General features: G+C 39.1%; 2 protein-coding genes and 1 long non-coding RNA gene across 10 annotated transcripts; 2 read left to right on the forward strand and 1 right to left on the reverse strand.

Annotated features, from left to right (window-relative positions):
* Positions 1–97075: 97075 nt before the first annotated feature.
* LOC6499962 (zinc finger protein basonuclin-2) lies at positions 97076–228992 on the reverse strand. 8 transcript variants are annotated; one of them, XM_032456021.2, is made up of 4 exons: positions 228852–228979; positions 227298–227543; positions 124571–126360; positions 97076–99937 (listed from the first exon to the last, which is right to left on the reverse strand). In XM_032456021.2, exons 3-4 carry the CDS (start codon positions 126263–126265, stop codon positions 98279–98281), a joined length of 3354 nt encoding a protein of 1117 aa, XP_032311912.1. In that variant the 5' UTR covers positions 126266–126360; positions 227298–227543; positions 228852–228979; the 3' UTR covers positions 97076–98278. The 8 variants fall into 8 exon arrangements, 6 of the variants coding, with proteins under 6 accessions (XP_032311912.1, XP_044573524.1, XP_001966674.2 ...); XM_044717589.1 differs by having other exon boundaries at positions 228782–228979; XM_001966638.4 differs by lacking the exon at positions 228852–228979 and adding an exon at positions 228511–228621.
* Positions 168491–169658, forward strand: LOC123257704. The gene is made up of 2 exons (XM_044717590.1): positions 168491–168834; positions 168903–169658. Exons 1-2 carry the CDS (start codon positions 168715–168717, stop codon positions 169086–169088), a joined length of 306 nt encoding a protein of 101 aa, XP_044573525.1. The 5' UTR covers positions 168491–168714; the 3' UTR covers positions 169089–169658.
* On the forward strand, positions 169991–170755 carry LOC116656431. The gene is made up of 2 exons (XR_004311393.2): positions 169991–170644; positions 170707–170755. It is a non-coding gene; the product is annotated as an uncharacterized LOC116656431 (long non-coding RNA).
* Positions 228993–288358: the final 59366 nt, after the last annotated feature.

Consider the following 288358-nt stretch of genomic DNA (forward strand, 5'->3'; position numbering starts at 1 on the left):
TAGCTTAATTTGTACATTTGAATGGTCTGATATTCTTTTTTTAACTTTAACATGTTTCTTTTCCTCCTCTGCTTATTCATCTGATACCTCCGATCAGGCCATTGCTCATTTACTTACAAAAATATACAACATTCAACCAGCAAATCTTAGTTTATAGTTTAATAGTTTATTATTGGATCTTCGAAGAGATAAACCAATTTACACGCAAGACCCCGATTGTTCTGTATGATTCTATTGTCATTTTGTCTTTGCCTGGTTTGTGAATATGCACTAATTTTTAAAGCCTGAGGATTGAAAGAACATAGAATTGAGCTAAAAATGTATATAAATCTGATTTTTCTGGTTTTTCCAATGTGCTTTATCATTTTGTAGTTAATTTTATCATTTCATGAGATTTTCCCCTTTAGACTGTTTAAAGCAGCATTAAATTCTAGATAATTATCTATATAATATATTTAATGTCTTTTTCAATAAAGACGGCTGTTTTGTTGAGTAGATAGTTGGTTCCTGGTGTGTATGTGTTTGGCTTTTTTAAACGCCTGTGAGAAATTACGGTCCTCCGAAGTAGATGACCAGTATTTGGAAAATGCTGTGGCTATGTCTTTTGAATTAATGACCGTTAAATTTTCATTCCTATTAAGGATACAATGAATGAGTGTTGATTTGTGAATCCTGACAAATTTCCTAATGTTATTACAGATCTATTCCGCCTTTGATTTTGTTTGAAATGGTGAAGGTCAGTACGTGTAAGCTTTCATTCTTACTTAGTGTATCGTCGATGCAAGCCGAAATCGAGCATGAGACGTCGCCGCGCTCTGCTCAAATTGCTGCCCATTTCACCTTTGCCGGCGGAGTTTCCAGCATTCAGGCAAACGCAGTCTACTTTCAGGGGAGGATATTTGGAGTGGTCTGAGTTTCACTCGGCTTTCCCAAGAATCGTGGGCTGCATAAGTTTACATAAGTTAGGTGGAAAAACTGCACATAAAAAGGTAGAAAAGAGGTTGTGATCTTGTCTTCGGCACTCAACCTTTGAATTAGTTCGTTCCTTGGAAATCTCCAAAGAGAATTATGATGTCGCGTTGCACATCTTGGAAAAATGATTGAATAACCGTCGGGTAATATTTCAGGCTCATGTGAAACAATCCAATCGTCAGAGAGAGTGGACGTGTTTCTGTTCTGCTACGCCAGCAGCTATGCAAATACCAGAAAACTCAGTGAAAAAGCAAAAGAAGTGGTGTGCTCTAGAAATCGCGAAAGGACGCTTTTGGACATACATAAGTCTCGAGCTTATAGTGTCCAATAACTAACACAAAATCAAAATTTATTAAATTCAAAAATTGAAATGCCATGACAAATTAAACCAACAGCATGTGCACATTCACTTAAAGAAATAAGAGCGGCCCCTCTGCCTGCAGTACCTAACATAAACAACAACAACATGAACGAAAGTAAGCTCTCTGTCCCAGAAACAGAGCGTAGACGATCTTCCAATGTCTATTTCTCATCCGTCGCAAACGAAGAGCGTGTAAGATCATGCTCTCCCGCTCTCCCAGGCACAAGCAGTACATTAACCTGGAGTGCGCAGTGCACCTCCCCAGCACTATCACCCTCTGGTCTATCAACTCCGTTATATTTGCCTACAACGAGCACTACTACATCGATTACCACATCGTGTACATCAACCACAACAGCAACATCGGAAGCTGTCTCTCAGCCCCCCCGAGGAACAATCCAAACGGGCATTGACCAATATATCCAAGTAAAACGAAAGCTCAGTCCCCAGCCGAAAAAAAATTCTAACGCTGCAAAAGCAATGAAAGTCTGAAAACAGATTTTCTATATTAAGCGAAGACCGTAATAATGAAGAGAATACGGAAGTTCCGAAAGCTAAGCAAAAGCCGCCACCCATTTACATACGTGATCAAAACTGCAGCGATATGGTAAACTGCCTCGCTAAGCTAATTGGAAATAACAATTTTCATATAATGCCACTGACCAAGGGCAATATACGGGAGACCAAGCTCCAAGTCTACACGGAGGAAAATCATTGCTTAGCCACGAAATACCTATACGAAAACCAGAAAAAATATTATACCTACCAATTGAAGAGCAGCAAGGGCCTTCAAGTGGTCATAAAGGGTATTGAATCGTCGGTACCAACAAAAGAAATCATCGAAGCCCTTTCAATATGGTTCATCCCAAATACAAACTACAGTATCTTCTGCATAGAAGAATCACGGTAGAGGAACCTCATAAGCGCAACCAACCTCTACAGTGTTTAAACTGCCAAGAATATAAATACGACTCAAAGTCGTACTGCACCTTGCGTGCAGTCTGTGTGGCTTGTGGCGGCCTCCATGACACTGCCTTCTGTACCATAAATAAAACCGACCATAACTCTAAGAAATGTGGCAACTGCGGTGGAAATCATATTGCCAATTACAGGGGATGCCCAGTTTATAAAGAGTTAAAATATCGTATGAATACAAAAAAACCCTTACAACAACGTTCGTTTGCCATTCACACTAACCACCAAACCACCATGGCATCTTTAACTACACCTGGAGTTTCTTTTTCTAGCGCTCTACGATGGCCAGGACTACTAAATAGTGTAGGTTCAGCACCACTGGAACCTGAAACTATAGGATATCCACCTCCGCCTACGGGTACTACGAGGGAAAGAGTAGGCCAAGAATCTGCAACCCCCGAAATAAAGGGTATCGAAGGAATGTTGTTCACACTTATAAGTTTAATGGTCACAATTCAAAATAATATGCAAGAGCTCATGCGAAACTAAAATCGACTATTGGAGCTTTAAGTCAAACAAAAATCCAATTAGATGGCTTATTTGAGAATCTGTCTATGGAATGCTAACGGCATTTCAAAGCGCAAAAATGAACTTAAGACATTTCTTGATGATAATAATTTCGATATTATGCTCCTCTCCGAAACTCATCTAACGAACAAAAACAACTTCTATCTGACGGGCTATATATTTCATGCAACAAATCATCCAGATGGGAAGACTCATGCAGGAACTGGGATCCTCATAAAGCAGCGCATAAAACACCATTCCCTCCAACGAGTTGCTACAAATTCCTTGCAGTCAACTTCAATACGAATTCAGACCGTGGGAGGTCATCTAAACCTAGCTGCAATATACTGCCCACCACGTTTCTGCATATCTGATATGGAGTTTATGCAATTCTTTGATACACTAGGCGATTGCTTTATAGCAGGCGGTGACTACAATGCCAAGCACCCACACTGGGGTTCTCGCCTAACCAACCCAAAGGGTAGACAACTATTCAACGCTTTGATACAGCCAGGAAATAAACTAGACTTTCTATCACCGGGAAAGCCTACATACTGCCCAGCGGACCCACGGAAGAAGCCAGACCTAATTGACTTTGTGATCACTAGAAAAATTCCACGAAGCATCATTCGAGCCGAACCTTTGGATGACCTATCGTCTGACCATTCAGTTATCCTGCTTCATCTATTTCAACATGCCGAATTACAAAATAATCAAATTTATCTCACATCAAAAAGTACAACTGGCTTAGGTACAAAAAGTACATAAGCTCTCACATAAACATAAGACCGTCAATTAACTGTAGCAAGGACATTCAAGATGCAGTCAATCAGCTGGAAGACATGATGACCTCAGCAGCAAAGCTTTCGACTCCTGCGACCACAGAAAAACCTGCATACTCCGCCACAAATTCCTATATAGAAAATCTAGTCCGAGAAAAGCGGCAGCTCCGCCGTGAATGGCAAGCACACAGATCCCCTTCTTCAAAGGAAAGGCTAAAAGCAGATATGCCCCTTCGAAAACCAGATGGATCTTGGGCGCGCAGCGATGAAGAAAAAGCAAGCGTCTTCGCTAGTCACCTTAGTAAAGTTTTTACTCCAAATCAAGCAGCCTCTCCTTCCTTTCTTCCAGAGCTACCAATTCCAGATCCAATTCCAGCTATAGAATATAGAAAAAGCACCTCAAGCCAAATAAGTCTCCAGGGTATGACCTCATTGCCCCGAAAATGATTATGGAGCTCCCTGCGTGCGCCATCAATTATATAAAAATTCTATTTAACTCTATTACAAAGCTTGGCCACTTCCCCCAACAATGGAAAAAATCCATTATAATAATGATACCGAAACCAGGGAAAGACAAAGCTTTGGCCTCTTCATATAGACCAATAAGTCTACTTTCATGCTTATCAAAGCTTTTTGAGAAACTTCTACTGCTTCGTATCACGCCTCATATGACTTTGAATAATATAATTCCTGAACATCAATTTGGCATCCGAGAAAAGCATGGCACCATAGAGCAGGTGAACCGTATCATATCTGAAATTCGAACCGGCATATCCCAGGCATTTGACCGAGTCTGGCTGCAAGGACTTATGTATAAAATAAAACTATTACTCCCACAAAACTGTCATGAGCTGCTCAAAACATACCTGTTTAATCGAGTGTTCACTGTAAAACAAAAAAACTTTACAACAGAAGAGTTCGAAAATAAGGCGGGCGTACCTCAAGGAAGCGTCCTCGGCCCCACCCTATATCTTCTATATACAGCAGATATCCCAACAGATCAGCGTCTAACTATGTCAACATTTGCCGATGATACAGCCATACTAAAAAGATCTAAATGGCCGCTGGAGGCATCCAGAAGCCTCTCCTCTCACCTTGCACTAATATAAAAGTGAATGGCGGACCGGCGTATAAAGATAAACTGCCCCGCTCCAACTCTAAACAATACCATAGTCCCCTCTGTGAATGAGGTCACATATCTCGGCGTCCACCTGGACAGGCGTCGTACATGGAAAAAACATATTGAAACGAAACGGGACCAATTAAGACATAAATCCAGAGGACTGCACTGGCTTATCAACCCTCGTTCCCCACTTCAACTGGAAAATAAAGTACTACTCTACAATTGAGTCAAAAGGCTAATCTGGAAGTATGGCTCCGAATTTTGGGGCAATGCAAGAAGTAGCAATATAGACGTTATCCAAAGGGCACAGTCGAAAGTGCTCAGAGCCATCACAGGAGCTCCATGGTATATTCGCAATGAAGATATCCATAGAGACCTAGGTATACCTCTCGTCAAAGTCGAAATTTCTCAACTCCAGGAAAAATACAAAAGGAAACTCTCCACGCACCAAAATCCTCTAGCCAGATCGCTAAACCAAGTTAGTCAACAATCCCGATTAAGAAGAAATGATCTTCCAGCCCGTTGACATCGGAGGCCCCATAGTATAGATGTTTACAAAAATAATCTATTTATGTATTAGATTAAGATTTTTAAAATTGTTGTTAGTCTCTTAATAAGAGAAGATCCAACAAATAAAAGATAAATGTATATAAAAAAAAAATGTGAACTGGATTTTGGGCCTCAGTCCATTGGAAGGTGGTTTAGTGGCATTGCGTCAAGGGCTTTCAGATAAATTTAATGCCCACATGCGAGCCTTGGAGCAAAATTTGGGGACGACAATTCAGATCGCCAGGTGTATCATTGTCCAAGTGCTTCATCAAGGATTGGACCTAGCTACCCAGGCTAAGTGGGAGGAAGGACTTGGACCTAATCCCTACTTGGGAGTAGATGGCAACATTTTTGGAGCAGCGATGCAGGACTCTACGTGCCTGGCACTCATATGCGAAGACGTAGAGTCGCAAATAATAGAAGATCGTCCTTTATCATTCCTAAATCACCTTCCTCTGCCTGTAATATACAGGGTAGTGTTTGCATGCCCCATATTTCTGGCGACTCGGTCTATGTCGGAAATGTCTCCAAACTGCCCATCGCCTGCGTGAGTGTCTCGCTGCTACTTTTCCCAGTTGTAGGAGGAGGCATCACAGCTGTATTTTTATTGAATTAAAGTCAATCAGCAGCCAGCCAGCTGGAGTTTTTGTTCCTTGCCTGTCAATGTGCTCCTACGGTCCCGTTGCTCCGAATATTCGGCCCTTATTAACGCTGTCATAGCCACCATGGACTTCCAGCCTAGTTTCAGCTTGGATGTGTCCAGCTGAAATATTCCGACCAACCTCACTTTAGCCGATCAAAAGTTTTTCCGGGCACGACGAATCGATTTGCTTATCGGAGACAATCTATTTTATGAGCTGCAGTGTGGTGGGCAAATCCAGCTCTCAGCTGTCCTACCGTTGACGCAGAAAACCCTGCTTGGATGGGTTGTATGTGGGGGCGATTCACACATGGGAAAAGGTCATTCGTGGCCACAGTTCACAGCAGCTACGGTATAGATTTATCACTAAAATATAATAAGTATTGTTTGTCTTATCTTTATTTATTGTTGGCACCTAGTGCCAAGACCTACTACTTTATATGCACACTTAGTAATTTGACCCAATCAATATGCATCAGCATGTTGCAATATACAAACCAACTAACCTGTTAGCAATAAGCACAAAACAATATCCAACCTAATAACCCAGCAATCAGGCGCCACCCGCAGAAATCAGCATTATCAGCGGAAAGAATGACCGACTGACCCAAGCAAGCAAAACCCAGCTAGCTAAGATGAAATGCGAGTACAAGCAGTACATGAGCAAACAATCTGAGTCAGCAGACTCAGAGGTGGGTGACCCTGGCATTAACATTACTTGTAGCACGTCCATAACATTGACCTTTTCTTAGATTTAAATATGTATAATTTAGCATCTTAAATAAGAATTGTTCTTCTGAAATAAAGATAGTTGCGAAATCAGAGTGAATCGTCTCGTTACTCAGTGTCTGAACTACGGCACTTAAAATCAACCTACTTCGAGTGATCCTGTGTAAAACGGTTCACAAGTAGGACTCTCTAAAAACTATCTCCTTCGCGTGGCTCCAGTGTAAACGGACCACCAGTAGAACTTTCATCATCGAACCTACTTCGAGTGGCTCCTGTGTAAACGGAGCGGATGTAGAACCCGCGGCATACCAGTCTACTTCGAGTGTTGCTTCCGTGAAACGGACCACAGGTAGAACTCGCGGCATACCAGTCCACTTCGAGTGTTGCTCCCGTGAAACGGACCACAAGTAGACCCCGCGTTATCCAACCTACTTCGAGTGGCTCCTGTATAAACGGACCACACGTAGAACCCAGGTAAATTTGTCAGATTCATACATTCCTTGACTACGACTCCGGGACCTACCGTTATTCCCGCGAGTTTAAGTTTGACGTAGTGGCCGCATAACGCTCTAAAAAATAACGCGTAAAAATTTGGTGACCCCGACGCAATCCTTTTCTAGAGGATCACAACCTGAACACAAGCCGCAACGCAATTTAACTCATCGGAAAAAAGGATACATTGCAACCATGGTATCAGAATTAGACCCCGTAATCCAAATGATCATTGATGAGCAAATTGAAAGCAACATAGCTAATAAAAGCTAAAGGCTAATAAGAAACTTCACAAAGGACTCCGCAGAGCGTAAACTCAAGGAAGGATACTTCGAGGAGAGACACAGACAGCTCACTCACTTATGGACCCAGTTTAAAAAAAATGATGCTAAGCTCCATGAGCTAGCACTAAGTGCTGAGAATGAGTATTTCACAAAGGCCAAAGCGCTAGAAGAGCTTGTGAAAAAATAAGAAGCAATATTTTGGGATGGAATCCCATCAGTGTCAGGCCCCTCACAAAGGCCCCGGAAAACAGGCGAAAATCTCGAGCAAAAGGCATAATCATCACGAGGAAACGAAGGAGAAGACTTTCGATTAACATCATTAAAACGATAACATGAAGGACGATTAGACTATATGGAAGACTTTCTGTGCAACCGCACCGAAGGACGGGAAGTGTCCACACACGTCAGACAACACATGAAGGAGCTATGGAAGGATATCGTCACGGGATACCATGATCTCATCGACCTGGAACCAGCCATAAAAAATGATGGACACACCGATGGCAGATTTAATGTGGTACGAGCAGAATACTTTTCGTTTCTGAGCGAAGAATCGCAATCGACTTCAGCATCAACACAAAATCCGCGATCGCACCTCCGTTTGTAATACCATCAGTAGAAATTCCAAAGTTTGACGGAGACTACCGACATTGACTACGATTCTACAAAATTTTTACGCAATGCATCCACAATCAAGACTACATCGATGCGGCAAAATTCCGTCACTTAGAGAATCATGTAACAGGTGAAGTGAAAAACCTAATCTCAACGTCAATTGGCGGACAATTCAGTTACCAGGATGCCTGGCAACGACTAAAGATTCGATACCAAAATGAACGGATGTTGATTAAATCCGCGATCCAGGACCTTTTTGGACACCCCAAAACAAATGGATCAGCGGACCAGCTGCGCAGCCTACATGATACCGTGCTTCGAACGATCGCCCCTCTCAACGCACTCAAGGTGTCAACAGACAACTGGGAGCCAATCTTGATACACATCATTGAAAAAAGATAGGACCCACACACGCTGTCATCTCTAAAACTAGCCGTCACCGATCCAACCAATCGACAATCTCTGAAGCAGATGTTAGAAAACTTTGAGCGTCAGGCAACCAGTCATGTAGTCAGTCAATGCAGAAAAATACGTCGGCTGCTCCTTTGATCCAGTTCATCACGATTGGTGTGTTCAGCCACAGCCCTGCTTACAGATAAGCCCACCGTTCTGTTACCAACCGTCTAAGTGGCAATACATGGACCAGCCGGAAGGATGGCTGACAAACTTGGACTACAATTGGAGCCATCAACCCTGAACATCTCTACACTGGGAGGAACAACTAAAAGATCACGAAAAAAGGCTGTGGTGACCCTATCATCATTAACCACTGACTTCGAAGATCAAATCAACGTCGTTGTACTACCGGAAATAATGCCCAATCAACCATCCCACCCTATTCAGGCGTCAAGAAATATCTCACCTCAGTTGCGCTTGGCCGATCCTGAATCTACGCAGCCCCAGAATATTGATCTGTTGTTGGGCGCCGAAATCATCTCCCAGCTTATGAGGCCACAACAGGCATATTTGGGAGAAGGACAGCCACTACTAAAAAATACTGCGCTTGGATGGATTGTGATGGGGCCAGTGCGACCGAAACCAGCTCCTAATAAGTTTGGACACCGGAAGCTAACGAGCCACGACATAGTTTGATTGCATGCATCGGCAAGGATCAAATAGTAAAATCCGGAAGATTACATAGTTCCCTACTCATGGCGGATCAATAAGGAAAGCCGCAGACGGATCCCGAACCACAACCCCAAGTTGTCAACTCACATATGAAGAGCACAGAGTGCAAGGGCCAGTAACCAAGGAAATTTAAGGAGTAGAAGTCACCTCCTATCTGGCATGGGTAACATGCATCTCCAAAAGGGAGCAAGAAGCAAGGTCAAGAGAGGACCAAGAGGACCTGTATGCGCACTGACCAACCATAAAGAAGGTCTAGTACTTTATGGGATGCCCAAGGAGAATGGTTACGAGGGTGCGCAACAAGGCGAAGGAGACAACAGGTCGGATAGAATTATCGTTTGTATCTTATCAATCTTGGAGATCTCACCCACATAATTCAACATTTTTTTGGTATTAATATTAGATTTTTAGTAATTAGTTTTAAGATTCACAATATTTCTAGTGCAAGGGTACACATCGGTTCACTGAGACGGTCCAACAACAACGCACAGCCGCATTGGATTGAGTACGTCAATGGGGGGGGGAAATGTTGGCACCTAGTGCCATGACCTACTACCCTATATGCACACTTAGTAATTTGATCCAATCAATATGCATTAGTATGTTGCAATATGCAAACCCACTAACCTGTTAGCAATAAGCACAAAACAATATCCAACCTAATAACCCAGCACTAGTAGACGGCGCCAGAAGCAGAAATCAGCATTATCAGCGGAAAGAATGACCGACTGACCCAAGCAAGCAAAACCCAGCTAGCTAAGCCGAAATGCGAGTACAAGCAATACATGAACAAACAATCTGAGTCAGCAGACTCAGAGGTGGGTGACCCTGGCATTAACATTAGTTGTAGCACGTCCATAACATTGACCTTTTCTTAGATTTAATTATGTATAATTTAGCCCCGTGTTACCCAACCTACTTCGAGTGTTGCTCCCGTAAAACGGACCACAAGTAGACCCCGCGTTACCCAACCTACTTTGAGTGTTGCTCCCGTGAAACGGACCACAAGTAGGACCGGCCGATAAGGAATCAGCCGAACCACCATACCAGCTGTACTTGAGGAAAACCAGCCCAGGACTTCAAGTACCCACCATCCACGCCAGCCTGATCACAGCAAGCACCTGGTCAACCCGATCAGTCCCTTGCAGAATCCAGGTAAATTAGTCAGATTCATATATTCCTTGACTTCGACTCCGGGACATACCGTTATTCCCTCGAGTTCAAGTGACCCCGACGCGATCCTTTTCTAGGGGATCACAACCTGAACACAAGCCGCAACGCAATTTAACTCATCGGAAAAAAGGATACATCGCAACCATGGTATTAGAATCAGACCCCGTAATCCAAATGCTCATTGATGAGCAAATTGAAAGCAACATAGCTAATAAAAGCTAAAGGCTAATAAGAAACTTCACAAAGGACTCCGCAGAGCGTAAACTCAAGGAAGGATACTTCGAGGAGAGACACAGACAGCTCACTCAAAAATGATGCTAAGCTCCATGAGCTAGCACTAAGTGCTGAGAATGAGTATTTCACAAAGGCCAAAGCGCTAGAAGAGCTTGTGAAAAAATGTGAAGCAATATTTTGGGATGGAATCCCATCAGTATCAGGCCCCTCACAAAGGCCCCGGAAAACAGGCGAAAATCTCGAGCAAAAGGCACAATCATCACGAGGAAACGAAGGAGAACCCCTTCGATTAACATCATTAAAACAATGACATGAAGGACGATTAGACGATATGGAAGACTTTTTGTGCAACCGCACCGAAGGACGGGAAATGTCCACACACGTCAGACAACACATGAAGGAGCTATGGAAGGATATCGTCACGGGATACCATGATCTCATCGACCTGGAACCAGCCATAAAAAATGATGGACACACCGATGACAGATTTAAGGTGGTACGAGCAGAATACTTTTCGTTTCTGAGCGATCGACTTCAGCATCAACATAAAATCCGCGATCGCACCTCCGTTTGTAATACCACCAGTAGAAATTCCAAAGTTTGACGGAGACTACCGACATTGACTACGATTCTACAAAATTTTTACGCAATGCATCCACAATCAAGACTAAATCGATGCGGTAAAATTCCGTCATTTGGAGAATCATGTAACAGGTGAAGTGAAAAACCTAATCTCAACGTCAATTGGCGGACAACTCAGTTACCAGGATGCCTGGCAACGACTAAAGAATCGATACCAAAATGAACGGATGTTGATTAAATCCGCGATCCAAGACCTTTTTGGACACCCCAGAACAAATGGATCAGCGGACCAGCTGCGCAGCCTACATGATACCGTGCTTCGAACGATCGCCCCTCTCAACGCACTCAAGGTGTAAACAGACAACTGGGAGCCAATCTTGATACACATCATTGAAAAAAGATTGGACCCGCACACGCTGTCATCTCTAAATCTAGCCGTCACCGATCCAACCAATCGACAATCTCTGAAGCAGATGTTAGAAAACTTTGAGAGTCAGGCAACCAGTCAAGTAGTCAGTCAATGCAGAAAAATACGTCGGCTGCTCCTTTGATCCAGTTCATCACGATTGGTGTGTTCAGCCACAGCCCTGCTTACAGATAAGCCCACCGTTCTGTTACCAACCGCCCAAGAGGCAATACATGGACCAGCCGGAACCCATTTGCCATGCCGCACACTCCTAGATTCTGGATCACAGATTAACATAATCACCAGAAGGCTGGCTGACAAACCCACAACAGCCTACAATTGGACTACAATTGGAGCCATCAACCCTGAACATCTCTACACTGGGAGGAACAACTAAAAGATCACGAAAAAAGGCTGTGGTGACCCTATCATCATTAACCACTGACTTCGAAGATCAAATCAACGTCGTTGTACTACCGGAAATAATGCCCAATCAACCATCCCACCCTATTCAGGCGTCAAGAAATATCTCACCTCAGTTGCGCTTGGCCGATCCTGAATCTACGCAGCCCCAGAATATTGATCTGTTGTTGGGCGCCGAAATCATCTCCCAGCTTATGAGGCCACAACAGGCATATTTGGGAGAAGGACAGCCACTACTAAAAAATACTGCGCTTGGATGGATTGTGATGGGGCCAGTGCGACCGAAACCAGCTCCTAATAAGTTTGGACACCGGAAGCTAACGAGCCACGACAAAGTTTGATTGCATGCATCGGCAAGGAGCAAATAGTAAAATCCGGAAGATTACATAGTTCCCTACTCATGGCGGATCAATAGGGAAAGCCGCAGACGGATCCCGAACCACAACCCCAAGTTGTCAACTCACATCTGAAGAGCACAGAGTGCAATGGCCAGTAACCAAGGAAATTTAAGGAGTAGAAGTCACTTCCTATCTGGCATGGGTAACATGCATCTCCAAAAGGGAGCAAGAAGCAAGGTCAAGAGAGGACCAAGAGGACCTGTATGCGCACTGACCAACCATAAAGAAGGTCTAGTACTTCATGGGATGCCCAAGGAGAATGGTTACGAGGGTGCGCAACAAGGCGAAGGAGACAACAGGTCGGATAGAATTATCGTTTGTATCTTATCAATCTTGGAGATCTCACCCACATAATTCAACATTTTTTTGGTATTAATATTAGATTTTTAGTAATTAGTTTTAAGATTCACAATATTTCTAGTGCAAGGGTACACATCGGTTCACTGAGACGGTCCAACAACAACGCACAGCCGCATTGGATTGAGTACATCAATGGGGGGGGGAAATGTTGGCACCTAGTGCCATGACCTACTACCCTATATGCACACTTAGTAATTTGATCCAATCAATATGCATTAGTATGTTGCAATATGCAAACCCACTAACCTGTTAGCAATAAGCACAAAACAATATCCAACCTAATAACCCAGCACTAGTAGACGGCGCCAGAAGCAGAAATCAGCATTATCAGCGGAAAGAATGACCGACTGACCCAAGCAAGCAAAACCCAGCTAGCTAAGCCGAAATGCGAGTACAAGCAATACATGAACAAACAATCTGAGTCAGCAGACTCAGAGGTGGGTGACCCTGGCATTAACATTAGTTGTAGCACGTCCATAACATTGACCTTTTCTTAGATTTAATTATGTATAATTTAGCCCCGTGTTACCCAACCTACTTCGAGTGTTGCTCCCGTAAAACGGACCACAAGTAGACCCCGCGTTACCCAACCTACTTTGAGTGTTGCTCCCGTGAAACGGACCACAAGTAGGACCGGCCGATAAGGAATCAGCCGAACCACCATACCAGCTGTACTTGAGGGGACTCCGGGACATACCGTTATTCCCTCGAGTTCAAGTGACCCCGACGCGATCCTTTTCTAGGGGATCACAACCTGAACACAAGCCGCAACGCAATTTAACTCATCGGAAAAAAAGGATACATCGCAACCATGGTATTAGAATCAGACCCCGTAATCCAAATGCTCATTGATGAGCAAATTGAAAGCAACATAGCTAATAAAAGCTAAAGGCTAATAAGAAACTTCACAAAGGACTCCGCAGAGCGTAAACTCAAGGAAGGATACTTCGAGGAGAGACACAGACAGCTCACTCACTTATGGACCCAGTTTAAAAAAAATGATGCTAAGCTCCATGAGCTAGCACTAAGTGCTGAGAATGAGTATTTCACAAAGGCCAAAGCGCTAGAAGAGCTTGTGAAAAAATATGAAGCAATATTTTGGGACGGAATCCCATCAGTGTCAGGCCCCTCACAAAGGCCCCGGAAAACAGGCGAAAATCTCGAGCAAAAGGCACAATCATCACGAGGAAACGAAGGAGAACCCCTTCGATTAACATCATTAAAACAATGACATGAAGGACGATTAGACGATATGGAAGACTTTCTGTGCAACCGCACCGAAGGACGGGAAATGTCTACACACGTCAGACAACACATGAAGGAGCTATGGAAGGATATCGTCACGGGATACCATGATCTCATCGACCTGGAACCAGCCATAAAAAATGATGGACACACCGATGGCAGATTTAATGTGGTACGAGCAGAATACTTTTCGTTTCTGAGCGAAGAATCGCAATCGACTTCAGCATCAACACAAAATCCGCGATCGCACCTCCGTTTGTAATACCACCAGTAGAAATTCCAAAGTTTGACGGAGACTACCGACATTGACTACGATTCTACAAAATTTTTACGCAATGCATCCACAATCAAGACTACATCGATGCGGCAAAATTCCGTCATTTAGAGAATCATGTAACAGGTGAAGTGAAAAACCTAATCTCAACGTCAATTGGCGGACAACTCAGTTACCAGGATGCCTGGCAACGACTAAAGATTCGATACCAAAATGAACGGATGTTGATTAAATCCGCGATCCAAGACCTTTTTGGACACCCCAAAACAAATGGATCAGCGGACCAGCTGCGCAGCCTACATGATACCGTGCTTCGAACGATCGCCCCTCTCAACGCACTCAAGGTGTCAACAGACAACTGGGAGCCAATCTTGATACACATCATTGAAAAAAGATAGGACCCACACACGCTGTCATCTCTAAAACTAGCCGTCACCGATCCAACCAATCGACAATCTCTGAAGCAGATGTTAGAAAACTTTGAGCGTCAGGCAACCAGTCAAGTAGTCAGTCAATGCAGAAAAATACGTCGGCTGCTCCTTTGATCCAGTTCATCACGATTGGTGTGTTCAGCCACAGCCCTGTTTACAGATAAGCCCACCGTTCTGTTACCAACCGTCCAAGTGGCAATACATGGACCAGCCGGAAGGATGGCTGACAAACTTGGACTACAATTGGAGCCATCAACCCTGAACATCTCTACACTGGGAGGAACAACTAAAAGATCACGAAAAAAGGCTGTGGTGACCCTATCATCATTAACCACTGACTTCGAAGATCAAATCAACGTCGTTGTACTACCGAAAATAATGCCCAATCCACCATCCCACCCTATTCAGGCGTCAAGAAATATCTCACCTCAGTTGCGCTTGGCCGATCCTGAATCTACGCAGCCCCAGATTATTGATCTGTTGTTGGGCGCCGAAATCTTCTCCCAGCTTATGAGGCCACAACAGGCATATTTGGGAGAAGGACAGCCACTACTAAAAAATACTGCGCTTGGATGGATTGTGATGGGGCCAGTGCGACCGAAACCAGCTCCTAATAAGTTTGGACACCGGAAGCTAACGAGCCACGACAAAGTTTGATTGCATGCATCGGCAAGGAGCAAATAGTAAAATCCGGAAGATTACATAGTTCCCTACTCATGGCGGATCAATAAGGAAAGCCGCAGACGGATCCCGAACCACAACCCCAAGTTGTCAACTCACATATGAAGAGCACAGAGTGCAAGGGCCAGTAACCAAGGAAATTTAAGGAGTAGAAGTCACCTCCTATCTGGCATGGGTAACATGCATCTCCAAAAGGGAGCAAGAAGCAAGGTCAAAGAGGACCAAGAGGACCTGTATGCGCACTGACCAACCATAAAGAAGGTCTAGTACTTCATGGGATGCCCAAGGAGAATGGTTACGAGGGTGCGCAACAAGGCGAAGGAGACAACAGGTCGGATAGAATTATCGTTAGTATCTTATCAATCTTGGAGATCTCACCCACATAATTCAACATTTTTTTGGTATTAATATTAGATTTTTAGTAATTAGTTTTAAGATTCACAATATTTCTAGTGCAAGGGTACACATCGGTTCACTGAGACGGTCCAACAACAACGCACAGCCGCATTGGATTGAGTACCTCAATGGGGGGGGGAAATGTTGGCACCTAGTGCCATGACCTACTACCCTATATGCACACTTAGTAATTTGATCCAATCAATATGCATCAGTATGTTGCAATATGCAAACCCACTAACCTGTTAGCAATAAGCACAAAACAATATCCAACCTAATAACCCAGCACTAGTAGACGGCGCCAGAAGCAGAAATCAGCATTATCAGCGGAAAGAATGACCGACTGACCCAAGCAAGCAAAACCCAGCTAGCTAAGCCGAAATGCGAGTACAAGCAATACATGAACAAACAATCTGAGTCAGCAGACTCAGAGGTGGGTGACCCTGGCATTAACATTAGTTGTAGCACGTCCATAACATTGACCTTTTCTTAGATTTAATTATGAAAAATTTAGCCCCATGTTACCCAACCTACTTTGAGTATTGCTCCCGTGGGTAATTGAAGTCCCAGGACTTCAAGTACCCACCATCCACGCCAGCCTGATCACAGCAAGCACCTGGTCAACCCGATCAGTCCCTTGCAGCATCCAGGTAAATTAGTCAGATTCATATATTCCATGACTTCGACTCCGGGACCTACCGTTATTCCCTCGAGTTCAAGTGACCCCGACGCGATCCTTTTCTAGGGGATCACAACCTGAACACAAGCCGCAACGCAATTTAACTCATCGGGAAAAAGGATACATCGCAACCATGGTATCAGAATCAGACCCCGTAATCCAAATGCTCATTGATGAGCAAATTAAAAGCAACATAGCTAATAAAAGCTAAAGGCTAATAAGAAACTTCATAAAGGACTCCGCAGAGCTTAAACTCAAGGAAGGATATTTCGAGGAGAGACACAGACAGCTCACTCACTTATGGACCCAGTTAAAAAAAAACAAGAAAGGAAAGCTAACTTCGGGCGGAGCCGAAGTTTATATACCCTTGCAGTTGAGTCGCAGTCCGCTAGGTGGCGCCACGCATCTTATTTTATTAGATATATAGCGGATAGTATATAGTTGGCCGATCATTATGAAACTTGGCAAATCGAATTATTTTGCCAAAAGAGGAATCCATTGAAACTCCCATCCTTCTAACTTGAAAAACAACGAAGTTATAGCATTTCCGATCAATCAGTTATATGGCAGCTATAGGATCCAGTTGGCCGATCCTTATGAAATTCGACAAATCAGATTGTTTTTCCCAAAATAGAATGTCTACCAAATCCCATCTTTCTAACTTAAAAAACACCAAAGTTATGCCAATTTCGATCGTTCTATGACAGCTATAGGATATAGTCGGCCGATCCTTCCGAAATTTTGTACATAAGATATTTTGGTCAAATATAACATGTGTAGAAACTCCCAACCCTCTAACTTAAAAAACACCAAAGTTATGGCATTTCCGATCAATCAGTTATATGGCAGCTATAGGATATAGTCGACCGATCCCGGCCGTTCCGACTTATATACTGTCTGCAAAGGAAGGTGTGTGCAAAGTTTCAACTCGATAGCTTTAAAACTGAGAGACTAGTTTGCGTAGAAACAGACAGACGGACAGACGGACCGACGGACAGACGGACAGACGGACAGACGGACATGCTCATATCGACTCAGGAGGTGATCCTGATCAAGAATATATATACTTTATAGGGTCGGAGAGGTCTCCTTCACTGCGTTGCACACTTTTGACCAAAATTATAATACCCTCTGCATGGGTATAATGATGCTAAGCTCCATGAGCTAGCACTAAGTGCTGAGAATGAGTATTTCACAAAGGCCAAAGCGCTAGAAGAGCTTGTGAAAAAATATGAAGCAATATTTTGGGACGGAATCCCATCAGTGTCAGGCCCCTCACAAAGGCCCCGGAAAACAGGCGAAAATCTCGAGCAAAAGGCACAATCATCACGAGGAAACGAAGGAGAACCCCTTCGATTAACATCATTAAAACAATGACATGAAGGACGATTAGACGATATGGAAGACTTTCTGTGCAACCGCACCGAAGGACGGGAAATGTCCACACACGTCAGACAACACATGAAGGAGCTATGGAAGGATATCGTCACGGGATACCATGATCTCATCGACCTGGAACCAGCCATAAAAAATGATGGACACACCGATGGCAGATTTAATGTGGTACGAGCAGAATACTTTTCGTTTCTGAGCGAAGAATCGCAATCGACTTCAGCATCAACACAAAATCCGCGATCGCACCTCCGTTTGTAATACCACCAGTAGAAATTCCAAAGTTTGACGGAGACTACCGACATTGACTACGATTCTACAAAATTTTTACGCAATGCATCCACAATCAAGACTACATCGATGCGGCAAAATTCCGTCATTTAGAGAATCATGTAACAGGTGAAGTGAAAAACCTAATCTCAACGTCAATTGGCGGACAACTCAGTTACCAGGATGCCTGGCAACGACTAAAGATTCGATACCAAAATGAACGGATGTTGATTAAATCCGCGATCCAAGACCTTTTTGGACACCCCAAAACAAATGGATCAGCGGACCAGCTGCGCAGCCTACATGATACCGTGCTTCGAACGATCGCCCCTCTCAACGCACTCAAGGTGTCAACAGACAACTGGGAGCCAATCTTGATACACATCATTGAAAAAAGATAGGACCCACACACGCTGTCATCTCTAAAACTAGCCGTCACCGATCCAACCAATCGACAATCTCTGAAGCAGATGTTAGAAAACTTTGAGCGTCAGGCAACCAGTCAAGTAGTCAGTCAATGCAGAAAAATACGTCGGCTGCTCCTTTGATCCAGTTCATCACGATTGGTGTGTTCAGCCACAGCCCTGTTTACAGATAAGCCCACCGTTCTGTTACCAACCGTCCAAGTGGCAATACATGGACCAGCCGGAAGGATGGCTGACAAACTTGGACTACAATTGGAGCCATCAACCCTGAACATCTCTACACTGGGAGGAACAACTAAAAGATCACGAAAAAAGGCTGTGGTGACCCTATCATCATTAACCACTGACTTCGAAGATCAAATCAACGTCGTTGTACTACCGAAAATAATGCCCAATCCACCATCCCACCCTATTCAGGCGTCAAGAAATATCTCACCTCAGTTGCGCTTGGCCGATCCTGAATCTACGCAGCCCCAGAATATTGATCTGTTGTTGGGCGCCGAAATCATCTCCCAGCTTATGAGGCCACAACAGGCATATTTGGGAGAAGGACAGCCACTACTAAAAAATACTGCGCTTGGATGGATTGTGATGGGGCCAGTGCGACCGAAACCAGCTCCTAATAAGTTTGGACACCGGAAGCTAACGAGCCACGACAAAGTTTGATTGCATGCATCGGCAAGGAGCAAATAGTAAAATCCGGAAGATTACATAGTTCCCTACTCATGGCGGATCAATAAGGAAAGCCGCAGACGGATCCCGAACCACAACCCCAAGTTGTCAACTCACATATGAAGAGCACAGAGTGCAAGGGCCAGTAACCAAGGAAATTTAAGGAGTAGAAGTCACCTCCTATTTGGCATGGGTAACATGCATCTCCAAAAGGGAGCAAGAGGCAAGGTCAAGAGAGGACCAAGAGGACCTGTATGCGCACTGACCAACCATAAAGAAGGTCTAGTACTTCATGGGATGCCCAAGGAGAATGGTTACGAGGGTGCGCAACAAGGCGAAGGAGACAACAGGTCGGATAGAATTATCGTTAGTATCTTATCAATCTTGGAGATCTCACCCACATAATTCAACATTTTTTTGGTATTAATATTAGATTTTTAGTAATTAGTTTTAAGATTCACAATATTTCTAGTGCAAGGGTACACATCGGTTCACTGAGACGGTCCAACAACAACGCACAGCCGCATTGGATTGAGTACCTCAATGGGGGGGGGGAAATGTTGGCACCTAGTGCCATGACCTACTACCCTATATGCACACTTAGTAATTTGATCCAATCAATATGCATCAGTATGTTGCAATATGCAAACCCACTAACCTGTTAGCAATAAGCACAAAACAATATCCAACCTAATAACCCAGCACTAGTAGACGGCGCCAGAAGCAGAAATCAGCATTATCAGCGGAAAGAATGACCGACTGACCCAAGCAAGCAAAACCCAGCTAGCTAAGCCGAAATGCGAGTACAAGCAATACATGAACAAACAATCTGAGTCAGCAGACTCAGAGGTGGGTGACCCTGGCATTAACATTAGTTGTAGCACGTCCATAACATTGACCTTTTCTTAGATTTAATTATGAAAAATTTAGCCCCATGTTACCCAACCTACTTTGAGTATTGCTCCCGTGGGTAATTGAAGTCCCAGGACTTCAAGTACCCACCATCCACGCCAGCCTGATCACAGCAAGCACCTGGTCAACCCGATCAGTCCCTTGCAGAATCCAGGTAAATTAGTCAGATTCATATATTCCTTGACTTCGACTCCGGGACCTACCGTTATTCCCTCGAGTTCAAGTGACCCCGACGCGATCCTTTTCTAGGGGATCACAACCTGAACACAAGCCGCAACGCAATTTAACTCATCGGAAAAAAGGATACATCGCAACCATGGTATCAGAATCAGACCCCGTAATCCAAATGCTCATTGATGAGCAAATTAAAAGCAACATAGCTAATAAAAGCTAAAGGCTAATAAGAAACTTCATAAAGGACTCCGCAGAGCTTAAACTCAAGGAAGGATATTTCGAGGAGAGACACAGACAGCTCACTCACTTATGGACCCAGTTAAAAAAAAACAAGAAAGGAAAGCTAACTTCGGGCGGAGCCGAAGTTTATATACCCTTGCAGTTGAGTCGCAGTCCGCTAGGTGGCGCCACGCATCTTATTTTATTAGATATATAGCGGATAGTATATAGTTGGCCGATCATTATGAAACTTGGCAAATCGAATTATTTTGCCAAAAGAGGAATCCATTGAAACTACCATCCTTCTAACTTGAAAAACAACGAAGTTATAGCATTTCCGATCAATCAGTTATATGGCAGCTATAGGATCCAGTTGGCCGATCCTTATGAAATTCGACAAATCAGATTGTTTTTCCCAAAATAGAATGTCTACCAAATCCCATCTTTCTAACTTAAAAATCACCAAAGTTATGCCAATTTCGATCGTTCTATGACAGCTATAGGATATAGTCGGCCGATTTTGGTCAAATATAACATGTGTAGAAACTCCCAACCCTCTAACTTAAAAAACACCAAAGTTATGGCATTTCCGATCAATCAGTTATATGGCAGCTATAGGATATAGTCGACCGATCCCGGCCGTTCCGACTTATATACTGTCTGCAAAGGAAGAAAGGGTGTGTGCAAAGTTTCAACTCGATAGCTTTAAAACTGAGAGACTAGTTTGCGTAGAAACAGACAGACGGACAGACGGACCGACGGACAGACGGACAGACGGACATGCTCATATCGACTCAGGAGGTGATCCTGATCAAGAATATATATACTTTATAGGGTCGGAGAGGTCTCCTTCACTGCGTTGCACACTTTTGACCAAAATTATAATACCCTCTGCATGGGTATAATGATGCTAAGCTCCATGAGCTAGCACTAAGTGCTGAGAATGAGTATTTCACAAAGGCCAAAGCGCTAGAAGAGCTTGTGAAAAAATATGAAGCAATATTTTGGGACGGAATCCCATCAGTGTCAGGCCCCTCACAAAGGCCCCGGAAAACAGGCGAAAATCTCGAGCAAAAGGCACAATCATCACGAGGAAACGAAGGAGAAGACCTTCGATCAACATCATTAAAACAATGACATGAAGGACGATTAGACGATATGGAAGACTTTCTGTGCAACCGCATCGAAGGACGGGAAATGTCCACACACGTCAGACAACACATGAAGGAGCTATGGAAGGATATCGTCACGGGATACCATGATCTCATCGACCTGGAACCAGTCATAAAAAATGATGGACACACCGATGACAGATTTAAGGTGGTACGAGCAGAATACTTTTCGTTTCTGAGCGAAGAATCGCAATCGACTTCAGCATCAACACAAAATCCGCGATCGCACCTCCGTTTGTAATACCACCAGTAGAAATTCCAAAGTTTGACGGAGACTACCGACATTGACTACGATTCTACAAAATTTTTACGCAATGCATCCACAAACAAGACTAAATCGATGCGGTAAAATTCCGTCATTTGGAGAATCATGTAACAGGTGAAGTGAAAAACCTAATCTCAACGTCAATTGGCGGACAACTCAGTTACCAGGATGCCTGGCAAGGACTAAAGAATCGATATTAAAATGAACGGATGTTGATTAAATCTGCGATCCAAGACCTTTTTGGACACCCCAGAACAAATGGATCAGCGGACCAGCTGCGCAGCCTACTTGATACCGTGCTTCGAACGATCGCCCCTCTCAACGCACTCAAGGTGTCAATAGACAACTTTGAGCCAATCTTGATACACATCATTGAAAAAAGATTGGACCCACACACGATGTCATCTCTAAAACTAGCCGTCACCGATCCAACCAATCGACAATCTCTGAAGCAGATGTTAGAAAACTTTGAGCGTCAGGCAACCAGTCAAGTAGTCAGTCAATGCAGAAAAATACGTCGGCTGCTCCTTTGATCCAGTTCATCACGATTGGTGTGTTCAGCCACAGCCCTGCTTACAGATAAGCCCACCGTTCTGTTACCAACCGTCCAAGTGGCAATACATGGACCAGCCGGAAGGATGGCTGACAAACTTGGACTACAATTGGAGCCATCAACCCTGAACATCTCTACACTGGGAGGAACAACTAAAATAGTAAAATCCGGAAGATTACATAATTCCCTACTCATGAACCACAACCCCAAGTTGTCAACTCACATCTGAAGAGCACAGAGTGCAAGGGCCAGTAACCATAATTTTTAGTAATTAGTTTTAAGATTCACAATATTTCTAGTGCAAGGGTACACATCGGTTCACTGAGACGGTCCAACAACAACGCACAGCCGCATTGGATTGAGTACCTCAATGGGGGGGGGGGGGGGGAAATGTTGGCACCTAGTGCCATGACCTACTACCCTATATGCACACTTAGTAATTTGATCCAATCAATATGCAACAGTATGTTGCAATATGCAAACCCACTAACCTGTTAGCAATAAGCACAAAACAATATCCAACCTAATAACCCAGCACTAGTAGACGGCGCCAGAAGCAGAAATCAGCATTATCAGCGGAAAGAATGACCGACTGACCCAAGCAAGCAAAACCCAGCTAGCTAAGCCGAAATGCGAGTACAAGCAATACATGAACAAACAATCTGAGTCAGCAGACTCAGAGGTGGGTGACCCTGGCATTAACATTAGTTGTAGCACGTCCATAACATTGACCTTTTCTTAGATTTAATTATGTATAATTTAGCCCCGTGTTACCCAACCTACTTCGAGTGTTGCTCCCGTAAAACGGACCACAAGTAGACCCCGCGTTACCCAACCTACTTTGAGTGTTGCTCCCGTGAAACGGACCACAAGTAGGACCGGCCGATAAGGAATCAGCCGAACCACCATACCAGCTGTACTTGAGGAAAACCAGCCCAGGACTTCAAGTACCCACCATCCACGCCAGCCTGATCACAGCAAGCACCTGGTCAACCCGATCAGACCCTTGCAGAATCCAGGTAAATTAGTCAGATTCATATATTCCTTGACTTCGACTCCGGGACCTACCGTTATTCCCTCGAGTTCAAGTGACCCCGACGCGATCCTTTTCTAGGGGATCACAACCTGAACACAAGCCGCAACGCAATTTAACTCATCGGAAAAAAAGGATACATCGCAACCATGGTATCAGAATCAGACCCCGTAATCCAAATGCTCATTGACAGGCCCGGCGGATAATATGGGTATGGTGGGTAGTTGTACCCACTCGGAAATTTCCGAGTGGGGAAAATACCCACTCGGAATCCTTCTCACTCGCCAAATTTTTTTTTTCTGCCGCGGTGGCTTAAGTTTTGCAAATCAGCTGGCATGTAAATTTATACAAATAAAAAAAAACCTATTACATGTAGGATCCCTAGATGGCGCTAGTAAGAAAGCGACACGTAGCGTTGCACAGTTTAGGGACTTGCAGATTGATGCGGGAAAAGAGCAAGGCAACGACTTACCTTCTCTTGCAGCTTATTGCCCGACCAGGTATACTTTAAAAAACTTAATTCAATTATGTTTTCAGGTTTATATACATGTTTGTTTTCATTTTATAGATGGGTGGTTAGAATAAAATCTTTGAAAACTGTCAAAGCAAACTACGCTCAATTGATGCAATTTTTCCATGACCGTTCTGTGGATAAAGAAGTCAACAGCGCCGTATCAGCAAAAGCGTCAGGGTTTTATGACTACATGAAGACATTTGAGTGCGTGTTTCACTTGAATATGATGATAGAAATTTTCGATCGCGTGGAGATATTAAACAAAGATTTGCAAAATTCGAATCTTTGCGTCATCGAATCATATGATAAAATACAAGCAGTTTCCGACGTTCTGAACGCTTCACGTGATGCTAAGTTCAATGAAATTTGGTCAAGAGCATTGAAGCTGCTGCTGGCCTTGAACTAAGCGAGCCACAAATTCCACGTCGTCGAAAAATCCCAAAACATCTCGAGACTCTTGAGCAAGGCAAAGCGGAGAACTTTGAATTTAAAAAACCAATCGAGTTTTTCAGAAAATCTTACTTTGAAGTTTTCGATCAATTGATTTCGTCTCTAAATAATCGATTCGAAAATGATTCTGCGCGATTTTTTAAAATGTTGGAAAGATTTGCAGTAGGTCAGCCAGTAGATATCAATGAAATCGTGAAGCATTATAAGAATGATTTTGACAAGGACAGGTTACTCAGTGATAGAAATATATTTTTGCAACTTGTGAAAAGGCAGAATGAACACACAAATAATCTGAGGGAAGTTGTAGATTTCTTGAAGAAATACGAATGGATGAGAGGGCTTGTTCCAGAGTTTGTGCGATTCGTTCGTCTGCTAATTACAATACCAGGGTCATCCTGTTCAAATGAAAGAAGTTTTTCGGTTCTTCGCAGGGTGAAAACTTATTTAAGATCAACAATATCGCAATATCGACTGAATAACGTAGCAATCTTACATGTTTATCGCGAAACTACCGACAAACTTGATTTGGATGAATTGTTAAATGAATTCATTTCGAAAAATGCTAAACGGAGCTCTGTATTTGCGTTGCGCAAATGATACTTATATCTTTTATAATATTTATATACTTATTATCTTTTATAAGCTGAAATAAACAATGAAGAGAACCACTTGAATATTTTCCTGTGAACCTTTTTTTTTTTTTTTTTTTTTTTTTTTTTTTTACAACTACCCACTCGGGCTGAGCATGATCCGCCGGGCCTGCTCATTGATGATCAAATTGAAAGCAACATAGCTAATAAAAGCTAAAGGCTAATAAGAAACTTCACAAAGGACTCCGCAGAGCGTAAACTCAAGGAAGGATACTTCGAGGAGAGACACAGACAGCTCACTCAAAAATGATGCTAAGCTCCATGAGCTATCACTAAGTGCTGAGAATGAGTATTTCACAAAGGCCAAAGCGCTAGAAGAGCTTGTGAAAAAATATGAAGCAATATTTTGGGATGGAATCCCATCAGTGTCAGGCCCCTCACAAAGGCCCCGGAAAACAGGCGAAAATCTCGAGCAAAAGGCACAATCATCACGAGGAAACGAAGGAGAACCCCTTCGATTAACATCATTAAAACAATGACATGAAGGACGATTAGACGATATGGAAGACTTTCTGTGCAACCGCACCGAAGGACGGGAAATGTCCACACACGTCAGACAACACATGAAGGAGCTATGGAAGGATATCGTCACGGGATACCATGTGTTTATCGAGATTATTTTATCTCGTTGCGAAAAAACGAAAGGAAAAAATTGGTGGCTGTAGAAATAATCAAATTGCGAAAAAAACGACCGAAAACAAAAATGCGTGCACTCTTCGACGTTATAAATTCGGGTATATTTCATATTAACAAACCTTAAGCCTAGCTTATCTAGTGCGGCGAAGCGGGGCGAATTCATGGGAGAGCGCAAGTGAGAGCTTCACTTGCGCTCCCGCTCCGCCCTAAACTAACTTATACTAGACTTCATGAAATTCTACTTATTATCTACATCTAATTATACACCGGCCCCGTTGAAGGCCTTCCTTAGGCTTCAACTATTGGCAGCCTTGCCAGCTTGTGGACTGCTCTCCGAAACAATGCTCCTCTACTCGTCCTGACGTCGGCGACCCTGACCCTTCCGTCCGCGCCGGCGTGAGTCTCGACGACCCTGGCGGTGATCCACTGCTGGAGCGGCTGGTCGTCCTCGGCGACCAGGACCAGATCGCCCTTCCTGGCGTCCTCCTGCTCCCGCTGCCACTGCGACCGCGCCTGTAGGCCCAAGACGTACTCCCGGGACCAACGCTGCCAAAACATTTGCTTGATTGACGAGACAAGCCGCCATCGCCGCAAGCACGTTAGACCCTGCTGGTCCGGGGTCCGCGGTGCTGGTGGGGCGATGAGCGGCCCGCCTGTCAACAGGTGCCCGGGAGTTAGCGCCTCGCCGTCGCTTGGGTCCTGACTGAGGGCGCCCAGGGGCCTCGAGTTCAGGACGGCCTCGACTCCAACGAGGACGGTCTGCAGCTCCTCTGCGGTCAACTTCGCGCTGCCCACCGCTCGTAGGAGTAGGTTCTTTGCAGACTTCACACCTGCCTCCCATAGTCCGCCCATGTGCGGAGCCCGCGGCGGTATGAACGCAAATACGCATCCTTTTTTTGATGCGTATTGCCGCAGCTCGTCCGCTTCGCTCTCGATCTGGTGCCGCAGTGCCGCGAAGTGGCGACTCGCTCCGACGAAGTTCGTCGCGTTGTCGCAGTGCACGGTCTGCGGACATCCTCGGCGCCCAACGAACCTTTGAAAAGCCAATAGAAAGGAATCAGTTGACAGATCGGAAACTACTTCTAAATGTACTGCTTTAGACGAAAAACAAACAAACAGGGCAATGTAGGACTTGTATGGTGGCCTACCACGAATTTTCAAGGTCGTCTCAATAGGGCCACAGAAATCCACGCCACATATGGAAAATGGGCGGAGAGCACGAACTCGATCTAAGGGTAAATCTCCCATGATTTGAGTCATCAGATGAGGCTTGCATTTAAAACAGCGTATGCATGACCGCACTATCTGACTGCAGACTTCCTGCGCGTTTACTATCCAAACGCGCTGTCGCAAGAGACTCACTAGTGCTCGTGGACCCACATGAAAATTCGACTCGTGCAAGTATCGGACGTAGCTCTGAACAAATTGAGAGCGCTTCGTCAACAATACTGGAAACTTGGCATCGTACGAAATAGGAGCATTAGCTAGTCGCCCCCCGACCCGCAACAACGAAAAGGTAAGCCCAGCCTGAGAGGTTTCATGAACAAACGGACTTAGCTTCTGTAGGCTTGGGCTAACAACAAGATTTTTTTTAACATTTTTAATTTCCTCTTGATACTCGTGCTCTTGGACTATCTGGACAATTTTATTAAACGCGTCTCGATATTCGACAGGGGAAGGTACATTATCAGAAGGAACTACTAATTTTTTACATTTCTTTATAAAGCGGACCATGTAAACGAACACTCGCAGCAGTTTTAAGTGAGAGGAAAATCCTTCTATCACTTCCAACAAATATGAGGTAGAGACCATTGCAGTCAGTCCGACCGCACTCTTCTTTGCTTCCATCTGCAAAATCTCTGGTGACGGATCAAACCGAGGGCTCGTTGGCCACTTATCTTCCGGCTCCGTTAAAAACGATGGACCTGTGAACCAAATTGATTCTATCGTTTCCTTTACGTCTCCACCTCTTGACACAATATCTGCCGGGTTCTGTTTAGTTGGTACATGCCGCCACGTGCTATCCTCTGACCACTCTTGAATCTCAGCAACTCTATTTGATACGAACGTTGACAACGACGATGGATGGGAACGAATCCAATGAAGACAAACTTCCGAATCTGACCAATATACACTTCGTTCGATCGGTGCTTTGATAAGAGGTTTTATTTTGCGACAGAGGTCCGCGAGAAGGTGAGCGGCACATAACTCAAGACGGGGGAGCGTCTTTGTCTTGAGCGGCGCTACTTTCGACTTTGCTGTCAACAATGAGACTTTACTACCTTCTGCAGATTTGCAACGGATATAGACGCAGGCTCCATAGGCTCTCATCGATGCGTCAGAAAAGGCATGAATTTCAATTGGTGACATTGGCTCACTCATCACAAATCTCGGTATTGAGATCTCTTCTAACTGTGACAAGGCAAGCTGAATCTTGTTCCATGCGGTTTCCAAGTGCAGTGGAATGGACTCATCCCAATCTAGCTTATTGAGCCAAAGTTCCTGTAACAGGATCTTTCCTTTAATAAGGATCGGGCTTAATAAGCCAAGAGGGTCGAAAAGCTTTGACGTCACCGAAAGAATATTCCGCTTAGTCGCCCTTTGACCCATGACTGACATATCAATTTCGAATTTAAATACATCATCTTTAGGAACCCAAACGATTCCTAATGTTTTTGTCAGCTCTGAGTCCGAAAGTGTTATTGGCTTAACCGTGCTCTCGGATGCAGTAACTTCAGGCGAGTTTGAAAACCACTTGCTCAATTCAAACCCAGCGTTTTGAAGAACCTGAGTTACTTCAGACTTAATTGTCTTTAGCTCCTCCACGCAACCAGCACCCGTTAACATGTCGTCGACGTAAAAGTCAGACCCAATAACTTTAGCAGCTCGAGGGAATTTATTTTTCGCGGATTCACTCAACCTCTTCAAACACCTTATGGCCAGGAATGGGGCTGGTGCAGTGCCATACGTAACGGTGTTGAGCTTGCACAATTTCAAGGACTCAGACGGGTCTTTTCTCCACACTATCAACTGGTATCGTCGATCTGCTTCATTTACCATCACTTGACGATACATCTTTTTTATGTCGGCTACCAGAGCGAATTTGTTTAGCCGAAATCTAAGAAGAGTTGAGTAAAGTTCTTCCTGAATTGTTGGACCCACCATCAACAACTCATTTAAACACTTTTGTGTGGATGTCTTGCAGGACGCATCGAAAACGACTCTAAGTTTGGTCGTTGTACTTTGCGGCCGCAAGACACACTGGTGGGGTATGACGTAGTGTGGAGAAGCAAGAACGTCATTGCTTGCAGGGGACATATGGCCTAGGGATTCGTATTCTTCCATAAATTCCAAATACATTTTCTTTAAGTTCGGATCTCGAGATAATCTTCTCTCGAGCGACAGGAATCGGCGTTTGGCTATCTCGAATGAATTGCCCAAAACGCTTGGATCCGACTTAAATGGAAGTTTAACTTCAAATCGACCTGAAGGCAATATTCTTGTAGTCTTCCGATAATGTTCCTCACATAGCTCTTGTTCTGGCGACAACATCTTTTTAGAAGAAGGAACTTCTTCCAACGACCAGAATTTTTTCAAGTTTTTGTCTATTGACTTTAATACTTCCTCTTGGCAATTCAGACTAGAGACTGGCTGTGGAGGAGTTGAGGAATTTGCCAGATATTTTCCCGACACTATCCACCCAAGGAGAGTTTTTTGAAGGATGGGATGGTTCGGACCTTGTTTTATTTGGCCAACGGACAACAATTCGAAAAATGACTCAGCTCCAATTAGCATATCTATCCGCTGAGGTTTGTAGAAATATGGGTCTGCTAACGGCAAGTTCTTTGGTAGGGTCCAATCTTTTACGTTCACTGACTGATCAGGGTGATAGCCTGAAATGGTTTTCAAAACCCAAAAGTCGAACGGAAACTCGCTACCATTGACTCTCGACTTCACCACGGTGTGTATCTTTTTCTTAACTTGTGAATTAGTTTGACCAATTCCAAGCAAGTTGATGCACGATTCCTCCCTACGGATCTGTAAGCGTTGAGCAAGATCTTCTGTAATAAAATTCATTTGTGACCCTGAGTCAAGTAATGCTCGGGCCAAGATGTGCTCACCATTTTTTGTGCGAACGCTTACGATCGACGTTGCTAACAAAACCCTTTCTACAGACGACGCATGCAAAGCATGTGAAGTAGAAGGGCCATCATTCGTTAACTCTGGAGGAGGATTTTGTGTGGGTGGTGGTAATGCTAAGCTATTTTCGGTCACTGTAAATCGGTGCAGAAGTTTATGGTGCGATCTTGAACAGATTTGGCACCTGGTCGATTTACAATTCGCTACCGTGTGACCTTTTCGCAGACAATTCAAACATAGGGAGGCTGACTTAACAAACTCAAACCTTTGCATTACAGCAAGGCGAGCGAACGGACTACACTGGGCCAAAAAATGGTTGTTCGCGTTACAATAACTGCAAGCTGGTTTGGCGTTGGTAGAAGAACAAGCCAACGAAGTTCTATTTAGTTGCTTGCCGAACCCAGTTCTTTCTTGTTTTGGTTTGCCAGTCTCTTCAGCGGACAGATGCTGGTATCTACGATTTAGTATCTTTTCGAAATCGGACCACAGCGGCAATTCCTCATAATCCAGTGACTCTTCCCATTTTTGCTTGGTCACTGGATCCACTCTACTCAAAACTAAATGAATAATCATTGAGTTTGCAATTTTAGTATCATCTCCTATGGATAATAGTGATCCATAAATGGATGATACAGTGTCGATGAGACCCCTCAACGACGACGCAGACGGCTGGGAAATTTTCGGAAGGCTGAACAGTTGACGTATTTGGTTCGCAAAGATGAGACATTCGTTATCATAAACTCTTTTTAAACTAGCGATAGCTTTGGCGTAATTACTCTCGGTGACCTGGAATGCCTTGACAGTTCCTAAGGCTTCACCAGAGAGGCAAGAAATTAAATGATTAAATTTCTCGATAACTGGAATGTTCACATCTTTGTCAACTAATGTCTCGAAAAGACTTATGAAATTTTTGAAATCCGAATAATTTCCACTGAATTTTGGCAATGCCAAACTAGGAAGTCGAGCTCGAGTTGGGGCTGCAGAAATTGCAGTAGCTGAACGGGAGTCTTCAGCTGAATTCAAGGCATTACATAAGGACATAATCCTTGCCTTCGTAGTTATTCCTAATTCTTCCAACTCGGCTCCGAAATCATCCATTTCATCTATTTGCTCGATCTGGTCTTGCAACTCATTTGCTTTAGAAATTGCCTCATCTAAAACCTGAAGCCTGCATTCTAGCTCGGTTTTGTTTAGAGGAAGTGATCCATCTTCCAAACGTTCCTCCAACCGGCGAATGCTTTTAACTTTGACATTTAATCTTTTTTTTAAGTCAATAAGAGTCGTGGAATTAAGTTTTTGTTTAGTACTTTCCATTTTAAAAAAATTTGTTTTTTCAATACAAAAACGAAAACGATGCAAATTTAAGATTTAATAATTTATTTAAAATTTTTTATTAATTTTAAAATATTAATATTAAAAATTTATTAAATTTTTCTAAAATTTATTTAAAAATTTATTGAATTTAATTCAACAACAAGAAAATGCGAAAACGAAAATAATTAATTAATCTTATTTAAATATAATAAATAATTTATTAAATTTAACCAAATCTAAATTGATTAATTAATTGATAACGAATTATTGATAGTCGAGGCACAGAGTATCCAAAAAAATAGTTGGTCGCCAATGACACCGAAACCAATATGCTCGACCAAATTGTAGGGGAGCGCGTCACTTGGCAGACCGGTAAACTATACGCGCCAAAAAGTGCATATACATACATACATACAGCAGCGGATAACGGTGGGAAACGAAAACGAGAATATTATCGCTGCATCTATTTGTATGTATGTAAACAAAATATATATGCACCTTTATTTTATCTGAAATAATTAAAATAATTTTTTGGCTGCACTTTAGTATTTATTTGGAAGATTTGTAAATTCGAGAACGAGGGGTAGGGGGCGACAGTGATTGCAAATAATATAAATATTCTCTTTTTTATTTTATCCACAGGCAGTACATTTAGGTTAGCACATATATTTATAATTAAAATTTTAGAATTTTTATATATGTTGTTATTTATTTTTGCTCTACTATTTTTTCTACGTACGTATGCGCCAAGAATTGAAAGGAGGGTGCAATATTCCAGCACAAGACGGATTTTAATTTGTCTTATCTCAACTTTCAATTTTTTGCACAAATACCTGGGTTTCTGCTTTCGGATCCTTTAATCCTGCGGCCACTTTCCTTTCACAATTGATGCAGGTGCAGTGCATGGGGACGACGAATCCTTCCAGTAGCAGCTATGGAGAAGTTTGTTTCGCGACGCGGAGAATTCTTCAATTTGTGTTTTGAATTCACTGGCACAACCGTCGCGAGCAACTCTTTTTGTTTGGAATATATATATGTTATATATTGTTATATATATTTTATGTGTCACTGTCACTATTTTTTGTTGCTTTTATATTTAATTATTTACTACAGTCCACCCGGGGGCGCCAAAATGTTTATCGAGATTATTTTATCTCGTTGCGAAAAAACGAAAGGAAAAAATTGGTGGCTGTAGAAATAATCAAATTGCGAAAAAAACGACCGAAAACAAAAATGCGTGCACTCTTCGACGTTATAAATTCGGGTATATTTCATATTAACAAACCTTAAGCCTAGCTTATCTAGTGCGGCGAAGCGGGGCGAATTCATGGGAGAGCGCAAGTGAGAGCTTCACTTGCGCTCCCGCTCCGCCCTAAACTAACTTATACTAGACTTCATGAAATTCTACTTATTATCTACATCTAATTATACACCATGATCTCATCGACCTGGAACCAGCCATAAAAAATGATGGACACACCGATGACAGATTTAAGGTGGTACGAGCAGAATACTTTTCGTTTCTGAGCGAAGAATCGCAATCGACTTCAGCATCAACATAAAATCCGCGATCGTACCTCCGTTTGTAATACCACCAGTAGAAATTCCAAAGTTTGACGGAGACTACCGACATTGACTACGATTCTACAAAATTTTTACGCAATGCATCCACAATCAAGACTAAATCGATGCGGTAAAATTCCGTCATTTGGAGAATCATGTAACAGGTGAAGTGAAAAACCTAATCTCAACGTCAATTGGCGGACAACTCAGTTACCAGGATGCCTGGCAACGACTAAAGAATCGATACCAAAATGAACGGATGTTGATTAAATCCGCGATCCAAGAACTTTTTGGACACCCCAGAACAAATGGATCAGCGGACCAGCTGCGCAGCCTACTTGATACCGTGCTTCGAACGATCGCCCCTCTCAACGCACTCAAGGTGTCAATAGACAACTTTGAGCCAATCTTGATACACATCATTGAAAAAAGATTGGACCCACACACGATGTCATCTCTAAAACTAGCCGTCACCGATCCAACCAATCGACAATCTCTGAAGCAGATGTTAGAAAACTTTGAGCGTCAGGCAACCAGTCAAGTAGTCAGTCAATGCAGAAAAATACGTCGGCTGCTCCTTTGATCCAGTTCATCACGATTGGTGTGTTCAGCCGCAGCCCTGCTTACAGATAAGCCCACCGTTCTGTTACCAACCGTCCAAGTGGCAATACATGGACCAGCCGGAAGGATGGCTGACAAACTTGGACTACAATTGGAGCCATCAACCCTGAACATCTCTACACTGGGAGGAACAACTAAAATAGTAAAATCCGGAAGATTACATAATTCCCTACTCATGGCGGATCAATAAGGAGAGCCGCAGACGGATCCCGAACCACAACCCCAAGTTGTCAACTCACATCTGAAGAGCACAGAGTGCAAGGGCCAGTAACCAAGGAAATTCAAGGAGTAGAAGTCACCTCCTATCACCTCACCTCAAGGAGTAGAATTCACCCCCCCAGTCAATGCAGAAAAATACGTCGGCTGCTCCTTTGATCCAGTTCATCACGATTGGTGTGTTCAGCCACAGCCCTGCTTACAGATAAGCCCACCGTTCTGTTACCAACCGTCCAAGTGGCAATACATGGACCAGCCGGAAGGATGGCTGACAAACTTGGACTACAATTGGAGCCATCAACCCTGAACATCTCTACACTGGGAGGAACAACTAAAATAGTAAAATCCGGAAGATTACATTATTCCCTACTCATGAACCACAACCCCAAGTTGTCAACTCACATCTGAAGAGCACAGAGTGCAAGGGCCAGTAACCATAATTTTTAGTAATTAGTTTTAAGATTCACAATATTTCTAGTGCAAGGGTACACATCGGTTCACTGAGACGGTCCAACAACAACGCACAGCCGCATTGGATTGAGTACCTCAATGGGGGGGGGGGGGGGGAAATGTTGGCACCTAGTGCAATGACCTACTACCCTATATGCACACTTAGTAATTTGATCCAATCAATATGCATCAGTATGTTGCAATATGCAAACCCACTAACCTGTTAGCAATAAGCACAAAACAATATCCAACCTAATAACCCAGCACTAGTAGACGGCGCCAGAAGCAGAAATCAGCATTATCAGCGGAAAGAATGACCGACTGACCCAAGCAAGCAAAACCCAGCTAGCTAAGCCGAAATGCGAGTACAAGCAATACATGAACAAACAATCTGAGTCAGCAGACTCAGAGGTGGGTGACCCTGGCATTAACATTAGTTGTAGCACGTCCATAACATTGACCTTTTCTTAGATTTAATTATGTATAATTTAGCCCCGTGTTACCCAACCTACTTCGAGTGTTGCTCCCGTAAAACGGACCACAAGTAGACCCCGCGTTACCCAACCTACTTTGAGTGTTGCTCCCGTGAAACGGACCACAAGTAGGACCGGCCGATAAGGAATCAGCCGAACCACCATACCAGCTGTACTTGAGGAAAACCAGCCCAGGACTTCAAGTACCCACCATCCACGCCAGCCTGATCACAGCAAGCACCTGGTCAACCCGATCAGTCCCTTGCAGAATCCAGGTAAATTAGTCAGATTCATATATTCCTTGACTTCGACTCCGGGACCTACCGTTATTCCCTCGAGTTCAAGTGACCCCGACGCGATCCTTTTCTAGGGGATCACAACCTGAACACAAGCCGCAACGCAATTTAACTCATCGGAAAAAAAGGATACATCGCAACCATGGTATCAGAATCAGACCCCGTAATCCAAATGCTCATTGACAGGCCCGGCGGATAATATGGGTATGGTGGGTAGTTGTACCCACTCGGAAATTTCCGAGTGGGGAAAATACCCACTCGGAATCCTTCTCACTCGCCAAATTTTTTTTTTTCTGCCGCGGTGGCTTAAGTTTTGCAAATCAGCTGGCATGTAAATTTATACAAATAAAAAAAACCTATTACATGTAGGATCCCTAGATGGCGCTAGTAAGAAAGCGACACGTAGCGTTGCACAGTTTAGGGACTTGCAGATTGATGCGGGAAAAGAGCAAGGCAACGACTTACCTTCTCTTGCAGCTTATTGCCCGACCAGGTATACTTTAAAAAACTTAATTCAATTATGTTTTCAGGTTTATATACATGTTTGTTTTCATTTTATAGATGGGTGGTTAGAATAAAATCTTTGAAAACTGTCAAAGCAAACTACGCTCAATTGATGCAATTTTTCCATGACCGTTCTGTGGATAAAGAAGTCAACAGCGCCGTATCAGCAAAAGCGTCAGGGTTTTATGACTACATGGAGACATTTGAGTGCGTGTTTCACTTGAATATGATGATAGAAATTTTCGATCGCGTGGAGATATTAAACAAAGATTTGCAAAATTCGAATCTTTGCGTCATCGAATCATATGATAAAATACAAGCAGTTTCCGACGTTCTGAACGCTTCACGTGATGCTAAGTTCAATGAAATTTGGTCAAGAGCATTGAAGCTGCTGCTGGCCTTGAACTAAGCGAGCCACAAATTCCACGTCGTCGAAAAATCCCAAAACATCTCGAGACTCTTGAGCAAGGCAAAGCGGAGAACTTTGAATTTAAAAAACCAATCGAGTTTTTCAGAAAATCTTACTTTGAAGTTTTCGATCAATTGATTTCGTCTCTAAATAATCGATTCGAAAATGATTCTGCGCGATTTTTTAAAATGTTGGAAAGATTTGCAGTAGGTCAGCCAGTAGATATCAATGAAATCGTGAAGCATTATAAGAATGATTTTGACAAGGACAGGTTACTCAGTGATAGAAATATGTTTTTGCAACTTGTGAAAAGGCAGAATGAACACACAAATAATCTGAGGGAAGTTGTAGATTTCTTGAAGAAATACGAATGGATGAGAGGGCTTGTTCCAGAGTTTGTGCGATTCGTTCGTCTGCTAATTACAATACCAGGGTCATCCTGTTCAAATGAAAGAAGTTTTTCGGTTCTTCGCAGGGTGATAACTTATTTAAGATCAACAATATCGCAATATCGACTGAATAACGTAGCAATCTTACATGTTTATCGCGAAACTACCGACAAACTTGATTTGGATGAATTGTTAAATGAATTCATTTCGAAAAATGCTAAACGGAGCTCTGTATTTGCGTTGCGCAAATGATACTTGTATCTTTTATAATATTTATATACTTATTATCTTTTATAAGCTGAAATAAACAATGAAGAGAACCACTTGAATATTTTCCTGTGAACCTTTTCTTTTTTTTTTTTTACAACTACCCACTCGGGCTGAGCATGATCCGCCGGGCCTGCTCATTGATGATCAAATTGAAAGCAACATAGCTAATAAAAGCTAAAGGCTAATAAGAAACTTCACAAAGGACTCCGCAGAGCGTAAACTCAAGGAAGGATACTTCGAGGAGAGACACAGACAGCTCACTCAAAAATGATGCTAAGCTCCATGAGCTAGCACTAAGTGCTGAGAATGAGTATTTCACAAAGGCCAAAGCGCTAGAAGAGCTTGTGAAAAAATATGAAGCAATATTTTGGGATGGAATCCCATCAGTGTCAGGCCCCTCACAAAGGCCCCGGAAAACAGGCGAAAATCTCGAGCAAAAGGCACAATCATCACGAGGAAACGAAGGAGAACCCCTTCGATTAACATCATTAAAACAATGACATGAAGGACGATTAGACGATATGGAAGACTTTCTGTGCAACCGCACCGAAGGACGGGAAATGTCCACACACGTCAGACAACACATGAAGGAGCTATGGAAGGATATCGTCACGGGATACCATGATCTCATCGACCTGGAACCAGCCATAAAAAATGATGGACACACCGATGACAGATTTAAGGTGGTACGAGCAGAATACCGATCCAACCAATCGACAATCTCTAAAGCAGATGTTAGAAAACTTTGAGCGTCAGGCAACCAGTCAAGTAGTCAGTCAATGCAGAAAAATACGTCGGCTGCTCCTTTGATCCAGTTCATCACGATTGGTGTGTTCAGCCACAGCCCTGCTTACAGATAAGCCCACCGTTCTGTTACCAACCGTCCAAGTGGCAATACATGGACCAGCCGGAAGGATGGCTGACAAACTTGGACTACAATTGGAGCCATCAACCCTGAACATCTCTACACTGGGAGGAACAACTAAAATAGTAAAATCCGGAAGATTACATAATTCCCTACTCATGGCGGATCAATAAGGAGAGCCGCAGACGGATCCCGAACCACAACCCCAAGTTGTCAACTCACATCTGAAGAGCACAGAGTGCAAGGGCCAGTAACCAAGGAAATTCAAGGAGTAGAAGTCACCTCCTATCTGGCATGGGTAACATGCATCTCCAAAAGGGAGCAAGAAGCAAGGTCAAGAGAGGACCAAGAGGACCTGTATGCGCACTGACCAACCATAAAGAAGGTCTAGTACTTCATGGGATGCCCAAGGAGTATGGTTACGAGGGCGCGAACAAGGCGAAGGAGACAACAGGTCGGATAGAATTTTCGTTTGTAGCTTATCAATCTTGGAGATCTCACCCACATGATTCAACATTTTTTTGGTATTAATATTAGATTTTTAGTAATTAGTTTTAAGATTCACAATATTTCTAGTGCAAGGGTACACATCGGTTCACTGAGACGGTCCAACAACAACGCACAGCCGCATTGGATTGAGTCCCTCAAAGGGGGGGGGAAATGTTGGCACCTAGTGCCATGACCTACTACCCTATATGCACACTTAGTAATTTGATCCAATCAATATGCATCAGTATGTTGCAATATGCAAACCCACTAACCTGTTAGTAATAAGCACAAAACAATATCCAACCTAATAACCCAGCACTAGTAGACGGCGCCAGAAGCAGAAATCAGCATTATCAGCGGAAAGAATGACCGACTGACCCAAGCAAGCAAAACCCAGCTAGCTAAGCCGAAATGCGAGTACAAGCAATACATGAACAAACAATCTGAGTCAGCAAGTACCCACCATCCACGCCAGCCTGATCACAGCAAGCACCTGGTCAACCCGATCAGTCCCTTGCAGAATCCAGGTAAATTAGTCAGATTCATATATTCCTTGACTTCGACTCCGGGACCTACCGTTATTCCCTCGAGTTCAAGTGACCCCGACGCGATCCTTTTCTAGGGGATCACAACCTGAACACAAGCCGCAACGCAATTTAACTCATCGGAAAAAAGGATACATCGCAACCATGGTATCAGAATCAGACCCCGTAATCCAAATGCTCATTGATGAGCAAATTGAAAGCAACATAGCTAATAAAAGCAAAAGGCTAATAAGAAACTTCACAAAGGACTCCGCAGAGCGTAAACTCAAGGAAGGATACTTTTTTTTGGTATTAATATTAGATTTTTAGTAATTAGTTTTAAGATTCACAATATTTCTAGTGCAAGGGTACACATCGGTTCACTGAGACGGTCCAATAACAACGCACAGCCGCATTGGATTGAGTCCCTCAAAGGGGGGGGGGGAAATGTTGGCACCTAGTGCCATGACCTACTACCCTATATGCACACTTAGTAATTTGATCCAATCAATATGCATCAGTATGTTGCAATATGCAAACCCACTAACCTGTTAGTAATAAGCACAAAACAATATCCAACCTAATAACCCAGAACTAGTAGACGGCGCCAGAAGCAGAAATCAGCATTATCAGCGGAAAGAATGACCGACTGACCCAAGCAAGCAAAACCCAGCTAGCTAAGCCGAAATGCGAGTACAAGCAATACATGAACAAACAATCTGAGTCAGCAGACTCAGAGGTGGGTGACCCTGGCATTAACATTAGTTGTAGCACGTCCATAACATTGACCTTTTCTTAGATTTAATTATGTATAATTTAGCCCCATGTTACCCAACCTACTTCGAGTGTTGCTCCCGTAAAACGGACCACACGTAGACCCCGCGTTACCCAACCTACTTTGAGTGTTGCTCCCGTGAAACGGACCACAAGTAGGACCGGCCGATAAGGAATCAGCCGAACCACCATACCAGCTGTACTTGAGGAAAACCAGCCCAGGACTTCAAGTACCCACCATCCACGCCAGCCTGATCACAGCAAGCACCTGGTCAACCCGATCAGTCCCTTGCAGAATCCAGGTAAATTAGTCAGATTCATATATTCCTTGACTTCGACTCCGGGACCTACCGTTATTTCCTCGAGTTCAAGTTTGACGTAGTGGCCGGATAACGCTATACTGGCGAACATTTGGTGACCCCGACGCGATCCTTTTCTAGGGGATCACAACCTGAACACAAGCCGCAACGCAATTTAACTCATCGGAAAAAAAGGATACATCGCAACCATGGTATCAGAATCAGACCCCGTAATCAAAATGCTCATTGATGAGCAAATTGAAAGCAACATAGCTAATAAAAGCTAAAGGCTAAGAAGAAACTTCACAAAGGACTCCGCAGAGCGTAAACTCAAGGAAGGATACTTCGAGGAGAGACACAGACAGCTCACTCAAAAATGATGCTAAGCTCCATGAGCTAGCACTAAGTGCTGAGAATGAGTATTTCACAAAGGCCAAAGCGCTAGAAGAGCTTGTGAAAAAATATGAAGCAATATTTTGGGATGGAATCCCATCAGTGTCAGGCCCCTCACAAAGGCCCCGGAAAACAGGCGAAAATCTCGAGCAAAAGGCACAATCATCACGAGGAAACGAAGGAGAACCCCTTCGATTAACATCATTAAAACAATGACATGAAGGACGATTAGACGATATGGAAGACTTTCTGTGCAACCGCACCGAAGGACGGGAAATATCCACACACGTCAGACAACACATGAAGGAGCTATGGAAGGATATCGTCACGGGATACCATGATCTCATCGACCTGGAACCAGCCAAAAAAAATGATGGACACACCGATGACAGATTTAAGGTGGTACGAGCAGAATACCGATCCAACCAATCGACAATCTCTGAAGCAGATGTTAGAAAACTTTGAGCGTCAGGCAACCAGTCAAGTAGTCAGTCAATGCAGAAAAATACGTCGGCTGCTCCTTTGATCCAGTTCATCACGATTGGTGTGTTCAGCCACAGCCCTGCTTACAGATAAGCCCACCGTTCTGTTACCAACCGTCCAAGTGGCAATACATGGACCAGCCGGAAGGATGGCTGACAAACTTGGACTACAATTGGAGCCATCAACCCTGAACATCTCTACACTGGGAGGAACAACTAAAATAGTAAAATCCGGAAGATTACATAATTCCCTACTCATGGCGGATCAATAAGGAGAGCCGCAGACGGATCCCGAACCACAACCCCAAGTTGTCAACTCACATCTGAAGAGCACAGAGTGCAAGGGCCAGTAACCAAGGAAATTCAAGGAGTAGAAGTCACCTCCTATCTGGCATGGGTAACAAGCATCTCCAAAAGGGAGCAAGAAGCAAGGTCAAGAGAGGACCAAGAGGACCTGTATGCGCACTGACCAACCATAAAGAAGGTCTAGTACTTCATGGGATGCCCAAGGAGTATGGTTACGAGGGCGCGAACAAGGCGAAGGAGACAACAGGTCGGATAGAATTATCGTTTGTAGCTTATCAATCTTGGAGATCTCACCCACATGATTCAACATTTTTTTGGTATTAATATTAGATTTTTTGTAATTAGTTTTAAGATTCACAATATTTCTAGTGCAAGGGTACACATCGGTTCACTGAGACGGTCCAACAACAACGCACAGCCGCATTGGATTGAGTCCCTCAAAGGGGGGGGGGAAATGTTGGCACCTAGTGCCATGACCTACTACCCTATATGCACACTTAGTAATTTGATCCAATCAATATGCATCAGTATGTTGCAATATGCAAACCCACTAACCTGTTAGTAATAAGCACAAAACAATATCCAACCTAATAACCCAGCACTAGTAGACGGCGCCAGAAGCAGAAATCAGCATTATCAGCGGAAAGAATGACCGACTGACCCAAGCAAGCAAAACCCAGCTAGCTAAGCCGAAATGCGAGTACAAGCAATACATGAACAAACAATCTGAGTCAGCAGACTCAGAGGTGGGTGACCCTGGCATTAACATTAGTTGTAGCACGTCCATAACATTGACCTTTTCTTAGATTTAATTATGTATAATTTAGCCCCATGTTACCCAACCTACTTCGAGTGTTGCTCCCGTAAAACGGACCACACGTAGACCCCGCGTTACCCAACCTACTTTGAGTGTTGCTCCCGTGAAACGGACCACAAGTAGGACCGGCCGATAAGGAATCAGCCGAACCACCATACCAGCTGCACTTGAGGAAAACCAGCCCAGGACTTCAAGTACCCACCATCCACGCCAGCCTGATCACAGCAAGCACCTGGTCAACCCGATCAGTCCCTTGCAGAATCCAGGTAAATTAGTCAGATTCATATATTCCTTGACTTCGACTCCGGGACCTACCGTTATTTCCTCGAGTTTAAGTTTGACGTAGTGGCCGGATAACGCTATACTGGCGAACATTTGGTGACCCCGACGCGATCCTTTTCTAGGGGATCACAACCTGAAAACAAGCCGCAACGCAATTTAACTCATCGGAAAAAAAGGATACATCGCAACCATGGTATCAGAATCAGACCCCGTAATCCAAATGCTCATTGATGAGCAAATTGAAAGCAACATAGCTAATAAAAGCTAAAGGCTAAGAAGAAACTTCACAAAGGACTCCGCAGAGCGTAAACTCAAGGAAGGATACTTCGAGGAGAGACACAGACAGCTCACTCACTTATGGACCCACTTAAAAAAAAATGATGCTAAGCTCCATGAGCTAGCACTAAGTGCTGAGAATGAGTATTTCACAAAGGCCAAAGCGCTAGAAGAGCTTGTGAAAAAATATGAAGCAATATTTTGGGATGGAATCCCATCAGTGTCAGGCCCCTCACAAAGGCCCCGGAAAACAGGCGAAAATCTCGAGCAAAAGGCACAATCATCACGAGGAAACGAAGGAGAACCCCTTCGATTAACATCATTAAAACAATGACATGAAGGACGATTAGACGATATGGAAGACTTTCTGTGCAACCGCACCGAAGGACGGGAAATGTCCACACACGTCAGACAACACATGAAGGAGCTATGGAAGGATATCGTCACGGGATACCATGATCTCATCGACCTGGAACCAGCCATAAAAAATGATGGACACACCGATGACAGATTTAAGGTGGTACGAGCAGAATACCGATCCAACCAATCGACAATCTCTGAAGCAGATGTTAGAAAACTTTGAGCGTCAGGCAACCAGTCAAGTAGTCAGTCAATGCAGAAAAATACGTCGGCTGCTCCTTTGATCCAGTTCATCACGATTGGTGTGTTCAGCCACAGCCCTGCTTACAGATAAGCCCACCGTTCTGTTACCAACCGTCCAAGTGGCAATACATGGACCAGCCGGAAGGATGGCTGACAAACTTGGACTACAATTGGAGCCATCAACCCTGAACATCTCTACACTGGGAGGAACAACTAAAATAGTAAAATCCGGAAGATTACATAATTCCCTACTCATGGCGGATCAATAAGGAGAGCCGCAGACGGATCCCGAACCACAACCCCAAGTTGTCAACTCACATCTGAAGAGCACAGAGTGCAAGGGCCAGTAACCAAGGAAATTCAAGGAGTAGAAGTCACCTCCTATCTGGCATGGGTAACAAGCATCTCCAAAAGGGAGCAAGAAGCAAGGTCAAGAGAGGACCAAGAGGACCTGTATGCGCACTGACCAACCATAAAGAAGGTCTAGTACTTCATGGGATGCCCAAGGAGTATGGTTACGAGGGCGCGAACAAGGCGAAGGAGACAACAGGTCGGATAGAATTATCGTTTGTAGCTTATCAATCTTGGAGATCTCACCCACATGATTCAACATTTTTTTGGTATTAATATTAGATTTTTAGTAATTAGTTTTAAGATTCACAATATTTCTAGTGCAAGGGTACACATCGGTTCACTGAGACGGTCCAACAACAACGCACAGCCGCATTGGATTGAGTCCCTCAAAGGGGGGGGGAAATGTTGGCACCTAGTGCCATGACCTACTACCCTATATGCACACTTAGTAATTTGATCCAATCAATATGCATCAGTATTTTGCAATATGCAAACCCACTAACCTGTTAGTAATAAGCACAAAACAATATCCAACCTAATAACCCAGCACTAGTAGACGGCGCCAGAAGCAGAAATCAGCATTATCAGCGGAAAGAATGACCGACTGACCCAAGCAAGCAAAACCCAGCTAGCTAAGCCGAAATGCGAGTACAAGCAATACATGAACAAACAATCTGAGTCAGCAGACTCAGAGGTGGGTGACCCTGGCATTAACATTAGTTGTAGCACGTCCATAACATTGACCTTTTCTTAGATTTAATTATGTATAATTTAGCCCCATGTTACCCAACCTACTTCGAGTGTTGCTCCCGTAAAACGGACCACACGTAGACCCCGCGTTACCCAACCTACTTTGAGTGTTGCTCCCGTGAAACGGACCACAAGTAGGACCGGCCGATAAGGAATCAGCCGAACCACCATACCAGCTGCACTTGAGGAAAACCAGCCCAGGACTTCAAGTACCCACCATCCACGCCAGCCTGATCACAGCAAGCACCTGGTCAACCCGATCAGTCCCTTGCAGAATCCAGGTAAATTAGTCAGATTCATATATTCCTTGACTTCGACTCCGGGACCTACCGTTATTTCCTCGAGTTCAAGTTTGACGTAGTGGCCGGATAACGCTATACTGGCGAACATTTGGTGACCCCGACGCGATCCTTTTCTAGGGGATCACAACCTGAAAACAAGCCGCAACGCAATTTAACTCATCGGAAAAAAAGGATACATCGCAACCATGGTATCAGAATCAGACCCCGTAATCAAAATGCTCATTGATGAGCAAATTGAAAGCAACATAGCTAATAAAAGCTAAAGGCTAAGAAGAAACTTCACAAAGGACTCCGCAGAGCGTAAACTCAAGGAAGGATACTTCGAGGAGAGACACAGACAGCTCACTCACTTATGGACCCACTTAAAAAAAAATGATGCTAAGCTCCATGAGCTAGCACTAAGTGCTGAGAATGAGTATTTCACAAAGGCCAAAGCGCTAGAAGAGCTTGTGAAAAAATATGAAGCAATATTTTGGGATGGAATCCCATCAGTGTCAGGCCCCTCACAAAGGCCCCGGAAAACAGGCGAAAATCTCGAGCAAAAGGCACAATCATCACGAGGAAACGAAGGAGAACCCCTTCGATTAACATCATTAAAACAATGACATGAAGGCCGATTAGACGATATGGAAGACTTTCTGTGCAACCGCACCGAAGGACGGGAAATGTCCACACACGTCAGACAACACATGAAGGAGCTATGGAAGGATATCGTCACGGGATACCATGATCTCATCGACCTGGAACCAGCCATAAAAAATGATGGACACACCGATGACAGATTTAAGGTGGTACGAGCAGAATACCGATCCAACCAATCGACAATCTCTGAAGCAGATGTTAGAAAACTTTGAGCGTCAGGCAACCAGTCAAGTAGTCAGTCAATGCAGAAAAATACGTCGGCTGCTCCTTTGATCCAGTTCATCACGATTGGTGTGTTCAGCCACAGCCCTGCTTACAGTTAAGCCCACCGTTCTGTTACCAACCGTCCAAGTGGCAATACATGGACCAGCCGGAAGGATGGCTGACAAACTTGGACTACAATTGGAGCCATCAACCCTGAACATCTCTACACTGGGAGGAACAACTAAAATAGTAAAATCCGGAAGATTACATAATTTCCTACTCATGGCGGATCAATAAGGAGAGCCGCAGACGGATCCCGAACCACAACCCCAAGTTGTCAACTCACATCTGAAGAGCACAGAGTGCAAGAGCCAGTAACCAAGGAAATTCAAGGAGTAGAAGTTACCTCCTATCTGGCATGGGTAACATGCATCTCCAAAAGGGAGCAAGAAGCAAGGTCAAGAGAGGACCAAGAGGACCTGTATGCGCACTGACCAACCATAAAGAAGGTCTAGTACTTCATGGGATGCCCAAGGAGTATGGTTACGAGGGCGCGCAACAAGGCGAAGGAGACAACAGGTCGGATAGAATTATCGTTTGTAGCTTATCAATCTTGGAGATCTCACCCACATGATTCAACATTTTTTTGGTATTAATATTAGATTTTTAGTAATTAGTTTTAAGATTCACAATATTTCTAGTGCAAGGGTACACATCGGTTCACTGAGACGGTCCAACAACAACGCACAGCCGCATTGGATTGAGTCCCTCAAAGGGGGGGGGAAATGTTGGCACCTAGTGCCATGACCTACTACCCTATATGCACACTTAGTAATTTGATCCAATCAATATGCATCAGTATGTTGCAATATGCAAACCCACTAACCTGTTAGTAATAAGCACAAAACAATATCCAACCTAATAACCCAGCACTAGTAGACGGCGCCAGAAGCAGAAATCAGCATTATCAGCGGAAAGAATGACCGACTGACCCAAGCAAGCAAAACCCAGCTAGCTAAGCCGAAATGCGAGTACAAGCAATACATGAACAAACAATCTGAGTCAGCAAGTACCCACCATCCACGCCAGCCTGATCACAGCAAGCACCTGGTCAACCCGATCAGTCCCTTGCAGAATCCAGGTAAATTAGTCAGATTCATATATTCCTTGACTTCGACTCCGGGACCTACCGTTATTCCCTCGAGTTCAAGTGACCCCGACGCGATCCTTTTCTAGGGGATCACAACCTGAACACAAGCCGCAACAAAATTTAACTCATCGGAAAAAAAGGATACATCGCAACCATGGTATCAGAATCAGACCCCGTAATCCAAATGCTCATTGATGAGCACATTGAAAGCAACATAGCTAATAAAAGCTAAAGGCTAATAAGAAACTTCACAAAGGACTCCGCAGAGCGTAAACTCAAGGAAGGATACTTTTTTTCGGTATTAATATTAGATTTTTAGTAATTAGTTTTAAGATTCACAATATTTCTAGTGCAAGGGTACACATCGGTTCACTGAGACGGTCCAATAACAACGCACAGCCGCATTGGATTGAGTCCCTCAAAGGGGGGGGGGGGGAAATGTTGGCACCTAGTGCCATGACCTACTACCCTATATGCACACTTAGTAATTTGATCCAATCAATATGCATCAGTATGTTGCAATATGCAAACCCACTAACCTGTTAGTAATAAGCACAAAACAATATCCAACCTAATAACCCAGCACTAGTAGACGGCGCCAGAAGCAGAAATCAGCATTATCAGCGGAAAGAATGACCGACTGACCCAAGCAAGCAAAACCCAGCTAGCTAAGCCGAAATGCGAGTACAAGCAATACATGAACAAACAATCTGAGTCAGCAGACTCAGAGGTGGGTGACCCTGGCATTAACATTAGTTGTAGCACGTCCATAACATTGACCTTTTCTTAGATTTAATTATGTATAATTTAGCCCCATGTTACCCAACCTACTTCGAGTGTTGCTCCCGTAAAACGGACCACACGTAGACCCCGCGTTACCCAACCTACTTTGAGTGTTGCTCCCGTGAAACGGACCACAAGTAGGACCGGCCGATAAGGAATCAGCCGAACCACCATACCAGCTGTACTTGAGGAAAACCAGCCCAGGACTTCAAGTACCCACCATCCACGCCAGCCTGATCACAGCAAGCACCTGGTCAACCCGATCAGTCCCTTGCAGAATCCAGGTAAATTAGTCAGATTCATATATTCCTTGACTTCGACTCCGGGACCTACCGTTATTTCCTCGAGTTCAAGTTTGACGTAGTGGCCGGATAATGCTATACTGGCGAAAATTTGGTGACCCCGACACGATCCTTTTCTAGGGGATCACAACCTGAACACAAGCCGCAACGCAATTTAACTCATCGGAAAAAAAGGATACATCGCAACCATGGTATCAGAATCAGACCCCGTAATCCAAATGCTCATTGATGAGCAAATTGAAAGCAACATAGCTAATAAAAGCTAAAGGCTAAGAAGAAACTTCACAAAGGACTCCGCAGAGCGTAAACTCAAGGAAGGATACTTCGAGGAGAGACACAGACAGCTCACTCACTTATGGACCCACTTAAAAAAAAATGATGCTAAGCTCCATGAGCTAGCACTATGTGCTGAGAATGAGTATTTCACAAAGGCCAAAGCGCTAGAAGAGCTTGTGAAAAAATATGAAGCAATATTTTGGGATGGAATCCCATCAGTGTCAGGCCCCTCACAAAGGCCCCGGAAAACAGGCGAAAATCTCGAGCAAAAGGCACAATCATCACGAGGAAACGAAGGAGAACCCCTTCGATTAACATCATTAAAACAATGACATGAAGGACGATTAGACGATATGGAAGACTTTCTGTGCAACCGCACCGAAGGACGGGAAATGTCCACACACGTCAGACAACACATGAAGGAGCTATGGAAGGATATCGTCACGGGATACCATGATCTCATCGACCTGGAACCAGCCATAAAAAATGATGGACACACCGATGACAGATTTAAGGTGGTACGAGCAGAATACCGATCCAACCAATCGACAATCTCTAAAGCAGATGTTAGAAAACTTTGAGCGTCAGGCAACCAGTCAAGTAGTCAGTCAATGCAGAAAAATACGTCGGCTGCTCCTTTGATCCAGTTCATCACGATTGGTGTGTTCAGCCACAGCCCTGCTTACAGATAAGCCCACCGTTCTGTTACCAACCGTCCAAGTGGCAATACATGGACCAGCCGGAAGGATGGCTGACAAACTTGGACTACAATTGGAGCCATCAACCCTGAACATCTCTACACTGGGAGGAACAACTAAAATAGTAAAATCCGGAAGATTACATAATTCCCTACTCATGGCGGATCAATAAGGAGAGCCGCAGACGGATCCCGAACCACAACCCCAAGTTGTCAACTCACATCTGAAGAGCACAGAGTGCAAGGGCCAGTAACCAAGGAAATTCAAGGAGTAGAAGTCACCTCCTATCTGGCATGGGTAACAAGCATCTCCAAAAGGGAGCAAGAAGCAAGGTCAAGAGAGGACCAAGAGGACCTGTATGCGCACTGACCAACCATAAAGAAGGTCTAGTACTTCATGGGATGCCCAAGGAGTATGGTTACGAGGGCGCGAACAAGGCGAAGGAGACAACAGGTCGGATAGAATTATCGTTTGTAGCTTATCAATCTTGGAGATCTCACCCACATGATTCAACATTTTTTTGGTATTAATATTAGATTTTTAGTAATTAGTTTTAAGATTCACAATATTTCTAGTGCAAGGGTACACATCGGTTCACTGAGACGGTCCAACAACAACGCACAGCCGCATTGGATTGAGTCCCTCAAAGGGGGGGGGGAAATGTTGGCACCTAGTGCCATGACCTACTACCCTATATGCACACTTAGTAATTTGATCCAATCAATATGCATCAGTATGTTGCAATATGCAAACCCACTAACCTGTTAGTAATAAGCACAAAACAATATCCAACCTAATAACCCAGCACTAGTAGACGGCGCCAGAAGCAGAAATCAGCATTATCAGCGGAAAGAATGACCGACTGACCCAAGCAAGCAAAACCCAGCTAGCTAAGCCGAAATGCGAGTACAAGCAATACATGAACAAACAATCTGAGTCAGCAGACTCAGAGGTGGGTGACCCTGGCATTAACATTAGTTGTAGCACGTCCATAACATTGACCTTTTCTTAGATTTAATTATGTATAATTTAGCCCCATGTTACCCAACCTACTTCGAGTGTTGCTCCCGTAAAACGGACCACACGTAGACCCCGCGTTACCCAACCTACTTTGAGTGTTGCTCCCGTGAAACGGACCACAAGTAGGACCGGCCGATAAGGAATCAGCCGAACCACCATACCAGCTGTACTTGAGGAAAACCAGCCCAGGACTTCAAGTACCCACCATCCACGCCAGCCTGATCACAGCAAGCACCTGGTCAACCCGATCAGTCCCTTGCAGAATCCAGGTAAATTAGTCAGATTCATATATTCCTTGACTTCGACTCCGGGACCTACCGTTATTTCCTCGAGTTCAAGTTTGACGTAGTGGCCGGATAACGCTATACTGGCGAACATTTGGTGACCCCGACGCGATCCTTTTCTAGGGGATCACAACCTGAAAACAAGCCGCAACGCAATTTAACTCATCGGAAAAAAAGGATACATCGCAACCATGGTATCAGAATCAGACCCCGTAATCCAAATGCTCATTGATGAGCAAATTGAAAGCAACATAGCTAATAAAAGCTAAAGGCTAAGAAGAAACTTCACAAAGGACTCCGCAGAGCGTAAACTCAAGGAAGGATACTTCGAGGAGAGACACAGACAGCTCACTCACTTATGGACCCACTTAAAAAAAAATGATGCTAAGCTCCATGAGCTAGCACTAAGTGCTGAGAATGAGTATTTCACAAAGGCCAAAGCGCTAGAAGAGCTTGTGAAAAAATATGAAGCAATATTTTGGGATGGAATCCCATCAGTGTCAGGCCCCTCACAAAGGCCCCGGAAAACAGGCGAAAATCTCGAGCAAAAGGCACAATCATCACGAGGAAACGAAGGAGAACCCCTTCGATTAACATCATTAAAACAATGACATGAAGGACGATTAGACGATATGGAAGACTTTCTGTGCAACCGCACCGAAGGACGGGAAATGTCCACACACGTCAGACAACACATGAAGGAGCTATGGAAGGATATCGTCACGGGATACCATGATCTCATCGACCTGGAACCAGCCATAAAAAATGATGGACACACCGATGACAGATTTAAGGTGGTACGAGCAGAATACCGATCCAACCAATCGACAATCTCTGAAGCAGATGTTAGAAAACTTTGAGCGTCAGGCAACCAGTCAAGTAGTCAGTCAATGCAGAAAAATACGTCGGCTGCTCCTTTGATCCAGTTCATCACGATTGGTGTGTTCAGCCACAGCCCTGCTTACAGTTAAGCCCACCGTTCTGTTACCAACCGTCCAAGTGGCAATACATGGACCAGCCGGAAGGATGGCTGACAAACTTGGACTACAATTGGAGCCATCAACCCTGAACATCTCTACACTGGGAGGAACAACTAAAATAGTAAAATCCGGAAGATTACATAATTTCCTACTCATGGCGGATCAATAAGGAGAGCCGCAGACGGATCCCGAACCACAACCCCAAGTTGTCAACTCACATCTGAAGAGCACAGAGTGCAAGAGCCAGTAACCAAGGAAATTCAAGGAGTAGAAGTTACCTCCTATCTGGCATGGGTAACATGCATCTCCAAAAGGGAGCAAGAAGCAAGGTCAAGAGAGGACCAAGAGGACCTGTATGCGCACTGACCAACCATAAAGAAGGTCTAGTACTTCATGGGATGCCCAAGGAGTATGGTTACGAGGGCGCGCAACAAGGCGAAGGAGACAACAGGTCGGATAGAATTATCGTTTGTAGCTTATCAATCTTGGAGATCTCACCCACATGATTCAACATTTTTTTGGTATTAATATTAGATTTTTAGTAATTAGTTTTAAGATTCACAATATTTCTAGTGCAAGGGTACACATCGGTTCACTGAGACGGTCCAACAACAACGCACAGCCGCATTGGATTGAGTCCCTCAAAGGGGGGGGGAAATGTTGGCACCTAGTGCCATGACCTACTACCCTATATGCACACTTAGTAATTTGATCCAATCAATATGCATCAGTATGTTGCAATATGCAAACCCACTAACCTGTTAGTAATAAGCACAAAACAATATCCAACCTAATAACCCAGCACTAGTAGACGGCGCCAGAAGCAGAAATCAGCATTATCAGCGGAAAGAATGACCGACTGACCCAAGCAAGCAAAACCCAGCTAGCTAAGCCGAAATGCGAGTACAAGCAATACATGAACAAACAATCTGAGTCAGCAAGTACCCACCATCCACGCCAGCCTGATCACAGCAAGCACCTGGTCAACCCGATCAGTCCCTTGCAGAATCCAGGTAAATTAGTCAGATTCATATATTCCTTGACTTCGACTCCGGGACCTACCGTTATTCCCTCGAGTTCAAGTGACCCCGACGCGATCCTTTTCTAGGGGATCACAACCTGAACACAAGCCGCAACAAAATTTAACTCATCGGAAAAAAAGGATACATCGCAACCATGGTATCAGAATCAGACCCCGTAATCCAAATGCTCATTGATGAGCACATTGAAAGCAACATAGCTAATAAAAGCTAAAGGCTAATAAGAAACTTCACAAAGGACTCCGCAGAGCGTAAACTCAAGGAAGGATACTTTTTTTCGGTATTAATATTAGATTTTTAGTAATTAGTTTTAAGATTCACAATATTTCTAGTGCAAGGGTACACATCGGTTCACTGAGACGGTCCAATAACAACGCACAGCCGCATTGGATTGAGTCCCTCAAAGGGGGGGGGGGGGGAAATGTTGGCACCTAGTGCCATGACCTACTACCCTATATGCACACTTAGTAATTTGATCCAATCAATATGCATCAGTATGTTGCAATATGCAAACCCACTAACCTGTTAGTAATAAGCACAAAACAATATCCAACCTAATAACCCAGCACTAGTAGACGGCGCCAGAAGCAGAAATCAGCATTATCAGCGGAAAGAATGACCGACTGACCCAAGCAAGCAAAACCCAGCTAGCTAAGCCGAAATGCGAGTACAAGCAATACATGAACAAACAATCTGAGTCAGCAGACTCAGAGGTGGGTGACCCTGGCATTAACATTAGTTGTAGCACGTCCATAACATTGACCTTTTCTTAGATTTAATTATGTATAATTTAGCCCCATGTTACCCAACCTACTTCGAGTGTTGCTCCCGTAAAACGGACCACACGTAGACCCCGCGTTACCCAACCTACTTTGAGTGTTGCTCCCGTGAAACGGACCACAAGTAGGACCGGCCGATAAGGAATCAGCCGAACCACCATACCAGCTGTACTTGAGGAAAACCAGCCCAGGACTTCAAGTACCCACCATCCACGCCAGCCTGATCACAGCAAGCACCTGGTCAACCCGATCAGTCCCTTGCAGAATCCAGGTAAATTAGTCAGATTCATATATTCCTTGACTTCGACTCCGGGACCTACCGTTATTTCCTCGAGTTCAAGTTTGACGTAGTGGCCGGATAATGCTATACTGGCGAAAATTTGGTGACCCCGACACGATCCTTTTCTAGGGGATCACAACCTGAACACAAGCCGCAACGCAATTTAACTCATCGGAAAAAAAGGATACATCGCAACCATGGTATCAGAATCAGACCCCGTAATCCAAATGCTCATTGATGAGCAAATTGAAAGCAACATAGCTAATAAAAGCTAAAGGCTAAGAAGAAACTTCACAAAGGACTCCGCAGAGCGTAAACTCAAGGAAGGATACTTCGAGGAGAGACACAGACAGCTCACTCACTTATGGACCCACTTAAAAAAAAATGATGCTAAGCTCCATGAGCTAGCACTATGTGCTGAGAATGAGTATTTCACAAAGGCCAAAGCGCTAGAAGAGCTTGTGAAAAAATATGAAGCAATATTTTGGGATGGAATCCCATCAGTGTCAGGCCCCTCACAAAGGCCCCGGAAAACAGGCGAAAATCTCGAGCAAAAGGCACAATCATCACGAGGAAACGAAGGAGAACCCCTTCGATTAACATCATTAAAACAATGACATGAAGGACGATTAGACGATATGGAAGACTTTCTGTGCAACCGCACCGAAGGACGGGAAATGTCCACACACGTCAGACAACACATGAAGGAGCTATGGAAGGATATCGTCACGGGATACCATGATCTCATCGACCTGGAACCAGCCATAAAAAATGATGGACACACCGATGACAGATTTAAGGTGGTACGAGCAGAATACCGATCCAACCAATCGACAATCTCTAAAGCAGATGTTAGAAAACTTTGAGCGTCAGGCAACCAGTCAAGTAGTCAGTCAATGCAGAAAAATACGTCGGCTGCTCCTTTGATCCAGTTCATCACGATTGGTGTGTTCAGCCACAGCCCTGCTTACAGATAAGCCCACCGTTCTGTTACCAACCGTCCAAGTGGCAATACATGGACCAGCCGGAAGGATGGCTGACAAACTTGGACTACAATTGGAGCCATCAACCCTGAACATCTCTACACTGGGAGGAACAACTAAAATAGTAAAATCCGGAAGATTACATAATTCCCTACTCATGGCGGATCAATAAGGAGAGCCGCAGACGGATCCCGAACCACAACCCCAAGTTGTCAACTCACATCTGAAGAGCACAGAGTGCAAGGGCCAGTAACCAAGGAAATTCAAGGAGTAGAAGTCACCTCCTATCTGGCATGGGTAACAAGCATCTCCAAAAGGGAGCAAGAAGCAAGGTCAAGAGAGGACCAAGAGGACCTGTATGCGCACTGACCAACCATAAAGAAGGTCTAGTACTTCATGGGATGCCCAAGGAGTATGGTTACGAGGGCGCGAACAAGGCGAAGGAGACAACAGGTCGGATAGAATTATCGTTTGTAGCTTATCAATCTTGGAGATCTCACCCACATGATTCAACATTTTTTTGGTATTAATATTAGATTTTTAGTAATTAGTTTTAAGATTCACAATATTTCTAGTGCAAGGGTACACATCGGTTCACTGAGACGGTCCAACAACAACGCACAGCCGCATTGGATTGAGTCCCTCAAAGGGGGGGGGGAAATGTTGGCACCTAGTGCCATGACCTACTACCCTATATGCACACTTAGTAATTTGATCCAATCAATATGCATCAGTATGTTGCAATATGCAAACCCACTAACCTGTTAGTAATAAGCACAAAACAATATCCAACCTAATAACCCAGCACTAGTAGACGGCGCCAGAAGCAGAAATCAGCATTATCAGCGGAAAGAATGACCGACTGACCCAAGCAAGCAAAACCCAGCTAGCTAAGCCGAAATGCGAGTACAAGCAATACATGAACAAACAATCTGAGTCAGCAGACTCAGAGGTGGGTGACCCTGGCATTAACATTAGTTGTAGCACGTCCATAACATTGACCTTTTCTTAGATTTAATTATGTATAATTTAGCCCCATGTTACCCAACCTACTTCGAGTGTTGCTCCCGTAAAACGGACCACACGTAGACCCCGCGTTACCCAACCTACTTTGAGTGTTGCTCCCGTGAAACGGACCACAAGTAGGACCGGCCGATAAGGAATCAGCCGAACCACCATACCAGCTGTACTTGAGGAAAACCAGCCCAGGACTTCAAGTACCCACCATCCACGCCAGCCTGATCACAGCAAGCACCTGGTCAACCCGATCAGTCCCTTGCAGAATCCAGGTAAATTAGTCAGATTCATATATTCCTTGACTTCGACTCCGGGACCTACCGTTATTTCCTCGAGTTCAAGTTTGACGTAGTGGCCGGATAATGCTATACTGGCGAAAATTTGGTGACCCCGACACGATCCTTTTCTAGGGGATCACAACCTGAACACAAGCCGCAACGCAATTTAACTCATCGGAAAAAAAGGATACATCGCAACCATGGTATCAGAATCAGACCCCGTAATCCAAATGCTCATTGATGAGCAAATTGAAAGCAACATAGCTAATAAAAGCTAAAGGCTAAGAAGAAACTTCACAAAGGACTCCGCAGAGCGTAAACTCAAGGAAGGATACTTCGAGGAGAGACACAGACAGCTCACTCACTTATGGACCCACTTAAAAAAAAATGATGCTAAGCTCCATGAGCTAGCACTATGTGCTGAGAATGAGTATTTCACAAAGGCCAAAGCGCTAGAAGAGCTTGTGAAAAAATATGAAGCAATATTTTGGGATGGAATCCCATCAGTGTCAGGCCCCTCACAAAGGCCCCGGAAAACAGGCGAAAATCTCGAGCAAAAGGCACAATCATCACGAGGAAACGAAGGAGAACCCCTTCGATTAACATCATTAAAACAATGACATGAAGGACGATTAGACGATATGGAAGACTTTCTGTGCAACCGCACCGAAGGACGGGAAATGTCCACACACGTCAGACAACACATGAAGGAGCTATGGAAGGATATCGTCACGGGATACCATGATCTCATCGACCTGGAACCAGCCATAAAAAATGATGGACACACCGATGACAGATTTAAGGTGGTACGAGCAGAATACCGATCCAACCAATCGACAATCTCTAAAGCAGATGTTAGAAAACTTTGAGCGTCAGGCAACCAGTCAAGTAGTCAGTCAATGCAGAAAAATACGTCGGCTGCTCCTTTGATCCAGTTCATCACGATTGGTGTGTTCAGCCACAGCCCTGCTTACAGATAAGCCCACCGTTCTGTTACCAACCGTCCAAGTGGCAATACATGGACCAGCCGGAAGGATGGCTGACAAACTTGGACTACAATTGGAGCCATCAACCCTGAACATCTCTACACTGGGAGGAACAACTAAAATAGTAAAATCCGGAAGATTACATAATTCCCTACTCATGGCGGATCAATAAGGAGAGCCGCAGACGGATCCCGAACCACAACCCCAAGTTGTCAACTCACATCTGAAGAGCACAGAGTGCAAGGGCCAGTAACCAAGGAAATTCAAGGAGTAGAAGTCACCTCCTATCTGGCATGGGTAACAAGCATCTCCAAAAGGGAGCAAGAAGCAAGGTCAAGAGAGGACCAAGAGGACCTGTATGCGCACTGACCAACCATAAAGAAGGTCTAGTACTTCATGGGATGCCCAAGGAGTATGGTTACGAGGGCGCGAACAAGGCGAAGGAGACAACAGGTCGGATAGAATTATCGTTTGTAGCTTATCAATCTTGGAGATCTCACCCACATGATTCAACATTTTTTTGGTATTAATATTAGATTTTTAGTAATTAGTTTTAAGATTCACAATATTTCTAGTGCAAGGGTACACATCGGTTCACTGAGACGGTCCAACAACAACGCACAGCCGCATTGGATTGAGTCCCTCAAAGGGGGGGGGGAAATGTTGGCACCTAGTGCCATGACCTACTACCCTATATGCACACTTAGTAATTTGATCCAATCAATATGCATCAGTATGTTGCAATATGCAAACCCACTAACCTGTTAGTAATAAGCACAAAACAATATCCAACCTAATAACCCAGCACTAGTAGACGGCGCCAGAAGCAGAAATCAGCATTATCAGCGGAAAGAATGACCGACTGACCCAAGCAAGCAAAACCCAGCTAGCTAAGCCGAAATGCGAGTACAAGCAATACATGAACAAACAATCTGAGTCAGCAGACTCAGAGGTGGGTGACCCTGGCATTAACATTAGTTGTAGCACGTCCATAACATTGACCTTTTCTTAGATTTAATTATGTATAATTTAGCCCCATGTTACCCAACCTACTTCGAGTGTTGCTCCCGTAAAACGGACCACACGTAGACCCCGCGTTACCCAACCTACTTTGAGTGTTGCTCCCGTGAAACGGACCACAAGTAGGACCGGCCGATAAGGAATCAGCCGAACCACCATACCAGCTGTACTTGAGGAAAACCAGCCCAGGACTTCAAGTACCCACCATCCACGCCAGCCTGATCACAGCAAGCACCTGGTCAACCCGATCAGTCCCTTGCAGAATCCAGGTAAATTAGTCAGATTCATATATTCCTTGACTTCGACTCCGGGACCTACCGTTATTTCCTCGAGTTCAAGTTTGACGTAGTGGCCGGATAACGCTATACTGGCGAACATTTGGTGACCCCGACGCGATCCTTTTCTAGGGGATCACAACCTGAAAACAAGCCGCAACGCAATTTAACTCATCGGAAAAAAAGGATACATCGCAACCATGGTATCAGAATCAGACCCCGTAATCCAAATGCTCATTGATGAGCAAATTGAAAGCAACATAGCTAATAAAAGCTAAAGGCTAAGAAGAAACTTCACAAAGGACTCCGCAGAGCGTAAACTCAAGGAAGGATACTTCGAGGAGAGACACAGACAGCTCACTCACTTATGGACCCACTTAAAAAAAAATGATGCTAAGCTCCATGAGCTAGCACTAAGTGCTGAGAATGAGTATTTCACAAAGGCCAAAGCGCTAGAAGAGCTTGTGAAAAAATATGAAGCAATATTTTGGGATGGAATCCCATCAGTGTCAGGCCCCTCACAAAGGCCCCGGAAAACAGGCGAAAATCTCGAGCAAAAGGCACAATCATCACGAGGAAACGAAGGAGAACCCCTTCGATTAACATCATTAAAACAATGACATGAAGGACGATTAGACGATATGGAAGACTTTCTGTGCAACCGCACCGAAGGACGGGAAATGTCCACACACGTCAGACAACACATGAAGGAGCTATGGAAGGATATCGTCACGGGATACCATGATCTCATCGACCTGGAACCAGCCATAAAAAATGATGGACACACCGATGACAGATTTAAGGTGGTACGAGCAGAATACCGATCCAACCAATCGACAATCTCTGAAGCAGATGTTAGAAAACTTTGAGCGTCAGGCAACCAGTCAAGTAGTCAGTCAATGCAGAAAAATACGTCGGCTGCTCCTTTGATCCAGTTCATCACGATTGGTGTGTTCAGCCACAGCCCTGCTTACAGTTAAGCCCACCGTTCTGTTACCAACCGTCCAAGTGGCAATACATGGACCAGCCGGAAGGATGGCTGACAAACTTGGACTACAATTGGAGCCATCAACCCTGAACATCTCTACACTGGGAGAAACAACTAAAATAGTAAAATCCGGAAGATTACATAATTCCCTACTCATGGCGGATCAATAAGGAGAGCCGCAGACGGATCCCGAACCACAACCCCAAGTTGTCAACTCACATCTGAAGAGCACAGAGTGCAAGGGCCAGTAACCAAGGAAATTCAAGGAGTAGAAGTCACCTCCTATCTGGCATGGGTAACATGCATCTCCAAAAGGGAGCAAGAAGCAAGGTCAAGAGAGGACCAAGAGGACCTGTATGCGCACTGACCAACCATAAAGAAGGTCTAGTACTTCATGGGATGCCCAAGGAGTATGGTTACGAGGGCGCGAACAAGGCGAAGGAGACAACAGGTCGGATAGAATTATCGTTTGTAGCTTATCAATCTTGGAGATCTCACCCACATGATTCAACATTTTTTTGGTATTAATATTAGATTTTTAGTAATTAGTTTTAAGATTCACAATATTTCTAGTGCAAGGGTACACATCGGTTCACTGAGACGGTCCAACAACAACGCACAGCCGCATTGGATTGAGTCCCTCAATGGCGGGGGGGGGGGGGGAGTTGAATGTTGGCACCTAGTGCCATGACCTACTACCCTATATGCACACTTAGTAATTTGATCCAATCAATATGCATCAGTATGTTGCAATATGCAAACCCACTAACCTGTTAGTAATAAGCACAAAACAATATCCAACCTAATAACCCAGCACTAGTAGACGGCGCCAGAAGCAGAAATCAGCATTATCAGCGGAAAGAATGACCGACTGACCCAAGCAAGCAAAACCCAGCTAGCTAAGCCGAAATGCGAGTACAAGCAATACATGAACAAACAATCTGAGTCAGCAGACTCAGAGGTGGGTGACCCTGGCATTAACATTAGTTGTAGCACGTCCATAACATTGACCTTTTCTTAGATTTAATTATGTATAATTTAGCCCCATGTTACCCAACCTACTTCGAGTGTTGCTCCCGTAAAACGGACCACACGTAGACCCCGCGTTACCCAACCTACTTTGAGTGTTGCTCCCGTGAAACGGACCACAAGTAGGACCGGCCGATAAGGAATCAGCCGAACCACCATACCAGCTGTACTTGAGGAAAACCAGCCCAGGACTTCAAGTACCCACCATCCACGCCAGCCTGATCACAGTAAGCACCTGGTCAACCCGATCAGTCCCTTGCAGAATCCAGGTAAATTAGTCAGATTCATATATTCCTTGACTACGACTCCGGGACCTACCGTTATTCCCTCGAGTTCAAGTTTGACGTAGTGGCCGGATAACGCTATACTGGCGAACATTTGGTGACCCCGACGCGATCCTTTTCTAGGGGATCACAACCTGAACACAAGCCGCAACGCAATTTAACTCATCGGAAAAAAAGGATACATCGCAACCATGGTATCAGAATCAGACCCCGTAATCCAAATGCTCATTGATGAGCAAATTGAAAGCAACATAGCTAATAAAAGCTAAAGGCTAATAAGAAACTTCACAAAGGACTCCGCAGAGCGTAAACTCAAGGAAGGATACTTCGAGGAAAGACACAGACAGCTCACTCACTTATGGACCCACTTAAAAAAAAAATGATGCTAAGCTCCATGAGCTAGCACTAAGTGCTGAGAATGAGTATTTCACAAAGGCCAAAGCGCTAGAAGAGCTTGTGAAAAAATATGAAGCAATATTTTGGGATGGAATCCCATCAGTGTCAGGCCCCTCACAAAGGCCTTGGAAAACAGGCGAAAATCTCGAGCAAAAGGCACAATCATCACGAGGAAACGAAGGAGAACCCCTTCGATTAACATCATTAAAACAATGACATGAAGGACGATTAGACGATATGGAAGACTTTCTGTGCAACCGCACCGCAGGACGGGAAATGTCCACACACGTCAGACAACACATGAAGGAGCTATGGAAGGATATCGTCACGGGATACCATGATCTCATCGACCTGGAACCAGCCATAAAAAATGATGGACACACCGATGACAGATTTAAGGTGGTACGAGCAGAATACCGATCCAACCAATCGACAATCTCTGAAGCAGATGTTAGAAAACTTTGAGCGTCAGGCAACCAGTCAAGTAGTCAGTCAATGCAGAAAAATACGTCGGCTGCTCCTTTGATCCAGTTCATCACGATTGGTGTGTTCAGCCACAGCCCTGCTTACAGATAAGCCCACCGTTCTGTTACCAACCGTCCAAGTGGCAATAGCCACCCTTAGCCATGCCGCACACTCCTAGATTCTGGATCACAGATTAACATAATCACAAGAAGGATGGCTGACAAACTTGGACTACAATTGGAGCCATCAACCCTGAACATCTCTACACTGGGAGGAACAACTAAAAGATCACGAAAAAAGGCTGTGGTGACCCTATCATCATTAACCACTGACTTCGAAGATCAAATCAACGTCGTTGTACTACCGGAAATAATGCCCAATCAACCATCCCACCCTATTCAGGCGTCAAGAAATATCTCACTTCAGTTGCGCTTGGCCGATCCTGAATCTACGCAGCCCCAGAATATTGATCTGTTGTTGGGCGCCGAAATCATCTCCCAGCTTATGAGGCCACAACAGGCATATTTGGGAGAAGGACAGCCACTACTAAAAAATACTGCGCTTGGATGGATTGTGATGGGGCCAGTGCGACCGGAACCAGCTCCTAATAAGTTTGGACACCGGAAGCTAATGAGCCACGACAAAGTTTGATTGCATGCATCGGCAAGGAGCAAATAGTAAAATCCGGAAGATTACATAGTTCCCTACTCATGGCGGATCAATAAGGAAAGCCGCAGACGGATCCCGAACCACAACCCCAAGTTGTCAACTCACATATGAAGAGCACAGAGTGCAAGGGCCAGTAACCAAGGAAATTTAAGGAGTAGAAGTCACCTCCTATCTAACATGCATCTCCAAAAGGGAGCAAGAAGCAAGGTCAAGCGAGGACCAAGAGGACCTGTATGCGCACTGACCAACCATAAAGAAGGTCTAGTACTTCATGGGATGCCCAAGGAGAATGGTTACGAGGGTGCGCAACAAGGCGAAGGAGACAACAGGTCGGATAGAATTATCGTTGGATCTTATCAATCTTGGAGATCTCACCCACATGATTCAATATTTTTTTGGTATTAATATTAGATTTTTAGTAATTAGTTTTAAGATTCACAATATTTCTAGTGCAAGGGTACACATCGGTTCACTGAGACGGTCCAACAACAACGCACAGCCGCATTGGGTTGAGTACCTCAATGGGGGGGGGGGAAATGTTGGCACCTAGTGCCATGACCTACTACCCTATATGCACACTTAGTAATTTGATCCAATCAATATGCATTAGTATGTTGCAATATGCAAGCCCACTAACATGTTAGCAATAAGCACAAAACAATATCCAACCTAATAACCCAGCACTAGTAGACGGCGCCAGAAGCAGAAATCAGCATTATCAGCGGAAAGAATGACCGACTGACCCAAGCAAGCAAAACCCAGCTAGCTAAGCCGAAATGCGAGTACAAGCAATACATGAACAAACAATCTGAGTCAGCAGACTCAGAGGTGGGTGACCCTGGCATTAACATTAGTTGTAGCACGTCCATAACATTGACCTTTTCTTAGATTTAATTATGTATAATTTAGCCCCGTGTTACCCAACCTACTTCGAGTTTTGCTCCCGTAAAACGGACCACAAGTAGACCCCGCGTTACCCAACCTACATTGAGTGTTGCTCCCGTGAAACGGACCACAAGTAGGACCGGTCGATAAGGAATCAGCCGAACCACCATACCAGCTGTACTTGAGGAAAACCAGCCCAGGACTTCAAGTACCCACCATCCACGCCAGCCTGATCACAGCAAGCACCTGGTCAACCCGATCAGTCCCTTGCAGAATCCAGGTAAATTAGTCAGATTCATATATTCCTTGACTTCGACTCCGGGACCTACCGTTATTTCCTCGAGTTCAAGTTTGACGTAGTGGCCGGATAACGCTATACTGGCGAACATTTGGTGACCCCGACGCGATCCTTTTCTAGGGGATCACAACCTGAACACAAGCCGCAACGCAATTTAACTCATCGGAAAAAAAGGATACATCGCAACCATGGTATCAGAATCAGACCCCGTAATCCAAATGCTCATTGATGAGCAAATTGAAAGCAACATAGCTAATAAAAGCTAAAGGCTAATAAGAAACTTCACAAAGGACTCCGCAGAGCGTAAACTCAAGGAAGAATACTTCGAGGAGAGACACAGACAGCTCACTCAAAAATGATGCTAAGCTCCATGAGCTAGCACTAAGTGCTGAGAATGAGTATTTCACAAAGGCCAAAGCGCTAGAAGAGCTTGTGAAAAAATATGAAGCAATATTTTGGGATGGAATCCCATCAGTGTCAGGCCCCTCACAAAGGCCCCGGAAAACAGGCGAAAATCTCGAGCAAAAGGCACAATCATCACAAGGAAACGAAGGAGAAGACCTTTGATTAACATCATTAAAACAATGACATGAAGGACGATTAGACGATATGGAAGACTTTCTGTGCAACCGCACCGAAGGACGGGAAATGTCCACACACGTCAGACAACACATGAAGGAGCTATGGAAGGATATCGTCACGGGATACCATGATCTCATCGACCTGAAACCAGCCATAAATAATGATGGACACACCGACGACAGATTTAAGGTGGTACGAGCAGAATACTTTTCGTTTCTGAGCGAAGAATCGCAATCGACTTCAGTATCAACACAAAACCCGCGATCGCACCTCCGTTTGTAATACCATCAGTAGAAATTCCAAAGTTTGACGGAGACTACCGACATTGACTACGATTCTACAAAATTTTTACGGAATGCATCCACAATCAAGACTACACATCGATGCGGTAAAATTCCGTCTGTTGTTGGGCGCCGAAATCATCTCCCAGCTTATGAGGCCACAACAGGCATATTTGGGAGAAGGACAGCCACTACTAAAAAATACTGCGCTTGGATGGATTGTGGCCCCATCACAACCGGAACCAGCTCCTAATATCAAGGCAGAACAAGTCGTCGGTAATACGACGGTTTGGAAACCGGAAGCTAACGAGCCACGACAAAGTTTGATTGCATGCATCGGCAAGGAGCAAATAGTAAAATCCGGAAGATTACATAGTTCCCTGCTCATGGCGGATCAATAAGGAGAGCCGCAGACGGACCCCGAACCACAAGCCCAAGTTGTCAACTAACATCTGAAGAGCACAGAGTACAAGGGCCAGTAACCAAGGAAATTCAAGGACAAGGGTAACATGCATCTCCAATGTTGGCACCTAGTGCCATGACCTATTACCCTATATGCACACTTAGTAATTTGATCCAATCAATATGCATCAGTATGTTGCAATATGCAAACCCACTAACCTGTTAGCAATAAGCACAAAACAATATCCAACCTAATAACCCAGCACTAGTAGACGGCACCAGAAGCAGAAATCAGCATTATCAGCGGAAAGAATTACCGACTGACCCAAGCAAGCAAAACCCAGCTAGCTAAGCCGAAATGCGAGTACAAGCAATACATGAACAAACAATCTGAGTCAGCAGACTCAGAGGTGGGTGACCCGGCATTAACATTAGTTGTAGCACGTCCATAACATTGACCTTTTTGTTGCGAAATCAGAGTGAATCGTCTCGTTATTCAGTCTCTGAACTACGGCACCAAAAAACAACCTACTTCGAGTGATCCTGTGTAAAACGGTTCACAAGTAGGACTCTCTGAAAGCTATCTACTTCGCGTGGCTCCAGTGTAAACGGACCACCATTAGAACTTTCATCATCGAACCTACTTCGAGTGGCTCCTGTGTAAAGGGACCACAAGTAGAACCCGCGGCATACCAGTCTACTTCGAGTGTTGCTCCCGTGAAACGGACCACAGGTTAAACCCGCGGCATACCAGTCTACTTCGAGTGTTGCTCCCGTGAAACGGACCACAGGTAAACCCCGCGGTACCCAACCTACTTCAAGTGTTGCTCCCGTGAAACGGACCACAAGTAGGACCGGCCGATAAGGAATCAGCCGAACCACCATACCAGCTGTACTTGAGGAAAACCAGCCCAGGACTTCAAGTACCCACCATCCACGCCAGCCTGATCACAGCAAGCACCTGGTCAACTCGATCAGTCCCTTCCAGAATCCAGGTAATTTAGTCAGATTCATACTTTCCTTGACTACGACTCCGGGACCTACCGTTATTCCCTCGTGTTCAAGTTTGACGTAGTGGCCGCACAATTTTTGTATAAAGATTTTTCCCACAATCGTTACCGGTGCCAACCAGCCTAATGGATAAAATATTTTTGATAGTGTGGACAAAACGAATCGTTTAGTTAATATTTTAGGTTCAGAACAACATACTGTAAATTTTAACTTGTCCTTACTAGGGTCCCATTGTAGCCCTAAGGTTTTTACAAATTCATCTTCTCTGATGCTAACTATTTTATTATCTCCTGAATTTTCTACCATTTCTAATATTTTTGCGTTATTTGAAACCCACTTTCTCAAATTAAACCCAGAGTTCGCTAGTTCTTTAGAGATTAATTCAACTATGGTTGTGTCATCTTTTATTGAATTCGCTCCTGTCATGAGGTCGTCCATATAAAAATCATTGTTTATTATTTCGCGCGGTTCCCACTGCATACGTACAGCCCACCTCCCGTCCAACCGACCGAGGGACGCTGCCGCATAACGTACGGCTCGAATCGCGGGGATAGATCCGAGAACGTTTAGGAGAAGAGTAGGGGTAAGATATTACGAGGAAGAGTGTTGCATAGATAAGGCGTTTAGTATAAAGGATTTAAGATTGTTAGTGGAGCAAAGTGGCAAGGTGTGGTAGAGACCATTGTAGTCCGAACATAATACCCTGAACGGATCGTGTTGGGCATATGTCGAATTACAATGGCTAAGGAGTAGAGGACGGAAGTTTCTAGTCCTTCTACTAGGAACGTTAAAATTTAAGCGTGTTAGTAAATGCTGACTGTCTACATTACCATATATAAGATTATATAGAAACATAACACCCAGCATCGTTCTACGATTTGTTAATGATGGTAAGTTGATTAATAAAAGTCTACTATGATAAGTGGGAAGGTGAAGATTTGCATCCCAATTAAGTCCCCTAAGGGCGAAAATCAGGAAGTTTTTTTGTACAGATTCTATGTGATCTCGGTGTACTCCATATTGAGGACTCCAGACACACGATCCATACTCAAGAATCGGACGAACCAATGATGTATATAACGTTTTTGTTATGTACGGGTCATTAAATTCTTTTGACCATCTTTTAATAAAGCCAAGCATACCCATAGCTTTATTAACCATGGTAGATATATGGTCGGTAAATTTAAGTTTCAAATCTAAAAGGACTCCCAGATCGTTAACCTGAGTTAATCGTTCTAAAGCGTTCCCATAGAGAAAGTACATAGCCTGGTGAGGACTAGTTCGATAAAAGGACATGAGTTTACATTTCGATCCATTAAGCTTTAGGTTATTTGCAAAACACCAATTTTTTAATTTATCCAAATCGGATTGAAGTCTAGATTGGATACTGAAGTCTAGAATTTATACTGAAGACAAAGCTTAACGTCATCAGCGTACATAAGTACGAGTGAATCAGTTAAGGCAAGGGGCAAGTCATTAATAAAAAGTGTAAAAAGTAAGGGTCCAAGATGGCTTCCTTGAGGCACCCCAGATGTGACGCGGACTAGACGCGAGGTAACATCTTTAAAGAAGACACGTTGGGTTCTTCCAGATAAGTAGCTCGAAATCTAGATAAGGAGGTCAGTTGGGAATCCCAAAAGACTGAGTTTACTTATAAGAAGCGAATGGTCGACAGAGTCAAATGCTTTACTGAAGTCAGTGTAAATGACATCTGTTTGTAAGCCATTCCGGAACCCATCCGTGATAAAAGATGTTAGCTCCAGTAAGTTGGTAGTGGTGGAGCGGCGCTTCATGAAGCCATGCTGGCATGGAGATATTATTGAACTACATAGGTGTTGCAAATGTGGAGTGATAAGTTTTTCAAAAAGCTTCGGAATTGCTGACAATTTAGAAATGCTATAATAATTTAGAAATGCCCTATAATTGGCAGCGTCGGATTTTTTCCCTTTTTTATGAAGAGGAATAATGTAAGATTCCTTCCACATAAGGGGAAAGATCGAAGTCTCCAGCGAAAGATTAAAGAGTTTAAGGAGCGGTTTGCACAGAGCCTCGGCGCAGTTCTTCAGAACACAGCCTGGTACTCCATCGGGGCCTGGCGAATACACGGGCTTGACTTTAAGAAGACCCAATAACACACCACTTTGATCAAAAGAAGGGCAAAATATAAGGTTGGCTGATTGGATATTATAAGTGTAAGGCTGACCTGTACTGGTGCTAGGTGAGTATGTTGTTTGAAAAAACTGTGCAAAGAGATCGGCCATTGCCTGATCAGTGTTCGCATATGAGTTCTCAAACATAAGCATAGGAGGAGAAGATACATGTTTGCGCTTAGTGTTTACAAAGTTATAAAACTGCTTCGGATCCTGAGTAAACTGAATCCGGCAGCGGCGTATATAACTCCTATAACATTCAGCGTTATGCACGGTGAAATTGGACCGAGCAACTAAGTATCTTGAATAACTAACTGTACAGCCAGATATTTTATGTTTATTTAAAAGTCTATTCATAACGATCTTTAAATTTCCTAGGTGCCTTGTATACCAAGGCGGATTAATTGAAACGGACGGATATTTCCATGGCACGCAAACGTCGAAAAATTTATTCAAAGTATAATAAAATTTAATTAAGGCAATGTTTACATCTTCACATGCCAGTAGATTGGACCAATCAAATTCCAAAATTAACTTATTTAATTTCATAAAGTCAGCCTTACGAAAGAAACGAACTTTATGAGATTTAAGTGTAGGCTTAAGGCCAATTACGTTATTGTTTTCTATTAAAACCTCAAGAGTGGGATGATATGGATCCTCTGGGTTGGAAAGTGGTAAAGTTCTGGAAAGAGTAATTCCATCAGGATCAGAAACGAAACACAAGTCCAGCAGCCGACCTAAAGAATTTCTAACGTGGTTAATTTGCCCGAGTGACATGTCGAACATGCCCGCCGGGAAGTCATGGTGCGAATTCAGCAATAAAGACGGTGAATTTTTAACATTGGACCACCTGAGTTCTGGGATATTGAAGTCACCCAGAGCTACTAGCTGGTCACCATCAGACAGACGATCAAAAACAAACCTAATAGCGTCTAAATGTTGCCAGTATGTGGGCGGTTCGGACGAAGGGGGTACGTAGGAGCACGTAACGTATAATGATTTATCGGACAATATGATTTTAATGCAAAGAAATTCTATGTCACCAAACTCTTGTGATTTAATCTCTTCAGAAGCGAAATTGGAGTCTACAGAAATTAACACTCCTCCTCCCCTTCGCAGAGTTCTATCACGTCTAAAAGTGGTGTACTTACTTGGAAAAACTTCGGAGCTTAAGATCTCCGGCTTTAACCAAGTTTCTGTAAAGACTATAATGTGAGATGCAAAGAAAGAACTATCAGAATACAGTTTGGGAAGCTTACTTCGTAACCCTCTAGTATTCTGATAGGTAAGTGTTAGTGAAGGCATTAGTTTTTTGAAGCTGACGTGGAAGGTTGGTCAGTGGCTCTAACATGTGGGAGTTTCACTCCCACAGGTTTGGTCATTTTTTTCTTCACCGTACTTGGCTGATGTTCTTGGACGAAAATGTTCTCTGGCCAGAAACTGGCGGAACAAATCGTCTTGAACATCTGCGCGGGCACACGTATTTTGAAAGATGACGTATGCCTGGTGTAGTTATATTTAAATTTAGTTATATCTGCCACCTTTATGTCGGCTTTTGATTTGGCTTTGATGTAAGCCGAGAGATCAATCTCAGAAGTATCAGGGGCAAGCCGGGAAACAAATATGTGTTTCGATGGTGGGATCACCTGCAAGGGTTTTGGTGCCGCCGTAACGAGTATGGCAGCATCAGTTCGTACCGGGGGTCCGGAAGCTTGATTGCCCTGTTCGGTGACTTTTAAGTGGGTTTCAATTATTGGGTCTGGTGGTATCACTTGAAGCGATGCCACAGAGGACATATCGGAAAATTGCTCGTTTATGCTGAGATATTCGGAAACCGAATTTTTCCCAGGTCCGGCCCTTGGGGTGGCCAGAGATATGAGCGGCTGCATAGTTGTCGGCTGAATAGGCTGAAGACTTTTCGCCACGGGCACATCACTAAAAGCAGATTTCTTACGCTTTGGAGACTCATTTAGTAGTTGAAGACTACTAAACTGTGTATCTAGCGCACAGAGTTGGTCGTTGATTTTACGAAAACCGCTAACCAGCTCTTTAAATCCACTTTTAGTCTGTCTCATGAACGATCTCATTTCGTCCTGAACAGCACGACAACCGTCACAGCAAAAGTGGAGACCAGACCTACGTGAGATGGCATCCGAAACTGAGGCCGTGAACCCGGCACACTTAGCGTGTAAAACGTTTTCACATAGCCAGCAGTGGATGGTAGGCTGGGATGAAGAGATTGTCTTATTACAAGACTTCAAACCACAGACAAGTTTAAATTCCATTATGAATATATTATTTTTATTATTGACGTACCGTGAACCACTGTGCCAAAGAGTCGAAAAAGGGAGAATAAAGAGGGCGATTAGTGAGAGTTAGTATAAGAGCAAAGAATATAGATAAGAATCTAGTGTGAGACAAAAGAAGCAACACCGTAAAGGATGAAGAAGCAGAGCAGTGCTATGTTTGGAAGAATATTAATAAATTTATTATTTTACCTCCAAATATATCACTGCACACGCGAAGCGAATCGGATGTTTGGGATGAAAAGAATCGGGTTTATGTAAATAAATAAAAATAAACACCGGATTGTTTATTATTATTATAATAAATAAAGATTTTTCAAAACGCAGTGCGCACAAAAAAAACACGTCCGTTCGCTTTAAGAAAAAGTGAGAAAAAAAAAAAAAAAAAAAATGAAAAAAATGAAAAAAAAAAATGATTTCCCCAATCATTTTGTATTCAAAATTTTCACCTACATCTGCTAATACTCTAGTTGCTAAATATGGGGCGGAAGCGGTACCATAAGTAACCGTAATTAGTTTGTTGGTTTTAACTGTTGTTTTAGGGTCATCCCTCCACAATATATATTGAAATTTCTGATCTTTATGATTTATTTTAATTTGTCGGTACATTTTCTCAATGTCCGATGATACCACGTATTCCCACTTACGCCAATTTACAATTATATCGAAAATATCTTTTTGAACTCTTGGTCCAACCCACATAATATCATTAAGGCTTTTTTTATTACTAGTTTTGGCTGAAGCATCAAAAACTACTCTTAATTTTGTTGTGAGACTGGATTCTCTGATAACAGCTTGATGAGGAAGTTAATATTTTCCTTCATCATTTACTTCTACCATATGTCCTAAGTCCAAATATTCTTTCATAAATTTTGAATATTCAATTCGAAGTTTTTCATTTTTTTGTAATCTCTTTTCTAAGATCATGAAACGAGCCATTGCTTGATTTTTCGAATCCCCTAATGTTGTATCTTCTTTAAAAGGTATAGCAACAATATATTTTCCATTCGGATCTTTTTTAGTACATTTTTTAAAAATCGTTTTACATATTTCTGTTTCTAAGTCATTGTTATCCTCTTCTTCTACCTTCCAATATCGGTCCATTTGTTTGAGCACGATACTGGTTGCTACGATTGAATTACTACCCCTGGATTTCGTGCATCCTGACACTGTCCATCCAAAGATAGTTTTTTGCCCAAGAAGCATACCCTTTTTGGTTATCTCCGGCAGTAAAATTTGTGGATATAAATCCGCACCAATTACCAGGTCAATTCTACCAGGTTTGTCGAAATTGCGATCCGCTAAATAGAATCCTTTCCAATCCGACTTATTTATAAAAATTTTATTTGTGGGAAGACTTTTCATTAATTTTGGCAAAATAATTGCGTTTGCGCTCACTTCTTTTGAATATTTAGAATTATTCCTGATTGTCAATTTTAATTTGTGATTTGAAACACAGGCACCTGTTGCTGATACTCCGCTTATTTCAGTGTGCGCTTTTATTTTTGGCAACTTAAGTTTTTGTGCCGGTTCTTCAGAAATTAGAGTGCTTTGTGACCCATTGTCAATCAATGCTCTAAATTTCCCGAATTTACCATCTTGACCTTTAATCTGAACGTGCGACGTGGCCAACAACGCTGGTTCAGAGGTCATGCATGTATTTACATTCTCTTTTTTAAAATGCAACATGCTATGGTGTAATTTTTGACAATACGAGCATACTAGCTCGCTTGGACATTTTGAGTTTGAACTGTGCTTTAAACATCTGTAGCACAAATTCAATTTTTTAACCACGTTCGTTTTGCACATCGGCCATCTTTGGTTATTTGTGTGATTATTTTGTATTATTTTTCTAGTTGGTAACTCATTTCCAACTGATGTCAACGAACTCAGCCGTTGATCTAAAAATTCTATGACATCTTTCAAATTTTGAATGTCATTTGACTTTTTTACTTGGCCCTCATATTGTTGCAGAGCCTCAATAGTAAATTTCTTTATAATAATATGCGCAAAAATGCAATCTGATTCTTCGGTCAGATTTGCTTTGAGACTCATCATATAAATTGATTCATTTATAGAATTAATTGTATTTTTTAAATGCCTGTATGAGTCCAAATTTATTTTTGGAAGATCAATCAGGCGATTCAATTGGTCTGAAAATATTTTTCTATTATTCTCATACCTTTTTATGAGCAACTCCCAGACTACATCATAATTATTGCCTGAGCCAAGCAATAAATGGGAGACCACATTTCGTGCTTCCCCTTTTAGAGCACTTTTAAGGTAGCTTAGCTTCAATGATGGGCTTAAATCCATTCTTGAATGCACAAGCTCCTTGAATAATTCATAAAAATGGTCCCAATCTTTGGAGTTTCCAAAGAAACTGGGAACCTCAATTTTTGGTAGGGTAGGTAGTTCGTCCATTTTAGGGCTACTACCTTCTATATTTTCTAATCGACCCACTTCGATTTTATTGTTCATGAGCTCAATGTGTATTTCAACATCTTCTCTGAGCTCTATTATTTTGGGCATATATTTATTATTTAGGCCTTCAATATTTATTAAATCGGACACTGTTTCTACTCTGCTGAGAAACATTTTTAATTTTTTAATTCTTATCGGAAATGTTTCAGCTTTCCTTTCCTGGATTTCTATATAAGTTTGCTCGAGATAATCCTCGAGATTCTTTATGGCACCCTCAAGCCTAAAAAAAAAAGCTCATCCTGTCCAATAATTTTTTTAAATTTTTTCCTTAGCGGACTTGAATTTTGATAGCATGCTATCGAAATGATTTTTAGTAAAATATTCGTAAATACAGCACCAAGTTGAACCAAATGATTATGGTTCGTACAGGCTCTAAGCTCGATGTTTTTAAGTGAATCCCTATCCTCTTCTAAATAAGAATTTTTTGCGCATCTACTTGCCGGGTGAGACGCACCTGGTCTTCTAAAATAGCGATTTTTTCTTTTGTCGACATATTGGATTTTTTTTTTAAATTAAAATTATATTTAAGTTATAAAACTATTGCTCCTGATGTTGCTCGGATGTTGCTTCTGCTTGGGGTGCTTATTGCTGCTTTAGCTGATGTTTCTGTTGATGTTGATGTCGCTGCGGATGTTGCTTCTGCGCCACTGTTGCTGTTGCTTATGCTGATGTTTTTTTTATTTTTTTATTTTATTTTATTTTTTTTTTCCGATATAAAATTTTTTTGTTTAAGTTTGTTTGTCCACAATTTACTCTTCTTTTAAACTTTTCCGATGTAGGGCCTCGGATACGCCAACACACAATTTTTATATTTTATATATTTTTATACCCTTGCAGAGGGTATTATAATTTTGGTCAAAAGTGTGCAACGCAGTGAAGGAGACATTTCCGACCCGATAAAGTATATATATTCTTGATCAGGATCGCCTTGCACACATCCTTATTTTCCTTGCAGGTAGTATATAAGTCAACTATATCCTATAGCTGTCATATAACTGATTGATCGGAAATGCCACAACTTTGGTGTTTTTTAAGTTAGAGGGTTGGGACTTTCCACACATGTTATATTTGACCAAAATTTCAAAATTTTGTGTTCAAAATTTCATAAGGATCGGCCGACTATATCCTATAGCTGTCATAGAACGATCGAAATTGGCATAACTTTGGTGTTTTTTAAGTTAGAAAGATGGGACTTGGTACAGATTCTACTTTGGACAAAATAATTTGATTTGCCAAATTTCATAAGGCCGACTATATGCTATCCGCTATATATCTAAGAATATAAGATGCGTGGCGCCACCTATCGGACTGCGACTCAACTGCAAGGGTGTATAAACTTCGGCTCCGCCGGAAGTTAGCTTTCCTTTCTTGTTATATATATTTTTATTATTCCGGTGTCGTTCCAGAAAAAACACGATGGAAGGAAATATTTATTTATTGAAGTGAAACTTCTTTAGGCGCGTAATGGATTTTCGGGGACGGAGTAAAACCGAGTCAGGATCGACACGAAAATGCGAGTACCCCCACCACCGCTCACCGTTCGCTGTCCCTCTCTCACCATATGCGCTTGTTGGGGTGGGGGAGCCGCTCACGAACGTTGTCTCTCTTCTCTTCTTTCCTCTCTCTCAGACACCAGCGAACTGCGCCACGCCTCAGAATGCTCTCTGGCTAATGGGAAAACAATTATTATGGTGTCGATTTATATCTCACCAGGTAAATCGATTACTGATATCAAAGATTTTATCCACCATGTGCTTCTGCCATATACAGAGGGTGGTTCGATGCTATTGAATAAGAATTATCACGAAATTCCTATGATCATTTCGGGAGATTTTAATGTTAATTTCGCGAGGGAAGAATCTGTAGAGTTATTGAACTTTTTCAAAAACACACTCAATTTGGATATTGTTAATGATAGGAACACTAGCACGACTAGACACGGGACAACAATCGATGCAGTTTTTGCACGATTCATTAAGGATTTAAGTGCTCACCATAACCCAATTATCACGACATTAGGAAATGATAATCATGAAATTAACAATGAAAATGGCACATGATTGGTAAATTGTCATTGTAATTTCTTTGTAATTTTTAATTGTAATATTGTTATTTATGTAATATTGTATACTTGTGAATAAATTGAAAATTTTTGGAACTATACATTAATCGAACGTCATTCATCTATAAGAAAATATTAGAAAAAGCAAATTCATGCTTCGTCGTTGAATTATTTAACCTCTAATTTTCAAACTAACCTAAGAGAGAAAATAGAGATGATGAAATGAAAATAGAGAGAGAGGAATACTAGAAGTTTCACTTCTGTCTTGCGTAGGCTTGACACACCCTTTTTTTTTTGTTTTTCCTTTCTATTCAATTATGCTCATTGGCATTTATATTATTTTATTCTCTGTGTTTCTTAGGGGGGGAAACAACAGAGGACTACAATATTTAAACTGAGCTCTTTTTTACCCAGATCGCACAGGGGGGAAAACGTCAGGGTGCCTCGATAGACCAAATGTTAAGAGGAGCCCCTTAAATGATGGTGTTACTCCAATGAGTTCCTTTTTAAAACTATTTTTATTTCTTACAGTTCTGTTACAAGAAACATACATGAAAATCTTAAATCTATTTAAAACTACTTATCAACGGACTGCACGCTGACATGCTATGTGACCATGCTGTTAATCACTTATTCCCATGGGTCCGATCTCCTACATTCTATGTTGAAATTCTTATCGTGTTCAATGCTTGAACAGCTACAAAAAAACAAAAGTGAATTAACTTTTAAGTGACATAGTATGAATTGTTTATCTGGTCCATTATAACACAAAACCGCGTATAAAATATGTTTAACACCTTAAAAATCTTGATTTATTGTTAAAAAACTAGTTTTCGGAACTTTTTTGCGCTTAAAAATTCCTGAACGCGTTTTTTTAAACCGATTTCAAAATTGCCGATTTTTTTCAATAGTTTAAGGTTCTAACTTTTGAAAAAAATAGATCTTCGTTGTTTTTAAACAAAAAGGACAAAATTTTAAACACAAGAAACTGAAATTTTAGCCTTTAATTCGTTTTTTCGGATTTTGACGCCAGTTTTTCGGTACAAGTTACAAAAATTCTTTCATTTATGACACATATCAATGTTGTCTCATTAATACTGAATAAAACGAGACAAATTTCATTAAAAAATTGTTGAAGTTATAACGCTTTTCCCAAAAAAAGTCAATTCAACCTAGCGAGCGCTCTGGGGTAACAATGTGTTTAAGGTAGGAAAATGCTCAATTGAAGGGCGATAACAATACCAACAACATTCCAATAAAAAGGAAGAAGACTTAAAAATCATTATCTTTGGGAAGCTGCGGTGAAATCTGCAAAACGACTGCTTTTATCGACTGCTATTAAAACCACGGCGTTTTTGACGTTTGAAGAACGGTGGTAGTTGATGTCGATGCGATCCTCAATTCACGCCCTATCACTCCCATGTCGCTAGACCCCACTGACGAAACAGCTTTAACTCCTGGGCACTTCCTAATTTGAGAACTATTAACTGCTCCTCCCGATACCAAAATCATCCCGTGTCGCAAACTCTTAATAAAAGTATAGGAACTGGTATCACGACTGAAGCACGCATTCGGGTGGTCGTTTGATACCTCCAAGAGCTTCAGAATTTGCACAAATGGAATGCATGCTTTCCATTCAAATGAAAATATGAAAGAAGGATTCCAAGTCCTTATAAGGGAAGATAATGTGCCCGTACTAAGTTGGCCTATGGGAAGAGTTCTCAAAACGTATCCTGAACACAAAAAGAAGAGATCAACAACAACCGCCCATTGGACGACACCCTCAAGGCCGAACCGTCTGATCAGGGGGGCTCCCCTGTACAACGCAAAAGTGCAAACCTCTCAACAATACCTAAACTTCGGGCACTAATGGTGCTATTTCCACTAGCCATGGCAACGCCAAGTAAAGTTCAGAAACAAGCCAGGAACTATTACAAAGGTTAAGGTTAACGAGGACTTCCTCCCACAGCTGCTTCAGAACCAAACATCCATTGTTGACTCCACCATCAATTTGGTGCCTAAGATCTTTGGAACAACAAATGATCCTCATAAAAAAGCAGCGAAGGCAGTATCAAGGCGTTCCTCATAAGACAATCAACCAAATTTTAATATCACCTACACAGCTACGAAACCAACTCGACTAATTTCGGGATCATTTACCACCCGACGAGATTTTGCCAATCGCCGCTCTACAAAGCCTCTACCGCACCCTCTCTGTTTACTTGGAGACAGCTTGGCTCAGTCAAAAGGGGCGTTGGTGTGGGCACGGCAAACTAGACCATGTACGTTACGGAAATCGTCTCTGATCCTTGGGGGGGTGGACTCTACTGACCCTAATGAATGAAAGACTAGATGTTGTGGTCTTTCGTCTGTACCCTTCCTTCCATGTACACTTTACACTAAACAGTGGGGTCTACCCTTTTTCAACTGCCATGTTACGATCCGAAGTGCTTTAGGTAAAAAAATTATCTCATGTTCATTTTATATAATTAAAGATACTCGAAGAATAGCGGTAGTACATAAATTAATAAGATAAAGGAATATTTCAATTTAACCTATTATTCAGAAAGGAAAGAAAAAACATGTCACGGATTTCCCATTGTATTCACATTCAATTATTAGTCTTTGTGGTCTACTCACTCAGCTTTTCCGATTTTGCCCGATCGTTGGGCCCAAGATGATGAGGTGATTTTTGCTGTTTAACTTATTACAAAAGAGAAGTTAAACAATTGAGGAAATGCCTGAATGATCTCTCCTTCAAGGCTGATTTGGTTTGCTTATGAAACTAAATTTATAAGGATAAGGATAAGGTCCTATGCTAAATAATTCATACTCATTAGAGTTTACATTTATGTAAAATTAAGAAATTAACAAAATGGAATTTATAATTCCAAAATAGAGAAAAATTTTACAATCTTAATTATTGTGGGAGTCGATAAAAATTGGCGCAGCTATCGAGGTTCGCCTTAGAAGTGTTTGTGCAATTTTGCATTACCGAAAGAATTCCGCCGATATGGTTATCGTTCTGCTGACTAAATAGCACTGATGTAGCTAAATTTGTCCTATTCAGGCTCACAAAACTAATAAAAATACGAAAACTAGCATTCTTATTGGTGGTTGCTCGCTTGAATAAAAAAAAAGAACATCTGAGCTGCAGCGGCACCAGTTATTTCTTATTACAACTGATATTCTACATCTTCCTCATGCCTTACTGGCATGTTGGCTCTGGCTGGGCTGCGGTTACGTCATACTATAGGCGCTCCCGTAGAAGATTGAAAATTGGGGCGTTGTTGGGTGGGTGCTGTTCTGGCAGTTCACTGCTCATGTTGGTCCTATGTCCGATCTGAGGCGAAATTCCACATGGAAAGCTTATCAGGCAGTGCCTGGTTAGAATCGTCGTAATAACCACCTAACAAGGAATTGGTCATGTTGAATATTTGCACCATTTAAATATTGTGTCTCACCTTCTGAGTTTAGTCCCCAACACTATAACAATCACTATATTTCCGAAATGTTTTAAATTCAGGCCGAATCGCCTTCACTGCATAATTTCTGTATGTGCTATTGCCTTTTTATGCACATGTGTCTTGGCAGAATTTTACTTCACTTTTTAAAAAAGTGTTTCTACGCTCGGCAAAAGATCAGAATGGAATAGATGCTAAGAATGTGAATTTGTACAGCCACGGCCATGCTGTAATAAAGCTCTCTACCAAACGGAGGAATCGTATGATTTTCTACCGGCCTAGGAGATTGTTTTTATCTTGGAATAGGGTGCACGCTATACACCCCTCCCTTACAGTATGAATCGAGGGAAAAAATCCTTGCATTAAAACTGGATAACACTAGGAAACCAAATATCCTTAGCATGATATTTACCTATTTCCTTACCATTCAAGTCCTCTAGCACGTAACATGATTGGCCAAATTTCGTTTTTAATTCAGGCTCTCATACCAACTGGAGCAAGCTTGGCGTTAAAATGCTCAGCTGCCTTGCTTAACAAGAAATTTTTTTTTGGTGACAATTTGCCCTTCCACAAAAGTTCGTGGTCGGCATCTCAGATCGTAGCTACGCTTGTTTCGTTCATAGGCTTTCGAAACATATTTATCGATGCTTGATTTGATTTGCTGAAAACCGTCAGATCTGGATAATCTAGAACAGCCGTCGGATAGAAGGTTAAGATTATTGACCTTTTTACGCGTGGGTTAGATTGTATCGGCAACCGAAGACGGTTTAAGATACATCAGCCAAAATTCTCAGATTCGTTAAATTAGAGCGAAAAGTGGGGATTGGATGCCTGACAAAAAGCTGATTGATTTTTAGTTCGATAGTTAACAAAGCTTATGTAGGTAATCGATTGCTAACGTAACAGGGAAATAGTGTTGATTGTTGCCAGCTGTTGACAGCTGATCAGTTGCAAATTTTCTCATACGCCGGCCAATTTTTTTGTGGTTTCGGTTTTCTAAGTTCTTTGCGAATTGGACCAAGATACAAAAAGGATGTATTAAGTCAGTGCTGTGTATATAACCATTGGATATAAACTACGACACCGCGGGGAGCAGAAGACCCTGACAAGCAACGGGAAAATTTTGGGAGCCCAACTTGTCCGTGTGGTTACATTTTTTCCGCGTAAGCTAACAAAATCTCTGCACAGGTGGCAGTTAGTAAAATAAAATATTGTTTTTGGGTAGATTGAGAAACAATAACCCGCCAAGGTTGTTGGCCCCAGACTCCAAAATCCGGTTCGGACTTAACCCTGTTCGTGCATAACCAAACAAATCCCTGTGCTGAATCAGTGGTGGCGTAAAGATTAAAGTGAGGGATAAATTTGTGATCCTTATTGGAAGGTTCCCCATTCCTGTGTTGAAAAGAGAATCATCGAGCATCGACAGGAAGTGAAAAGTAAATAATGAATTCAAAAGATGAACTGTGTCACTGGGCATGTGTTAGCCTAGGTCAGTGACCGAAGCGGAGGGGTCGGACTTAACCCTAAATTTTTTCAGTGCGCTCAGCTCACAGCTTCCTTTGTGCTTCCTTTGAGCTGGAGAGATTTCTTTATTATGATTGTGTAATCAGCCAACAATAATACATAAAAATGGCTAGTGGAAGTGAAAATAAACTATCGTATATAAAATTGAAAAAAAAAATCAATCAGATTAAATGTGTCAACTCCGATTTTTTTTCTTATCTCTAAAAATTTTTCTAGTGCCTTCTGAAAATCAATAATAAAATGTGTAAAATTCAAAATTGTATGATTAGATTGAAGAAAACTATTAACTCTAAGTAAAAGTTAAAGTTTATAAAAGATAATTGTGTTATCCAAATCGGCTACTGAGGTTTATATTATTTTTCAAATTCAGAAAACATTTCTAGCGACAATGGCTACCAGCCAAAACGCTTCCTTAAAGCTTCGCCACGGGAAGGTTCGATCTTTTAAAGTAGGACTGTCAAAATCGTAAGTCATTAAATCCTTTATTTATTTATCCTTCTGTTTCTGACTCAAGAATGAAAAGTCACAAGTTTCGCAGTTTCGTAAGCACTAGTAAGGAATGAATATACGATTTCTAAATTAATTTAATCTTTTAAGTCACACTAAAATTAATCTCAAATGAAGATAAAGAAAATAAATATGAATTATAATATTTTGAAGATTTAATGCATTGTGAAGACACCAAAGTTATGCCAATTCCAATCGTTTAGTTATATGGGAGCTATAGGATATAGTGAGCCGATCCATATGAAATTTGGCAAATCAGATTATTTTTCCAAAATGGAATCTGTACCAAGTCCCATCTTTCTAACTTAAAAAACACCACAGATATGCCAATTCCTATCGCTGTATGACAACTACGGGATATAGTCGGCCGATTCTTATGAAATTTTGTACATAAGATCGTTTGGCCAATTCCCTAACTTAAAAAACACGAAAGTTATGGCATTTTCGATCAATCAGTTATATGGCAGCTATAGGATATAGTCGACCGATCCCGGCCGTTCCGACTTATAAACTGCCTGCAAACAAAAGAATGATGTGTGCATAGTTTCAACTCGATAGCTCTAAAACTGAGATACTAGTTTGCGTAGAAACGGACAGACGGAAATGCTCCTATCGACTCAGGAGGTATTCTGATTTTGGTCAAAAGTGTGCAACGCAGTAAAGGATACATCTCCGACCCTATAAAGTATATATATTTTTAATCAGGATCACCTCCACAGGTACAGACTTGGTACAGATTCCATTTTGTGCAATCTAATCCGATTTACCAAATTTCATATCGATCGGCCGAAGTATATATATTTTTAATCAGGATCACCTCCACAGGTACAGACTTGGTACAGATACCATTTTGAGCAATCTAATCCGATTTACCAAATTCCATAACGATCGGCCGACTTGCATCGGGAATAAACCAACCCGACTCGTTTTACCCTTGGGATTCAGTTCCGCCGTGGATCCTTGATCCATTCCCCACCTGCTCCTTGACTTATCCTTGCTGGATGACTCGTGTACAGCCGCCGGACTTACACATAGGGGGTCCTTGAGCCACGGATCTCAGATACTTGCGCAGTCCCTCTAAATTTCGCACTTGAGACTGTCGGATTCCCACGGCGGGTCCTTCAGCCTATACTTTTAATTCCTTCAAGGAAACTTTCTCGCTTGAATCTTAGACTTACCCACTGGGGGTCTTTCCTTGCCGTAAATCCTTCGTTCCTCTCTTCTCGTTAATCCTTTCTCCATTTCCCGTCGCATTTCCATTGGCGGGATCTCTTTGTTGCCCCCCTTTGCACTGCGATTCATATTGTCTTATTGTTATTATAGACTTCGTCCACATGCCCTGGCGCTCCCCCTTTCGGGCATTCCAAATGCATTTCTGCGGTTCTGCATTTTCTGAACATATTTGCGCTATTGTGGGCCGCTTCGTTCCCCGCCGACCCCGCTCTCTCTTATGACATTTGAGCGCGGCCGCGACAGCCCGCCCCGTTCCAGGGTGTTTCCTCTTTTTCCTTCTTTTGTGCGCGCAGACGGGCTTGTTCTTCCGCCCCCGCTGCTGCCCCTCATGCCGTCTACATTAAACGCATTTCTTTCCTTCCCAACTTTCTAAACACATCCGCGCTGGCCCGTCCGGAACCGTTACGTTCCACGGTGATTCCTCTTTCTCCTTCTTCTGTACGCGCATCTGTGCTAGCTTGCCTGCCCCTTCCGCTGTTGCCCCCCTTGCCACCTGTCTTGGCGTGTGGGAGATATAATCTCCTCACACTTCCCTCCTTCTTCGGGAACGACACAAGCGGTGAGGTTCATGCTTCTCGTTTGTTTTTTTGTTCTACTCCTTTTATTTATACTTCTTTTTTTTGTGTGGATATCCCTATCCACCTTCCCCTTTCTTCGGGTGACATTAGGTTTGTTCCCTTTATATTTTTTCTTTATATTTTTTCGAAATTGTGTGTGTATATTTTTTTTCATAATAATTTTTTTCCAATAGCATACATTATGGTGACCCCGACGTGATTTTATCCCGGTTGATTATTGTGATCAGCATTTAAAGTGCCACTAAAGCGCCGTTGTTTTTGTTGTCACAAAGTTGCATTTTAATTTAATTGCTTGGGGTTGATTCCAACATTTTTATTAGAACATTGATTTTATGGTGAAATTCTCATGTAGATCGGCCAACTATATACGATTCGCTATATATAAAATAATATAAGCTGCCTCCTAACTGCAAGGGTATATCTCCTTTGACTCCGCACGAAGTTAGCTTTCCTTTCTTGTTTTATATGACATCAGTTGTTTTTTTTTATATATAAATCTTTAAATATTTAAAATAGGACACATAACACTGTGCGACAAAAAAAAAAAAAACGAAATACACTTGGGAAACGAGATAGTGTATGTTGTTAATCTGGTCGAAGAGAACTCAAAAATATTTTTTTTGTATTTTTGGAACCCTCCAATTTTTATTTATTTAAAAAAAACAGTTTTTCGGGACTTTTTTGCGCTTAAAAATTCCTGAACGCGTTTTTTTCAACCGATTTCAAAATTTTCGCTGTTTTTCAATAGTTAAATGTTGTAGCTTTTGAAAAAAAAATATATCTTCGATTTTGTTGAACAAAAAGGACAAAATTTTTACACCTGAAACTGAAGTTTTCGACTTTTATTCGTGTTTTTCGGATTTTGATGCCAGTTTTTCGGTGCAACTTACAACAATTCGGCCATTTTTGATACATATCAATGTTGACTCATTCATTCTGAATAAAACGAGACGAATAAAACGATTTTTTGCTGTTGGCCTGTGTTATTTAGACATTACTGTCGCTTCGATTATAAGATAGCGTTTTGCTGTCGCTTTTCACACGCGACTTTTCACTCCTTATAGACCATGGTAATATAGACCACCACCATTTCTTTAATACTAGAGTAGACTGCTGCGGCCCATACTGATAAATCAAATGATTTGAGACCGGACCAAGCCTATATCACAGTTATGAGGAGATTAAATTTCTCACTTGCCAAGACAGGTGGCAAGAAGGGGCAGAAGCGCGGGTTGAGGCGACGACGTGGAACGTTGCGGGAAAGAGCGGGGACAGCGGGGATCGTGGCGGCCAACGGAGGCGGCTATGTTCGGAACGGATAAAATGCGTTAGGAACGGGCAAAGAGGGAGCGTGGGGGTGCCTGAATGAAGTCCGGTGCTCTGCGTAATAACAATATGTCGGGGTGGTGCATTTCCCGGACACAACATGTATCCTGGTGTCGGAGCAATAGCGGCGGATCGGTCTTGCGTACGCCTTAATGATTTCTGACCGCGACGACCAAGTGTAATCCTGTAAAGCGGGGGGTGACCAGCTCTGGAACTCAAGCCGACATATAAAACCAATGAGGGACATCCCGGTCAAGTTAGAGGATTCCTGATCCAGGCACGTTGGGGCGTACGCACAGCGATCACCTGGAGTGAAGGAGGCGCGACGCCTAACCTCTGGTCGGCCAAAGATTCTGCGGAGCGTATGCAAGCAGGTGTTTGGCGGCGAGTGGCGAAGGCAGCCAGGGTGTGTTCAGAGCAGTTGAAAGGCCCTTCGTGCCATGATCCGGCTGCCTCCAAGAAAGTTATCCTGCCCGGCGTTTGCCTGGGATGAGTGCAGATTGGCGATTAAACGCATATTTGGTGCCGACCACGGCAAAAGGGCAAAATAAGTAAACCAAGGATACCAACGATCAACGGCGACAACAACAACAGGAGCAGCGACAGCGACAGCAGCAGAAGAGGGGAAGCATAGGACCGGCAGCTGGAGCAAGTGAGTTCAAACTGAGGGAACTGCTGGCCGAAACGGCGCCAGGCAACAATGCAGCTCTCCTGCCAGGCGAGAGCTTGGCGGGGCGTGTATATTGGCACCAACCGAGAACGGTGACCGGGGAACGACGGGAGGACGAGCGTTTGGCGGCGGAGCCGAACGGCAACGAGGATCCGGCGGAGAAGTCATCTCCGGTGAGGTCGACCATTGCAATAACGTTGTAAACTAGTTAGACTAAACGAATTATAATTATTATTTTAACGGTGTTATTTTTGAGATCGGGCAATTACGTCGGATATATAAATTCGGTAGAACGACCCACAAACTCTGAGCTAGTTGCGGCAATTGTTGCGAGCTTAAACAAAAAAATCAGTACATAACATAGTATTTTGTTGTTTCAATATGACAGTAGTTCACTTGGAATTTCTGATTGATCACATATCAGATGCTTTTCTGGACGCTCTTTGCATCATCATTTGACGTTGAAAAAGTGGCTGACGATTCATTGCAATAATGCCACGAATTTAATTGGCGCCAAAAGTAAATTAAAAGAGCTCGAAAACGAAATTTTCTTAAATGATTCCCAAAAGACAAAAAGGCATTTTATTTATACCACAACGAGCACCATCAACAAATTTCTTTTAGGGAAATTTCAACATTTCTCTAAGGATAGCTGTGAACAAAGCGAGGGTCCAATAGTAGAACTCTCCTTGAGGGGATTTATTATCACAAACAAACCGCCCCGATTATCCGTGCCGTAAACGGTTCCAACGATGCTTTTATGTTGCCGCCTTTAACATATCGTACTCCCACACTACATAACCAACCATCTATGTATATTAGAGTGGGTTGATTCTAGGGATTAAAATAAGAAACTTTGCTCAAGAAACTATACCTCTAAAAGAAATTCTGATGTTCCTCGTTTTAAAAGAAATTGTCGATGTCCCTCGGTGGCTATTTCCGCACAAATGAAGTTTCTTGGAAATTTTTTTTTTTTTTTGGATCTTTATTTTCTAATTAACAATTTATTTGATCAGAACATAGGAACATTTTTGGTTTCAACCTTGGACAATTTTGCATGGCTCTCTAATGTCACCTCCAAAATAGCGTCTAAATTTTCCAGTATTATTCCTTTGGAAATGCTAGCTAGTAGTTGAACGTGTTGTTCCGTTCCTTGTTTATGTAATGGATTATTCGGATCAGTAAATGGTGAAACATATTCATTTAAATATTATTTCAATGTTTCATACGGAATGATTCGCGTGAATGGTGGTTTAAATACGTTATTTATATCATTCAAATCGGTCATATAAGTTAACACAATCACCCGGCGGCAAATTTAGTTAATATACAATTTGATAATATAATAATATATCATATTTGGACATATAGTCGTAAGACCCAACCGCATTGGACATGGGAAGTAGTAAGGCGATCTTTTAGAGATAAGAACATTTCGGTACTTTGTTTTCGTTAATAGATTTAGCATTTGAGACAAGATAATTTTCTTTACTTAGGCTAGTCGATTTTTGGAGATCACATGCGCCGGTCATCACAGCGCAAGCCTCGTAATAATATCCACGTGGATAATCATTATATAATTAATTGGATACGCTAGACAGCAGCGAAAAATAAAATATAACTTATTAAAAAAACAAACTATAAAAGATCTTAATTGGCGTCCAAATTGATTTTCGAGCCTACGACAACTAACTAGTTTTAAACAAATTAAACCAACTAAGCTCGTTGAAACACCGGTATAATTAATACACACAAAAAAGATACAGTAAATAGTGAAAAAACACTTGCAAATCTCTTTCTAAGACGGACTAAATGTAATTAAATAAAGGTAGCAGCCAGAGACAACAAAGGCAGCAACTCTTTAACTTCAACAACATAGTTTTCATAAAATATAAAATAGTATTAAAACTTGCCAGATTTTGAGGGCAAATGTGAAACATATGTGCCGTGGCAAAAAGCGGCTCATGTCGCTTTTAAAGTTTTTGTAAAATACGAGGGCTGTTCAACACACTACCAAGCTCTTGGCTTTATGCAAAAAATAAAAGATGGTTATCATCAGGAGCTCACAGCTTATGATCATGTTAATTTTTTAGCCACAGGTCCCTGCTACCGTACATAGAAATAAAAATAGCAGGGCGGACCATAAAACTTTTAATCAAAACTACATACGGCCCCTTTCTGAACTAAAATACACCACGCCGGTACAAAACGAATTCACAGTTAAATCGTTACATGGATGCAATACCGTAAAATATAAATTTTTTATTAATCTTTTTAATACAGATGTTCCCTTCTTCATTCTCCCAGACCTTTCTAGTTTTGACGCCATAATAGGACTTGACTTACTGACGCAGTCAAACGCAATCTTAGATTTTAAAACCAAAACTAAAAATCAACAATGAAGTCGAGCCAATTAAATTTTTGAGGTGTGATTGTGAAAATGTCACTAATATCAATGACATTGTGGTACCAAACCAGATACCCAATAATTTTAACACAATGCGTAAAATGCAACCGAATGGCTGTCTTCGCAGAACTTGAAAAAGCCCTGCCGTATAATACCAATATTATTGCTACAATATGTACCGAAGACGATCAACCCGTGTACTCAAAACACTTAATATACTTAATTCGTACCCGGTAGGCGTAACAGATTTTGTAAATGAGGAGACAAAACATTTGTTAAAAGACGAAATTATCAGGCCCTCGACGTCACCTTACAATAATCCAGTTTGGGTAGTCGATAAAAAAGGTACAGATGAAAAGGGAAATTTGAAAAAAGTTTGGTCATTGATTTTAGGGAGCATAACTTAAAAACAGTCGACGACAAGAACCTTATACCAAATGTAGTATCCATCCTGTCAAATTTTGGAAAAGCTAGTAAAGTAGATGCTATCCAAAACTAAAGGCAACCCACAAATATGTTCAGTTCACGGTACAGAGCTCAATTTCGCGACAATTTGGACCTTAAAGTCCCTTAAAAACTATTTGTATGGTGTCAAAAACTTTAACATTTATACAGATCACCAACCAGTTAATACAGTACAGTTAATATTTGCCGTATCGGATAGGAATGCAAGTTCTAAAATCAAAATGTGGAAAGCATTTATAGACGAGCATAATGCTAAAATTTTCTAGCCAGGAAGCCAGGAAGTGAAAAAGATCTTGACAATATCTTATCCAGGCAAGCCATTCATGTTTAAGAAAACGACCTCAGGTCAGACAACGCAACAACGCAAGCTGCGTTATAATAACGGAGAACAAAAAGAAATAGTAGCTACGGAGCACAACAGAGCGCACAGGGCCGCGCAGGAAAATGTGAAACAAATTCTTCAGTGTTACTTTTTCCCTAAAATGACACAATTAGCCGCTAGTTTTGTAGCTAACTGCTTGGTTTGTCAAAAAGCCAAATACGACCGCCATCCGCAGAAACAAAACCTTGGCACAACACCTATTGCGTCACACGTAGGCGAGACCTTGCACATTGATATTTTCTCCACAGACAGAAAGTACTTTTTGACATGTTGACACTGATATAACGCAATTGATGAACTTCTATCCTCATTCAAAGACAATATTTTGAGACAAAGAACCGTCTATAAATTCCGAGTCAATCATGTCACTCGTTTCAAATAGATTTAATGTTGAGATAGGAAACGCACCACCACTGCATAGTACTTTAAATGGACAGGTGGAAAAGTTTCACAGCACGCTTTTTGAAATAGCATGCTGCCTGAAACTTGCAAGAGGCTTAGGTGATAAGGTCAACCTCATACTACAGGCAACTATATAAAACAACAAGAAAGGAAAGCTAAAGCTTCATATACCCTTGCCGTTAAGGTTATGCTATTTCCGCTCGTTCAGTTACAAGGCGGCTATCGAAATTGATAGATTGCCCAAAATGGAATCCGTAGAAAGTCCCATCCGTCCCATCATTCTAGCTTAAAAGACACCAAAGTTATGCCAATTCCGATCGTTCAGTTATATGGCAGCTATAGGATATAGTCGGCCGATCCTTATGAAATTTTGTAAATAAGTTATTTTGGCACAAATATACGATCCCAACCCTCTAACTTAAATAACACCAAAGTTGTGGCATTTCCGATCAATCAGTTATATGGCAGCTATAGGATATAGTCGACCGATCCCGGCCGTTCCGCCTTATATACTTTAGCATTACAAAAATTATAGAGGCTAATAATAGAGGCATCTCTAAATTGTCAGCAATTCCAAAGCTTTTTGAAAATCTTACCACTCCACATTTGCAACACCTATGTAGTTCAATAATAACTCCGTGCCAGCATGGCTTCATGAAGCGCCGCTCCACCACTACTAACTTATTGGACCTAACATCTTTTATCACGGATGGCTTCCGGAATGGCTTACAAACAGACGTTATATACACTGATTTCAGTAAAGCATTTGACTCTGTTAACCATTCGCTTCTTATAAGTAAACTCAGTCTTTTGGGATTCCCAACTGATCTTCTTATGTGGATTTCGAGCTACTTATCAGGGCTACTTATCAACCCAACGTGTTTTCTTTAAAGATGTTACCTCGCGTTTAGTCCGCGCCACATCGGGGGTGCCCCAAGGAAGCCATCTTGGACCCTTACTTTTCACATTGTTTATTAACGACTTGCCCCTTGCCTTAACTAATTCACTTGTACTTATGTACGCTGATGATGTTAAGCTATGCCTTCAGTATAAATTCACTAGCGCCCAGTCTAGACTTCAATCCGATTTGGATAAACTTCAAAATTGGTGTTTAGCAAATAACCTAAAGCTTAATGGATCGAAATGTAAACTTATGTCTTTTTACCGATCCAGTCCTCACCAGGCTATGTACTTTCTCTATGGGAATGCCTTAGAACGATTAACTCAGGTTAACGATCTAGGTGTCCTATTAGATTTGAAACTTAAATTTACCCACCATATATCTACCATGGTTAATAAAGCTATGGGTGTGCTTGGTTTTATTAAAAGATGGTCAAAAGAATTTAATGACCCGTACATAACTAAAACGTTATATACATCACTGGTCCGTCCGATTCTTGAGTATGGATCGTGTGTTTGGAGTCCTCAATATGGAGTACACCAAGATCACATTGAATCTGTACAAAAAAACTTCCTTACTTTTGCGCTTAGGGGTCTTAATTGGGATGGAAATCTTTACCTCCCTTCTTATCGCAGTAGACTTTTACTAATCAACTTAACAAACCGTAGAACGATGCTGGGTGTCATGTTTCTATATAATCTTATTTATGGAAATATAGACAGCCAGCATTTTCTAACACGCTTAAATTTTAACGTTCCTATCAGAAGGACTAGAAACTTTCGTCCTCTACTCCTCAGCCATTGTAGTTCGACATATGCTCAACACGATCCGTTCAGGGTATTATGTTCGGACTACAATGGTCTCTACCACATCTTGTCACTTTGCTCTACTAACAATCTTAAATCGCTTATATTAACCGCCTTATCTGTGCAACACTCTTCCCCTTGATATCTTTCTCCTACTTTTCGCTTAACTATCTCGGATCTATTCCCGCGATTCGAGCCGTACGTTACGCGGCAGCGTCCCTCGGTCGGTTGGACGGGAGGTGGGCTGTACGTATGCAGTGGGAACCGCGCAAAAAATAATACTGCCTGCAAAAAAAAAAGGATGTGTGCAAAGTTTCAACTCGATAGCTCTAAAACTGAGAGTGTAGTTTGCGTAGAAACCGACAGACAGACGGACATGCATATATCGACTCAGAAGGTCATCCTGATCAAGAATATATATACTTTATAGGGTCGGAGATGTATCCTTCACTGCGTTGCACACTTTTGAATTAATATACCAAAAAATTATAATACCCTCTGCAAGGGTATAATAAAACAGTTCATTCAGTGACAGATAAAAACCCGATCGACAATAATCATTCAATTTCTCTCGAATTTGCAGACGAAATCAAAGGAAAGGTTAAAGAAGCTCAGGAGATACAGCTAAGAAGAATAAACGAAACAAGACGAGACAAAACTTTTGAGGTGGGAGAAACCGTCCTAGTCAAATTAAACAAACGTCTGGGAAATAAACTTACCCCACGATATAGGACAGAAAAGATCGAAGCACACCTTGATACAACGGTCCTAATAAAAGGGAGGGTCGTTCATAAAGATAACACAGGCCAACAGCAAAAAATCTCCACGCTTAATTTCGCCTACTCCATGACCTTTAAGCTCCCCTGAACCAAAGTCCAGAACAAACATAGGTTCTATCACCCACAGTTTTCGCGGGACACCTAAGAGAAGAAATTGATCAAATTTTACGATATATTAAATTATGTAGGCCGTGTAATCGCCATTACTCTTCCTTAGGAAAATGTTTGCGGAAAAATCATAGAAGCACAAAAATAAATCAAGAAAATCGGAGATTTTGAACTTTGGATGAGTATTCCAAAGATTTGGTAACTGCTAGATACCATTTTTTTATTTTAGTTGGTACACACACATTTCAATAATGATATTTACTAGAAACAATGATGGTCATCGCCATTACGCGGCCTACATAATTCAATATATGGTAAAAGTTGATCATTTTCTTCTCTTAGGTGTACCGCGGAAACTCTGGGGGATAGAACTATGTTTGTTGTGGACTTTGGTTCAGGGGTACCTAAAGGTTATGGAGCAGGTAAATTTATTCGTGAAGGAAAAAAAAAGTTGGAAATTGTCGGCCTGTGTAATTTACTTTAAAATCATTTAACATCAATTAATCATTTAAATTCTTTGGTCTTGTTGTTTATGTTTTGGGCTGACAACCGCCAAGAAAATCGGCTACACGAATGCAGATAAAACACTGGTAACAAGGTTGGCAACCGTTTATCAACTAAACATTTCACAAATCGTTCTACGAATACCGCTAAACAAATTTAATAAAAATCGCTTTTATATTTTCATAGTTATAATTTTTAATTTAACTAGTATTTAAAGCTTAAAATATCTTATATTTAAGAAGAAGACCTTCTTTAAATCTATAAACTTAAAAACTTAAAAATAAACTTATTAACAAAACATAAACTAAAATATCTTAATTTATAGGTGTAATCGACGCAATGGAAGTTTATATCTGGTTTTTATATTCTCTAAGTTCCGATGGATCTTCAACATTTTCTTGTAAAATTTTCTTGATAAGCAAGATATTTTCCGAATGTACAAAATATGAGTTATTTTTAATTACAAGATTGACAACAGTGCGTAAATTTGGCTAAAGAACACTACCGTATACGACAGAGCTGTAATATTTGATATTTAAATACATTGGCACATAAACCTTAATTATAAATACAACCAGAATTCTTAAATTCTTAGGTGGTTTTTCATTGTCACATATAATCATTATAGTCTAGCGGCCTTGGTGAGTCAGCGAAAATTTACAAACCACAGAAATCCACAGAAACCAGGCCATTAGAAATTGCATGTGCCATGTCGTATAAGTACTGCGAATCGTTGGAATATTTGTGCTGTTCTGCAACAGAAGGCATATTTTCCAACGCAATTCTCGCAAAGTCGCTAACCACCTAAAAATATATAATAATTAAATAAATTTAATATGGTTTCACAATTCAAAATGTTTAAAAATTGCAATAATTGAGTGATATCAATTGTTCGTCCGTAGAGCGTTATGCGGCAACTACGTCAAACTTGAACTCGTGGGAGTAGCGGTAGGTCCCGGAGTCGTAGTCAAAGCACGTAAATAGTCTGACTAAGTTTACCTGGATTTTGCAAGGACTGCTCGGGTTGACCAGGCGCTTGCTGTGATCAGGTTGGAGTTGATTTAGGGTGCTTGAAGTCCTGGGCTGGTTTTCCTCAAGTACCGGTGGTATGGTGGTTCGGCTGATTCCTTATCGGGCGGTCCTACTGGCGGTCCGTTTCACGGGAGCAACATTCAAAGTAGGTTAGGTAACGCGGGGTCTACCGGTGGTCCGTTTCACGGGAGCAACACTCGAAGTAGTTAGGTAATGCGGGGTCTACTTGTGGTCCGTTTCACGGGAGCAACACTTGAAGTAGACTGGTATGCCGCGGATTCTTTTTGTGGTCCGTCTAGCCACTCAAAGTAGATTCGATGATGAAAGTTCTACTGGTGGTCCGTTTACACTGGAGCCACGCGAAGTAGATTGCTTTCAGAGAGTCCTACTTGTGAACCATTTTACACAGGATCACTCGAAGTAGGTTGATTTTAAGTTCCGTGGTTCAGACACTGAGTAACGAGACGATTGACTCTGATTTCGGAACTATCTTTATTTCAGAAGAACAACTCTTATATAAGATGCTAACTTAAAAGGTCAATGTTATGGACTTGCTAAAACTAATGTTAATGCCAGGGTCTCCCACCTCTGAGTCTGCTTACTCAGATCGTTTGTTCATGTACTGCTTGCACGCGCATTTCGGCTAAGCTGGCTGGTTTTTGCTTGCATCGGTCAGTCGGTCATTCTTCCCGCTGATATGCTGATTCTGCTTCTGGCGCCGTCTACTAGTGCTGGGTTAATAGGTTGGACATAGTTTTAAGCTTATTACTAATTATTTATAGGTGAGAAAATCGGTTAGTGGGTTTGTATAATGCGACATTCTGATGCCTGACATTCTAAAAATCTAATGTTAATAACAAAAAAAAATTTTGCATCATGTGGGTGAGATCTCCAACATTGATGAGATACCAACGATAATTCTATCCGGCCTGTTGTCTCCTTCGCCTTGTTGCGCGCCCTCATAACCATTCTCCTTGGGCATCCCATGTAGTATTAGGCGTTTGTTCTGGTTGTCCAGTGCGCATACAGGACTCTTGGTCCTATCTTGGCCTTGCTTCTTGCTCCCTTTTGAAGATGCCTGTTACCCATGCCGGGCGATGTGTCTCCATCCTACATCCTTTTGGATGTGACTTTAACTTCCTGACTTCCCTTGTTTACTGGCCCTTGCCCTCTGTGCTCCTCAGTTGTGAGTTGACAACCTTGGGCTTGTGGTTCAGGATCCGTTTGCGGCTCTCCTCGTTGATCCGCCATGAGTGGGAAACTATGTAATCTTCCAGATTTTACTATTTGCTCCTTGCCGATGCATGCAATCAAACCTCGCATGCATTTCACCGATACCCTTTAGTGGCTCGTTAGTTTCCGGTGTCCAAGCCGCCGTATTACCGACGACCTGTTCTACCTTGATATTAGGAGCTGATTCCGGTCGCACTGGCCCCGTCACAATCCATCCAAGCGCGGTATTTTTTAGTAGTGGCTGTCCTTCTCCCAAATATGCCTGTTGTGGCCTCATAAGCTGGAAGATGATTTCGGCGCCCAACAACAGATCAATATTTTGAGGCTGCGTAAATTCAGGATCGGCTAAGCGCAACTGAGGTGAGATATTTCTTGGCGCTTGTATAGGGTGGGATGGTTGATTGGGCATTACTTCTGATAGTACCACGACGTTGATTTGATCTTCGAAGTCAGTGGTTAATGATGATAGGATCACCACAGCCCTTTTTCGTGATCTTTTATTTGTTCCTCCCAGTGCAGCGATGTTCAGGGTTGATGGCTCCAATTGTAGTCCAAGTGTGTCAGCCATCCTTCTGGTGATTATGTTAATCTGTGATCCAGAACGGTGGGCTTATCTATAAGCAGGGCTGTGGCTGAACACACCAATCGTGATGAACTGGATCGAAGTGGAGCGGTCGACATATTTTTCTGCATTGTTACTTGACTGGTTGCCTGACGCTCAAGGTTTTCTGATATCTCCTTCAGAGATTGTCGATTGGTTGGATTGGTGATGGCTAGTTCTAGAGATGACAGCGTGTGTGGATCCAATCTTTCCTCAATGATGTGAATCAAGATTGGGTCCCAGTTGTCTGTTGACACTTTGAGAGCATCGAGAGTGGCGACCGTTCGGAGCACGGTATCATGTAAGCTGCGCAGCTGGTCTGCTGATCCATTTGTTCTGGGGTGTCCGAAAAGCTCTTGGATCGCGGATTTAATCAACAGCCGTTCATAGTGGTATCGATTCTTTAGTCGTTGCTATGCATCCTGGTAACTGGTCTGTCCGGCAATCGACGTTGCGATTAGGTTTTGTGCTTCACCTGTTACGTGATTCTCCAAATGACGGAATTTAACTGCATCGGTGTAGTCTTGATCGTGGATGCATTCCGTAAAAATTTCGTAGAATCGTAGCCAATGTCGGTAGTCTCCGTCAAACTTTGGAATTTCTACTGGTGGAATTTCTACTCAGAAACGAAAAGTATTCTGCTCGTACCACCTGAAATCTGTCATCGGTGTGTCCATCATTTTTTATGGCTGGTTCCAGGTCGATAAGATCATGGTATCCCGTGACGATTTCCTTCCATAACTCCTTCATGTGTTCTCTGACGTGTGTGGACACTTCCCGTCCTGCGGTGCGGTTGCACAGAAAGTCTTCCATATCGTCTAATCGTCCTTCATGTCTTCGTTTTAATGATGTTAATCGAAGGTCTTCTCCTTCGTTTCCTCGTGATAATTGGGCCTTTTGCTCGAGATTTTCGCCTGTTTTCCGGGGCCTTGTGACGGGCATGACACTGATGGGATTCTGTTCGAAAATATTGCTTCATATTTTTTCACAAGCTCTTCTAGCGCTTTGGCCTTTGTGAAATACTCATTCTCAGGACTTGGTGCTAGCTCCTGGAGCTTGGCATCATTTTTTTTAAACTGGGTCCATGAGTGAGTGAGCTTTCTGAGTCCCTCCTCGAAGTATCCTCCCTTGAGTTTACGCTCTGCGGAGTCCTTAGTGAAGTTTCTTACTAGCCTTTGGATGGCTACGTTGCTTTTAATTTGCTCATCAAGGAGCATTTGGATTACGGGGTCGGATTCTGATCCCATTGTTGCGATGTATCCTTTTTTTTCCGATGAGTTAAATTGCGTTGCGGCTTGTGTTCAGGTTGTGATCCCCTAGAAAAGGATCACATCGGGGTCACCAAATGTTCGCCCGGAGAGCGTTATGCGGCCACTACGTCAAACTTGAACTCGAGGGAATAACGGTAGGTCCCGGAGTCGTAGTCAAGGAATGTATGAATCTGACTAATTTACCTGGATTCTGCAAGGGACAGATCGGGTTGACCAGGTGCTTGCTGTGATCAGGCTAGAGTTGATGTGGGGTACTTGATGTCCTGAACTGGTTCTCCTCAAGTACAGATGGTGTGGTGGTTTGGCTGATTACGACTGAAAGTTTTAATGGTGGTCCGTTTACACTGGACCCACGCGAAGTAGATAGCTTTCAGAGAGTCCTACTTGTGAACCGTTTTACACAGGATCACTCGAAGTAGGTTGATTTTAAGTGCCGTAGTTCAGACACTGAGTAACGAGACGATTCACTCTGATTTTGCAACTATCTTTATTTCAGAAGAACAATTCTTATATAAGATACTAAATTATACATATTTAAATCTAAGAAAAGGTCAATGTTAAGGACGTGCTACAACTAATGTTAATTCCAGGGTCACCCACATCTGAGTCTGCTGACTCAGATTGTTTGTTCATGTACTGCTTGCACACGCATTTCGGCTTAGCTGGCTGGTTTTTGCTTGCATCGATTAGTCGGTCATTCTTCCGGCTGATATGCTGATTCTGCTTTTGGCGCCGTCTACTAGTGCTGGGTTTATAGGTTGGAGATAGTTTTATGCTTTATAGGTGAGAAAATCGGTTAGTGGGTTTGTATTTCAAATTACTAAGTGTGCATATAGGGTAGTAGGTCTTTGCACTAGGTGCCAACAGCAATGACTAACCGAAAGAGCTTCAGAAATTTCAATTTGCTTGCTTAGTTTCCTGTTTGTCGATGTTGGTTCAGTGCTGGATGATTTATCCAAAACCTGTAACAAATGTCGAAGCGGAAGTTCGTTGAAGTGTAGAAGGCAAAGAAACCAATGCAATGGTCTTTTTGAAGAAGAATGACACATAAAATTAATGAAGACACGTACATATGCAAATATCGCAGCAAATTTCTCTCCGTGTAGTTCAATCTATTTTCAAGCGTCTGTTTTTTGGGTGATTTTTTTTTTCTTAGAAACGAACGCATAGAGATGGTTATTTGTTCGCGTATGATTCACTTAGATCGCGATAAATACAAAAAACCTTTTCACTACAAAGCACAAATGGACGGTTTTTCTGATATAAACGTGATGAAACTAGTTGAAAAAATAAAAAACTTCATCCAAGGGGGTGAAATCTCAAAAAATTGTGATTTTTTATATTTTTGTATGGGAGAATCCCTCGGGGGGTCCCAGGGGGGTACCAATAGCATGGGTGGGTCGACCCTCCAAAGTTAGTGAGGGTCGTTCATACATTTTGACTCGATTGGGGCACTTTAAATAGGTCAAAACAGGATTTTTTGGAATTTGACCTTTTGGGTACCTACACGTTAAAACGAGGGACATCAGAATTCATTTTAAAGGTATGGTTTCTTGAGCAAATGTTCTTAATTGATCCCTAGAATCCGAAAATCATATGTGCCTAGGCGATTTTTGGACCCCCCACAAATCGAACCGCCATAATCTATATACTACCAACCCTATAGTACTTTCCCACCTCCCATCCATGAATGCCATCTCACCTCGGGTCAAGATCTCAAGCCTTCTGAGGGCCCAGGATATAGAATAGACCATGTCTCTAATGGAGGGCTCAGGGTACCTGGCGGCCCAGGTGTTCCAAGAAGCTTTAAGCCGGGGGGCGCGGATCAACGCCCGGGTGGACTGTCCCTTTTCCGCAACACGTGGGACCATATATGGAGAACTTTATAAATAAAAAAATTAAACCAACACGGAGCACGGATTTCCTAAAAATCCTACCAAACTGGCATCGACGAGTGAGTCTTGCCAGGGGTGGAAGACAGCCTTAAAATTAGGGGTGGTTTCAAGCCACCAGATGAAGAGCCTTCCGTGACCACCAAAAATGGCCATGGAAGGAAGACCTTCCAGGTTCGTAGACCTTTATTGAAGGTCATAAACTGTGAAGATGAGAAGTTCGCAGAGCTTTAAATATTGGGCGCCACGTTGGTTGAGCAGAGCTGTCAGAACGTCCCGGAAACCAGGAGCGCGAATCTGGATGCCGCTTTAAAGGTGTAACCCGCACCTTCCCGCTACGGTCTAGCGAGTGGAAATGATCGATGAGATGAAGGGCCAACGAAGCAGAAGTTTATGCGTTTGATATTGAAGACGCCGACAGCACCAACGCATCGCTGCTCCTCAGCATGGCGGAAAGTCGGGTGAACGACGAAGAACTCTCCAACGATAAAGCCGAATTTATGATGGTGGAGGAAAAAACTTGCAGACCATTTCTACCATTGTAGAACAGTCTCAACTGCGCTCTTGCTCCAGCTGGCTGAAGATTAAGCTGCTATAGTCTTAGTCTAAGAACCATGGCTAGTAGGAGGAACTAGCGAAGGAAAAACTAGAGCCTGTATTCTAGCTGAAAAGCACATAAGCTTATTCTGTTCCATAATTGCAGTGACGCAGATAATGCGTCAGCTACGGTCGAGCTTCAGCTGACCCTAATCCGGTTATTCTCGTCTTACATGGCCTATAAAAGGCCGGAACCTCCAAACGAGCTAGTGTCGAAGCCGTCAGACTTCTAATAGGTTGCGACTGTAATGAAAACCAATCCTACACCGCTGCTCTAAAAATTCAGCTATCGACTCCCAAGTAGGAATTAGGCCCGAGTTCCAGGCATTTTTACCTTCCTCCCACTTGGTCTGAGTAGCTGGGTCCAAATTATGAACAAACACCTTGACTATGAGCCGGCGAGCGGAACTGTCATCCCTTAATTTTTCAAGGCTCGCATGTGGCCTTGAATTTATATGAAAAACCCCGCAGCGCTGCCAGTGAGCAACCTTCCAATAGATTGAGCCCCAGAATCTCGCATGAACCTGAAATATTAACCGACGGTTATTAAATCCTTTCTCCAAAAGATGCAGCGTGACGTATTAATTCTCCTCGGAGATTTCAAAGGAACTAAAGCTCTAAAGCTGTGTCCCGAAGACAAGATCGCAACCTATGCAGCTTTTCCACCTTACTATAAGAGTAAGGTGGAAAACCTTACTTATAAGAGTATGACTGAGCGCTGCGTCCGCCTGAATGGTGGAAACTTCGCTGGCAAGGTTTTGGCGTCTCGTGCTTGATTTCGGCACGCATCGTCGCTACAAGCTCAGACATGGTCCATCGCAAATCGCTGTTGATCTCTGAAATGTCCAATTCTTCAAGCTCCCCGTGGATGGCCTTAAAGTCCTCCTACATGGCGACCAACTGGCCATGACGCACGTGAAGTATGGCATCATCCACCTTGGACACTGGCTGAAGGGCTTTTTGGATCCTCTTCAAATCCTTGAGGATCAAATCCTTTTCCTTGCATTTTAAAATAGCACTCCCAGCTGGAGAGGGTACTCCTGTGAAGCTGGACTTCATAGCCACTATAATTAAACTACGATTAATCACAATAAGAAAACACAATGTTTGGTCACCATGTTTGGTCATTGATATTTTTCAATGCCATTCCAAATAATAACACGCAAGTTATATTTAAAAACATTATAATATTCTTTATTTCGCGTTCATATGAAAATGGAGAGAGGCACAGAAGATCCAATTTATAATGTGTCTGCAATGAGATGAGAGGCGAAAGTAAAAGCCCGCCTCAGAGCATAAGCTGAGCGAAAGCTCGCTAATGCTAAGTGCTAAAGATAAAGCAGTCGGGGCCGAGCGGTCGAGAAGAGTCGGCTTGTGACCAACAATAGCGATAAGATAAATGAAAATAAGAGTAATAATCTAATCAGTAGTAATTAGCGGAGAGTCCCCGAATAATATTCGTTGTCATAAAAACAAAATATAATTCTAAAACAAATTTGACTGCTTTAAAATTCCCCTTGCGTGTATTTAATATTTATTTATTTTTTCTCCAACGAAAAACTAGTATAAACTAGTCTTAATGAAAAACGAATTCTTTACGGATAAAACAAAATGTTTGGAAAAATTCATGTATTTTATTGCAAACATATAATTAATTTTAAGATTTTATTAATAACTAACTGGTGACTTCATTATCTCAGTTTTAAATAAGAGAGAAAGTATATTTTATATATTATTTGGGTTAATTAAAATACCTTAGTCATCGAGTTTTTAGTTTAATTTTTCTTTACAATTACTTAAGGTTTTATGTGGAAAAAAAAAAAAATACTACTCATCCGATAGGCGTTGCATAGTAGCTATAAAATCATTATATAACCAAGTATCACTGCAAATTATCTAAGTTAATTTAAAATGTTAATTTTTTAGCGTTCCAAACCCACTATGAACATAAAATTATTATATAAACACATACACTGCAAATTTATTAAGCTTTATTTAAGTTTTGACTTTTTTTATCGAAACTCATCAGTCGAGTCTTGACAGAAAAAAAATTTACTTTAACTCATACTTAAAAAAGGACTCGCAGGAATAGTATATTTTTTTATATAAAAAAAATTGTATATTACTCTTCTAATTTATTATTTTTGCGCTAACCTTGAGAAACGATTTCGTATTGGTAAAGGAAGTTTAAAGCTTTAGCTTCCTTATTTCCTCGAGTTTATATGAGCAATTCTGTACTTCTAAAATTAGCCTGATATTGCATGAATATTTAATCTATTTTTTTAATTGTTTTGTAAATGACATGTGTGTCCAAAGCATTGGCTTTTATTAATAAAACGCCAACGCCTCGGGAAAGTACGAGGTACAAGGTCATGATATAAAATTTGGGCTTCGCCCTTGACCCGCTTCTTCTAACGCACCAGGAGTTTCTATCACGCTTAGTGATGCAGAATTAACAATCGTAGTGTCTGGTGAGTCAGATCCTGAGCCGGATCGAGAGTGTGATGCGGCCAACGGTAATACATCTGGCCGCTGAGATGGACTTTTTGAGTCTGGAGGAGTTATGGAGTGTTGCGAGTTTGAGTCGGACGAAGTTCTTCGGGAGAAAAGTCCAAGCCCACCTCCTCCTGCAACTGCTCTTGCTGCAAGTATGTTAGGTGTCAGCTGAGGAAATCGCGGCAACCGATGCAGACTAGGAAAAAGAAGTGGGCTGCCACAGTGATTGATCCCTAATGGATGCCTATGTCCATGACTAAGGGCAAAGCGATGCTGCAAAGCCTCGAAGCCAAGCGGAACGTTCAGTGCCCCGCGCGCTCCGGCACAAATACGTGCCAGGATTTCTGCTTGTATACTGCCGATCCCTGGAACGCCATCAACGCCCATAGATAAAGACGTTGAAGTGCCACCGATAGCGGCTTTGTTGTTATTAAGGTTGAGACTCATTAGTTCCAGCAGCGGATCCTGCAGTACAACTGGATGCGTACCGTTGTCGTCACTAGTGGAAAGCAGCTTGCGGTGAAGATTTAGATTTGAACTGTGTCTGTCTCGGCTACGTTTTGAGGAAAACGCGGCATTACAGCCGTCTATGTTGCATTTATGATGGAGCTTAAGATGCACACTTTGATGATGAGTTTTTAAGTGAAAATGGTTTTTAAAAATTTCACCACAGGCCATGCATCTTAGAGGGTTTTCTCGGTCAATGGGCACCTCTGGCTCGGATTCAAGCTCCAGATCAGTTTCCAGATAATTCGATGCATTACGTTCGGTCACCTCCTCAGGTTTATCTTTGATCACATTGTTATTGTTTACGCTTTTAGATTGATAATCTTTTAGTTCAGACCTGTCGTCACCAGGAAATTTGGGCTTAATTTGCAAATATGTCTTTTCAGCAGAGTCAAAACCAATTTCCTCAGGTGACTCCAGCTTAATTTCTGTTCCTTGCAGATAAAGATTATCTTCCTTTTGGCTTAGCTCCGACTCATCGGGGAATTCGGTCTTTATAGTTACGGCGGCTTTAGGATCGCCATAGGGCGTAAGCGGCGGTGATGGAATCGCCTTGGTGGACTCGCCTTCCACAGGTTCTTTGGCTGGTAAACAGATTTCTTTGGGTTGTGAAGGTAAACATATTTTTTTAAGCGAAAGGTCTGCAACAACGTCACAGTCCAGTGAACTATCGGCAAAGCTCTCTGGTTGAATCGGGCAGCGTAAGGGATTTAGACTTTTTCTTTTTCGTTTGCTGGCTGCTACTTGAGCAAGAGTCCCGCCTTTTTCGCCAGTGGGCAGAGAAAACATTTCTAAGTTGCGCAACTGTTTGGTGTGAATGTGGCTGGCTGAAGCAAGTGGGGGTTCCTTTTTGGTCTCCGAAATTTCGTTTTTGGGACCTATTTGAAAGTTATGCTGCTCAGTCCCCTCAAAGATGCTATCCAATTCATCAGCAACAACCAATATACCGTTTCCTTCTAGATCATCATCGTCATCATCATCTCCGTCTGCATCGTCATCATCGTCTTCTGCAATGTGAATGCCGACCTGAAATTGAATTAAAAAGTGATTTTGAAATTATGCATAGTGGTTAAAATTTAAACACAAGACGAGAAAGAAAAGCTAACTTCGAAGACAGCCGAAGTTATTACTCTTGCAGTTTTATTTAAGTGACAGAAAGTTCATTAAGGCTTCTGTGACGGAGGGAGTAAAGCATGCATCTCCCAATGATCGCGATAACTTGTAGGACAATTTATAAATACACTTTGAATCTGTCACTTTTTAATAACTTAAAAAATAATGAAAGATAAGGTGATAAAAAGACCTTATCGTTCCTATGGCAGCTATATGATTAAGTTGTATGATCTGAACAATTTTCTTGATCTGCCTGCAAGCAATTTATGGCTTCATGCAAAATCTCAACTCTGTAGTGTAAATTGCATAGAAACAGGCAGAAAGACGGACGAATAGACTGACGTGCTTTATTATTAATAACTTGAAAACGGAGATGATTCCTCCAATGCATTAAAAATATCTGAACAAAATTTAGCAGTACGCAAAAGATGAGGCACCGTTACAAATTAGGAACTACTATTAATCCTCAATAGCCAATAGCCATAAGGTATAGCCAAAAAGGGGGTCATGTCTTTTAACCCATTTAACCTATCCCGCCACCTAGCTCTAAATATTTCTATTAATGAGTCTAATATCAAGAGATAATGGTCACATTATGGACTAAAATTTTGGTTTTAAAATCCTATTTATTCCAAAATAGACGTAGGCTTTGGGACATTTTCAGGGAATAGATCTGAGTAAATAAATGCATAGAATGGTTAGAAAGTTAACGATAAAAAAAATAAAGAATAGATGTTTTTAGATACAAAAAAGAGGAAAGCGATATAATGAGTAGAGCCCTTTTTTTTCGAACATTGTTGTACAATGTCCTTCTATTAGGAGAGTAGAAAGGTGTACCCAGGAGCTAAGCTGAAGGCCGTATTTCGGGACGAGATCCCCAGAAAACCGAGAGCCTAGAAATACCCCGGGGGGAATGACTTGGCAAGGGCTTTGGGAAGCGTCGGGATGAAGGAGGAATCCTTTCTGAGCTCTGATACCGAGGCGGAAGTTACTGTAGTGGAGAATCTAAAGGATGTCCCTGATATTCCTACAGATAAATCTCCACCATAGTAAGAATTCATCCGCTGTCCTCCGGCTTCACCTTGCTGAGAGAGGAGCTGTTGCCCTTATCCATTGAACCTTTGGAGATACGATTAGGATTCTTGCTTTGGGGGCGTCGGAGTTTAGGCTCTGTAAAGCCGATACAGCAGGTAAAAGGCAGGTCTTAATTCTCGCAAAAAAGAACCTTAAACTCTTTTGCTACCAAATTCCAGCAACGAAAACTATGTAGCCGCAGGTACCGTAGCTGTATGGTGTATGACAGCGAGAGGAGAAAAATCGGCCTGATAAAAGGGTGTGAGCAGACTAAATCTCCCACAAGCTAAGAGAAGTTGCAAGAGAGGGCACCTGCGGGGGCGGGCAAGCCAGCCCGGCTACGCGCATGAAAGAAGGAGAAAGAGGAGACGACGTGGAACGTAAGGGTTCCAGGTAGGCCAGTGGGGCTGTGCTCGAAAGATGTAGGAGAGTGCGGAGTCAGCGGAGACAGTGACAGGGAACGTAGCGGCCCTCGGAGGCGGCTGTGTTTAGAAAGTGCGGATGGGATGAAATTGTTTGGAACGGTCAAAGGGGGAGCGCGGGGGTGTCTGGATGAAGTTCGGTGCCCTGCGTAAAACCAATATGTCGAAGGCTCAAGGGGGGCAAAGGTGGGTAAGAAAGGAAACCCCATCAATGGAAATGCGACGGGAGTTCTGGAAATAAGGATTAACGGCGAGAACAGAAGCAAGAAGAATTAACGGCAGGAAGCGAGAGAACACTGTTAGATATACTTTATGTGGTCGGTTTCCTCGGATTTTATAGTGAATTCAAAATGGCCCGCAGTAATCCACTCCGCAATTTTTGAATGGTCTTTTTTGTTGAACTCGATCTGCCGGTAGTGGACTCATTATTTGATTCAACAATTGTGGTCGAACTCGGCAACTTCTGATACAACGACTGATTGTTTTTTGGGCCAGCTCCTTTAATGACCTTTTAATGACCAGAATCGTTGCCTAATGTTATATAATAATGCCTGTGGTCCGCAATGTGCCAATTGCTGATTTTTCCATTAAAATAAGAGTATTGTTAATGGCTCGAATTATTCCGTCCGTGTCTATGAACGGATCTAGTGCTCGTAATGGATCGTTTCGCCCGACAGTTTTCGTCTTCTTGAGTTGCAAAATGGATGCTAGGAATTGCTGGAACTATATTTCCCGAATTACCACTCCTAACGCTTCATTCTGTTCTACTGGTGAAAATGGTCCAGTCCTTTTCTTCACTGACTTGCGGCAATTAAAAATGAATCGCCGCATTCTTCCGATTACTTGCAACATCGCATCGAATGATCCACAAAGAAAGAAGAATGACACAGCTCCACAAAAAAAAAAAAAAAAAAATTCAGAGATCAGACCATACCTCCTATATGGATTTGGGGTCGCTGAATCCGAATCCGTGGTCAGTTGGTGCCATCACGTCAGGTTTTCGATAAAATAACGGTTGAATAGTCGAAAAACGCCGTTTTTGGCCATTTTCGAAAAATCGTACCGCAAAATTCTGATGTGTTACAAACCTAATTCAAAATGGAAATGAAAGGCTGATTTGTGATCTTTAAAACGAGCTCCATGCCAAATTTTACGCATGCACCGTTAGGACAGGGGGTGCGTTTATATGTAGGCATCTTAGCAAAAAATGTATGCCGAACACAAAAATTTCAAAATTCAGCATATTCAAATAAAACATGGTACCCGGGGGTTTTTGGGGTCGCTGAATCCGAATCTGAGGTCAGTTTGACGCCATCACGTCAAGTTTCTTCATAACCTCAAAAAAAGTGAAAAGTGTGTTTTTTGGCATGGAGCTCGTTTTAAAGATCACAAATCAGCCTTTCATTTCCATTTGGAATTAGGTTTGTAACACATCAGAATTTTGCGGTACGATTTTTCGAAAATGGCCAAAAACGGCGTTTTTCGACTATTCAACCGTTATTTTCTCGAAAACCTGACGTGATGGCGACCAACTGACCACGGATTCGGATTCAGCGACCCCAAATCCATATAGGAGGTATGGTCTGATCTCTGAATTTTTTTTTTTTTTTTTTTTTTGTGGAGCTGTGTAATCCATGGTGCATGGTGCATGGTGGTTGCTAGACGGTCTGCAAACTAGCCATTAAATCAGAAAAATGGATGGAAAAAATCAACCACCATGGATTATTCTTCTATCTTTCTTGATCTTCGTTTGAATTGTTGGTTCCCGTTGATTGGAACCTTGGCCAGGACTTTGGATCTTGCACCAGGAACGGTGATCCAGGGTACCAAAGTTTTGAATCTCCTTATTGTGCTGTCGTGCACCCTCTGGGGAGAATATCTACAGGATTATCCGTTGATGCCACATGTCTCCACCACTCTGGGTCTGTCAGTTCTTGAATCTGGGCTATCCGGTTCGGTACAAACGTTTGGAATGAAGAAGCAGTGGCGTTGATCCATTTTAATGCAATCTGAGAGTCCATAAATATACCGATTCTAGTTTTAAGTTAAGATCGGTTTTTACTCTTTTTGCAACCTGAACTGCTAATACCACTGCAAAGAGCTCTAAGCGTGGTAAGGTCTGTTTCATTAGGGGGGCTACCCGTGCTTTTGAACATAGCAATCGTGTGACAATATTGCCTGTTACTACTTGCTCGTAAATATGCCACTGCCCCATATGCTGCTTCTGATGCATCTGCAAACACATGTAGTTGAATGCCTCCGGCTGTGTCTGCCGGGAGTGCAGATCTTGGAATTTTTATTGTTGTCAGTGAGTAAGTTCTGAGCCCAGAACGGTTTGGACTGTTGGTCCAAACCGTAAGAAATTATTCAAACTCCTTCCACTTGTCGTCGTTGCTGATTCGTCAAACACAACCCGAAGTTTGGTGGTACTACTGTCAGGTTTTAGCACACAATGATGTGGAATGACATAATGCGCTCAAAAAAAGACAGATCGTTACACGGGTATGATGCAAACGCCCATCGTCATCAGTGAGTAGGCACTGATACAAATGAGAGGAGTAAGTCAATTTTCGAATTTTATCCTCATCTCTCAGCTCTTGATGGGTAATATGGGCTAGCCCACTTTTATCGTCAAAAAGATGCAGTCAGTAGCTGAAAGATCCTACGTAGGACCCTGAAATGGACCCTGGTACGTTGAATTAGCGGTGAAATTTGAGGACTTCTCACAGCTAGCAGTATGCAATTAAAACCAGAACCAAGGACTTAACGCCATGGTAAAGACGCTCACTGCGGCCTGCGTCAGGGTATACCATAAGGCCTGTCCTAAAACGAGAGAAACGCCCGCAGAATCTTTAATTTCGCTATCCAAACAAATACAGAAGAAGCTTGGAAGGCATACAAAGCAGACCTTTAGCAGTACCAGTTTCTGCTTTAACAACCAGGGGACCTGAGAGGCCTCTCGACTGATAAAGACTCACTCAAATACGGCGCCTAATGTGGTCAATATTAAGACTGCGGATGGAAAATGGACTACGTCCAGCAAGGAATCCCTGGAGGCCTTGGACGATATGCGGAGGCGGGGAAGCTCGAGTCCACTCGAATACCGCCTAAGTAACAGGAATTTAAACTGGCCGATTTACAGTATCAAACTCTTCATATCTCCAGGCCCAGAAGCCATCTTTCCGTCTAAATAACCGATGAACTACGGGACTAGGAGTAGACGATATATCCGTTTACCTAATACGACAGATCCTGGTCACCAGAAGCGTCGAGGAGATACTAAGAAGATCCTCTATTTAGAGATACTTTAGGAGGGGCACTCTGCAAGGAGCTGTACTCTCCCCCTCCTTTGGAAGGTGGGGGTAAATACGATCGCAGTAGTTCCTTAGAGGGCTGCAAAGTTATTGCTTACGCGGATGATGTTGCAATTGCCTTCGCTGGGAAATTTTCACAAACTCTGTGCGACCTTATAACGGAAAATCAAGTGCTCCCGACTTGGGCAAATAAGAATGGGCTTGGAACTAGTGCATCCAAGACCGAACACGTTCTGTTTACTAGAAGCCTAGCAGCCTAGATTAACGAGATGGAGGAGCAGCTTGACCGGTACTACGAAGGAAATTGCGCCGCAGACGAGTTGCAAGTTCAGGGACTACCAACCCTCCCCTTTCGAAGAAAATACTAGTGGGCATCCCCTTTGCAACTTGCAGGCTCAAATTAAGGAAGTATTTCGAGCTAGCAGCGCTTAGGAACTGAAGTGATCTCCAGACCTGCAGAAATTCGGGCTTGATCGACCCCACTCGTTCTAGGAAAATATTCATGAGGATCATGATTCTAGGAAATATTCTTATTTCCCTTAACATGCAAGACTTCAGTCTAGCGGTATAGGCAATCACTGGGCCCTGGCTGATAGTCATGAAAGCAGCCAAGCTAACGGTGCCTTACAACGATTACTACAGGAGCTGCAGGGGCGTAAAGAAAGATTGAGCATATGCTGGCAATTGGGAGTAGCCGACTTAACTTTTTGGCGCGGCTACACTAATGGATCTAACTGACCTCACAGAGATCTCCCCACTAGCAGGCTTCATCCGGACAGCCAGATGGGACCAAGAGGGGAGCAAGGAACAAGGAGCCCTAGCGGCTCATGTGGATGCTGGTGGTTACCCATTACGGACCGAGATGTCTCTTTTAATAAGAACTCGTTGTTTTCTTCTATATCAATAGCATCCATAATGAGGTCTAAAGAAAATCACAAAATATTCATTTTAATCAACTCAGAATTGAGCGAGTGGTGAATTAAAAACTTTACTAAAGTCGATGTAAATAACATATGTTTCGAAACAGAAACATGAAGTTATAACGCTTTTCCCAAAAATAAACAATTCCTACTCATATAGGATCGCATATAGTCGGCCGATCCTTATGAAATTTGGCATATCGAATTATTTTTCCTAAAGAGGAATCCACTGAAACTCCCATTCTTCTAACTTGTAAAACAACCAAGTTATGGCATTTCCGATCAATCAGTTATATGGCAGCTATAGGATATAGTCGACCGATCTCGGCCGTTCCGACTTATATACGGCCTGCAAAAGAAAGAAGGGTGTGTGCAAAGTTTCAACCCGATAGCTTTAAAACTGAGAGACTAGTTTGCGTAGAAACAGACAAACGGACAGACGGACAGACGGACATGCTTATATCGACTCAGGAGGTGATCCTGATCAAGAATATATATACTTTATAGGGTCGGAGATGTCTCCTTCACTGCGTTGCCCACTTTTGACCAATATTATAATACCCTCTGCAAGGGTATAATGAACTTTTGAAGTGACATAGGAATTGTTTATTGGGACAAAATCAGAAAAACACGAATAAAAGTCGAAAACTTCAGTTACTTCAGCTACAACATTTAACTATTGAAAAACACCGAAAATTTTGAAATCGGTTCAAAAAAACGCGTTTAGGAATTTTTAAGCGCGAAGAAGTCCCGAAAAACGGGTTTTTTAACCATAAATCAAGATTTTGAGGGTGTTAAAAATATTTCAAACATGGTTTTGTGATATACACGACCCAATAAACAATTCCTACAATGTCACTTCAAAACTTAAAAATCACTGTTACACTGTGTAATAGCCCAGCAGTACTGAAATTCCTGGCCCCGACTTTTCCGGCCCGAATGTCAAATTTCGATCGAAAAACAAAAACAATTCAATAAGGTTTGCTCTTCGAACGTCAAAACAAAGTAGGCGAACTAATTCTGCCGGCCCTCTGCTGCTGCTAGAGTTCGAAATTATGCATATTCGATATAGGTTATTAATCACTAATATTTTCTAGTCATTCTAAATATTTCGCCCGGAAAACTTTCACCCCATGGTTCAATGATTAAGGTATCTGCCTGTTAATCGTAAGGTCGTGGGTTCGATTCCAAGTGGAAAAGTCTTTATTATGAGTTGATTTTTGTTTACTTTCATTTTATTTTAATATTGCAGTCTCAAAATAAACTGTTATATTCAATATTTTTTTTAAATGGGGATTCTTAATAATTGAGATTGTTTTAAACATGCAAATTTGTAGAGGTATATTATAGTCAGTCACAAAGTACGCGCGATTCCTTGATAGGTTAGGGGCGTGCATGTCGGTCTAGTATACAAAAGCACTAAGGTTCGAATCCCAGGGTGAGTAATTATTAAATATAGTTTTCAATATTAATAATGTAATATTAATTAACATATTAATTTAGTTTACAACATAAATTAATGCAAATTTTTAAGGAATTCATAACAAATAATGATTATCAAATTAGAAGATTTGTAAGGAGAAATTTTTGTCTTTAATTTTGGGTCATGAATGCGACCTGATTTAGCCACGATTTTTAGCGCGGAATCATGCTTTCTTTTCGGGCCTGATTCCGCTCTGAAATTCAGGTCTGAATCAGGATTTCGATTTCGAGACAATTTTTTACGCCGGAATCCGGATTCGAAATCCGGGCGGATTCTGACCTGATTCATGCCTGAAATCGAATTCCGGGCCGAGAGGACATTTTCAAAAATTTCAGTACAAAATTCCGGGCCGCTTGTTCTAGCTTTTCGGTTGGATTCCGGGGTGATTCGGGCGGATCCAGGGTGAATCGTGGGGGATTGGTACTGCTGGGGAATAACATCAGAAACTAACTTTCAGACTATTCATACCAACTTGCCTCAGCCTGTCTACAGTCCTTGATTATTCAAATTCACAAGTGATCTCACTTGAGACTGGACGTGCGGCCAAACAAGAGGGAACATTCAAAATCATCCATACATTCGACCTAAAAGAATACGACAATACATTCGACGAACTTAGCAAAAGGACTAAAAATCCTCACACCATCACATCATCTATACCCCAACCTGTCTTACGAATTAAATCAGATAAAACAAAACCTTCTCAAACTAAAAACAAGAAAGGAAAGCTAACTTCGGGCGGAGCCAAAGTTTATATACCCTTGCAGTTGAATCGCAGTCCGCTAGGTGGCGCCACGCATCTTATATTATTATATATATAGCGGATCGTATATAGTTGGCCGATCCTTATGAAATTTGGCGAATTGAATTATTTTGCCAAAAGAGAAATCCATTGAAACTCCCATCCTTCTAACTTGAAAAACAACGAAGTTTTAGCATTTCAGGATAATCAGTTACATGACAGCTATAGGATATAATAGACCGATCCTTATGAAATTCAGCAAATCAGATTTCTTTTCCCAAAATAGAATCTGTACCAAATCCCATCTTTCTAACTTAAAAAACACCAAAGTTATGCCAATTTCGATCGTTCTATGAAAGCTATAGGATATAGTCGGCCGATCCTTATGAAATTTTATACATAATATATTTTGGTGTTATATTTATATGTGGAAAGTCCCAACCCTCTAACCAAACACCAAAGTTATGGCATTTCCGATCAATCAGTTATATGGCAGGTTCTGACTTATATACTGCCTGCAAACAAAAGAAGGATGTGTGCAAAGTTTCAACTCGATAGCTTTAAAACTGAGAGACTAGTTTGTGTAGAAACAGACACAGACAGACTTTATAGGGTCGGAGATGTCTCCTTCACTGCGTTGCACACTTTTGACCAAAATTATAATACCCTCTGCAAGGGTATAACAAGCAATAGACAAAAAAGAGCAATAGAAATCCTAGGCATGGAAATGGTTGGCAGGAACACCGGACCACCATGATCATAAAATACTAAAGAATAAAATAAACGGACAATTAGAAAATAATAATAAGCAGGTTATAATAAATAAAGAACAAGAAAGGAAAGCTAACTTCGGGCGGAGCCGAAGTTTATATACCCTTGCAGTTGAGTCGCAGTCCGCTAGGTGGCGCCACGCATCTTATATTATTAGGTATATAGCGGATCGTATATAGTTGGCCGATCCTTATGAAATTTGGCATATCGAATTATTTTGACAAAAGAGGAATCCATCGAAACCCCCATCCTTCTAACTTGAAAAGCAACGAAGTTATAGCATTTCCGATCAATCAGTTAGGATATAGCTATAGGATATAGACGGCCGATCCTTATGAAATTTGGCAGATCATATAAGTTGGCCCAAATTAGAATGCCCAAATTAGAACAGAAAGTCCCATCCTTCTATCTTGAAAACAACGAAGTTATAGCATTTCCGATCAATCAGTTATATGGCAGCTATAAGAAATAGTCGGCCGATCCTTATGAAATTCGACAAATGTTTTTCCCAAAATAGAATCTGTACCAAATCCCATCTTTCTAACTTAAAAAACACCAAAGTTATGCCAATTTCGATTGTTCTATGACAGCTATAGGATATAGTCGGCCGATCCTTATGAAATTTTGTACATAATATATTTTGGTCAAATATAACATGTGTGGAAAGTATTTTGGTCAAATATAACATGTGTCCCAACCTTCTAACTTCAAAAACACCAAAGTTATGGCATTTCCGATCAATCAGTTATATGGCAGCTATAGGATATAGTCGACCGATCCCGGCTGTTCCGACTTATATACTGCCTGCAAAAAAAAGAAAGAAGGATGTGTGCAAAGTTTCAACTGGATAGCTTCAAAACTGAGAGACGAGTTTTCGTAGAAACAGACAGACGGACAGACAGACAGACAGACAGACGGACAGAGGGACATGCGCATATCGACTCAGGAGGTGATCCTGATCAAGAATATATATACTTTATAGGGTCGGAGATGTCTCCTTCACTGCGTTGCACACTTTTGACCAAAATTATAATACCCTCTGCAAGGGTATAATGAAGTGAGAAAATTAATCAAATAAGTAAAGTAATGCCATTTTAAAAAAAAACTAAATATTCGGAATGCCATTTTAAAAAAAACTAAACATTCGAACGAAATAATTAATGAAGTTAACTTTGTAAATACTAAGCGTAAACATGTATCTTTTCCCCCACATTCACCTAGCAGCAGTTTAGCTCAGCCTTACACTTATAATATCCAATCAGCCAACCTTATATTTTGCCCATCTTTCGATCAAAGTGGTGTGTTATCGGATCTTCTTAAGGTTAAGCCCGTGTATTCGCCAGGCCCTGATGGAGTACCAGGCTGTGTTCTGACGTACTGCGCCGAGGCACTGTGCAAACCGCTTGTTAAACTCTTTAATCTATCGCTGGAAACTTCGATCTTTCCCCTTATGTGGAAGGAATCCTTCATTATTCCGCTGCATAAAAAAGGGAAAAAATCCGACGCTGCTAATTGTAGAGGCATCTCTAAATTGTCAGTAATTCCAAAGCTTTTTGAAAAACTTATCACTCCACATTTGCAACACCTATGTAGTTCAATAATAACTCCGTGCCAGCATGGCTTCATTAAGCGCCGCTCCACCACTACCAACTTATTGGAGCTAACATCTTTTATCACGGATGGCTTCCGGAATGGCTTACAAACAGACGTCATATACACTGACTTCAGTAAAGCATTTGACTCTGTTAACCATTCGCTTCTTATAAGTAAACTCAGTCTTTTGGGATTCCCAACTGATCTTCTTATGTGGATTTCGAGCTACTTATCAGGGAGAACCCAACGTGTTTTCTTTAAAGATGTTACCACGCGTTTAGTCCGCGCCACATCGGGGATGCCCCAAAGAAGCCATCTGGGACCCCTACTTTGTACACTGTTTATTAACGACTTGCCCCTTGCCTTAACTAATTCAGTTGTACTTATGTACGCTGATAACGTTAAGCTATGCCTTCAGTATAAATTCTCTAGCGCCCAGTCTAGACTTCAATCCGATTTGGATAAACTTCAAAATTTGTGTTTTGCAAATAACCTAAAGCTTAATGGATCGAAATGTAAACTTATGTCTTTTTACCGATCCAGTCCTCACCAGGCTATGTACTTTCTCTATGGGAATGCCTTAGAACGATTAACTCAGGTTAACGATCTAGGTGTCCTATTAGATTTGAAACTTAAATTTACCGACCATGTATCTACCATGGTTAATAAAGCTATGGGTGTGCTTGGTTTTATTAAAAGATGGTCAAAAGAATTTAATGACCCGTACATAACTAAAATACATCACTGGTCCGTCCGATTCTTGAGTATGGATCGTGTGTCTGGAGTCCTCAATATGGAGTACACCAAGATCACATTGAATCTGTACAAAAAAACTTCCTTACTTTTGCTCTTAGGGGACTTAATTGGGATGCAAATCTTTACCTCCCCTCTTATCATAGTAGACTTTTACTAATCAACTTACCATCATTAACAAATCGTAGAACGATGTTGAGTGTCATGTTTCTATATAATCTTATTTATGGAAATATAGACAGCCAGCATTTACTAACACGCTTAAATTTTAACATTCCTAGTAGAAGGACCAGAAACTTTCGTCCTCTACTCCTCAGCCATTGTAGTTCGACATATGCCCAACACGATCCGTTCAGGGTATTATGTTCGGACTACAATGGTCTCTACCACATCTTGTCACTTTGCTCTACTAACAATCTTAAATCGCTTATATTAACCCTCTAAGACGTAAGCATGCCTGAAGGCACGTATTACGTTTTTGGCCCTAAAAAATAAACTAACAGCTTTTTAATCGATTAAATAATTTTTGGCGGTTGATAAAAAGCATATTGAATTATAAATCTCAGCTTTAAAGATCTTTGAAGCTCTTAACGGAACTTATGCTTAGGAATACATAAAGCATATGTTTTTTCCCGCGTAAAATTTGGTCGGCGGTATGTTGTGTGTTGCTGTTCGAATAGTAGCAAATGTATAAAACCTATCCAGCTTATAATTTTTTTCTTGAGAGGTAAGTTTATTTACTTTTAAAATTAAGTTGAAGATTTACAAATATATAAAAAGCATGCGTTGTGACAGCGAAAGAGCGATACGTGCCTTGAGGCCCGTTTGGGGATTCAAGACAACTTTTGTTGCCAGCTGATAACCTCACAATTCATTGCAATTTATGTGTTTGTGTCTGTTTATGGAAGGATTTTACTTAAAAGAATTAAAAATATTATAGAAAATGGCAAACCGGGTTCGGTATAACTATTTGTATTGTGCGATTCATTCGTATACGCATACCGCTTTGAGATCTACAGCGGTGCAGGTGATAATGTGGTCTTACCTGGTCACCCAAATCTTGGTGCTTCACCCAACATTGTATCGCGCTTAAAAAAAACCGTATAAAGATTTAAGAATCGCATAACTAACTTTGATAATTTTTATACATCTTTGCCATTGATGGTTTATCTAAGAGCGATAGGTATTCATAGCCTTGGCACGGTGCGAGGAAACCGTATCCCCTATTGCAAACTATCAAACGATATTGCCATCAACAAACTGCAAGGAGTTTTTCGGCTGAGTACGTTGGGTCCTCATATGATAAACCAATGTACTCTGGAGTTACATTCGAAAAAACAAACCCTCGTGAAGGAACTGCAAAGGCTTCTCGCTTTGACAGAAAGGCTAAACGACACATTTCAATTTATTGTCCCCAAATTGTGCATGAGTATAATGCTCACATGGGCGACGTAGATCTCATGCACGGCTTAATGGGACTCTATCATATCAGAGCAAAAACTAGGGATGCCGCAACACGTATTTTTTTATCACCTAATTGATATTATACCTAAACCATTTCCCACATTGGTTGGATCGAAACAGTGGAAAAGAAGTTGCAATCCCTGTAAAACTTCAAAAATGCAATGCATATGCAGGGAATGCAGTCTTTATTTATGCTGCACAGCGAATAAAAACTGTTTTGAAGAATAGCATAAGAAAAAATAAAAAAAAAATTCATTACTTGAAAATGTTTTTTTTCCCTCAAAGCCCCAAGCGTGCCTTCAGGCCCGCTTACCTTTCTTCTCACCTTACAGGTGAACCGAATATTCGACGATATTTTTAAGCACATAATTGAGCTTAGAAGCATTCATTTACTTAAAAAAAAATTATTTGCATAGTTTTTTTCAATTATTTTGGAAAGTAGTCTTAGAAGGTTAACCGCCTTATCTGTGCAACACTCTTCCTCGTAATATCTTTCTCCTAATCCTCGCTTATCTATCTCGGATCTATTCTCGCGATTCGAGCCGTACGTTACGCGGCAGCGTCCCTCGGTCGGTTGGACGGGAGGTGGACTGTACGTATGCAATGGGAACCGCGCAAAAAAAAAAAAAAAAAAGAGGCAAATATCCTCAGATATAGAATACAAATAGTAAAAGAAGAAATATCTAATATACTACATGCAATAACTTGGGCCAAAACAAATATTATAAACTCTTTTGTATTCTCAATAACCAATAATAGAAACCAATATTTTAGAAAAAATTTTTAATAAAAAAAGTAATTTTTTTATTAATATAGAAGAACTAATAAAATTTTCAAAAGTCAAACTTGCATCAAATAATAAAGACCTTCTGTATAAGTCCTTCATAAGTATCCCAATAATAAGTAATAAAATCTGTAGAACTCTATTAGTCAAAGCTGTAAAAAAGGCCCATATAATAAATGACATAAAATACGAAAACTTGTTAGAATGTAAGAAGGAACTATGTGCAATATCAAACCCCATGTGAATCGCATAATGATAGAGCCATTTGTGTTAAGGAAAAACTGTTAGACCTAAGCAACACAAGCGTGAGCGCTCTATTAAACCTAAAACCACCGGAATGCAAGGTCACTGTGGTAGATCCCGAACCTCCGCTTTTCCAACTGTAAGCGGTGAACCCTAAAATTAACGAAGTCCTTTCCCTTCAATAAATCAAAGAATTAAACATAAATAAAACAAAGATCCTGAAAAAAATTAAAGAAGAGAAGACAATCGAGGCTTCCGTGAATTATACGTCAGCCACTATTCTGCTCATAATGATCACAAGTCTGATCACAATGCTAGTTAGAAGGTGCAGACAAAAAGTAGCCGCCCCCAACCCCACCTAACCCTGTTCTCTTCTTCGTTGCGAACGAGTACGCCCGCGTTTAAGGGGGGAAGAGTTAACACCTAAAATTTCAAATACTAAATAATACTGAATTTCCTAATAAATTCTTAGTCCAGCCACACGCGCATGAGTTCTTAATAACAACAGCAAAAGACCTTAAACAACCGCATTAAGTGCACCGTGCACCGATGCAATATGATGCCGTGGCACCAATAAGGGTCACACGGATCGAAAGACACGTGCGCTGAGTAAGCATTGATTATGCTTGCGATCGTAGAAAAGCCAAAAGAAAGAAAACACCCAACTATTTGGCAAGCTCACTGAACTTAATGGCAAGTGCTTCCACCAACAACACAATAAACGCGCATTGACCAATTAGCAACGAAGACGTGAACTTAAGTTACAGCAACAACATCAGCTACCAATGACATCGAGGGACATCAGCAGCAGAGCGACGTATAAGTGTAATTATTGAATCATAATTATCAGTTCTAATCTGATACTCAAATAAACGAAATGTAAAAAGGATAGATTTCTTTTTTTTTAAAGAACATTAATAAAATCTTTTTAACTCATATATAACAAGAACACAGGTCGACTGAAGACTTAGTCGGATATTCCAAATTGTACCACTCCAATTTTTATGAGGAGTTGTTCCAAATGACTTCCAGATTTAGACCGTTAAATCATACCTGATCCGTTTTTCGAGAAATCGTATTTTAAGGCTTTAAAATTTTTTTAAAAAAATGTATAACCCAGAAAAATGAAAAATGTATAACCCAGATCCAAAACTATTTTTTTAGAAGGATTTTGGTGCGCTGATTCCAAATCTGAACTTAGAATTGCTGCATTACTTTTGGTTTGCAAGATATTCTAACCTAAAAGTAAAAAAACATGGTTTATTGGCTATATTTCGGCGCATATATATTTTTTAACTACTACTTAACTATATGTCATATATTACTCTTGCATTTGTAGTATCACTCCAAGTATTTATTGAAAACATAGTTTCAAAGCGAAATAAAACAAGTAAGGAAAGCTAACTTCGGGCGAAGCCGAAGTTGATATACCCTTGCAGTTGTGCCATTTCCGATCGTTCATTTATATGGAAGCTATAGGATATAGGGGGCCGATCCTTTTGAAATTTGGCAAATCAGATTATTTTGTCCAAAATAGAATCTATATCAAGTCCCATCTCTCTAACTTTAAAAACACCAAAGTTATGCCAATTCCGATCAATCTATGACAGCTATAGGATATAGTCGGCCGATCCTTATAAAATTTTGTAGATAAGATATTTCGGCCAAATATAAAATCGGTTGAAAGTCCCAACACTCTAATTTAAAAAACACCAAAGTTATGGTATTTCCGATCAATCAGTTATATGGCAGCTATAGGATATAGTCGACCGATCCTTATGAAATTTAGCAAATCACATTTCTTTGCCTAAAATGGAATTTGTACCAAGTCCCATCTTTATAACTTAAAAAACACCAAAGTTATGCCAATGCTGAAACTTCTATGACAGCTATAGGATATAGTCGGCCGAACCTTATGAAATTTTGTAGATAAGATATTTTGCCTAAATATAACATGTGTGAAACGTCCCAACTCTCTAACTTAAAAAACAACAAAGTTATGTCATTTCTGATCAATCAGTTATATGGCAGCTATAGGATATAGTCGACCGATCTCGGCCGTTCCGACTTATATACTGCCTGCAAACAAAAGAAGGATGTCGAAAGTTTCAACTCGATAGCTTTAAAACTGAGAGACTAGTTTGCGTAGAAACAGACAAACGGACAGACGGTCAGACGGACAGACGGACATGCTTATATCGACTCAGGAAGTGATCCTGATCAAGAATATATATACTTTATAGGGTCGGAGATGTCTCCTTCACTGCGTTGCCCACTTTTGACCAAAATTATAATACCCTCTGCAAGGGTATAAAAAGAAACTTATGATTTTTACACGAATTTCATTTAAAAACTACAAAGGGCACATGTTAAACTGCCAGAATGCCATATAATTTTCAGATGACTTTTATACAACACAATCTTATACCTACGTATACTCCTATAAAACTCCTGTTTGATTTAACTAAGATATACGATACTTCCTTCAAATTTGTCAGCGATTTCAAATTTTTGCTTATTATAAACGGACCTAATAATATATGTAATATATGTAATATATATATGACAGTATCAGCCATGATTCCTTTTCAGAAATTGTAACGTACAAAAAGAAAACGATGACTGCGTTCCAAGTTGTAGTTCTAATGTCGAGGGTTTGGAGAGAAACAATGTTTTGATATTGAAAACATATGGAGACTTAAAATAAGATTTTAAAAAATTTGAACTGTGCGGAAAAAATAAAAAATATGCTAAACAATGTCATAGTACTGTCAATCCCCCCTTATTTATTGAAAATAATAGTACAGCCATAATAGAAAAATGCATTATTCCAGAATTGCATATTCTCATGGGATTTGTCAATCATATTTTTTGGAAGGGTTTAGTACCTCTTCCAAACCCCCAAAAATTGAATCTGATTTCGAAAAATTATCATGGTGATTGTTTTGAGGGCAACGACTGTAGAAAACTCCTAAAAGAGGACGGATCCCAAAATTTACAAAGACGTAGGGTCTCTCAGTATCGTGCCTTTTATAAACGCTTTCAAAGATATGAATCAAGTATTTGATCTTTTTTTCACATGCGGTAAAGTAGGGAAAGGATTAAAAACTGACTTGGAAAAGTTGAGCAAATCTCTTGATGCTCTGAATATAATTGAAGACATTTCTGAAACATTGCATTCAATTTATAGAAAATGGAAAAGGACTGGGAGATTAGTCGGAACAATGTGGAGAATCTCTTCAGCGCGAATTTTTGATCAATTAGGAAAGGTATAAAGTCAATTATATTCAAAGTGAATCGTAGAGATCTAAACTTCTTAAGGCAGCTGTAAAGTTTTCATCGCTTTATATATAGCTTTACAGCTTATACATAGCTAATATAGCTAACTGCATATTACTTGAATTCACACTTAAGCGAAAACAATACAACCAAAAAAAATTGATAAAATAAACTTAAAAAAAAACGAAAAAAAAAGAAGCCAAATAACCACTACATCCCCGTCGTTGGCTCTGGGTAATGCTCTGGGTAATGCTAACCTATAATATTGTTCATAATATGAAAATCACATATATACGTATAAATACGGGAAAAATATATATGCGCCCGAATATAACCAAAAAAACGTGTTTTTTTTACTTTTAGGTTAGAATATCTTAAGTCTTGCAAACCATTGCAAAACCATGCAGCCATTCTGAGCTCAGATTTGGAATCAAAGCACCAAAACCCTTCTAAAAAAATAATTTCGGGTCTGGGTTATACATTTTTCAAAAAATTTCTTTCGAAAATCGAGGAAAGCGAGGATTAGGAGAAAGTTCACGAGAAAGAGTGTTGCACAGATAAAGCGGTTAATATAAGCGATTTAAGATTGTTAGTAGAGCAAAGTGACATGATGTGGTAGAGACCATTGTAGTCCGAACATAATACCCTGAACGGATCGTGTTGGGCATATGTCGAACTACAATGGCTGAGGAGTAGAGGACGAAAGTTTCTAGTCCTGCTACTATGAACATGTTAATGATGGTAAGTTGATTAATAAAAGTCTACTACTTAATAAAACTAAGCACACCCATAGCTTTATTAACCATGGTAGATATATGGTCGGTAAATTTAAGTTTCAAATCTAATAGGACACCTAGATCGTTAACCTGAGTTAATCGCTCTAAGGAGTTCCCATAGAAGCTTTATGCTAAACACCAATTTTGAAGTTTATCCAAATCGGATTGAAGACTGGGCACTAGTGAATTTATACTGAAGACAAAGCTTAACGTCATCAGCGTACATAAGTACAAGTGAATAAGTTAAGGCAAGGGGCAAATCGTCAATAAACAGTGTAAAAAGTAGGGGTCCAAGATGGCTTCCTTGGGGCACCCAAGATGTTGCGCGGACTAAACGCGAGGTAACATCTTTAAAGAAGACACGATGGGTTCTCAAAGATAAGTTCTCGAAATCCAGATAAGAAGATTAGTTGGGAATCCCAAAAGGCTGAGTTTACTTATAAGAAGCGAATGGTTAATAGAGTCAAATGCTTTACTGAAGTCAGTGTAAATGACTTCTGTTTGTAAGCCATTCCGGAACCCATCCGTGATAAAAGATGTTAGCTCCAATAAGTTGGTAGGGGAGCGTCTTAAAATATGATTTCTCAAAAAGCGGATCAGATACGATTTAACGGTTTTCAGATTCTAAATCTGGAAGTCATTTGGAACAACTCCTCATAAAAATTGGAGCGGTACTTTATGGAAAATTCTACTTAGTCTTCAGGAGACCTGTGAAGAAAGAATGACTATGGTCGAGGCACAAACTTAATCTGCGAAGGTACCATAGGAGTCCAAGTGCCAAGTTTAAAAATACAGCAAGCCAATAAGAACACCAAAATATAAGTGTCTATAACTACTCTAAAAATCGACCGATTTTGCTTTAATTTGCTTTACAGATATAAATTTGCTTTAAAAGTAATTACTTTGGCATTAAAACTTTTTCAAAATAATTTCTTAAACTGGCAGTGCAAAAATATTCAATTTTTCGGGGTCAGTGGGGGTGTGGCAAACTTTATCTGCGTTTTATTTATATAAGTCATCCTGCAAAATCCTATACATCTATCTCTTATATACTATACTATAGTCTCTGAGATCCACGCGTTCATAAGAACAAACGGGCATGGCTATATCAACTTGGCTGTTCATGCTGATTAAGAATATATATACTTTAAGGGGTTCAAGACACTTCATTCTCTCTGGGACATACATACATATCTGAGGTGTGTTTGCAAATTAGTTTTTTTCGCCTTTTTGTAATTTTTATTTTTGAAATGATTTAAATGATTTAGTTTTGAAATATATATCATAAATATTGATTGATAAATATTGACTTAAGTGAAAAAATAGAATTCCAAACTAGGTATTTGGTTAAATCTCTGATTTTATACCCTTGCATAGTGTATTATAATTTTGGTCAAAAGTGTGCTATGCAGTAAAGCGACCCAATAAAGAATATATATTCTTGATTAGGATCTCATCCTGAGTTGATATAAGCATGTCCGTCTGTGTGTGGTTTCTACGCATGCAAGTCTCCCAGTTTTAGAGCTATCGAGTTGAAATTTTGCACACATCCTTCTTCTTTTGCAGGCAGTATACTAGTCGGAATATTCAATAGCTATCATATAGCTGAAAGACAAAAATTACAAAACTTTGGTTTTTTTGATAATATAATGTTGAGAATATAATGTTTTTAGAAAATGAAAAAACTAGTTTACTAGATAAAAAACTAGCCACACCCACGCGGTCAAGTACCTCAAAGTTAACAAGGGCTGTCCTAAACTGTCCTGAAAACTAAACAATGAACCGTTGTGTTATATCTCCTTGAGGTCAAACCAATCGATAGTATTAAAATCTCCACTACTTCGAAAACCCCACAAAAGGGAAAGGAATCATCCTGATTATACGGGTGGAGAATCATTGCCAACTTCTCCTCCTCCAGAAAAAAACACTTACTTATAGTTACCATTAAAGCATTGTCAATGCTACCAAGAATAGCGATGATCGCGTTAATCATCCAAAAAAGATGGGATAAACATTCATAAAAAGCAAAAAATATCTCTCAAAGTAACACAAACCGGTCCCCAAAAAGGGATAAAGAAGACAGCGAGCTGGAGGAGGCAACCATCCCCTATGAATGCAACGTTCATATTTGATCCCACAAATGAGCGCGCTGAAATGCCCACCGAAGCACCGAGTCCTTGCCTTGAAATCTTGAACGAACTTATAAGTTTGCGTACGTCTGGAAACATTCGCTGAAAAGACGGAAATGAGTTGACGTACTTGTATTTCGCCACGAGGTCCGTCTGTCACGATTTCACCAAAAAGATTGAACAACGAAGTTCTAAAGCTACCTTTCCATTAAGATCGATGAACTTCACTTATAAGATAAGGCGGCCCTTGACACCATGAACTAGATCTGCTCTACTCAGTACAAAGGGCTCTACGCGATAAGATGTCAGCTGTATTTTTTTTATGTAGGTGCCTAACGTCACTCCATGAACTGCGTTAAATTCTGAATAGTTGACATGCGGTTGGAGATGAAAAAGTTAAACCTCATTTCAAATCCAGGGTAAAAAAACTGCAGAGTCGTCCCAACAAACATACTTCCCTTTAAAAGCGCCTAGACTGACCACCTCTGCCATCACTCCCGCCATCAACTCAGCTATAGCAAGCACTAACTTTGGTAAAGTTAACGTTTTAAAGAGAAATACATGAAACTTCGAACATACGAGTCGGCACTCAGCCCGGCGAGCTGAAAATACACAGAATTTCCTGAAGTAAGTGACTGAACCTGCGGCAGATTTTCTGCCATTCCATGTAAAAAGTCTAAGATAAACGCTCATCCTAAGAAAGTTCCTCCCGACACAGCGTCTGTAAGAATATTTTCAGCGTAGTAATGACTGGACCAACTTGACCAAGCGGATCGCACAACCGCGCAACCTCGTGCTTTGTTCTTCTGGCTTCAATAACTGAAGAGCAGAAAAAAAAAACAGCAACTGAATAGAGGAAGGATCACAAGCCAGTCCTTACGTTTTCTGAAGTTAATGCCTTCATCAAATATTTAATAAGACTCTTGATTCTCTTCAGGCAGTCCAGCCAATACGCTAAGCTCATTGGAGCACCACATCAACACCCGAAAATCGGCTCTGGACCGGAGCGTTATTTCTTACAACCTCCCCTTAGGTATTGCCATCAGAAATAAGATCGTCGACGTAAAAATCTCGAAGCAAGATTTCGGCTCCTACTGCAAAATCTGCGACATCGTCCCTAACCAATTGGTACAACACAAGTACAAATAAATAAGAAGCCGGATTTTTTCCATATGTAACATTATTCAATTTAAAGGTTTCAGCACATCCAGAGGAAAATCTCGCCACAAAATTCACAGCAGGTGGCTGACGTACAAAGCCATCCTCACACAACGATACTCTTTACTTCAGAGCGGTACCGGATTAGAATATTGGCAGTGGCTACCAGCACCACTTCACCAAAACGATACTTGCGTGGCAGCGCTCGCTGCGGAAACCTCGGGAGAGGGCTGTTGGCCTTGGATGCCAGCTGAAGAGGTGTCACCAAAATGCAGAAGGCTGCGATGACAGCGTCCACAAGCACGGCAGCTTAAAGATTAAAGGTTTTACTTTGTCCTACCGTAGGATTTGAGGCGTATAACGTCGTCGTCAAATCCATGCTTTCCGAAGTCCATCATCTTTGCTCGAGGAGACTCGAAAGAATCAAGGAATCTGAGTCAGCCTGCATTTTCTTTTTCTGGGTCCTTGTGGCACCATCAACGTTCTTGAATGAAGAAGGAACCAGAACTTGAACGCATTCTACTGCCGGCAGATCCAGTACCTCATTTACATTAGCTTGAAAAATCAATCGGCGATTACTGAACCTTCTGTTTAGAAGCTCCAAGGCAATGTGAAAGTTCCTGTTCTCCAACCGACCTATAAATGGTTTGGGTGCCATGTTTAAGAATATATATTCTTGATCAGGATTACATCCTGAGTCGATATAAGCAAGTCCGTCTGTCTGAACGTTTCTACGCAAGCTAGTCTCCCAGTTTTAGAGCTATCGAGTTGAAACTTTGCACACATCCTTCTTCTTTTGCAGGCAGTATATTAGTCGGAATATTCTATAGCTGTCATATAGCTGAAAGACCGGAAATGACAAAACTTTGGTTTTTTTGTTAATATAATGTTGAGAATATGTTTTTAGAAAATGAAAAAAAGTAGCTTACTAGATAAAAACTAGCCACACCCAGGCGGTCGAGTACCTCATAGTTATCAAGGGCTCTCCACGCCTCCAACTTATTTTGGAAACAAAACAATAAACCGTTGTGTTATATCTTCTTGATGTCATATCAATCGAGAGTATTAAAATCTTCACTACTTCGAAAACCTCACAAAAGGGCAAGGAATTATCCCGATTATACGGGTCGAGAATCATTTCCAACTTCTCCTCTTTCAGAAAAAAACACTTACTTATAGCACTAACCATACAACATATAGACTTTTTATTTCATACAACGAAAATGAATGCAAAAATTTCTTGCGACAGGCCCCCGGAGGCCCAGAAAGAATCTTACTCTCATCTTACGCTGGTTAATCGCAGAGAAGCGCATCATCAAGAAGGTTCTTCCACGGTTAAACTGATCTTTATATGTATGCGTGCTCACACATTCACATACACGGTTTCATGTGTGTAAAGATTTGTGGTGAAGAACAGTAACTACTCCGGTGTCACCGGAGATGAAGAACATTTGGCCACTCCGCATAACCTCCACTAAGAGTGGGAAGCCTGCTAAACGCGCATTGAAATTGAGAGCGGGGGTAGCGTTGATCAGCGTTCGCAGGCTCGCAACTAGAGCAGCGAATGATCTCCTGGTCCACGATGCATCGGTGAAGTTGACGCGCAACATCCCACTCAGACAGCTCTTTGTGCGTGCTCTTGATGTACGCGACGATACCCTCCATTTTGCCAAGCCGCACGTTCAGCATTACTTCCAAAAATGTCTCCACCGCTTTCAAGGATGACAGCAAGTCTTGGATATCCTCAAAACGGACGTCGGCCCTTTGGCTCAGAAAGAGCTTCCTTACATGAGATGCAGACTAGAAAAACGGATTCATTTTTGAAAAATTAATTTATTTTATTTTGTTTATTTATTGATAGTTCACGGCCCATTGTACAACTGCTATATAAAGGTGAAAATATTTATGAACAATTAATTCTTAAGCAATTTTAAAGTATCGAATGCATTATGAATATGAAAATAGATGTTCAAGCATTGAACACGATAAAAATTGTAGAAGATCGGACCCATGTGAATAAGTGATTAACAGCATGGTTTGAAAGACGATCTCCTGCAGTCTATCCAAATATTTATGTGGTGCACTTGAAGCACTTAAGAAAGGGTCACATAGCATGTCAGCGTGCAGTCCGTTGATAAGTAGTTTTAAATAGATTTAAGATTTTCATGTATGTTTCTTGTAAGAGAATTGTAAGAAATAAAAACAGTTTTAAAAAGGAACTCATTGGAGTATCACGAATATTTACGGGGCTCCTCTTAACATAGATGTTAATATTTTGCGCACAAACCAAATATTGTTTTTCAATATTATATTTTAAGCCTGAATTATTTAAATTGGAAAATAATAATTAAATTATTTTTTCGGGCACAATCCAGTCGGTGTTCACCAAAATTTTAAGTTACCGAGCGTTTTCGGGTAACTGTAATTAATGTTCCGAATTTAATAAAAAGAGAAATTCTGTTCGATTTTAAGTTTACACAAGGATTTCATTGTTCGATTGTTATAGACTTTTTGTTGTGCGTTCCTACTAGGAACTACTGAACTAAGTTGTAAGGTTAGTTAAGTTAAGAATGATTTGAGGAATTATGAAAGAATTAATAGCCGTCGCATTTTGTTTTTAAGTAAAAAGAATGGAAATTTCCATTTTCAACAAAATTTTGTAAGAATTCGCCGACTATATCCTTACTACCATTTAGCGATTTTACCATAACGATTTAAAATGAAAGAATTAGATTTTTTAAAACGTTGGCACTTTTTACAGGACCAAACTTATATGTCCTTATAATTTTTGCTTGAATATAGCGAACGAACGGAAATATAATAGCTGAAGTGTTTTATACCCTTGCAGAGGGTATTATAATTGTGGTCAAAAGTGTGCAAGGCAGGGAAGGAGACATCTCCGAACCTATAAAGTATATATATTCTTGATCAGGATCACCTCCTGAATCGCTGTAAGCATGTCCGTTTATCAGTTTTAAAGCTACCGACTTGGAAATTTGCACACATCCTTCTTTTGTTTGCAGGCAGTGTATAAGTTGTAACCGGATCGGTCGACTATATTCTATAGCTGTCATATAACTGAACGATCGGAATTAACATAACTTTTTTGTTTTTTTAGCTAGATGGATGGGACTTTCTATGAATTCCATTTTGCGCAATCTAATCCGAAATTTCGAATAAAATTTCATAATTCTATAATTATAGCTGCCATATAAATGAACGGAAATGACGTAACCTTGATATTTTTCAAGTCTTGGGTTTCCAAAAATTGTATTAAAAAATTAATTCTATGGTGAAATTCTCATAAGGATCGGCTAACTATATACGATCCGATATATATATATAATAATATAAGCTTCTGTAGTTAGTTACAAGGGTATATCAGCTTCGGCTCCGCCCGAAGTTTGCTTTCCTTTCTTGTTAAATAAAGAATCTTAAGAATTTTTTTTCAAAATTTCTATCATTACTAATTGGTTATATAATAAAATGTTTATAAAGATCGACTAACTATATCCGATATTTATAGCATTTAATGAAACCTTTAACTTAATTACAAGGGCTTATTAAGGGAAAATGTTTTTTTTAGATTTCCTGACTTGTTTTTAATTTTTTTTTTTAATTAAATGCTGACATATACCCACCTCGAGTATCTCATCGTCATCTTCATCGTCCCCTTCTGCTTCCGCTTGTATTTTTTGACGTTGTACGTCAAAAATTCCGGAGTCGGGTACCATTCCGTCGTCTAAATAGGAGCGTTTCATATACTCCTGACCGTGCTTTAAGTCGATAGCTCCGGCCGCTGATGTAGCTCCTGTACCTGTACCACTCATTACAGTATGGTGGTGACGTAGATCCGGTGGGGGTGTTAATAAAGGAAAAGTGCCAAACGGAGTCAGACCTGCCATGAGTCCGTTAGGCGCTTGTAACAGAAGCGGATGTGGCTGGGCGCTACGCCCATCATGTGGAGAAATTTTCCGTCGTAAATGGGGAGAGTGAAGCTTTGGATTTGGATTGGCGCTGTGTCGATTTCTTGAGCGTCGGGAGCTAAACATCATGCTGCAACCATCCACTGTGCATTTGTGCATTTCACGCAAATGAACTGCAGAGAAGTGAATCTTCAGTGCGCCTTTGTCGCAGAAGGTCTTCAGACACACGTTACACTGAACCCTCTTTTTGCCAGTCACTGGGTTGATGAATTGAGTTCCCAAATTGGCCGGCATTGAGCCCCACTGACGTTTATTGCTGCCGCCGCTGGGTAAATGATTTTTTTTGGGGGCTAGCACCAAGCGGGTTATTCGTTGTGGTGTAGTACCCGGAATTGAGCCAGTGCCTGACATAGACCCTGATCCCGAGGCGGAGGAGCTGTCGGCTTTGCTTCCTCCACAAATTTGCATGCTGATAGCCTCCTTTTTTTCAGGAGCAGTAGAAGCGTGGATGTGTGGATGCAATTGGGATCCGGAATTCTGTGGTTTTGAAGACGGAACCGCCAGAGGAGGTGGTGGTGGTAAATGGTAAGCCATGGTCATAGCGCTATAAAATTGGTTACTGCGATGTTGGTGATGAGTTGAAAATTCTGCTGGACTGGGTGGTATCGGACTCGAGAAGGCACTCAGTGAGGCCGACCTGATCTTTCGAAAATCAAAGGGCTGCATACTTTGAAATTCACTCAAAGAATTTATTTGTGTGTCGCCTAATTTTTGCTGGAGCGGTAACGTGAGTCCGAGGGACTCACCACTAATCTGAATACCGCCATTTCCTCCTTCACCACCACCAGCACCACCACTGTCCGTTGGAGAGCCTGAACTACGAAAATAGCTAATGGAAAGCTTTTGGTGCAGATGGCTCTGTAGCTGTAGCTGTGCGTGGGCCAATTGAGATAAATTTACACTTATAGATTGCCTCGGTGACGTTCGATGCGTCTTCGATTGAAGTGGAGATTGAATAGAGTTAGATGATAACTGTTCTTGAACTTGTTGATGTATCGGTGTAGACGACAATGGTAACGCGAGAGGCAAAAACGGCGAGCTGCACCGACTGGGTGTCATCACCATGGATACAGAGTTGGACTTGGTGTCAAAATAGATACCCGAAGTGTCAGCGGAACTCAAACACCGGGCATGGTTAAATTGCGAGTTAAATTTATATAATTGGTAGGAAAGGTGGTCATGATTGATCAGTGGGTATGCGTAGTCAATTTGATTGCATTTCTGTCTTGTCAAGCCAAAACCAGAGTTTACTCGAGAATCTATATCGTGACCAATTGACTGTTGTTGAGGATGAGGGTGCTGATGCGACTGCGGATGCAAGTGCGTATGCTTCCACGGGCCAATATTCATTAAGTAGCAGCTCCCAATTAACTTTTTAATTTTCAGACTTTGTCGTCTAATGATGTTTACGCCGTGTTTACAAAACGTTGTTGCAAATTCGTGTACTGAAAATCAGAAAAAAACTTGAAAAAACATTGACAAAATACGTTTCACAAAGCTTTAAAAAATTAAACGAATGTGTAATATATTTTATGGGTCATTTCCTAATGAAAATATGTAAAATGTGGCCTGTAATACCCTTGCAAAGGGTATTATGATTTTGGTCAAAAATGTGCAACGCAGTGAGACATCATCGACCCTATAAAGAATATACATTTTTTTATCAGGATCACCTCCTGAGTCGATATAAACATGTCCGTCTGTCTGTCTGTTTCTACGAAAACTAGTGTCTCAGTTTTAAAGCTATCGAGTTGAAACTTTGAGCACATCCTTCTTTTGCTTGAATTGGAAAGGCCGTGATCGCTTGACTTTATCCTATAGCTGCCATATAACTGATTGATCGAAAATTCCATTACTTTGGTGTTTTTTAAGTTAGAGGGTTGGGACTTTCCACACATGTTATATTTGGTCAAAATACCAAAATATCTACAAAATTTCATAAGGATCGGCCGACTATTTCCTATAGCCGTTATATAACTGAACAATCGGAATTGGCTTAACTTTGTTGTTTTCAATCTAGAATGATGGGACTTTCTACGGATTTCATTTTGGGCACAGTAATCCGATTTGTAAATTTCATAAAGATCGGCTGACTTTAAAGATTCTTGGGGCTGTTTCCAAAATTTTTGTTAAATACTCATAAAGATCGGATAACTATATATGATCCGGTATATATATAATAATATAAACTATTACTAAACTGCAAGGGTATATGAACTTCGGCCCCGCCCGAAGTTCGCCTTCCTTTCTTGTTATACCCATGCCGAGGATATTAAACTTTTGGCCAAATGTGTGCAGTTAAAGAGACATCTCCCACCCTATAAAGTATATATATTCTTAATCAGGATGACCTCCTGAGTCGATATAAACATGTCCGTCTGTCTGTCTGTTTCTACGCAAACTAGTCTCTAAGTTTTAAAACTATCGACTTGAAACTTTCTACACATCCTTCTTTTTGTTTCGGGCAGTATACGAGGGTTGCTATATATATTTATGGCCTAATAATGAAAATGCGAATATTTATGATTAAAAATGGTTTTATTGTTTTTTAAAGTATTCTCAAGACTTTAAAAAAAAGCAAGACTTATAAGCTTTTGCAAGCGCTCAAACCAATTTTCGAAGCACTTTGTCCACTCCGATTGAGGCACCTCCAAAACATGGTTTTTGAACGCTTCAACAGCATCTTCTGGCGTCGAAAATCGTTGAACCCGCATTTTTCTCTTGATGTGCGGATATAAAAAAAAGTCATTGGGTGCCAAGTCAGGGCTGTATGGCGGATGACCCACCAATTCGACATTTTGGCTGGTCAATTCGACATTTTGGCTGGTCAAAAAGGCGCTGGTTTAAGCTGATGTGTGAGAGCTCGCATTGTCGTGGTGCAGAATGATCCGTCTTCTCTTGTTCGTTTTTCGAATTTCTCCGAAGATTTCAGGCAATCAATTTGTGGTGAACCACTCAGAATTGAGCGTCCTACGTTGCTCAAGCGAAACAGTCGCCACATGACCTGTTTTACCGAAGAAACAGGCCACCATTTGCATCGAAATGCTTGTTCCACGAACAATTTTCGTTGGATTTGGCTCGTCTTCGAAGACCCACACAGTCGATTGCTGTTTTGTTTCGGGCTCATAAGCTTAGATCCATGATTCGTCACGTGTGACGATCTTATAAACGTCTTTTGAAACACCGCGGTTGTATTTTTTTCAAATATTTTTTGCACCAATCCACACGAGCCTTTTTTAGAGCGATTGTCAAATTGTGCGGGATCTAACGAGAACAATTTTTTTTTACGCCCAGTGTCAATGCAATATCGAATGTATGCTGGTGGAAGAAATGCCCAAGGATGCCTCTATCTCACGGTATGTCACATGACGATCTTGCATTTTCAGTTCATGCACGTTGTCAATATTCTCAGAAACAACGACTGTTTTTGGACGACCTTCGTCTTCAAGCGAGCGTCGGCCACGATTTAATTCATTATACCAGTTTTTCACAGTGGTATATGATGGTGCTCCATCGCCATATAAAGATTGAAGTTCATCGATGCACTCTTGTCGCGTTAATTCACGTCGAAAGCCGTGAAAAAAGATGTTAATTCCATTTTCTGCCAAATTGTTTTTTTCAAGTCACTGTTAACAACACAAATTATGGCCGTACGTCAAAACATTTTGAGCACGTTTCTGCTAAAACATGTCAAACTTCCCAATGAAAACTTCAGATGGCGCCAGGCAACCCTTAGTATAGCCTAGGCCAGAAATATATATAGCAACCCTCGTATAAATTGGAACGGTCGGAATCGGCCGACTATATCCTATAGCTGGCATACAACTAAATGATGTGCATTGGCATAACTTTGTTGTTTTTTCAAGCTAGAACAGACTTGGTACAGACTCTCTTTTGAGCAACTGCCAGACTCTATTCAGATCTGCCAAATTTCATAAGGATCGGCTATATTCTATAGAGGGTAGAAGCAGCATAGGTAAATTTTACTCACATTTTTGACTGAGGAGAAATACTGATTACATTTTAAGAATTGTAAGACTTTATAAAAACAAACAAGGGCTTAAAGGAAACAATTTTTTTCTTTGAAAAAAATTGATAATGTGGTCACAAAATTCTTAATAAATATTTAGTAGCACATTATTTATTCGCGCCGTTTCCACTGCATACGTACAGCTCACCTGCCGTCCAACCGACCGAAGGACGCTGCCGCGTGACGTACGGCTCGAATCGCGAGAATAGATCCGAGATAGTTAAGCGAAAAGTAGGAGAAAGATATCACGAGGAAGAGTGTTGCACAGATAAGGCGGTTAATATAAGCGATTTAAGATTGTTAGTAGAGCAAAGTGACAAGATGTGGTAGAGACCATTGTAGTCCGAACATAATACCCTGAACGGATCGTTTTGGGCATATGTCGAACTACAATGGCTGAGGAGTAGAAGACGAAAGTTTCTAGTCCTTCTGCTAGGAACGTTAAAATTTAAGCGTGTTAGTAAATGCTGGCTGTCTATATTTCCATAAATAAGATTATATAGAAACATGACACCCAGCATCGTTCTACGGTTTGTTAAGTTGATTAGTAAAAGTCTACTACGATAAGAGGGGAGGTAAAGATTTGCATCCCAATTAAGTCCCCTAAGAGCAAAAGTAAGGAAGTTTTTTTGTACAGATTCAATGTGATCTTGGAGTACTCCATATTGAGGACTCCAGACACATGATCAAGAATCGGACGGACCAGTGATGTATATAACGTTTTAGTTACGTATGGGTCATTAAATTCTTTTGACCATCTTTTAATAAAACCAAGCACACCCATAGCTTTATTAACCATGGTGGATATATGGTCGGTAAATTTAAGTCTCAAATCTAATAGGACACCTAGATCGTTAACCTGAGTTAATCGTTCTAAGGCGTTCCCATAGAGAAAGTACATAGCCTGGTGAGGACTAGATCGGTAAAAAGACATGAGTTTACATTTCGATCCATTAAGCTTTAGGTTATTTGCTAAACACCAATTTTGAAGTTTTTCCAAATCGGATTGAAGTCTAGACTGGGCGCTAGTGAATTTATACTGAAGGCATAGCTTAACGTCATCAGCGTAGTGCAGCATAAGTACAAGTGAATTAGTTAGGGCAAGGGGCAAGTCGCTTATAAACGGAGTAATTATTGAACTACATAGGTGTTGCAAATGTGGAGTGATAAGTTTTTCAAAAAGCTTTGGAATTGCTGACAATTTAGAGATGCCTCTTTAATTTGCAGCGTCGGATTTTTTCCCTTTTTTATGCATCGGGATAATGAAAGATTCCTTCCACATAAGGGAAAAGATCGAAGTTTTCAGCGATAGATTAAGGAGTTTAACGAGCGGTTTGCACAGAGCCTCGGCGCAGTTCTTCAGAACACAGCCTGGTACTCCATCAGGGCCTGGCGAATACACGGGCTTAACCTTAAGAAGATCCGATAACACACCACTTTGATCGAAAGATGGGCGAAATATAAGATTGGCTGATTGGATATCATAAGTGTAAGGCTGAGCTGAGCTGCTGCTAGGTGAATACGTAGTTTGAAAAAGCTGTGCAAAGAGATCGGCCATTGCCTGATCAGTGTTCGCATAAGAGTTCTCAAACGTAAGCAGTGGGGGAAAAGATACATTTTTACGCTTAGTGTTTACAAAGTTATAAAACTGCTTCGGATCCTGAGTAAACTGAATCCTGCAGCGGCGAATATAACTCCTATAACATTCTGCGTTATGCACGGTGAAATTGGACCGAGCTAATAAGTATCTTGAATAACTAACTGTACAGCCAGATAATCTATATTTATTTAAAAGTCTAGTCATACTATTCTTTAAATTGATTAGATGCCTTGTATACCAAGACGGATTCGTTGAAGCGGACGGATATTTCCACGGCACACAAACGTCAAAAAATAAGTTTAAACTTTAAAGTGAAATAAAATTTTTGTAATGCGATGTTTATATCCTCACATGCCAGTAAATCAGACCAATCAAATTCCGAGATTTCATAAAGTCAGTCTTACGGAAGAAACGAACTTTATGAGATTTAAGTGTAGACTTAAGGTCAATCAAGGAGTTGTCTTCGATTGAAAGCTCAAGAGTGGGATGATATGGATCCTCAGGGTCAGAAAGGGGCAAAGTTCTGGAAAGAGTAATTCCATCAACATAAGTCCAACAGTCGACCTAAAGAATTTCTAACGTGGTTAATTTGCCCGAGTGACATATCAAACATGCCCACAGGGAAGTCGTGGTGGGAGTTAAGCTGTAAAGACGGTGAATTTTCAACATTTGAACACGGGATGAAGTTCTGGGATATTAAAGTCACCCAGAGCTATCAGCTGGTTACCATCAGACAGACGATCGAAAACCAAACGAATAGCGGACAAATTTTGCCAGAGTTCTATCAGATCTAAAAGTGGTGTACCTACTAGGAAAAACTTCGGAGCTTAAGATCTCCGGCTTTAACCAAGTTTCTGTAAATACAATAATGTGAGATGCAAAGAAAGAACTAACAGAATACAGTTTGGGAAGTTTAATACATAACCCTCTTGTATTCTGATAGGTAAGTGTTAGAGAAGACATTAGATTTTTAAAACGGAGGAAGATGAAGTGGAAGGTTGGTCAGTGGCCGTAACATGTGGGAGTTTTACACCCACAGGTTTGGTTATTTTTTTCACCGTACTTGGCTGATGTTCTTGGACGAAAATATTCTCTGGCCAAAAGCTGGCGGAACAAATCGTCTTGAACATCTGCAAGGGCACACGTATTTTGAAAGATGACGTGTGCCTGGTGTATGAATATTTAAATTTTGTAATGTCCACCACCTTTATGTCGGCTTTGGTTTTGGCTTTGATGTAAGCCGAGATATCAATCTAAGAAGTATCAGGGGCAAGCCGGGAAACAAAAATATGTTTCGATTGTGAGATCACCTGCAAGGGTTTTGGTGCCGCCGTAACTAATACAGCGGCATCAGTACGTACCGGGGGTCCGGACGGTTGCCCTGTTTGGTGACTGTTACAGGGGGTTGAATTATTGGGTCTGCGATCACTTGAAGCGATGCCACAGAGGACATATCGGACATTTGCTCATTAATCCTGAGATATTCGAATTTTTCTCAGGTCCGGCCCTTGGGGTGGCCAGAGATATAAGCGGCTGCATAGTTGTCGGCTGAGCAGGCTGAAGATTATTTGCCACAAGCACATCACTAAAAGAGGATTTCTTACGCTTTGGAGACTTGTTTAGTAGTTGAAGACTACTAAACTGTGTATCGAGCGCACAGAGTTGGTCATTGATTTTACGAAAACCACTAATCAACTCCTTGAATCCGCTTTTAGTCTGCCTCATGAACGATCTCATTTCGACCTGAACAGCCCGACAACCGTCACAGCAAAAGTGGAGTCCAGACCTACGTGAGATTGCATCCGAAACTGAGGCCGTGAACCCGGCACACTTAGCGATGGTAGGCTGGGAAGACGAGATTGTCTTATTACAAGACTTCAACGCACAGACCAATTTAAATTCCATAATTATTAAAAATTTAAATAATCAATTTATTAAAAATTATTAAAATTTCAATAATTAATTTATTAATAATATTTATGAACCTTGTGCCACTGTACCAGGGAAACGAAAGAGGGAGATTGAAGAGAGCAGTTAGGGCGAGTTAGTAAAATGCAAAGAATAGAGATAAGAATCTCTATTGAGCGAGAAATAGGAGCAATAGAATAGAAGTAACACCGTAAGAGATGAAGAAGCAGAGCAGGGCTATGTTTGGAAGAAAAATTTATAAAATTATTATTTTACCTCCAAATATATCACTGCACACGCGAAGTGATACGGATCTATGAATTGCAATTTGTTATTATTTTTATTTTTTTATGTGAATAGAAATAAACACCGATTGTTTATGGAAAGCTAATAAGCAAATTTTATGAAAACGCAGTGCGCACTAAAAAAAAACGTCGGTCCGCTTTGAGATAAAAAGAGAAAGATGAATTATTGATTGCCAATAACAACTGCGCAACGAGGCAACAAGGTGCTGGTTCCAACGTTGTATGAAGTTTTGATCTAAAACTTTAAGTTAGTTCTCAAAATAATTCCGTTGGTCGTTGGCATAGACCCAGGAACTATCTTCTTGACAACGGACCAACAATTTTTTTGTGGGATTGAAATCGACTTCCCAAGTCATTCGAATACGTTCACCTACTTTTCTTTAAGCTATTCTTCTAATATCTTTATAATATCTTAGTTATATAATAGTAATATGTCTTCTATTTGAAGATAGGAAATTTTTGTGATGAGTAATTTTGAATGGTTTGACGTGTCAGTTTCATACTTGGTACTCGTAGAGTACAAGAGTAGCTATTATATTCGTGTGAACGTATGTAACAGGGAGAAGGGATCATCTCTGACCCCATAAAGAATATATCAGCAACAACAGCTTTATCAGCATCAACAGCTGAGTCGATATAGCCATGCGTAGGAACGCATAGATCTAAGAAACTATGAGAGATAGAGCTACAAGATTTTGCACTCCTGTGAATGAGTCCGCAAGTCACTTGACTTCGGAACTTCGTTTTAAATTTTTTCCACGAAATTGCATATTTCTGTAGCGCCAGTTAAAAAAAGTAGTATAAAAAAGGTTTTGATGAAAAACCATTTTTATAACTAATTTATAGCTGGAAATTTAGCTAAATCGGACCGTTTTTATAGAAATTATAGACATGTATTATTAATTATAGACTAGTTCCCATATTGGCTTGCAGTATTTTTCAACGAACGAATCTCAGAGAAAATTTGAGATAAAACTATTCAATTTGGCACATAGACTCCTATGGTACCCACTCAAACCAAGTTCGTGTTAAAATTTTGGCACGCTCTCTCTTTCCCCCAAAACCACATCTTGTAGCGCCAGCTCAGAAAAGTTTTTTGAAAAAATTTTAGTGCCAAACTAATTTAAAGCCGAATTTACAAAGAAACAAAATTCATCCAAATCGGACAAATTTAAGAGAAGTTATAGACTTTTGGTTCTGCTTCGCGACTGGATTGTTTGAGTTGTTCATTCCAAAACATACAAAAGTATGCAACAAAATTTTTTTTTGGAAAATATATATTTTTTTTAAAATATATTCTTTGGAAGGTTAATTATCTGGTATCATATAGTCGGGAAACTTGGCTATAGCCTTTCATTCTTGCTAATTTTGAGATCCCTTAAAAGCTTTATAGCAGACTTGCTAAACCACCTTGCCCTCAAGCAGTACTTTATTGCCTTATTGATGGGGCACAGATAATTTATGATTACATTTTTAAAGTTCTTAAACAGTTTATGGCTTAATTAAATATTATCTTAAAAAATTTGACCAAATGCACTGCACAAGTTTTATTTCTATATACATATATATTTTTTTTTAATGAGTATTGGCCTACTGGCACCTACCTGCAATAGACGGGCGAGAAATCAAAATCAGCGGTAAGAATAATTGACTGGCCGAGGCGAACAAAACCAGCGAACTCTTATCCCACAGCTAGTTATCCCACAACAAAATTATGGCATTTCTGATCAATGAGTTATATAATAACTATAGAATATAGTCGACCGATCACGGCCGTTTCGACTTATATATTTCCTGCAAAAAAAAGAAGGATGTGTGCAAATTTTGATTCCGATAGCTTTAAAACTGAGAGAATCGGGTGAACGACAAAAACCTTTCCGATGACAAAGCCGAAGTTACGATGGTGGAGAAAAAACTTGCAGATAACCCTACGGACTCTGCAGATAAACTTCTACCATTTAGAGAAGTCTCAACTGCGCTGTCAGAGTTCTAATAGGTTGCGACTCCAACGAGCACCTGAACACACTGGTGCAAAAATTTACCCAAGCCTGCAATAATGCCCCTAAAAGGTCATGCCGATAAAAAAAACCAAAAAAAGTCAATTTGAAAAATCTCTTTACTGACTACAATGCCTCCCTCGCCACCTACAAAAAATCCATCCGAAAAGAGAAGGGGGAGAAATTAAAAGCCCAAATTCCGAACCCAGAGAATGCAATAAGCTTCTACACAGATGGTTCAAAACTATAAATAAAGCAGGAGGAGTATACTCCGAACAACTAGGGGTTAGGCACTGCAGGCAGAGGTGATGGCCATCAATCCAACTTGAACATCTAAAAACATCCATTTTCACAGGCGGTGAATTAAAAATCTTCGGTGACTGTGAAGAAGCAATTAGGTCGATTAGCTCGATCTCCAGCAACTCAAAAACAGTCTCACATTGTGTATCATCTGGCTCGAATCAAGAACTGGCTCGTATAGGCACCACCACGCTCCTCCAATTTGAATTGAAGGGTACTGGTATATCAATACCCTAAAATAAACTCCGACTCTGGCCCCTAATCTCAAAGAAAAGAAAGTTTTAGCTATTAAGGATAGAAAGGGCCTGCATCAGCACGGCTATTAGAGTCATCAAAGGCACTGGCTACTATCTGCTAGGCGAATGAACTTACTCCACAACGACTACTGCCGCAGCCGCATAGACGAGGACGAAGGAGAAACATTTCTTTTGGTACTGTCCAGCTCTAGAGTCTTTCAGACTAAAATATCTAGGAAATAGATTGTTATTTGACATCTCGGAGGAGTCAGACTTAGATCCTAACAGGATCAAGAAGTTTACGTAGACTCGTTTTAAAATGAACTGCGCCACCACAAACAAGAAAGGAAAGCTAACTTCTGGCGGAGCCGAAGTTGATATACCTTTGCAGTAAGGTAGCTGCTTATATTATTATATATAATCGGATTCTATATAGTTGGCCGATCCTTATGATAATTTCACCATAAAATCAATTTTTAAATAAAAGTGTTGGAAACAGCTCAAAGCATCTTTAACAAGAAAGGAAAGCTAACTTCGGGCGAAGCCGAAGTTTATATACCCTTACAGTTTAGTCGCAGTCCGCTAGGTGGCGACACGCATCTTATATTATTAGATATATAGCGGATCGTATATAATCGGCCGATCCTTATGAAATTTGGCACATCGAATTATTTTGCCCAAGGAGGAATCCACTCCCATCCTTCTAACTTGAAAAACAACCAAGTTATGGCATTTCCGATCAATCAGTTATATGGCAGCTATAGGATATAGTCAACCGATCCCGGCCATTCCGACTTATATACTGCCTGCAAAGAAAAGAAGGGTGTGTGCAAAGTTTAAACTCGATAACTTTAAAACTGAGCTACTAGTTTGCATAGAAACGGACAGACGGACATGCTCATATCGACTCAGGAGGGGATCCTGATCAAGAATATATGTACTTTATAGGGTCGAAGATGTCTCCTTCACTGCGTTGCACACTTTTGACCAAAATCTGCAAGGGTATAAAAATAGCAAGGTTGTGCCATTTTCTGTCTTTTATACCAAAAGGAATTGGCTGAGAATTAAATACGGCATGCGTCTATAAAAACCCTATAATTTATTATATAAAATATAATACAAAGAAATAATATACACAAAAATAGTATACATATCGCCATCAGCGCAACAAAAGACACCACATTTATTCACTTGCAGCGCCTCTATATGGAGCAACTATAGAGCGAGTAATAGAATAGAAACTGCTATGTGTATTAGAAATCCTATAAGGAGCTGGGCTTGCGACATCTAAGATAGAGCAAGCACATTTTCTGAACATTTTTTAAATGTGTTCCGACCCTAAACTCATTTATAATACCGGCTCTATCAACTGAATCTTAGCATAAATTCGATTCATCGAGTTCAGTCAAAACAAAGCTGCGCATGGTATCAAAAACCAATAGAATGCATGATCGAGATCCCATAGTAGGCTGATGGTTTCATTTCCTCTTTAATTCCACCACAAAACTTGAACCCCGCCCATAGAGATGAAAAAAGTCAACTATCATTATACCCTTGCAGAGGGTATTATAATTTTGTTGAAAAGTGTGCAACGCAGTGAAGGAGACATCTCCGACCCTATAAAGTATATATATTCTTGATCAGGATCATCTTCTGAGTTGATATAAGCATGTCGACTATATCCTATAGCTGCCATATAACTGATTGATCGGAAATGCCATAACTTTTGTGTTTAAGTTAGGGGGTTGGGACTTTCCCCACATGTTATATTTGACCAATATATCATATGTACAAAATTTCATAAGGATCGGCCGACTATATCCTATAGCTGTCATAGAACGATCGGAATTGGCATAACTTTGCTGTTTTTTAAGTTAGAAAGATGGGACTTGGTACAGATTCTATTTTGGGCAAAATAATCTTATTTGCCAAATTTCATAGGGATCGGCCAACTATATCCAATAGCCGCCACATAACTGAACGATCGGAAATGGCACAACTGCAAGAGTATATCACCTTCGGCTCCGCCCGAATTTACCTTTCCTTTCTTCTTATAATATTGAATTCTGTCAAGGGTCACATTTCCTATAAAACTTCTATGAAACCAATCCAAACTCTATGTTATGGCCGTTATTTTATTGATATACAGCCACTGAGCTTAATGCCAGGGGTAAATCACCCTCTCAGTATAACAAATTCAATTGTTCTATTGATAACGGACACACTCAAGTGGAAGCTACGCATAGGTACTACATATCCCCTCGACGCAAGAAACCTGCTCCATATCCTTTAGGCTCACCTGAAACAAAGTCCAGAACAAACATGGGACCCATCACCCACAGTTTCCGCAGTAAAATTTTGTATAATTTTTTTAAGAAATTTGTCTCTTTTTATTCCGTTTTAATAAGACAACATTGATATGTGACATGAATGACAGAATTTTTTTAGAAGAAAGGAATATGCTCTTACTCTTATACACACCGTTACTCCGCAGCGCTCGCAAGGTTGAGTTGACTTTTTTTGGGAAAAGCGTTATAATTTCCACAATTTGTACAATTTTTTAATGGAATTTGTCTCTTTCTATTAACTATTATAGTCTCGATCATGCTTTCGTGGAGTGCAGACGCGTTTTTGCATCGCTGCGAATCTCACTGTGAAGAGTCTATGGACAAGTCCACCTCAGTGGCAAGAATTGTTACTTTTGTGAATCCCACCTCCGTTAGCTCTGCTTAACGCGATAACAAGTGATTCGAAAAGACAAAACAAGTGAAGGTTTTGTGAAGACTTGAATCAAATTCAAGGTCAAACTGAGTTTGAGAATAATTACATCCCAATAAAAGAAAAAAATAGATTTCAATTGCTCTGACACTTGGTGGGTTCGAGCCGGGTGCTGCCCGACTGCGGGGCTTGTGCCTTGCCCACTGAGCCACGGTCACCTCATCGGTAACCGTACAAGTGGCCCATACATACAAGAAGTCGGTAAAGCAGTGCACATCTGTGCCCTATACTTGAACCATGTCTAGCCTTTCGGACTCCGATGATGAATTTGACATAAGTAAGATTGTGGCGCGACAACAACAAAAAATCCAGGCCTTAAGGCCAGCTAAGCCAAGCCGACCAATTGCCTCCCCCGTCAACATCTCACCTTCAAGCCATGATCCGGAACCGGAACTAGCAGTCATAAATGGAGACGAAGAGGTCTGGTGGTCCCCAAGACCGGCAAACAAACGCCGTCTTGACTCCAGATCCCCAAATTCAGTCACCAAAATCCTTAGAAACTCCAACAGCCCTAAAACCAATGTCTCTGCCAACCGATTCTCAGATCTGTCGGACATGGACACAGACACCGAACCCGTCGAAGTCCCTCAAACGGTGGGCCCCAATGTCTCTGAAGAAGCCAGTACTTCTTCCAGCTTAAGACAAGTTAGCAACAACAACAAAAGCACCCCAAATAACGCATCAACAATAAACAAGGACACAAAAGCCGTTAACAATACCGCAGGCAGCAACAAAAATGTCAGCCGACCGTCTGGTAGCCAGGAGCAACTACCCTCCCACAAACCACCCCCAATTGTGGTTGATCACTGTGAGAATCTAAACGGACTCATAAGGTCCACAGACAAGATTGTTGACCCGTCCAAATACTCCCTAAAATGCCATCCCAACAATTCTGTTTCCATTCTCGCAACAGATTCAGACACATACAGAGCCATAACCAAATCGCTGACCCTTAAAAAGGTTCCATACCATTCCTGGCAGTTAAAAGAAGACAGATCCTATCGTGTTGTTACCCGTGGTGTCCATCATTCCGTCCCGGACGTAGACATTAAGGATAGCCTGACCTCGGCGGGTCACTTGGTTCGATTTGTCAATAGACCAAGAAGCCGCTTTGACCGCTAAGCTGGTCAACTTAGTTTTTGTTGAACTTGAACCGGCTGCAAACAACAAAGAAATCCACGGGATCAAGACACTCTGTCGGCAACGGGTCCAAGTTGAACTCCCCTACAAAAAGAATGATGTTGTCCAGTGCCACCGTTGTCAAGCTTTCGGACACACCAAAAATCATTGCCAAAAGCTATCTAACTGCGTTAGATGTGGCCTAAAACACGGCTTGGAGGCCTGCTTAAAGGATGTCAATCCAGTCAAATGTGCAAACTGTGGCGGTGGACATACAGCTAGCTATAAAGGCTGCGTCATATACCAGCAAGTTGCTCAACGAAAAAGTGCCACATCCCAACGCAGAACCGTCCCCCAGCAGTTTACTGATCCTTATGTTTGGTCAAACTCAGCGGTGCCCAACTCCTACGCTAATGCAGTCCGTGGTATTGCTAGTCATCCCCAGCAGCAACAAGTCCCTGTGACCTTCTCGCAGAGCGAAAAATTTCCTCCACCAGGCAGTGACAACAGGAAACAAAGTCAGCCACGTCACCAAAAAGTACCGCATCGACAGCAGCAGCAGCCATCACAGCAACAACAAAGGCCTCAACAACATCAACAACAGCAACAGCAACAGCCAGATCTTCAGAGGACTCTCCCACAACAACAGCGACGCAACTCACAGCAATTGATCAACGACCAGCAATGGCAGCGCCAAGAGCAAATGTTCTTACAATCAAACGAAAGCCTGTCGGTCCTTGTTGCCCAGATTGACAAGTTATTCCAAATGATGGTGTCGATGATGGGTCTCGTCTCTAGATTATTACCCCAAAATACTCCAGGAACAGCTCAAGCGTTCCCTGGATCTTTCCCAGTTAATGCGACACAACCATGAGCCAAATCGGCCTGAGCATTGGTGTGTGGAACGCCGACGGACTGGCCAACAAAGCCATTGAGCTGGAGCTCTTTGTGCAAAGTCATAATATTGACATTATGCTGGTTAGTGAAACAGGTCGTACTACAACTTGCATGGGTACGATATCCATCAAGCAACTCATCCTGCCGATCGTATGCGCGGTGGGTCTGCAATAATAATAAAACGTGGTATTAAATGCTACCAGTCCTACAGTCTACAAAGCACGAATGTACAATGTGTCTCTGTCAAAGTTAAAACCGACCTTGGGGAAATAGGTATTGCATCTATATATTGTCCACCAAACTTTCAGTGTTCTGCTGACGACTTTGAAAAGCTCTTTGACGATCTTGGAACAAATTTCATAATCGCAGGCGATTGGAATGTTCACCACCGCCTCTGGGGATCCCGAAACTCAACCAGCCGAGGAAGAGCACTCGCAGATGTTGTTCAAAGATCAAACGTCCAGGTCCTTGCAACTGGAGGACCTACGCATTATCCATACAGCCAAAGAACGCCAACAGCTATTGACTTTGCCGTTTATAGAGGGATACGGTCCGAGTGTCTCTCCATCACAGAAAGCCTTGAGCTTAGCTCTGATCATATCCCGCTGATTATAAAGTTAAGAGTAGCTGCGCAAATAATTCGGAATAGGCCTCGTATCCTCCCTCGAAACGCGAGTATCCCGCGCTTCCAAGCAGCAGTCAACCGGCTTGTAAACCTCAATCTGGTGTTAAACTCTCCCGAGGACATTAACGACGCTGTAGAGATATTTGCCCGGAGCATTCATATCGCTGCCGAGTCCTCAACCTGTGGACAAGTCTCAAGCCACCCCAATCCACCTCAGGCTCTTTTAAAACCTGAAGTTATGGACTTGGTAAGGCGGAAATGATCCTTACGTCGCAGATATATGAGATCCCAAGGCTTAGTCGACAAAAGGGCTTACCGTCGTGCCGAGGACGAGCTTAAAAAACTTCTGCATCGAACCAAGCGCGAATATTTTTATGAGATGCTCCTCAAGGCGGACCCCACCAAACCGTATGGCTTCAACCTCTGGAAATCGACACGAAACATCAAACGACAGCCTCTCCGAAAGATCCCCATAAAGAAAACTGACAATACATGGTGCAGGTCTGACTCAGAGATTTCTTTAGCTTTCGCGGACGAACTAGAGAAACGCTTTCAGCCATTCGACCTTGCGAGCCCAGAGGATCTTGAAGAAACAATGGCCTTCATAAATGCTCCTTCACCGAATGCTCTACCGATCCGACATGTCAGCCCAGAAGAAGTTTGTCTCCATATTCGAAAGCTACATGTCAATAAAGCGCCGGGATTCGATGGCATAGACAATAGAATTGCCAAGGCTCTGCCTAAGAAGGGTATCCTGTTCCTCGTTCTCCTCTTTAATGCAATGCTACGTATCCACCACTTTCCCTCCCAATGGAAGTGTGCTATGATAACGATGATACCAAAGCCAGGAAAACCGGAGAACCTTGTAGAGTCATACCGACCTATAAGCTTGCTTCCTACATTCTCTAAAATATTCGAGATAATATTTTTAAGTAGAATTATGGGAGTAAGAAGCGTGCAGGTCGCCATTCCCGACCATCAGTTTGGTTTTAGGCATCGTCATGGGACCCAGAGCAAGCACATCGAGTAGTGAATCACATTTTAAAGGAAGCTCGACGTCAAGGAAGCTTTTGACCGCGTATGGCATCTCGGACTACTTCATAAGTTGAAGTCATTACTCCCGACTGGCCAATTTCTGCTGCTAAAATCATACCTGCTTGATCGAAGTTTTATGGTCGAGGTGAGAGGGGAAAGGTCAAGCATTAGACTTGCTCGTGCTGGCGTTCCGCAGGGAAGCGTTCTGGGTCCCGTTCTCTACACGCTGTTCACATCGGACCTCCCAAGTTTAGTGGAACCGGGCACACTTTTGGCCACATACGCTGACGATACTGCCGTCCTTGTGAACTCTTCCTGCCGAGTCGAGGCATCAAGGATCACCCAGGAATTTCTGGACTCATATGGCAAGTGGGCTAACAGGTGGAATATTTCCATTAATAGCAGGAAGTCGCAACATTGCAGTTTCACTTTGAGAGCAAAGACACTACCCAGAGTCAAACTCCACGACGTCACCATCCCACAGTCACCCCAGGCCCAGTACCTGGGTCTGATCTTAGACAAGCGGCTCACCTGGAAGGAACAAACCAAGAAAATAACAGCTACATGTCGGAGTAAACTCAGGAAGCTAAACTGGTTACTTAAGCCAACAAGCAAGCTCAGCCTTGGCAACAAAGTGTTGCTGTACAAATCTATCGTGCTGCCCTCGATCATATACTGCATTCAGATATGGGGCATGGCTTCTGACACAAATGTCATGAAAGTGCAGAGAACTCAAAACCGAGCGCTTCGCATGATGGCAAACGCGCCTTGGTATGTTCGAAACGACGCCCTAGCAAATGATCTCCACATTCCCTCCATTAGAGAGCAGATCAACCGTCACTCGAGTCGCTACAGCGATCGCCTCTTAGCGCACCCCAACCACCTAGCAGCGTCTCTAGCTAATCAAAATAACCGAAGAAGACTGAAACGAAGACACCCCAGCGATCTCTGGACAAGAGGACGTAATGTTTCCCGAGTCCTGAAGCAGTAATTTTACTGTAATCTCCTGTTATTGTATTCATGTTATCTGTTCATTGTTATACTCTACGTATTATAGCCATTAAGTTGGCTGATCGACGTAAATAAAACTTATATGTTAAATAAAAAAAAAAAAAAAATCTATTAACTATTAATGAGACAACATTGATATGTGGCATGAATGACAGAATTTTTGTAAGTTGTACCGAAAAACTGGCGTTAAAATCCCAAAAGCACGAATAAAAGGCGAAAATTTCACTTGTGTAAAAATCTTGTCCATTTTGTTTAAAAAAATCGAAGATCTATTTTTTTTCAAAAGCTACAACCCAAAACTATTGAAAAACACCGGCAATTTTGAAATCGGTTTAAAAAAACGAGTTCCGGAACTTTTAAGCGCTAAAAAGTTCCGAAAACCGGTTTTTTAACAATAAATAAAGATTTGGGGTGTTAAAAATATTTCAATCATGGTTTTGTGTTATAGTCGGCCAGATAAACAATTCTAATTATGTCACTTTAGAAGTTCATTCACTTTTGTTTTTTTGTAGCACTGTATTATTGGTTTTACCGCTTTTGAGCATCACCGATCGGAAGAATTTTCAACCCCATTTGGGAATTTGTAAAGACGAGCGAAAACGTCCAACGAGACCATTCCGCCCCTGTAGCCGGCAGCACTCTGGTATAGATTCTTAGCGAGGAGCGCTGTGCCAAAATACGTTTTGATGTGGAAAGTAGTCTCGGATTGGACACCTTATATAGAGCGCGGGGTCGGCTTAACAGCATTGCACAGATGAACTAAGGCCTTAGGATAAACTAATGTTAAACTAAAAATAATCTGGGGATAAAATGAGGAAAACGCAGACATCAATATCTTTCTGTCTACTAGCAGTCTCTTAGCACTACTATAACTCTGTCTACTATAACTGTCTCTTAGCAGTCGTAAGGAGCAATTCTAAATGCACTTAATGAGCCAATCTTCCGCCCAGACACTAATTTTGACCTGAAGAAAGCACTATCATCGTAACCTTGGCAGCTTAATATCGAATCTTACATCGACTCCACTACTGATGATCTGGATGCAATACTCATTGCAGCAGTTAAATTCTATAAACCACACGCAAGGACGTAAAACTCAACAAATATTAATCTTATCAATAAAATAGCTAGTTTAAGAAAAAAGATTTAATCGCAAAGTGCCCAGCAGACGGGCAGTTTACCATCTTCAAGCCAATGGCTCTGCAACAGTGATGCGGTACTATCCAGTATATCCAGAAACTTTCGTAAAAATGAATCCCTTGTTCTTTAGAAGGCTTTGACAATTGTTATTAAAACACACCATTCCCTTCTCTACCGAAGATACCAGGGAATCCTCAATGTATCAAAAGACTTCGAACGAATCTGATTTAATGGTCTCACATAATATCAAAGTATTTCTACGATTTCTAAGATTTTTTGTAATTCGTAGGTGACTAGTTGGAAACGGTTTTGTCTATAATACTGAACACAACACATGCAAACTTATTATACCCTTGTAAAGGAGACTTTTCCGACCTTATAAGGTATGTACATTCTTGATCAGGATCACCTACTGAACCGATATAAGCACGTGTGTCCGTCTCTTTGTCTGTTTCTACGCAGTCTTTCAGTTTTAGAGCTATCGACTTGAAACTTTGTACACATCCTTCTTTTGTTTGCAGGCAGTATATAAGTCAGAACGGAATCGGTCGCCCATATCCAATAGCCGCCATATAACTGATCGAAAATGCCATCAAAGGGCAGGTGATATCACTAATGATTTACAAAAATTGATAAATTTAATCAATTAAGTCCACGGAATCTATTATTGTTTTATCGCAGTTATATCAAAATTTCAACCCTCATTTAAGATAAGTTTTATTACTTCAGCAAACTTTCATCAAAAACACTGCAAAAAAATCAACTGGTCTTCAACAGAGGCCTTCACCTAAGATTCGCTCTCCACCAACGCCCAGACGTTTCTTGGTGTAAATGGTCCTTGGTGGGACTCATTGATCAACTGCAACCCAGCAGGACAGCAACCCTCATACACTGGGGTCTACACTGCCATAATCGGACCCATACTACTGTATGGCATCCTGGTATGGTAGCCTGGTATGGTAGTTTTAAAAAAAAAAACAAGAAAGGAATGCTAACTTCGGGCGGAGCCGAAGTTTATATACCCTTGCAGTTGAGTCGCAGTCCGCTAGGTGGCGACACGCATCTTATATTATTAGCGAATCGAATATAGTCGGCCGATCCTTATGAAATTTGGCACATCGAATTATTGTGCCCAAAGAGAGATGTAGTGGTTTGAAAACCGCAGACCCGGCTTATACTAGCGTCACCTAGCGGGCGGTACGGTCAGTAAATTGGCAACAGTAGGCGTAAGGGATAAGGCAGGACTGCATTTGTCTGAGCGTTTTTGGAGTATCTGAAGTCTAGCCCTGCTAGCAAGCCATTTTGTAGCAACCGAGCTTAAAAATCTCGTGCTTCCTTTATAACTAGACTCTCGACCTGAGCGGATTTATTTCTGCCGTCCGGCGAAGATACACGGGAAAGTTTAGAACAAGATAAGAATCACCCACAAGTATAAAGCTTACCACACAAAAATTTACGCAGCCTAATCTGCTGCATTCAGAGAGAACCCATCCAGTAAAAGTGAACATATCCAGTGTAAGTGAATCGATCCAGTAAAAGGGAACCAAAGGGGAATCCAAATCCTAGATTTTGGCCCAATTAGGTGTGTTACCGAACGCTCAGGGGCAAGTCCAAGTCTGTGGGGTGCAGTACGGGTGCAGATGCCGTTTATTTTTTTCATAGGGGACGGCAATAAGCCTCTAAGAGGCGATCATAGAAGCACTAATTTCTGCCCCAAGAGGGCAGCTGAATCCGACCCTGTGATTCTGGAAGCGAAGAAGAAAAGGAACCCCCTCAAGCGACATAATCATAGCCCAGAAGCTCATCAAACAGTTGGAGTTTGTTTTTTTTAATCATACGTTCGCCATAGACAAAAGAGTAGGCGAAAAATATTGTCTTAGGTTTAGTCTGCGCGTTGCTGATGGACAGCTCGGAGTGAGTTTCACCTAAACCAATACCTATGTCAAGGTACCTTGCGGAGATGGCTAAGGGGCATCCATAAGTGACCTGATTAACAGAAGTCAGTGGTCTAAAAATTTTAATTAATTTACTTAATTAATTAATTAATTAATTAATTTTAGGTGAAGGTCATAAAAGTCAAATTTTGTTCGGTGTCGATGTGGGTGCATGTACTGATAAAAATAGTTTTTGCGAGTCTTTTGCGCTTGCATTTGTTTACAGACTTTTTTCGACACCCCGGGCATTTGGAAGCGCTTTCAACGTTGGAGTATCAATGTGAGAAATTGGCTCATATTTGCACGCAAATAAAATTGATTGATTCTAGATAACTATGAGCATCCGTAAGCTATATCCGCTAAAGAACACCACTCCATTCGCTGACGAGCTAGAGCCGGAATTAAATGCCTGCAGGGATAAAAGCTTGCAAAGAACACCAGCACCCCGTTGTTCGTTACAGAAATAATAATAATTAATATCTGAATAATCATGGCGCCCAACGTGGGGCTTTACTGTACTGTACAGTGAAGCTCACTCAATAGCAAAACAAACAAACCTTTCTTTTCATTTCCATTTCTATAATTTTCTTAGTCAGCCGTGTCAACTTTCAGTCGCATTGGAATGCAGTGTTTACATTTTTCAGAAATAGTAAAACCTTACCACGGGAAAAGATTTGATGCAGCTGTCTCCTTCATTTGTGTTAAACCACAATAGTTAAGCGCTTTGGATTTTGGCCAATTACGATCAAATAGTTGTTTGGCTAACCGCGGACAGACTTGCGAGGAATAGGTTAAGTAGCTAAAGGCAGGAAGCTAAAAGGCAGAAAACCATGGCAGGATAACAGAGCTAATGCTTGCGAGCTAAAATCTGGCCGCAATTTCGGAAGTGGATCTGGCAATGTGTAGTATTAAAACTTTATTCAGACTAAGTATGAAGTGCTTTGAAATACAATCTTAAAAAAAAATAGTAATAGTTGAGATTGCCCTCGCTTGATACGAGGGTCATATGGTTAAAGCAGTCTATTTTGCCGCTTTATAAGTTTTTTTTTATTTATTATTTATTATTTATTTTAATTTTTACTGCAACGTTCTCTCGTATCTTTTTTAGAACCTCTCACATAAACATAAGATAGAGCTTCGACAAAGAGCTCTTGGTTAGGCATGGAGTTCATTTTGTTGTTATCATATTTATCATATTTATTTTTTTCTGTGGACATAATCTATTGGCTTATGGTCTTATATCTTCAAATATTCCGAATTGTTTTTTTAACTGGGAGCGCTAAGCCTGAGAACTTCAAATTGACTAACTATAGATTAAAAAAATAATGAGATATGGGTGTAGACCATATCTCAGATAACGGCGAAGCTGGACAATCATCTCATTTTTGTATTGTAAGGAAAAACGTATAAGTTCGCAAGCAGAAGGCGAAAGTCGGGGTTCAGAAATGATGGAGAAAGAACGGCAGAGTCAAGAGCGAGGGGGTGAGGATTTACAAAGGTTGGTATTAGATGCTGTTAAAGGTATGCAAAACGAGTTTCTAACGCAGCTAACAAAGAAAATGTTCCTCATGATTCGGTCAAACCTAGCAGCCAAAATTCCCCAACAGCCACTTCATAGGGCTACAGAATCATGTCCTTCACTTGATCAGCTTCATGGCATAGATGCTGGCCAGGTAAATGCAGGACAAAATTTAGCGCAGGCTAACATTTCTCCGAGGTCAAGCGCCACAGAACTTTTACAAAGGCCAGATAAGGTGGCACATATAATGAATGGATGGAAACTCCGGTTTAGTGGAGACACAGGAGGCATAAGCGTAGATAATTTCATTTATAGGGTACACGCTTTAACCGGTCAAACACTCGATTCAAAGTTCGATATTATGTGTGGCAACGAAAGTACTTTGTTTGAGGGTAAAGCTAACGACTTTTACTGGCGATATCATAAATCGGTGCCATCTGTAAAGTGGACCGAATTGTGTGCCAGACTTCGTCGTCAATTCAGAGATACTAGAACGGATGTTGGTATACGAGTTTCGACTCGTTTCCTGACGCCGTGGTTCAAGTAACGGATAGCTTAGACTGCCCTTTAGAGGAGAAATCTTTAATAAAGATTTTACGGTGAAATTTGCGAGCTGAGATCAGACACGAAATTTTAAATATCCCAATGGAGTCGATCTCAAAGCTTCGCGAAATATGCAGAAGACGCAAATGCTTTCTAGAGGAAGTAAAAACTTATCTGAAGAAATTTTAAGCTAAAAATAAATCACGAAATACAAATAGATTAAAAAAAATCTGGAAAGTCAATAAGGATTTGTGTGCGCTTCGCAGCAAAAATGGCGACGATCGTCCATATACAATAGTAAAAATCCTAGATCGGAATATCAAGGGGCTTATGGACACTGGCGCATCTATGAGCTGTATTGGGGGTCAGTTTGCGCAGAAAATTTTGGGGAGCGAAGTTCGTATCCACAGTATCTTTAATAATCTTCCTACAGCAGATGGAAATAAACAAAGTATTGTAGGTCAATTAAGCACAAATATAGAATACAATGGTCAGATTAAGGTGATTAATTTTTACATAGTTCCATCTTTGAAACAGGACCTCTACCTAGGCCATTACCTCCAAATACTCAAATTTTGGAGCTTAGTTCTCACAATCTTTCTCAGGCCCAAAAGGAAACCTTGCAAAAAGTAGTGGACCATCATTTTCATCCGCTGGGTTAGGCAAAACAAGTCTTTTGTCGCACTATATCGATTTGGCAGAAGTCAAGCATAAAGCAACGGCATTTCCCCGTATCGCCAGCTATTGAAAAGCTGTTATATGGTGAAGTCGATCGATTGCTGGAACTGGGGGTTGCAGAAGAATCAGACAGCGCGTGGTTCTCTCCAGTGGTTCTGGTGCAAAAATCTGAAAAGGTCAGACTTTGCCCTGACGACAGAAAAGTAAATGCCGTGACCGTGAAGGATGTGTATCCGCTTCCACAGATAGACAGATAGAATTTAAGGTAATGCTGTTCGGATTGTGTAATGCAGCACAAACAATGTCGCGACTCATGGACAAAGTTATTCCGGCGTCACTGCGAAATGAGGTGATCATCTACCTCGATGATCTATTGCTAGTTTCGGACACTTTTGAAAATAACATAAGGATTCTCAAGACAGTGGCGGACTGCATTCGATCTGCCGGGTTAACAATTAATGTTCAAAAAAGTAATCGAATTACCCATTCACACCGAACACCGAACACCGAATTACCCATAAGCTCACAGCCATTCATGCCCCTCAAGCAAATGCATCAGAGCGGGTGAATAGATCAATAATAACGGCTATACGTTTGTATGTAGATACTAGCCAAAAAGGTTGGGATGTGAATCTAAGCAGCATTTGCTGCGCCCTCAGGTCAACTACCCACTCAGCCCTCGGGACATCGCCTTACTATATGGTGTTTGGGCAACACATGGTTACATCTGGAGGTACCTACGCTTTGTTAAGGTCGCTACAATCATTACAAAGTAGAGGAATAGCATTCACTAAGGCAGACTCATTAGAGCTAGCTCATAATAAGGCAGTTATGCTGTCAGAAAAACGAGATGACGTTAATAGAGATCGTTATAATATTAGATCGCGTGAGATTTTCTACTCCATCGGGCAAGAAGTTTTTCGGAGAAATTTTAAACAAAGTAGTTTCCAGACAGGATATAATGCCAAATTAGGTCCTGCTTTTGTAAAGGCACGGGTCCGTCAGAAGATAGGAAATTCTTTCTACGATATTGAGGACCTGCAAGGTAAGCTAGTTGGTCGCTACCATGCAAAGGATCTGCGGCAATAGGCCTGGCGGGATCAGCCTTGTTGGGTTTACCCCCAAGTCTGATGTTAGCGGGGCGGTGTTTGTAGTTGGGTTTGAAAACCGCGGGGGTATTTCTTCCATCCGGCGAAAATACACGAGAAAGGTTAGAACAAGATAAGAATCACCCACAAGTATAAAGCTTACCACACATAAGTATAAGTATAAAGCTTACCACAAAAAAATTTTCGCAACCTAAGCTGCTGCATTCAGCGGCTTAGAGAGAACCCATCTAGTAAAAGTGAACATATCCAGTGAAAGTGAACCCATCCAGTAAAAGGGAACCAAAGGGGAATCCATATCCTAGATTTTGGCCCAATTCGGTGTGTTACCGAACCCTCAGGGGTAAGTCCAAGTCTGTGGGGTGCAGTACGGGTGCAGATGCCGTTTATTTTTTTCATAGGGGACGGCAATAAGCCTTTATATAAGGAGGCAATCATAGAAGCACTAATTTATGCCCCAAGAGGGCAGCTGAATCCGACCCTGTGATTCTGGAAGCGAAGAAGAAAAGGAACCCCATCAAGCAACACAATCCACGCCCAGAAGCTCACCAAACAGTTGGAGTTTGTTTTTTTTAATCATACGTTCGCCATAGACAAAAGAGTAGGCGAAAAATATTGTCTTAGGTTTAGTCTGCGCGTTGCTGATGGACAGCTCGGAGTGAATTTCACCTAAACCAATACCTATGTCAAGGTACCTCGCGGAGATGGCTAAGGGGCATCCATAAGCGCTTTAATTAATAGGAGTCAGTGGTCAAAAAATTCTAATTAATTAACCATAAAATATGTTATTAAATTTAAGTTAGAAGGTGAAAGAAAAGCCCCAATGCCCAATTTAATGTTTAAATAATACGAAATAATATACCATACGTAGTTAAAAGCCCCAAAACACAATACAAAGTTAAAATATAAATTAAAAGTTAAAAGAAATGCTCCAATACCCAATACAAAGATAAAATCTTCGTTAAAAGTTGAAAGAAAATGCCTGAAAAGCCCAAAAGTTAAAATCAACACAAAATTAAAATAGTTGAAAAATACAAATCACTGTGGACGGAAGTCAACGAGGTGACGATCTGCATGACTTGGCGTGCGCGAGGAAACTCTATATATAGCCGAAGAATTACAAATTTTCTGTAGGCAACCGATCTAAATGAACTATATACCAATCGAAAGGTATTGTTTCAATTAGATAATTTTTCGAAACATATTCCAAAAGTTATTTAGTTTGGGAGATATTAAGGTAAAAGTAAAAAAATTTGTAATCACTAAAGTGGGGCTGGTGGACACATTTTAGTCCCCAGATAGAATATATATATTTTATATATTCGCATTCTAGAGCTAAAATGGTACCTCAATCGACCCGATCCGATTTCGTTCAGAAGTTATTCGAAAAATTCGATTTTTTCTTCTTCTTCAAAATGAAGCCAGTTTGCGTCGGTTTGTCTGTTTGCAATATTTTTTTCTTAACAATCCTGAAAAAAATTGGAAAATGTTTGTTACTATCATATGAGCAACTATTGTTCTACAACTTTTTGAAATACCTTAAGCTTACGTAAAAAAATTAAAAAAAAACTTTGTTAATTAAAAAATTCATAACTTTATAATTAAGAAAGATATTAAAAAGATATTAAGCTTTACACCGTTGAAAGAGTTTTTTAAATATCTATTTCACTTTCTTTGACCAAACGTCTATATAGTACACAAAAAAATATACACTGAAAATATACTTTTTTTTTAAGAAAAAAACATTTTTATATTGCACGTGGAGATAGCTTTTGAGATGACGCAACTTTTGATATATCGCTCATATCTGGCAAAATTCGTTAACTCAAGATATAGTCCTGTAAGTGCAGCTGCCCATTTTGTGCAGCCTTCTGTGAAGCTTGCATTCACTTATTTGATTTGATTGGCAACCTTGATTTGATTGTTGTGTGTATTTGATTGGCAACTTTGCTTTTTAGAGTCTGCATATATTTGGTCAATACCCTAAAAAATATGGAGTATATCTTTTCAGATTTTTTTTTTATTTATTTAAAAATAAAATCCAAATAAAAAAGGACTTAAAAAGTAAAACACAAACATTGACTCAACTAGGACTCGAACTCAAGCCCTACGTGTTAAGAACCACGACGCTCTCCACTCGGCCAACCTCGAACTTTGTTGCTTCAGGGCAAATTTTGATGTAATTCTGCTTTGTGTTTCAGTGTCTCATGTCTTAATGAGAAGACTCACAAATGCACAATTTTACGAGTAAAAAGCTTTATAAAAAATATTCTTGTTCGGCACGTGCAAGAAAAACAAAAAAAAAAATAAGTCACGTGCCGAACAAGAATAATTTTTATATGCAATTTTGTACACCTATATAGCATATTTGCGTCACTAAAATGGATATCAGATATTTTGGGTTTCGCATGCAGGTTCGTCACCGGTACTTTACCTCGTCAAGAGGTTTTTTTATATGATTAAAATTAGGTAAAAATGCCTGCATGTTAAAACACAAAAGCAAAAGGAAAAAAAATATGAAGTGAAATAGAAAAAAGATAAGTAGATTTTAGATAAGTCATAAAAGTCAAATTTTGTTCGGTATCGATGTGGGTGCATGTGCTGATAAAAATAGTTTTTGCGAGCCGCTTTGCGCTTGCTTTTGTTTAGAGACTTTTTTCGACACCCCCGACATTTGGAAGCGCTGGAGTATCAAGGTTGGAGTATCAAGGTGAGCCAAAGTCTGCACAATTATTACCTTTTTCTTTTGCATATACATATCATCGGCTCAGAACCGTAATTTAAAATAAAGTAAAATGAAATCAAAACAATAAGAATAAAATTACCGTCTCAAATAAAAAGAAAAAAAATTAAGTTGAAATGAAAAGAAAGAAAACAAGAAAGGAAAGCTAACTTCGGGCGGAGCCGAAGTTGATATACCCTTGCAGTAGGGTCGCAGTCCGCTAGGTGGCGCCACGCATCTTTTTTTATTAGATACATAGCGGATCGTATATAGTCGGCCGATCCTTATGAAATTTAACATATTGAATTATTTTGCCCAAAGAGGAATCTGTACCAAGTCCCATCTTTCTAACTTAAAAAACACCAAAGTTATGGCATTTCCGATCAATCAATTATATGACAGCTATAGGATATGAATTTGGCATGTTGAATTATTTTGCCCAAAGAGGAATCTGTACCAAGTCCCATCTTTCTAACTTAAAAAACAGCAAAGTTATGACATTTCCGATCAATCAGTTATATGGCAGCTATAGGATATAGTCGACTGCCGTTCCGACTTATTTACTACCTGCAAGGAAAATAAGGATGTGTGCAAAGTTTCAACTCGATAGCTCTAAAACTAAGAGACTAGTTTGCGTAGAAACCAACAGACCGACAGACAGAGAACAGACGGGCATGCTTATATCGTCTCAGGAGGTGATCCTGATCAAGAATATATATACTTTATAGGGTCAGAGATGTCTCCTTCACTGCGTTGCACACTTTTGACCAAAATTATATATATTATATAATTTTATTATATAATAATATATATATTATAATATATAATAATATTATAATATATATTATATATTATATTCATTATACCCTCTGCAAGGGTATAATGAATAGGGAAAATAAATAATCGCAGCACATAAAAAAGTTTGAATAAGGAAATTTTTAAAATAATTATAATTAAATACTATAATTGAACATTATATTTCTATTTCTAAATTTCTTTTGATTAATATTAATTTTATTGAATCCCGAAAATACCGAATAACCCCTACCTAAATACATATAAAATTATTATCTTTTGTCCAAATATATTTAAGTGTATAAATCAGTTGTTTTGAAAATAAAAATATAATGCTAGGCTTTAACTATATAAATTTATCTCTTTCCTATGTTTAATAAATACGTAAATATTATAATGACAGAGTAAAATACCCTGTTTTAACTCCATTCTGACCCAAGAGCCTTCGTAGGCTTTTCAATACAAAGGGTCCTGAAGCATCCGTAAGCTATATCCGCTAAAGAACACCACTCGATTCGTTGACGATCTAGAGCCGGAATTAAATGCGTGCAGGGATAAAAGCTTGCAAAGAACACCAGCTCCTCGTTGTTCGTTACAGAGACTTTTCCGATCCAATAAAGTGTATATATCAGGATCACCTCCTGTGTCGATATACACATGTCCGTCTGACACACATGTTATATTTGCCAAAACATTGTATTTCAAAAAATGTCATAAGGATCGGCCGACTATATACCATAGCTATCATAGAACGATTGTAATCGGCTTAACTTTGGTGTTATTTAAGTTAGAAAGATGGGACTTGATGCAGATTTCATTTCAGGCTAAGTAATCTGATTTGCAAAATTTCATGAGGACTGGACTTCTATATTGTATAGCAATAGCATAACTTTGTAGTTTTTTAAGCTAGATATATACTGATACGACCACATAACTGAACGATCGGAAATGCTTGGGGCTGTTTCCAACTTTTTATTAGAAAATTGATTCGATGATGAAATTCTCACAAAAATGGGTCAACTATATACGATTCGATATATATATTATATATATATTATTAGATATATTATATATATATATAATATAAGCTGCTACATAACTGCAAGGATATATCAACTTCCGCTCCTCCCGAAGTTAGCTTTCCTTTCTTGTTATACCCTTGCAGAGGGTAATATAATTTTGGTCAAAAGTGTGCAACGCAGTGAAGGAGACATCTCCGACCCTATAAAGTATATATATTCTTGATGAGGATCACCTCCTGAGTCGATATGAGCATGTCCGTCTGTCCGTCTGTCCGTCTGTGTGTCTGTCCGTCTGTCTGTCTGTCTGTCGGTTTCTACGCAAACTAGTCTCTCAGTTTTGAAGCTATCGAGTTGAAACTTTGCACACATTCTTTTTTTCCTTGCAGGTAGTAAATAAGTCGGAACGGCCGGGATCGGCCGTTATATAGCTGCCATATAACTGATTGATCGGAAATGTCATACATTGGTCTTTTTTAAATGGGAGGGTTGAGACTTTCCACACATGTTATATTTGCCCAAAATATCTTGTCTATAAAATTTCATAAGGATCGGCCGACTATATCCTATAGCTGTCATAGATCGATCCGAATGGCATAACTTTGGTGTTTTTTAAGTTAGAAAGATGGGACTTGGTACGGATTCTATTTTGAACAAAATAATTTGATTTGCCAAATTTCAGGAGGATCGGCCGAATATATCATATAGCTGCCATATAACTGAACGATCGGAATTGGCATAACTTTGCTGTTTTTTAAGTTAGATGGGACTTGGTACAGATTCCATTTTGAGCAAAATAATCTTATTTGACAAATTTAATAGGGATCGGTCAACTATATCCAATAGCCGCCATATAACTTGAACGATCAGAAATGGCACAACTGCAAGGGTATATCAACTTCGGCTCCGACCGAAGTTAGCTTTTCTTTCTTGTTATACCCTTGCAGAGGGTATTATAATTTTGGTCAAAAGTGTGCAACGCAGTGAAGGAGACATCTCCGACCATATAAAGTATATATATTCTTGATGAGGATCACCTTCTGAGTCGATATGAGCATGTCCGTCTGTCCGTCTGTCTTTTGACCAAAATTATAATACCCTCTGCAAGGGTATAAAAATACCAAATTATGAAGCTAACTAAAATTTTTTAAATGTCGAAAAACGAAAAATACCTTACCTTCTAGAATGTGTGTGTATACTTTATAGTACCAGAGATGGGGTTTTCACTGCGTCGCACACTTTTAAACAAAATTGTATACCTTCTAAAAGGGTAAAAAAAATATTTTCTAAAGATATTTTTAAGAATTTCCTCCAAGCACAGCTTCAGAGTTACATTTTTTTAACTTCCTCCCGATTGAACGTTTAGATCGGCATTATGGCGTTTTCCTGGAATGTGACATGACTTAAAGTGGTTCATTCCACTGCCCGTATAACGTCGTTTGCTTTGTCTGACACGCACATAAAAAATCTTTCCCGCAGATTGTCATGTCACGCTGCTCTCGTCTTCCACACAATTTTGTGCATGTGTCTGTACAGCTCTTCTGGTCATCCAACATGGAGTGGACACTCAGAATTTGTCACATCATTATTCTTATTTTTCTTTTCAAGAAGCATTTACTATAATGCATACTCGTGAAGAGAGCTGTTTGGGAGGTCTATTCTACTCTTCATATTACTTTAAAAGTATTGAAAAATTTTTTGTTATTCTATCAATTCCAACCAAAAATAAAAAAGGAAATCTAACTTCGGGCGGAGCCGAAGTTGATATACCCTTCCAGTTAGGTAATAGCTTATATTATTATATATATATCGGATCATATATAGTTGGCCGATCCATATGACAATTTCATTATCAAATCAATTTTCTAATAAAAATGTACAGCCCCAAGCATCCTTGGCATCCATTCCTATCAATCAGTTATATGGCAGCTATAGGATATAGTCGAACGATCAACTGCAAACAAAAGATGGATGTGTGTTTTAACTCGATAACTTTAAAACTGAGAGGCTAGTTTCCGTAGAAACAGACGGAAACAGATATCGACTCAGGAGGTGATCCTGATCAAGAATATATATACTTTATAGGGTCGGAGATGTCTCCTTCACTGCGTTGCACACTTTTGACCAAAATTATAATATCCTCTGCAAGGGTATAAAAATAAATTTCATGTAAAATAAGATGTATTTCATTTAAACTGCAGTTAAGAAGCAGCTTATATTATAATTATTATTAGATTTGCATTGAATCGTAAATAGTTGAATAAATTTCCAAAAAAAAATTATGGAAAAGCCAAGCATCTTTATAATATGAAGACTCATTTCCGATCGCTCAGTTGTACAGTATCTATGGGTTATAGTCGGCCGATCCTTATGAAATGTGGTGGATTGAATTAGTTTGCCCAAAATAAAACCTTTATAAAGTCCCAAACTTTTAGATTAAAAAATAAAAAATTCCATAACATTTTCCCGATCGGATATATGTAGTTGTCCGATCCCGGCCGTTCCAACTTATATTTTGCATGCAAAAATACAATATATACAATTTTAAATATTTTTTTGTACATCTATGGGCATTTCCAGGGTATCACTCGGTATAAATTCGGTATAAAGTGTAAAATATTATATATGACCAAAATTAATATATTTTCTGCAATTTTTGTACTATCTTTACATTTTACCAGTACTATTTATATTTAAAATTGAAAGTTTTGAGTGCTTTTTTTAACGAGTCTTTTTTTTTTTTAATATAGAAGTATTTTTTGGCTTCAGCATGCAAAAACTGCAAAAGAAAAAATCTACTGTCGCAATAAAATCATTTAGTTTCCGATATATAGTTGATATACCGTTGGAGTTAGTTAGCAGCTTGCAAGGGTATATCAACTTCGGCTCCGCCCGAAGTTATCTTTCCTTTCTTGTTTAATATGTAAACTGTAACTTATCTGCAAGCTAACCAAAGCTAACTTTCTTTTCTTGTTTATTTATTTATATAAAAATATATTTATCTGAAGCTCACGGACAGGCAATCGTTTTTGACAGAATATGACACAAATGTGTTAACAAATTCAATAAAACGTGCTCAAAAATTTTATTGTCATTAGCACTGAAAGCAGCCGCCGTCATAAATAAAGAAAAATAAATAAAGTATAATCTGCTTATTAGCAAAACCATTTAGATGTTTTCGTCAATTATTGACTTTGTGTAAATGTAAATATACCTAAAGGTAGTCAAAAATCTACTAACATGTGGCTATTAGGTCTTGTATTTATAATAGGGTGCTTTTTTGCCTGGTACTCTTCGACAAGTGGCATATCGCTTTCCTCTCCTTTAAATACAAAAACTTCCCATGAAAATTTCCCATGCGAGTACAGCAATTCTTCCTCGTTATCTTTCTAATCTATCTCTTTATTAAATCGGGTAAATTCCCGCGATATAAGCCGTGCGTTTTGTGGCAGCGCCCCTTAGTCCGTTGTGGTGAGCTGTACGAATGCAGCGGCAGCCGCGCGAAAACGAAACATAACAAATGTTTCATTCATTCATTGGAAAAAAAATGGATGGAAATCTTATTTATATAACTATATAGGATATATATTTATATAACTATATAGGATATATTAATTCGGATGTACATAGTTGATAGATCTTTACGTTAATTTTATTGTCCCAATATTCAAATTAACCAAATTGGTTTCACTTCCGATCCTTCAGTTATATGGCTGCTATAGAATATCATTATAACCGATCGACTTACATATTCATATGTATACTGCATGAAAATCTAAGGACGATAGAGTTAAAATTTAGAGATTAATTCACGTAGAAACCGAAATGATATAAAACTGATACGTTATCGTTTCATATTATCGTAATATTTTTTCCCATTGCATTATGATTACCTCCCAATATGGGAGGGGGTCAAAAATATATTTATATTTTGAAGTTTAGCCCTTGTTGAGTTGAGACACTTGGATTGACAAACTTTTTCGCGAAAAAGTCAACAAAAGCCGCCATCATAAATAAAATACCAAAAAATTTATTTTTGCCGCAATAAGTTTTTAAATATTGTTCGATCTTTGGTCGAAATGATAAGGGTCTCCTTAACAAGTATAAATTAGTTTCTTCTGGCTCAGAATAGTTTTACCCAATGGCCATGTGTCTGGCTTTATTCGTTCAGACAAAAACAATACTGAATCGAATTTGATTTTATTATACGTCTGCAAAGGTTAGGCGCTACATAGTGGAGTAGACAACTCCGACCCTACTTTATAACATATACAGGGTGCTCCATCTTTTATGTCGGTATGTAATCGCTGAATAACTTTCACATTTACCAACCGAGCGATTGCATCAGATATGTTTTAGAAACGCCAATTCAGTACAATTTTTGCCATGGATCGCTTCACACCGAAACAACGCGCTGAAATAGTGACAAATTACATCGAAAACAGTCGTTCCATAGTGTTAACTCAACGTGCACATCGGAAAAAATATCGCGTATCGGAAAAGATCACCTTATTTAACCCGCCCGCACTTTTTTGTGGGGTTATCTGAAAAGCAAGGTTTACGCCAACCAGCCTCAAACTATTTGAGGAGCTCAAGGCAAACATTCGTGCTGAAATCGACGCTATAACACCCGAGATGCTAGGAAAGGTAATGGAAAACGCAGAAAAACGGAGTCATTTTGTAATTGCTAATAAAGGTGGCCACTTAATTAATATAGTTTTCAAAAACAAGCCAAAAAAATTTTAAGGAACCAAACTGAATAAAAATACATTACTTTTAGAAATCGGTTGTTTTTTCTCAAAGTTATTCAATGTTTACATACCGACATAAAATATGGAGCACCCTGTATACTTTATAAATATTTGTTGATCAGAGTCAATAGTCTGCCTGTTTCTATGCGAACCAATATCTCCGTTTTAAAACTATCGAATTTAAACTTTGCACACAGTATATAAGACGGAACGGCCAGAATCGGTATATGGGTAATTCTCCCGAAAGGTCAACCGCGACAAAAAAATTCAAAGTCAATAAAAGAATGTTTTTTTCACACATTTTTATAGGGAACATATTAAATTTAACTAATTTAATAATATTTAACATTTACTTATTACACATTTCTAAATATTTAAATCCAAAGTCTCAAATGTGCGAAAGTTTAGTTTTTAGCATTTCAGCGACACAATTTGTTTTACATAATTTTCGTAAAGAGAGTTCAACTGCATTGATATTCACTATTTGTAATATCGGCTAATAACCAAAGATTACAACAATAATGTAAAAGAAACGATGCGATTGCTAATTACTAAGAATTTCTTATCAGATTATCAGTTTATTTCATTGTCGCGTGCGACATTGAAAAAGAACATTTGTTATCAGTGCGTCGAAGAAATTTGTCGAATGTCCATCAAAACTTGGGTCCAAAAATAAAATTGGATATTTAAGTATTAAAAAAAAATTTTTTGTGAAATATAAGTAGTGAATTCGGTTATAAACGTTTTTTAAGTTAGTCGCGTGCAACATGGTAAAAAATTTTTTTATTTAAAATTTTTTTTTTTTTTAATTTTTGTTTGCTTTTTATTAATGCAGATGAATGAAAAAAATAATAATAAAGTCAGCTGCAAGCGTTGGAGACAAAATTTAAAAAATAATGACACCAATTAAAAAAAATTATATTATTATATTACATATAATTATATTACTTTCCTCCTTGTTTGTTAAGTTTGAAGCCTAAATTAATTTTTTTTAGCTCTAAATGAATTCTTATTAAACTTAGAATCTTCAAATTCACGTTTTATTATTTTAAAAGTATAAAAACAACTAAAAAAATATGAGGGAAGAAACTGTCGCGTGCGACAGTGAATAAAATTGAATTTTAAAAAAAACTACCAAATAATTTTAAGTGAAACAAAAAGAATTACTAAGATCAAATAATAAATCACGTTTTGAAATTGATTGCAGACAAATTTTCCATCAGGTTTCGCTAAAATCAGCGTTTGAAATGGTTTTTGAAAAAGTAACTTCTGTTTTTTGTCGCGTGCGACAGCCCTAGTTTTTTTTGAATATTCTAAAAACAAAAAGTCTTCCAAAATTAATATTTGCACCAATTATACAACTTATCAAGACCTATTAGATTCGTTTTTTTTTAAATAAAAAACAAGCTTAGCACATTGTTTTTTTCCAGTTGGAATGCGTACGAATGTCGCGATCGACATTAGAGAATTACCCATATACATTTCGTATAGCTACCTGACTGATCGAAAATGCCATAACATTGGTTTTTATGTTAGAAGGTTGCGGCTTTCCACATATGTTATATTTGTTCAAGATATCTTACCTATAACTTTTCATAAGAATCGGCCGACTATATTCTATAGCTGTCATAAAATGATCCGAATTAGCATAACTTTGTTTTTTTAAGCTATATAGATGAAACTTTCTACCGACTCCATTTTGAGCAACCTTATGCGATCTGCCAAATCGGATCGGTCGACTATATGCTATAGCTGTCATATAATCTTGCCTTTTTTTTAAGATGCTTGGGGCTGTTTCCTACATTTGTATTAATCAATTGATTCGATGGTGAAATTCTCATAAGGATCGGCCAACTTTTTACGATCATGTATATATATATTAATATAAGCTGCTACCTAAATGCAAGGGCATATCAACTACGCCTCCGCCCGAAGTTAGCTTTCCTTTCTTTTTATACCCTTGCAGAGGGTATTATAATTTTGGTCAAAAGTGTGCAACGCAGTGAAGGAGAAATTCCCGACCCTATAAAGTAAAAATAGTGGTGGTAGTAGTGGTAAAGTGGTAAAAATTGTATAGTTTTTTATACCCTTGCAGAGGGTATTATAATTTTGGTCAAAAGTATGCAACGCAGTGAAGGAGAAATCTCCGACCCTAAAAAGTACATATATTCTTGATCAGGATCCCCTCCTGAGTCGATATGAGCATGTCCGTCTGTCCGTGTTGAAACATTGCACACACCCTTCTTTCCTTTGCAGGCAGTATATAAGTCGGAACGGCCGGGATCGGTCGACTATATCCTATAGCTGCCATATAACTGATTGATCGGAAATGCCATAACTTTAGTGTTTTTAAAGTTAAGGGGTTGGGACTTTCCACACATGTTATATTTGACCAAAATATTTTATGTACAAAATTTCATAAGGATCGGCCGACTATATCCTATAGCTGTCATAGAACGATCGAAATGGGCATAACTTTGGTGTTTTTTAAGTTAGAAGGATGGGATTTGGTACAGATTCTATTTTGGAAAAAACAATCGGATTTGTCGAATTTCATAAGGATCGGCCGAATATATCCTATAGCTGCCATATAACTGATTGATCGGAAATGCTATAACTTCGTTGTTTTTCAAGTTAGAAGGATGGGAGTTTCAAGGGGGGTTCCTCTTTGGGCAAAATAATTCGATATGCTAAATTTCATAAGGATCGGTCAATTATATACGATCCGCTATATATCTAATAATATAAGATAAAATATGCATAAATACGCAATATGCATAAAAAAGGGAAAAAATCCGACGCTGCTAATTATAGAGGCATCTCTAAATTGTCAGCAATTCCAAAGCTTTTTGAAAAACTTATCACTCCACATTTGCAACACCTATGTAGTTCAATAATAACTCCGTGCCAGCATGGCTTCATGAAGCGCCGCTCCACCACTACCAACTTATTGGAGCTAACATCTTTTATCACGGATGGCTTCCGGAATGGCTTACAAACGGACGTCATATACACTGACTTCAGTAAAGCATTTGACTCTGTTAACCATTCGCTTCTTATAAGTAAACTCAGTCTTTTGGGATTCCCAACTGATCTTCTTATGTGGATTTCGAGCTTCTTATCAGGGAGAACCCAACGTGTTTTCTTTAAAGATGTTACCTCGCGTGTAGTCCGCGCCACATCGGGGGTGCCCCAAGGAAGCCATCTTGGACCCCTACTTTTTACTCTTTTTATTAACGACTTGCCCCTTGCCTTAACTGATTCACTTGTACTTATGTACGCTGATGACGTTAGCTATGCCTTCAGTATAAATTCACTAGCGCCCAGTCTAGACTTCAATCCGATTTGAATAAACTTCAAAATTGGTGTTCAGCAAATAACCTAAAGCTTAATGGATCGAAATGTAAACTTATGTCTTTTTACCGATCTAGTCCTCACCAGGCTATGTACTTTCTCTATGGGAACGCCTTAGAACGATTAACTCAGGTTAACGATCTAGGTGTCCTATTAGATTTGAAACTTAAATTTACCGACCATGTATCTACCATGGTTAATAAAGCTATGGGTGTGCTTGGTTTTATTAAAAGATGGTCAAAAGAATTTAATGACCCGTACATAACTAAAATACATCACTGGTCCGTCCGATTCTTGAGTATGGATCGTGTGTCTGGAGTCCTCAATATGGAGTACACCAAGATCACATTGAATCTGTACAAAAAAACTTCCTTACTTTTGCTCTTAGGGGACTTAATTGGGATGCAAATCTTTACCTCCCCTCTTATCATAGTAGACTTTTACTAATGAACTTACCAACATTAACAAATCGTAGAACGATGCTGGGTGTCATGTTTCTATATAATCTTATTTATGGAAATATAGACAGCCAGCATTTACTAACACGTTTAAACTTTAACATTCCTAGTAGAAGGACCAGAAACTTTCGTCCTCTACTCCTCAGCCATTGTAGTTCGACATATGCCCAACACGATCCGTTCAGGGTATTATGTTCGGACTACAATGGTCTCTACCACATCTTATCACTTTGCTCTACTAACAATCTTAAATCGCTTATATTAACCGCCTTATCTATGCAACACTCTTCCTCGTAATATCTTTCTCCTAATCCTCGCTTATCTATCTCGGATCTATTCCCGCGATTCGAGCCGTACGTTACGCGGCAGCGTTCCTCGGTCGGTTGGACGGGAGGTGCGCTGTACGTATGCAGTGGGAACCGCGCAAAAAAAAAAAAAAAAAAAAAAAAAAAAAAAAGATGCGTGGCGCCACCTAGCGGACTGCGACTCAACTGCAAGGGTATATAAACTTCGGCTCCGCCCGAAGTTAGCTTTCCTTTCTTGTTTTTATCTAAATTAAATTTATCTCGGTGTATATATATGCACGTATGTAATCTTAAAACCTTTATATGTCACAGCAAGTCTTCAGAACGATAAGGAATCAGGACAGAAAACATAAATTTTTATCACATATTTTGGAGACAAGGCCGCTTTTAGGTCAAATACAGCTTTCAGCTCCGAAAGATCAATCTTTCTATGCTGGATCTAGAGTCAATATCGTGAGTCATTTAGGCTTTCTACATAATATTAAATTCTCTACTAATTTGCCAAAACCATGAAAAAATCAATCAAACAGATTAAACACTAAAGACAAAAATCTACTATATAATGTAGCATCTCTAGTCGTCAGACTAAAAATTTAAAAGTAAACTAAAACGACTTTCTAGCAAACGCATTTTGCGTGTGAATATACAATAAAAGTAAACATTTCTGAAATTATGCTAAGATTATTGAAACTACTTAGACCTTCTCGTGTCAAGTGCATGGCCCTGCAAGTTTTTCGGCGCTCGCGCATATGATGTAAATAGCGAAAAAAGCTCTCGTTGGATTTTTTCACTATTTATAATTATGTGCATGAGACCCGAAAAACCGGCATTCCCAGATGTCGTTAGGTGGCAGCCCCACTTCTGAGATAGGTTGCACTCGGCTAATCACCGGATCGACTGAACAATAACGATTACAGAAACAAACACAAGATCAGTAAACACTCACACCCCCAACCCGATGACGACCCTCCGCTTTTCGCAACGGACACGAATTGGACAATGGAATGTGAGGACCCTAATGGAGCCTTCCAGGCTTGCGCAGTTTGAAAAGGAGATGGAAAAAATGCAGATCGCAATTGCTGGCATAAGCGAGATGAGGTGGAAAGGCAGTGGGACGACAACAACAACACACGGCAATCTAGTAGTGCACAGTGGGAGCAGTGATGGGGGCAGGAATGGAGGAGATGGAGCCATAGGATAGGATAGATTGGATAGGAAATGGAGACACTCCCTTAGCGATGTACGGAACAGGAGAAGTGCGTCAATTGACAGTGACCATGAACTATTAGTCGGAGAACTTCTAATCAAGCTCAGACGAAGTCACACTGCCACCAGAAGAAGCACAAGAAGACCACCCCCCCTGAACTTACACCGACTGGGAGACCCTGTCATATCCACCAGATTGGCAACAATGCTACGTGAACAACTAACACCGCAGCAGAACCACACCTGGGAACACACATGCAGCACACTGAGGAGCACCGCGGAGGGTTTGCTTGGCACCCGACAACGCAGGAGCACAGACTGGATCTCGACACGCACATGGGAGCTTATCAGTAGAAGAAATTCCCTCAAGTCGAAAGCGGATCACGACTGCAGAGCCCGGGATGAATACAAGGAACTCTGCAAGCTAGTGAAGAAATCAGCCAGAAATGACAAGAGAGCACTGATAGATAGGCTTGCAGAAAATGCAGAGAGCGCCGCCAACGCCAACAACATGCGCTCACTATACCAGACAATCGGTAAGCTATCTGGAAGCTACCAAAAACAGAACCATCCAGTACGAGATGTCAACGGAACACTCCTTGTCGATGATGATGCCCAGATCCGCAGATGGCGACAACACTTCTTAGAAATCAGCCACACAGAGCATGCGAGCAACGCAGATGACGACTTCAGAAGTATTGTACCCAACACCAACACCAGAATTCCTCACACGACACCATCTGTTAGAGAAATTCGTGATGCAATAAGGAAATTGAAGAACAACAAAGCAGCCGGAGAGGACGGTTTACCCGCAGAACTGCTCCAAGTTGACTCACTTCTAATGGCCGAAACGTTGCACCCGCATTTCGAGAGCATATGGGAGAACGAGCGAATCCCCCCATCCTGGAAGAAAGGCATCATCGTAAAATTACCGAAGAAAGGAGACCTCAGTGACTGCAATAATTGGCGAGGAATCACCCTGCTGAACACCAGCTACAAAGTGCTAGCCACTTTACTGAATGAACGTCTACTGGAAAAAGTCGAGCCAACAATACGCGATGAACAAGGAGGCTTTAGGCCACACAGAAGCTGCGTAGACCAGGCGAACACATTACGCGCAATCACCGAACAAGCTGTGGAATGGCGCGCGCCACTGTACCTCCTATTCATCGATTTCCAGAAGGCGTTCGACTCAGTAGATAGAGCAGCGATATGGTGGGCGCTTTCAAGGAAGGGAGTACCACTCAATATCATAAACATAGTGAAAGCTATGTACGATGATGCGGATTTGGCGGTACTGCACAATGGAAAAATCAGTGCACCCTTCCAGACGAACACTGGCGTCAAGCAAGGATGCCCTTTGTCACCGCTGTTGTTCAACTTGGTGATCGATGAGATTATGAGTGAAGTGTGCAGCTCGAACCGCGGCATAACATGGAGCCTCACCAGACACCTAGAGGATCTGGACTACGCGGACGACATCTGCCTCCTAGCTCACAGATTCACCGACATCCAAGCCAAATGCTGTGACCTCGAAGCTCGGGCCAAAGCAGTTGGACTTTCCATTAATGCAGCAAAAACCAAAGCGATGCGGATCCTCCACTCCCACCAAAGCAGGATCACCATATGCGGGAAAAGTGTCGAATATGTCGACAGCTTCGTATACCTAGGCACCGTAATATCCGCAAACGGGGGAGTGGAAAAAGACATGGAGAATCGTCTGAGCAAAGCCAGATCTGCTTTCGGGAGATTGCAACGCATATGGAGAAACCAGCAGATCAGCAGGAAAACAAAGCTGAGAATATTCAATGCGTGCATCAAATCCGTACTACTGTACGGATCGGAAACCTGGCTGACATCGCAAAGAATGGTACTAAAGCTGCAAGTCTTCGTCAATAAGTGCCTTAGGATCATATGTGGTATATTCTGGACAAATAGAATAACCAATGTTGACCTGTGGCGCTGCACAAACGAAGCACCAATCCAGCAGCAGATAAAGAGGAAAAAATGGAAATGGATTGGCCATGCACTAAGTAAAGGTCGAGACAGCATAGTTAGGATGGCACTGGAGTGGAACCCGCAAGGAAGGAGAAGAGTGGGACGCCCCAAGCTAACCTGGCGCCGATCAACAGTACGTGAACTCGCTGACAATAACATCACCTGGGACTTGGCAAAGAGAACAGCGCAGAATAGGGTCCGATGGAATGCACTTGTTAGGGCATCCAAAGCTCCCAAGCGGAGTAATAGGAATAAAAAAAAAAAAAAAAAAACAAGAAAGGAAAGCTAACTTTGGGCGGAGTCGAAGTTGATATACCCTTGCAGTTCAGTCGCAGTCCACTAGGTGGCGCCACGCATCTTATATTATTAGATATATAGCGGATCGTATATAGTCGGCCGATCCTTATGAAAATTGGCAGATCAGATTGTTTTTCCCAAAATATTCTATTTCCCATCCAAATCCCATCTTTCTAACTTAAAAAACACCAAAGTTATGCCAATTTCGATCGTTCTATGACAGCTATAGGATATAGTCGGCCGATCCTTATAAAATTTTGTACACTAAATATTTTGGTCAAATATAAAATTGGTCAAATATATTTGGTCAATTGGTCAAATATATAAAAATGTGGAAAGTCTCAACTCTCTAACTTAAAAAACACCAAAGATATGGCATTTCCGATCAATCAGTTATATGGCAGCTATAGGATATAGTCGACCGATCCCGGCCGTTCCGACTTATATACTGCCTGCAACAGAAAGAAGGGTGTGTGCAAAGTTTCAACTCGATAGCTTTAAAACTGAGAGACTAGTTTGCGTAGAAACAGACAGACGGACAGAAGGACAGACGGACCGACGGACAGACGGACATGCTCATATCGACTCAGGAGGTGATCCTGATCAAGAATATATATACTTTATAGGGTCGGAGATGTCTCCTTCACTGCGTTGCACACTTTTGACCAAAATTATAATACCCTCTGCAAGGGTATAAAAACTTAGACCTTCTCAAGGTTTAGCTTCCAAATACTTGAAGAAACAGTTGTAGACTGTAGAAATACATATTGATTATCGATTCTTAAATTTTAATATATTAAGCTATTCTTTATTTTTTACAATATCTGAATACATTTAGACAAATTTTTATTTTATTACTTTTTTCGATTTTAATTATTTTTTTTTTTTATTTTTCAATTTTAATTTTTTTAACTACTTTGAATATTTTTAGACCCTCTATTAATATATTAGAATGTAATTTTATCTTGAACATGAAGCCTTGTTAATCTTGAATCATGAAAATGAACTGAACTTTATTTATCTAAACTCAGCTAATGACGTAATGACTGTTTCGACTTAAGATTATTAATACGTAGCTTGTGCGATCCTTCCGAAACAAGACCACCAAGCCAACGAGCAAGAGCCGGACTCTATAACGTGCCATTACTCGTTAAAACTTCAATTGTGCCGCATATGCCAAGTCTTGACATGGCAGTGCGTAGTCTGCAAATGAATCCAGCTATAAATGAAATACTTGTTAACACCTTTTTTTTTTTCTTTGTTGATTAGACGCTCAAGGATTTGATTAGAGCGGCCGAAATCTGTCTTCAGTGTGTTCCGAACCTCTGAAACCATTGCACACTGATCCCAATGCTCAATGAAGCTACAGCCTTAAAACTTGGCACACTATATAGTTAATGCAACAAAAAGTGATAAAGGCTTTCGGATATAGCTGGAAAAAAATCGATGGCACTATCGATACCATCGATGTTTCTTAAATTTTCTAAACATCATTGGCCACTATCGATTGTTATACCCTTGCAGAGGGTATTATAATTTTGGTCAAAAGTGTGCAACGCAGTGAAGGAGACATCTCCCACCCTATAAAGTATATATATTCTTGATCAGGATCACCTCCTGAGTCGATATGAGCAAGTCCGTCTGTCCGTCTGTCTGCTTCTACGCCAACTAGTCTCTCAGTTTTAGAGCTGATAGTGTTGAAGTTGTTGAGTTGAAACTTTGCACACATCCTTGTTTTGTTTGCAGGCAGTATATAAGTCGGAACGGCCGGGATCGGTCGACTATATCCTATAGCAGCCATATAACTTTTTAATCAGAAATGCCATAACTTCGTTGTTTTTCAAGTTAGAAGGTTGGGACTTTGGTTGTGTACAGATTCCACTTTGGGCAAAATAATCTTATTTGCCAAATTTCATAGGGATCGGCCAACTATATCCAATAGCCGCCATATAACTGAACGATCGGAAATGGCACAGCTGCAAGGGTATATCAACTTCGGCTCCGCCCGAAGTTAGCTTTCCTTTCTAGTTTTTAATTGTATCTGTGCATTGGGCAGCCATCAAATGCTAAGCAGGCTAAAAAACAACACCACGACCACAGCCAACACCACCACAACCCAAACGCTTTTCCTTTATGAGCCAAAAGCTAGAGGATAAAGTGAAGTCAAACAAAGCTGACGATATAATAATTTTGCGTCAATATTTTGAAACGGCGCATGAAGCTGAAGAAGTGAATCCACTTTACTATTGGAAGGTAATAATAAATGTAATATAATTATTCCCATGGTTAATATAACAAAAATAATTTTCTCTTAATTTTAGAAGCATACAAAGGATAAACCAGCCTTTACGATTTTATCGAAAAACTTATTTTGCGTACCAGCGTCTTCATGCGCTTCGGAGCGAGCGTTCAGCAAAACTGGACAGATAGTATCCGACAGGAGATGCGCTCTAAAATCCAATATCGTGGATAAGCTCCTGTTCCTAAACAAAAACCAAACAAAATGATCTCAAATAAATGAATTTGGTTTTTGTTTTAACTGAAAATATCGATGAAACATCGATGTTTTCCTTCAATAACATCGAAATCATCTATCCCAAACATCGATTGTTTTCCAGCTCTACGACTTATGCGACTTCCGAACATTTTTGGAAGTCTACAAAAACTGCAGCCTGATTAATGTATACCACTAACCATACAACATATAGACTTCTCATTTCATACAACGAAAATTGACGCAAAAATTTCTTGCGACAGGCCCCCGGAGGCCCCAGAGAGAATCTTACTCTCATTCTTACGCTCATTTTTACGCTCATAATCTCATTCAACTTCAGCAGAGGTGGAGAAACATCGATGTTCACGGACATCGATGTTTTTGGCGCAAAAAATCGATTAAACATCGCTGTTTTAAATAAAAAAATAATTTTTATTATGAAATTTCAATTTTATTTATGTGTTTGTTTTTGTTGAGAAACAAAAGCTTGTCGACGACTGATGGAGAAAGGCGAGTACGACGGTCTGATATAACTTGGCCTGCCTTGCTAAACAGACGTTCCGACTCGCATGACGAAGCTGGAATGCATAGAATGGAATGCTTTGAAATCTTTTTTAAAGCTTCTTCAGTTGAGATCTGAAGTAAGATGTTTAATTTAATATTTGAAGAACAAATGTCTTAGCATATAGGGTCTTACCTTCCAATACGCAAGGGGATCACAGTTTTCCGGCTGGTTCCCTTTTTCTAAGTGTTGCCGTTGCTTTTTTGCCACAATTTTTCAATTTTCTCAATTTACTTACATTTACACGTTTTCTTCTTTGATGCGCACGTAGAGATGGAAAAAATCGATGTTGGCTGGCCAAACATCAATTTGACCGATGTTTTGAAAACATCGATTAAATCAATGTTACCATCTATTTTTCTCCACCTCTAATAAGTCGACGCATTCGACTTTTTGCTACTTTTGATTTTGGTAACTGTTGCTTTCTTAACAAGAATATACACATCGTGGAAGTCACCTGCACCTGCCATCGCGCTTCTTTGCTGCTGGACTCACACGTTTTCAGCCAGTCGAGAGTTTAGCAATATGCAATATATGCAAAAAATCTCTTAAAAACTATAGACTTTCATGAGAGCATATTGTTGGCAAGTTAAATCCCAGATTTTTAGATGTGGCCATTGACACCTTGCAACGCTTTGAAAATAAAAATGAGTAAATTATCAATTATGTTTTTATTATGTTTAATGTTTTTATTTTTTGGTATGATTTGATTTTCATTTTCGGACCTCCGAACATTTTTGGAAATCGACAAAAGCAGCAGCTTTGACTTATGCTCATGATCGAAAGCAACAGCAAGGCAGAAAGCAAGAAATCCATAAGCGGCGGCTGCTGCTGATTTTTGATTTTGGTTACTATTTGATTTTTACCTTTGCTTCGACTGCGACTTTTGCATTTTCAGAAGCAAAAGCAAAATCATATAAGATGAAACTTACAACAGTTTTTCAAACACTCGTTTTTAGCCAGGATTAAGGAAGTTAGTAGGCCTCAGCACGACAAATAAGCATAAGGTAAAGTGTTAATTTATTTTAAGCAAAAGATATACTGTATTCATTTTTATTTTAATATTCAGATACGGATTGCGAAGGTAGGCACTGATATGTCATAAAAAGATGAGGAAGGAAATATTGAAGACGAAACAGATATTGATCAAATGATGGAAACTTTCCATAAATATAATAAATTTTTATTTTTTGAAATTATTTTGCTTTTTTGTACATTTGTTTTTAGCTTTTTGTTCGATTTTTTAAATCATTTTTGTAGTTTTTTTTTCTCCTTTCTTTCCGACATAAAAAGCTAATTTACAGGTCAAAAGTTGGCAGCTCTGCTGGTGGCCCAGTGCAGAATAGCGTCAATGTTGTGGTACTGTTGAGCTAATATGTTGTACTTTTCTTGTGTTTTTCTTCTAGATTCTGCAACATAAGAGTGTTATTTGAGTTTCTGCTTACTGAGTTTCTTACGACACGAGCTGGAGCAGTTTTCGTTTAAAAACTGTTATCTTCACGGCAAAGGATCTTTGGTCGTCTCTGCTACCAAGCTCTTCTCTGCTTCGCGATTGTGTTGTGTCTCTGCATTATGGTGTTGTCGATGTCGACCAGTTGCGCTTCCTTTTGTAAACCGACATGCGAAGGGCATGACCAGCTTTTTAGGTTGTCGTCTCGTTCGCATGAATAGAATACCATAATTCGCCATTTTCGAACGTTTTCGCGAATGTATCTATTTATGCGGTCATGTTAGATAGCTTCTTTAACCCTTTGAGTATTTGTATATGCTTGCGCTAGCTACATACATATGTCCCTGCTCATAGCCGTATGTAAGAAAGTAATCTTAGGAAGGTTTTATTTAATTGATTGTTCAGGAGTACGCGGTCAATCTTTGATTATATGCGTTGTCGTCGCATGTATGTACATATGTATATTGCTGCGGAACTGCGATTTGAGTTGGCTTAAGATTTGTCTGTGTGTTCTCCAAAATTTACTCGTTCTTATTTATGACGAAGTTTTATCAAATACTCGCCGCACTACTTTGGTTTTGTGCATGTGTGTAGGAGACACACGCACGTAAGACACTCCGCGGAATTTAATCGTTATTATTTATAACGTCACGACTTCTTCCCACGGCTGGGGTTCTACTGCAAGTGTCAAATATCACTGTTCATCACGACCAGGTGGCAGATAATTCCTTAGAACAATTATCGATAAAAAGTGACTTTTGCACGGGATTATGGAGTATTCTGCCAAAATATGGCGGTTTGGATTAATAAAAACTCGTATGATTTAGGAGAATAAAGTGAAATTATAGTGAAGTGAAATATGAATAAAGTGACAGTTTTCCCATAAAAAAAAGGAATATGAAGACATCTATCAGATGTATCACTGTGGACAGCAGTCCATGTAAGTGACGAACCACATGTCTTAGAACACGATGGACATTCTGATCAGACATCGTTAATCGTTCGGAAGTTATTAAAGAAGATTGTTACAGCATTTTCCAAAATGAAAAAATTTGTATCTGTTTGGGTACTTGGGTACTTGCGTTTGCTTGCTTTTCTTCTGGTCGAATATTTCACAAAACCGTTTTTTGAAATATTTGTAACACCCTAAAAATCTTTATTCATTGCGCTTATGAATACCTAAATGCGTTTTATTCAACCGATTTTTAAATTGTCTGCGTTTTTTAATAGTTTTCGGTTGTATCTTTAGTGTTTTTTTGATTGGGACTTTCTACAAATTCCATTTAGGGCAACCTATCCGATATGCAAAATTTCATAAGGGTTAACCGACTATATCGTATAACTGAACGATCCTTGCTATTTTGATCCTTGCTAAGATGCTTGGGACTGTTTCCAACATTTTTCCGAGATATAAAATAATATAAGCTGGTATCTGCATAACTGCAAGGGTATATCAACTACGACTCCGCCCGAAATTAGCTTTAATGCGCCCAAGGAAGTTACAATTAATGAAGAAAACGCCACACAATATGTACATACAGTGTTCTACTAGTCGTGATACAGCAGTTCATTTTTACTTATTTTTCAAAAAATTACTCCCTTGTTAAAATATCATCAAAAAAAGTTATGATGAATTCGTAATCAATTGATTATTTCCTAACAATAAAATAAATAAAAATAAAAATTTTTTTTAGCTTAATTTAAAATAGGAAAAAATTCCACAAAACTCATGATTGCACTCAAAAATTTAAATTTAGATTTAGTGGGATATCTCTTGATGAATGACTGCCTTAAGTCGTCTAAGCATGGATATGTATGAATAAAGCTTTCAGGTAAGTTGGATCTATTTCTTTCCATGCCTCCAGTAGAGCTAGAGCTGCTTTTAGATCGGATTTCCTTCAAACTTCGCGATCCCTTAATTTTTTTTCTTACTGATTTGTGCTCCATGGGCTTCACGTCTAGACTCTGGGGTGGAAGATTTAATACGCGTGGAATGTCTTAGAGCATCCAACGGCCGTGTGTTTCTGGTCATTGTCTTGGTAAGAATAAAAAGATGACCCAATTCCAAGGAGATCTGCACTCTGTTGAAAATTCCTTTTCAATGTAACTTTTCAATGATATTAATGTGTATTTTGTGGTCCATCCAGCAGAGCCAATGCAACTCCAAACCATGACTCTTCCTCCACCATGCTTCACAGTTTTAATTGTATAACACATTGTGTAACACATGTGGCTTTTTACGTGATGTATATGATCCAAACCCGAATTCCCTTATTGTTCTGAGGTTGAGTGTTGTACTTACAAGGGCTCCTAGTCAATCATATGATTTTTGGCGCATTTATCTCTTTCATTCAATTTTGTCGGCCGCCCACTTCATAGGTTGTTTTCGACTCGACCCTCACTCTTAAAAATCCCTATACATGTTGGAAAGATGAAAGGCTTCTACTCAATATTTGTCATATCTAAACATTCTGCATTTAGCGTTTTCGCTGGTTTTTTACTACCTGTTAATCTCTTGTAGCTCTCTCACACAAATCTATTCACTCTCTCTAACATTTCATATGGTACTAGTGGTTGAAGGTTCATTTGTTCAAATATAAATTATATTAGTTATGGATTTTCAATTTTTTTCCTGTATATGTGGAAGTTTTGCACATGCGAAATGTGCAGGCCTCACAGCATTGTATGCCCATCTCGAAGAATTGGCCTCTCTCTCAGGAAGAAATGTGATCTTTCAGGCGACAAAACAAGACTGGGTTTAAAGAGTTGCTAGGCGGTTTTCGGAAAATCCCAACGCAACTAAGTGCACTTGACACTTAATTTAATAGTGTACCGCTATTGAATGAGTCGCCCAAGCAAAAAAAATCCGCTACTAGGGATGTTGCGATTGTAGAGACTGTAATTCAGCCTGATCAGCACACAGAAATGCAGCCACTCATAACACTTGCCACTTCAAGGGCACGATCAGAGAACAAAAATTCGGTATCCGAATAATTCTGCACCAATGATAAATAAAATGAAATAAAATGATAAACTTGACTAGATCAGTATAGTTCTTCATTTATTTCTAGTTCCTCATTTCCATCACACATAGCTTGCAAATAACTGTTAACCGATTCGAGCGGTCTCAAAATAAGTGTTTGTCACTTAGACTTTGAGCAAAAAGTCTGAGAGCAACCGATTGAGTTGCTCGTATACAAATTTTGCTCGCGCTCAGTCAAAGCACACTTTTTTCTGTTTTCGTTTTGGTCTGCTCATTCTAGGACCGTTTGCTTGCGTTCGACATTTCAAAAAGTCTTTTGTGCATGTATGTGTGTATGTGAAGTTTAGTGGGGTCAACTTGTCAATTTGCTTTGTAAATGGGACGAGAACTTAATAAAAAGGTGCATCAATTTTTTATATTTAACAAAATGGACAACAGAGTTGTCCAAAGTTTAGTTGTTAAGCTTAACTCAAAATGAATGAATTTAAAAGGAAAATATTCATTTTTTAATTAAAATAATCAATATATTAGTTTGAAATTGGAAAATTCACGTTTAAAATTTTAATAAGTTTTTTCGTCAAATTTCATGTACCATGTGCCACTGTGCAGCGAAACGAAAACAAGTTATTGAAAAGACTTTTTGCGCTGACTTTTTCAGTCAATCGGTCTTTTACTGAGTCTCTCTGTGCGAGTGTCACTCAAATCTCTCATTGAGCGATGTTCGGTAGATGAGAGTTTCATGATTCGTTCATGAATTCGTTCAACAGAAAACCGAAACAAAACAAAACAAAGCCTACTTCTCAGAGAGGAACCGAAACGGCATGCTTTGTTTCGGTTTCTCTCGCAAGCTGAGCGCAAACTGAGCAAAAAAAAGGTTAACAGTTAAATGCAAGCTATGCCATCACATATTATTGTCTACTAAAACCTGGTTAAAACCAGATTTTTAATTTCAGTCCACTACAAAAAGCGGCATAATTTTAGTTAGGACACCATGTTTCGCTCGCAAGGGCCCACGGAAATGTGAATCTTGCAGCCGCCATTTTGAAATTTTTAAGCTTTTTTACTTTTTCAAATTTTTTGATAATAAACTTATATAATATAATCATCAAAACCAAAAATTCGTACCCCTTTTCATTGTCCTACAAAAAACAAACAAACTTTTCCTTATTTTTGTCCGTAATAAGGGAACCCTTCCCTTAAATGCAAGGGTGTATCAACTTCGGCTCCGCCCGAAGTTATCTTTCCTTTCTTGTTTAATTTTAATTTCTCATGATTCTGAAAGAAGTTCTGTTCATTCTGGCCATTTTGTTTTTATACCCTCGCAGAGGGTTATAAAAAGGGGGGTTTATACCCGACGAGGGGTTTATACCCGACCCTATAAAGTATATATATTCTTGATCAGGATCACCTCCTGAGTCGATATGAGCATGTCCGTCTGTCCGTCTGTCCGTCTGTCTGTTTCTACGCAAACTAGTCTCTCAGTTTTAGAGCTATCGAGTTGAAACTTTGCACACACCCTTCTTTCTGTTGCAAGCAGTATATAAGTCGGAACGGCCGGGATCGGTCGACTATATCCTATAGCTGCCATATAACTGATTGATCGGAAATGCCATAACTTTGGTGTTTTTTAAGTTGGAGGGTTGAGACTTTCCACACATGTTATATTTGACCAAAATATCTTGTGTACAAAATTTCATAAGGATCGGCCGACTTTATCCTATAGCTGTCATAGAACGATCGAAATTGGCATAACTTTGTTGTTTTTTAAGTTAGAAAGATGGGATTTGGTACAGATTCAATTTTGGGAAACAAAATCTGATTTGTCGAATTTCATAAGGATCGGCCAACTATATCCTATAGCTGTCATATAACTGATTGATCGGAAATGCTATAACTTCGTTGTTTTTCAAGTTAGAAGCATGGGAGTTTCAATGGATTCCTCTTTTGGCAAAATAATTCGATATGCCAAATTTCATAAGGATCGGCCGACTATATACGATCCGCTATATATCTAATAATATAAGATGCGTGGCGCCACCTAGCGGACTGCGACTCAACTGCAAGGGTATATCAACTTCGGCTCCGCCCGAAGTTAGGTTTCCTTTCTTGTTTAAGTTAGAAAGGTGGGACTTGGTACAGATTCTTTTTTCGACAAAATAATCTGATTTGCCAAATTTCAAAAGGATCGGCCGACTATATACGATCCGCTACATATCTAATAATATAAGATGCGTGGCGCCACCTAGCGGACTGCGACTGAACTGCAAGGGTATATAAACTTCGGCTCCGCCCGAAGTTAGCTTTCCTTTCTTGTTAATAATAAAAAGTAGCATTCAAATATTTCATTTTTTTTAATTTTTAGAGCACCGCTCGAAGTTATCTTTCCTTTTTTGTTTTTTGTTTTCTAATTAAAAAATCTTTGAATTAAAACAAGAAAGGAAAGCTTACTTCGGGCGGACCCGAAGTTGATATACCTTTGCAGTTACGTAGAAGCTTATATTATTATATATACATAAGATAGTCCTTATGAGAATTTCACCAATTTTCAATTCATATGTTGGAAACAACCCCAAGCTTTTTTAAAAATAGCAAGGTTGTGTCATGTCCGATAGTTTAGTTATATGGCAGTTAAAGGATATATAGATACAGTTATGTAGGATGTATAGATGTAGTTATATATTTATATATATATATATAGGACATATAGATATAGTTATATAGGATATTTAGGTATTGTTATACAGGTTCTAAAGATATAGTTATATAGTTATATAGGATATATAGATATAGTTATGCCAATTCCAATCGTTTAATGACAGCCATAGGATAAAGTTGCCCGATCCTTATGAAATTTTGTACATAAGATATTTTGAAATGTGACAACCAAATATAACATGTGTGGAAATTCCCAACCCTCTAACTTAATAAACACCAAAGTTATGGCATTTCCGATCAATCTGTTATATTGAAGCTATAGGATAAAGTCGACCGATACCAGCTGTTTCGACTTATTTACTGCCTGTAAGCAAAAAAAGAATATGTGCAAAATTTAAACTCGATAGCTTTAAAACTTAGAGACAGACAGACGGATATGCTTATATCGACTCAGAAGGTGATCCTGATCGAAAATATATATAGTTTATAGGGTCGGAGATGTCTCCTTCATTGCATTTCAAAATAATAATACATTCTGCAAGGGTATACAAATCGACTCCTAAAAAATTTTCTATTTGTCGGTTCCAATAATTTTGCAAAACTATAACACTTCTTCAAACAACAAAGGATGTGTTCGAGTTTAAAATGTCAAAAGTAATGACTTCTATACTATAAACCATATGACTATAAAAATTTCAATAGCGATATTACTTACAATATTATTTAGTAACCATGAGCAGATTTTATACACATTTTTTGGTTGAGGTGCTATTTTAATTTAAATCTGTAAACAAAAAAAGGTGGAAATGGGTTAGTTGCCGATCACCCAATGTTTGACACATAAAATTCCCAAGAGTTATAAAATGGCAAATATGTATTTCACATGCGTGTGCCAGAAATTGAATGTTTCGAATGATTGAACGGCTGTGATAAGCAAAAATAATAACTTACTGCGCCTTTTCCTTGATTTAACTCTGACACTATTTCAAAACAAGAAACGAAAGCTAATTTCGGGCGGAGCCGAAGTTTATATACCCTTGCAGTTGAGTCGCAGTCCGCTAGGTGGTGACACGCATCACTGTGGACGGAAGTCCACGAGGTGACGACCAGCATGCCTTGGCGTGCGCGAGGAAACTCTATATATAGCCGAAGAATTGAAAATTTTCTGTGGGCAACCGATCTAAATGAACTATATACCAATCGAAAGGTATTGTTTCAATTAGATAATTTTTGTCGAAACATATTCCAAAAGTTATTTGGTTTGGGAGAAATTAGGGTGAAAGTAAAAAAATTTTTAATCACTAAAGTGGGGCTGGTGGACACATTTTAGTCCCCAGATAGAATATTTTTGTATATTCGCATTCTAGAGCTAAATAAAAAATTGGTACCTCAATCGACCCGATCCGACATTTCATTCAGAAGTTATTCGAAAAATTCGATTTTTTCTTCTTCTTCAAAATGAAGCCAGTTGTCGGTTTGTCGGTTTGTCTGTTTGCACTATTTTTATCTTAAAAATCCTGAAAAAAATTGGAAAATGTTTGTTACTATCATATGAGCAACTATTGTTCTACAACTTTTTGAAATACCTTAAGCTTACGTCAAAAAATTAAAAAAACTTTGTTAATTAAAAAATTCATAACTTTATATGTTGAGCTATCAGCGTTTTGATAGCGGCCGAATTGACGAGACGAGGCTCAATTTTTATATTCAATTTATTATGGGTCAAATTCCGCCGCTGATCCGAATAACAAGTGCATAAACTAAGAGCTTGCGCAGAAGCTCCACCAAAGCTCCCAAAGTTCATACGCTACAAATAACAATAAAGCGCATGCGAAACTTGGAGACAAAACAGAGAAGAATATATGCTGATAACAACAGCTGCAGCTAAGCATTTTATGATTATTTTTAAATGCATTTTTGGGTGGCTGCTTGGCCCAACATTATAATGAAGAAAGATATTAAAAAGAGCTTTACACCGTTGAAAGGGTTTTTTAAATATCTATTTCACTTTCTTTGAGACCAAACGTCTATATAGTACATAAAAAAAAAATACACTGAAAATATACTTTTTTAAAAAAAAAAAAAAATTATTTTTCAAAATTTGCTAATTTGATCCTTTTTATATTGCACGTGGAGATAGATTTTGAGATGACGCAACTTTTGATAAATCGCTCATATCTGGCAAAATTCGTTAACTCAAGATATAGTCCTGTAAGTGCAGCTACCCATTTTGTGCAGCCTTCTGTGAAGCTTGCATTTACTTATACATGTGTGTGTGTATTTGATTGGCAACTTTGCTTGGAGTCTGCATATATTTGGTCAATACCCTAAAAAATATGGAGTATATCTATCTTTTCAGCTTTTAGTTTATTTACTTAAAAATAAAATCCAAAAAAAAAGGGCTTAAAAAGTTAATCATAAACATTGGCTCAACTAGGACTCGAACTCAAGCCCTACGTGTTAGGAACCACGACGCTCTCCACTCGGCCAACCTCGAACTTTGTTGCTTTAGGGCAAATTTTGATGTAATTCTGCTTTGTGTTTCAGTGTCTCATGTCTTAATGAGAAGACTCACAAATGCACAATTTTACGAGTAAAAAGCTTTATATGCATATGCCCCCACTGAACATATAATGCATATAAATAAAACACTGCTTTACTTAAATTACAGCAAGCATCGTTTTTGGGCCAAATCATGGATTAAAAGCTAAAGAAAAAACCAGGCAAACCAACTCCGCTAATACTTTTCTAATATTTCTTATTTTATATCGCACACCCAAAATAAATTGTTACATTCAACAATTGGTTTAACTGGAAAAAATGGAAAAACGTTTTTTTTTTTATTTTTTATCTTTGCGCATTTAGTTTAGATATAATACATGTTTATTATATGATTGATCGGATATGCCATACATTTTTTTTTTTATACCCTTGCAGAGGGTATTATAATTTTGGTCAAAAGTGTGCAACGCAGTGAAGGAGACATCTCCGACCCTATAAAGTATATATATTCTTGATCAGGATCACCTCCTGAGTCGATATAAGCATGTCCGTCTGTCCGTCTGTCCGTCTGTCCGTCTGTCCGTCTGTCTGTCTGTCTGTCTGTCCGTCTGTCTGTCTGTCCGTCTGTCTGTCTGTTTCTACGCAAACTAGTCTCTCAGTTTTAAAGCTATCGAGTTGAAACTTTGCACACACCCTTCTTTCCTTTGCAGGTAGTACATAAGTCGGAACGGCCGGGATCGGTCGACTATATCCTATAGCTGCCATATAACTGATTGATCGGAAATGGCATAACTTCGTTGTTTTTCAAGTTAGAAGGTTGGGACTTTCTATGGATTCTTATTTGGTCCAACTTATACGATCTGCCAAATTTCATAAAGATCGGTCGACTATATCCTATAGCTGCCATATAACTGATTGATCGGAAATGGCATAACTTCGTTGTTTTTCAAGTTAGAAGGATGGGATTTTCAATGTATGCTTCTTTGGTCAAAATAATTCGATATGCCAAATTTCATAAGGATCGGCCGACTATATACGATCCGCTGTATATCTAATAATATAGATGCGTGGCGCCACCTATCGGACTGCGACTGAACTGCAAGGGTATATAAACTTCGGCTCCGCCCGAAGTTAGCTTTCCTTTCTTGTTTTTTATAAGTTAGAAGGATGGAATTAGTAAAGATTGCATTTTGGGCAATCTTATCCGATTTGCAAAATTTTATTAGGATAATTGGCTTGACTTGTTGTTTTTGAAGCTAGAATAATGGGACTATCTACGGTTTCCGTTTTGAGCAATCTATTTTTATGTTTCATAAGAATCGGCCAACTATATCCTATACCTGCCATATAGCTGAACGATCGGAAATGGCACAACCTTTCTATTTTTAAAGATGCTTGGGGCTGATTCCAACATTTTTATTAGAAATTTTGTTGATAGTGAAATTCTCATAAGGATCGGACAACTATATTATAACTCCAAGGGTATATCAACTTCGGCTTCGCTTGAAGTTAGCTTTCCTTTCTTGTTTTTATACCCTTGCAGAGGGTATTATAATTTTGGTCAAAAGTGTACAACGCAGTGAAGGAGACATCTCCGACCCTATAAAGAATATATATTCTTGATCAGGATCACCTCCTGAGTCGATATGAGCATGTCCGTCTGTCTGTTTCTACGCCAACTAGTCTCTCAGTGTTAAAGCTATCGAGTTGAAACTTTGCACACACCCTTTTTTCCTTTTCAGGCAGTATATAAGTCGGAACGGCTGGGATCGGTCGACTATATCCTATAGCTGTTACAAAACGATCGAAATTGGCATAACTTCGTTGTTTTTCAAGTTAGAAGGATGGGACTTTCTGTGCATTCTAATTTGCCAACTTATATGATCTGCCAAATTTCATAAGGAGCGGCCGTCTATATTCTATAGCTATCATATGATTGATCGGAAATGCTATAACTTCGTTGTTTTTCAAGTTAGAAGGATGGGAGTTTCAATGGATTCTTTGGCTCTTTTGGCAAAATACTTCGGTATGCCAAATTTCATAAGGATCGGCCGACTATATACGACTGCCGACTATATACGACTGCTTGCCGACTGCAAGGGTATATAAACTTCGGCTCCGCCCAAAGTTAGCTTTCCTTTCTTGTTTTTGTTTTCTTTCATTTATTGAGTGAAGAAACTGAACAACAAACAAGTACCACATGTAAGGAAACTGTTAAATCAATCCAAACCAAAATACAATCATGTTGATTACGTTCTTATAATATCCAAAACTTTGGTCTACTTATTAAATTGTTTTGGAAAAACTTATTCGCTTAAGACGCCTAAGATGGAATTAATTTTCTAGCAAGTAGGCTGCGATGTTTCTAGATTTGTCGCTTTATTGGCTTGTGTGCCTACCAATTTTTTCTTTCACACTATCCAGCTTTAAGTGCTTATGAAGAATGTAATCGATTCTGCAAACCTCTATGCGTTTACAATTAGACTTGGCTGCGATCCCCCTAATTTGTATACCATATGAGCCCTTTAAAGCCACATAAAGCCCTTTTCACTTAAATGTCAAGGAGCTTTTTCTATTTATAGCCAATGCAGTTACTAGATCCTTAGATTACAGTTTTTGTATGTGACCCAAAAGCTTGTCCAGTAATGCCAAGATATTTCGCTTCCTTTGTCTGCTCTAATGTAACTCCCTCTTGCGGCATTTGAGTGGTATTAATTATGTACGTCATAGTGTGAAAAGAGGATTGATTTTCAAATTCCACCTTTGAACTAAGCTGTAGTAACAAGAATAGTAACAAGATACTCATTTATTCCATTAGAATCTTCTCTGTGACAGCTGGAATTGAAGATGACTGTGAAGTCATCGGCAAAGATCGTTTTGTACCTTTTTGGGTCTGTTATTTTCGAAAAATATTATTTTTTTGGGAAAAAAATTAGTTGACATAAAATTTTTATTTGAGTAATATCTACTGTTAATGATAATAAAATACTTAGTGAATCCATTACTTTGTGAGTTACGGGTCAAAATAAAAATGTATTTTCCATTTGCCGGCAAAATACGCCTCTTTTGAAAATTCAAAAACAGCTTTTGCTTTTTGGAAGTTTATGCGAATAAATTAATTAATTAAAATAAGATGTAGTTGGTTTGTGTTTTGTGAGACCAAAATTTTTTTTAAATTTAATTTAAATATCACTCAGGAGGTTTCCTGAGTCGATATAAGCATGTCCGTCTGTCTTTCGGTTCCTACGCAAACTAGTCTCTCAGTTTTAGAGCTATCGAGTTGAAACTTTGCACACATCCTTCTTTGTCTTGCAGGTAGTCTCATCCCATCCTATAGCTGCCATATAACTGATTGATCGGAAATGCCAAAACTTTGGTGTTTTTTAAGTCAAAAAGATTGGCATAACTTTGGTTTTCTTAAGTTAGAAAGATGGGACTTGGTACAGATTCCATTCTGGGCAAAGTAATCCAATTTGCCGAATTTAAATTTATCATTAGGATCGGCCGGTTATATCCTATAACTACCATAACTGAACGATCGGAAATGGCACAACCTTGCTATTTTTAAAGATGGCTTTTTCCAACATTTTTATTAAAATGGATTTTTTTTTTTATTAAAAATGGATTCGATGGTATATATATATATATATATATATATGTACATATATACATATATACATATAAGCTTATACGTTTTAATGGAATAAAATAAAGTTTAAAAGTTTCTAAAGCTTCGTTAGACAATGATCTTAATAAAAACATTAGTTTTCAGTGAAAACGTTACCGCGAAATAGATTTCAACAACAAAATTTTCTATAGGAAAAAACTAAACCTCAAATACATTGATATTGCAAATATATAGAAAAATTTAAGAAAAGTTTTCCCTTAATATTTATAAACGAATTTCCCAACCAGAAAAAAATCATAGAATGGGCCAGATTGGAAATTTGATCACGCGGACTGTTTTTACTAGCGCCTATTCTTTTCCCGCTACTCGATTCTTTAAAAGTAGAAGTAGGCAGGCTGTTCTCCATTACCGGCGTTGCACAAGGTCCATTTATTTCGGATTTGTGGATCTAAAGATGGAAATCACGATTGAGGCTCCATCTCCGACTGAAACTTGTGGAAAGCAATTCAATGTAATTGCTTTGTGACTTATAGCCCGACCTAACTTGCGATGTGAATAATGCTAGTCGGCAGTTCCAGACAAGGCAGCAGCCAACTTTTACCGGTTATTTCCCCTGCACTTGGTGCTTTTCTAGATTCACGGCAATGAAGCCTATTTTGGCCAAGTGTTAGTGTCTTGACCTTGTCATTAAATAAATTTAAATAGAACTTGTGCGGATGTTCTACTGGACGGGCTTTATTCATCAAGCCGTCATGACATGATAAGACATAATAACCTTATACTTTTGGTTACCGAATTGATGTTTTGCACAGTACAAGTCTTTACAGTTCACAGAAAAACAAGATGGATTCTGATGGATTTGGCTCTTCATTGCGTAAGCATCGTGTTTTAAGTAAAAAGTAATGTGAAAGCGTGAAACATGCAACTCCATTCAGTTATTTTGAGATCACATTGCTCTAAAATAGTGGTCGGTACACAATACCACAAAAATGTATAAGATTTCGATTTAAAAGTAACGTCCACAGTGATGCGTGTCACCACCTAGCGGACTGCGACTGAACTGCAAGGGTATATCAACTTCGGCTCCGCCCGAAGTTAGCTTTCCTTTCTTGTTTAAATATCTATTTCACTTTCTTTGAGACCAAACGTCTATATAGTACATAAAAAAAAATACACTGAAAATATACTTTTTTTTAAAGAAAAAAAATTATTTTTCAAAATTTGCTAATTTGATCCTTTTTATATTGCACGTGGAGATAGATTTTGAGATGACGCAACTTTTGATAAATCGCTCATATCTGGCAAAATTCGTTAACTCAAGATATAGTCCTGTAAGTGCAGCTACCCATTTTGTGCAGCCTTCTGTGAATTTGTATTTGATTGGCAACTTTGCTTTTTGGAGTCTGCATATATTTGGTCAATACCCTAAAAAATATGGAGTATATCTTTTCAGCTTTTAGTTTATTTATTTAAAAATAAAATCCAAATAAAAAAAGGGCTTAAAAAGTTTAATGCATATGCCCCCACTGAACATATAATGCATATAAATAAAACACTGCTTTACTTAAATTACAGCCAGCACCGTTTTTGGGCCAAATCATGGATTAAAAGCTAAAAATAAACCAGGCAAACCAACTCCGCCAATACTTTTCTAATATTTATTATTTTATATCGCACACCCAAAATAAATTTTTACATTCAACAATTGGTTTAACTGGAAAAAATGTAAAACGTTTTTTTTTTAATTTTTTATCTTTGCGCATTTAGTTTAGATATAATACATGTTTATTATATGATTGATCGGATATGCCATAACTTTGTTTTTTTTTATAAGTTAGAAGGATGGGACTGATGGGACTGAAAAATTGTCTGATATGACAAATTTTGATAACGATCGGCCGACTATATCCTTTAGCTACCATATAAGTGATCCATCGAAAATGCCATAACATCGGTGTTTTTTAAGTTGGAGGGTTGGGATTTTCCACACATGTTATATTTGACCAAAGTATCTTATGTACAAAATTTCATAAGGATCGGCCGACTATAGCTGTATAGATGTCATATAACTTATTGATCGAAAATTATATAACTTTGTTGTTGTTCAAGTTAACGTTGTTTTTAAAGTTAGAAGGATGGGAGTTTCAATGGATTCCTCTTTTGGCAAAATAATTCGATATGCCAAATTTCATAAGGATCGGCCAACTATATACAATCCGCTATATATCTAATAATATAAGATGCGTGGCGCCACCTAGCGGACTGCGACTCAACTGCAAGGGTATATAAACTTCGGCTCCGCCCGAAGTTAGCTTTCCTTTCTTGTTTTTTATATTTTATTATATAGTGAAACTCTCATAAGGATAGGCCTCTCAGCTGTTAATTAGTTAAAACAATTTGGTTTCCCACAACTACGAAACAATTTTGGATTCTAAATACATTTTTGGGCAAATTTTTAATTAAAATTTTTAAACTAACCAAATTCCAAAACCTTTGTAAATTAAAAATACGTAAAACTTCAGAGCCACTGAAGCTATGGAAAAATTCTTTACGTCTTTGGAAAGGTTTTTAATTATTGATAAGATACCACCGATAATTATATCCGGCCTGTTGTCTCCTTCGCCTTGTTGCGCGCCCTCCTTGGACATCCAATGTAGTATTAGGCGTTTGTCCTGGTTGTTCAGTGCGCATACAGGACTCTTGGTCCTTTCTTGGCCTTGCTTCTAGCTCCCTTTTGAAGATGCCTGTTACCCATGCCGGGTGATGTGTCTCCTTCCTACATCCTTTAGAATAATATAATAATAACACTGTGCGACAAAAAAAAAAAAACGAAATACACTTGTGAAACGAGATAGTGTAGGTTGTTAATCTGGTCGAAGAGACCTCAAAAATATTTTTTTTATATTTTTGGAACCCTCCAATTTTTATTTATTTAAAAAAAAACCGTTTTTTCGGGACTTTTTTGCGCTTAAAAATTCCTGAACGAGTTTTTTTCAACCGATTTCAAAATTTTCGGTGTTTTTCAATAGTTAAATGTTGTAGCTTTTGAAAAAAAAATATATCTTCGATTTTGTTGAACAAAAAGGACAAAACTTTTACACCTGAAACTGAAGTTTTCGACTTTTATTCGTGTTTTTCGGATTTTGATGCCAGTTTTTCGGTACAACTTACAAAAATTCGGCCATTTTTGATACATATCAATGTTGCCTCATTCATTCTGAATAAAACGAGACAAATTTCATCAAAAAATTATGAAAATTGGTGAAGTTATAACGCTTTTCCCAAAAAAAGTCAATTCAACCTTGCGTGCGCTCCGGAGTACTTGTGTGTATAAGTCAGGAATATGCTCTTCTTCTTATAGTGCTCCCATGGTTTTATTGACTTTTTTTGGGAAAAGCGTTATAACATCACCAATTTTCATTATTTTTTGATGAAATTTGTCTCGTTTTATTCAGTATTAATGAGACAATATTAATATGTGGCATAAATGACAGAATTTTTGTCAGAAGAAAGCAATATACTCTTATTTTTATACACATTGTTCTTTCGAAGCGCTCGCTAGGTTGAGTTGACTTTTTTTGGGAAAAGCGTTATAACTTCACCAATTTTCATAATTTTTTGATGAAATTTGTCTCGTTTTATTCAGAATGAATGAGGCACCATTGATATGTATCAAAAATGGCCGAATTTTTGTAAGTTGTACCGAAAAACTGGCATCAAAATCCGAAAAAACACGAATAAAAGTCGAAAACTTCAGTTTCAGGTGTAAAAGTATTGTCCTTTTTGTTCAACAAAATCGAAGATATATTTTTTTTTCAAAAGCTACAACATTTAACTATTGAAAAACACCGAAAATTTTGAAATCGGTTGAAAAAAATTCGTTCAGGAATTTTTAAGCGCAAAAAAGTCCCGAAAAACGGTTTTTTTTTAAATAAATAAAAATTGGAGGGTTCCAAAAATATAAAAAAAATATTTTTGAGGTCTCTTCGACCAGATTAACAACCTACACTATCTCGTTTCACAAGTGTTTTTTCGCTGTCGCACCGTGTAATAATATAAGGTGACTTTAACTTCCTGACTTCCCTTGTTTACTGGCCCTTGTCCTCTGTGCTCCTCAGTTGTGAGTTGACAACCTTGGGCTTGTGGTTCAGGATCCGTTTGCGGCTCTCCTCGTTGATCCGCCATGAGTGGGGTACTATGTAATCTTCCAGAATTTACTATTTACTCCTTGCCGATGCATGCAATCAAACCTTGTTCCGATACGATTTCACCGATACCCTTTAGTGGCTCGTTAGTTTCCAGTGTCCAAGCCGCCGTATTACCGACGACTTGTTCTGCCTTGATATTAGGAGCTGATTTCGGTCGCACTGGCCCCATCACAATCCATCCAAGCGCGGTATTTTTTAGTAGTGGCTGTCCTTCTCCCAAATATGCCTATTGTGGCCTCATAAGGTGGGAGATGATTTCGGCGCCCAACAACAGATCAATATTTTGGGGCTGCGTAAATTCAGGATCGGCTAAGCGCAACTGAGGTGAGATATTTCTTGGCGCTTGTATAGGGTGGGATGGTTGATTGGGCATTATTTCTAGTAGTACCACGACGTTGATTTGATCTTCGAAGTCAGTGGTTAATGATGATAGGGTCACCACAGCCCTTTTTCGTGATCTTTTAGTTGTTCCTCCCAATGCAGCGATGTTCAGGGTTGATGGCTCCAAGTGTAGTCCAAGTGTGTCAGCCATCCTTCTGGTGATTATATTAATCTGTGATCCAGAATCTAGGAGCGTGCGGCATTGCTGAGGGGGTCCGGCTGGTCCATGTAATGCCACTTGGGCGGTTGGTACCAGAACGGTGGGCTTATCTATAAGCAGGGCTGTGGCTGAACACACCAATCGTGGTGAACTGGATCGAAGTGGAGCGGTCGACATATTTTTCTGCATTGTTACTTGACTGGTTGCCTGACGCTCAAGGTTTTCTAACATCTCCTTCAGAGATTGTCGATTGGTTGGATCGGTGATGGCTAGTTCTAGAGATGACAGCGTGTGTGGATCCAATCTTTCCTCAATGATGTGTATCAAGATTGGGTCCCAGTTGTCTGTTGGCACTTTGAGTGCGTTGAGAGGGGCGATTGTTCGAAGCACGGTATCATGTAGGCTGCGCAGCTGGTCCGCTGATCCATTTGTTCTGGGTGTCCGAAAAGCTCTTGGATCGCGAATTTAATCAACAGCCGTTCATTTTGGTATCGATTCTTTAGTCGTTGCCATGCATTCTGGTAACTGGTCTGTCCGCCAATTGATGTTGCGATTAGGTTTTGTGCTTCACCTGTTACATGATTCTCCAAATGACGGAATTTTACTGCATCGCTGTAGTCTTGATCGTGGATGCATTCCGTAAAAATTTCGTAGAATCGTAGCCAATTTCGGTAGTCTCCGTCAAACTTTGGAATTTCTACTGGTGGTATTACAAACGGAGGTGCGATCGCGGGTTTTTGTATTGATGCTAAAGTCGATTGCGATCCTTCGCTCAGAAACGAAAAGTATTCTGCTCGTACCACCTGAAATCTGTCATCGGTGGATCCATCATTTTTTATGGCTGGTTCCATGTCGATGAGATCATGGTATCCCGTGACGATTTCCTTCCACAGCTCCTTCATGTGTTGTCTGACTCTTCCCGTCCTTCGGTGCGATTGCACAGAAAGTCTTCCATATTATCTAACCGTCCTTCGTGTCTGCGTTTTAATGAGGTTACGTGAGGGTGTTTTCCCTCGGTTCCTTGTGCTTGTGCCTTTGGCTCAAGATTTTCATAAAATATGGCTTCATATTTCTTCACCAGTTCTTCTAGCGCCTTTGCCTTTATGAAATAATAATTTTCCGGGTTTAGCGCCAACTCAGGGAGCTTGGCGTCGTTCTTTTTAAATTGGGTCCATGAGTGAGTGAGCTGTTTTAGTCTCTCCTCGACGTATCCGTCCTTGAGCCTTCGCTCTGCGGAGTCCTTCGTGAAATTTTTTATTAGCCTTTGGATGGCTTTGTTGGTATCAATTTGCTCATCAATGAGCATCTGGGTTACAGGGCCTGATTGTGATCCCATGGTTGCGGTGTAGGTTTTTTTTTTTTTTTTTGAGATGAACTGCCGAGTGGCTTGTGTTCAGGGTGTGATTCTTTAGCCAAGGATCGCGTCGGGGTCACCAAATGTTCGTCCGTAGAGCGTTATGCGGCAACTACGTCAAACTTGAACTCACGGGAGTAACGGTAGGTCCCGGAGTCGTAGTCAAAGACCGTAAATAGTCTTGACTAAATTCACCTGGATTCTGCAAGGGACTGCTCGGGTTGGCCAGACGCTTGCTGTGATCAGGCTGGAGTTGATGTGCTTGAAGTCCTGGGGTGGTTTTCCTCAAGTACCGGTGGTATGGTGGTTCGGCTGATTCCTTATCGGCCGGTCCTACTGGCGGTCCGTTTCACGGGAGCAACACTCAAAGTAGGTTAGGTAACGCGGGGTCTACTGGTGGTCCGTTTCACGGGAGCAGCTCTCGAAATAGACCGGTATGCCGCGGGATCTCCTCGTGGTCCGTTTCCCGGGAGCAATACTCGAAGTGGTTAGGTAATGCGGGGTCTACTTGTGGTCCGTTTCACGGGAGCAACACTTGAAGTAGACTGGTATGCCGCGGATTCTACTTGTGGTCCGTTTACACTGGAGCCACGCGAAGTAGATGGTTTTAGAGAGTCCTACTTGTGAACCGTTTTACACAGGATCACTCGAAGTAGGTTGATTTTAAGTGCCGTGGTTCAGACACTGAGTAACGAGACGATTGACTCTGGTTTCGGAACTATCTTTATTTCAGAAGAACAACTCTTATATAAGATGCTAAATTAAAAGGTCAATGTTAAGAACGTGCTAAACTAATGTGTATGCCAGGATCACCCACCTCTGAGTCTGCTGACACGCATTTCGGCTTAGCTGGCTGGTTTTTGCTTGCATCGGTCATTCTTCCCGCTGATATGCTGATTCTGCTTCTGGCGCTGTCTACTTGTGCTGGGTTAATAGGTTGGATATAGTTTTATGCTTATTACTAATAATTTATAGGTGAGAAAATCGGTTAGTGGGTTTGTATATTGCGACATGCTGCTGCATATTGATTGGATCAAATTACTAAGTGTGCATATAGGGTAGTAGGTCTTGGCACTAGGTGCCAACACCACCTTCTTGAATGTCAAAATTTATGGAGTTAAAAAAAAGAGTTTTGATGTTTATCCTTACAATTAAAGTATTGCTAACTGTGTGAATCACCTGTCCAGAGGTTACTTCTATATATATATATTCTATATATTATGCGTTCTATTTTAAATAATCGAAGTTCAATATATACAAAAAAAACAACTGATATCATATAAAAACAAGAAAGGAAAGCTAACTTCGGGCGGAGCCGAATTTGATATACCCTTGCAGTTGAGTCGCAGTCCGCTAGGTGGCGCCACGCATCTTATATTATTAAATATATAGCGGATCGTATATAGTCGGCCGATCCTTATGAAATTTGGCATATCGAATTATTTTGCCAAAAGAGGAATCCATTGAAACTCCCATGCTTCTAACTTGAAAAACAACGAAGTTATAGCATTTCTGATCAATCAGTTATATGACAGCTATAGGATATAGTTGGCCGATCCTTATGAAATTCAAATCAGATTTTTTTTCCCAAAATTGAATCTGTACCAAATCCCATCTTTCTAACTTAAAAAACAACAAAGTTATGCCAATTTCGATCGTTCTATGACAGCTATAGGATATAGTCGGCCGATCCTTATGAAATTTTGTACACAAGATATTTTGGTCAAATATAACATGTGTGGAAAGTCTCAACTTAAAAACTTAACCAACTTAAAAAACACCAAAGTTGTGGCATTTCCGATCAATCAGTTATATGGCAGCTATAGGATATAGTCGACCGATCCCGGCCGTTCCGACTTATATACTGCCTGCAAAGGAAAGAAGGGTGTGTGCAAAGTTTCAACTCGATAGCTTTAAAACTGAGAGACTAGTTTTCTATATACGATCCGCTATATATCTAATAATATCAGATGCGTGGCGCCACCTAGCGGACTGCAACTCAACTGCAAGGGTATATAAACTTCGGCTCCGCCCGAAAAAGTAAAAATCATAAATATTCATTATTATCTGAGCGAAAAAATAAAAATCACAAATAATCATTATTCTCTGAGCGAAAAATAATTATCATTTGCGATTTTTATTTTTTCGCTCATAAATATCACTCAATTCATGATTGCGGGCTACAAGTGCATATCTCCACAGACCAGGTATATAGGTCCAAATTAACACTATGACTTTTCCGCGATCACTCCTCCAAACCATTAAAAATTAGAAAAAAAACAGAAAATCAAGCAATCTTTTTATACCCTTGCAGAGGGTATTACCAGGTGTGTTAGTTGAAGTTTGCCGGTTTTTTCGATAAAGAAAACACTTAATTCTCAAGGGAATGTGAAAAATTTTTTATTCAAAGTATTGACCATTGGATTCTACACATTTCGCCCATCTTTCAGGCAAATTATGGATACCACTCCAAAAAAACTTTTTTTCTTTTGAGGCAAACCATTCGACGAGCCATTTTTCGACTTCTTCAAAGTTGGCGAAGCGCTGCTCTGCCAGTGAGTGTCCCATCGATGCAAAAAGGTGGTAGTCGGACGGGGCGAGGTCTGGAGAGTACGGCGGGTGCGATAATATTTCCCAATCAAGTTCTTTCAATGTGTCCTTCACCAGTTTAGCGGTATGAGACGGCGCGTTGTCATGTTGTAAGATAACTTTGCCACGTCTTCGGGCCCATTCCGGCCGTTTTTCGATCAACGCATTATTCAAATTGATAATTTGTTGTCGGTAGCGATCCTTATTAACTGTTTCACCAGGTTTGGGTTGGGTCTTCATCCACTAACGCCTGCAATTCCTCGTCTTCGAACTTTTTCGCCGCACCAGGATGTTCATTGTCTGTTCAATCGAAATCTCCACTTTTGAATTGACGAAACCACGTCTCACATGTTCTAATCGCTGGAGCATATTCACCATAAGTATCTACAAGCAACCGATGAGCTTCAACTGCTTTTTTCTTCTGATGAAATAAAAGAAGCAACGAATGCCGCAAATGCGATTTATTTGGAACAAAACTGGACATATTCACTGACATGAACAACTGTGACACTATCACTTTGGATGAATGTAACTTCTGTATTTACAAAGCTTAATGTCCAAAGAAAAATATGACATCGATGAGAAATTATTCCAATGTATACATATCGCCAGCGACATCTCTGAGTGAAACCGGCAAACTTCAACTAACACACCTGGTATAATTTTGGTCAAAAGTGTGCAATGCAGTGAAGGAGTTTTTAATCTCATATTTTCAAAAAGTCATGGCTATCTACAACTTCTGTAAAGCTTTAATAAACAAACTGAACCTGCAATAGACACGTTTTAAACAAAGAAACAGTTTTAGTTAGCAATGACTTTTTGAAAATATGAGATTAAAAATTCCAATTTAATTGAAGAAAATATTGTTTAACCACCTATAATAAATTAAAAAAAATTAATTCGAGTGTTTCCTTAAATCCAAAATTAAAACATGGTATGATCTATTGATTTCAATAAGAAAACAAAAATCTTCCATAGAAAAATGTTTGGGGAAAAATCATAGAACACCAAAAATTAATGTAGAAAATCTGAGATTTCAACTTTGGATGAGTATTCCAAAGATATGGTAACTGCTAGATACCATTTATACATTTTCGTCGGTACACACACATATCAAAAATGATGACACACACAAAAAAAAAAATGAAAAAAATGTACTAGAAACAATGATGCTCATCGCCATATCACGGCCTACATAATTCAATATAAGGTAAAATTTGATCAATTTCTTCTTTTAGGTGTACCGCGGAAACTGTGGGTGATAGAACCTATGTTTGTTCTGGACTTTGGTTCAGGGGAGCTTAAAGGTTATGGAGCAGGTGAAATTATGCGTGGAGATTTTTTGCTGTTGGCCTGTGTAATCGGAATTGGCATAACTTTGGTGTTTTTTAAGTTACGATTTGGTACAGATTATACTATTTTGGGCAAAATAATCCGATTTGCCGAATTTCATAAGGATCAGCCGACTTTATCCTACAGCTGCCATATAACTGAACGATCGGAATTGGCATTGCTTTGGTGTTTTTTAAGGTAGAATGATGGGACTTTCTAAGGATTCCATTTTGGGCAATATAATCCGATCTGTCAAATTTCATAAGAATCGGCCGACTATATCCTATAGACACCATATAACTGAACGATCGGAAATGGAACAACCTTAATTGCAAGGGTATATCAACTTCGGCTCCGCCCAAAGTTAGCTTTCCATTCTTGTTTAAAATTTAAACAACATAAATATGCCATTTTTTTTATAGAACTTTGATAGAAACGTAAGCGGATACGTTACAAGCCTATGTGCAAAATCGTACAGCTGCACTTCTTATAGCCTAAGATAATGGAGCAGGTAATGTTATTCGTGGAGATCTTTGTCTGGCTACCACGTTTAAATGATTCCCAACATTAATTCAGTGTTATTATTTTGACGGTCCCAAAAACAAGTTTTTCATTAAGTCACCTCGCGTGTTTTCAATTTGCAGAGAATTAATGATTTTAAAAAAATGTTTTAAGTCTGTATGCATTCCCATTTGAATGTTCCAAGAAATTGTCAACCCGAATTACCCGCCAGATACACAGATTTTCGTAGAACCATAACACAATGGTATGCAATGTTTTACGATGTGAAAATATGCTATTAAAGCCGTGTATGTTACAAATTAGTCAAAAGTATACCCATTAAACCAAGACCAAGTATTTTAAAGTAGAAAAGAAATTAGAAACCTTTAAAGCCATCCCTGAAAAAAAAGGTCGTAAGACAGATGTAATCTACAGCCAAATATCAACATCAACAGTCAACAGTATCTTCCTTAATTTTCTTTATTCACACAATCATACATACAGTGGTTCGAATTTTATTTTAACCAGCACCTAATCAAAATATGAAGCTGTATACAATCTGACGAACGAAGAAAGTATTAAAATAATTTAAATGCTGATTTGTATACCCTTGCAGAGAGTATTATAATTTTGGTCAAAAGTGTGCAACGCAGTGAAGGAGACATCTCCGACCCTATAAAGTATATATATTCTTGATCAGGATCACATCCTGCGTCGATATAGGCATGTTCGTCTGTCCGTCTGTCTGTTTCTACGAAAACTAGCCTCTCAGTTCAAAAGCTATCGTGTTGAAACTTGGCACACATCCTTCTTTTGTTTTGCAGGCAGTATATAAGTCGGAACGCCCGATCCTTATGAAATACGCAAATCAGATTATTTTGTCCAATAGAATCTGTACCACGTCCCATCTTTCTAACTTAAAAAAAAACAAAGTTATGCCAATTCCGATCGTTCTATGACAGCTATAGGATATAGCGGCCGATCCTTATGAAATGTTGTACATAAGATATTTTGGCCAAATATAACCAGTTTTTTCATTACATATGTAAAAAATAATAAATATAATTATTACTGAAGCTTGTTTGAAGTTGGTATATAAAAATAAAGTAGTTGAATGAAGCATTTTTTAAATTTATTTAAAAATTCAGTGATGCACCGAAAATTGTTTTTTTTTAGCGATGTTTTCCGATGACTTTTTTTATTCCGATGTTAAGTGATGATGATTTTTTTATTCTGATGTATGTAACCTCGACGACCTCTAGGTTTTCCGACCAACTTGCATCACTACAGCAGCTTATTTCAACCAGCTTATTTTCAGCACTGCCTGCTTTTTTTTGTTGCATCGATGTTGGTGGATTATTCAAAAACTATATGTGCGCATTTGACCAAATTAATGCGTTTTTTTTTTTTGATCGAAGTTTTTATAAAATTTCGCGCGGTTCCCGCTGAATACGAACAGTTCACTTTCCGCCCAACAGACCGAGGAGCGATGCCGCATACGTAGGGAATCGCGGGGATAGATCCGAGATAGGAAGGGTAGTAAGTAGCACGAGGAAGAGTGTTGCAAAGATAACAGGTTTTAGGTTATCCGTAAAGAATGCTTATAAGATATGGTAGAGACCATTTTAATCCAAACATAATACCACCAACCATACAACATATTGACTTCTCATTTCATACAACGAAAATGGACCCAAAAATTTTTTCTTACGCTCATTTTTACGCTAATAATCTCATTGAACTTTCTTGGTAGTTCAGTCGCAGAGAAGCGCATCATCAAGAAGGTTCTTCCGCGGTTAAACTGATCTTTATATGTATGCGTGCTCACACACTTACATACACGGTTTCATGTGTGTTCGTTTAGATCTATAAGATCAATAAGATCTATAAGATCTTGGTGTAAACTGACATTAAGCTTTACGTTATTTGTTAAACACCAATTTTGAAATTTATTCAAATCGGATTGAAGTCTAGATTCACTAGTGTGACTCTATACTGAAGGCAAAGCTTAACGTCATCAGCGTACATAAGTACAAATGAATGATTTAAGAAAATCGTTAATGAATAATGTAAAAAGTAATGGTCCAAGATGGCTTCCTTGAGGTATTTAAATATTCCTCTATAATTGGCAGCGTCGGATATTTTCCCTTTTTTATGCAGAGGAATAATGTAAGATTCCTTCCACATAAGGGGAAAGATCGAAGTGTCCAGCGATAGATTAAAGAGTTTGAGGAGCGGTTAGCACAGTGCCTCGTTCTTCAGAAAACAGCCTGGTACTCCATCGGGGCCTAGTGAATACACGTGCTTATCCTTAAGAAGATCCGATAACACACCACTATTATCAAAAGATGGGCAGAATATAAGGCTGGCTGATTGGATATTATCCGTTTAAGGCTGAGCTGCAATGGTGCTAGGTGAATACGTTGCTTAAAAAAACTGTGCAAAGAGATCGGCCATCGCCTGATCAGTGTTCGCATATGAGTTTTCAAACGTAAGCAAAAGAGGAAAAGATACATCTCCGGATCCTCTGGATTAGAAAGGGGCACAATTCTGGAAAGCAAGTGGCATGTCAAAAATGCCCACGGGAAAATCATGATGCGTGTTAAGTAACAAAAGACGGTGAATTATTAACATTAGACCACAAGAGTTCTGGGATATTTAAGTCACCCAGAGCTATGAGCTGGTCACAATCAAACAGACGATTAGAAACAAATCGAATAACGAAAAAACGTTGCCAGTATGTAAACTTTTCGAGCGAAGGTGATATGTCGGAACAGGTAACATATAAAGATTGACTGGACAAAATGATTTTATTGTAAAGGAATTTTATTTCACCAAACCAATTTAATCAAGACTGTGGTTGACACCACAGACAACATAAGTTGGGCATCGTGCAGACCTGGCACATACGGAATTGCGTCTGTGTCATCAACCTATATTAAAAGATCAAATCAATTTTCTAATAAAAATTTAAGAATCAACCCAAGAATCTTTAACAAGAAAGATAAGCTAACTTCGGGCGGAGTCGAAGTTGATATACCCTGGCAGTTAGGTAGCAGCTTATATTATTATATATATATCGAATCGTATATAGTCAGCCGATCCTTATAAAATTTGGCTTATCGAATTGCTTTGCCTCAAATGGGTTCCGTACAAAGTCCCATCTATCTTGCTTAAAAAACAACAAAGTTATGCCAATTCCGATCATTGTATAATTCCGATCATACGATATAGTCGGCCGATCCTTATGAACAATATACAATATTTTTAGCTAAATATATCATGTGTAGAGTGCTCCAACCCTCTAAATTACACTAAAACACTAATGTTATGGCATTTCCGATTTTTTTGCTTCTTTCTTTTATGTGTTCTTCAAAACAGAAGTGTACCACGTTTTTAGATAATCCCATTATTTATATTCAGCGATTTTTTTTTGGGCCATCGAAGAAGGTTTAGAAATTATTGGCTCACTTGAATAGCGCAGTCATTCGTAGAATCATTTTGCAATTAGTTCGAAGTGTCCAAGTCCAATATTTTAAATATATCAGGTATAATTGTGCCATTTTTATTTTAAACTTTTAAATTAAATTAAAAATTTAAGATTTTCTGGAGGTTGGTTTTTTTTTAAACGAAACTGCTAAAAGGATAAGCCGAAGTCAAGGTTGGAAAATATTTAAAGGATCCTCAAAACTATGAAAAAAATATGAAAGGACGAACCAATTACTTCTGCAGACCGGAGATCAATCCTGCGGCATGCGTCGAAATCACATGATTCTGCTGCAATAATTAAGGAAAAGTCCAGGGTAAAAACAAGCTTAGCCACAGTTAAGCGAATTATTAGTAAATCTCAACGCTTCACGCAAGGAACAATGTCTTAGATTTTGTCGAACAAATACATGACTCTCTCTTCATGACATGAAATACATGACAAATACATAATCTTGAAGGTCCGGATGGAAACAACTTTTATTTTCACGACTTGCGAAAGGATAAACATATTCTTAACAAGTTACACAGTCGAGAAGGCGTTGTAATAGTATGGGGAGCCTACCTACTACTGTAAACTTCAACTCAAAATTTTAACTTCCAGAATGAATGCAACATTATATAAAAAAGTGTTAGAGAAAACGTTTCCCGAAGTGCGAAATATCTTTGGAAGTCTAGAATGGAAGTTCCAGCATAACAATGCACCGATACACACTCGTAAAAACTTAGCTTCATCAGAAAAACGTGACATTGCTTAATTGGCCACCATACTTATTTGACCTAAATATAATTGAAAATGGGGGGTGGCTCGCAAGAAAGGTATATGAGTCAGGAAATCAATATGAATCAAAATCTGACCTTATTGATGGCATCCAAAAGGCCTGGCCAACAATATCCTTGGACCTAATTAAAAGTTTGTACGACTCTTTACCCAACAGAATATATGAAGTATTTTTAAATCATGGTGGATTTACCCATTATTAATGTTGTGTAATAAACTTCTAAAAATTTTTTAAATAAACTTCAAGTTCCAAAAATGGAATATCTGTAACTTTTCTTTAGTACCGATTAGACAGCGAAACTGACAAGAACATAAAACTCTACAGTCTACTGCTCATTCGTGTCTTTGGTTAAGGATCATTGTTTGGTCCTTCGCAACCGGATTTGTTGTGTAGTTTTCTGTGCATTGGTTCTCATTTGTAATTGTTTCTCGGCATGGAGCAATTAAAAGCACTGACAAAAGGACGCGCCAGACTCAAGGTCAATATCACACGGAGCTTGGCTTGGGCTGAGGACGCGCAACATTCGAACGCCACACGGATAGAGGTGTCTTCGCGGCTGGAGCATCTCAACACAACATGGAAAGACTTCAATAGATTTGGTGATGAAATAGCTATGCTAGACGAAGTAGATGGCTATGTGGATCCAGAGAATGACAACATATTCTACGAGAAGTACTTAAGGGCACATGCATTACTTGCGGCGATGGTAGGCGCAAGACCTAGTCCATCATTTGTGAACAGTGAAAACGGCAGCGGCGTGCTGCACAACAACGACGCAATAATAAGTTTGATTCAACAACAACACCAACTCTTCGAGCAGTTGGCAGCAAATCGAGCCACTGCAAACATGTCTAGGCCTGAAGGAGGAGACGTCAACGCGGCGAATTCAGTTAGTGCCCAAATGGTAGGGGCATCAGCTCAAAGCGAACTGCCTAAAATTCAAATGAAACGGTTCGCTGGCAATTATTCAGAGTTGCCAGCTTTCAAAGACCTTTACGAGAGCACAATTCAAAACAAGGCGAATTTGACATCTCTTTGACAAGGCGAATTTGACATTTGAAATCTCTTCTGATCGACGAGGCTGCGAATCTGGTACGACATTTGGCTATTACGGATTCAGCTTACAACACTGCGTGGGAGCGACTTAATGAAAGATATAATCTTCCACCGCACATCGTAAATTCACTATTGGAGAAGTTTATGAAGGTGCCAACAACAGCTAGGTCGGATAAAACAACATTACGCAAGGTGTCAGACGGCGCCAATGAAATAGTGCGTGGTCTGGATGCCATAGAGGAAACAGGACGAGACTGTTGGATCATCTACTTGACACTGGAGAAGCTGGATGCAGACACTCAAAGCAGGTGGATCGAGCGCAGTGTGGAGTCAGACTCACCCACACTGGAGGAATTCTTCAAATTTTTGGATGCACGTTGCGAGGAACTGGAGCTCAGCAAGCGTGAAACACTTAGAGGCCAGACTACAGCCTCAATCGGTCAACAAGGAAGGTCACACATTCGTTGGTTGTACTTGAAGAAAACAAGTGCAGCAAATGTCATTTTACAGACCATCTTCTGTATGGATGCCAACAATTCTTGGATATGTCAGCAGGTCAGAGGTTTTCGTTTGCCAAGGAAAACGCTCTAGGGTCAGAAGATGGGTCAGAAAATGCAAATCTACGTTCAAGTGCAGACAATGTAAAGGTCAGCATCATTCACTGCTTCACCTGAAACGCACGCAACAGGCTATTGGAACAATCGCTCAAACTGGTGAGGATCAGGAGGATCCTAGCGCACACATCTTAACGGTGACTACGAGTCACATCGCACAAGCAGAAGGTTCTGCAGCAATTGTATGTGCACATCTTGCCCACGGCCATGGTCAACGTTCGCATCGCAAATGGAGATTTCGTAGCTTGCCGACTCCTATTGGACACCGGTTCAGAACTGTCGTATGTATCTGAACGTTGTATTCAAACACTTGGTTTGGCTCGTACGCCATCCCGCATACTGGTTACGGGAATTTCATCAAGCAAAGTAGACACTAAAAGGGGATGCAGCACTATACGCATCCAATCCCGTAATTCACAAGATCAGCTGGTAGTCCAGGCTCACGTGCTTGGAAAGATTACATCATCATTGGAAAGGCAGGCCATCGACGCGTCGGCACTTCGAGTTTTCAACGATCTGCAACTGGCAGATTCACAATTTAGCACAAATGCCCCAATTGACATTCTTTTGGGCAGCGAACACGTTTGGAGTGCTATAGCTGGGAGAAAGATCTACGAAAAAAAGGAAAGCTCATTGCTATATCCTCAATTTTCGGATGGATAATTACATCACTGCTTTCTTCACGCGCATGCAACGCTATGGCACTCACTACGACAATGGACATCGATGCTTATCGCAGAAGGTTCTGGGAACTGGAGAGCATACAACGCAAAGCAGAAGTCCCACCTAAAGACGAGGAGGTGGAGAAACACTTTCTTGCAACACACATTCGAGAAGAACAAGGCAAGTACATCGTGGAACTTCCGTTTAAAGTATCCGAAACACAATTCGCAGATACACTTCAAGGAGCGCTGCAGAGGTTCAAAGTCGTTACGTAACGACTACGTGAAGTTCATGAGGGAATACCAGGAGCTAGGACACATGCGAGAAATCTCACCGAGCGAAATTCCCAAGGGTAGGAATTTCTACCTGCCACATCATCCCGTATTGGGTCGGAAACTTAGAGTGGTTTTCGACGGCTCATATCAAGACGCCAAAGGCATGGCGTTAAACGACACGGTCTCGATCGGACCGAGTATCCAGCGAGACGTCTTTGCGGTGTGCTTGCGATTCCGTATGTACAAGTACTTTTTTTCAGCGGACAGGGTTAAGATGTTCCGTCAAATCTGGGTGAGCGAAAAACATAGGGACTATCAGAGAATCGTATGGAGAGAGGAAAGTGCTAGGGCTGCATTGGCACCGTGGAGTGGACACATTTTCGTACAATGTAAACCCATCGAAAGACCCTAGCTGCACCAAGCCGCAAGTGTTGTCGGATGTCTCACGTATATTCGACCCTCTCGGTCTATTGGCACCAATCGTAGTTCAATTCAAAATACTATTTCAAAAACTGTGGCTGTTGAATTTGAATTGGGACGACGAACTACCGAACAAACTAGCAGACAACTGGCTCAAATGGCGATCTGATCTGGACAACCTTCACAAGATCCAGATACCACGCTTAAAATCGACACAGAAAATCGAACTGCACGGATTTTCAGATGCATCCACCAAGGCGTACTCAGCGGTGGTATACAGCCGAGTAGTTAACGACGATGGACTATGTGGAACACTTTTACTGAGTCAACTTCTGCAATCCAATCCACGATAGTCCTGTTATGGCTATCGTATTCACCAGCCCAAGTCAAGACGTTTGTTGGGAAGCATGCATAGCGGCATGTAGTTTCAAAATCGAACCCAGCGGATTGCGCATCCCGTGACTTGGGAGTATCCGAGCTCATCGACTTCCAATTATATTGGAAGGGTCCTTCATGGCTAAGGGACAAGGATCAATTCTTGGTAAAAGTGAACAATACTCACAACTGTATTTCTTTTTCAGACAAACGCATACAAGGCGAAGTTAAAAGTAACTGCCTAGCTGTGCAGACGACTGTCACGACGGACAACCCATTAAATAAGCTTCTCAATTGCAAACCATCTTGGCTGAAGATCAAGGCAGCCAGGATTCGATGGCTGCAATACGCTCAAGCTGGTTTTCAACCAAGGCTTCTGGAAAAAATGGCACCAGGAGTATCTAACAAGTCGCAGCAACGTCCTAAGTGGACCACGACAACCCCTAACATTTCGATCGGCAGCGTTGTGCTCGTCAAGAAGTCCAACACACCACCAGCATCATGGCATCCAGCGTAGGTAATCAACGCCTTCCAAGGAAAGGACAATATGGTTCGAGCAGTCAGGATCACGACCGCAGCAGGAGAAGTGACCCGGCCAATAACAAAAATTGCGAAACTACCCAGTTCAGAAACCGTGTTTCAGGGTGGCCCGGGATGTTTAGGAACTATCAATACATAGTTTATAAGTTAGCCCATATTGTCATCCTTATAATTTCTCTACCTATTAGCTTTAAAATCCACAACATGTATACACACACACGCATATCTTTAAGTTCCACAAATGGAAGATCTGTAACTTATCTTTAGTACCAATTAGACAGCGAAACTGACAAGAACATAAAACTCTACTGCTTATTCGTGTCTTTGGTTGGGGATCATTATACTTTCAAAAATAAATAAGATCCAACTTATTAGTTTTTATACCCTTGCAGAGGGTATTATAATTTTGGTCAAAAGTGTGCAATTCAATGAAGGAGACATCTCCGACCCTATAAAGTATATATATTCTTGATCAGGATCACCTCCTGAGTCGATATGAGCATGTCCGTCTGTCTGTCTGCCGAGCCGGGATCGGTCGACTATATCCTATAGCTGCCATATAACTGATTGATCGGAAATGCCATAACATTGGTGTTTTTTAAGTTTGAGGGTTGAGACTTTCCACACATGTTATATTTGGCCAAATTATCTTGTCTATTTCATAAGGATCGACCGAATATATCCTATAGCTGTCATAGATCGATCGGAATTGGCATAACTTTTGTGTTTTTTAAGTTAGAAAGATGGGACTTGGTACAGATTCCATTTTGGGCATAATAATCTTATTTGACCAATTTCATAGAGGGTTGGGACTTTCCACACATGTTATATTTGACCAAAATATTTTATGTAAAAAATTTCATAAGGATCGGCCGACTATATCCTATAGCTGTCATAGAACGATCGAAATGGGCATAACTTTGGTGTTTGGTAAAAACAATCTGATTTGTCGAATTTCATAAGGATCGGCCGACTATATCCTATAGCTGCCATATAACTGATTGATCGGAAATGCTATAACTTCGTTGTTTTTTAAGTTAGATGGATGGGAGTTTCAATGGATTCCTCTTTTGGCAAAATAATTCGATTTGCCAAATTTCATAAGGATCGGTCAACTATATACGATCCGCTATATATCTAATAATATCAGATGCGTGGCGCCACCTAGCGGACTGCGACTCAACTGCAAGGGTATATAAACTTCGGCTCCACCCAAAGTTAGCTTTCCTTTCTTGTTTTTGATTCCGATGATCGTTCTCGGAGATAGACTGTCAAAGTAATTGCACCGTTTTCCATAAAAATAATAGCAGGGCTTTAAATTGTTTTGTTTTAAAAAAAATTTCAAATACGTATTTTTTACAACAACAAAAAATGTGGAAAAAACATGTTTCTTTTTTATTATTCCCTTACATGACTTTAAAAAAAATATAAGAAAAATCAATCCTGAGTGCTTTGAAACGCGTATTTCCAAAAAATCCACTACCTAAAACTTTGGGAAAAGTCCATGTTTATATTCGCGTAGAAAAAGACGGACGGGAAAAAGATGGACAGACGCACTCAGAATGTAGTGATCAAGAGTATATCGACGAATTTCGTATGACACTTTTTTCAATTTAAATTTTCAATATCCTCTGCAAGGGTACATACTTGATAGGTTCAGACTGTTCGTCCGAAGAGTTTGGGAGATGACTCCTAGGATTCTTAGCTTGAAGCTACCGATCAGGTCTTTGGTTGTGGCTAGCAATGGATCTTACCCAGGTTGAATGAAGCGAAGGTTCTCATTAGTAGGACTCCTCCGAGGCCGCGGGGACTCGCATATAAAGCGCATTGAACATCTAACGGACGACGATAGACTTGTTACCGCTTCTATAAGTAGCCTAACAAATCGTAAAACCTACCCTCTTATCATCGCAAAACATTATCATCGAAATAATTCTATGTGTATTTATCCCTGATTGTGATAAATTTTTCGTATTTCGATGAATGCAGAATATTTTTTTGGTCATATGCATGTATGTTTTCCTTGTTATGCTAAATCACACTCTTTCGTTACATCACAGGTGTGTTAGTACTGAGGCTTTTGCGTAGCCTTTATATCAGCAATCGACACAGTGTCGCAGCAAAAGCTTAAATAGTAATCAACATCGAATCAATTTTCTAATAAAGATTTTGGAAACCGCCTCAAGCATATTTAAAACTAGCAACGCCATTTCCGATCGTTCACTTATATGACAGCTATAGGATATAGCCGGCCGATCTTTATGAAATTTGGCATATCGAATTATTTTGCCCAAAGAGGAATCCATTGAAACTCCTATGCTTCTAACTTGAAAAACAACGAAGTTATGGCATTTTCGATCAATCAGTTATATATATGGCAGCTATAGGATATAGTCGACCGATCCCGGCCGTTCCGACTTATATACTGCCAGCAAAGGAAAGATGAATGTGTGCAAAGTTTCAACTCGATAGCTTTAAAACTGAGAGACTAGTTTACTATATACGATCCGCTATATATCTAATAATATCAGATGCGTGGCGCCACCTAGCGGACTGCAACTCAACTGCAAGGGTATATAAACTTCGGCTCCGCCCGAAAAAGTAAAAATCATAAATATTCATTATTATCTGAGCGAAAAAATAAAAATCACAAATAATCATTATTCTCTGAGCGAAAAATAATTATCATTTGCGATTTTTATTTTTTCGCTCATAAATATCACTCAATTCATGATTGCGGGCTACAAGTGCATATCTCCACAGACCAGGTATATAGGTCCAAATTAACACTATGACTTTTCCGCGATCACTCCTCCAAACCATTAAAAATTAGAAAAAAAAACAGAAAATCAAGCAATCTTTTTATACCCTTGCAGAGGGTATTATAATTTTGGTCAAAAGTGTGCAATGCAGTGAAGGAGTTTTTAATCTCATATTTTCAAAAAGTCATGGCTATCTACAACTTCTGTAAAGCTTTAATAAACAAACTGAACCTGCAATAGACACGTTTTAAACAAAGAAACAGTTTTAGTTAGCAATGACTTTTTGAAAATATGAGATTAAAAATTATATAATTATAATAAATTAAAAAAAATTAATTCGAGTGTTTCCTTAAATCCAAAATTAAAACATGGTATGATCTATTGATTTCAATAAGAAAACAAAAATCTTCCATAGAAAAATGTTTGGGGAAAAATCATAAAAGACCAAAAATTAATGTAGAAAATCTGAGATTTCAACTTTGGATGAGTATTCCAAAGATATGGTAACTGCTAGATACCATTTTTTAATTTTAGTTGGTACACATACATTTCAAAAATTACTCGGCCTACATAATTCAATATATGGTAAAATTTGATCAATTTCTTTTCTTAGGTGTACCGCGGAAACTGTGGGTGATAGAACCTATGTTTGTTCTGGACTTTGGTTCAGGGGAGCTTAAAGGTTATGGAGCAGGTGAAATTATGCGTGGAGTTTTTTTGCTGTTGGCTTGTATAATTTGACTTATATGTGAGAAGAAAAAAGGTATACCGTTTATGTCGGTGTCCGTAATAATTTAATTTCTTCGCGTGATTTATCCAAAACCTCTGAGGATTTGCTTTGCATGTAATCTTTAATTACTAGCTTACGAACTTTTATGTTTAAAATGATTCCTTAAAGTGTTCAACGCAGTGAAGGAGACATCTCCGACCCTATAAAGTATTTATATTTTTGATCAGGATCACCTCCTGAGTCGATATCTGTATGTCCGTCTGTCTGTCTGTCTAAAACTTTTCACACATCCTTCTTCTGTTTGCAGGCAGTATATAAGTCGGAACGGGATCGGCCGACTCTCATAAGGATCGGAAAACTATATACGATCTGATATTTAAATATATAAGCTATAATAATATAAGCTGCTACCTAACTGCCCGGGTATATCAACTTCGGTGCCGCCCGAAGTCATCTTTCCTTTCTTCTAATTTTTAATAATTTTGGAGGAGTGATCGGGGTAAAATCATAGTGTTGATTTGGACCAATTTACCTGGTCTATGGAGATATGCACTCATATGTAGTTTATTATCAATGATGAAAAGTTAAAAAATTCAAATTGGCGGCTAAAAGATGCACATTTCCGTGGCCCCCTGCTCGCCAAACATGGTGTCCTAACTAAAATTCAACCGGTTTTGTAATGGACTGAAATCAAAAATCGTTTATTTATTTTACTTAAAGATAATGATATTTTCTATGACTGGTAGACCATGTTAGTAACCATGTAAAATTCATTGAATGAACATTGAAACTAAAAAACCATTTCAAGGACGTTCAAAAATTATTAATAAATAATTTTTATACATGATGTTGCTACAGGGCGTACAAAAAAGCATGCACTTCCAAACAGTTCTTAGATGAAGAGAATCGGATCAATAGATCAGGCCTGATTGGAAAACGTGATTTCGAGATAAAAGCGTGTGAAGTTTTTTTAAAAGTTTTTATAGCGTTAAACCTTATTAGAGACGTTGCCATTTGAAGAATATTCGTCGGATGAAAAAATCCATTTTTTAAATTATGACTTATGAAATTTTGTAGATAAGATATTTTAGCTAAATTTAACATGTATGAAAAGTCCCGAGAAAAACTTGACTTTTCATTTGGGAACTTCTTTAAAAATGGTTTTTTCTGAATATCTTTTCAAATTAAAAGTTTTTTACATTTACGCAAATTACTCTAAGCCAAACTACTTTTGGCAAATGTTTAGACCTTTCATTAGGTATATCATTCATTCAGATTAAATTCACACAGAAAATGTTTAATTCTTTGGCTATATACACGTCTCCAAAGGATTCTCGTACCTTGGCTTCTCGTCAAATTGCCGCAATTATTCTTTATTTTAAAATGTGTTTGTGCCAATCCGACGTTTAAGCTCTCCCCATAGGTTTTCTATTGGGTTTAAGTCTGCAGTTTGACTTGGCCACTTCATAATGTCCACCTTGTTTTCGGTGAACCAAGCCTTGACCAGCGTTGATGTGTGTTTTGGGTCGTTGGGACAATATATTTTTATACCCAAATCGGGTCATAGTATCGGTAATCCGATGAATGGGGCCAACTCCATGCCTAGAAAAACAGCCCCAAATCATAATGTCTCTGCTTCCGTGTTTAACGGTCTATATTGAGTACCGGGCGTCGAATTCTTTACCTTTTGCTCGTCGTTTATTCTTTCTAGAGTCGTTACCAAATAGATTTATTTTTGTTTCGTCGCTCTATAGGACATTATTCTACTTTTTGGAACCCTCTGGTTCAGATCATGCCAAATGATTTTGGACTAACTGTTCCCTCATTTTTAAATTATTCCCTCGAAGGAGAGGAACTTTTCTGGCTATGCTTCCTTGTAAGCCAATATTAGTAAGTTTACGACGAACTAATATAGACGATATTTCATGGTCAATATGAGCAGCAATGGACTTGGCATGAAGGGATCCTTCTTTGAGAGACTTAGGATTCGGGTGTCCGTCGTTTGACAGGATTTCTTCTTCCGACCTTGAGTTTCGATTTCAACCTTGAATTTTAGGGCATCCTGGGCAAAACATAATGACTGCCCAAGTCTTTTATCGATTTCCCGAAGACTTTATCCTTCCTATTTTTTGAATTTTTTTTTTTAAATCGAAATAAACCAAAATGACCACCAATGGTCATCTTTTACGATTTTGAAAAAACTTTTAGGTTTAGAAATATTTAAGTGTTCAGTTTAGCTCATTTTTTTCACAGTTAAAACAAAATTAAAAAAAAAAAACTACTGAAATCGGTTTCCAATAGTGTGATAAACAATGACCATCTCTTAAAATTTAAAAATAACATTTACTTTACTCAAATGACCACCTACCGTTTTGAAATTATTTAAAATTGAACATAGTTAAACATTTTTCAAAAATTTCAAAATCGACTTTTGGAATTTTTTTTTCAATATCGAAATAAACGCAATTGACCACAAATGGTCATCTTTTAGAATTTCGAAAAAACTTTTCGTTTTTTAAATATTTAAGTTTTTAGTTTTGGTTAATTTTCGGACAGATAAAAAAAAAATTTCAAAAAAAAACTACTGACTAGTCGACGGATCCCGGCCGTTCCGACCTATGTACTACCTGCAAGGAAAAGAAGGATATGTGCAAAGTTTCAACTCGATAGCTCTAAAACTCAGAGACTAGTTTGCGTAGAAACCGACAGACAGACGGACTGACGGACAGACAGACAGACGGACACACGGACATGCTTATATCGACTCAGGAGGTGGTCCTGATCAAGAATATATATACTTTATAGGGTCGGAGATGTCTCCTTCACTGCGTTGCACACTTTTGACCAAAATTATAATACCCTCTGCAAGGGTATAAAAATCTATGCTCAGCATGGCCCACATCTTAAAACTTAAAAATTTTACAAAAAAATCTATGCTCAGAATGGGCAACAGCTTTAAACTTAACAAGAAAGGAAAGCTAACTTCGGGCGGAGCCGAAGTTGATATACCCTTGCAGTTCAGTCGCAGTCCGCTAGGTGGCGCCACGCATCTTATATTATTAGATATATAGCGGATCGTATATAGTCGGCCGATCCTTATGAAATTTGGCATATCGAATTATTTTGCCAAAAGAGGAATCCATTGAAACTCCCATGCTTCTAACTTGAAAAACAACGAAGTTATAGCATTTCCGATCAATCAGTTATATGACAGCTATAGGATATAGTTGGCCGATCCTTATGAAATTCGACAAGTCAGATTTTTTTTCCCAAAATTGAATCTGTACCAAATCCCATCTTTCTAACTTAAGGGGGGGTTAGGGTTTTAAAATTTTTTTTTTTCGATTTTTTTTTTTTTTTATTTTCCTATTAAAGAACCTTTCAAGAATACTGTGTCCAAATTTTAGATGGATAGGTGCATTATTAACAAAGATACAGCGATTTTAGCAACCCCACCTCCGAGCCAGGCCAACGGTCAGAAAAACTTCAAAGCGTTTTTCCCAAAACTCACTTTTTCAAAGTCGGTGCCCATCATAACTTCAAAACTACTGAATCGATCGTTTTGAAATTTTTACCACTTCTTGCCAACATAATTGACCAGGTATCCCTGGAGAGTTTTTTCCAAATTTGTTTAAATTTCTATTTTTTAAATAACAAATTAGCCGATTTTTTTCCTCAAAAATCACGTTTTTCACTTCAAAGTGTTCCTAAAAATTTAAAAATCGGAACTTCTAAAAACCCTCCCAGGGATACCTGGGAAAAATGTCTATCTAACGAAAGAACTTTGATTTTTTGATTTCGGATAATCTACAACCGATATATGAGGGGCACCGCAAAGCAACTTTTTTTCGAGGAGCCTGCTAATAATGGTCGCCATTGCCGTAGTTCTTATTATTTTTTTCTGAAAATTTTACAAAACATTCTTCAAATGTTGTACTTCAATTTAAAAATAGTTTAAATAAATAGATGTTTACCAGATCCTCAAAAAAAAACATGAAAATGTGTCTTTTTTTGCTCGCTCAGACCCTAACCCCCCCTTAAAAAACAACAAAGTTATGCCAATTTCGATCGTTCTATGACAGCTATAGGATATAGTCGGCCGATCCTTATGAAATTGTGTGCACAAGATATTTTGGTCAAATATAACATGTGTGGAAAGTCTCAACCCTCCAACTTAAAAAACACCAAAGTTATGGCATTTCCGATCAATCAGTTATATGGCAGCTATAGGATATAGTCGACCGATCCCGGCCGGTCCGACTTATATACTGCCTGCAAAGGAAAGAAGGGTGTGTGCAAAGTTTCAACTCGATAGCTTTAAAACTGAGAGACTAGTTTGCGTAGAAACAGACAGACGGACCGACGGACAGACGGACATGCTCAAATCGACTCAGGAGGTGATCCTGATCAAGAATATATATACTTTATAGGGTCGGAGATGTCTCCTTCACTGCGTTGCACACTTTTGACCAAAATTATAATACCCTCTGCAAGGGTATACAAATTGTACAAATAAATCAATGTCCATCGCTAAAAACTTAAAAATTTAAATAATTTGTAGGTTCTTGCAATTTGAACATTGGAAGTATAATATTAAGAAGGTTTATGTTAAGAAAAATACATCATCTAATTTGTATTGCTTCCAGTTAGTAAAACCCAAAAAATTTGCGGTAATATGCATTTCCCAAACAGATCCTTTTTTTCCAAACCGCAATTGTTACTTATGGTGCAATTATGCAATTGAAACTTTATGGTGTACTGGTTCAATGCACCATAGGTATTACATATGTACATATGTATTACGCATAATTTTTAACTTTTTTTGTTTTAAATATTTTCACAAACTACTGTAACTATTTCTTTTATGACCTGTGGGTGTAAATTTTCTGGATTTCCCCATGATGCGTATAAGTTGCAAATTTTCCAAAAATGACGTGTTTGACTTTTTAAGCAATACAAATAGATTATGTATTTTTCTTAACATAAACCTTCTTAATATTATACTTCCAATGTTCAAATTGCAAGAACCTACAAATTATTTAAATTTTTAAGTTTTTAGCGATGGGCATAGAGTTTTTTGTTAAATTTTTAAGTTTTAAGATGTGGGCCATGCGGAGCATAATTTTTTTTGTTATATTTTTAAGTTTCAAGATGTGGGCCATGCTGAGCATAGATATTTTTGTAAAATTTTTAACTTTTAAGGGATGGGCAATGATGGTCATGATTTGTTTTGTTAAATTTCTAAGTTTTAAGGGATGGGCATAATGTTTTTTGTTAAATTTTTAAGTTTTAAGGGATGGGCAATAAAGGGCATAGTTTTTTTTGTAAAATTTGTAAGTTTTAAGATGTGGGCCATGATGGGCATAGAGATTTTTGTTAATTTTTTAAGTTTTAAGGGATGGGCAATGATGGAAATCAATTTTTTTTTTATTTATATAATTTTGGCTATGGGCCATGATGGTCATCTTTTGGATTTTTAATTTCTTTATTTTTAAGACTATGAGAATCAAGTATCTCGAAAAGTAAATGTTATTTTAAAATTTAAAAAGATGGTCATTGTTTATCACACTAATGGAAAACGAATTCAGTAGTTTTTTTTTGAAATTTTTTTTTTTACCTGGCCAAAAAATGACCAAAACTAAAAATTTAAATATTTTAAAAACTACAAGTTTTTTCAAAATTCTAAAAGATGACCATTTGTGGTCAATTGCGTTTATTTCGATATTGAAAAAAAAAATTCCAAAAGTCGATTTTGAAATTTTTGGAAAAATTTTTAACTATGTTCAATTTTAAATAATTTCAAAACGGTAGATGGTCATTTGAAAATATTGAAATAAATATCTGCGTACTTATTATTTTGGCCAGTAGAGTATAGTGTCTTCACGCGCTAGCTACAAGCTAGGGCATGCGTGTCGCCACGTTGCGGACTGCCGTCGGCTGTGATATACGATACATACATACATATATGTACTTAATAGGAGAACCTATCGTTGTGTGGCAAACTTTCGATTAAATTTTAACTCCCTCTGCAAGGAAAACATGTATTCGCGTTTATACAAGCTACTTAATTTAATATACATATGAACTCATTTTACCATTTTTATTCTTAAGTGTAGGTGTAGCGTGAAAACTAAGGATGATGGATCTGTGTGCTAAGTAAAGAAAAAAGTTGTCAGCCTGTAAAAATTTATCGTGAAATGAGAGTTTTCAAAATGTATCTCAGTAAAAAATTTTATTTTTATAGGACCGACAGTTTGAATTTTATGCTTTTTTGTTTATGTAAAAATCCAAAGAAATATAAGTTTCTAAGGATCATGGATAAATATTCCTTTGCATGGACATTGTTAGTCTGAGAAGTAATAGCCAACGATAGCGTGAACGATTGTTAGTTATTGGACTATTCTATTTCCAATAAGACCAGTTATAACATTTCCGATCGTTCACTTAAACATATGGCATGAAGGCGACCGATCTTAGCCGTTCCGACTTCTGAGTTAGCTTTAAAACTGAGAGACTATTTTTCGTACACACAGATAGTGAGTAATGCTGATCTGGAATATATGAACATACAGTCAGCACAGAAATTATTCGGACACTAAAAAATATTTATAATGCAAGCCTATATCCGGGAAAGTAAGATATTTTGGGCAGTGTTTTTCTTATTTTCTATTAAAAACTGTTTTTTTAAACCATAATATTAAATAAAAAAAATATAATATATATATATATATATAAATAAAAGCAAAACAAGGGCTTAAAATGCGGCAAAAAATTATTCGTACGCATTCAAGATTATCAGTTCTCTTTGTGAATGCAACGGTAGTCGGCGTTTCTTTTTGGAGATTTACTTAGAAATACTTCGATCTATGAAAATATGTTCTTTTTTATGTTGTGCATTACTTTTTCTTCGTTGTTGGAAGAGATTGGACAAAATTGGACGCGGTCAAGATTTATCTTTAGATTTGCGAAAACTATTCTTCTCTATTCTACTATTCTTAAACTTCAATTTAAAAATCGTAGTTACCTCGAAATCGGTAGGATAATTGAAAAATCACTTTCGACCGTACACAGTGTGATTCGAAAATAGATATACACTGGAGAATTTTATGCGAATCACGGGAAGGCTGGTCGACCAAAGTTACTAACACCTTGCGAGGAACGGAAAATGGTATCAACAGTCCCTAAAAATACCAAAACATCAACTCAATTGCTCCGGCAAAATTTATAGGAAGCTTCTAATAGGAAAATTTCAAACTGTCCCCTTGCACAATGCTTGATTAATAGCAGAGTTGCTCGACGCAAACCTTTTATTTCGGAGATCAACAAAAAAAAGAGATTGGAGTTTGCAAAACTTCATCTAAATGAGCCTTCTTCTTTTTGTGAGAATTTTTGTGTATTTAGCGACGAATCCAAATACAATATTTTTGGACATGATGGGCCTTCTAGAGTATGGAGAAAACCCAAAGAAGCCATGAAGGAGAAAAACCTAAAACCTACTGTGAAGCATGGAGGAGGGAATGTCATGGTTTGGGGGTGTGTAGCTGCTGGTGGAGCTGGTAGAATGGTGTTTATTGACGAAAAATTGGACAAGGTGATGTACAAGAGAATTTTCGCTGAAAATGAAATTCCCAGCGTTGACACCTTGGCCTTAGCCAAGAATGTTGATGATACTTGTTCCAACAAGACAACGATCCAAAACACGCCTCATTTTTAGTACAAAAATGGCTCATTTACCATTGCAAGCAGCTGAAAACACCTCCAAAGTCACCAGATTTAAACCCCATAGAACAAGTTTGGGATATTTTCAAAAAATAAATAAGGAAGCACAGAATTTCCTCCAAGGAAACTTTAAAAAATGCTTTGCAGGCTGAATTAGACAACATCTACCCTCCTGACACATCAAAATTAAACGATTACAGGCTGATTAAACGAACGTCGACGATTACAGGCTGTCATTGATACCAAAGGAGGACCCACCAAATACTAAAAACTCAATAAATATTAAAAAAACAAGTAGTCCCTAATAAAGGACAAAACTGTCCGACTAATTTTTTTGCCGTTAAAACCTAACTTTTTTCTTTTTTAACTAGATTTAAGCAATAAAAAAGTTTAAAATTAAACATTTTTTGTTTAAAATACGTTTTAAGAATCCCTACAAGTATTAAGTAAAAATTATATATTCGGTACCTTACTTATTTTTTGAGTTATTAATATAAAAAGGTTAACTTAATGGGTGTCCGAATAATTTGTGTGCTGACTGTATGTACTGTATAGAGGCGGAGATTCCTCCTTGACTGCGTTGCACTTCTTTGACCAAAATTATCATGCCCTCTGCGAGGGTATAAAAACCCGCTTCTTTCCATACAAATACACATATTTTTTTGTGTTTTAAGCCATTGTACAACGGCAGCAGTGGCACCTTTGCAATTATAGCCTATGGCTTGCGGGGGCGGGAATGTTGCAAAGATGGGATAACCATTACGGTGAAGGGGATACGAGTGAACGTTTGGATGCGAAGCAGCGGCTGAGACTGAGGTAAGCTGATGTCGCCGACGTATCCATCGCAGGTTTCATGTCCTCCATCTGTGGTCTGCATTACGTGTTCACGTGCGTTGTTCTTGTTTTTGTTATGGTTGTTGTTTCTGTTTCTGCTGTCGTTGCAATTTCATTTTCTGCCACCGCGGGCTACGGCCTCTGAAGTGTATCTGCGTGCAAAATTATGGCTATCCTTTGAGAGAGAACGACGATCATCCATGGTATTATACACGCCTCTGCGCCCAATTCGCTACTAGCGTGTTTCTTTTTTTGTCAATTTAACCTGACATCAGATTTCTGACTCATAATAAAATATATTAATAGTCGGAACAAAAGACATGCTTTTTCATAAAAAAACATTAAAACTCAAGAAATCTCGAAAAAGAGCTCGTTTAAGAACATAATTACCAAAATTTATTTTACGTGAGGTGGTTGAAGAAATACCCTTTCAGTTAAGTGACAGTGATATTGTAATATATAGGGACGAGTGGTGTATCGCAGATATCGGATATTGAAATCAATGAGAATATCGGTCATCGCCTTTTGGGTAGCTGAAATGTCCTAAAACCAGTTTCCAAATAATTAAAAATCACAGGGTGCCAGATCAGGAGAGTGGGGTGAGTGATTAATATTGAGTTTTTTTGTCAAAAAATCAGTGACAAGCGTCGATTGATGAGACGGCGCAGTCACAGCGGACGGCAGCCCGCTAGGTGGCGACACGCATGCCCTAGCTTGTAGCTAGCGCGTGAAGACACTATATACACTATATACACTATGTATAGCCAAAGAATTATATGCTCTGTTTTCATACGATGAACATTTGCTAAAAGTACAAACATTAACCAAAAGTACTTTCGCTTGGGAGAAATTGGCGTAAATGTAGAACACTCAAATTCACAAAATTGGAAATAGTGGGGACATTGGTGTCACCAGACAAAATATTTTTATACTCTTGCAGAAGGTATTATAATTTTGGTCAAAAATGTGCAGGAGACATCTCCGACCCTATAAAGTATATATATTATTCATCAGGATCACTTCCTGAGTCGATATAAGCATGTCCGTCTGTCTGTCTGTTTCTACGCAAACTAGAGTTTTAGAGCTATCGAGTTGAAACTTTGCAAACACATGTCCTTCTTTTGTTTGCAGGTCGAATATATGTAAGTCGGAACGGCCGGTATCGGTCGTTTATATTCTATAGCTGCCAAATATCTGATTAAGTGGAAATACCATAACTTTGGTGTTTTTTAAGTTAGAAAGATGGGGTTTGGTACTGTTGAGTTTTGAATATAGTTTTTTATTCAGAAAAGTTAATCTAATTGCTCCAAGATTTGTCAGTAAAGTTTAAGCTTAATTACAATCGATATCGATTAAGTCTTCTTCACAATAGCTTATTATAATATTATACCTATACTATACGGAATATTATATTTACATTAGCTTACATTGTACTTATGTATAATAATTCTCCTATTAAATTTCTTTATTTAATTTGTTCGGTTGATTCAGATGCTTGTTCTAACTTTAAATTTGTTTCCATGGATGTATCATATAGTTTTGATAACTCTATTTATTTCGTTAGACATAATGTCATTTTAGTTCTTTCATTATTATAGTCTACATCTATGCCAAAATACCCTTTTCTTTTCTTTAAACTAACTTTAACTTCTTCGATTTTGGATAAGTCTCTGCAACAAATTAACAAGTCATCTACAATAACTAGTAATTGAATTGGATCCTTTTTTGCAATATGTATCTACACATAAACAAGAAAGGAAAGCTAACTTCGGGCAGAGCCGAAGTTGATATACCCTTGCAGTTAAGGTTGCGCCATTTCCGATCGTTCAGTTATATGGCAGCTATAGGATATAGTCGGCAGATCCTTATGAAATTTCAGATTAGGATCTGCCGAATCTGGCAAATCAGATTATTTTGTCCAAAATAGAATCTGTACCAAGTCCCATCTTTCCAATTTAAAAAACACCAAAGTTATGCCAATTCCGATCGTTCTATGACAGCTATAGGATATAATCAGCCGATCCTTATGAAATTTTGTACATAAGATATTTTGGTCAAATATAACATGTGCGGAAAGTTACACACCAAAGTTATGGAATTTCCGATCAATCAATTATATGGCAGCTATAGGATATAAACGACCGATCCCGGCCGTTCCGACTTATATACTACCTGCAAGGAAAAGAAGGATGTGTGCAAAGTTTCAACTTGATAGCTTTAAAACAGAGAGACTAGTTTGCGTAAAAACGGACAGACAGACAGACGGACATGTTCATATCGACTCAGGAGGTGATCCTGATCAAGAATATATATACTTTATAGGGTCGGAGATGTCTCCTTCACTGCGTTGCATACTTTTGACCAAAATTATAATACCCTCTGCAAGGGAATAACAATAGTCGTACTTACTTTTTATAAAACCTAGACCTGTTAAGAACTCATTAATCGTATCATACCAAGCTCTTGGGCTTTCTCTGAGACCGTACAGTGCCTTTTGTAATTTATATACATACTTTGTCTTCACTTATTTCAAACCCAAGTGGCATGTTTATATACACTTCGGTTTTTACTTGGCCATTCAGGAAAGCTGTTTCTACGTCCATTTGTTCTATATATAAATTATTTATACAGCTGTATGTTAATAGTTTTTTTAAAGTTTCAATTTTTCCATTTTCAATATCCTCTTTTTGTTGAAAACCTCTAACTACTAGTGTAGCCTTAAAAGTGCCACCACATTTTCTTTTGAAAACCCACTTCACATCAATGACTTTTTATACCCTTGCAGAGGGTATTATAATTTTGGTCAAAAATGTGCAACGCAGTGAATATATACATATAAAGACCCTATAAAGTATATACATTCTTGGTCAGGATCAAATCCTGGGTCGATATAAGCATGTCCGTCTGTTCGTCTGTCCGTCTGTCTGTTTCTACGCAAACTAGTCTCTCATTTTTAGAGCTATCGAGTTGAAACTTTGCACACATCCTTCTTTTTCTTGCAGGTAGTATATAAGTCGGAACGGCCGGGATCGGTCGACTATATCCTATAGCTGCCATATAATTGATTGATCGGAAATTCCATAACTTTGGTGTGAAACTTTCCGCACATGTTATATTTGACCAAAATATCTTATGTACAAAATTTCATAAGGATCGGCTGACTATATCCTATAGCGGTCATATGACTGAACGATCGGAAATGGCACAACTTTAACTGCAAGGGTATATCAACTTCGGCTCCGCCCGAAGTTAGCTTTGCTTTCTAGTTTATTTTTAGGTCTATCGACAGCTATCCAAGTTTTGTTCTTATTTAGACTTTTAATTGCACAACCCATCGCTCTGATACAGTCTTTATTATTCTTAGAGCTTATCGCCTCCTGGAATGTATTTGGAACCTTCGCATCGATATGATTAAGATATATGTAATGAGTTGTTGGACTACCATATCTACCTACCGGAATTTTTTTTCAACTTCATTTTCTCAATGTTTTAGTATTATCTACGTAATTGTATTAACTCTGATTTTTCAGATTGCTCATCTTCACACATTTCAGATTCTGTCTCACTAAGAACTATATTTTTACCATTACTTCCTACTTCCTCGTATTCTTCTAAGCAGATTCATTCCGTTTTGTCTTCTAATATATCGACATGTCTTACATTAATAACTTTATTGTTTATAAGTACTCTATAACCGTTTTCATTGGTGATAAGTTTTTAGTTTTAATCTGTTTGTTCCACATGCCACTTTGCCGTAGATTTATGTATATGAGTTCAGGTCTTTACTTGGACCAAGATTCTGCAAAACTTTTATTCGAATTGATTTTTTTTATTTTATAACAAGTCTATTCACTTTTCCTTTTCTTTTTATACCCTTGCAGAGGGTATTATAATTTTGGTCAAAAGTGTGCAACGCAGTGAAGGAGACATCTCCGACCCTATAAAGTATATATATTCTTGATCAGGATCACCTCCTGAGTCGATATGAGCATGTCCGTCTGTCCGTCTGTCCGTCTGTCCGTCGGTCCGTCTGTCCGTCTGTCCGTCTGTCTGTTTCTACGCAAACTAGTCTCTCAGTTTTAAAGCTATCGAGTTGAAACTTTGCACACACCCTTCTTTCCTTTGCAGGCAGTATATAAGTCGGAACGGCCGGGATCGGTCGACTATATCCTATAGCTGCCATATAACTGATTGATCGGAAATGCCATAACTTCGTTGTTTTTTAAGTTAGAGGGTTGGGAGTTTCACATATTATACTTGACCAAAATATCTTATGTACAAAATTTCGTAAGGATCGGCCGACTATATCCTATAGCTGTCATAGAACGATCGAAATTGGCATAACTTTGGTGTTTTTTAAGTTAGAAAGATGAGTTAGAAGGATGGGACTTTCTGTGCATTCTAATTTGGGCCAACTTATATGATCTGCTAAATGTCATCAGGATCGGCCGTCTATATCCTATAGCTGTCATATAACTGATTGATCGGAAATGCTATAACTTCGTTGTTTTTCAAGTTAGAAGGATGGGAGTTTCAATGGATTCCTCTTTTGGCAAAATAATTCGATTTTCCAAGTTTCATAAGGATCGGCCAACTATATACGATCCGCTATATATCTAATAATATAAGATGCGTGGCGCCACCTAGCGGACTGCGACTCAACTGCAAGGGTATATAAACTTCGGCTCCGCCCGAAGTTAGCTTTCCTTTCTTGTTATCTATTTTAAATAATCTTGTTCTGCTACCAATTTGAGTTTTGAAGATAGTTTTTTATTCAGAAAAGTTAATCTAATTGCTCCAAGGTTATAACGGAATATCATATTAACACTACGTTAAATATAAGTAACTCTAGATTATTATATTTATACACTTCAACAGTTACAGATTTTATTTTGCAAAGTAATCCGATCTGCCAAATTTCATAAGGATCGGCCGACTATATCCTATAGCTGTCATACAACGACCGGAATTGGCATAACTTTGGTGTTTTTTAAGTTAGAAAGATGGGACTTGGTACAGATTATATTTTGGACAAAATAATCTGATTTGCCAAATTTCATAAGGATCGGCCGACTATATACGATCTTCTATATATCTAATAATATAAGATGCGTGGCGCCACCTAGCGGACTGCGACTGAACTGCAAGGGTATATCAACTTCGGCTCCGCCAGAAGTTAGCTTTCCTTTCTTGTTTTCGGATTCTACACTGGCCTAACCCCTTAAAAAGTGCACATATACTTCTTTCCCTGAGGTATTTCAAATACAAAATGGGCTCTTTTTATACCCTTGCAGAGGGTATTATAATTTTGGTCAAAAGTGTGCATCGCAGTGAAGGAGACATCTCCGACCCTATAAAGTATATATATTCTTGATCAGGATCACCTCTTGAGTCGATATAAGCATGTCCGTTTGTCCGTCTGTCTGTTTCTACGCAAACTAGTCTCTCATTTTTAGAGCTATCGAGTTGAAATTTTGCACACATGCACCTTGTTTGCGGGCAGTATATAAGTCGGAACGGCCGGGATCGGTCGACTATATCCTATAGCTGACATATGTATAACTGATTGATCGGAAATGAAATAACTTTGGTGTTTTTTAAGTTATATATATTATACCTGCAAGGAAAAAAAGCATGTGTGGAAAGTTTCAACTCGATAGCTCCAAAACTGAGAGACTAGTTTGCGTAGAAACCGATAGACAGACAGACAGACGGACAGACGGACATGCTCATATACATAGGTACCAATCGACCCGTACTTTTGAGCAGAATCTGTCTATACATATAAAAAGAAAGGAACCATTGAAGTTAGGTAGCAGCTTATATAATTATATATATCGGATCGAATATAGTTGTCCCATCCTTATGAGAATTTAACCAGCGAATCAATTTTCTAATAAAAACGTTGCAAAAATCCCCAAGCAACTAAAAATAGCAAGGTGGTTCCATTTCCGAGTTCAGTTATATGGCAGCTATAAGATATAGTCGGCCGATCCTTATGAAATTTGGCAGATCGGATTACTTTGCAAAATAAAATCTGTAACTGTTGAAGTGTATAAATATAATAATCTAGAGTTACTTATATTTAACGTAGTGTTAATATGATATTCCGTTATAACCTTGGAGCAATTAGATTAACTTTTCTGAATAAAAAACTATCTTCAAAACTCAAATTGGTAGCACAACAAGATTATTTAAAATAGATAAAAAGAAAAGGAAAAGTGAATAGACTTGTTATAAAATAAAAAAAATCAATTCGAATAAAAGTTTTGCAGAATCTTGGTCCAAGTAAAGACCTGAACTCATATACATAAATCTACGGCAAAGTGGCATGTGGAACAAACAGATTAAAACTAAAAACTTATCACCAATGAAAACGGTTATAGAGTACTTATAAACAATAAAGTTATTAATGTAAGACATGTCGATATATTAGAAGACAAAACGGAATTAATCTGCTTAGAAGAATACGAGGAAGTAGGAAGTAATGGTAAAAATATAGTTCTTAGTGAGACAGAATCTGAAATGTGTGAAGATGAGCAATCTGAAAAATCAGAGTTAATACAATTACTTAGATAATACTAAAACATTCCTGATCCTTATGAAATTTTGTACACAAGATATTTTGGTCAAATATAACATGTGTGGAAAGTCCCAACCCTCCAACTTAAAAAACACCAAAGTTATGGCATTTCCGATCAATCAGTTATATGGCAGCTATAGGATATAGTCGACCGATCCCGGCCGTTCCTACTTATATACTGCCTGCAAAGGAAAGAAGGGTGTGTGCAAAGTTTCAACTCGATAGCTTTAAAACTGAGAGACTAGTTTGCGTAGAAACAGACAGACGGACAGACGGACATGCTCATATCGACTCAGGAGGTGATCCTGATCAAGAATATATATACTTTATAGGGTCGGAGATGTCTCCTTCACTGCGTTGCACACTTTTGACCAAAATTATAATACCCTCTGCAAGGGTATAAAAAAGGCCAATTACACGATTGTTTTTTTTTTTGCGAACAGGAACACTTTAAAGGAATGCAGCTTTCAGCGCTTTATTAATAATATTTCGAATGACATTTTCAAAAATTTTGGTTATTTAAATGTGCTGCGGGGTGGTGCTGTAGTCGTTAAAGTAATGGCATCTACGGCGTGAAGTGGTTTGCGGGCGGACTCGATTTGCAGCCAGAGGTATTTCTAGAACAAAATGGATATAGGTTTCATAAACTTGAATATTCAAACTAGTGAAGTACCTGTCCGATTGTAAAAATATTGATTTCTGACAAAATGGTGCGCGTTCGAAGAAAATTATCTGATTTTTAGGCAAAAATATCAAACATAATCGTTAATTACAAAAAAACTTTTAAAGATAAAAATAAATCTCCAAGTACTTCACTAGAAAAAAGTAGGTAAAAGAAGCTACGAAAAGAATCGAATCAATCAGTCATTTGAAATATGATTTTCGTGTCCGCCCGACTTGATAAACATGGTTTTGAGAAAAACGCGATTAAAGATAAAGATCGCGCCACTGTACAGCACGCGCGAGCAGCCGGTAGCGCACAGGTAGTCCCCTAGTTTTCGACCCAAAATATTGCGGAAAAAAGTGTTTCCGGGTATGAAACCAATTGTACCGACTTCGTTGGACTCTAAACTATCATTTAAGATAAAAAAAAAAATCCATTTTTTGAAACCGCTACAGTGGCTTAACCCCTTAATTTGCTTGTACTTTCTCTAAAGTTAACGGTACTGTTTTTGTAAGTACGCAGTTTTGTCTTCATATATTTTATGAACATCTTCTAATTCAACGATCCTCTTTGGACTTCATTCGTTGTACCGTTTTTAAGGGGTTAGGTGGGTCTGGGAGGCAAAAAAATTGCATGTTTTCAAAAATTTTTTTTTATATAAAGAATGAAATATTTTATTGGAACTTTTAGGATTATTAAATATACATATTTAAAGATGAATTTCTGAAATTTTGAGAAAAAAATATTTTACAGTCAGCCATTGATACGTCATTTGCCATGACTCCTGGGAAAAAAGGGTGCTTTCGCGTTGACAGCACAATTCCTACCAGAATCATCTAAAATGAAAAAACCAAATATTTTCCTTTAGTACAGACCTAAAACTAGAAACTGAACGAAGGAAAACAAAATTAAGCAAAAATTTGATTTTTGGGACACCTTTTTGCAAAAAAATTCAAATTTTGGTGAAATTTTTCGAACATTTTTTTTTTTGAATAGTTGTAATCAACGAAAATAAAAATCCTTCGTTCAAGTTCTAGATAATCGTATCTTGAAGGCCTGTGCAAAATTTTATCAAGATCGGTTGAGTAGTTTCCGAGAAATCTTGACAACCGATTTCAAAAACACAGTTTTGAGAAAAACGCGTTTAAAGTTTGCGCTCTGTCTATAGCTGACCTCGAACGTCCACCTTTTCAGGACTGTATCTCCGAAACTTTTATTCCAATCGACTTGAAAATTTGGGAGAATATTCTCAAGATTCTGGAGAATTTTATAAAAAAAAAAAAAAAAAAGTTTTTTTTTTTTTGCCGCCAGACCCACCTAACCCCTTAAGAACATGAAACTTGTGATTTTATAAGGAAATAAGTAGATGTGCAAATTGAGATTATTCTGTTATTGATAGCGAGTAAGCTAAGAAGTGTGATCTAAAAATATTTTGTAGTGTGCGGAACGAAAGAAAAATATATTGTTTATCCTTGTATAACAAAATAATTTATATTAAATTTGATTTTACGGTAGAATGCCACATGGCTTACATTTGTCAGAGGAAGATCGCGGCATGATCCCGCGGTTGATAAGGGATTGGCATTATGTGGGGAAAATGCGGGGATTTTTACAGTTTTGGAGCTATCGAGTTGAAACTTTGCACACATCCTTTTTTTGCCTGCAGGTAGTATATAAGACGGAACGGCCGGGATCGGTCGACTATATCCTATAGCTGCCATATAACTGATTGATCGGAAATGCAATAACTTCGTTGTTTTTCAAGTTAGATGAGATTTTCAATGGATGCCTCTTTGGGCAAAATAATTCGATATGCCAAATTTCATAAGGATCGCCAGAGCGGATCGTATATACCGCTATATATCTAATAATATAAGATGCGTGGCGCCACCTAGCGGACTGGGACTCAACTGCAAAGGTATATCTACTTCGGCTCCGCCCGAAGTTAGCTTTCCTTTCTTGTTTTTTTTTCATTTCTGAGTGAATATATTTATTCAATTTTTTTACACGATAAATGGCCATATTTGGAGAGTAATAATTATTAAATAATTTTTATTTATCCCGTTACGGGCAGTCGGCCGGAGTCGCTTCAAAAAATTATTGTCTTGCGGTGCGTAAAGTCTGGCCTTACAGTGTTATCGGAAACAAAAAAATTGAATTAATTTACTTATTATATACTATATTATATATTATACTATATTAGTTTCTTGTGCGGATGAACGAAACCATTTTGAAAAATATGCGATTTTGAGTTTTTGGAGGTACCATGTTTACACAAAAATTTGCGATTTAAGATTGTTAGTGGAGCAAAGTGACAAGATGTGTTTGAGACCATTGCAGTCTGAACATAATACCCTGAACGGATCGTGTTGGGCATACGTCGAACTACAATGGCTGAGGAGTAGAGGACGAAGTTTCTAGTCCTTCTACTAGGAACGTTAAAATTAACGCGTGTTAGTAAATGCTGGCTGTCTAAATTTCCATAAATAAGATTATGTAGAAACATGATACCCAGCATCGTTCTACGCTTTGTTAATGAAGGTAAATTGATTAGTAAAAGTCTACTACGATAAGAGGGAAGGTAAAGATTTGCATCCCAATTAAGTCCCCTAAGAGCGAAAGTCAGGAAGTTTTTTTGTACAGATTCTATGTGATCTTGGTGTACTCCGTATTGCGGACTCCAAACACACGATCCATACTCAATAATCGGACGGACCAATGATGTATATAACATTTTAGTTACCATATTTTAATAAAACCAAGCACACCCATAGCTTTATTAACCATGGTAGATATATGGTCGGTAAATAAGACTCAAATGTATAGGACACCTAGATCGTTAACCTGAGTTAATCGTTCTAAGGCGTTCCCATAGAGAAAGTACATAGCCTGGTGAGGACTTTAACGGTAAAACGACATGAGTTTACATTTCGATCCATTACGCTTTAGGTTATTTGCTAAACACCAATATTGAAATTTATCCAAATCGGATTGAAGTCTAGACTAGAATTTGCATTCCAAAAATTATATTTAATTAGATTCGAAGATGCAAAAATAAGGGAAAAAGGTAGGAAATAGTTATAATACCGAAGGATTCGCATTAAACTCATTGTTACAAATATTTAACATTGACCCGAATCACTGTGGACGTCAGTCCACGAGGTGACGACCTGCATGACTTGGTATGCGCGAGGAGACTCTATATACATATAGCCGAAGAATTAAAAATTTTCTGTAGGCATCCGAAGCAAACTACAAAAAGAAAATCCACAACCCAATAAGGTTATGTCATGCTATTTATCGGACTATATATTGAGTAAGTTGAATTATCTCAAGGGTGCACATGCAATATGAATACGATCGTTAGAGCCAATTTTGAAAAAAAAAAAAAAATTCCTTTTCAGTGTATTTTTTTTACCAATTTAAAAATTGTATCTTAACAATACCTTTTATTTGGTATATCACTCATTCAGATTCAGATGTATATTCAGATTATATATATAGTGTCTTTACGCGCCTTCTACAAGCAGGGCATGCGTGTCGCCACTTAGCGGACTGCTGTCAGCTGTGATATCGAAATGACACACCTTATTTTTGAAGATAGAAGCTTGGGACCTTTTTAAAAATGCTTATTTAAGAACTCGATTTGATAATAATAGATGGGTTTTTATGGGGCTCGATCAAATATTTCCAATATTTTCAATATAGAATATATCAGATCTGGAATCTTCTGGAATCAATCTTCTAACATAAAGTGCCACTTAGGGTATATCCGTTTTCCTTTATATATTACATATTAGCTTTCCGTTCTTTTTGGTTACAAAATCATTGGTGAAAATCGTAACTTAATAGTTAAATCTGTTATTTAATTTAGCATTGTTTGTTATACTTTTTTAATTCAGCAATTAAAAAAGAAAGAAAAAGTTAAATATAAAAAAATAAAAAACGAAAAAATGTTGCTGCTTTGAAATATCAGACCTGCGACAATGAGTATTAAGCCAGTATCGTTATTGACACTCTAGCTACGATCTTCACAAGTTTTATTGTAAACAAGAAAGGAAAGCTAACTTCGGGTGGAGCCGAAGTTGATATACCCTTGCCAATCGGCCAATCTTTATGAAATTCGGCAAATCAGATAATTTTGTACAAAATAGAATCTGTATTGAGTCCCATCTTTCTAACTTAAAAAAAAACCTAAATTTATGCCCATTCCGATCTTTCTATGACAGCTATAGGATATAGTCGGGCGATCCTTATGAAATTTTGTACATACGATATTTTGTATATAATAAAAAATATACCTATAAATATACATATATTGTGTGGAAAATCCCAACCCTTTAACTTAAAAAACACCAAAGTTATGGCACTTCCGATCAATCAGTTATATGGCAGCTATAGGTTATAGTCGACCGATCCTGGCCGTTCCGACTTTCACTTGTTTGACTGCTTGCAAACAAAAGAAAGATGTGTGCAAAGTTTCAACTCAAAAGACTAGTGAGACTAGTTTGCGTAGAAACATACAGACAGACGGACATACTCATATCGACTCAGAAGGTGATTCTGATCAAGAATATATATACTTTATAGGGTCGAAATTTCTCCTTGACTGCGTACTTTTGATCAAAATTATAATGCAAGGGTATAAAAACAGAAAGCCCTATCTTCGGTCTGAAGACGTCTTGCCGAAACAGAGGATTATTTTGAGGAAAATGACAAATCATATTTCAACAAGAAAGGAAAGCTAACTTTGGGCGGAGCCGAAGTTTATATACCCCTGCAGTTCAGTAGCAGCTTATATTATTATATATATATCGGATCGTATGATAATTTCATCATCGAATTAAGTTTCTAATAAAAGTGTTGGAAACAGTCCCAAGCATTTATAAAATTGCAAGGTTGTGCCATTTCGGATCGTTCAGTTATATGACAGCTTTAAGATATAGGGATTTAATTTCTTAAAATACGAATTTTTATGGTTTGGCACCTATCTGTCCGTTCCGACTAATAAAGTGCGTGCAAAGGAAAAAATTATGTACATATGCAAAGGAAAAAATATGTACAGAGTTTGAAATCGCTGAAAGAACTGTGAGTCGGACACAGGGACGACTCAGGAGGTGATTCTGATCAAGAATATATAAACTTTATAGGATCGGAGACGTCATCTTCACTGCGTTGCACATTTGTAACCAAAATCATTATTCCCTCAACTTACTTACTAATATAGTGAATAAACAGAGGTTGAAAGGGTTGGAGGAAAACATACTTAAAGCCTAATTTTACCCTTTTACTTTATCAGATTTCACCCACCCATCAATGAAAATAAATGCTGCTTGACAAGAAAGAAGCCATATGTTAATGAAATTCACTTTTTGCATTTCTTAGAAATATATTGTTGCGTTTTCGGGAAAGTATTGTGACACTGTTGAGATTTTAAGGCGGAATTGTTTAAAATATGTGTAACTGTAGTAACGATTCGATTCTATTTTTGCATTAGTATTCTAACAAATGTCTGTCAAAAAAGCTGTTACTATAAAGATACGATTTTGCGAAATTACATATATACATTAGGGCGTCCCAAGGTAACAGGTGGGTTTTTTTTTTCTTTATTAAAATCGCATACCCTCTATTTTCTTTCCAAATGACCCTATGAACATAGAAAATAAATATTATGATTGTATTATGATTATGGTTAAATTGTATCAGGACAACCCGTGCCGACTTGATATCGAACATAAAATATAAATTTCTGTACAGAATAAGTATTGAAGATTACTAAAAAAAAAGTCTATCTGCCCAGACTAAAAAAAGTCTATCTTCCCAGATATTTTTGTTTTCTTGGGTTGCGCGCTCTCGATATGAGTTGGCCAATATTTTTGCAACGATATAATGTCATCGTCCGAATCAGATAATTTTTCATGAAAAGGATCATATGATGATGTTTTCGTATTCAAAGTATTCGTATTTCAAAGATTTCGTATTTATACGCGGCTTTTTCCCGTATATAATGCACTCGCGAATAGTGAGATTTTCACTTTCATTTACAGTTAAATTCACTTGACGAATGTTGTAAAATAAAACTGTTCAAAATACTTGCTATTAGAAGGAAGTTTTGAGCCCGTGTGAACTATGTGTTCGATGTGGAAGGAAGTCTATATAAACAATTGCACATTGACCGTTCGAACGTGTCGACCGTAGTAATCATCAAGTTTTGACACGTTAAAATGCAAGTCGGCACGGGTTATCGTTATTCTACCCACTCCAAATTGCGTTTTCAATTTTTTCAACATTATTCAAACAAATTTATGCGTTAAAAAAAATGTATGATTTTTTGGGACACCCTAATATACATATGTAGTAACGAGTGCAGAAACGTCGATACGTCTCTCTTAATATGTATACTTATGTATGTACCTGCATCTGGGTTGAAACGGAGGGCTACGTATTGGTGTTTAGGACTTCCATAACTATATTTTTTGTAGTTGTTAAGTTTGTTTGTTTATTGGGCAAAGACACATGCACTTTAAGCGTACAGCGCACTGCCTTCGAAATTATATTATTGTTTGAGTTTTGGTTGATGATGGTTTCTCAGCACTTTTCTCTATTTGAGTTGCGCGTTCAGTCAATGCAATTGTTAATAATTGTATCCCAAATTCTTAACTGAAAATAGAGATGATGTAAGATCCTGGTAAGACGAGGTTGGACCGATCGCAGACCCGGCATTATTTAAAATCGTTATTAAGAACGTGTCACACGATATTAATTGGCCCGTTACTGCTTTTTTCGCTGTCGTTGTCGTTGTCGCCATTTTTCCATGCATTTTATACTCGCCCCCGTCATGCCATGCAATTAGAGATACATGCACTTGCACATAGTGCCCTCCCGTTCATACACAGTGGCCAACGCTCGCATCCAAAAATCTGAATGTACTTCGGTTAGTCCAACTTAAAAATGCGACAAGGTTTGAGGTAGCATTCGACCAATGACACTCGACGACAATATTAAAGAGACACACATACACACACACACACACACACATATATACACACATACACACACACACACACTTATACATACACACCCGAGCGCGGCGCGCCCGGAGCAAACGCAAAAAACGAATCACAAAAAACGAAATATCTTCGCGTTCGTTGTAGCGTCGGCGCTGGCAACGGCGTCGGCGTCAGCGTCAGCGTAGATGCAGGGGACACGACACGAGAAAAAAAACAGCGCGAAAAAGCAATTGAGGAGAGCCTCAAGGAGCATGTAATCCAATCGACTTTCGGTGAAAAAGTCGGACGACCAGGGGGCATAAAAAACGAACTCTTTGGAATCGGAAAGCCAATCCAGAGGACGCAGCAACGACGACGTTGACGATGACGGCAAGCGACAAACGACGAAGTGACGGCGTTAGCGATGACAACAGCGGCGGCGGCGACACTTGGTGCGGCAGTGTGAGTGGGATGAAAGTAGCCAATTTTCGATTGGAATGCGAACAACCAAAGGGGAAACAATTTTTAGATGCACACGGATCGGAGCGGCCGACAAAAAGTCCGTTTAGTCGGTATTACCAGGGGTATGTATGTACATACACACATACATGTATAAATTAGATGGACATGCCCAATACCTCTTTCTACTGTTTATGCTCCCGCTCGTCATCAGCAGGAACCATTCTACACATGCGGGGAGCAGAGCACTTTAAAAAAATTCAATGGCCCGGGCCGGAGTCCGGACATCTTACACAATAAAAAAAATTTGTTTAAAAAAAAGGGGAACACAAAGTTTTTTCCTCAGTTGTTTTTAATTATTTTCCTTATTTTGTATATTTTTGTATTGCATAAACAAAGAGATTTCCAGGAATAGCGTCGTCAAACCATCGCGACACAGAATAAGAATACATGTATTTCGTGACAAAAAAGAGGCGGCCAGCAACGATAACCAACGACTATTCGGACCGATTCCGATTACCGATTACAGTGCGCTGCAAGACGAAGTGCGATCTGATGCGGCAGCGGCAACTAAACTAAAATCACGTCGCCGCTGCTTCTGCTGCGTCTGTTGCTGCTGATGGGGCCAGCAGCCGTACACACACTTACGCATATACAAAACCACTAACCTAGACGGTGGCACACACACGAGCAGACTAAAACGGTTGTATTGCCGGCTCCCTCACTCCCACGAACTCGCCCCCAAACCACTTGCGTCTAAAGATTGTACACTTCACTCTTCGCTAGAAAGAGCATGAGGCAAGCAGTGCAAAACGGACCCCATTCCAAATAAAAGAGCATTTCTCTTCGACATGCCTCCACTGCTTCTTATAATATCAGGCGTGTTTCGAAGTTTGAGTGTCTGTAACAGAGAAGAGAGCAATAAGAGCTCCGATTAAAAGGCTCTAAACGAATACGCATATGAAATAAATGGAATTAAAATAATTTATTTTAATCACACCTACAATCGTTATATTCAGATTTATCTATTCACCACGTTACATATTTTTTTATTTTCCTCTAAACATTTTTCATTTTTTCTACACGGAACGGTTTTTGTTGAACTACATATGGATATTTTCAAGTCATTTACACGATTTTCAAGTCATAATTAATTATATTAATAAATAAAGTTTGTAATATTAATAATGTAATGTTACTTAAAATATTTACTTAGTTTACATTTGGTACAATACAAATTAACAGCAACTGTTAAGGAATACATTAAAAATAATGATTATAAAATTAGGAGATTATGAGGGGAATTTTTATACCCTTGCAGAGTGTATATGATTTTGGTCTAAAGTGTGCAACGCAGTGAAGGAGACATCTTCGACCCTATAAAGTATATATATTCTTGATCAGGACCAACTTCAAGTCGATATGAGCATGTCCGTCTGTACGTTTTTACGCAAACTAGTCTCTTAGTTTTATTGAGTTGAAACTTTGCACACATTCTTCTTTTGTTTGCAGGCAGTATAAAAGTTGGAACGGCCGTGATCGGTCCACCATATCCTTTAGCTGCCATATAACTCATTGATCGGAAATGCCATAACTTCGTAACATAAAATGCGGATATGCCAAATTTCATAAGGATCGGCCGACTATATACGATCCGCTATATATCTAATAATATAAGATGCGTGTCGCCACCTAGCGGACTGCGACTCAACTGCAAGGGTATACAAACTTCGGCCCCGCCTGAAGTTAGCTTTCCTTTCTTGTTTTTTTTTGATTTTGGGTCATGAATGTGGCCTGATTTAGCCACGATTTCCAGCGCGGCATCATGATTTCTTTTCGGGGCTGATTCATCTCTAAAATTCAGGTCTGATTTCGAGACAATTTTCACTCCTGAATCCGGATAACAAATCAGGGCTGACTATGGGCTGATTCATGCCTGAAATCAAATTCAGGGCCGAGAGGACATTTTTAAAAATTTCAGTACATGGCAGCTCGTTCTATGTTTCAGGGTTGATTCATGGGTGAGCAGGGGAACGCACGGGTGAATCAGGGGTGTTTCATGGGTGACTGTTACTACTGGATACATACATACCTATGTAAAAGAATATATACATGTTTGCGTTTGTAAATTAAAAAAAAAAAACGCAACAAGTTTTAGGTTATTTCAAATGTGATACGTTATAAAAATAAATTGTATTCAAAGGTCAGTCCTAAAATGTGTTAAAAATTAAACAAGAAAGGAAAGCTAACTTCGGGTGGATCCGAAGTTGATATACCCTTGCAGTTAGGTAGCAGCTTATATTATTATTTATATATCGGATCGTATATAGTTGACTGATCCTTATGATAATTTCACCATCGAATCAATTTTCTAATAAAAAAGTTGGAAACAGTCCCAAGCATCTTTAAAAATAGCAAGGCTGTGCCATTTCCCATCGTTCAGTTATATGGCAGCTATAGGATATAGTCGGCTGATCCCGGCCGTTCCGATTTATATACTGCCTGCAAACATAAGAAAGATATGTGCAAAGTTTCAACTCGATAGCTTTAAAGCTAAGAGACTAGTTTGCGTTTGCGAAACAGACAGACAGACAGGCGGACATGCTCATATCGACTCAGGAGGTGATCCTGACGAAGAATATATACTTTATAGGGTCGGAGATGTCTCCTTCACTTCGTTGCAAACTTTTTACCAAAAATTATAATACTCTCTGAAAGGGTATAAAAACTAATATTATAAACAAAATTTGACTGACGTAAACATCAAAATTTTCTATTTTTTTTGTTTTTTAACTGAAATCCTCTTAAATGAATCTTGGCTAATTCTAGCTAACCGTTGCACTTTTTTGACTGCTGCCTAGACAAAGCGCTCCAATCTCATCATTCTCACCCGATGAGCCGAGTGGTTTAGCATAGGATCTGGGGCTCTTAGCTCACTGTGCGGCTGTGCCGGGCCTCGTGGTCATTTCTTAAATTCCAGACTTACATATTCAATAATACCTCGACAAATACAACACAAGTTGAAGTCCGCTCCGATGTATAGCTTTTCATATAACTGTTAGTTAACTGCAAGGTTACCTAAAAAGTTAGCTTACCTTCCATTTTTTAGTTAAGAAGTTGTGTATTACATCATAATTTGTATGGAATCGGTGGGGGCTTGGATTCATCCAGACATTTTTTTACAATAAAGCGTCGATCGTGTAGAAATAGTTCTTAATTGCATATGAATGTGGGTACATGGGCATATAAAACATGTATACTATGTACTAGTCCTTAAAGAGTGTTCGCGTGCGCTAGATCTTTAGGCAAACTTTGGTTATTGGATGAGAAAGGCGAGAAAAAAATTTGCACATTTGTTGCTGTATTTGTTCAATGTACAATTGGTAGTAGCATAATAGGTGGCACAAAGAGTTCGGGTCAGAACATAGCGCACTGGATGGGTGGATTGTTTTTTTTCTACAGCTTTCCACTTTGCCTGAGCGGAGGGAGTCGCCAGTGGTCTTAGTTGTGTGGCCCATCTGCACTCTGAGCCTGGCCATCGACGGATACGGCCCATACGGATCTTCTCTGTCCCCGCCCAGTGTCTCCGCACACAATTTTGTGGTGAGCCAGTGAGTGGGCTCGCTCTGCCGTGCGACACATCAAATTTGTCGTTCGGTCGGCCTCACTCCCGGCAGCACCTCACATGTGACCGTCCTCTATGCCGGCAGGTGCACATACTCCCATCACATTGGCTGAATGAGGAATGGAAGGTTGCGCATGGCCCGAAAAGAGACTGATTTCTTGGCGCCTTTCGGTCTCTCTCTCTTTGCCGTCAGCCACTTCGGAGTGAGCTCTCTTTGCAGTCGTCGGCTAAGCAGTGTAAAGTGCCTTTATGCTGTGGTTGGGTCCGAGATGGAAGGCTTCGATTAAATGTTTGCTTTGTAGTGGACAGTGTACTTATGCGTTTTTTTGTGGGATCAGGTAAGCAGAGCGCCAAGGTCGTCGACGCCTGCTCACAGCGGTACCACGGTGCATCAGGAAAATCCACAAAGTGAAAGCACAAGTATTTTATTTTACTTGCTTCCCAGTGGCAGAGCTCCTACTAAAACTAGATAAGAAATAACGAATAAATGAAGGAACATTTTGTTTGGCTTATCGGGCGCTTCCGTTGTCTAATCAAAGCCTTTCCTAATAAACTACCACCGCCTGGGCCAAGTAACAAGACTTGGAAGACAAAAATGAACGCTTTTATCGAATTCTACAAAGTTTTATTCAAAATTCTTGTTTGGAAAGTTCAGATGTATGTATAGCTTTCCTGAAATCACGTCCATTAACCTTTTTATGTAGATACATGCATACATATGTACGTCAATATACATACATACATATATGATAGTTAAAAAGTAGTTTAATAGTTAGTAAGACAAAGGCTTGGATTTTCGCATCTGGTAACCAAAATCAAATAATACGAAAAAAATCAAATTTATATACACAATCTATTTCTTAATAAGGTTAAACATTGAATTGTTTCTCTGGGTTTCTTTTATGCACCTGACTGACATTTATATTACATTAAATACATAAATGTACATGGTTTTCTCCCGTAATCACTGTTAATTGAAATTTGACCAAAAAAAAAAAATAGGAGCGGTGGGAATTTCAAACGGTGGGAAGGGAGGCGACCAGAGGTGGGAGATTTCTACAACACAAAAAAACTGGATCATTTTGGAGTCACCCGCTCACCGTTTCCTGTGCCCATCCAGCGTCCTGCTCATCGGCGCCCCGATGCTTCGGCTGCGGTCAATTTATAGATCGAATGTGCCCATGGAAAATGATCAAAAGCCCAACGCCGAAATCAAAATCGGAGGCAGCGAAAAGATCTTACCGGACCACAGACCCAGAGATGGAATTAACCGCAATTATGCAATGAAGATAAAAAAATGCGGTGTCATTTTTATGGATACTTTTCGAGGGTCGGAAGGTCCTACGAATTGCGTACCTGTATATGCACACATTTCTACCTATGGACACAAATCGTGAAGGCGGACGTGAAGGCAGAAGAGTGATAATCTATAATTGCCCTTGCTATAAAAATTGTTTTTTTTTTTTTTAATTCCACCGCCGACGACCGTAACGGCAATAATACAACTACTACTATAGAAACTCCAACAACGGGACGACACAAGGTACAAAGGCAATGGGTCCAACTTTTACAGGGGCTGGAAGGTGAAGGACCGAAACCGAAAATAATAACCGGTATCAGCATAGGAATGGGGTTCGTGTTCGGAATCGGGATCGGGACACAGACATTTGGTATCATGTGAAACAAATGCGTTGACAGCTTGTGAGTGTCTCCGTGGGTCTGTTGTAGAAAAGTGATAAGGGATCAATATATCGTTTAAACCTCATAACAACTATGACGAATTTTTCATTTAATAAGCTTTACTTTAGTGGTTAAGGGTAGATTGGTACCAGAATGTAAGAGAATGTAAATTTAAGCCCTTGGCACTAACTAACTAGATTTCTAAAATGTAAAGTGTTCAAGTCTCACCATTAATATCTGAAGAGGTTTGTCAATCATATAGGTACATATGTATTTAGAACGAGTACGCCTTCAAACTTTTCAAACCTTCGAAGAGAAGTACCTTTTTCCAACAGAATTAAGGTATGATGTCAACGCGGATACACCTTTTTTGCGAATCACGCCGGAAAAGACGACGACTTCAGGATACCCAGCCATATATTTTCATTTTTACGCCTTCACACATTTTTTTTGCAATGGAATTCAGGTGGTTCCAACACTAATATGCACTTGAACTGCTTAATGGATTTTCTTCTTCTTTTCTTGATTGTTGCCAATATGGATTTGTCCTCATATGTCATAATAACTGGACCTACACCATACAAAGGGAAACAGTATTTTATTCGATTTCATCTTCCCGAAAAATAAATTTCGGGTCTGGGTTATACATTTAAAAAAAAAAATTTTCGAAAATTTGTAAAGCCTTAAAATTCGATTTCTTGAAAGCGGATCAGGTACGATTTAACGGTTTTCAGATTCTAAATCTGGAAGTCATTTGGAACAACTCCTCATAAAAATCGGAGCGGTACATTTTGGAAAATCCTACTAAGTCTTCAGGAGACCTGTGTGCTGTTAGGTGCTGGTTCTGTTTTTTTTCAAGATATAGTTTAGATAGTTTTTTAAGTTTAGGATATTAAATCGACTACCGTTACTGTTGCGAGTCATGCTTGCTAAGCGCTGTGCTTAAAAATAGTAGGGGAGCTTATGATGCTTAATCAAATTCGTGATCGAGAACAATATTGCGAAGCTTAGATGATGAAAAAAATATAATATCAAATTTTGTATTTCAGCGTGAGGGGAACGACCTTTAAGGGTCTTTAGAGAACCTTCTTTTAGGGAAAGACTTTTGCATTATTTTATTGAGAACTATATATTTTGAAAGCAAATTTATATTACGAATTTTAGAAAATATACATCGAGTGCGCCTAATTTTACTGACGTACTTAAGCGGGGTAGCTTTTTATATAAATAGATTAAATTAATACTCAGACGTGCTGTTCAATAATCCATTTTGTCGGGGGATTCACGTAATTTGAAATAAATAAATATATATATTTTTTTCATTAATTGGATAGTTGCAAATAACAAAATGTTCATTGAGTATAGTAATTTTATTCATAAAAACATATTAAGAAAAACTAATGCTTTAAAACACAAACTTTAATGTAAAATCAGCTTTTATATATTGAAACAACTTAAATAATTTTAATAAATAAATAGAAAAAAAAATCTTTATAGATTATTTTTTTTTTACTTCGCTTTATAAAATTCAGCAGATTTTTTTTTCGTCATCTTCAAACTGTTTGCTTCGAATTAAATAAAATGTTTTCCTTGCTCAAGACACACATTCTTTTTGAAAACTTTTTGTAACCTTTTTATTTAAGGTTTGTAACCTTCCTGACGGATTAGTGAAATAAACGTTCTCTATCTCTAGCTCGAGGGGCTAGATAATAATTGTCGGCCTGTGTAACAGGCGGCCATGTATAGTATTCATTTTTATCGGGAACTAGGTGTGCCCTGCAGCTGACATGTTTTATTTTTCTGTCTCGTCGTCCTTTTAATGAATCTGAAGAATGAAAAAAATCGGGACAAAATTAACATGAAAATATGAAAATAAAATAAAAATGTATTAAAAAGTATTCGGATACCATAAATGACTGAAAAAGTAGAAAAGGGAAGCATAAAATTATGCATATATCTGATGAATCCGGGACATTTCAATGCACTCAAAGTGTATGGCTTTGTCCAAAGCAATCTCTTGAGCTTCTTGGATAAAATCGATAACAATAGTTTATAAGCAAATATCAACAGAGGAAATCGATAGGGACGGAGCTCTGAGATAAAAGTCGATTTCAATGCGGAGGCGGGGATTTTATTGAGCTGTCCCGAGGCACTTTAAATATTCATCCGAAATATCTTTGCAATCCGATAGTATCTGCTCCTCTCAGAGTATTGTTTTTTTTTGTGTGTAAAAAAAAATTACATTGACTGGACCTAAGCCCCATGAGCACATAGTAAACAGCAAATTGGTAACAGGTGTCTCTTTGGATGTTTACCCAGTGAAGTGGTCAAGGAGAGGTGAATTTGGACACAGAATAAATTCACCATCAAAATTTGATTAGCATTTGTTCTGGAGTCTCTGTAGTAAATAAAGTGCATCTTTAAACGTTTTCCCACACAAAAGATCCGACCAAAAAAAACCCAGTCATTGCAATTCTTCCATATGTGTGTATATTAGAGGGCACAATGTGAGATTTTCCCAATCTAAGTGGATTTAATTTTAAAACAAGAAAGGAAAGCTTCGGGCTGAGCCGAATTTGATATACCCTTGCAGTTAGGTAGCAGCTTATATTAACATATCGGATCGTATATAGTTGGCCGATCTTTGTGAGAATTTGACCATCGAATCAAGTTTCTAATAAAAATGTTGGAAACATTCCCAAGCATCTTTAAAAATAGCAAGGTTGTGCCATTTTCGATCGCTCAGTTATATGACAGCTAAACGATATAGTCGGCCGATCTTTATAAAAGTTGGCAAATCAGATTATTTTGGCCCTAAATGGAATCTGTACCAAGATACATCTTTCTAACTTAAAAAACACTTAGTTATGCCAATTCCGATCGTTTTATGACAGCTATAGGATAGTCGGCCGATCCTTATAAAATGTTGTTCATCAGATATTTCAGCCAAATAAAGGGTGCCCCAATAAGAATGATAGGAAAATAAATTCAAATAAAACGAAAACGGTTTTAGATATCGAATTGACTTTATTTTGAAGCTACATTATGTATGGAACAAGACATCATTCAAATGGCCACCTCGGGATCGTTGGTAGTGCTTCAAGCGTTCGGTCCAATTTCGGATAACATTTTCCAGCATTTGTGTCGTTACTGCGTTGATGGCTACTCGAATATTGTTTTCAAGGGCATCCAAAGTGGCTTGTTTGTAAGCGTAAACCAAAGACTTGACGTGCCCCCAAAGAAAATAATCGAGGGGTGTCAAATCACACGATCGCGGCGGCCAGTCGAAGAACGCTCGTTTCGTGATGATCAAGTTACCGAACTTCTCTCGCATCAAGTGTATTTCGATAGTGTTTTTGTATTATTTCTAAGCGTTTGTCGAGCGTGAAACGATGCATTGTTAAATGGCAATCCTTGCTGAATATTTTGATAGCTGGATGACGTTTGTACCTTTGACATCACTACTATTGGGGCACCCTTTATAACATTTATGGAAAGTCCCAACTCTCTTACTTAAAAAACACCAGCTATCGAATTTCCGATCAATCAGTTATTTCGGAACCGGCCGTTCCGACTTATATACTGCCTGCAGTCAAAAAAAGGATGTATATACTTAGGATATAGAAAGGATATATATACTTTATAGGTTCGGAAATGTCTTCTTCGTTGCACACTTTTGACTAAAATAATAATACCCTCTGCAAGGGTATAAAAACAATGAAACTGAAATATTAAAAACTGAACTTTTGCACTTTTATTCTTAAATAGTTAAATTTATTATAAATAAGTTTAGTATTTATAGTTAAGTTTAGTTAAATTTATATTATTGTAAATTTTTTCCTATTTTTTTTTTTTGCGGTTGACCTCTCTGGAGAATTACCCATATGCTAAAATAAGTTGAAAACTTGGAAATCATCAATATACATACATATGTACATATGTGAGAGGATGGTTTTCTTAGTGGTCGCATAGGTTTATTTAATGTGTGGATATGCTAGATATAGTGATTTAATATAATAATAAAGTATTCGGTCTAAACTTATGCTTAAGACTATCTACTCGCTGGTTTAGTTAATTGTCTCGTCAGTTACTAGTCTCTCGTACTATTCAATAAATACTATTACGTAGTTTTACTATACGTACTATTCTTTTAGACTTCAGTTGATTGTTGACCCGTTGATTACATTCGGCTTTTCCTGATAAATTCGCACTTTCCTCGTGAAATTCGCAGATTGGGTCGTCCTTCCAGTGATCGACGTCATCGTGCTCATCTTCTGGAAGTTCACGCCAGCGCTTCATCTTAACGGATGCATAAACCGACTTATAATGTCTCTGCTTTCGTTGTGCATGGGGGATATCTTCGACAAGATATCTGTCGTTTGGCAACACCTTGTTAACAATAAAAGGTCTCTTATAGCGAGGCTCCAATTTTCTTGAAGTACCCGTGCTGCTCGGCTCGTTCTCCACCAACACAATATCTCCTAGCTTATATCGGGTTGGAGTAGCGTGTCTTGCGTCGTAACATATCTTGGCTGCATCTCTTTGTTCATTGACTCTAGTTTCAGCGTCTGCTGGTAGCTTCTCCATCTCGACATCTGTCATCAGGCTCTGCTCTTGATTCTGGCTCGTCAGGGTGTTCTTTCGGATATCTCTTGGCTCGTATCCATAAAGAAGCTGAAATGGGGAACATTTAGTTATACTGTTTACCATGGTATAAATGCTTTACTGGATTAAACGTAACATTTCGTCGCATTGCTCTTAGTTCTCATTTGATGGCAGTAGAATTGACAAAATCATCCGGTTCGTTTGTTCTGCATGACCGTTGGCTCTCGGTGTCCTTACAGCGTTAAGGACGTGCTTGACGTTGTTTGACTTGCAAAACTTTTAGAAATCTTTCGAAGTAAAGGCGGTACCTCGATCGGTGATGATTCGTCCTGGCATGGCCAAGTAGCTCGTAACCTCTTGCAGGATATCCAAGACATTTTTAGTCGCAGTTCTTTTTGTGGTTTGCACTACAGTGAACTTCGTAAAGGTGTCGACAATAACTAGAATATGTTTATTTCCCTTTGAATTTTGATACTCTCCATTGCGCGATATAGTTTTAATCAAAAGTGTGTAACGCAGTAAAGGTGATATTTACGACCAAATAAAGTATGTATGTTCTTAATCAGGATTACCTACTGAGTCGATATAAACATGTCCGCTTGTCCGTCCACCCGTCTATCTGTCTCTTTCGACGCAAACTAGTCTCTCAGTTTTAAAGCTATTGAGTTGAATATAAGTCGGAACGGCCGGGATCGGTCGACTATATCCTATAGCTGTCATATAACTGAATGATCGGAAATGCCATAACTTTGGTGTTTTTAAAGATGCTTTGGGCTGTTTCCAAAATTTTTATTAGAAACTTTTTATATTACATATTTGAAACTTTAACTATATACGATCCGATATATAATAATATAAGCTGCTACTTAACTGCAAGGTTATATCAACTTTGGCTCCGCCCGAAGTTAGCTTTCCTTTCTTGTTGAAACATGCTCCCTCTCATTTATACTCTTATTATATGGTTCACAAATTGTCAAGCCTTGTAATTCTTTAGATCGCCGAAGAAAAATGTTGTCTTTAAAGTATTTTAAGATAGATCGCATTAATTGACTTAATCCTGATAAGGTTTGTACATAATTGAAAAATTTATGATTTCGAGTTCAATGGAAACTTTTGAAGAGGACGGGTATTTGTTATCGACTGTGGGACACGAAGCTCCATTTCTAATATGAAAAATTCAATTTTTTTAAAATTAGTTTTTAGTTAAGTCAAAGTATTTATTAATTGATATTGACTATTTTACAAGAAACGAGTGCATGTATGAATGTTTAAATTTATTTAAACTATTTTTATGTAAAAAATACGTTTAATGATTTAATAATTTAATAATTAATGATTTAATAATGTTTAATGATTTAATAATTGTTTCTCAATATTTATATTAATGTAATTTTTAAGAAGTGCTCAATGGATATACACGATTTAAACATATTTTTTCACAGTGAGTTCTTTGTTCTTATTAAGACACGATACAACAAATTAGACCAACAGAATAAAAATTTAATTCCATCACATTAGTGCCCTTCCTAATTGTACTTAATAGGCCACTGCAATATAGCAATTTGTAAATAGTGTGTGTATTTTTTAATTGGCTTCTCATTACCAGCTGGTTGTCTCAGCTGGGTGAATTTAAGAATCATCTCTGATAATGTGAATCAATATACCAATTCAGGGAGTAGTATAACTCTGAGCACATATTTGAGAAGCCGCACAGTGGCGGGTCTAGAACAAACATGCGTGCAAAAATTAAAAAATTCATGATCGTAGAACAGTAAACCACAGCTATCCTATCCTATCCTACAACGCAGTGAAGGAGACATCTCCGACCCTATAAAGTATATATATTTTTGATCAGGATCACTTCCTGAGTCGATATGAGCATGTCCGTCTGTCTGTCTGTCTGTTTCTACGCAAACTAGTCTCTCAGTTTTAAAGCTATCGAGTAAAGCTATATATAAAGCTATCAAACTTTGCACACATCCTTTTTTCCTTTGCAGGCAGTATATAAGTCGGAACGGCCGGGATCGGTCGACTATATCCTATATCTGCCATATAACTGATTGATCGGAAATGCCATAACTTTGGTGGCACACATCGTTTTTTCCTTTGCAGGCAGTATATAAGTCGGAACGGCCGGGATCGGTCGACTATATCCTATAGCTGCCATATAACTGATTGATCGGAAATGCCATAACTTTGGTGTTTTTTAAGTTAGAAAGATGGGATTTGGTGCAGATTCTATTTTGGGAAAAAAAATTTGATTAGTCGAATTTCATAAGGATCGGCCGACTATATCCTATAGCTGCCATATAACTGATTGATCGGAAATCCTATAACTTCGTTGATTTTCAAGTTAGAAGGATGGGAGTTTCAATGGATTCCTCTTTTGTCAAAATAATTCGCTATGCCAAATTTTATAAGGATCGGCCAACTATTATATATACGATCCGCTATATACCTAATAATATAAGATGCGTGACGCCACCTAGCGGACTGCGACTCAACTGCAAGGGTATATAAACTTCGGCTCCGCCCGAAGTTAGCTTTCCTTTCTTGTTAACAGATAAATTCATTCCGAGTTGAAATTTTTCAGTTTTTAACATTTTTTTTGCGTTGGGATATCCCCAAAAAAGCGAATGGGTGAGCGTAGATTATAGTGCAATGCAATTATACGTTTGCCGTTTTATTGATTTGATTATAATAAATTAAAATGGAGACGTTTAAATTACAAGGCAAAATATTTATATTTATATGTATAAAATTATGCACATTCAGTGGCGGCGCTAGCCTCGTTGGCGCTCGGGGCCAAAGACGCTTTTGCCGCCCTTTTTTGCATTGATAAAATTTTTTTGCTTTTTTTTTTTTTGCTAAAATTTTTCGGCTTTTTGCACCAATTTTGCCGCCCCTTAGTCTTGGCGCTCGGGGCGACTGCCCCTTTCACCCCCCCCCCCTTGCGCAGCCACTGTGCACATTCGACTCTTGAATACGCATCGGTACCAGTTGGTCAAATATACGTCTGACATACAATTTGACATTTGGTTCCTAAATTAAAAAACAACAAGAAAGGAAAGCTAGCTTCGGGCGGAGCCGAAGTTGATATACCCTTGCAGTTAAGGTTGTGCCATTTCCGATCGTTGAGTTATATAGCGGCTATAGGATATAGTCGGCCGATCGTTATAAAATTTAGCAGAACAGATTAGATTGTCTAAAATGGAATCCGTAAAAAGTCCCAACGTTCCAGCTTAAAAGATATCAAAGTTATGCCAATTCCGATCGATCAGTTATCATGTGTGGAACGTCTCAGCCCTTTAACTTATAAAACACCCAAGTTATCGCATTTCCGATCAATCAGTTATATGGCAGCTATAGGATATGGTCGACGGATCCCGGCCGTTCCGACCTTTTTACTACCTGCAAACAAAAGAAGGATGTATGCAAAGTTTCAACTCGATAGCTCTAAAACTGAGAGACTAGTTTGCATCGAAACAGACAGACGGACATGCTTATATCGACTCAGAAGGTGATCCTGATCAAGAATATATATACTTTATAGAGTCGGAGATGACTCCTTCACTGTGTTGCGTTCACTTTTGACCAAAATTATAATATAATACCCTCTTCAAGGGTACAAATATAACTTGTGCTATATTTTTGAAAGCAATTTTTGTTTTACATGTTTACATGTTTTACATGTAAAAAAATGTCCTCTCGGCCCGGAATTCGATTTCAGGCATAAATCAGCCCAGAATCCGCCCTGATTTCGTATCCGAATTCAGGAGTGAAAATTGTCTCGAAATCACCCCTGATTCAGAGCTGAATTTCAGAGCTGAATTTCAGAGCTGAATCAGACTCGCAAAGAAAGCATGATTCCGCGCTGAAAATCGTGGCTAAATCAGGTCGCATACATGACCCAAAATCATAGAAAACAAGAAAGGAAAGCTATCTTCGGGCGGAGCCGAAGTTGATATACCCTTGCAGTTGAGTCGCATCTTATATTATTAGATATATAACGGATCGTATATAGTCGGCCGATCCCTATGAAATTTGGTATATCGAATTATTTTGCCCAAAGAGGCATCCATTGAAAATCACATCCTTCTAACTTGAAAAACAACGAAGTTATGGCATTTCCGATCAATCAGTTATATGGCAGCTATAGGATATAGTCGACCGATCCTAGCCGTTCCGACTTATATACTGCCTGCAAACAAAAGAAGGATGTGTGCAAAGTTTCAACTCTATAGCTCTAAAACTGAGAGACTAGTTTGCGTAGAAACAGACAGACGGACATGCTTACATCGACTCAGGTTTTGATCCTGATAAAGAATATATATATTTTATAGGGTCGGAGATGTCTCTTTTATTGTGTTGCACACTTTTGACCAAAAGGATAATTCCCTCTGCTACTCAAAAAAATCAAGATTAGACGGCTGCAGTTGATTTATCGATATATTGGACACCTGTGTTTCTAGAAAAGGATTTTAATGTAATTAACCTTCCAAAGTATATGTAAGTTTTAAAAAAAAATGTTGCATTGTTGTTGTATACTACGAGTATCGGGTGCACTAAAAGAAAATTCACTTTACTCGCCCATTGGGATGGTCTTTAGTTTTAATGTGTTCTTTAGAAAATATAAATAGTTTATAATTAATTTAAATTTTTGTTTATTAATATATTTGATAAATATTTAAAACTTGACTTTAACCTTCGTAATTTTTTTAGATTGATGAAAATAATCGCAATTTTTAAAAATTCACATTTAACAAATTATTGAATTATGTTTTGTCTGCGATATTGAAATATATATGATAGTAAAAAGAGGATAACCATAGTAAAGCTCCTATTTCCGAGTTTGGAATCGACCTAAGGACCTTAAAATTATTAGGCAGATCTGTTGACCATAGAGCCATGAGCCAAGGTTTTTTTGCGAAAATATTAAGAATTCCTTTAACGATCGAAGATTAATAACAAATATGGCGAAACTTGGAACTTTTTCAGCAGCAGAAGGGCGCAGAATTGGTTAGCCTACATTGTTTAGATATTCAGGTATTCAGGTGGATTTGTATTTGCTTTTCGAACAAGATTTGTAGTAGTGGTAACTTTTGGTCAAAATTTGGTCGCAGTGAAGGAGACATATTCCGATAAAGTATTCTTGATCAAGATCATGACGAGAAGATATAAGAATGTGCGTCTGTGTGTCCGTCTGTCTGTCTGTTTCTAAGCGAACTAGTCTCACACTAGACTCTCACTGATTTTGAAGCTTTAAAACTCACTCATCCTTTTTCCTCTGAAAACAGCTTTATCATATATCTGCCATATAACTGATTTAACGAAAATAGTATAACTGTGGTGTTTTTAAAGCAAGACGTTTGGGGCTTTATACAGCAAAAGTATTGTCTCTCCTCAAACTAAGTTTCCGCTTTTGTAGTCCAGATATTGCATTTATATGGTGTTTGTGCATCTGTAAAGTTCGCAAAAAAAAACGTCAGGTTCTTCGCCAGCGGCTTGTTTCTGTAAATTTTTATTATTCCTACTCCTGTGATCGATCGAAATTAAATAAGAAAAGTTCTCAAAGAGGGGAGGAAAAGAAGAAAAATGCGCAACTGGCGGACTGTGATCTGGTCAGATCCCAGAAAAAAGGGTTCCCACTGCAGGTTCCTTACCTCGAGCCGTCTTTGCTCCCCAGCTCGATTGTTAATGTGCGTTTAGATACGAAGACATGTAATTTCCCAGCTCCAACTCCATCTCCAGCTTCAACTTCAGCTTTTGCCTTCTATTCGTTGTTATTGGCTTTAAGCAGCAATGGCTCTGCTTTTGCCAGACCATTCTCAATGGACACAGCTGAACATGGGACGAAGGAAGACAGTATAAGTCGATGTTGCGATCCCACAACAACGAACGATCGACAGTTGGTCATTTAGCCCTAAGAAAAATGTGGATCTACACTCAAAAATTAAGTTATGTTACGAACTTTGAGCTTGTGTGCCCCTCCATATCAAACTGCATAGTCAAAAAAAAAGTTTCAGGTAAAGGGCTATACATAAATATGCGTTCCAATCCAAGAACAATATTTAATAACTTTTTTATTACTGTTCACGCAGTTTTCTCAGTGTTTCTTTGCCAAGTATTTTTTCAACCTTCGTCTTTGAAAAGTTGTCGACGATGACGGCATTGATTATGATTACCTGGTCATATAGCATCCATTTGGTGTGTGCCAGCTTGCATCTCGTGCCCACAGCTGCCTGTGGATGAACAAAGATAGTTAAATACAGCCAGAATCACGCAAGCTACATTCAGCATCATAGTTATCATCCAGCATCTTCTGCAGCATCGTTATGCAAAGGATCATGGTGTAACATCACGTTCTATATTAAAAAAAGTACAAATGCGAATACCTAATATTTTGGCTGGCTAAAAAAAGAGTATTTTTAAATTTTAAACTTAAATTATATATATTAATTAACAAACACCAAATGTATAAATTCAAAGGTTTCGCTCTTAATACGATGAGGAAATACGAAATATGGAAGGAAACTAGCTTTAGGCGGAGTAGAACCTTGCAGTGTAATTATTTACATTGTAAAAAATACATTGGATTGAATATAGGCATTAAATTCGTATGTAGTTGGCCGATTCCTATGAGAATTTTAGAATCATACACATTTCTTACGTTAAAAAAAAAAAAAACAAGAAAGGAAAGCCCGAAATAAGCTTTCCTTTATTATTCATACTTTTATTTTTTTTTTTCATTATTTTCGCCAAACATCCTAAATTATTAAACAATTTTTTGAGTCACTATGTCGCGTTTAATAATTTTATTTAATCTCATATATTCAACTGATTTCATTGATTGTCGCTTTTGTCGGCGCTTTAACCATTCGGCGGTTTTCCAAATTACAGCACTTTATACTGTCAGATTCTACATCAATTTTAATGGTCATAAACTCTGACAAATCGGAGTTATAGACTATGCTGTGAAATGTTAACGATCCTTATGAAATTTGATCGTATACGTTTGCCCAAATTATAATGCATAGAAAGTCCCATCCTTCTAACTTGAAAAACAACGAAGTTATAGCATTTCCGATCAATCAGTTATATGGCAGCTGTAGGATATAGTCGACCGATCCGACTTATATACTGCCTGCAAACAAAAGAAGGATGTGTGCAAAGTTTCAACTCGATAGCTCTAATACTGAGAGACTAGTTTGCGTAGAAACCGACAGACAGACAGACGAACGGATGACGGATGCTTATATCGACTCAGGAGGTGGTCCTGATCTCGAATATATATACTTTATAGGGTACTTTATAGGGTAAAATGTGTATGATGAATATCGAATATCGGAAACGTGTAATTTCGGACGCGTAATTTCGAAATTTGACATTACGGCCTGAAAAGACGGTGACATTAATATCAATACGGCAAGGGAATTTCAGCACTGTAGGGTACACATAAATACAGTATGTGTGTGTGTGTGTATACAGCTCAAAGTTTATATGATGAAGGTGGATATCACAGCGGACGGCAGTCCGCTAGGTGGCGACACGTGTACTATGCTTGTAGCTAGCGCGTGACGACACTTTGACAGAATTTTTGTAAGTTGTACCGAAAAACTGGCGTCAAAATCCGAATAACACGAATAAAAGGCAATAATTTCAGTTTCTTGTGTAAAAGTTTTGTCCTTTTTGTTTAAAAAATTAAAGATATATTATTTTTCCAAGAGCTACAACCTTAAACTATTGAACAACACCGGCAATTTTGAAATTGGTTTTAAAAAACACGTTCAGGAATTTTTAAGCGCAAAAAATTCCCGAAAAACGGTTTTTTAACCATAAATCAAGATTTTGAGGGTGTTACAAAAAAATTCATACACGGTTTTGTGTTATACTCGACCAGATAAACAATTCCTACTATGTCACTTTAAAAGTTCAGAATTACTGTTGCACCGTGTTTTTAATCGGCGTTATTTATTTTAAAAAAATTTAAAAAGAAAAATATTTTTTTTTTTAAATTTTTAAAACCTAAATTACAATTTTTCAAACATTTTTTTCCAGTGTATCCAAAATTTCCATTCGGCTATAATCTTTTATGTCTTCAATTTTTATATATGATCATCTCTCATTATTGTTTTATTATACCCTTGCGGTCGACTATATCCTATAGCTGCCATATAACTGATTGATCGGAAATGCTATAACTTTGGTGTTTTTTAAGTTAGAGGTACAGATTCTATTTTGGACAAAATAATCTGATTTGCCGAATTTTATAAGGATCGGCCGGCTATATCCTATAGCTGCCATATAACTGAACGATCGAATATGGCACAACCTTAACTGCAACCTTAACTTCGGCTCCGCCCGAAGTTAGCTTTCCTTTCTTGTTAGTAATCGTATTCCAACGTTCAGACTTCAGTCGCCTGATTGCAAGTCATTAAATAAATTTTTTTATAATTATAAAATTATTCAAACATCAATAGCTGGTATCTACCCCCAATTATGTGGACGAGTTTATATTTTCCGCGAAACCTCGAATGCCCTGTTTCAAGTTCAACTTGCGTTGACATTGGTGGCTAAGCGTCAACTGCCACAGATGCAATTTGCGTTTACGTGTCAAGAGACACAATTTGCATAACAATGGAGATTACCATTTTTGGTCTCCCAGAGCAATTTTCACGGCACTGCCGTGACAGCAAGCACAAACAGTAGGGTGGGTCGAATTCCAACAAGTTGTTCAAATCGAATTCTAATAGTGCGGAAAACTTGCTACGGAATACTACAAGCATTTTGCAAAAAAAAATTTTGAAATCGGTCAATATCTTCTGTTCGCGCATCGCACTTAAAGTTTAGAAAAATTTTCGAAAATACCGAATTTTCAAAACTTCTTAAAAGTACGATTTAGTCGAAATTTTCCAAAGTTTTACTTATTATTATATTTATTTTGAATCATTTAAAAGGTTTTTTCGTAATTAGGTAAATCAATAGTGGTTTTAAGAATTTAAAATAAATAAGTTTTTAGTACAAATTTCATGCATTACGATTGTTTTTCACGCTCAGCTTTCCCCAGGATCAACGACGAGGACGTAGTGAAAAATCTGATCCCATTTTTTTTATTGCTATTTTTTTATTTTTTTTTAATGATTTTTTTTTATTTTTTTAATGATTTATATATTTTTTTTGATTTATTTTAGATTTTTTAAAATTTTTTTTGTTGTTTTTTTTTTTAAATTTTCTTTTTGTTTTTCGATTTTGTTTTATTTGTCTGTTGTATACTGGGACTTGTTCTCAAATTTAGGCAAACTGCAACGAGAATATAAAGTTGAGCGTAACTAATTCACTGGTTTTTATGAACACTGATGACGTAAAGCTATGCCTTCATAAAATGACTCGTGTCATTTTATCGATCTAGTCCCTACTAGGCTATGTTGATTAGTAAAAGTCTACTACGATAAGAGGGGAGGTAAAGATTTGCATCCCAATTAAGTCCCCTAAGAGCGAAGGTCAGGAAGTTTTTTTGTACAGGACTCCAGACACACGATCCATACTCAAAAATCGGACGGTCCAATGATGTATATAACGTTTTAGTTATGTATGGGTCATTAAATTCTTTTGACCATCTTTTAATAAAGCCAAGCACACCCATAGCTTTATTAACCATGGTATGGTCGGTAAATTTAAGTCTCAAATCTAATAGGGCACCTAGATCGTCCCATAGAGAAAGTACATAGCCTAGTAGGGACTAGATCGATAAAATGACATGAGTTTACATTTCGATCCATTAAGCTTTGGTTATTTGCTAAACCCCAATATTGAAATATATCCAAATCGGATTGAAGTCTAGACGCTACTGAATTTATACTGAAGGCATAGCTTTACGTCACCAGTGTTCATAAAAACCAGTGAATTAGTTACGCTCAACTTTATATTCTCGTTGCAGTTTGCCTAAATTTGAGAACAAGTCCCAGTATACAACAGACAAATAAAACAAAATCGAAAAACAAAAAGAAAATTTAAAAAAAAAAACAACAAAAAAAATTTTAAAAAATCTAAAATAAATCAAAAAAAATATATAAATCATTAAAAAAATAAAAAAAAATCATTAAAAAAAAATAAAAAAATAGCAATAAAAAAAATGAGATCAGATTTTTCACTACGTCCTCGTCGTTGATCCTGGGGAAAGCTGAGCGTGAAAAACAATCGTAATGCATGAAATTTGTACTAAAAACTTATTTATTTTAAATTCTTAAAACCACTATTGATTTACCTAATTACGAAAAAACCTTTTAAATGATTCAAAATAAATATAATAATAAGTAAAACTTTGGAAAATTTCGACTAAATCGTACTTTTAAGAAGTTTTGAAAATTCGGTATTTTCGAAAATTTTTCTAAACTTTAAGTGCGATGCGCGAACAGAAGATATTGACCGATTTCAAAATTTTTTTTTGCAAAATGCTTGTAGTATTCCGTAGCAAGTTTTCCGCACTATTAGAATTCGATTTGAACAACTTGTTGGAATTCGACCCACCCTAACAAACAGTAAATATCAAAGCCGAGATGCCCTGTTTCACCTGCTCGTACACAATAAAAACCATGGTATAAGGGCATTAAGTACCCGGAGAGTTCACTATTAAATTTGATCATGGCTTTAGTTAAAATTTATTTTACTATATATATTTATGTACAAAATTGAGGCTCTTGGCGTTTGAAATTACAAAGTCATTGATTAGTATAGGATGCAGAAACAAAAAATAATTTCTAAAACTAAATTTATAAAAAAGTTATTTTGGCGCATCAGCATACTAAAAGAAAGAAATAAAATCTATCCATATCACCTATCATAACGTACTAATTTCTATGTATAAGTTTTCACTAGCAATATAGCAAATGTAGCTACATATACATATAGCTGACTATATAGCTATATAGTGTTATAGCAGATATACAGATTTTAGCTGACCGATTCTTACTGGATTTTCTTAAACCGACGTGCTTTAAAAAAATACTGAAGGAGGATTCAAGCTTTCGTGCAAAAATACCACTTTTAAGCCATTCACGTCATCGTGACCTAATGGGAAGAATTTTCACTTCTTACTTCTTTCGACTTCGGACTTAGGCGACAGACTATAATTTTTTTTTTGTTTTCCATAACATTCGTAACCGGTATTATGTTATAATCTCTATCAAAATATTGCAGCAGTATCTTTTTAAACACATGCTTATTTTTTTCAGAATATTCTAGTCCGAATTTAATTGTAATGAAAATGTATAGAGGCATCTACCATCCTAAAAAGCTTGTATGGTTTGTTTCTATATGTGCATTTCAAAAAACTTTTGAAGCAGGATCGAAAACTTCAATGTTGAATTTTTTTTATAATTTGTAATATCGCATTTTTATACCCTTGCAGAGGGTATTATAATTTTGGTCAAAAGTGCGCAGCGCAGTGAAGGAGACATCTGCGAAGGAGACACCCTATAAAGTATATATATTCTTGATCAGGATCACCTCCTGAGTCGATATGAGTATGTCCGTCTGTCCGTCTGTCGGTTTCTACGCAAACTAGTCTCTCAGTTTTAAATCTATCGAGTTTAAACATTGCACACACCCTTCATTTTTTATTGCAGGTAGTATATAATCGGAAATGCCATAACTTTTGTGTCTTTTCAGTTAGAGGATTAGGTATATTTGGCCAAAATATCCTATGGACAAAATAAGGATCGGCCGACTATATCCTATAGCTGTCATACAACGATCGGAATTGGCATAACTTTGTTGTATTTTGAGGGATCGGTCAACTATATCCTATAGCTGCCATATAACTGATTAATCGGAAATGCCATAACTTTGATGTTTTTTAAGTTAGATGGTTGGGACTTCTCACACATGTTTCATTTATCTTATGTACATAATTTCATAAGGATCGGCCGACTCTATCCCACAGCGCCATATAACTGAACGATCGGAAATGGCACAAACCTTAACTGCAAGGGTATTTCAACTTCGGCTCCGCCCGAAGTTAGCTTTCCTTTCTTGTTTTTTTTATAATGAATGAAAAATTTTATTAAAACTTTTAAGTTTCTTAAATATACATATTTAAAGAACAATTTCAACTTTTATTCGAATCGAATTTATATTTTTTATTTATTTAGGTAAATAAATTGATCTTTATTTAATATAGTATATAAAATTCTCATGTCACGGTTTTGTATTGAATTGAATGTACGAATCGACTTCAGGAACAGGTTAGAATCTGGATCTGTACCGAGAACTAAACCGCGCAATGGTTTCAATTGGTGTTTAAATTTCGGGTAGTTGTACTTTTCCTGATGAGCTACACATCCCAAGTGGAGCTACGAGTCGGGTGAAATAATATTTTTTGGAAAAAAAAGGGTGCAATCGATTGCCCATCAAATGACCACAAATGACCAATCAATCAACAAAAACAAATCAATATTTTTAAATGAGTTTGGAAAATATTCAAAAATGAAAATTTCCGAAAATTTTAAAATTTAGCTTTTTGAATTTTTTTTTTTAATCGAAATAAACCAAATAACCAAGATGACCAATGATCATCTTTTAGAATTTTGAAAAAACTTTTAGTTTTTGAAATATTTAAGTGTTCAGTTTAGCTCATTTTTTTACAGGTAAAACAAAATTTCAAAAAAAACTACTGAAATCGTTTTCCAATAGTGTGATAAACAATGACCATCAATATTTTCAAATGACCACCGTTTTGAAATTATTTAAAATTGAACATAGTTAAACATTTTTCGAAAATTTCACTTTCGAAAAAATTTTTCGAATGTCTCAATATCGAAATAAACGCAATTGGCCACAAATGGTCATCTTTTAGAATTTCGAAAACATTTTTCGTTTTTAAAATATTTAAGTTTTTAATTTTGGTCATTTTTTGAACAGGTAAAAAAAAAAATTCAAAAAAAAACTACTGAATTCGTTTTCCATTAGTGTGATAAACAATGATTCTTAAAGTCTTAAAAATAAAACAAGAAAGGAAAGCTAACTTCGGGCCGAGCCGAAGTTGATATACCCTTGCAGTTGAGTCCCAGTCCGCTAGGTGGCGCCACGCATCTTATATTATTAGATATATAGCGGATCGTATATAGTCGGCCGATCCTTATGAAATTTGGCATATCGAATTATTTTGCCAAAAGAGGAATCCATTGAAACTCCCATGCTTCTAACTTGAAAAAAAACGAAGTTATAGCATTTCCGATCAATCAGTTATATGACAGCTATAGGATATAGTTGGCCGATCCTTATGAAATTCGACAAATCAGATTGTTTTTCCCAAAATAGAATCTGTACCAAATCCCATCTTTCTAACTTAAAAAACAAAGTTATGCCAATTTCGATCGTTCTATGACAGCTATAGGATATAGTCGGCCGATCCTCATGAAATTTTGTACACAAGATATTTTGGTCAAATATAACATGTGTGGAGTCTTAACCCTCCAACTTAAAAAACACCAAAGTTATGGCATTTCCGATCAATCAGTTATATGGCAGCTATAGGATATAGTCGACCGATCCCGGCCGTTCCGACTTATATACTGCCTGCAAAGGAAAGAAGGGTGTGTGCAAAGTTTCAACTCGATAGCTTTAAAACTGAGAGACTAGTTTGCGTAGAAACAGACAGACGGACAGACAGACCGACGGACATGCTCATATCGACTCAGGAGGTGATCCTGATCAAGAATATATATACTTTATAGGGTCGGAGATTCTCCTTCACTGCGTTGCACACTTTTGACCAAAATTATAATACCCTCTGCAAGGGTATAAAAATTAAAAAACCAAAAGATGACCATCATGGCCCATAGCCAAAAACATAAAAATTTTAAAAAAAATTTGATTTCCATCATTGCCCATCCCTTAAAACTTAAAAATTTGACAAAAAAATCTATGCCTATCATGGCCCACATCTAAAAACATACAAATGTTACAAAAAAAAACTGTGCCCATCACTGCCCATATCTTAAAACTTAAAAATTTAACAAAAAGAATCATGACCATCATTGCCCATCCCTTAAAACTTAAAAATTTACAAAGTTTTAAGCGAGGGACATTGATTTATTTGTACAATTTTTAAGTTTAAAGCTGTTGCCCATTCTGAGCATAGATTTTTTTGTAAAATTTTTAAGTTTTGAGGGATGGGCAATGATGGTCATGATTTGATTTTTTAATTTTTTTATTTTTAAGACTTTGAGAATCAAGTATCTCGAAAAGTAAATATTATTTTAAAATTTTAAAAGATGGTCATTGTTTATCACACTAATAGAAAACGAATTCAGTAGTTATTTTTTTAATTTTGTTTAACCTGTGAAAAAAATGAGCTAAACTGAACACTTAAATATTTCAAAAACTAAACGTTTTTTCAAAATTCTAAACGATGACCATTTGTGGTCAATTGCGTTTATTTCGATATTGAAAAAAAAATTCAAAAAGTTGATTTTGAAATTTTCGAAAAATTTTTAACTATGTTCAATTTTAAATAATTTCAAAACGGTAGGTGGTCATTTGAAAATACTGATGGTCATTGTTTATCACACTATTGGAAAACGATTTCAGTAGTTTTTTTTTTAAATTTTGTTTTACCTGTGAAAAAAAAGAGGTAAACTGAACACTTAAATATTTCAAAAACTAAAAGTTTTTTCAAAATTCTAAAAGATGACCATTGGTGGTCATTTTGGTTTATTTCGATTTAAAAAAAAAATATTCAAAAAGTCAAATTTTAAAATTTTAAATTTAAATTCATACTGGCATTCCGTATCCAAAGTACCAATAATCACTATGAAATGAGCAGAATATTTAACATCTGGTTCGTACTGGAATGCTAGTCGAAGAAATGCCCCTGATGTAAATGCTCGATGAACTTGTTGGCGTTGTTGGGAAATTCCTCTAAGTCGATTAACTATGAATCTGCGTGCTTTTCTTCGTTGCAGTTTTCTTTCTTGATTATGTTTATCTCGTGCCTCTTGCGATTCTGATTGACGCATCTGCGCTATGCTCACACGCGCACTTGCATTATCTTCGATTTGTTCGCCTGATCTTCGTGCTCTTCTATCTCGCGCGGTTGTGGATTTGACCGTTCGACGTAAATTGGCCTCTTTGCCTTTTTTGGCATTGCGACAGTAATACATATAACCGTCACTGCTACGATTGTACACAATGCAAAATGGCTAAAAAATGTATAATGAGTAAGATAGGGGACCGGAGTGACAACTGGAGCGGGGATAACTTATCGATTGATACTCGTAGTTGATAAATTATCGACCGGCGAAGGCGGGAGATCAAATTTCAAATTGAAAAAATAGATGTTGTCCGACCCTCAGCCCTAACGAATATACCCACAAAATTTCACGAAAATCCATCGAACCATTTCGGAGGAGTAGAGTTACTAACACCGTGACAAGAGAATTTTATATATTAGATAAAAACAAGAAAGGAAAGCTAACTTCGGGCGGAGCCGAAGTTTATATACCCTTGCAGTTGAGTCGCAGTCCGCTAGATGGCGCCACGCATCTTATATTATTAGATATATAGCGGATCGTATATAGTCGGCCGATCCTTATGAAATTTGGCAAATCACATTATTTTGTCCAAAATAGAATCTGTACCAAGTCCCATCTTTCTAACTTAAAAAACACCAAAGTTATGCCGAATCCGATCGTTCTATGGCAGCTATAGAATATAGTCTATAGGATATTTTGGTCAAATATAACATGTGTGGAAAGGCTTAACACTCTAAATTAAAAACACCAAAGTTATGGCATTTCCGATCAATCAGTTATATGGCAGCTATAGGATATAGTCGACCGATTCCGGCCGTTCCGACTTATGTACTACCTGCAAGGAAAAGAAGGATGTGTGCAAATTTTCAACTCGATAGCTTCAAAACTGAGAGACTAGTTTGCGTAGAAACCGACAGACAGACTCAGGAGGTGATGCTGATCATAAATATATGTATAAACTTTATAGGGTCGGAGAAGGAAACATCCCTGCGTTGCACACTTTTGACCAAAATTATAGTGCCCTTAGCAAGGGTATAAAAATAAGGAATACGCGGACGGGAGTTTTTTTCTGAGGAAATTTAGAAACATCTTTTTTTGAGAAATTCTTTACAGAAGAATCTGTGTATATAAAAATATCTGGTGACATCAATGTCCCCACTATATCCAATATGGTGAATCAAAAGTGTCTTGCATTTGTGCAAATTTCTCCCAAGCCAAACTACTTTTGGAAAATGTTTAGATAAAATCCATCTAGTGAAAACAATACCTTTCATTTGGTATATCAGTCATTCAAACCCAGAACACAGAAAATTTTTAATTCTTCGGCCAATTATTAGTGTCTTTACAAGCTGGGGCATGCGTGTCATCACCTCTCGAACTACCTTCGGCTGTGATAAATAAATAAATAAATTACTTACCCTCCACTGGGATTTGATCCTCTAAGCTGTCAAACATTGCGCGTAGGTTGTGTCAGACAATAATATGACTCTACAATATCGCATGTATAAAAAAACCTCAATTACATTTATTATACCCTTGCAGAGGGTATTATAATTTTGGTCAAAAGTGTGCAACGCAGTGAAGGAGACATCTCCGACCCTATAAAGTATATATATTCTTGATCAGGATCACCTCCAGAGTCGATATAAGCATGTCCGTCTGTCTGTCTGTCCGTCTGTCTGTCGGTTTCTACGCAAAGTTGTCAGTTTTATAGCTATCGAGTTTAAACTTTGCACACATTCTTCTTTTCCTTGCAGATAGTACATAAGTCGGAACGGTCGTTCTATGACAGCTATAGGATATAGTCGGCCGATCCTTATGAAATTTTGTACATAAGATATTTTGGTCAAATATAACATAAAAGTCTCAACCCTCTATCTTAAAAAACAACGAAGTTATGGCATTTCCGATCAATCAGTTATATGGCAGCTATAGGATATAGTCGACCGATCCCGGCCGTTCCGACTTATATACTGCCTGCAAAGGAAAGAAGGGTGTGTGCAAAGTTTCAACTCGATAGCTTTAAAACTGAGAGACTAGTTTGCGTAGAAACAGACAGACGGACAGACGGACATGCTCATATCGACTCAGGAGGTGATCCTGATCAAGAATATATATACTTTATAGGGTCGGAGATGTCTCCTTCACTGCGTTGCACACTTTTGACCAAAATTATAATACCCTCTGCAAGGGTATAAAAAAGTAAGTAAATAAAGTGTTTGGTTTTTAGGTTTTATCACTGTGGACGGAAGTCCACGAGGTGACGACCTGCATGCCTAGGCGTGCGCGAGGAAACTCTATATATAGCCGAAGAATTAAAAATTTTCTGTAGGCAACCGATCTAAATGAATGATATACCAATCGAAAGGTTTTGTTTCAATTAGATAATTTTTGTCGAAACATATTCCAAAAGTTATTTGGTTTGGGAGAAATTAGGGTGAAAGTAAAAAAATTTTTTATCACTATAGTGGGGCTGGTGGACACATTTTAGTCCCCAGATAGAATATTTTTATATATTCGCATTCTAGAGCTAAATACCCGTCGATTGGTACCTCAATCGACCCGATCCGACATTTCATTCAAAACTTATTCGAAAAATTCGATTTTTTCTTCTTCTTCAAAATGAAGCCAGTTTGCGTCGGTTTGTCGGTTTGTCTGTTTGCACTATTTTTATCTTAAAAATCCTGAAAAAAATTGGAAAATGTTTGTTACTATCATATGAGCAACTATTGTTCTACAACTTTTTGAAATACCTTAAGCTTACGTCAAAAAATTAAAAAAACTTTGTTAATGAAAAAATGTATAACTTTATAATTAAGAAAGATATTAAAAAGAGCTTTACACCGTTGAAATGGTTTTTTAAATATAAATTTCACTTTCTTTGAGACCAAACGTCTATATAGTACAAAAAAAAAAATACACTGAAAATAAACTTTTTTTTTAAGAAAAAAAATTATTTTTCAAAATTTGGTCGACTGATCCTTTTTATATTGCACGTGTAGATAGCTTTTGAGATGACGCAACTTTTGATATATCGCTCATATCTGGCAAAATCCGTTAACTCACGATATAGTCCTGTAAGTGCAGCTACCCATTTTGTACAGCCTCCTATGAAGCTTGCATTTACTTATACATGTGTGTGTATTTGATTGGCAACTTTGCTTTTTGGAGTCTGCATATATTTGGTCAATACCCTAAGAAATATGGAGTATATCTTTTCAGATTTTAGTTTATTTATTTAAAAATAAAATCCAAATAAAAAAGGGCTTAAAAAGTAAAACGTAAACTTTGACTCAACTTGGACTCGAACCCAGGCCCTCCGTGTTAGGAACCACGACGCTCTCCACTCGACTAACCTCGAACTTTGTTGCTTCATGGCAACTTTTGAAATAATTCTGCTTTGAGTTTCAGTGTCTCATGTCTTAATGAGAAGAATGCAAAATTTTTATGAGTAGAACGCTTTATATGCATATGCCCCCACTGAGCATATAATGCATATAAATAAATGCAGCCACCACCGTTTTGGGCCAAATCATGGATTAAAAGCTAAAAAAAAAACCAGGCAAACCAACTCCGCCAATACTTTTCTAATATTTATTATTTTATATCGCACACCCAAAATAAATTGTTACATTCAACAATTGGTTTAACTAGAAAACTGGAAAAACGAAATTTCCAGTTTTTTTTCATTTTTTATCTTTGCGCATTTATTTTAGATATAATACATGTTTATTATATGATTGATCGGACTTTGTTTTTTTTTATAAGTTAAAAGGATGGGACTTAGTACAGATTGCATTTTGGGAAATCTTATCCGATTTGCAAAATTTTATTAGGATAATTGGCTTATTTTTGTTGTTTTTGAAGCTAGAATGATGGGACTATCTATGGTTTCCGTTTTGGGCAATCTAATCCTATGTTTCATAAGAATCGGCCAACTATATCCTATACTTGCCATATAACTGAACGATCGGAAATGGCACAACCTTTCTATTTTTAAAGATGCTTGGGGCTGTTTCCAATATTTTCATTAGAAATTTTGTTGATGGTGAAATTCTCATAAGGATCGGACAACTATATAGGATCCGATATATATAATAATAACACAAGCTTCTGCTTAACTGCAAGGGTATATCAACTTCGGCTCCGCTTGAAGTTAGCTTTCCTTTCTTGTTTTTTATACCCTTGCAGAGGGTATTATAATTTAGGTCAAAAGTGTGCAACGCAGTGAAGGAGACATCTCCGACCCTATAAAGTATATATATTCTTGATCAGGATCACCTCCTGAGTCGATATGAGCATGTCCGTCTGTCCGTCTGTCTGTCTGTCTGTCGGTTTCTACGCAAACTAGTCTCTCAGTTTTGGAGCTATCGAGTTGAAACTTTGGACACATCCTTTTTTTCCTTGCAGGTATATAAGTCGGAACGGCCGGGATCGGTCGACTATATCCTATAGCTGCCATATAACTGATTGATCGGAAATGCCATAACTTTGGTGTTGTTTAAGTTAGAGGGTTGGGACTTTCCACACATGTTATGTTTGACCAAAATATCTTATATACAAAATTTCATAAGGATCGGCCGACTATATCCTATAGCTGTCATAGAACGATCGGAATTGGCATAACTTTGGTGTTTTTTAAGTTAGAAAGATGGGACTTGGTACAGATTACTTTTTGGGCAAAATAATTCGATATGCCAAATTTCATAAGGATCGGCCGACTATATACGATCCGCTATATATCTAATAATATAAGATGCGTGGCGCCACCTAGCGGACTGCGACTGAACTGCAAGGGTATATCAACTTCGGCTCCGCCCGAAGTTAGCTTTCCTTTCTTGTTTTTTAATAATTTACTATATAGTGGAACTCTCATAAGGATAGGCCTCTCATCTGTTAATTTGTTAAAATAATTTGGTTTCCCACAACTACGAAACAATTTTGGATTTTAAATACATATTTGGGCAAATTTTTAATTAAAATTTTTAAACTAACCAAATTCCAAAACCTTTGTAAATTAAAAATACGTATAACTTCAGAGCCACTGAAGCTATTGAAAAATTCTTTACGTCTTTGGAAAGGTTTTTAATTATTCCACCTTCTTGAATGTCAAAATCTATAGAGTTAAAAAAAAATAGTTTTGATGTTTATCCTTACAATTAAAGTATTGCTAACTGTGTAAATCGCCTGTCCAGAGGTTACTTCCATATATGTATATATATTCTATATGTTATGCGTTCTATTTTAAATAATTGAAGATCAATATATACAAAAAAACAACTGATATCATATAAAAAAAACCTCTTGACGAGGTAAAGTACCGGTGACGAACCTGCATGCGAAACCCAAAATATCTAATATCAATTTTAGTGACGAAAATATGCTATATAGGTGTACAAAATTGCCTATAAAAAATATTCTTGTTCGGCACGTGTAAGAAAAACAAAAAAAAATCAGTCACGTGCCGAACAAGAATATTTTTTATATGCAATTTTGTACACCTATATAGCATATTTTCGTCACTAAAATTGATATTAGATATTTTGGGTTTCGCATGCAGGTTCGTCACCGGTACTTTACCTCGTCAAGAGGTTTTTTTTATATGATTGAAAATAATTGTAGAACATTATGAAATACTCTACGACGTTCCAATAATAATTTAAGCAGTAGGCTCTCTAATATACATATGTATGTATGCACATACTCGTGAAGAGTTTCTTGTTGGTCAGTGCTCCACTTTCCTCTCAACACCCCTCATCAACTAAAAAATTTATGCACATGTTCAGTGAAGCTAAAACTGTAACGGCAAAGCCAAAGATGTTTATTATAATTGCAGAGGGTATTATAATTTTGGTCTAAAGTGTGTAACGCAGTGAAGAAGAAATCTCCGACCCTATAAAGTATATATATTCTTGATATATTCTTGGTCCGTCTATCCGTCGGTCCGTCTGTCTGTCTGTCTGTTTGTTTCTACGCAAACTAGTCTCTCAGTTTTAGAGCTATCGAGTTGAAACTTTGCACACATTCTTCTTTTGGCTGCAGGCAGTATATATGTAAGTCGGAACGGCCGGGGTCGGTCGACTATATCCTATAGCTGTCATAGAACGATCGGAATTGGCATAGCTTTGTTGTTTTTTATGTTAGAAAGATGGGACTTGGTACAGATTCCATTTGAGGCAAAATCTGATTTGCCGAATTTCATAAGGATCGGCTGACTATATCCTATAGCTGCCATATAACTGAACGATCGGAATTGGCATAACTTTGGTGTTTTTTAAACTAGAATTATGGGACGGATTCCATTTTGGGCAATCTTATTTGTTCTGCCATATTTAATCAGGATCGCCCGACTATATCCGATAGCCGTCATATACCGTTAGCCGTCACTGAACAATCGGAAATGGCACAACCTTAACTGCAAGGGTATATCAGCTTCGGCTCCGCCCGAAGTTAGCTTTCCTTTCTTGATTTTTTTTTACTTGGTTTTTTCTTGAGTTTTTATATTAAGGTGTTCATTTTTCCGCTGCCGTTAAAATTTTCATTGTGGCACAACAGAGTAATAACTGCGAACAAAAAAGTGACCTAAGTGATTGTTGCAGGGCTTAAGTGGTGTTAGCGCGGATTGCGCTGTGCTGCTGAATGGCAGTGTCACAAAAATCGTAACAACCAAAATTACAATTTCCAGATACCCAAGAATAATTCTTGGATCTATTCATTCTAACAAGTCTAAATTTCTGGTAACGTTCGCACTTAAGCGGATACCAATTATAAATCTCAATAATCTCAGTGAAATTTGCATTTAGACTTTTTGAAAAGTTTTCAAATTTTTAAAAATTTTGTATCATATAAAAAACCTCTTGACGAGGTAAAGTACCGGTGACGAACCTGCATGCGAAACCCAAAATATCTGATATAAATTTTAGTGATGAAAATATGCTATATAGGTGTACAAAATTGCATCTAAAAAATATTCTTGTTCGGCACGTGACTAATTTTTTTTTGTTTTTCTTGCACGTGCCGAACAAGAATATTTTTTATATGCAATTTTGTACACCTATATAGCATATTTTCGTCACTAAAATTGATATCAGATATCAGACTATATAATAAATTATAAAAAAAAAACAAGAAAGGAAAGCTAACTTCAAGCAGAGCCGAAGTTGATATACCCTTGCAGTTAAGCAGAAGCTTATATTATTATTATATATATCGGATCCTATATAGTTGTCCGATCCTTATGAGAATTTCACCATCAACAAAATTTCTAATAACAAGAATGGAAAGCTAATGCTTATATCGACTCTGGAGGTGATCCTGATCAAGAATATATATACTTTATAGGGTCGGAGATGTCTCCTTCACTGCGTTGCACACTTTTGACCAAAATTATAATACCCTCTGCAAGGGTATAATAAATGTAATTGAGGTTTTTTTATACATGCGATATTGTAGAGTCATATTATTGTCTGACACAACCTACGCGCAATGTTTGACAGCTTAGAGGATCAAATCCCAGTGGAGGGTAAGTAATTTATTTATTTATTTATCACAGCCGAAGGTAGTTCTAGAGGTGATGACACGCATGCCCCAGCTTGTAAAGACACTAATATATGGCCGAAGAATTAAAAATTTTCTGTGTTCTGGGTTTGAATGAGTGATATACCAAATGAAAGGTATTGTTTTCACTAGATGGATTTTATCTAAACATTTTCCAAAAGTAGTTTGGCTTGGGAGAAATTTGCACAAATGCAAGACACTTTTGATTCACCATATTGGATATAGTGGGGACATTGATGTCACCAGATATTTTTATATACACAGATTCTTCTGTAAAGAATTTCTCAAAAAAAGATGTTTCTAAATTTCCTCAGAAAAAAACTCCCGTCCGCGTATTCCTTATTTTTATACCCTTGCTAAGGGCACTATAATTTTGGTCAAAAGTGTGCAACGCAGGGATGTTTCCTTCTCCGACCCTATAAAGTTTATACATATATTTATGATCAGCATCACCTCCTGAGTCTGTCTGTCGGTTTCTACGCAAACTAGTCTCTCAGTTTTGAAGCTATCGAGTTGAAAATTTGCACACATCCTTCTTTTCCTTGCAGGTAGTACATAAGTCGGAACGGCCGGAATCGGTCGACTATATCCTATAGCTGCCAAATAACTGATTGATCGGAAATGCCATAACTTTGGTGTTTTTAATTTAGAGTGTTAAGCCTTTCCACACATGTTATATTTGACCAAAATATCCTATAGACTATATTCTATAGCTGCCATAGAACGATCGGATTCGGCATAACTTTGGTGTTTTTTAAGTTAGAAAGATGGGACTTGGTACAGATTCTATTTTGGACAAAATAATGTGATTTGCCAAATTTCATAAGGATCGGCCGACTATATACGATCCGCTATATATCTAATAATATAAGATGCGTGGCGCCACCTAGCGGACTGCGACTCAACTGCAAGGGTATATAAACTTCGGCTCCGCCCGAAGTTAGCTTTCCTTTCTTGTTTTGTGTTGTTTCGGTTTTCTGTTGAACGAATTACAATGAGCAAATCATGAAACTCTCATCTACCGAACATCGCTCAATGAGAGATTTGAGTGACACTCGCACAGAGAGACTAAGTAAAAGACCGATTGACTGAAAAAGTCAGCACAAAAAGTTTTTCAATAATTTGTTTTCGTTTCGCTGCACAGTGGCACATGGTACATGAAATTTGACGAAAAAACTTATTAAAATTTTAAACGTGAATTTTCCAATTTCAAACTAATATATTGATTATTTTAATTAAAAAATCAATATTTTCCTTTTAAATTCATTTATTTTGAGTTAAGCTTAACAACTAAACTTTGGACAACTTTGCTGTCCATTTTGTTAAATATAAAAAATTGATGCACTTTTTTATTAAGTTCTCGTCCCATTTTCAATAAATTTGATGAATCACGGTTTACACGAGAGATTTACAAAGCAAATTGACAAGTTGAGCCCACTAAACTTCACATACACACATACATGCACAAAAGACTTTTTGAAATGTCGAACGCAAGCAAACGGTCCTAGAATGAGCAGACCAAACGAAAACAGAAAAAAGTGTGCTTTGACTGAGCGCGAGCAAAATTTGTATACGAGCAACTCAATCGGTTGCTCTCAGACTTTTTGCTCAAAGTCGGTTAATAGTTATTTGCAAGCTATGGAAATTGCATAACTTCCTTGATTGTCAAGTTAGATGGATGAGAGTTTCAATGGATTCCTGTTTAGGCAAAATAATTCAATATGCCGAATTTCATAGGGATCGGCCGACTATATACCATCCGCTATATATCTAATAATATAAGATGCGTGTCGCCATCTAGCGGACTGCGACTCAACTTCAAGGGTATATAAACATCGGCTCCGCCCGAAGTTAGCTTTCCTTTCTTGTTTTATTTAATATGGATAGAAGAAAGTCACTAGTTACATAATTGCTAATATGTAATATTAAATTTTTTTAATTTATGGGGCGCAGGTAAGCGTTGTAAAATTTTAATAGTTAGTTGATCTGAAAGCAACAAATACATGTTGATAAATCATCAATGATGATTATATTTTGAAGGTGAAATATTCAGTTTTTTCTGATTTTTGAAGGCTGTGGAGGTGTTAACACACGCCCACTTCTCTAATCTTCTTAGGGTATCTATGAATATAACAAAAACCGCTGTTAAATATCTATTTTGGTTTACAGAAAGAAATATTAAATACCAAAAAAGTGGTCAAAGTTGCAATAGTGCAATGGCAAAAAAAGTTTATCGAAAACCTAAACCTAACGAATAAAAAATACCTCAAATTTACATATTAAACATTGTAATTATCTCCTTATTCATGGCTAACGTTACATTGATCGTCTTGATTACCGTCCGGTGGAAGTTTTCGTTATGCCTTTCTGACTGCGCTTATAAGAGACATTGCATGAACATAGTAAATACTTTTAATTTATTGCATTTAAACCGTTCGGTCTTCGCGCTTGCTTGTGCAACGCCCTGATTATTTTGTATTTAAGGCAACGGTCAACGAGCAGGTGGATTTTGCTGAGAGATATCCGAAAATTGGGGCTGGCGTTGGCTGAGCTTAAGTTCCGACTCTATAGTCATATGTATAAACCCGAGTCCAAGTCCGTATCGGAGTCACCGTTAGACATGCATGGGCGCCGCGCTTCGCGTCTCACCAAGGCGATTGATGCTTTTTTGATTAAGACTTGTTTTTTTACTCAGCAGGTTTAATACAACAGAGGTTGTTAAGGGATAAGTAAAATGTAATTTAGTTGTTTGAAAATAGCCCACTACGCGTAGTGGAAGAATAGTTTCGACCACCCAATATGTAATATTTTTATAAAAAAAAAAACTTTTTATTTTTCGCCATGACGGGTCTCGGATTTAATTTAATTTATTTATTACATATCAAATAAAGAAACATCCTAATGAGGTAAAATACCGGTACCAAATCATCTGAAGTGTTTTTTGTGACGAAAACATACAAAATAGTACACAAAATAACACATAAAATATATTCAAACACGGGGACGTGTCTTTATAAGGTAATTTTAAGTAATGAAAAAAATTTAAGAAAAAATTTAAGTTGCTAAATTCTAAAAGACAAAATAAAGCAAACACACAAAGCCTCAAACATATGGACAAACTAGAAAAATTTTTCAATTTGCGATATTCTTTAAAAATCGTATTTCTTGAATAACTTTTAAACTAGAAGTCGAATTATGATGAATAAGGTGTCAATGTTATTTAAGGATGATGTTATTAAAAAAATTAATTAATTATTTAAGTGAGTCTAAATTTTTACACATTCACCAAATTTCTCTCAAATTAAATACATGTTTTACAAAGAGTATATATTTACTTACTGCAGTTAGGTAGCAGCTTATATTAGTATATACATCGGTCCTAGTATATGCATCGGTACATCGGTATAAGAATTTCACCACCAAATCAATTTTCTAATCAAAAATTATGGATACAGCCCCAAGTATCATAAAAAATAGCAAGGTTTTACTATTTCCGATCATTGAGGTATATGACAGCTATAGTAAATAACACCAAAGTTATGGCATTTCCCATCAATCAGTTATATGACAGCTATAAGATATTGTCGACCGATTTCGGCCGTTTCGGCTTATATACTGCTTTTACCTTATAACTTATACCTGCAAACAAAAAAAAGAACCTGTGGATAAAGTTTCAAGTCGATAGCTTTAAAACTGAGAGATTAGTTTGCGAAGAAACAGACAGACAGACAGATTCTTATATTGACTCAGCAGGTAATTCTGATCAAGAATATATATACTTTATAGGGTCGGAGATGTCACCTTCACATCGTTGTACACTTTTGACCAATATTATAATACCCTCTACAAGGGTATAAAAATCACATAGTTGCATTAATAAAAGTATTAATTAGTTGAACATCAAAAGCGTCAAAAAGGTAAAACTCTTAATAATATTTTATGTTAGATAATAGAAAATTTTTATTAAGGGGGCATGCGCAGTTGGAGGGCCAAAAAATAGGCATTTTTTCTGAATTTTTTTCTCGTAAACTATTGCATTTTTTTGAAATATCGTTTTATTACGTGAAAGTACATTATTTTAACTTAAATTTGAAAAAAAAAAGTAGAAAATATTTAGGGGTTTCAAAGTTATGCCCCGTCGAAGTGAGGTCCGTCCGAAAAAGACGAGTTGCGGTGACCAACACTGTGAAAATCTGGATCGTCTAAAATCAAAAAATGAAACGGACTTACATTTATTAAAAGTTTATCTAGTACTTAATCGAAGGATATTAAAAAAAATAATATTTGACAAAATGGCGAACTATCAAAGTTGAAAAATCGTTTTTCGTTAAAAAAAAGCGGTACTTTTTCAGCTGTAAAAAAAAAAGTTTTGCATAAAAAAATCAATCCTTCGATTAAGTACTAGATTATTATGTAATAAAAGAGCATGCTAAATTTCAAGACAATCGGGTCACTAGTTTTCGAGTAAGAGTGGTCACCGACTTCAAAAACGTAGTTTTGAGAAAAACGTGTTTAAAGTTTCAACTCACCATTACGCTTACCGGACGCCCCTCCCTTTCAACATGTGTATCTCACTAAATTTTCACCGGATCATTTCAAAATTTTGTGGACACATTTCTAAATGTATATACTTTAAGAAAATGCAAAAAAAAAAAAATTCGATTTTTTGAAAATTACAAGTGCGCTTGCCCCCTTAAGGTGATTTTCACAACACCGAAGTTAAAATGGCAATATAGAATTGGCCTTTGTAATTTGCATTCCAAAAATTATATTTAATTAGATTTGAAGATGCACAAATAAGGGAAAAAGGTAGAAAATAGTTCTAATACGGAAGGATACGCATTAAACTCATTGTTACAAATATTTAACATTGACCCGAATCACAGTGGACGGCAGTCCGCGAGGTGACGACCTGCATGACTTGGTATGCGCGAGGAGACTCTATATACATATAGCCGAAGAATTAACAATTTTCTGTAGGCATCCGATGCAAACTACAAAAAGCAAATCCGAAACCCAATAAGTATACATATGTAATTCTACTTATCGGACTATATCTTGAGTAAGCGACTTTTCCCAGATATGAACAATATATCAAAAGTAGCGTTAACAAAAGCGCTATCTCCCTCATGCAATATGAATAAAATTGTTCAAACCAACTAAAAAAAAAAAATTGAAAAATTCTTTTCAGTGTATTTTTTTTCTAACGATTTAAAAATTTGATCTTGAATATGCTATATAGGTGTGTGTGTACAATTTTTTTCACCTATATAGCATTTTTTGTCACCAAAATTGATATCAAATATTTTGGGTTTCGTATGCAGGTTCGTCACCGGTATTTTACCTCGTCAAGAGGTTTTTTTTAGAGGTGGGCATGGGCTGAATTTTTCGGCACGGCCCAACACGACATGACAGCGAAGTTTTTTTAGCACGCACGCACACACACGTCCAAAAATTTTTCCAACACGGGTTAACACAAAAAATAATATTTACATTACAAAAATTTTTTTTTTCTTGAAATTTCTAGAAAATACAAAATTTTTAATGCTTCGTGTTTTGGAAGGTCGGCACGAAAACGCACGCTCGCGTATTAAATTCTAATTTTCAACACGAACACGGGTGGCCACGGGTGCGCACGTGTGCCACGACGAAAACACGAGCCTATGCCCACCTCTAGTTTTTTTATATGATAAAAATAGCTTCTGTAAAAAAAGAGTTTAATCTATAAGGCATTTTAATCTTTTAGGGCCTTGAAGTAAGTCTTATGACAAGTGGAATTGGAAATTGACTCACGTTTTCCGGATACCACTTAACTTTGAAAGGGACGCACAGTGGGTCCGAGGCGTGAGATAGTGCTTAAATTAATAAAATGCGTAAACGATAATATATTTTCATAACATTTTTTTAACCTTTTGTTTATTTATTAAAAATAAAAGTGCAGTTTAAAAGTTGTATCATAATTCACATACTATTTTATATCGATTCCTTACGTATAACCCATATAAAATAATCTCAAAGTTAATAAACGCTGTTGGTTTATGTCAAAAAAATTTAAGTTCTAAATTAAAGTTGCTTTGCTTTGTATTTGAAAAATGTCATATCTATGCAGCCAAAACATATGAATTTTTTGAAAGCTCTGAGTCTAGAAGGATTATAATTGAAAAAGAAAAATATCATTTCAAACCATACGTTTTAGTAATTTAAATATAATAATATTTTTGAGCGAAAGGCAATTCAAAATTTCAATTTATTCAACACCAGTCCACTGTGGGACCCGGACCGGAAAACCAATGGAACAGTGGGGTCGATGAAAATTTTTTTTGGACAAAGACGCTGGAGGAATTGACAAACGCACTTAAATCGCGGACAGTAAGTGATTTTAGGAACTTCGCTTATCGTAGAAAAACCACTTAAACCACTTAGTAAACAGTTCAAACATATATGTATGTACTTTTGCCGGTAAAATGAAACTAATGTGGTAAACTTTTAACGTGAGCCTCTGGGAGCCAATTTTGGAATATTTATACCCTTGCAGAGGGTATTATAATTTTGGTCAAAAGTGTGCAACGCAGTGAAGGAGACATCTCCTACCCTATAAAGTATATATATTCTTGATCAGGATCACCTCCAGAGTCGATATGAGCATGTCCGTCTGTCTGTCTGTCTGTCGGTTTCTACGCAAACTAGTCTCTCAGTTTTAAAGCTATCGAGTTGAAACTTTGCACACACCCTTCTTTCTGTTGCAGGCAGTACATAAGTCGGAACGGCCGGGATCGGTCGACTATATCCTATAGCTGCCATATTGATTGAACTGATTGATCGAAAATGCTATAACTTCGATGTTTTTGAATTTAGAAGAATGGGACTATGGATTCTAATTTGGGCAAACGTATACGATCTGCCAAATTTCATAAGGATCGGCCGTCAATATCCTATAGCTGCCATATAACTGATTAATTGGAAATGCCATAACTTCGTTGTTTTTCAAGTTAGAAGGATGGGATTTTCAATGGATACCTCTTTGGGCAAAATAATTCGATATGCCAAATTTCATAAGGATCGCCCGACTATATACGATCCGTTATATATCTAATAATATAAGATGCGTGGCGCCACCTAGCGGACTGCAACTCAACTGCAAGGGTATATAAACTTCGGCTCCGCCCGAAGTTAGCTTTGTACATAAGATATTTTGGTCAAATATAACATGTGTGGAAAGTCCCAACCCTCTAACTTAAAAAACACCAAAGTTATGGCATTTCCGATCAATCAGTTATATGGCAGCTATAGGATATAGTCGACCGATCCCGGCCGTTCCGACTTATATACTGCCTGCAAAGAAAAGAAGGATGTGTGCAAAGTTTCAACTCGATAGCTTTAAAACTGAGAGACTAGTTTGCGTAGAAACGGACAGACGGACCGACGGACAGACGGACAGACGGACATGCTCATATCGACTCAGGAGGTGATCCTGATCAAGAATATATATACTTTATAGGGTCGGAGATGTCTCCTTCACTGCGTTGCACACTTTTGACCAAAATTATAATACCCTCTGCAAGGGTATAAAAACGTTTACGAGGCAACATACCGATGACAAATGCGCATGCCACGCCAAAAAATCTGATATACATTTTGATGAAAAAAAGATAAAGGAATGCTAACTTCGGGCAAAGCCAAAGTTGATGTGCCCTTGCTGTTCAGTAGCATTTAATATTATACGCGAGTAGCATTTTACGCAAACTAGTCTCTCAATTTTAAAACTATTCGGCCTCAAACTTCCACACATCCTATTCTCTGCACGCACTATATGCAAAGGTCGGAGAGTATTGGTTTAATATATGCTATAGCTGGCATATTGATTAATCGGAAATGTGCTGGGAAATCGGAAAACAACTTTGCTTAATTTTCAGTTCCTGGGATAACGTATCCTTTTTTGTTTGGCATCCAAACTTCTTGTAACTAATTCCCTGCTAATGTATGCCTTGCAGAGGGTATTATAATTTGGTCAAAAGTGTGCAACGCAGTGATGTCTCCTTTTCCGACCCTATAAAATATACATATTCTGTATCAGGATCACCTCCTAAGTCGATATGAGCATGTCCGTCTGTCTGTTTGTACGCAAACTAGTCCATTAGTTTTAAAGCGATCGAGTTGAAACTTTGCACACATCCTTCTTTTGTTTGCAGGCAGTAACAGAACGATCGGAAATGGAAAAAACAAAAAATATTTTTAAAGATGCTTGGGACTGTTTTAAACATATTCATTAGAAAATTGATTTGATGGATAAATTCTCATAAGGATCGGACAACAACATACGTTCCGATATACAGTAGGGAGCAAAATTGAGTACATGTTGAAAATTTGATGTTTAAGTGCTCATAACACATAAACGCGAAAGTAAATGGTAACACCTTTTTTTTCTAAGATTATATATCTTATTCATAACAAAATGGCATATTTATTTTAACCATTAAAAAAGCCGTTTACTAGATATAAATTAAAATCAGTAGCAACATGCAATATACTCAGACTAAGATGATATGACACAAAAAGGAAACAAGATATTTTTAATACTTGGTCCAAAGACCCTGGTTTTTAATGACATTGTTTAGTCTCCTTGGCATGCTCTCTATCAGATTTTGGATAATTTCTTTTGGAATTTTTTTCCATTCGTTTTCTATACGCCTCCAAAGCTCGTCCAGATTGCTAGGGGCTGCCTCATATCGTCCTAGCCGTCGCTTCACAATTGCCCACAAGTTTTCTATTGGATTGAGGTCGGGACTTTGAGCAGGCCAATCCATAAGTGTAAAAACTTGATTTTTCAGCCAACCTTTAACGATTTTGGCAGTATGTTTCGGGTCATTGTCGTGTTGAAAAATTAATTCCTGTTCGGGATAGGCGCATTTTTCTATGAAATCGGGTAGATTGTTTTTCAGGATTTCTAGGTAGTCTTCTTTATGCATTATGCCATCGATCTTGATAAGTTTTCCTGTGTTCCACCATGTAAAACACCCCCAAACCATAACATTTCCCCCACCATGCTTCACACTTTCCCTGATATGGGTTCTATTTAGCTTTTCCCCAGGTCTGCGCCAGCAATACTGCTTTCCATCCGATTGCATTCGATTAAATTTTGATTCGTCGGACCATATCACACGTTTCCACTGTTCTGTGGTCCAATTTTTATGATCTCGTGCAAATTTGAGGCGAGCCCTAGCATTCTTTTTGGAAATAGATGGTTTATTTTTTTTCACGGCTGCCTTATACCCTATTTTTTTTAAAGCCCTTCTGGCTGTCCATCGACTGACATTTTTTTGGATTTCCGTCGAAGCCTCTTTCGGGGTTAAATTTCTATTTTTCCTCATTCTTTGCATCATGAGCCTAGCATCAGAGTCCTTTAAAAGGCGAGGGCGACCACTTACATTTTTTGACTTCACATTTTTCCTTTTTTGGACTCTAACCACCACTGATTGGCTTATGTTAAGTTTTTTTCCAATGGCACGCGTTGAGAAACCTTGATTTGTTAAAGAAACAATGCTGTTCTCTTGATCTGACGATGTTTTTTTCATTTTATCACCAAAACAAAAAGAAAATTTTAGATCAATGAAGAAACTTTCTTTGACGTGTCGCTCTCTGAGTTATGATGGTGAAAGGTGACTTATTATTACAGGGGTTTCTTTAATAAAAGCAACAATACAGTTCGAATCACGTCAGGTTCTAAACTGAGTATATGCATGTTGCTACTGATTTTAATTTATATCTAGTAAACGGCGTTTTTAATGGTTAAAATAAATATGCCATTTTGTTATGAATAAGATATATAATCTTAGAAAAAAAAGGTGTTACCATTTACTTTCGCGTTTATGTATTATGAGCACTTAAACATCAAATTTTCAACATGTACTCAATTTTGCTCCCTACTGTATATATATAATAATATAAGCAGCTATTTAACTGCAAGGGTATATCAACATCGGCTCCGCCCGAAGTTAGCTTTTCTTTCTTGTTTCAAGAATCTAGTTATACCCTTCTAAAAGTGTATTTTTTTAAAGTATTTTTCAAGTATTTTTGTCGAATATCCCGGGTCATAGCAAATTTCTCTGCCCAAGCTCTGGCGCACACAGTATAAACGAATGAAACGTCATACTCGCAGTTATCTTTCGTCTATTTTTTACTAATACTAAGCATTAAAATTATATCAACGTTTGTGTGTCGATAACTGGTCGACATAGGATACATAAAGATTGTCTCTATCTGAATTCCTGAAAATGCCGCCGGGCAAATTTTTTTCTACGACTATCATAAATATGAAACTTTTATGTAAGACGTATTAAGGGACAAGTAGGTAAGACATATTGTGCTGGGAATAGCATAATAATTTTTGTATGTTTCCCAAAAAACTAATGCACCGAACTGGCACAAAAATAAGCATATATTTTGAAGTACTATTTCCTGGAGTATTTATTGATTTGCCATTAAATGTTGTATATATTTTTATATTTTTTTCAGGAAAAGAATTCTTTTTTCTGTTTACATTTCCGGTGCCGAGTAAACTCCCCATTCCGACACATTCAACGACACTTGAAAACATTAGGAAATCAGTTTCAGAAACTACTCAAGCCGAAACACAAGTAGGGTAAATTGATGTTAAGTATAAGAATTTTTGCAAGGGCATTTGTTCTCCCTCAGGCGTTAAGTGAACAACTGCGTTTAATGTTAAGCTGCTGCAACAACAGCGCAAAATGCATAAACTACATGGTTGACTTCTAGCCGCCAGATACTATGGCTATTTGCATTCGCACATTACACATTTTACACTGCCAGTTATCGCGTCGTTAGCCAATACGGGAATGCTTCACATGTGTTTGTGTCAAGCGGTTCCAAGTAACAACATATGCACAGTAAGAAACGAATACATATTAACAAAATTACTTAAAACAAAAAAAACAAATCTAATCTCGGGCGGAGCCGAAGTTAATATACCCTTGTAGTTATGTATTATCACAGTGCATGCCATAGCTTGTAGCTAGCGCGTGAAGACACTATATATAGCCGAAGAATTAAAAATTTAGTACTTTTACTTAATTAACAAGAAAGGAAAGCTAACTTCGGGCGGAGCCGATGTTTATATACCCTTGCAGTTGAGTCGCAGTCCGCTAGGTGGCGCCACGCATCTTGTATTATTAGATACATAGTAGATCGTATATAGTTGGCCGATCCTTATGAAATTTGGCATATTGAATTATATTGCCCAAAGAGGAATCCATTGAAACTCCCATGCTTCTAACTTGAAAAACAACCAAGTTATGGCATTTCCGATCTATCAGTTATATGGTAGCTATAGGATATAGATGGCCGATCCTTATGAAATTCGGCAGATCAAATTAGAATGCATAGAAAGTCTCATCCTTCTAACTTGAAAAACAACGAATTTATGGCATTTCCGATCAATCAGTTATATGGCAGCTATAGGATATAGTCGACCGATCCCGACCGATTTGTCCAAAATATCTTACGTACAAAATTTCATAATGATCGGCCAACCATATCCAATAGCCGCCATATAACTGAACGATCGGAAATGGCAGAACTGCAAGGGTATATCAACTTCAGTTAGCTTTCCTTTCTTGTTTTAATTTTAAACAAGAAAGGAAAGCTAACTTCGAGCGGAGCCGAAGTTTATATACCCTTGCAGTTCAGTCGCAGTCCGCTAGGTGGCGCCACGCATCTTATATTATTAGATATGTAGCGGATCGTATATAGTTGGCCGATCCTTATGAAATTTGGCATATCGATTTATTTTGCCAAAAGAGTAATCTGTACCAAATCCCATCTTTCTAACTTAAAAAACATCAAAGTTATGCCAATTTCGATCGTTCTATGACAGCTATAGGATATAGTCGGCCGATCCTTATGAAATTTTGCACACAAGATTTTTTGGTCAAATATAACATGTGTGGAAAGTCCCAACCCTCTAACTTAAAAAACACCAAAGTTATGGCATTTCCGATCAATCAGTTATATGGCAGCTATAGGATATAGTCGACCGATCCCGGCCGTTCCGACTTATATACTGCCTGCAAAGGAAAGAAGGGTGTGTGCAAAGTTTCAACTCGATAGCTTTAAAACTGAGAGACTAGTTTGCGTAGAAACGGACAGACGGACAGACGGACAGACGGACATGCTCATATCGACTCAGGAGGTGATCCTGATCAAGAATATATATACTTTATAGGGTCGGAGATGTCTCCTTCACTGCGTTGCACACTTTTGACCAAAATTATAATACCCTCTGCAAGGGTATAAAAAGGTTTTATTTTTATTTGATGGATTTTATGCAAAAATTTAGCAAAAGTACTTTGGCTTGGGAGAAATATGCGTAAATGTAAAACACTTTTGATACATAAGATTCTGGTCGAAAATAAGCAACCATCCCGATCCGTCAAAAGTCCTTTCAAAAGTTATTCAGGAAAAACTTTTAAGAAATTTCACAAATGAAGATGTTTCAAATTTTTCTTCGGAAAAAGTCCCGTTTGCTTTTCCCTTATTTTTCCTATTAAAATTTTGAACAAATTTGAGTCACTTTTTTACTAAAATATAAGCAACGTTTGTTCTTCGATTTTTTTAAAAATTATTTAAGGTTTCCTAAAAAATTAAAACGACTCTTAAGCTTAAAAAACGCTTACCGTTACAACCAATGCACCAAACTTCATATTTCTATCGAAATATACGATAGAAAGTTTTTCGAAATCGTAAGAAAAAAAATACACTGAAAAGAAATTTTGAAACATTTTTCAGAAGTTCAAACATTTTTCTACTTAAAACATTCAGTAGAGCTACCGATGGTGCTGACTGTGAAGCTAAGGTACATCTTCATAGCATTGCATTAACTTATTGGGTTGCGGATCTGCTTTTTGTAGTTTGCGAACACAGGTTAGGTTAGGTTAGACGGCTGGCGGTCTCCTCTCCATACGGTCCCTTGTTCGTTGAGAAAGACTTATGGTCTAGCAGTTTTATCACTGTGGACACATTTTAGTCCCCCAGATAGAGCTAAATACGCGTCGATTGGTACCTCAATCGACCCGATCCGATTTCGTTCAGAAGTTATTCGAAAAATTCGATTTTTTTCTACTTCTTCAAAATGAAGCCAGTTTGCGTCGGTTTGTCTGTTTGCACTATTTTTTTCTTAACAATCCTGAAAAAAATTGGAAAATGTTTGTTACTATCGTATGAGCAACTATTGTTCTACAACTTTACTTAAGCTTACGTCAAAAAATTAAAAAAACTTTGTTAATGAAAAAATTCATAACTTTATAATTAAGAAAGATATTAAAAATAGCTTTACACCGTTGAAAGGGTTTTTTAAATATCTATTTCACTTTCTTTGAGACCAAACGTCTATATAGTTTTTTAAGAAAAAAAATTATTTTTCAAAATTGGCTCATTTGATCCTTTTTATATTGCACGTGGAGATAGCTTTTGAGATGACGCAACTTTTGATATATCGCTCATATCTGGCAAAATCCGTTAACTCAAGATATAGTCCTGTAAGCGCAGCTACCCATTTTATGCAGCCTTCTGTGAAGCTTGCATTTACTTATACATGTGTGTGTGTATTTGATTGGCAACTTTGCTTTTTGGAGTCTGCATATATTTGGTCAATATCCTAAAAAATATGGAGTATATCTTTTCAACTTTTAGTTTATTTATTTAAAAATAAAATCCAACAAAAAAGGGCTTAAAAGTTAATCATAAACATTGACTCAACTAGGACTCGAACCCAGGCCCTCCGTTTTTGGAACCACTACGCTCTCCACTCGGCTAATCTCCTCGGCTAGTACTTTTTTGCTTGATGGCAAATTTTGATGTAATTCTGCATTGTGCTTCAGTGCCTCAGGTCTTAATGAGAAGACTTACAAATGCACAATTTTACGATTAGAAAGCTTTATATGCATATGCCCCACTGAACATATAATGCACATATATAAAACTCTGCTTTACTTAAATTACAGCCACCACCGTTTTTGGGCCAAATCACGAATTAAAAGCTAAAAAAAAAAACAGGCAAACCAACACCGCCAATACTTTTCTAATATTTATTATTTTTTATCGCACACCCAAAATAAATTGTTACATTCAACAATTGGTTTACTTAGAAAAAATGGGAAAACGTTTTTTTTATACCCTTGCAGAGGGTATTATAATTTTGGTCAAAAGTGTGCAACGCAGTGAAGGAGACATCTCCGACCCTATAAAGTATATATATTCTTGCTCAGGATCACCTCCTGAGTCGATATAAGCATGTCCGTCTGTCCGTCTGTCCGTCTGTCTGTCTGTCCGTCTGTCTGTCTGTCCGTCTGTCTGTCTGTTTCTACGCAAACTAGTCTCTCAGTTTTAAAGCTATCGAGTTGAAACTTTGCACACACCCTTCTTTCCTTTGCAGGTAGTACATAAGTCGGAACGGCCGGGATCGGTCGACTATATCCTATAGCTGCCATATAACTGATTGATCGGAAATGGCATAACTTCGTTGTTTTTCAAGTTAGAAGGTTGGGACTTTCTATGGATTCTTATTTGGTCCAACTTATACGATCTGCCAAATTTCATAAAGATCGGTCGACTATATCCTATAGCTGCCATATAACTGATTGATCGGAAATGGCATAACTTCGTTGTTTTTCAAGTTAGAAGGATGGGATTTTCAATGTATGCTTCTTTGGTCAAAATAATTCGATATGCCAAATTTCATAAGGATCGGCCGACTATATACGATCCGCTGTATATCTAATAATATAGATGCGTGGCGCCACCTATCGGACTGCGACTGAACTGCAAGGGTATATAAACTTCGGCTCCGCCCGAAGTTAGCTTTCCTTTCTTGTTTTTTTAATTTTTTATCTTTACGCATTTAGTTTAGATATAATACATGTTCATTATATGATTGGTCGGATATGCCATAACTTTGTTTTTTTTTATAAGTTAGAAGGATGGGACTTTCTATGGATCCCACTTTGGGAAAAATTATCTGATCTGACAAATTTTGATTTCGTAGGGATCGGCCGACTATATCCTATAGCTGCCATATATCTGATTGATCGGAAATGGCATAACTTCGTTGTTTTTCAAGTTAGAAGGATGGGAGTTGCTCTGGGTTCATTTCATAAGGATCGGCCGACTATATGCGATCCGCTATATATCTAATAATATAAGATGCGTGGCGCCACCTAGCGGACTTCGACTCAACTGCAAGGGTATATAAACTTCGGCTCCGCTCGAAGTTAGCTTTCCTTTCTTGTTTTATATGATATCAGTTGTTTTTTTGTATATATTGATCTTCAAAACAAAATTATCTAATTGAAACAATAACTTTCGATTGGTATATAATTCATTTAGATCGGTTGCCTACAGATAATTTTTAATTCTTCGGCTATATATAGAGTTTTCTCAAAAGTCCAGAACAAACATAGGTTCTATCACCCACAGTTTCCACGGTACACCTAAGAGAAGAAATTGATCAAATTTTACCATATATTGAATTATGTAGGCCGTGTAATGGCGATGACCATCATTGATTCATATATCATTACATATCATTATACCCTTGCAGAGGGTGTTATAATTTTGGTCAAAAGTGTGCAACGCAGTGAAGGAAGACATCTCCGACTCTATAAAGTATATATATGCTTGATCAGGATGACGTCCTGAGTCGATATGAGCATGTCCGTCAGTCCGTCTTTCTGTCTGTCTATCTGTTTCTACGCAAACTAGTCTCTCAGTTTCTCTCAGTAAAGCTATCGAGTTGAAACTTTGCACACACCCTTCTTTCTGTTGCAGGTAGTACATAAGTCGGAACGGCCGGGATCGGTCGACTATATCCTATAGCTGCCATATAACTGATTGATGGGAAATGCCATTACTTCGTTGTTTTTCAAGATAGAAGGATGGGACTTTCTATGCATTCTAATTTGGGCAAACCTATACTGCCAAATATGCCAAATTTCGTAAGGATCGGCCGACTCTATCCTATAGCTGCCATATAACTGATTGGTTGTTTTTTAAGTTAGATTGATGGGAGTTTCAATGGATTCCTCTTTGGGCAAAATAATTCGATATGCCAAAAAATATTCTTGTTCGGCACGTGACTGAATTTTTTTTTTGTTTTTCTTGCACGTGCCGAACAAGAATATTTTTTATATGCAATTTTGTACACCTATATAGCATATTTTCGTCACTAAAATTGATATCAGATATTTTGGGCTTCGCATGCAGGTTCGTCACCGGTTCTTTACCTCGTCAAGAGGTTTTTTATATGATATAATATATAGTAATATTTCTATCCTATTTGGATCTATTTCTGACATCATTGAGATGTTATAGATAAACCTGTCGCCAAGGTGTTGAAGTCTGAGTGACTGTAGGGAGGGACAATGGCATAGAAGGTGCTCGACAGTTTCTTCTTCTTCTTCGATGCAAGCTGCAGGAGCTGCGGCAGTAGTCGTTGCACAGTGGTTGCGCCCATAGGCCAAAATTAAAAAAAGTCATAACAACAAAAATGTAGGAAAAATAAACAAATCGCTTCTAAATTGTCCAAACTTCATTGTAGCATACTAGGTTTGTCTGGAAAATTAACCGTTCTTTCTAAAAATGGAATTGAAATTGAGTGCAGGTGTTCATTTTCACAGTGCATCTTGCGCGCATCTCGAATTTTTCAGAACAAAACCGAACTTTGAAGTGGTCAGATCATTTATTACGTGTCCAAATTTAAAATATTTGTAATGGATTTTTAAGTTGATGGTATTTTCTAAAATTTGAGATATTATAAAAAATTATACTTGTTAAACTGTTTTCGTTATATTCATTTGAAAAAATACATGTTTTTTGTCTATATTTTAAACGACTTTTTTATGTTTAGCTAAAGTTTTAGTAGTGACCCCACAAAAATCCACAATTAAGTTATATACCAATGTGTTCGCCTGGCTCTTTAGGTAATAAATGTGTACATGTGCAGAAATCTGCAGATGTGATTAAAATCGTGAAAATTCTAACACCCTCTTAACTTTTTGACTTTGTTTTCGCTCGTGTGATTGTTGTTCTGTTGCTTTGTCTTCGTCTTTTGAGTTAGTTTTTATTAATAGTTTTTCCTTTATTAATAGTTTTGATTTAATTTTTGTTTATTCCATTGCTTTAAACTTTACTAGGTTCTTATTATAAGTGTGTATTCTCACATTTATATGTTTTTAATGTATGGTGTAGCGAAGTGGGTAGCGCCATTGAAAGGCGAACAAAATTGATTAAAGGTATAGAAGCAAATATTATTAAAAACGGCTATATTGTTGACAAGATTGGAGTTTCAAAGCGAATTGGATACGTTTGCAAAAGGATTTAACATTTTGGGTAAAATACAAACGCATGAAATCGTCAATTCTCCAATATCAATCTGATTGGTTGAATGAAAGATGCGCCTCATCAACATCGAAAAATCCTGACCTTTGATGACCCAAAGCAGATTTTAAAGAAGAGTCTGAAAATTGCTGATCTGTCAAAAACGCAAGAATCTATTGCTACTAAATTACGCTCATGCAATTCATCTCAACAGAATTTACAGAATTCAATCTTGTTGAAGTCTTATCACTCTTTCTTGATACAAATATGAGTAAACATCAATATTTGCAAATTCGTAGTTTTGTTATTAGTAAAATATCTTTCAACTTAATACCAAGTTACGTAAAATTTCTGGCAGGGATTACGGATGGGGATTATTTAGGGATTACAATTTAACCAACGTTTGTATTAAAATGTAATATATTTAATTTAGTATTGGAAAAAAAAAATAATTTAATGAAAAGTCGCTCCATCCGTTTGTATGGAAGCTATACGATACGATTTTTTTACAGTGTGTTTAGAATATTTTTATAGATTTTTGGACAAAATTTCATTGCGATATCACTGTTGAGATGAATTCATTCGCTTAGAAAGTGTTCCAGTAGCCCCGTGTCCCGTGATGACTCTTAGAGCCGTGTTGATTTGGGTTCGTTGCATCTTAAGTAGTTGTGATGTTCTTTTGTTTGAGATTTTGGGCCAGAGTTGGCGGGCTAGCCGGCAATTGGGAACGGATTCCCAGCTGCTAGTTTTCCTTTTTGTTGGCTTCTCAAAGTTGGAGCTTGTATGAGGATATAGAGGTTTACCCTCTATCCGGTTGGTGGTGTGGTGTGGTGGTGTGGTGTGGTGGTGCCTTTGCGGGCCAATTCGTTTGCTATGCAGTTGCCAGTGATGACCCTATGACCAAGGACCCAGATGAGGCTTATCTCATACTGGTTTGTCATCTCGTGAAAAGATGACCTGCAGTCTGAGACTGTTTTGGAGTTGCTGGTGATTGAGCTGATCGATTTTATAGCCGCTTGGCTATCACTGTATATATTGACTCCTCTTATAACTATCACTTCAGCTTGAAATACGCTGCAGTGACTGGGTAGTCTGAAAGATGCTTTAATGCCTAGTTGTTCGGAACATATCCCTCCTCCTACTTTATTGTTTACTTTTGAGCCATCAGTATAGAAGCTTAGTGCGTTCTCAGGGCCTGGAAATCGATCCTTCCACTCCTCTCTATTTGGAATGAGGCTCTGGAAGGGTGTTTGTCGGTACTCCCTAGGAGTACCGTAGTCTGTACTGCTGGGAATGAGAGGGTCGTTTAGTAGAATGGTGGAGTGGCCCTTGTTAAGGTGGCTTCATTGCTGGGTTTCCCTTAGCCTGATAGCCGCTACTTTTGCTTATTCAATTCCAGCTAGTCCTAGATTTGGTAAGCTGAGTATGGTATTTAGGGCTTGATTCGGGGTGGATCGTAGTGCCCCGCTTTTTCCAGCTTCTTAAGGACACTTTTCTTTTTGAGGCCTAGCCACCATACCAGCACTCCGTACAGTAGTATGGGCTGACTATGGCCGTATAGATCCAGCTTAAAATATAAGGGGACATTTCCCCACTTGATTTCAATGGCTTTTTTGCAGGTAAAGAGGGCTACAGCAGCCTTTTTTGACCTTTCTTTAATATTGGAGTTCCAATTTAGCTTCCTATCCACAACTAGGCCAAGCTATTTGGCGCTTTTACCGGTTGTTTAGTCTTGAGGGGACGATGTGCGGGGGTTTGTATTTCCTGCTGAACAGAACTAGTTCTGCGCATTTACTCCCAGGCCTTCTCCACTGCCTATCCTTTCGTATAGGGTTTACAATTTTGCGCTCATAAGATCACAGAGTGTCTGAGGGTGATTTGCCTGTGAACAGGATCGCGTCATCGTCCGCGTATGCCACTATTCTGCAGCCTCCCTCTCCCATCTTGCATAGAATCGAGTTGACAGCTATGTTCCATAGGAGAGGGGAGAGGACTCCGCTGACTAACTGACGGCCCTTGTTAAGGAAGATGTACCTAGTGAGGAAATCAGGTGAGGAGATGCAGGTTAGGAGATGAGTCCCCCAAGGTGGTCATCTACCCCAAGAGTCCCAAGGGTGCTGGTTATGGTGTTCCGGATGTCCAGAAAGGCTACCAGGGCGTATTCCTTTTGAGAATATGTTTTGCCCAGTATAGAGTGTTCTGGTCAATGTTCAGTTTGAAGTTTGTGGGAAGGGCATTTGTATTGGACGGCGCATCCGCTATCGGGGTGGTGCAACCTGAAGAATGGGTTTCTAGCGGTGTGGTTAGAGATCCTTGTATTGGTCTAATTGACGGTCTAATTGCCGTCTTCTTTTTTAAGATAGCCTTCTTTTGTGGCTCCTGCAAGACGCATCATGGCACTTGGGCCGGGAGATGCCGCCATGGTGGCGGTAGTAGGTGGCTTACCACTGATCCGCTACGGCGCGGATACCCGCTGTTTATTTGCGAGGAGGATTCCCGAGGAGGGTCCTGCTATGGGATCCTTCCTGCTATGGGTATTATTCACACCTTAACTGGGAAGGCAATTCGCTATCCGCAACCTGTGACCCGTTCGGTAGCCCTAAGCTATGCATCCTAGGAGACATCTCACAAACTCTTCGGACCGAAGTTTGCGAACATAGAAAACACAAAAATTAATAGAAGTAATGCGTTTAATTTATTTTAGTTAAATAAGAAGTTATTTGTTAAAAACTAGCCCCTGGCCGCGACTGTACTACGAACAAGAAAGGAAAGCTACCCTTGCAATTAACATATGTGGTCTGTAGGCCGAAACTTATGAAATTTGGCAGATAAGAAATCTTGGACCAATTTAAAATGTTTGCAAAGTCCCAACCCTTTAGGTCGAAAAACACCAAAGTTATGACATTTCCGATCGTTCTATGACAGCTATAGGATATAGTCGGGCGATTCTTATTAAATTTTGTACGTAAGATATTTTGGCCAAATTTTCCATGTGTTAAAAATCCCAACCCTCTAACTTAATAAACATTAACTTTATGGCATTTCCGATCAATCCGACAGGCAGACGGACAGACAGACAGACGGACATGCTTATATCGACTCAGGAGGTGATCCTGATCAAGAATATATATAATTTATAGGGTCGGAGATGTCTCCTTCACTGCGTTGCACACTTTTGACCAAAATTATAATACCCTCTGCAAGGGTATAATAATCCCCAAAGGATTCACAAGCAGCTGCTGGGGCTTTGCGCTGGCCGCTAGTGCAAAGCGTCATCAGCTGTTTATGAATTTTTCCCACTCCGAAAAAAGTATCCCAAGAAATTTGCATCTTTTTTTTCCACCGAAAGATGGGCTCTTCGGGCGACACGGTCGCTAGGTGGCGACATGCATGCCTTAGCTTCTAACTGGTATAAATATACAATATGTATGTACATCTGTATAATCATTGGATTCTTTTTGCCACTATATTTATTCCCTTCAATGGGGGTTCCTCTTTGGGCAAAATAATTCGATATGCCAAATTTCATAAGGATCGGTGAACTATGTATATACGATCCGCTATGTATCTAATAATATAAGATGCGTGGCGCCACCTTGCGGGCTGCGACTCAACTGCAAGGGTATATAAACTTCGGCTCCGCCCGAAGTTAGCTTTCCTTTCTTGTTTTGTTTATTAAATGCATGGAAACATGTAGTAAATACATACATATGTACATATATGTATGTAGAACTTGTGCAGAACATATTTATATTATATGTGGCAATATGTATATGTATGTGTGCATGGTTATACAAAAATACATTATAGGCCAATGGGTCTAAAAATGCGGTTGATGGGGCTTTGGGGTTCTGTGAGAGGAGAAGATATGACGAAATGACCGTGACTACCGCCTTTGAGTCTGTTCGCTTGATGACGGGGGAAGACGAAGGAGTGGAGTGTCCCGAGCTGAGGTCAAGGGCGAATGCGAGAATTTTAGTACCCAAATATCCAAAGACGATGCTCGTGGTTGTTTCGTGTTTGTTTTGAGCCTGATGGTTTCGTTCGCTTGAACTAAAATTGGATTCCCTTTGTTTGGTGCCGGACAAGGCCACAAAAAACAAGTTGAGACCGGAAAAAGAATAAAAAAAAGTTTGATCCAAAAATTACTCTAATTTCCTCAAAACGGCACAAAAGAATCAGCTTCGGTGGTGGATTAAGTAACAAAACGACACCGGTACCGTCTTATGCATGGTTAAAAATTAATCATTGCAATTTATGAAAAAATATAAAGAATGAAGATACAGAGTCATAGCCAGAATCGCTGTAAAGTTATCTTTTATATACACTATGTGAATGGTGTATGGAGGGTACATATGTATGTTAGGTATAGAGGTAATAATTGTTTATACAATTTTGAAGCCTATTCCACAAGTGAAATTCAACCAACAAGCCTGCAATACAAAAATTGTCAAAATAGACTTTAGTTAATTAATTCAGAGCATATTCATTATTATTTTGCAATTTCAGTTAAATCTTTTGTACATATAGAAATATAAATGAGCATGTTTTGTTTTGCTTAAGATTGGAGAAAACGGGGAAATACAATATAATAAAATGATTAATCATTTTCGACGAATCAACGCAGTGCTAAAAATTCCAATTTGGTGTGGGTCCCACACCGTCCTAACCAAAATTTTGGGTTTGCGTGAGGCCATCTCCGAGGGTCAGTTATGAAGGATGATACCAGCATTCGTAATGGGAAATTGGAGAACTCAGGAATAATTTTCATCGGAACATCATAATAAATTAACGAATAAAACTTTGGCAGCCAAATGGATTTGTCGATGCTTGAGGATATGTTAAAGAGTATAAGGATGTTTAATCAAATAAAGACTTATTGACTATCGTTTTTTCTCTGTGTTTTTTTCGTCGTTAGTTTTCGTTTCTTTATTGTTTCTGTACCCATGCAGTGGGTATTCTACTTTTGTTCAAAAGTGTGCACTGCTGTGAAGTAATACATATATTCTTGATCAGTAGCACTTGATATAATCATGTCCTGTCTCATGCTTCTGTCTGTCTGTGTTTCTTCGAACTATTCTCTCAGTAATAAAGCTATAAGCATTAAAACATACATATATGTAGGTCGAAGCGGCCGTGATCGATTGGGTATCACTGTGGACGGAAGTCCACGAGGTGACGACCTGCATGCCTAGGCGTGCGCGAGGAAACTCTATATATAGCCGAAGAATTAAAAATTTTCTGTAGGCAACCGATCTAAATGAATGATATACCAATGGAAAGGTTTTGTTTCAATTAGATAATTTTTGTCGAAACATATTCCAAAAGTTATTTGGTTTGGGAGAAATTAGGGTGAAAGTAAAAAAATTTTTTATCACTAAAGTGGGGCTGGTGGACACATTTCTTCGCATTCTAGAGCTAAATACCCGTCGATTGGTACCTCAATCGACCCGATCCGACATTTCATTCAAAACTTATTCGAAAAATTCGATTTTTTCTTCTTCTTCAAAATGAAGCCAGTTTGCGTCGGTTTGTCGGTTTGTCTGCACTATTTTTATCTTAAAAATCCTGAAAAAAATTGGAAAATGTTTGTTACTATCATATGAGCAACTATTGTTCTACAACTTTTTGAAATACCTTAAGCTTACGTCAAAAAATTAAAAAAACTTTGTTAATGAAAAAATGTATAACTTTATAATTAAGAAAGATATTAAAAAGAGCTTTACACCGTTGAAATGGTTTTTTAAATATAAATTTCACTTTCTTTGAGACCAAACGTCTATATAGTACAAAAAAAAAAATACACTGAAAATAAACTTTTTTTTTAAGAAAAAAAATTATTTTTCAAAATTTGGTCGACTGATCCTTTTTATATTGCACGTGTAGATAGCTTTTGAGATGACGCAACTTTTGATATATCGCTCATATCTGGCAAAATCCGTTAACTCACGATATAGTCCTGTAAGTGCAGCTACCCATTTTGTACAGCCTCCTATGAAGCTTGCATTTACTTATACATGTGTGTGTATTTGATTGGCAACTTTGCTTTTTGGAGTCTGCATATATTTGGTCAATACCCTAAGAAATATGGAGTATATCTTTTCAGATTTTAGTTTATTTATTTAAAAATAAAATCCAAATAAAAAAGGGCTTAAAAAGTAAAACGTAAACTTTGACTCAACTTGGACTCGAACCCAGGCCCTCCGTGTTAGGAACCACGACGCTCTCCACTCGACTAACCTCGAACTTTGTTGCTTCATGGCAACTTTTGAAATAATTCTGCTTTGAGTTTCAGTGTCTCATGTCTTAATGAGAAGAATGCAAAATTTTTATGAGTAGAACGCTTTATATGCATATGCCCCCACTGAGCATATAATGCATATAAATAAATGCAGCCACCACCGTTTTGGGCCAAATCATGGATTAAAAGCTAAAAAAAAAACCAGGCAAACCAACTCCGCCAATACTTTTCTAATATTTATTATTTTATATCGCACACCCAAAATAAATTGTTACATTCAACAATTGGTTTAACTAGAAAAACTGGAAAAACGAAATTTCCAGTTTTTTTTCATTTTTTATCTTTGCGCATTTATTTTAGATATAATACATGTTTATTATATGATTGATCGGACTTTGTTTTTTTTTATAAGTTAAAAGGATGGGACTTAGTACAGATTGCATTTTGGGAAATCTTATCCGATTTGCAAAATTTTATTAGGATAATTGGCTTATTTTTGTTATTTTTGAAGCTAGAATGATGGGACTATCTATGGTTTCCGTTTTGGGCAATCTAATCCTATGTTTCATAAGAATCGGCCAACTATATCCTATACTTGCCATATAACTGAACGATCGGAAATGGCACAACCTTTCTATTTTTAAAGATGCTTGGGGCTGTTTCCAATATTTTCATTAGAAATTTTGTTGATGGTGAAATTCTCATAAGGATCGGACAACTATATAGGATCCGATATATATAATAATAACACAAGCTTCTGCTTAACTGCAAGGGTATATCAACTTCGGCTCCGCTTGAAGTTAGCTTTCCTTTCTTGTTTTTTATACCCTTGCAGAGGGTATTATAATTTAGGTCAAAAGTGTGCAACGCAGTGAAGGAGACATCTCCGACCCTATAAAGTATATATATTCTTGATCAGGATCACCTCCTGAGTCGATATGAGCATGTCCGTCTGTCCGTCTGTCTGTCTGTCTGTCGGTTTCTACGCAAACTAGTCTCTCAGTTTTGGAGCTATCGAGTTGAAACTTTGGACACATCCTTTTTTTCCTTGCAGGTATATAAGTCGGAACGGCCGGGATCGGTCGACTATATCCTATAGCTGCCATATAACTGATTGATCGGAAATGCCATAACTTTGGTGTTGTTTAAGTTAGAGGGTTGGGACTTTCCACACATGTTATGTTTGACCAAAATATCTTATATACAAAATTTCATAAGGATCGGCCGACTATATCCTATAGCTGTCATAGAACGATCGGAATTGGCATAACTTTGGTGTTTTTTAAGTTAGAAAGATGGGACTTGGTACAGATTACTTTTTGGGCAAAATAATTCGATATGCCAAATTTCATAAGGATCGGCCGACTATATACGATCCGCTATATATCTAATAATATAAGATGCGTGGCGCCACCTAGCGGACTGCGACTGAACTGCAAGGGTATATCAACTTCGGCTCCGCCCGAAGTTAGCTTTCCTTTCTTGTTTTTTAATAATTTACTATATAGTGGAACTCTCATAAGGATAGGCCTCTCATCTGTTAATTTGTTAAAATAATTTGGTTTCCCACAACTACGAAACAATTTTGGATTTTAAATACATATTTGGGCAAATTTTTAATTAAAATTTTTAAACTAACCAAATTCCAAAACCTTTGTAAATTAAAAATACGTATAACTTCAGAGCCACTGAAGCTATTGAAAAATTCTTTACGTCTTTGGAAAGGTTTTTAATTATTCCACCTTCTTGAATGTCAAAATCTATAGAGTTAAAAAAAAATAGTTTTGATGTTTATCCTTACAATTAAAGTATTGCTAACTGTGTAAATCGCCTGTCCAGAGGTTACTTCCATATATGTATATATATTCTATATGTTATGCGTTCTATTTTAAATAATTGAAGATCAATATATACAAAAAAACAACTGATATCATATAAAAAAAACCTCTTGACGAGGTAAAGTACCGGTGACGAACCTGCATGCGAAACCCAAAATATCTAATATCAATTTTAGTGACGAAAATATGCTATATAGGTGTACAAAATTGCCTATAAAAAATATTCTTGTTCGGCACGTGTAAGAAAAACAAAAAAAAATCAGTCACGTGCCGAACAAGAATATTTTTTATATGCAATTTTGTACACCTATATAGCATATTTTCGTCACTAAAATTGATATCAGATATTTCAGAAAATTGATCAGATATCAGACAACATATTTTTGTCACCGGTACTTTACCTCGTCAAGAGGTTTTTTTTATATGATATCCTATAGCTGCAATATAAGTGAATGATTGGAAATGTCACAAATTTGTTGTTTTTAAAGGGTGCTTTACCTTTATCAGAATGCTATATCAACAGTGCTTTATCAGAATTTTTAGTATAACAAGAAGAGAAAGCTAACTTCGGGCGGAGCCGAAGTTGATATACCCTTGCAGTTAAGGTTGTGCCATTTTTGATCGTTCAGTCATATGGCGGCTATAAGATATAGTTGGTCGATCCTAATGAAATTTGACAGAACAAATAAGATTGCCCAAAATGGAATCCGTAGAAAGTCCCATCATTCTAGCTTAAAAGATACCAAAGTTATGCCAATTCCGATTGCTCAGTTATTAATTTGACAGATTAGATCAGATTATTTTGTCCAAAATAGAATCTGCACGAAGTCCCATCTTTCTAACTTAAGAAACAACAAAGTTATGGCATTTCCGATCAATCAGGTAATCAATCAGATATGGCAGCTGTAGGATATAGCCGACCGATCCCGGCCGTTCCGACTTATCTACTGCCTGTACATAAAAGAAGGATGTGTGCAAAGTTTCAACTCGATAGCTCTAAAACTAAGAGACTAGTTTGTGTAGAAACAGACAGACAGACAGACGGACATGTTCATATCGACTCAGGAGGTGATCCTGATCACGAATATATATACATTATAGGGTCGGAGATGTCTCCTTAACTGCGTTGCACACTTTTGACCAAAATTATTATACAATATATAATACTGCAGGCAGTATATTTCATTTCTTAAAAAACAAATATTTAAAAAACAAATTTTTTGGTTCGTAAAAAAAGGAAAAAACAAAATAGCACAGAATCATTTTTCCCAAGACTGCGGTACAAATGTTCCTTAGAGCATAACAAAACTAAATATATATCTAACGACAAATCCGCCGCTTAAATAAAATAAATGGTTCATGAGAAATAAAACCCTGACACATTCGTCCGGTCCGGTTTTGGCCATTAAAAGATATCAAAGAAGACGCTGCAAAAGCTAATATTACCTTCAGATTGGCTTATAGAATGAACCTTAATGAAATTCAATTCAGAGTATGGACCAATCCGCCGGTGGGTGTTTCCTTCTGGCTGTAAAGTCAAAAAGTGGCATCCAAAATCCAGACAGATAGGTGGACACAATATTTTTTTTAATTTTTTAACCACTATCTCGTCTGCATCCTTTCCATACGTCTTTTGGTGGTATTATTATTATTGCCGGTTTTTTAAAGCTACTTCAGGTCCCTAAGCGCCGCCAACTCAGAATAATGCGATGATCGTTCCTCGTATTCACACGGCCAGACAAAAGACACCATCATGAACAGAGTGCGAGGACTTGAAAAAAAAAACACATCAGAACACGCAAATTGTCTGCCATCGAGGCCAGGTTAAGCCGCGACTTTTTAACGAACTTGAAAAAAATCGATCATCGCACGCACTGTTTGAGTTTCCAAAAAAAAAGAAAAAAACAAATTAAAGGCAGGGATTGAGTGAATTGGATGTACATATGTATATCAAAGTTGCAAGTCAATCTCACGAATGAGAAGAAGATGAGAACAGGGGTTTTTTGTTTCTCGCTTGGTCGCCCAATGATATTTTATTTTAACATTCAAGAAACCGAATAGCAC

Source organism: Drosophila ananassae, chromosome XR (assembly GCF_017639315.1).
Source record: "Drosophila ananassae strain 14024-0371.13 chromosome XR, ASM1763931v2, whole genome shotgun sequence".
In the NCBI taxonomy this organism is placed as follows: Eukaryota; Metazoa; Arthropoda; class Insecta; order Diptera; family Drosophilidae; genus Drosophila; species Drosophila ananassae.

Bases quoted from the DNA above. Each gene is read 5' to 3' on its own strand.
- LOC6499962 (XM_032456021.2), bottom strand. From the start codon at position 126,265: ATGAATATTGGCCCGTGGAAGCATACGCACTTGCATCCGCAGTCGCAT. The intron at 99,938-124,570 runs GTGGGTATATGT...ATTCAATTTCAG, and splicing joins ATGACGATGAGATACTCGAG to GTCGGCATTCACATTGCAGA.
- LOC123257704 (XM_044717590.1), top strand. From the start codon at position 168,715: ATGAGCCAAAAGCTAGAGGATAAAGTGAAGTCAAACAAAGCTGACGAT. The intron at 168,835-168,902 runs GTAATAATAAAT...TCTTAATTTTAG, and splicing joins ATCCACTTTACTATTGGAAG to AAGCATACAAAGGATAAACC.